General features: G+C 41.9%; 4 protein-coding genes across 10 annotated transcripts in view; 3 read left to right on the top strand and 1 right to left on the bottom strand.

The window, feature by feature from the left end:
• Window positions 1-51,789, top strand: part of LOC132820434 (muscleblind-like protein 3) — a 276,603-nt gene extending 224,814 nt beyond the window's left edge. For 4 of the 7 annotated variants that reach the window (XM_060832565.1, XM_060832563.1, XM_060832566.1 and 1 more), the window contains exons 3-10: window positions 3,689-3,853; window positions 11,583-11,783; window positions 16,548-16,784; window positions 20,248-20,398; window positions 21,308-21,343; window positions 30,197-30,288; window positions 30,626-30,699; window positions 46,952-51,789. In XM_060832565.1, coding sequence (XP_060688548.1) covers window positions 3,689-3,853; window positions 11,583-11,783; window positions 16,548-16,784; window positions 20,248-20,398; window positions 21,308-21,343; window positions 30,197-30,288; window positions 30,626-30,682 — 939 coding nt within the window. In that variant the 3' untranslated portion in view covers window positions 30,683-30,699; window positions 46,952-51,789. Of the gene's footprint in view, window positions 1-3,688; window positions 3,854-11,582; window positions 11,784-16,547; window positions 16,785-18,275; window positions 18,330-20,247; window positions 20,404-21,307; window positions 21,344-30,196; window positions 30,289-30,625; window positions 30,700-46,951 lie in introns of those variants that run through there. The other 3 variants (XM_060832570.1, XM_060832568.1, XM_060832569.1) reach the window with 3 other exon arrangements.
• A 67,408-nt stretch (window positions 51,790-119,197) lies between these two features.
• LOC132820324 (FERM domain-containing protein 7-like) lies at window positions 119,198-179,797 on the top strand. Its single transcript, XM_060832346.1, is given in 13 exon segments — window positions 119,198-119,235; window positions 127,067-127,238; window positions 132,219-132,323; window positions 134,699-134,741; window positions 151,529-151,607; window positions 158,693-158,790; window positions 162,804-162,918; window positions 169,993-170,140; window positions 171,809-171,904; window positions 171,998-172,164; window positions 175,841-175,909; window positions 178,820-178,904; window positions 178,907-179,797. Coding segments are annotated over 13 exon segments (2,106 nt in total).
• Window positions 143,580-144,310, top strand: LOC132820190 (cold-inducible RNA-binding protein B-like). The gene is given in 1 exon segment (XM_060832158.1): window positions 143,580-144,310. A coding segment is annotated over 1 exon segment (420 nt). The 5' UTR covers window positions 143,580-143,594; the 3' UTR covers window positions 144,015-144,310.
• An 8,230-nt stretch (window positions 179,798-188,027) lies between the features above and the next one.
• On the bottom strand, window positions 188,028-241,891 carry stk26 (serine/threonine protein kinase 26). The gene is made up of 11 exons (XM_060832347.1): window positions 241,802-241,891; window positions 234,783-235,013; window positions 211,273-211,329; window positions 202,783-202,891; window positions 202,536-202,693; window positions 199,779-199,964; window positions 198,946-199,094; window positions 196,192-196,291; window positions 194,770-194,832; window positions 194,532-194,668; window positions 188,028-188,522 (listed from the first exon to the last, which is right to left on the bottom strand). Exons 1-11 carry the CDS (start codon window positions 241,889-241,891, stop codon window positions 188,498-188,500), a joined length of 1,305 nt encoding a protein of 434 aa, XP_060688330.1. The 3' UTR covers window positions 188,028-188,497.
• Between the last annotated feature and the right edge of the window lie 46,467 nt (window positions 241,892-288,358).

A 288,358-nucleotide genomic window follows, 5' to 3' on the forward strand; every position in this document is an offset into this window, starting at 1 on the left:
ATATTGGAGTTTGAATTAGCTTGATTTCCAGTTTGTTGACATTACCACTATGTCATTGCCTTCCCAAATACGTGACTGCAGCAGAGATGTATAAAATTATGAGAGCCATGTGCATAGATAGATAGTATGAAACTTTTTCCAGGCTATGACCGGGAGCATAGATTTAAGGGAAGGGACAGAAGGTTTTGAGGAGATGTGAGCAGAAACTTTTTCACGTCGAGGGTGGTGGGAATCTGAAACTCACTGCCTGTAGGGATGGTAGAGTCAGAAACCCTCAACATTTAAGTTGTCTCAGATGTGCATGTTTAATGCCAAGGCATACAGGGCTACAGTCCAAGTGCTGGAAAATGGGATTAGAATAGTTAGGTGGTTGTTATTGACCAGCACAGATGGAATGGTCCAGTGGGTCTTTTTCTGTGCTGTAGATCTCCATGACCATATTAAATTAGAATCTACAATGAAGATAAACTCCTAATATAAACTCTGAAAATAAGTGGAACATTTGATTATTATGGGAAAAGTTTATATTCCACAAATTTTCAGGGCCACCGAACGTGTTTATCAATAATTCCAAAATGAGTATAATGGTAAAAAATAAATTATACTTCGTTCAATAAGGTGTAGCTTTTTCGAGGGTTTTTAAAGTGAGGCTAATAGCATTTCCATACTGTAGGGAACTTACTGTAGAGTTTTAATCAATTCATGATTGCAGTGTTTGGGAACATAGAACATAGAAGGATACAGCGCAGTACAGGCCCTTCGGCCCTCGATGTTGCGCCGACCGAATCCTACCTAACCTATACTAGCCCGAGTATACTATACTAGAACCTCTGTAATATGCCCTGATGGAAAAATATACTGACAGCAGTTTCTGGATTTCTGCATTATTCACCCATACGCAATGGGTGGCCAAAGTTGCTGGCCAGTTCTGTGGAGTAATGACAGGAACATTGGCTGTTTCACTGTCATTGCCACTGCCAAATACAAGCTATTGTGAATGCAGAAGAGGAAACATCAGGATAAAACACCACAGTAATTTGTGCAGTGAGAGATTAAGGATGTTATTCCTTTTGTGCTGAGAGCAGTCAGGTCAATGTTGTTATCTCGTAGAATCCAATGGAGATGACTGAGATGAATTAGAACTATTGTTAGATTTTGTGGATTCGTGACCATTATCATTAAGCATAGGCAGTCGATAATTCATAAGGAATTTGCAGATAGCTTAATAAGTATGCTAGGAAGTAGTAGTTTTAGACTCAATGCATTATTTACTTAGATAAAGAAAGGAAATATATGAACCATGGTATATGAGAAGGCTTTACTGTCCTAAAGCTGTTCTGTATATTTGAGAGGCAGAGGTGGTGGACACCTACAGTTTGGGGTGTTTGTCTTGATAACAGTCTGCTCTGCCCTCAGATCAATTAGGTCTTCTGCCAAGAAGGGGTGATTGTATCCGCGAACCCTCTTGACCTCACCTCCTGCTCGTTCCTGTTAATGTATGTTACTTTTGGGGCTGACAATCTATACTATCACTTGTCTGAATTCTTTTAGCTAGCGACCATTAAAAGCTACACATGACTTCAGGATAACCGTTGTCCCCTTGCCTACATTGATCTGAAAGTTTGCTTTCATTCTTTGCAAACAAAATGCCGTATTTTACCAAATACTGCTTGGCAATAAGGTACGTATGATACCAGATAAATGTTTGACATCAGTTTAATGGAAAATTGTGTCCTAAGCGATCCTGGGGAGTGTTGTGATCTTTTGTGTGCCTTCCTTTTATCTTTATTTACTAGAAATTTGTTTATACTTGAGGAACAGTGGTTATGCAGTAATGAGATCTCACGCTACACTGAAAAAAACTAGCAAAATCCCGTTTCATAGCGGTCCACATTTCCAAAGCTATAGTATAGGTGATGTTAATTGAGGGTAAGTGGGTGAGAACCTGACGGTATATTTCTATGGGTAACAAGTAATCAGTGAGGTTGGAATTGGGTGATGTGAGTTTGATAGCACTTTGATTAGAAAAACACGTGCCTGGACTCTTAATGAACAAACCTTTATGTTTAGCAGAGTTAACAGAGGATATAAGTCAAAGAACTGAAAACTAAGCATTATTTGAAGCAACAAGTGCAGAAAATTTGAGAGGTGGCTGAATCAAAATCTAAAGTATTGGGCTGTGATTATCCACACCTGTTTGCTGAATGTGAATCTTATGGAAGAATCATGGGGACCTGCTTAACCTCTTTACCAAAGAGGAAATGAAATTTAGCTCTGGCATTTTACCTACCATACAAAAACAGATTGAGAAACAAAATTTTTATCAGAAACGGAAATTGATGGTTGAACTCAAATGAAGATTTGAACAAAGTATTAACTTTCATGGATAAAATCATCACAAAAGTGACGTATTAACCGCTTATGAGGTGGATCAGATTTTGACAAATTTAGAAAGAGTGAAGAGTATTTATTAGTAGAGTACATAATGGAATTCACTAAAATTCAACTGGAAATTTCCCAATCTGTGCTGCATTTACATTCTTAGACTGTGCCAAGGTGTTGATTTAGACAGATTTCAAATTTTGACACAAGTTAAATTTGCAGATACGTACGCTGCTAGAATAAATGTCGGAAGTATCCTTGGAAAGCATTTCTCTCCAGCAGCATTTGTGGTGTAAAAGGAGCAATTGGCCGTAAGAAAGTAAATGGAAAATATAATGTTAGCAGGCTAGTGAGGCCATCTAAATTCAGTTTGTAGGCAACAATACAAAATAACTTGTAAAATAACCAGAATAGAACATTTTAATAAATAGATATGCTAGCCAGTGAAATACTGTTGTTATTAAGTACGCCATCAATGAAAAGAACTACAGATGGAACTGGATATGGAAAATGACAAAGCTAATTTATTTAGAATATCTGTGAATTTGTATTTTACAAAGTCATGACACTATTGTACTCCTTTAGAGGATCATCATTTCTCTGCTAAAGAACCTTTATTGACGTCAAGGGGCTTTTAAGTATACTTGATTGGAATTTAGGAAAAATGGTTTGAATATTGTTTGCATCAACAATCTTATTTGGAAAACACTATTCCCATTGAACTTGGTCAAAGTAGGGCATAGCAAAAAGGTGCAGCAGCTTTCAGAAACTGAAATGAAGAAATTGCAAAGTCTAAATGGATAGCTGAGTTGGTTTGGCACCTGAACAAGGCAAAATCTTAGTTTTGATGCCTCTGAGTTGGGTGTGACTATGAAAAATATTGCCCTTTGGCTTGAGAAGCTAAAAAAAATTAAGAAAAGTAATTTAAAAATAACATACTTTTGCAGCAGAATCTGTCATTGAGGCAGTATATACACCATTTTTCTTCGAGAAAATATTGGAAAAAGTTAGAAAAAGGGATTCAGGAACAATTGCCTTTGAGAATGATATTGATAATAAATCATGCTGGCGTAAGTAACGTAACAACGCTATGAATGAAATAAAGATTGAGAATTAATATTGCAGTCTTTGAGACTGTGTTTTATGACAAAAAGACCAACTTCTGAAAAAACTATTAGAAACACTGAAATAAAGGATTTGGAACTTTAATGAGAGAGAAATATGGATCCTTGCAGACTATTCTATATCTCTGTTAACAAGTCAAATTTTCAATGGTGAAATTGTGTTTTTGTTCTTGTTTTTATAGGGGCGTTGCACTCGGGAAAACTGCAAATATCTCCATCCGCCCCCACACTTGAAAACACAGCTGGAAATCAATGGACGGAACAACCTGATCCAGCAGAAGACTGCTGCAGCCATGCTTGCACAACAAATGCAGTTCATGCTGCCAGGCACGCAGCTGCAGCCAATGGTGAGCACTGGCTCATATGACCTCTCCATCTCCAAGACCAGCTAATTTCATGTCTGTAATAATGTCCAAATATACCTCTGTCTCAGCTTTTCCGTTGCTGAAACCCTCATCCATACCTTTACTACCTGTAGGCAAGACTATTTCAGTACTCTGGTCACCTCCCATTCTCCAACATCAATAAACTTGAACTTATCCAAAAATCTGACTGTGTTCTAACTTGCTGTCATGCATCACCTCTTGGCTGATCTGCCTGGCAGAACTTAATAGTGAAATTCTTTTCTTCATTTTCAAATCCCTCCATTATTCCTATATCTGTATCTTTCTAATCCCTTGCCCACTTCCTCTTTCCTTCATTCTATACCTTCATCTCCTTTTGTTCCAAGATCTTCCCAAACCCCTCTGCCTCTGTATTTCCATCTCCTCTTTTCAAGTTCTGTAAAACTTGCATCTGATCCCATATTTGGTCACCTTTCCTATTGTCTTACCTTTCAATGCAAAAATGAATAGTGCCAAACCTGTGGTAGGCAGCTATAATAATGTCCAGCATGATGTGTCCAGGGCATCACAAGCCAGTTAGCTCAATATCAACAATAGGAAAGACAATTAAAACTGAAGGACTGAAAAATTCATATCAGGCTTGAAACATTAACTCTGTTTTTCTCTCCACTGATGCTGCCAAACCTGCTGAGTTTCTCCAGCATTCTCTGTTTCTTATAGGATAAAGGTATCTATTCAGACTAATAAAAGGTGGGAACTGGTCTTTCTACATGGACCACGGAGATTCACAGGTCACATAAATGATTTGACCTTGGAAATAGTTTCAGAATTTGCAATGATACCACATTGAGGGTATATTTAACGTTGAGGAAGAAAAGAACAAAATACAAAGGCGGTCATTAATAAACTAGCAGGTGCTAATTTGCATATTTATTTCAGTATATATAATGTTTTGGTGCTGTATTTTGGCGAGAACAATCAGGAGCTTGGAAAACAATCTAAATAAGCCAAATGAGGAAATGTGTCTGGAAGTGTATATAGACAAATCATTAAAAACAGTGACACAGGTTAATTAGGCCATTTTTTTAAAAAGATGCTAACAAAGTTCTGGTGTTTTTTTAGAGTAGATTTGAAAAGCAGAGAAGTTATGTTCAACATACATTGAATCTTGAATATACTGTTCTGTTCTCATTAAAAATGATGTAGGGTCATTAGAGAAGATGCAAAGAGAAAAGCTCACATGGAGTAGTGCCACTGATTTGCAGTTTAGCAAAATAATACACCATGACTTTGAAGATCGCAAGGTATGCCAGAGATCCTTTGACCAATCATCATTCAGCTTTTTATGTTTCTGTAGTGCTTTATCTCCACTTATTCCGTATTCACAGGATAGCCCACACCTCAAAAGTAGTTTATTCGCTGTAAAGCACTTTGAATGTCCTGAGAAGTTAAAGTTGCTATATGAATGCAATTTTCCTCTACTTCTTTCCTCTGGTTGTTAAGCTGGAGTTTTCCATTAACCCTTATTGGAGAGCATTACCACAATTTTCTACGATGTAGGTTATTTTTTGAGGGGATAGCATATGGAATATCATCTGGTCAGTTGAGATTTCTCATATGATGGGAGTACTTCTATTTGCTTTATTTTATCAGGAGAATTCAGGAAGCCTTCAAGGACTTAAAAATATAGATGGATTAACCATTCCCAGTCTTTAGAGGTTCTCACTGTGGCCCTTTAAATAAGTTCAGCTGATGATCATTTAATCCTCAATTATTTTAGAACACATGTTTTTGCTGCAAATTAATACATTAAGGACAAAAGGGTAACTAGGGAGAGAATAGGGCCCCTCACAGATAAGCAAGGCGGCCTCGGTGTGGAGCAACAGGAGATGGGGGAGATACTAAATGAGTATTTTGCATCATATTTACTTTGGAAAAGGACATGGAAGATATAGAATGTAGGGAAATAGTGGTGACATCTTGGAAAATGTCCATATTACAAAGGAAAAGTGCTGGATGTTTTGAAACGGATAAAAGTGGATAAATCCCCAGGATCTAATCAGGTGTATCTTCAAACTCTTTGAGAAGTTAGGGAAGTGATGCTGGGCCTCTTGCTGAGATATTTGCATCATCGATAGTCACAGATGAGGTGCCGGAAGACTGGAGATTAGCTAACGTAGTGCCACTGTTTAAGAAAGGTGGTAAAGACAAGCCAAGGAACTATAGACCAGTGAGCCTGATGTCGGTGGTGGGCAAGTTGTTGGAGGGAATCCTGAGGGACAGGATGTAAATGTATTTGGAAAGTCAAGGACTGATTATGGATAGCCAACATGGCTTTGTGCGTGGGAAATCAAGTTTCACAATCTTGATTGTGTTTTTGAAGAAATAACAGAGGATTGATGAGGACAGAGTGGTAGACATGATCTATATGGACTTCAGTAAGGCATTCGACAAGGTTCCCCATGAGAGACTGGTTAGCAAGGTTAAATCTCGTGGAATACAGGGAGAACAAGCCATTTGGATTTGGAACTGGTTCAAAGGTAGAAAACAAAGGGTGGTGGCGGGTTGTTTTTCAGACTGGAGGCCTGTGACCAGTGGAGTGCCACAAGGATCGGTGCTGGGTCCACTTCATTTCATCATTTATATAAATGATTTGGATGTGAGCTTAAGAGGTACAGTTAGTAAGATTGGAGGTGTAGTAGAAAGCGAAGAAGGCTACCTCAGATTACAGCGGTATCTTGATCAGATGGGCCAATGGGCTGAGAAGTGGCAGTTGGAATTTAATTCAGATAAATGTGAGGTGCTGCATTTTGGGAAGCAAATCTTACCCAGGACTTATGCACTTAATGGTGAGGTCTTCGGGAGTGTTGCTGAACAAAGAGACCTCAGAGTGCAGGTTCATAGCTCCTTGAAAGTAGAGTCACAGGTAGATAGGATAGTGAAGGTGGCGTTTGGTATGCTTTCCTTTATTGGTCAGAGTATTGAGTACAGGAATTGGGAAGTCATATTGTGGCTGTCCAGGACATTGGTTAGGCCACTGTTGGAATATTACGTGTAATTCTGGTCGTCTTCCTATCTGAAAGATGTTGTGAAACTTGAAAGGGTTCTGAAAAGGATATCGCTAGGGTTGGAGGATCTGAGCTATAGGGAGAGGTTGAATAGGCAGAGTCTGTTTTCCCTCAAGCGTCGGAGGCTGAGGGGTGACCTTATAGAGATTTATAAAATCATGAGGGGCATGGATAGGATTAAATAGATAAAATCTTTTCCCTGGGGTGGGGGAGTCCAGAACTAGAGGGCATAGGTTTAGGGTGAGAGGGGAAGGATATAAAAGGGGCAACTTTTTCATGCAGAGAGTGGTATGCGTATGGACTGAGTCGCCAGAGGAAGTGGTGGAGGCTGGTACAATTGCAACATTTAACAGGCATCTGGATGGGTATGTGAATAGCAAGGCTTTGGAGGGTTATGGGCTGGATGCTGGCAGGTGGGACTAGATTGGGTCGGGATATCTGTTGGGCATGGATGCGTTGGACCGATGGATCTGTTTCCATGGTATGCATCTCTATGACTATACATGTTGGACCTGTTTATGGCAAGGCCAGGGCTTGAGCTACTGTGGGACAGACATCAAGGATGAGTGTGTTTTCTTGAACTAGTTTTGATTACCTAAGGTGTGGATTCGGAGAGGAAATTTCCAGATTTATAACCGTAACTGATCTGGATCATTTGGGGTCATAAAGGGGAAGGTGGAAGTATTCAGGTTCATGGCACTGTGGCTGCCTCTGCTACAAGAAGGGCGGGAAAAGGAGTGGAAGGGCTATCATCATCGGAGATTCAATTGTAAGGGGAGTAGATAGGTGATTATGTGGTCGAAAGCGAGACTCCCAAATGGTATGCTGTTCCCCCCAGGTGCATAGGTCAAGGATGTTTTCAGTTCGGCTGCAGAACATTCTGACGGGGAAGGTGAATAGCCAGCTGTCATGGTACATATAGGCACCTGTGATATAAATAGGTAAAAAATGGGATGAGGTTGTACCAGCAGAATTTACGGTGTTAGGAGCCAAATTAAGTAATACCTCAGAGATAGTAATCTAAGGATTACTACCAGTGCCGATCGCTAGTCAGTAGAAATGAAAGAATGGGTAGGATGAATGTGTGGCTTGAGAGATGGTGCAGGAGGGAGGGGTTCAGAATTTTGGGACATTGCGACTCTTCTAGGGGAGGTGGAACTACTGCAAATTGGACGGTCTACACCTGGGAGTGACTGGATCCAATGTACTAGGGTGTGCTTTTGCTAATGCAGTTCAGGAGGGTTTAAACTAATGTGGCCGGGGTGGGGGGGGGGGGGGGGTGGGTGGGCACAAATGAGGTTAGTGGACAGTAAGGAGGTGGTTCCTAAAGGCTGTAAGGAGCTAGATAATGAAGGGAAGAGTAGGCAGGCAGCGAATGATGAATGCACAGGGACAGGTGATCTGAGGTGCATTTGTTTTAATGCGAGAAGCGTAGTTGGTAAGGCAGATGAACTTAGGGCTTGGATTAGTACCCCAGAGTATGATGTTATTGCTATTACTGAGACTTGCTTGAGGGAAGGGCAGGTTTGGCAACTATGCATCCCAGGTGCTTCAGGTGGGATAGAGGGGGAGGTAAAAGGGGTGGAGGAGTTATATTACTTGTCAGGGAGGATATCACAGCTGTGCTGAAGGAGGGCGGAGGGCACTATGGAGGACTCGAACAGTGAAGCAATATGGGCAGAGCTCAAAAATAGGAAGGGTGCGGTAACAATGTTGGGGCTGTACTGCAGGCCTCCCAACAGTGAGCATGAGGTAGAGGTCCAAATAAATGAGTAGATTATGAAAAGATGTAGGAACAACTGGGTGGGGTTGATAAAGATTTTAATTTTCCCAACATTGACTGCGATTCACTTAGTGTTAGTTGTCTAGATGGGCAAAATTTGTAAGGAGCATCCAGGAGGGTTTTATAGAGCAGTTTGTAAATAGTCCAACTTGGGAAGGGGCAATACTGGTGGGGAATGAGCCCAGCCATATGGTTGAAGTTTCAGAAGGGGGCTACTTTGGGAATACTGATCACAGTTCTGTAAGTTTTAGAATACTCATGGACAAAGATGAGAGTGGTCCTAAAGGAAGAGTGCTAAATCGGGGGAAGGCAAACTAGCAAAATTCAGCAGGACTTGGGGAATGTGGATTGGGAGCAGCTGTTTGAAGGTAAATCCACATTTGATATGTGGGAGGCTTCTAAACAGAGGTTGATTAGAGTGCAGGACAAACATGTCCTGTGAAAGTTAGGGACAGAAGTGGCAAGATTAGAGAACCATGAATGACAGGTGAAATTGTGAGACTAGCTAAGAGGAAAAAAGGAAGCCTACATAAGGTCCAGGCGACTGAAAATAGATGAAGTTTTAGAAGAATATCAGGAAAGTAGGACCAATCTGAAACAAGGAATTAAGAGGGCAAAAAGGGGTCATTAAATATCTTAAGCAGACAGGGTTAAGGCAAATTCCAAAGCCTTTTATCCGTATATAAGGAGCAGGAGGGTAACTAGAGAAAGGGTTGGCCCACTCGAGGACAAAGGAGGAAAGTTATGGGTGGAGTTAAAGAAAATGGTTGAGAATCTTAATGAATACTTTGCATTGATAATTCACCAAGGAGATGGACATGACGGATGTTGAGATTAGGGATTGATGTTTGATTACTCTAGGTCAAATCAGAATAAGGAGGTAGGAAGTGTAGGGTTTCTAAAAGGCATTAAGGTAGACAAGTCTCCAGGTCTGATAGGATCTATCCCAGGTTACTGACAGAACGAGAGAGGAAATAGCTGGGTTCTTTACAGATACCTTTACAGCATCCTTGAACACTGTGAGGTTCTGGGGGAATGTAGAATTGCTAATGTTGTCCCCTTGTTTAAGAAGAGTAGCAGAGATAATCGAGTAATTATACACTAGTGAGCATGACGTCAGTGTTAGGGAAGCTGCTGGAGAAGATACAGAGGGATGGGATCTATTTACATTTGGAAGAAAATGGGCTTATCAGTGAGAGGCAACATGGTTTTGTGCAGGGAAGATCATGTCTTACCAACTTAATAGAATTCTTTGTGGAAGTGACAAAGTTGATTGATGAGGGAAGGGCTGTTGATGTCATATACACAGATTTCATTACGGCATTTGATAAGGTTCCCCATAATAGGCTGATGGAGAAAGTGAAGTCACATGGGGCCCAGGGTGTACTAGCTAGATCGATAGAGAACTAGCTGGGCAGCAGGAGACAGACAGTAGTAGTGGAAGGGAGTTTCTCAAAATGGAGGACTGTAACCAGTGGTGTTCCACAGGGATCAATGTTGGGACCTCTGTTCATGGTGTACATAAATGATTTGGAGGAATGTCTGCTTGATCTGATTAGCAAGTTTACAGATGACGCTAAGATTGGTGGAGTAGCAGATAGTGAAAGGGGCTGTCAGAATGCAGCAGCATATAGATAGATTGGAGAGTTGGACAGAGAAATGGCAGATGGAGTTAAATCCGGGCAAATGCGAGGTAATGCATTTTGGAAGAGCCAATTCTAGAATAAACTATATGGTAAATGGAAAAGCCCTGGAAAAATTGATGTACAGAGAGATCTGGGTGTTCAGGTCCATTCTACCTGAAAGTGGCAATACGGGTGGATATAGTGATTAAGAATGCATATGGCATGCTTTCCTTCATCAGATGGGTGTTAAGTACAAGAGTTGACAGGTCATGTTACAGTTGAATAGGACGTTGGTTCTGCCACATTTGAATTACTGTATACTGATCTAGTCACCACATAACCAAAAGGAATTGGATGCTTTGGAGTCGGTGCAGAGGAAGTTCACCAGGATGTTGTCTGATATGGAGGGCGCTAGCTATGAGGACAGGTTGAATAGATTGGGATTATTTTCATTAGAGGGTGGGGGGGCCTGATTGGGATCTGCAAAATCATGAGATATAGACAGGATGGATAGCAAGGAGCTGTTTTCCCAGAGTGGGGAACTCAAATTACTAGGGTTCATGAGTTCAAGGTGAGATGGGAAAAGTTTATGGGAGATATGCATGGAAAGTACTTTACGCAGAGAATGTGGGTGCCTGGAATGCATTGCCAGCAGAGTTGGTTGGAGGTGGGCATGATGGCATCATTTAAGGTGTATCTAGACAGATACATGAGTGGGCAGGGAGCAGATGGACACAGATCCTTAGAAAATTGGCAACAGGTTTAGATAGAGGATCTGGATTGGCGCAGACTTGGAGGGACGGAGGGCCTGTTCCTGCGCTGTAATTTTCTTTATTCTTTTGGAATTTTACCTATTATTTTCTGCCTTTGCCAAAAGTTACATGTGATGGACGTATCTCTCTTATGATGTATAATACATTGTTGGGGGTTGGTTTAGCTCAGTTGGCTTGAAAAGCAATGTGATGCCAACAGTGTGGATTCAGTTTTCATATCGGCTGAGATCACCACGAAGGACTGTCCTTCTCGATCTCTCCCCTCACGTGATGTATGGTGGGCTTCCAAGTTAAATCACCACCAATCATCTTTCTCTAATGAGAGAGCAGACCTATGGTCTGGTAAGACTATTATGATTTGATAATACACTGTAACTATGTGCTGTAGGCCACTGCGTCCTTTCATTTCTGTTGTTGTAAACCCATATGTAATATAAGTTCTGACATGATGTGAATGCATTTTCTTTTTATCTTTATCCATAGACTACATTTCCTGTAACTCCATCTTTAGCAACAAATCATACAATGGGTCTTAATCCCTATCTGAGTCATATGACCCATGGGATGGGACTGGTTCCGACAGAACTCCTACCAAACACACCAGTCCTGGTGTCAGGGAATCCCACAGTTACAGTCCAAGGAAACACAGCTTCACAGAAACTAATGCGGACAGATAAGTTGGAGGTATCAGTATTTATATACACATGTATCCATTTCCTGTATATATGCAATAAAGTTACTAGTTTCTTTCTATACACTTTTTTTATGGTTGTGTGGACAATTTACTACAATTCTATGTGCAGTTTTTGTTAACATCTTCCATTATATTTCCTGTGTCAAAATTTTTAATTTTTCTGGTATTTTAAGTGATTTTATTAGATTAGCAATATGGAGGCATTCAACAAAATGAGTTAAAATCTCACCATGGCAATTGGGGAAATTTAAATCCAGTTAACTGAATAAGATGGAATAAAAAGCTAATATTAGTAATTGCGGAACTATAGGTTGTTAGTTCACTTATGGCCTTTAGGGGAGCAAGTTTGCCATCCTTAGTGGTTCTGGCCTACTTATGACTGTTGACCCTTAGCAATGTTTTGACTACCCTCTGAAAAGGTGTAGCAAACCACTCAGTTGGCTCAAGGGTAATTAAGGAGGAGCAGTAAATGCTGGTCTTATGACATAGTAAATAGAAGTTGCTGTTGTAAAATTGTCTAGTTATAATTACACCATCCTACCATCAGAGGCCACTATTGACCAAGAATTTGGTCAAAGAAGGCTCCTGTTCAATCACCATATCTTTGCTGGGAACTGTGCACAAAATTCCATTTCTACATGGTATCTCATTTCCAATACAAGAACAGGAGTTACAAGAAAATTGCTGGCAATGGACTGATGTTTTTGCATAGCCAGTTTTCATATAAGCAGGAGTGAAATAATCAGTCACAGAAATGCTTTAATAAAGACAATATCTACAATGTTATTTTGGTCAATGTGAGAAGGCCTACTCCAATTAGAATCACATGAAGCACAGTGGTTAGCAATGCTGCCTCACAACACCTGGAACCTGGGTGCGATTCCAGCCTTGGCAACAGTGTGGAATTTATACATTCTTCCCATGTCTCTGTGGGTTTCTTCCGGGTCCTGCCATTTCCTTCTACAGCCCAAAGATGTGCAAGTTAGGTGGATTGGCCATGCTAAAAATTCACCCATAATGTCAAGGGATGTTTAGGTTGGTTACCCATCGCCAAAAAACCCTTGCGAGGTTTTGGAGGATGGGTCTGGGCGGAATGCTCTTCAGAGATTTAGTGCTGACGTGATGGGCCAAATAGCCTCTTTCTGCACTATAACAATTCTATGATTCTGTACCAGTGAAGGTTAACCTGAGGATTTGGCCAGAACTTCCTAGACTGTGTCGAAGTGACCCATGGGAATGGCGCTGGTTCCACCAGTCCTGATGTCAGGGAAACCCACAGTTACAGTCCAAGGAAACACAGCTTCGCAGAAACTAATGCGGACATATAAATTGGCTGTATCAGGATAGTTTCATATCAAGTGTTTTGATTGCTGAACATTCAACCATTGGAGAAAAGTACCAAATAGAACTGGCCCCTCAATCCCACGTGGCAGGGACCTGTTACTGCAGACTATTGGAACTGCTTGCAGCCTATCCTGATGTTGGACACATTGAGGTCATGATGTTGGACACATTGAAATGCAAAACAAGTTGCTCCAATTCCCTGGAATGTTTGATTCAATAAAGGTTAAATTGTATGTCTGGTGATGTGTCCTGAGCATTAGTGTTAACTGAACCATGGTGATTGAAGAGCTTTAAGGTTCAGCTGATGTAGAAACAGTATCGTGGTTCTTAATCTTTCAGATTTTTTTGTTGAAGCCACAAGATTCTCAAAGATTCAGGCAGCACAACCCTGGAGGTTGAGGGTTTAATTCTTAATTAACATCCAGTTAACTGTTTTTAATGAATCCAGTGACAAAGGGTTACAATATCTACCTTTGTTGCGTGGGTTATGGAAAGGTAATATCAGTTAGGTTTTTCGTGACAAAGGGTTACAATATCTACCTTTGTTGCGTGGGTTATGGAAAGGTAATATCAGTTAGGTTTTTCCCACTCCTGTTAGCCTGTCTTCTCTGTGAGAAGTTGTACCAAGTTTAATGCTGGACGTCAACAGGGTTGGGCTTGACAATTATAACCTGATTGCTTATGATGAAAGAGTAAATTAGATATATACTCTATAGAAGAATTAAAATAAGTATCATTCAACCTTTCCAAACTCCCTTGTGCCTTAAATGGCGTATAATTTCTATGCCTCCTTGACTCACTTGCTGTTTCTTCTCATTTCACATTCTCTTGCTGAATATTCTGTCTGAATGCGCTCCCCCCACCCCCCCCACCAAGTTAGTTTAAACTCTTACCAGCCCTTTCTGCGGCTTTGCTGGTCCCATCCTGATTTAGGTGCAGCCTACCCACCTTGTACAGGTCCCACTTCCTCCAAAATGGTCCCAATCTCCCAGAAATCTAAAGCCTTCCCTCCTTCATCAACTCTCTGGGCACACATTTATCCAGACTAGCTTCTTATTTCTGTACTCATTAGCACATGGTACCAGAGGTAGTCCAGAGATATACTACCTTCTCAGTCGTTTTTTATTCTCCTTCCTAGGTCTTTAAATTCTGCTTGCAGGACCTCATCCCTTGCAGGATCTCATACCTATGGCCTTGGTACCAGTATGTACCAGGATGTCTGTCTGTTTATTCTCCCCCTTCAGAATGGCCTGCAGCTAGAGACACAACCTACCAACCTGCAGTCACATTTGTTAATACAAAAATGCCTGTCTATTCTCCTTACAATTGAATCCCGTACCAATGCTGGTTTTTTTTCTCCGCTCTTGTTCTGCAGACCCACTTGTGGTCCCGCAAAGTTGGCTCCCAATGCTTTCCCTGCACAGTCATTTCCCTCAATAGTATCTAAAACATGTGTACATATGTTAGAAAGTGGTATGGCCACAAGCAACTCCTGTATATCTGCCTTTCTGTACTCTGACTGTTCAATCTTCACCTCTGGTGCGACCACCTCACTTAATGTACCAACCATGACATGCTCAGCAGATACTCCATAGTTAATTCATCTCAGCACCAGCTCCAAAATGCTGTTCGTCTGTAACTGCGACTAGACATTTGCTGTACACATGATCACCGTGACAACTGAAGCTTCCATGATTTCCCACATAACAGTGGAAGAGCATATTGTGGATGCAAGCTGTGTTGCCATGACTTTCCTTTAGCCCCTTTTGTTACTCGTTTTTTTTAAAGAGAAGCTTATGTCAGAATATTATTAATTTATTTGACTTTCCTTAACTTTACAACACCTACCCAAGTTTGCTTGCTTATATTACTTTATAAAATGAGCCCCGACTTTGACTTATTCCTGTTGTTTCTCAACCAAAATCGTTTTTCAAAAAAATACAATTTTAAAAATCCCAAACGAATCGAACCACCACCCTCCTGCTATGTATCTGATTTGTTTTCTTAATGAACAGACCCTTGAAACTGCAGCTATTAAACAAGGACTTCCTCTTGTTGCTTTACTCCCACCAATCCTGGGCCTCAATTTATCCTATTGGTGACTTTTCGCTGTGTGCTTATTTGAAGCTGGAAAATGACTAGGATTTCACTATTAAGTTTCCACTTCCTTGTTTTTTTTTAATCTCTTCTCACCAAAGGAAATACTTTCTTTGGAACAGCCCTATCAAGTCATCTTAACAAATTAGATGGGTAGGCTAGCATTTCAAATGGAAGTGAGTTACCAGTTATTTATTGCTTATGAGGGAAGTTACAAATCAGCCTGCAGTTTAAAATTTTCCACTTTCTCAAATCTGCCAACTACCTTCAGTAATAGTTGACTTCTCTCTTTACTTACCTGTTTACTTACCTGTTTACTTGGATGTGTGTGTCACTGGCCAAGCCAGCATTTGTTGCCATCTGTATCTGCCCTAGAATGGAGTGAGTGCTAGGTAATTTCAGAGGGTAGGTAAGACTCAAGTGGGTTTGGATTTGCATGTAGGCTGATCAAGTAAGGATGACAGATTTCCTTCTCAGTAGGACAGCAATGATCCAGAGCCATTTGTATGACAGTAGTTGTCTTGTTCACCATTACTCATCCATTCCAGATTTCATAATTGAATTTAAATTCAACCAGCGGCTGTGGATTTCCAGAATATTAACTTGAGCCTCGAAATCCATTGACAGTCCCATTTTATCACTATCTTCCATTTACACCATTTATAGCAATTGAGCTGCGTATCCTAAAAGATGTAAGTATTTGCAGGAGAGCAAATGAAGCCACCTAGCAAAGATTGGAGCACAAAATCCAATGTGATGCGCTAGTATTGTGTCAAGAGAAATGTCCTTCCTGTCTTTCAGACAAGATATTAAACCGATTTATTAATCGTGATGACACTTTTCTTTTTGAGGAGCACTGGTGAATATTTGACCCTCACCCACGATCTCTATACTAGAATATCTGGTCTTTATCATATTGTTGTTTGCTAGAGCTTGCAGTGTGCAATTGCCACATACTCAGAAGTAACTGATTGGTTCTAAGGCAGTTTGGGTGTTTAGAGGCCATGAAAGTTGCTATAATAATGTAAGTCATCTTATTTTTTATGTTGCGTTTGTTTTTATTGTAACTATAGAAGAGCTTAACACTTGACTTCTCAGGATATGAATCACGAGATATCCATTAATGTAATAAGACATGATGAGCTGACTTCTTCATCTCTTATATGTACTCTAGAAATGGATTATGTAACAACCATGTGGCAAAGCAGCTTTCATTGTTATGAAGTATTCTCTTTTCATTGCACATTTTATTTTGAAAGTGAAGGAAAGCAGGTAAATCCAAGAAGACAACTGCTAACAATTGCTTCCATTAGGTTTGCAGGGAGTTTCAGCGTGGAAATTGCACTCGGGGTGAAAACGATTGCCGCTATGCACACCCACTTGAAATGGCAATGATTGATTCAAATGAAAACACGGTCACAGTTTGCATGGATTATATCAAGGGCCGCTGCTCACGGGAAAAGTGCAAGTATTTTCACCCACCCGCACATCTGCAAGCCAAAATAAAGGCCGCTCAGCACCAGGTGAATCAGACTGCAGCCGCTGCCATGGTAGGTAAACTAGACAGAGAAGCCAGCATTCCTCTTGTTTAATCTGAGTGATGCCAATGTTTAAAAATTCTGTAAATAATTTGCCAACTACCTGACTAACTAAAATGACTGATCATCTTCACTATCCATGTGCTCAGTGCAGTAATTGTTTTTTAAAATTTGTGCAAAAGGGCAGATATTTTTCAAGTACAGCATTCTGGTTCCATGGTCTATAATTTGCAATTGGCTGTGTTGGTCAGTGAAAGTCGACCAGAAAAGTGAGTCAGTATTGATGACAGCCGTTAAAATGTGAAACAATGCTTTACTCTATACCACTGCCCAATTATAGACAACTTAACCTCAAAATTTCTGTGGATCTGGAAAACAAAGTTGCCTCCTCACATCAGACCCCCAGCTTCAAAAGGACCTGAACCTGTTTTAGCTGGAACTTTTTTTGTTCTATCCAATTCATCAGGGATGGAGAACTGTTGTTACAGCAATTGTCATTGTTAGCCATGGGCAAAGATGTCTTAGACCATTGAGCCTCACATCAGCTGTACTCAAGCTACTTCTACAATAGCATACTCTCTTCGAGTTAGAGGAAGGACAACCAGAGGTTCATGTGTCATTTTGGCTACCTCTTCAATTCCCTGTGAATTTGTGTGGACCTCAGAATATGAGAACTACCTCTGCTTAATTGAAGTATCTGTGAACATGCAAAGTGCCATGCTCCCTTTTGTTGAAAAATGGGCACTGATCCCATGAAAGCCCCAAATTCATCTTGCCCATACCCTCCTGTACCTTTTAGACCGGAAAATTGTGCAGATCATTCTCCTGTGTAATAACGTCAGAGAATTATAGACCAGTTATCCTAACAATTGTTGTTGGTAAATTATTAAGGATAGTGACCAAATACTACGACAGATTTCACTTATTGCTGATGTTCTGTGAGACGAATACAATTTTGGTTTCCGATTAACTGGGTAGAATGTTGTTCCAGTTGCATCATGCGTTTACAGATGTGGATAAATACTTGCTGTGGGATAATGTGAAAGCAGTTGAAATAACAAGGGACACCTGTCCCAGTTGCTAAGATTAGACATTGTTAGGCACTGATTGCTATTCTGCTTTGATGGTGAAGCTTTTCAGTTGTAAATTCCCTTTGCACCCACCGTTTTTAAGTTTTATGTATTGTGTTTTAGCATTTTTCTATCAAAATAATTTGTTTTTCCTTAAGTGATTACAAACATTCATGTGACACTCTAGACAGTAAGGGTGTCTGTTTGTAATTATGTAGCTGAACAATAACAGTAGTGAATGCCTTTTGTTATGCATGCTCGTTCTTTTTTAATATGTTGTATAATGCATTCAGATTTGTTTTTTCTCCCTTCCTCTTCACCTCCCTATATTGCGTTGCTGCCCCTATGATGCACCTCTGCTTGCTGTTTATGTTAATGCGCTTGAACCCCATTGGCCCATTGCCATCCATGTGCTCGCTGCCTGCTAATTAAGACTCAGCCAGCTGTCAGATCAATGAAGCGATCCCTCGAGGCAACCTTTGACCTGGTACTTGCACCTTTCACCTTCTTGCTTTGCATGTAGCTTTCTTTAATTTTGTAAATATAATGTTAGTTAGACTGCATGACTGCCTTTTTATTTAGTTGGTACTATGTTTAACACTTAGGACACTGCCATTGCATTTTGACTTGTTTGGAATGTATTTTGGTAGTGCCATTAGCACTGTGCCACTTCCTAAGAGTTTGGCATGGCAACAAGAGATGCGACCACAGTGAAACCTGTTTCTACAGCCTTATGAACCCAGCAAAACCTATTTGTGAACATTAATGGGGAGCAACTGCACTCCTCAATGCCCAGAGTATACTGTTACATGTATTCCCCTGATTTGTGATGGAAAAGCACAATACAAAAATCTTCTTAAGCAGTCTCAGGTGATGTGAGAGATTAAAAAGAATAAAGACAATTGTGAATCGGGAGAAGGGTTAAAGCTGCATTTAAACAGGTTTGACTGCTTTAAAGTGATTTTGGCATTAAAGGGTGGATTCATGCAATGGACCAGTTAATGTCTTAACAAATAAAATTGACACTATCATCTCAAATCCAAGAATTACAAAGTGTTGTATAAACGCTACTGTACTGCCTGATAGGCTGGTCAAAGCAGATTCAATTGTGACTTCCAAAAAGGAATTGGATAAATATTTGAAAGTGGAAAATTAATTACAGGTTATTCAGAAAGACTGCAAGTGAATGGGACTAATTGAATGGCTTTTCCAAAAGAGCTCGTACAGGTTAGATGGGTTGAATGGTTTCCTCAATCGCTGAGTGAATCTACTGAGCATCTTTTTAATGTGCCAAACAGCCCTAATAGCAATAATGTTCAAACTGTCAGTGATGTGGGAAATGTTCCTTGTAGAATTCCATATGCCACTTTTGTGTCTCTATTGCACAAAATGATGGCTGGCAGGGGAAAGGAGTGACATTACCAATCTGAATTCCAGAGCTCTATCTGCCAGGTATCCATTATGCTACAGTTAACTAGACAAATTAAACGGAGGCATCTTTCTTTATGTATCTCAGCTGCCACTGTGCCATAATCACTTGTGCTATTTGAGCAATCCAGCTGCAGTTTCTCGCTATCTGGGTGCTGCAATTTACAGTAAATATTTCTGTTGTCGCTTAACTTGCTTCCTTCTGCATATGATGGTTTTCAGGGTTCCCGTTAGTGTGAAAACTTCGAATTTGATTTAATTTCATTTGACTTTCTGAAGGTGTTAAGAATTATAGGTATTTACTATAAACTATTCACAAAGTGATGTCTATATGATGTGTGGGATGGGGGATGATATAACAGAAATAAACTTATGATCTACAAACAACATTCTGCATTAAATTGAAACAAACATCTATTTCTTACACATTTAATGCAGGACAGTATAGTATGAAATGAAGAGTTTATTTGAAAAATCTGTTTTGTGAAAGGAGCCTTGAGACTTTTCAAGTCCCAGGACTTTCTAAAACCCTAGCGAGAAACCTGGCTATGTAATCTCTATGTATTATATTGTGTGTGCTATAGATTTTTTGAACATTCAGTCGCTAAGCTGCAAATGCGTTGTTTTATTTCTTTCATTTCATCACTGTCAATGTGCAGCCTGTATGAAGTATCTCACTTTAAGCTTGACAATCGATCTCCTATGTTTAAAGTCAAGCAAAGTGGTGATGCAGTTCCACTTTTGACTCTTCAAAGGCTTTGTACAGCCTCTCACGCTTCTTGCATTTATGTACTGTTCACAACGTCTCGCGGCTTTGTTCTGCTTCAGCTGCAGCCTTGCTTTAGCTGTTAGTAGTTGCAGGAGAATGGCAGGCCAATCTTTGGTGTGTGGGTGTGTGTGTGTGTGTATGCGGTGTATATTGTTTGGTGCATGCGTCATTTATTTTCTACATGTCTTAATCAATCCCTCATCCATAGGCCCTCCAGCCTGGTGCCCTCCAACCTTTACCAAAGAGGCCAGCACTTGAAAAAACCAATGGTGCCACCACAGTGTTTAACCCCAGTGTTTTCCACTACCAACAGGCTCTAGCTAATATGCAGCTGCAACAGCCAACATTCATCCCAACAGGTTAGTCCATTGTCACTTGTGCTCTTCATCCATGCTTTCATTTTGGTATTAGAAGTCACAAGGCTTCACTGCTGAAGTCACTCGAGGAATGGGCAAGCATTCATTTTCTTCATGTCAGAATAGTTTTCACATTTAAAGGAGCTACTCTTGATTCCTATTTTAATACTTTAATATTTTGGAAGTTAACATTTTTGAACTTAGGAGCTTCCTAGGCTGGGGGAGCAGAGAAAGGAAGGGGATATGCTTTTAGAAATGATGAGACAGCTCCTTTAAAATTACATTCCTCAACTTGGATGTTTGAATGTTACTGTGTAACTTCCAGTAATTGTGCAGGATCAGTCAAAGGAAAATTTTGCACATATGCTTTGAACATGTTGTGCAAAGCTTGCCATCTCCAAGTACAATTTGTGCTGATTTTAATGCTCTAGAGTTTAGGGGGTGGGGGGTCTGAGATTAGACTTGGCCTTGGGATGCATATCAGAAGGTATGCCTACCTGATCGTCAATTCCTTCCATTTTGCAGCCCAGCCAATTCTGGTTTCAACCCTAAATGTCCTTAATGAGGCAACATGAATGTTGTATCTGTGAATTAAGGTGCAGTTTGTAAGTACAGAGACATAACCAATTCTTGCATCTTCTGGCTGGGAGGCAATGCATTTTATCTCTGAGGCATTTACTATTGTATCAATTCATGCTTTCCATCATTTCTCAGTGAATTATTATGATTGCCTTGTTTTAGTTCCTCACAAAAAGAAACTAAACTCTTACCTTGCATGTGCTGAGGTAATCAATAAAGGTGTCTCTACTGGCTATAATCTGTTTCATACAGAATGTGTGTGAACACTAACTGTTTCTAACCAATGTTCCTTTTTTTGTTTATCCTTTCAACGCTTCACTGCATGATCTGCAGGCTCAGTGTTGTGCATGACTCCCACTGCAAGTGTTGGTAAGGTTGCAGCTTTATCTCTCTCTTTAACTCCCTCACATTTTCGAAACTTCACTGTGTGTTTGTGTTAGGAAATGTTACTGTCAGTCAATATTTCAGTTCCCATTCACATGGCTCACCAGTTAGTGCAAGCTGTCAATGTGTTAGATAAACTCTGTTTTGGTTATGCCCAGATCCTTGGAATGGAACTTGATGTTCTCCTCTAAGTTAGACTTGGAAAAGAGGTTATTTAATCAAGGGAGTGCTGGGTGGGGTCCCCACTGCCTTCTGGAACTAGAAGGCTCCTGGGCAGCCTTCCTATTACGTTACTAGTTGAAGCCATTAAAAGGACAATTAGTACTTTCATTCAAAGGCACTCAGTGCTTGATGAAGGGACCCAGCATTACGAAAGGATTAATGGAGGTAGTGGTTAGGTTTGTCCCCCCATCTTTGCTGAGACCAAACCTATCTTGTTGCTGTCCCCAGTTCCATGACCCCCATCTCACCTTCACTCACCTGTAGTCTCAGTCCCTTGGTAAACCTAGGCCTGTCCTTAAGTGAACTTCTGGTAGCTGCTACCAATCCTTGTGCTGCCTGTAATGGACAGCTATCACCATTTCCTCGGGTAGCAGCTCTTAGGGATGAGGTTCCTGCCACTGGGATCTCTGCTTTTGAGCCTGATAGGCATTTAGAACAGTGGGCCTTCCCCAAAGTAGACACAACTGGGTTTTTAAACCTGCTTTCCAGCTGGTGGGTGAGAACCTGCCACCTGCATTAAATTCCCTCTTTACAGTTTTGTGATGACAAGTTTCCAGTGTGAAATCTTGTTCACCGCCAGTACTGTTGAGGGAATTGGAGGCATGATCCACCTGCATCCCTCTCTCAAACTTATAAATGTAGCCTGTATAGAATGCATTATCACATGGCAACCTCAGTAAACATACTGAACCAGGAAGAAAGTTGAAGTTTAAATAATGAAGGATGTTTTAGGATTAATCATAAGGCTACAAGGGTTAAACTAGGTGGATCAATTGAAGAGTTAGGGTTTTATTCCATTGAGTATAAAATATCAAAGAGTGATGTAATGAGGTGTTTAGTGTGGCTAGAGGATTTGACAGGTGAAACCTGTTTCCTTTGGAGGAGGAGGATTAAGAGTGGGTGCATAAAATGAAAAAATAACGCTAGACAGTTCAGTTATGATTTCAGGAGGCATGTTCTTGCACGAGATACATATACCTTGTGTGGTTTTTTTTCGTGAATCTGTGCTGTACTCTCCAAGGCCATTATCAACTTATGTGTGGTGTCCAGAGCTCAATGTCACACAGTTCATGAGATATGTCCAGAGCCTCCTATAACAGGAATGAAACTACTAAGTAAATATTTAGCAAGTACTTAATGGGCTCTGTCTGATAACCCTTTCCTAACAACCTGTCACTGGCAGACATGACAAAGGAACACTAAATGAGTTCTGTTTCTATCAAACCTATGTATGAGTTTAAAACGTCAAAACTGTGGGCAAACTAACTAACTATGTGGGCAAGCTCACATCTTGAATATGCAGGTCCTTGCTTCTATCTAATTTTTGCTTGTGGGCATTTGAATACAAAGGGGTTTGTAACTACCTTAAGTGAGCACTCACTGGGAAGAATATCTGTGCAGCATACCTTTGGTCCTGTTCATCCATTGCATTTTGTCCCTTGGGCACATTATAACTTGATTGTCAGGCCTGAGGAACTTGAACCACCTAACTAGGGAAAAGGAGCTGAAGTGACTTACTGTTGCCTTCCACACAGATTGCATCGTCTCTTAGATAGTCTTTAAGGATCCTTCTTTACGGATAAAGAATTACCTTTATCCATTGGGAGCAATTATTTTTCAATGGAGTTATCTGGACTGACTTGAATCTTTAACCTTCTGCCTTGGATATGGGAAGGCTACCACTAAACCAAAGGCTGATACTGTCAGTTCGTTTTATGATGTGCTACTTTGTTATTTCCCATTATCTTTTTTGTGAATATCCTCCTGTAAAGGTGATTTTAGTTCCCAGTTACAGTTTGAGCAGTAATTGTGTTCTGCTATTCTATCATCTTTGCTGGTAAACCATTATCAGTAAATTATGTCCATATGTTTAGTACATGTGAAAGTTTCTGAGATGATACTTCAACCTCAGGTAGTAATACCAGGTTGAACCCTTTCTCCTGCCTTTAAAAAAACAAACATTTATGACCAGTGCAGGGAAAATTCTACACACAAGCTACATTTAACTGGAGCAACTTTTTTGTCTTATGGTAACACTTTGCATCTGGCAGTTCTACAAAATAAAAGCTCAGGGAAGCAACAGCATAAAGAAGTAAAAAGAAGGGTATTTATTCAAAGTATGGTGTTGTGTAGTTCTTTACAGGTGTTCCAACTCGAGTGATTTTTAAGTTTTTCTAGGGATAGAGCCCTTTCCAAGTCTAGATTTCTTTAAGTCAGAGATGTGAACTTTTGTTTTTGACCTATTACAATTCATGCGTGAGGGTTCTCGCACACTGCTGTTAGATAGGGAATCCAGGATTTTGACACAGTGAAGATGAAAGAATGTTGATACATTCCAAGTCAGGATAGTTGTATGATTTTTGGGGGAACTTACAAATGTTGGTGTTCGCTGATGCCTACTGCTCTTACTCTTCTAGCTAACAGAGGTAGTGAATTTTAAAGATGCTGTGCAGAAGGTGCCTGAGTCAACACTGCAAACTGATTCAGTTTTATTCCATGTTGGGAGGGAGAAAGTTGTGTTTGATCGGTTTTGATTGTGGGAGTTATCAATGGAAAAGTAGGTAGCGAACTGTGACCTATAGGAAGAATGAAGAGGTAACATGGAAATTGGAAACAAATGGAGGATGAAAAACAGCAAGAAACAAAAATGTGTCTAGTGTTTGTACTTATTATTTGAATGAGAAATGTTCTTTGATCTGCAATATCAGGAGGATTTTGTTTTTATTTGCGCATGAGGAGTATTTCTTCCTGGAGCCGAAGAAGGGAGAGAAAAGCGTAGGTCAAGTCTGCACAAATAAGTACAAACATTTAGCCAACCAGCATCAGAGCTGTGCAAATGAGTTCCAGACTGTAACTCTTCAACTCTGTTTTAGACTGTATAAAGACTGTACTTATGAGCTCTGTCTTGATGAATAGTTGAAGATGTGTGTCTGCATTGCTGCTACATTTCTATGTCACTGTGTTCCCTTATCTGAGTGATCGAATTGGGCATTAAAAAAATCCACTAACATTAAGAAGTAATATCCAAAGTAGTATTTGAAAAATGTCCATCTGTTCAGCTTTACTAAGGCAATCATTTTAACTTAAGCTGTCTGTTAGCTAAATAACATGACTGGCTGCAATGCTGGTGTTTAATTGCTATGCAATGTTCAATCTGAATCTCTATTCAAGTATTATTGGCAGCTTGTAGGCCAATACCTAACCATCAGTTTCCCACAGTACATTCTGTTCAATTGCTTGTTTGAACATGTAGTTCTTTCTCTTCCTAACTCAAATGTGCCCTCATTCCAACAGTGTGGTGCATACTTACAGAAGGCAAATGTATCATGTGGATAACCAAAATGCCTGATGGGCAGGGAAGGATTTCCCTTGGTGGAGAAGTTCACATCAGACCACTGCAGATATTTAGCATATTGAAGTGGTGATAGAATTTGAGATACATGTTCTTAAACTGTTTTCATCTATATGTTGGTGTCATTTGTAGGTTGGGCTTTAGTGGTAATGCAGGAATGGAATCCTAGAAAGTACAAAATCATTCACATTGTTTTGTTCAGCACCTTGCATCAACATAGTAGAATACCCTAAAATATTTTAGAGGTATATAACCATACAGCAATTGACACTAGGTCTCACCGAGGTATTGTCAGTGTTCACCATCAGTACTCAGTAGAAACTAACAGCAACATTTGGAGTGTATTGTGCAATCAAACACAGTAAAGCAGAATTTACTGTCACTGGTTTAATCTTTCTGCATGGGACAAGCTGTTCGAAATTCTCAGGTCAGCTAGAGTCAACCAGAAATCACTGAACTTGAGAACTTTTCCTTTTTACTCATTAGAATTGCTGTAAAATACTTGAAAAATGTTCATATAGTTAAAATTACAGTTGCACATCATGTAACAATGTCCGAAGTCCATAGTTACTGTACAAGAGCCTCAATGTCCAAAACAATTATGTTTGTTTTTGTGGAATGACAAATTTCTTCATTAGAATGAAACACTTTTTGATATCTCAACTCCTTCCTGAATTCCATGTGTGCATCTCCCAACCCTTTTTTCTGTATCTATAAAATTATATTGAAATTTGTTTCTGACTTGGTGGTTTGATATCCATGAGAATACTTTAAGATGATTGACTTCTTACCACATCTGATGATGTCATTGTTGTACAAGGCCTAGAGATTCCCTTGATTCAGGACCAGGTCAAAATTCCCTTCAGAAAGCGGAAATCCACATCACAAAAGTTGCTGGATCTTTATGGACAGCTTTCTTTGCCATCAGTTTTGAGATCCATTACAATGTATACGATTTTATGGCAGAAGTTTGGGCTTCAATCTGGGGTCCTGATTTCACATTGAATGAGGATTGAGAATTGGCCGGAACATATGATTGTAATCTATTTAAGAGTGGTGAAAGCCTGTCTAAGCTGAAGGACAAAGCTGTTCCAGAACATCTACCTGACAATGTGAAAACTGCCGAGATAAGTCCAGTCCATAAAAAGGAGAAAGTGAGGACTGCAGATGCTGGAGATCAGAGCTGAAAATGTGTTGCTGGAAAAGCGCAGCAGGTCAGGCAGCATCCAAAGAGCAGGAGAATCGACGTTTCGGGCATGAGCGTTCAGTCCATGAAAAGCAAAACAAATCAAACCTATCATTCTATTGGCCTTTTCTCAATCATTAGCAAAATGATGACAGGTGTCCATAGAGAGATTTGAAAAAAAAACTTGGGACTATTGTTTTACACAAGATGGTGATTTGTGTGTGGAATAAACTTCCTGAGGAAGTAGTGGATGTGGGCACAGTTACAACACTTGAAAGATACTTAGATAAGTACATGGATAAGAAAAAGGTTTAGAGGGATATAGGCCAGGAGCAGGCAGGTGGGACTACGTTAGTTCAGGACTATAGTCAGCATAGACTGGTGGACTGAAGTGTCTTTTGCTGTGCTGAATGACTCTCCCTAGCTCTATCAGACAACAAGGATAGGGTTAGTGACAGTGCCATCAAAGGACACTTATTCAACATAATCTGCCCAGTGGTGTATTGTGTTCTCTTAGGGCCAGTTTGCTATTGACCTCATTATGTACTTGGTCTAAATATATGCAAAAGAGCTGAATTCCAGAGGTGAGGCAAGAGTGATTGCCTTTGACATCAAAGCAGTATTTGATCATTATGGCAACAGGGAATCCTGGAACAAAATGAAGTTATGGGAATTGGGGACAACTCTCCTTTTGGTTGGCATCATATCCAGCTTAAAGAAAGGTGCTGTAATTGTTGGACATTAATTGTACTAGGGCATCACTGTAAGGGTTCTTTTAGAGTCGTATCCAAGGCGCAGCCCATCATAAGATCGAGAGTTTGAATGTTTGATGATGATTGCACAATGTTAGCACAATTTTCAGATCCTAAGATACTGAAACAGTCTGTGTTCATATGCATGGGATTTGGACAACACTCAGGTGTAGGCTGATGTGTGGCACAAATGTTATTGACTAGCTATTTGCTAAACAATGACCATCTCCAACAAGAGAGAATCTGTTGATCTCCCTTCTCCATTCAATTGCATTATTATCACTGACTCCCCAATCTCAACACCTGGAAGTGACCATAAACTATAAATTGAACTGAACAGGCCACATAGATACTGCAGCTACAGTTGCAGGTCAAAAGCAGAGAATTCTGAGGGGAGCAGCTCACTTCTTGTTCCCCTCAATGCCTGTCCACCATCTACAACCACAAGTCAGGAGTGTGATGGAATTTCTCCACTTGCTTGGAAGAATGCAGCTCTAAAAACACACACGCTCAATATCATCTAGGAAAAAAGATTTATGAATGCCTCAAACATTGCCTTCAACATTCATTTCCCCCACCACAAGTGGCAGCAGTGAGCATCATCCACAAGATGCAGTGCAACAACATGTCAAGGTTCCTTCATCAGCTCTTTCCAAATCTGTAATCTCTACCACCTAAAAGGGCAAGGGCAGGGGCAGCAGATGCATGGGAGCACTACCACCTGTAAGTTCCTTTTCTGAGCCACATTTTGACTTGCAATTATGTCACCATTCCTTCCATATCTCAGAATCAAATTCCTGGAACACCCTCCTGAACAGTACCGAGGGTGTAACTACACCAAATAGGCTGCTGTGCTTACAGAAGTGGTTCATCAACACTTCCTTGGGGGTAACTGGGAACAGGCACCAAATGCTGGCTCAGCTAGTGATGCCCACATCCCATGAAAGAATTTTAAAGAACTGATAGCAAACTGTTATTCACATAAGGTAGAGACTCAAAGGATTTTTTAAGATTTTTACATCCAAAAATGGAATCGACAGTTGAGCTAACATTGTTGAGGGTAATCCTACTAAAAGTGACCTGCAACAACAGAGAGGGAAAGCATGCCTGTGTCCTGACTACTTGCTCCTTCCAGGCAAACAGTCTGTTGGAGGGGGACTTGTAAGAATCCATTCAGTCTCCAATAATTGAGCTTTATTAATGATGAACTCCTCTTCAACTGATATGTTTAAGGGGAGGAGTAAGCAGTTTAGAGGAGATTCTGAGGAAAAGAAAAATTACATCCAGAGTGTTTTAGCAATATGGAGCATGCTGCCTGAGAGGGTGATGGAGGCAGGTACTCTCACACATTTATTAAACATCTGAATGAACGCTGAAAATGTCAAGGCACAGTATGGACCAAGTAAATGGGATTAGTTTGGTGTTTGTTGGTTAGCATAGATATGGTGGACCGGGGAGCCACTGTATGACTATGATATACCTCTGCCTACAAGTAGGCAGATATTCTTTGGGCAGTAGCAACAGTGAAGGCACACTGATCAGCAGCATGATGTTCCATGCTAGCCTATTTTGCCAGTAATCTGGTAAAATAGTGAGGGTGGGCATGCTGGTCTCCTTCCTGCCACAGGCAGGGAAGGTGTCAGACAGCCTGCCAATCAGATCCCGATGAAGTGGTCAATCACTCTCATTCAGCCAATAGTAGTGGGACCCACTAGCACGTGGTGAGATGCATGGTAAACCTTGACTGGTCCTGGTATGCTGTCTGGGATCGAGGGTTGCTGAAGGAGATTTTTTTTGTGCCAGAGAACTCTCAGAATTCCCCCCAACTTATTCTGAAGGAACATGCCTAATGCTGTATTTTCCTTCTCCTCTTCCTCATGCAGACCCAACAGTGGTCACTACTCTCAGTGAAACTGCTGAGTTGCTAGCAGTTAGCGTGGCTGATGTCTGCTCTATTGACAGTCAAGTAACCTGCCATACTTTTGAGACCATTACAGAGACCGCTACAGCTGTGTGTGCTGTGCATGTATGAATGAGTGACTGTCAACATAATCTTTGGTTTCTGCCAAGGCTAAAAGCAGAGGCATCAGCCTGTCTGAGTATGGGTATGAACATAAGTCACAGCCAGGGGTTCTCCCCTGAAGCTAACTCCACTTCACTACTCATTGTGGATGTCTTTTTCTATTATTTTTTCTATTTTTCATTTAAGAATTCAAGAAGGTTGGGACATCCGTGTCAAAGAGACCTCTAAATGAGTTGACCTTCAGTGTAGCAGGCGGCTCCTGTCGAGCCAGCTTCCTGCTCTTAATTGGCCTGGGAAATCATTTCCTTACCAATTACGGGATGACCTGGTCAAAATCCCAAAGTTTTATTGTCTCTTCCCAGGGCCAGGTTCAGAACCCAGGAAAATCTCCAACCCCTGTCCTTGCCCACTCCAACTGAAATTCCCCAAACAGCCAGGGGGAGAATTCAGTCCTTCATGTAAAATTCTGAGCATAGGATTTACTGTGTCTATGTGTGATTTTGAGTTTATAATATTTTGTGTACATGCATAATTTTGTAAATATGCATGTCTGTCTAAGTGTGCTTTTTTTGAATGTCGGACTTCTAAAATATCTGGGTTTTGAGTATGTAGATATAATTTAGCATGTGCCTTAAGTGTGATATTGAGATTGGGTGTTTTTTTTATATTATATGAACTTGATTGGGTGTGTGAGGGAATGTCATTTTGAGTGTGTGAATGAGTGAACATGTGTAAATAAGTGACAGTATAAAGATTCTGCCATCTTTCATTTCACAAAAATACAGTTAACTCTAGGATATTACTAGCCTTTCTTACCTTGATCAAACCCTGTTTTTATCTATATTTGCCCTTTAGTTAGCCACGGTGTGTTTACAGTGAATAAATTTTAACAGGGAATTTCAAAATTTAATTGTTCATGCTTTTTGAATAATTTCAGACAGAACTTTGCTCAGCGTGTCTGTTAAATACATTGCTTCAAAGTCTGTGTTTTATTTTATATAATTACATAAATGCATCATTATGTGCTCTATAATGTACACAGTCTTTTAGAGTGTTTTAAGTTCTCCTTTATTATGATTGTAATAAGCTTTCTCCTTTTTTCTCTTTTTGTTTTTTTTATTTCTTTCAATGCTGTCTTGCTTATTGCACTATGATTGCATGCTGGTGTCACCCTTCATGATGATGTCACATGGCTTGTTGCTGTGATACCTGCCACGCCCGCAATCCACTCCACACGCTGCCATGGTTACCATAACGCTACACCCTTCCTGTTTGTCACTTCCATGGTGTCCCCTACTGAAAGTACCCATGATGCACGGCGCTACGCCCACCACTGTGTCCGCAACAACACCTGCTACGAACGCTCCCTTCGCAGCAACAGCAACAGCCAATCAGGTTTGGCTCTTTAAATAGCTTTTATTTCTTGTTCCAAGTGAGCTGTTGCTTTAAAATCAGCACAGATTTCAAAGTCTTTCTGCTTGCTAAATTTAAGTCGAGGAAAATTGTTTTAAGACAAATATTCTTCAATCACAACATCGGTGTGTGTTACAATCTGGATGTAGCTATGCATAATGTTAGTTGCATTACCTTTTTTCCTTTGTAAAATTGTCAATTAATTCATTCACTGCAAACACTGTTTTATGTAATGTCAGTGCTAGGATGTGAGTGTTAATATACAGGATAAGTTTTTCTTTATAAGTCACATTTTAATCTGAAATCTTTTCCACTGTAGATGCCCATTTTATCAATAGATGAACTCAGTAGCAGCATGTTTGTTACACAGATGTAGACGTTACGAATAGAACAGTAAGTTTCTTTTAAATACTATACAAACTAATGAGAACTTACCCAAACGACAAAAGATTATTTTCTTCTTATTCTGTCTTTCTGATGGAACCAAGACATTTTATAGAGGTGATGTTGTTGAATGTTTATATTGTAATGCATTCCATAGGTTTCATTATCAGTCTCACTCTCTAATCATTGACACCAACATGATTTTAAACATGGAGTCTAGACTATTAAGCAATCGCATGCACTGTTTGAATTTTTAATTGGTTAGCATTTTGAATATTACTGTATATGGATCATATTGATGTGATCTGGATTGTTTTGAAGTGCTTGTCAGTGTTTATCAAAATTGTGATTTGGGTTTGTACCTGTTGTACCTTTTAGGTGTAGCATTGCTAGAGGAAGAGTTTAGACATCAATGCAGGGGATTCCAGCACAAAGACAGGATAAATGATTTGTTCCAAATAAACACAACTCCAAATTCAGCTCCCTTGTGAATTAACACAGCTATAATCAAATTAAAACAGCATAGAGTAGGTCTTGCTGCAGCACCACTACAAGACCAGCACTGGTCACTGTTTACAATCCTTGATCTGATTCAGAAAACAACTTACGTTTCTTCACATTTAAGGACGGCAGAACAACTGGCATCTTAATGAACTGCAAGAAAATGAGGCTGTCACAATTTATTATAAAACAACCACTAACCAAAAAGAACTTAAAACATTCAATAGAATTGAAATAATGTCCATAAACAGAGGTAAATATTTCAAGAAACAACTCAGTGTTCAATACATGTTCAGCAAATTCCATTTAAAAAAATATTAGCATCCCTGGAAAGCTAGGCAAGTTTAGGATCGCACTGAATTAAAAGAAGAAGCTTAAAATGCTCCAAAGAATAATTCTCAACCGTAGGATGGAAAGTGTTTTAACACTAATAAAGGTGACCAAAAGGTTGACGAAAGGGAAACAGTAGATTATGAGAATAGACCAGCCAGGAATATTTTTTTTTAAAGTTGAAAGAGCTTTTATGATTATTTCAGAAAGGAGAGTAGCTGAAGCAAATGTTAACAGAGGAGATGAAAATGATAACAGGGAATGAGAAAATTCACAGACTTTGAGTGAATATTTTGTCAGTTTCCATAGAAGAAATAAATTACATAGCAGAAACTGAAGAGCTAGTCAGAGTGAAGAAATTAGGCTGCTTAATATCAGAAGAGGAATAAGTTTTGGAAATTCATAAGAGACTAAAATCCAACAGATTTTCAAGACCTGATAGCCTACGTCCCAAAATTATAAATAATAGAAGCCTTGGTTATGAGATCAAAATTCCTGAAATTCTAGAATAGTTCCATCAGAATTGAAGTTAGCAAATTTTAATACCATTACTTAAGAATGGAGGGGAAGATAAAACAAGGAACGACAAGCCTGATATCAGTTGCAAAAAATTGTATGAATTATTTATTGAAGAGAACTTAACAGTATACTTCAAAAGTTGTGGTATGAGCAGACAAAATCATGATTTTACTAAAGGGAAACTATGTTTAAGAACATTACTTATTTTTGAGGATATGCCATAGATGAAGCAGAACCTCTGGATGTTATTTTGTTCACTATACTTGGATTTTCAAAAGATATTTAATAAGTTTATGCACAAAAATATACAAAGTAGGGGTTGGAAGTAATATTTTAAAATGGATGAGAGATTGGTTAGTTGTCAGAAAGCACATTGGAATAAATGGGACATTTTCAAGTTGACAGTGAATTACTGCAATGACCGATGCTGTGACTTTACATATATTTTCAATCTAAGTTAATGCTGTGGATAGAAAGACCAAGAATGAAGTATTTATATTTGCAGATGATGCCAAGCTAGGTTAGAATGTAAGATATGAAGAGGTCACACAGATACAATTTGCATGGATTACAGACTTGTCCGGTGAGTGGGTTACAAAGTGAGAGATGGCACAATCATGTGGGTGTGGGGTTATTTGCTTTGCTGATAAGAATGAAAAAGTATGGAACATGTAAATGGTGATGGTTGGAGGGCCTGGATGTATTGGCGCAAGGTTTGTAAGAAATGAGATAGCTGTACAACAGACAGTTAGAAAGGCAAATGGCATATTGGCCTTGATGTCCAAGGTATAGGAGAATGAGAGTAAGTAAGTTACAATTGTATGAGAATTTTGGAGACAGCTAGAATCCATGTGCAAGTTTGATATCCCATTTTTTTAACTTTATTCATTCAGGGGATATTGACTTTTACTTGCTGGTTCTGGATGTAAGTTTGCTCGCTGCGCTGGAAGGTTCATTTTCAGATGTTTTATCACCATACAAGGTAACATCATCAGTGAGCCTCTGGATGAAGCATTGGTGGTATGGCCCGCTTTCTATTTGTGTGTTTAGGTTTCCTTGTGTTGGTGACATCATTTCCTGTGGTGGTGATACTTCCTGTTCTTTTTCTCAGGGAATGGTAAATGGGATCCAAGTCAGTGTATTTGTTGATAGAGTTCCAGTTGGAATGCCATGATTCTAGGAAGTCTCATGTGTGTCTCTGTATGGAAATGACTGCCAGACTACTCAGACCTCTTGGCTTCGTGGTAGCCCACCAACACACTAAAGCAGCAGCTAATGAACTTGAAAGACCCGATACAGACAACAAACAAAACTAATGTCATTTACAAAATACTGTGCAAGAACTGTAACAAATACTACATTGGACTAACAAGCAGACAACTAGCCACCAGGATACATGAACATTAACTAACCACAAAAAGCCATGACCCACTCTCACCCGTATCCTTGCTACAGATGAGGAAGGACACCACTTCGACTGGGACAAGCCAAACAGAGAGACGCATGAGAATTCCTAGAAGCACATCATTCCAACCAGAACTCTATCAACAAATATGTTGACTTGGATCCCATTTACCACCTCCTGAGAAAAAGAACAGGAAATGGCATCACCAACCCAAGGAAACCTAAACACACAAATAGAAAGCGGGCCATGCCACTAGCGCTTCAGCCAGAGGCTCACTGATGATGTTTTCTCGTATGCTGATGAAATGTCTGAAAACGAACTTTCCAGCTCAGCGAGCAAACCTACATCTAGGACCTCAACCTGAGCTACAAATCTTCTCAAAACTCACTTTGACTTGCTGGGTTAGCATTTATTGCCCATGAGATAGCGGTGGTGAGCTGCCTTCTTGAACCACTTATTTTGACTCAGCAATGAAGGAATAACGATATAATTCCAAGTCAAGATGAGCTTGAAGATGAACTTGCACATGGTGATGTTCCTTTGTATCTGCTGCCCTCGTCCTTCTGGTAAGTGTGTATGTGGGTTTGGAAGCTGGTATCCAAGGAATTTAATGAATTTCCCCATTGCATCTTGCTGCTACTCCATGTTGATGATGCAGGGAATAAATATTTGTCGATACGGTGCCAAACAATGAACTACTTCTACCTGGATGAACAAAAAGATGATGTATTTGCTTTGGAAATTTACCAAGATTGGTTCCTGGATGAAAGTGCTGTTCCATTAATAGAAGTTGAACAAATTGTGCCCTTTGTTCCCCGGTCTTTTAGAAGAATGAGGCATAATCCCATTGAAGAGAAAGTGAGGACTGCAGATGCTGGAGATCAGAGCTTGGCACACCCTGCTCACTCCTGAAGAAGGGCTAATGCCTGAAACGTCGATTCTCCTGCTCCGTGGATGCTGCCTGACCTGCTGCGCTTTTCCAGCAACACATCTTTCAGCTATAATCTTATTGAGACAGACAAGATTAAGAAGAGGCATGACAGAGGCTGATAGATTGCTCAAAGTGCAGGAACAATCTAGAATATGACAATACACTTTACATTTATAGGAACAATAATTTAAACCTGAGGTGAGAAGTTACTTCACTCCAAAAGGTTGTGAATTATTGGAATTGCCTACCCATAAGAGATCATGGATGCTCCATTGATGGATATATTTAAGGATGCGAAAGACAGACAGTCGCTTGGGGAATCCAGGCTTGTGGGGAATGGACATGAAAATGGAATTGAGATGATAGTTTTGAATGGGTGGAGCAGGCTTAACATGATGTAAGGTCTGCATCTTTTCCAATTGTTTAAGTTCTTGGGTTTGATCATCTTAGCATGGATAGTGCAATAGTGTACAATGAGTATGTACTTGTTTCATCCACAAACCAACTGCAAAGTTCATGGCAATACTTGTGAGTGTATTGGGTAACTGTATAACAGACCTTGTTGCAATTATGAGTCTATTTTTGGGTTAGATTTCAGAAGGAATATGAAGTCATTGGAAAGTGTATACAACAGGAGATTTTTAAGAGGAGATTTTAGTATAGATGTTAAAAGTTTTGGAAGGCTTAGGTAGAGAACCACAACGTCAGTGATTTGTACTTATGTAAAGCCTTTAACGCAGGAGATAATAAAACAGAGAGGTAAAACTCTCTGTCAAAAGGATAAGTTTTATTAAGTGTTTTAAAGAAGGAAACAGGGACAGAAATGACAAAATCCTAAGCTCTGAAATCTCCTCCCAAAATCTCTCATCATTTAAAGGTATGACAGGCAGTTATGTGATTAAAATTGGGAATGCTAAGAAGACCAGAATGAAGGAATGTAGATAATTCAAAGTACTGGAGGAATTTAGGGGCTGAAAAGGCCAGAGAGGAATTTGAAACCAAGCGCAATGATTTTAATATTGAGGCATTGCTTAGCCAGGAACTAGTGTAGGTCAGTGAGGGTGGGGCTGCTGAGTGAACAATATTTGGTGCAAATTATGACTTGGAAAGCAGAGTTTTGGGTGCCCTTAAGAATGTGAGCTGGTCAGAAGGCTGTTAGATTAGGTCTCAGTAACATTGTGGTAATATAGGCATTTGGGTTTCAGCACCTGAACAGCAATGGCAAAGCAGAGCGAGGTAGTGCTTTGGAGATGGAAATAGGTAGTGTTATTGATAGTACAATTATGCAGTTAAATAGTTACCTTAGACCCAGAAACATCCAGAAAATTCAAGTCAAATTTGAGAAAGTATCCAGAGTTCATTGACGAGAAAGAGCAGCTTCATAAGGGGAATGGACACTATTTGATCAAATTAATGATTTTTTTGTTCGTTCATGGGAGAGGCAGTGCTGACAGGCCGATGTGTATTGCCCATCCCTAATTTCAAGAAGCTGGTGGTAGCCTGACGACTTGAACTGGTACCTTCCTTGGGGAGTGGGTCACCCCTGTGGGGTGTTCAGACGAGTTCCAGGATTTTGCTCCAGTGACAATGAAGAAATGGAGATGCAGTTCTTAATCTGGATATGACTAACAAAGGAAATTGCAGCTGATGGTGTTCCCATGCATCTGCTATCCTTGCCTTTCTAGGTGGTAGACGTCATAGGTTTGGATGGTGCTATTGGAGGAACCTTGGTGCATTACTACAGTTCATCATCTTGTCATGGTAAGTGCTGCACCTGTGCATTGGAGGCGAAGGAAGTTAATGTTGAAAGTGGTGATTAGAACCCAGTCTGGATTGTTTTGTCCAGAATAGTGCCAAGTTTCTTGATTGCATTTGGAGCCACACCCCTCCAGGCAGCGAAGAGTATTGCATTACATGATAAACTGCAGTAATGCACCAAGTTTCCTTCAACTTGTAGATGGTGGACAGATATTGGAGAGTCAGAATGGGAGTTACTTGCAGCAGAGTTCCTCACCTCTAATCTGCTCTTGTAGCCACAGATTTGGCACATCTAGTTCAGTGCTGAAAAATGTATTGCTGGAAAAGCGCAACAGGTCAGGCAGTATCCAAGGAGCAGGAGAATCGACGTTTCAGGCATAAGCCCTTCTTCATTCCTGAAGAAGGGCTTATGCCCGAAATGTTGATTCTCCTGCTCCTTTGAAGCTGCCTGACCTGCTGCGATTTTTCAGCTCTGATCTCCAGCATCTGCAGTCCTCACTTACATCTAGTTCAGTGTCTGATCAATGATATCCTTCCCCTCCCACCCCCCCCCCCCCCCCCCCCCCCCCCCCCCCCCCAGAATGTTGTTAGTGGTAAATTCAACAATGCTAATGCCATTGAATTTTAAGGGGCAATTGTTAAAATTATTTTTTGTTGGTGGTCAAATTTGGTTACTACCTGGCATTTGTATGGTGTGACTTGTCAGCCCAAGCCTGGGGGTTGATCGGGTTTTTCTGCTTTTGAGCTTGGACTGCTTCAATATCTGATGATTCATAAATGGTGCAAAATTTTGTGCAGTCATCAGCGATTTTTGCACTTCGGATGTTATGATGGAGGGACGATCATTGGTGTAGCAACTGATGATGGTTATGTCTAAGAAACTGTGCTGTAGAACTCATGTAGTGATGTCCTGAGACTAATTGTTCCAAAGCAACCACACCATCTCCCTTTGCTGAGGGGTGATTCCAACTCCTGAAAAGTTTCCTGGATTCCAGATGACTTCAGTTTTTCTAGGGCTCCTTGATGCCGTACTCAAAGGAATGTTGATTTGACAATCTTACCTCACCTCTAGAGTTCAATTCTTTTCTTGACTCCTGGACCAAGATAGCGCTGTGACAACATTCTCTCTAAATATTCTTATATCTGCACAGGCCTGTAAGGCTCTGGCGTGCTGACGCTTGTTGCTGTGTGGATCATTGGAGCAGCTGCATGCATGTGCAGCAGCGCAGCTTGAAGGAAATATTGATTTTGACTACCTGTTCTATGACTTTGATGTCCAAATGTAGGCTGATCAGATAGTAGTTAGCTAGTTTGAATTTGTCTTGCATTTTGTGCACAGGACATGATTGGGCAATTTTCCACATTGCTGGGTAGATGCCAGCATTGTAGCTTTACTGGAACACCCTCACTGGTAACGTGACTAATTCTGAAGCAAAAGTTTTCAATATTATTGCCAGAATGGTGTCTGGAGCGTTTGTTCTTGAAATGTGGGCAAAAATATACCTACTATTACAAGGCAGTGGAACAAGGAAAAGAGAGAAGTGGCCAAGGATGGTGCTGCATAATAAGAAGCTTCCCAGACAACTGCACACCCAGGAGCCATGAGCAGATTTGGAAGAGAAGTGCCTTGGAGGCAGAATAAACAGTTGATGATGAAATATTCCTAATGTCTGATAAGCTGTTTTATAGAACATAGAAAATTAAAGCAGCAGGCAAAAGATTGACAGATGATGTAGGGACAATTTTTTTGTTGATACAACAAATTATCAAGATTTGGAATTTTGGAAATTAAGAACTGCAGAGGCTGGAAGTCAGAGTCGATAAAATGTGGAGATGCAAAGGCACAGCAGGTCAGGCAGCATTGGAGGAGCGGGAAGATCAACGTTTTGGGTCAGGACCCTTCATCAGAACTGGCCTTCATCGGGATTTGGAATACACTGCCTGATAGGGGAACCTCAATTATCCGAATGAGATGAGCAGGCACTATTTTGTTCGGCTAATTGATTATTTGGTTTAATCGATTCAATGCCTTTCCTCTGGGCTTAGAGTTTTCTATTAAATCTATTCTCCGTTCAGGAAACTAGCAGCAACAAGAGCGCTTGAGCCCTCGCCTGCCCCCAACATTGCGCCCCCACTCACCACCCCAACCCTGTCCGACCCTGCCTCCGCCCATGCCCCCACCAGCTGCCAACACCACCCCACGCCCGGTCCCATCACCAAAACCCCTGCCCACGCCCCCACTCCGGGGCAGCCGGACTGAACATCAAATACAGGGCTGCTGCTGCTGCAGCTACCTTGTTGGGAGTGAGTCGCCAAATAGCACACACACACGCGCGTGTGTACACACACACACACACACACACACACACACACACACACACACACACACACACACACACACACACACACACACCCTTCTTAATGCAACATTTTGACAGGTTCCACCTTTGCCCTGTGTGCCAATGTTGGAGAGATTATCTGAGGAAGGGGGGGGGGGGGCGGGTTTAGAGTAAGTATCTGTATAGAACTCCAGGCAAAATATGGGAAGAGAGAGAAGGGAAGAGAGGTCAGTCATTTAGAGACAGTGTCTGCGCTCCTATCAGTCCAGGTCCGTTCTCAGCAGCACTTTTAATCACTGTAAACAAAAGACGCAATCTGTGTTGGACACACGTCTTTCATGTAATGTTTCTGTCAGGGCTTGGAGATCTCCTTCAGATAATCCGATTTTTGGATAATCAAGTTTCCTCTGTCAAATAGGACAAATACTTGCCTTGAGAAATGTTCAGAAATAGAGGAAAGGATAGTTGAGTTAGAATAACTGGATTACTGTTTGAAAGAGATGTGATGGATCTGATGGCCACCTTCTCTGCTGTAAATAGTCTATGAATGTAACTGTGCATGGCACTTCAGTCTCTTTTCATCTGGACCATCTAAGTCTCTTTGGAAACTAAACACTTGAGGGATTGTCATTCATATACAATACCATTAATTGACTAAAATCTAGTGATATGAATTCACTACTGTAATTTTCCCAGTATTATAACAGGTTCTTCACTAGTAATTGATCAATGAGTTAGGGTGCATGTTATATGGGAGATCAACATGAGTTTTTTTTAAGCCAGTGTGTGGGCTCTGTAGAGAATATAATGATCATATTTCGGATCACTTACTTTCCCTTAACCAAAACCTTTTGTGGAATTACTAGTCTCATACTTGTGGCCAAAATATGTTATCCAATATATCCAGGGCAAATATACTAGCCCTCAAAATGTATAGGCTACAAGGCAACACAAGGTGAGGCAATATAAAAGAAAAAGATAGGCTTTAGTGCAAATGATAAAGATCTATAAGACCTTTCAGAATCCATAATATCAGCTGAGGCCCTGTCCTCCAATGCATGCAAAAGGTCCATTCGCATTAATTTGAAAAAAAATGCAGGGTTTGTGCAGGAATTCTCCCTCCCACTTTAATTCCCTCAACCAATATCAACAAAACTGATCCAATAATTTTTCATTTTGCTGTCAGTGGTGCTTTACTGTGTGCGAATAACTGTTAGACCCTTGCGTTAAACTGTGACCAACTTTAAAAGCACTTCATTTGCTGTAAGGTACTTTGGAACTTCTTGTCTAGGTTCTTTTGCATGTGAACATGAACTGGCTCAGTATCTGAAGAGTCGCAAATGGCACTGAACATTGTGCAATCATCCACAAACATCTCCACTTCTGACTTTAGGATGGAGGAACAACTATGTTTGTCACTGGGCATTTGCACTGTTAACTAAAAGCTTAGTCAAAGAAGTAGCTTGTAATGAATAAATGAGGAAGAAGAGGTAGCCCTGGTTGCTGCATCCTTTTTATTCCAAATGTATTTAAATTACTTGATTTCATTTCCTAGCTGCCTTGGTAGCATTTAAATTCAACTTACTGGATCATTAGCCCAGGCTCTTAGATTACTAATCCTTCAATATAACCATCTTAACCCCTACAAATATAAACAGTCCGTACAGAATCTGTCTCATGCCGCTTCTCCACATACATTTTCATGAGACTTATCCTATAAGTAGCCAGAAATCATGTAATTTCCCTCCTAATATTTACTTATTTCAATCGTATCTGGGTGTACCACATAAAGCTGTACCATGTTGTTACCCTATATACTGGCTGTGCAGTTACTCCAAAATGAGGCTAAATCATGTGGCTACTCCAGACACAGACAGTAGCCTCTGTTATTTCATGTAGAGGCCAGCACAATGTAGTCTGTCATTACCAGGCACATACCCCAATTACTGACAGCTTCAAGGATTGAGCTCATTTTGGTATTGTCATGCAATATAAACACAGTGTCAGGTCTAGTAATATGCTGATGACATCTAGCTCTGCCTCGCCGCCACCATTCTTGATCCCACTAAATGGTCAGACTGCTTGTCTAATGCTGGGTGAGAAGAAACTTTCTCCACCTAAATATCAGGAAGAACAAAGTTGTTTTCTTTGATCCTGCCAAATATTCCATTCCTTTAGCTTCTGACTTCATTGCTCACTTAACCACTGGAGGAGGCTGAGACAGCCTAATGTCATATTTGACCCTGAGAAGAGCATCTCACCGCATATGTAGCCTCTCACTAAGATCACTCACTCCTACTTCTTTAACATTGGCCTACGTTGCCCCTAGCTCAGCTTATTCACTGCTAAAATCCTCATGGGTATCATTTTTATTTCTAATCTTATCTAGTCCAGTTTATTGTTATAAGCCTCATATTATCCACCCTGTTTGGGTTTATCCAAAACCCTACTCTCTCTGTTTATTTTCACACTAAGTCCGTATCTGTGTGCACTGACCTGTATTGGCTCCAAGTCAAACAATGCCTTTATTTTCAAACTGTCAAACTTGTTTTCAAATACCTCCATGGCCTTTACCTATTTTTTGTAATTTCCCCAGCCAGTCCAAGGATTTAGAGCTCTTCCAGTTCTGGACTCTTGCGTATCCCTGATTTAGCTTGTTCTCTTGGTGGCTGTTTCTTCAGTTGCTAATGTCCTAGCTCTGGAATTTCCTTCCAAAGTCCCTACACCTGGCTTGAAGGTGCTCTATTCTGATCAAGCCTCATGCCACTGTTCTAATACCTCCTTATGCTGCTCAGTGTCAATTTTTTTTTCTGATAATCATCCCTGTGAAGTGCCTTAGACCCCAAAGAAATCACAATGAATCAAATTGCAGGTAATCCTCCACAAATTTGTGTTAAGCAGAGCTTTGAAGTAGCTGAGGAGGTCCCATGTAACTCTGATTCGTCTACGATTTCACTTTCGTATCAAATAACAACATTCAGGTTGCCTCTGTTCCTCCATTTCTGGCCTCTTGCAGCTCCACAGTTTTTATCATTGCACTGTTGGTGATTCTACCTTCAGTCCTGAACTCCTGACCTATGGAAATCCTAATGTTTCTCTTCTGTTTAACGATCTTTAGCAGTATAAAAATTTTACTTTTGAGCTGTAAACATGTATCGTGAATAACATACCATTCCTACTATAAACCTCTCTGTCTCTCTCTCTACCACTCTGTCCCTCTTTTAAGATAGTCCGTTAAACCAACAACTTCAGCTAAGCTTTTCGTCATCTGTCCTAAGAGTTCCTTATAAAGGTTAGTCAAATATTGTTTGATAATCACTTCAGCGAAACATATTGGAATGGTTTGCTATGTTCAAATTGCTAAATGTAGGCAAATTATTATAAGGGCTGTATCATATCCTTATATACAGGATATATATCTCGATCATATCAAGATAATGACATATAGTAAACTTAAAATGCAGGTTTTTACATGCAGGTTAACCTATTCTTGCTGGATCCTGAAGTTCACCATATGCAAGCAGTCTCATGTAGAACCATAGAATGGTATGCCAGGGGATGAATATTCTGAAGAGTACACATCTGTTAATGATAAGCTCATAATCATGGGAGACTTCAGTGTCCGTGTGAAAAAGTCAGAAATAATTGGATGTTCTGAGTAAACAGACTTAGAAAATTTAACTTCATTTACATTTACTCCTGATCAAATGTACAACTTTTTTTAATCTTACAAAAATGTGCTGAGCACAATCTTTGCATTGCAACACAATGTAGCAGTGAAAGTTATAAGTATAAGTATACTTGGACACATTCATAATCAGAACAGTGGCTCATGATTACCGAGATAATTGTGTGACAGCAGGATCGCCGGGATGGATGAGAAACCAGTGGACAGACTAATCAGAGCAATTCTCAACTTGCCAATTGCTCCAACTCAGCAAAAACAGCCAAAGTTCCTTTCAGCACAGCCTAATTTTGGAACATAGCTTGCTATCATCACTTGATCAAAAACTTAAAGCTAACATACCCTTAGACAGAAACTGTGCCAATAAGTGGAACAAATTTAAAAGCATTGTCACTGAAACAATATACACTGGGCTTGGAGCACAGAAGTTAGTGCATCAAGGCTGATTTGATGAAAATGACAAAAACATTTCCCAAATCCTGCAAGCAAAAATAGAGCATCTGTATAGTGGAAGAAGGATCCATCCTACACTTCCACAAAACACTAGTTCCAGCACCTGAAGAACAATGTTCAGAGAGCATTGCATTTAATGCAAAATCAATGGTGGGAAAAGAAAGCTGAAGACATAATTTAAAACTCTCAAAAGCTCTATGGACCATCTTGGTCAGGCTCCACCATTTGCTGTCAGCCAATGGATCAACCTTGATCAAAAATGAGGTAGAAATTAGAGGTAAATGGTGGGAAAAGTCAGCCTGCGGAACATACCAACTACTGTCAACTCCATCGCCCTCAGTCAGATTTCTCAGTCCTTGTTGAGTTGGATTTGCCTTTTTCTGTGGATGTGGTCATGAAGGAAACGAAAGTGTTCATATTAATTTACGTCTTTTGAGTTTGTCCAGAGGCCACCTTATTGACTATTGTGGAACTGTGCAGTTGCTGAAAAATAACTGTTTGGATGATACAGCTGTTCCATGATGGTCAAGAGTTTTAAATGGAGAAACTTCATTTCCCATTGTAAACTTAAACACATTGAAGCTAAAGAAGACTATAAGCTAGAACCAATCCTGTTAGACCTGTCCTTCACCTGTATCCTTAGACGTACTACCAAGGATGTTGAAAAGGAAGTGATTCTCCAATATCATCTTGTCAGCACATTCTTTGACTTACAAAACAAAAACCTCTTCCAGGAACTCCATTTTGTTGATGATTGTGTCATAACAGCTCTTAAAATGGGCGATTTTTGGTTCATGGTTGACAATTTTCAGAGACTTCAAAGCTGTCTGGCTTGACCTCCCGCATTGAAAAGAATGACATTATTTAAGAATGTTCAGAATCTTAAATACTTTGGAAACATTAACTCCAATGACAGTTATTTTGATAAATAGATGTCAGCTAGGTTTAACAAGGTGAGTAAGGCACTGGAAAAGCTCAACAGCACAGCATTCCTCCTTATACACAAAAATTTCTGGACTGTCGACCATAAACATATAAGGCAGCTACAACAATTTCAAATATATGTTCTTCCATCTGGTCTTGATATGCTCTGGATTCCAAAGCTTCAAATATTGCATCAAGCCCAGTCAGCAAGTATTCAAGAAAAGCCCAACTACACTGGGTAGGGTACATAACCAGAATGGATGTCCATCACATTCCAAGATAGTTACTGAATGGAAAGCCAGAGCTTTTATAAATTTGAAAAGGATCGATGTCAACATCGTCGAACAGTGTGGTACTAGAAAAGGACAGGCAGTCAAGCAGCAGCTGAGATGCTGGAGAGTTGACATTTTGAGCATAAGCTCTTCATCCTTGTACTGCTGCATGTGAACAATATCATACATCTGTCCATGTTGCAAAACATGATTTCCAATGTCCCAACCTTTTCCGTGGCTAAATTGGGGTTCCGCCATCATCTTGATGTTCCTCTTCGATGAGTCTGCATATCCATTGTCTCATTCAAACTCTTAAGAACAATCATCATGGATGTAGGTTTGCACATTGAGCTGGAAGGTTTATTTTCAGAAGTTTCATCACCATAGTAGGTAATATCTTCATTGAGCCCCCAGACGAAGCCAAACCGAGACACAGAAGAGAATTCCTAGAAGCATGACATTCCCACTGGAACTCTTATCAACAAACACATTGACTTGGACCCCATTTACCACCCCCTGAGAAAAAGAACAAGAAATTACATCACCATAGGAAATTACATAACCACAGGAAATGACATCACCAACCCAAGAAACCCAAACGTATAAACAGAAAGCAAGGAACATCAGCAGTGCTTTGTCCGGACGCTCACTGAAGATGTTACCTAGTGTGCTGACAAAACATCTGAAGATGAACCTTCCAGCTCAGTGAGCAAAACTATATCCAGAACCTCAACCTGAGCTACAAATCTTCTCAAAACTTGCTAACAACTATCATTCCTGGATCCAGGCAGTATGGTTGTAGTTGTTCCTGAGAGGACTCTAAGTCATTCACAACATCTAAGATAGAAGTCATATGTAAACACTTCTGTTTGTAATTTATGTAAACAGCTTGAATGAGAATATGGAGCTATAGTCAGTAAGTTTGCAGATGACACGAAAATTGGTGAAATAGTGGACAATGAAGAAGGTTTTTTTTAAGCTTCCAAAGAGATATTGCTCAGTTGATGCAATGGACTGAGGTGAGGCAGATGAAACTTATTTTGGAAAAATACTAGTAGTGTATTGCATTTTGGTAAAACCAAGAAGGGCAGGGTTTATACAACTAATGGTAGGGCCCTAGATAGTGTTGTAGAACAATAAGAGTTCAAATATGATATTTGAAATTTGCATCACAGGTAGAGAAGGTGGGAAGTTTAAAATTAGGGGTATATTTTTAAGGAGAGAGCAGAAAGTTTTAAAAAGGACATGAGGGACAACTTTTTTACATAGCAATTGTGTGTGAAATGAACTGCCACAGGAAGTGTTGGATGCAGGTACAGACAGAATATTTGAAAGACATTTGGATATGTACATGAATAGGAAAGGTTTGGAGGGATATAGGCAAGTGCAGGCAAGTGGGACTAGTTTAGTTTGGAAATGTGGTCGACATGGATGAGTTAGACCAAAGGGTCTGTTTCTGTGCTGAATGACTCTGAATCTAGACTAGTTAGGGATTGCAGACTGCTGTGTCAAAATTCAGCTTCCACTGTCATTTAATTTCCAAGGTCAAATTGCCAGTTATTTAGAGCTCAATATCCAAATGTACCACAGTGACCCCTGCACTTTCTGATTAATCCAACAACATAACCATAATAATACTATATCTCAGGAGAAAGTCACTACCACAGCAGAGATTATTGTAGCTGTAATAGTTATGTTCAGATAATAAACAGAGTGCTATTGTACTGGGTGGTGAATCAGTTATAAGGGAGTGTTGTTCTCTGATTTTCATAAGAGAAATGTAGAGAATTATTTTCATAGAGGGTTCTTACAAGATGGAACACTGCCACTTGGTGTTATCAGGGAAGATATCATTTAACATTATTAGAAAAGAAGCCAGATAAACATCTGAAAAGGCGATAGAGCAGGAAAAAAAGCAGAGCAATGCACTTGATCTAGTTAAAATCTAGCACGAGTTCATGATACAATGGGCTAAATGGCCTCCTTTTCTATTGTAATAATTCTATAAATGGAAAGGTTACAAGTCAGTCCTTTTTATTGCTGAAGTACTTCCTGTTTTCATTGCCTATTATTCAACTGATAGTTAGAAGATTAGGACACAGCAACTGTGTGGTTTGTGATCAGTGGGAGAACATGAGCAACTTCATTCAGTCTATCAGCCTTACGGAGACAGAGCATTTAACCTGCAGTCATCACGTGGGATATCTGGTTCATCAACTCATGAGTAGCTTTTACACACAAATCCAAAAATGTAAATAATTATGTTCTTGTTAATCTCCTGTGGCTTTGCACATGAGTTTCAAAGTAAATGTGAGTCTTTAGTTGAAATAGGATTAGAAAACAGAAGATAAGTTTTTATATTTTCACTAAATGTTTCTGTATATGCATTATTGAAAAATGCCAACCAGTCCACACCAACCCTCCGAAGAGCAACCCACCCAGATCCATTTCCCTCTGACTAATGCAACTAACACTATGGGCAATTTTGCATGGCCAATTCACCTGATCTACACATCTTTGGACTGTGGGAGGAGAAACCAGAGCACCCGGAGGAAACCCACGGAGACACGGCGAGAATGTGCAAACTACACACAGACAGTTATTCAAGGCTGGAATCGAACCTGGGACCCTGGTGCTGTGAGGCAGCAGTGCTAACCATTGAGCCACCGTGCCACCCAATGTAAAGTTATCATGCTATAATTGCTTCCTGAGGTGGCCTCACTCACTTTCATTAGGGGAATTACAGCTTGGCCATTTATGTAGTTGCCATTACAAGTGCAGTGAAGACTGTTGCCCATCAACATAAGATTTTTAATATAGCTTAAAGAAGCTAAAATTCCCTGAGTTGCTAAATGGAGTGATTTTATGCTACCTGTAATGTTTACATTGATAAGACAGTTCAGTTGTCATGTTAGTGTCTGAATTATGAAGATAATTCTTGTTGCAGTATGATAAATGGTAAGTGATTCATTGATAAGATTGTCTCATGAAGCCTAAAGTGTTTAAATTATAGCACAAAGCATTATGTTTGAGATTTAGTGTTTTTCAGAGAATAGAATGAGACTGTGTGACAGAAAAATATGTTAGCAGGGCAATATATGTGCCTCTTCTGTGTTTTCTAACATCTATCTTTTTGTTCTATAGGGCATCATGTTGAAATAATAAACAGCACACTGGTGGAAAACCAGGACATCTCCTTGGGAAGCTGCACATGGCCTTTGTGTACATACTCCCATCATCCCCATGCTACCATCTCCACAGTAAGCCTACCACAGCCTACATGCTAACCAAAACCAAAATGATGGGAATGTCAAGAAGAAAAAGAAAAAGCACTATAAAAACATCAAGTAAATTTACATACTCCTGTTAGACACTACTTGTATGTAGTAATTAAATGAGATATACTACTGCTTATATCTCATTGCTGTAATACATTTATAATCAATTCATGGTAATAGTGTTGAGCATTTTCAATGTAAGACTGTTGGTTTAATGTATATTATCAAATAGAATTGTTTATCTGTCTTGATTTTTATGTAAGAGTGTTATCTTAACTGAATGTTAAGTTTACATCAGAATAAAAAATAGTTTTGATTTTAAGGAAATGTCTTTCGTGGAACAGGTTCCCCAATAGCCTGCTATTTGGTCGCCAGTTCTCCAATTTAGTCCTTATTACATACAAAAAATGAATGTTAATGAGAATCAGGGCAAAAACAATTGAAATAGAGAGTGATGATGAGCTCCAGTCCTTACTGTGTGTCCAGTTTCCAATTATGCCTTGTCTATGTAACATCGAATTTTATAAAACTTAGAGTATATCCAGATTTAACAGACATGTTTTGTATAGCAATATTTTCTGTGTAAATAATGATGCATGCTTTACAACACACACTTACACTTGTGATATTAGCTGGTTATGACCAGGAGCCTCTGGGCATACAGTACTCAACTATATAAACACTTATAGTAGAAAATTCAAGATCTTACAAAAAAGGCTGTAGAAGTATCACTATCTGTGTAGCTATATGAAAATTATATAATTAACAGATATGTGCTGGAGTCAATCTGTCACACTGGCACATTATTGATAATCATCTCTGAGGATCTGGAAACATCTTGAAGAAAAGATTGATCTCTTACTGAGATGCTTTCTATTGCAAAAATTTTCGTCCTGTTTTTTCCCTTCTGAACTGTTCTGATGAAATAGGCCTGGCTATTGGGGAATGGCCTTGCACGTGTTTCTTTGTTCTCCCATTTCTATTGCTGGTCAGAACCTCTTCCTTCACACTGTGTTCCAGTGCCTCGGAGAAAGCCAGGTGAGTGTCACTCAGCTTGAATGAATGTGGTGTATTGAGGGTATTAAAGGGACTCTGATTCATTGAAGCTAAATTAACTGCTTTGTCCTGTTCCCTCTGTGCTTCACAGGCACAGCATGGGATGTGCTTTCTGGCCATGGTAGACACTATCACAGACCCAGGTAACATTGATAGTGGACAACTGAGGTTCCACATTGTGTTTGATGGCATCGGCTGGAAAGAGACAGCTTTTGATTACAGAGCAATTTCTAAGTTTAAAAATAGAAACATTCTTGCTCTGATGCATACTCTATATTCATTTCTTTAAATTAGTTGGGCTAACTGCCAGAGCATTTTGAACTTGACCACAGTGCACTTCAGATCAGTAAGAATGCAACTGATCTCATCCAGTTGAAGAGTTGATGAAAAGTGATATAGTGTGGCAGCTCATGTTCTCTCCATTTGATTCCTTTGCCTGTGATCTGAAGGCCTGGCTTAATTTTCTTTTAGTCAGTTACACAAGGCAATATTCAAGGCGATGCCATTAAATGCAGCGCACGTTCAGAATCATTCCATTACTCTTGTGTCAAGCTGTGCAACATTGTTACAAATGTACACTTGTAGCTTGACTAGCATATGGTGAATACAGAGAGGAGATAGGTGACCTCTCTGAACATGAAGAGATATGCAACTGGGAAAGTCCATTAGCTTCAATGGAACAATCCTTTGGTACTGGCTCAGTACTTCAAACCATCACACTTCTAGTCTCCCAACTCACTTACCCCACAATTCCCCAGCCTACATTGCAGGGTGTCCAGAATGTAAGTCTGGAATTTAAGATAACTTCCCATTTAAAGTAAAGTCAGAGGTTCCTGCTGATGATAAAACAGATAGATATGGAGGTTGTTTAGGGTAGTTCTGTGAGGTGCCTCGGATGCTTCTGCATCACTGGCAAATTAAAAAATTTAAAAGGGTTAAAAGCAACGAAAGCTCAAAGCACTAGTGTCGCCAAATGCAATTATAAACACAGGCAAAAAATGCCATTTCTGAAGCCGCAGTAAAAGAGACAATAATAAATGTGCAATGAATTATTCCAAATGATTTGTTTAATTGAAAAATGGAAGTCGTCAGACTATAAACGTCATTAGCTCGTGTGCATTCTTCATCACAGTCACGTTGACCGAAAGTGACTCTAAATAAGAATCTTCTGCATCATAGACTCATTTCTTTGTATTACAGTGGGGTGGCTGGAGCCTAATGTGCACCCGCAGTAGATTTCACCAGCCAGCACCACCTCATCCAACATCTCTTTTTGTAACATCCACCGTTCTATTTTCTATTTCTTTTGTTTAGTTTTTTTTCAGCCTTATGCAAATGATATGCAAGAAATCCTGAACCTTGGATAAAACGGGTCACACTGAGGAAAAGTGGAATGAAGAGAGTAGAGGACAGAAACAGGGATTTTTTTTCTAGTCGGGCTGGACAAGTTTAAACTTAACCCTCTGCTCCCATCACAGCAAAAAGTGCAACACAAAGCTAGGAAAGGAAGGAATCAAGCACACCAGTGCTGTTTCTGCTATTGAAATGATTAAATGGCAAAGTCATTGTTACAGCCACATGTTCCATTAACTACACAGGAATTTGAGTTAATGTAGGTTGCAGGCTCTGTTAGTGTATCTGACAGGTTTAGATAGTACTACATTTTTTCACCCTTGTGTGTTTCACAGTACTGTATGCAGAAAACAGAAAAATCTTTTGGGAACAAAGTTCCATCCCTCTCAGAAGGGTCAGCAAGATATTCACTTGATTAACTGTGTGCCTGTAAAAGGGCCTTAGATGCTATAATGGTTTAAAACTGTGTAATCTATAGACATTTGAGCTGACAACCTAATCTAAATGTCAGTACATTACAACACACTATGTACTATCAGTGATGAGACTGAAGTCTAAACTTTTCATTTTCTTAACACTGCTGAAGTTTCTCTACGTTGATTGATTAGTTTTAGTTACAGATAATTAGGAATTAACGATTTAAATCTGAGGGAGTGTTAATAAAAGTTTGGTTTTAACATTTGTATTTGAAACCATTTATTAATTCATTAAAAGTCATTTATTTTATGCTAACCTTCACTGGGATATGGTTAAAAAAAGTTTAATACAATACATACCTAGTTTGTGTAGTTTACATTTTAGAACAAAATTAACTTTGTATGTAACTCTTACAATGATAGATTCATTGTTAACTAATTATGATATTGAGTTGTTGCTATGGCAACAAAACTACAACATGGCTACCTTTGTATAAATTATTTGTGAATTTTCACTTGTAATTTTAAAAAAAATGTACATCGTCATGGACTTTAAAAAAAGGTACAGTTAGACACACTCAGGCAAAGAGAAATGATATCCTTTGACTATTTTGAATACCCAAAGTTCCACTCAAAACGTACTTGAGACCTGAATCTGTGTCTGTACGTCCATTTCTCAGTCAAAGAGGTTTACAACACATGGATTTAGAACCGAGTTTTATACTGAGATGAAAGCGTGGTACAGTGTTGTAAAAGAAAACAAAACTCTGAAAAAATCTGAGAATGCTGCAGTTTAACTGATTTGACCTAGTAGTGTACGATTGTGTGTGACACATCTTTTTTTTTGCACTTATGTACATAGTTAAAAGAAATATTCAGATCTTATTTTGAATAAAAAAACAGAACTGTGTTAAATACAGAAAAGTTTGTTAAGGTAAATATGGTCGGCATTGCTAAAGGCTTTGGAAAAAATGAGGAATGGTTTTGCTATAAAACTTATCTGGAAGCATGATGGCGCTTTGCTGTTGAGAAAAGCTTTGTAGTTTGCCATAGCTTTACTGTACAATGATTGAGAACAACACACTCAGTTCTAGAGTTTAGAATCAAGCCTTCAGCAGCCAGATACAATCCCACTGTTGAAATGGTTTAAACAGTAAAATGAAAACTCAAATAAATTAGCCATCAACACACAAGAAAACTGGTGAATTGCAAGATAAAAAAACAATCATGTTACACTGATCTCAAAGGTTCAAGTTCTATAATACTGTACACAGATGCAATCTGATGGTGGAAGCCTACTGATTTTGTTGCCATGGCTGCTGTATCATAGCAACTGAGGGGATGAGTATCCTGGCTCATGGGTTGCTGTGGAAACCTTTAAGCAGGACCCTGTTGCCTTTGTTCACATAATGTGCATCTTGTCGCTTTTAAGGTTTGTCCCATGCACACAGCAGATTTCTGCATCTTGAACTCAAGTGATTTGAAATCTCTGTCTGCAGAGATTGGGGAAGCAGACCTGCTCATGGCTGTTAAGATGGTTAGAAGGTGAATTCAACCTTGCACTTAATCTCCTCCCTTCTACACACCTCATATTGGGCAAAAAAAAACATTAAAATTGAGCAAATGGAGCATTTCTCCTTTAAGTCAAGGTCCCAAAATTGCACAAAAATTAAAGGTGTTCATTCCCTCAGCTGCTACAAGCAAAATAGTAGCTTTAAATTTATTTTCTCTTTAGATTTCTGCCATATTAGCTTGCTGTAGTGCTTGTATGTGCTTTAGATAAGATGTGCTGTATGCTACATATTTCAGTATTTTACTTATATTGCCATTGTTTAATTTCTGACCTTTTAAAAAAAAAATAAAGTGCTTAAAATGGTTAGCTGTCTATGAAATTATTTTGTACCCTTTGATTTCAAAGTGAAACAAATAGCAAGTCTTTATTTTGTCAGAGTACAATTCTGTGAAGAAACCAGCTACAAACTGTAGGTTCAAATCCAGATGTGCTTTCTGAGTTTATATAATGTTGCACCATTTCAGTGTCGAGTAATGGGAGACAGGGCAATGCATCTTGGGTCAAAACAGGTGACTAGAAATAGATTGCTTTCAAAATGATACTATTGCTGTAGCTACTTTGTCAGGCTTACTGGGATGGTAAAACATCTCTTAAACATAATGCCATGAATACACAGGAGAGTCCCAAATTCTCCAATATTTGAAAATTAATTTCATGGACCCTGCCTGGAAAATGTTATTTTCATCTTTAAGCCTGTTGCTTTTATTAATTGATTAATTTAAAAATAGTACATTTCAATAATTCAATCAAGTAATCAAGAGTCTATTAATTTTCCAAAAGGCATAGAAAGCAGGGCATTGAAAAGAAGCAGTCTCTGCAAATACATCAGCAATTGTTAACAATACAGTTAGCACAGGAAGATCTGATCTCTCAATTTATTCTTTTCATTGTCCATGAGATGTAAGCAGCATTGGCTAGGCCAAGTTTGCCATCCAGTGAACAGTTAGACTGCAGTCAAACTTCGTAGGTCAGACTAGATAAGGATGGTAGTTATGAGGGTCACCGGACCCAAAGCATTAACTCTGATTTCTCATCATAGCTGCTACTGAGTTTTACTCGCAACTTCTGTTTTTGTTTCTGATTTACAGCATCCTTGGTGATTCCATCTGTCAAAGGGAATTAGACATGTCTCAGAAGGAACAATATGTAGGGTTACATGGAGACAGCAAGAGAATGAGCATTTCTTAGTGCTGTTTGGAGAACCAATACAGACATGATGGACCAAACAGCCTCCTTCTAGACCGTGATAATTCTGTGATTCTGGACTGAAAAATACCGTGAACCTATCAATCAATAGAATGAATGTAGAGGAGATGCTTTAAAGTGCTCCATAACTCCTCATCCCAATTCTAAAAAGACGGAAGTGCATAACAATGGAACAAATTCATATACCCACTGGAACATTAAGCAAGAATATTTTTGCTCCATTGGTTGGTCTCTCACAAATATTTCAGGACATTATCACATTGCCAAACAAGTTCTCTCTACCGCCTGTTCTCCCTGTGTGGCTCCAACAACCGTTTGGCACCCCATTGAACACTTTGAACATTCAATCCTATAATTAGCAACACAGCAGCTTTGTGTACCATCCACAAAATGTTTACAGCATCTCACCCAGACACCATTATGGTACATACCCACGACCTCAAAGGATTTTAATTGTCCTAACCTAGACCGGGGCTGCCAAAGTATTAAGCGTTTAAATGGGATGGAATTTGTTAAGTGCGTTGAAAGTTTCCTCAAGCAGTGTATAGGGGGTCCTACTCTGGAAGGCACAAACTCAACCTACTCTTGGGGAAAAAGGCAGGACAGGTAACAAATGTGACAGTGGGGGAGCACTTTGGGATCAGGGAGCAAAGATCTATTAATTTTGCAATAGTTATGGAGAGGGACAAAACTAGTCCACAGGTTCAAGTTCTAAATTGGGGCAAGGTGAATTTTGATAGAATTAGACAGGAGTCTGCAGGGGTTGAATGGGGTAGTTTGCAGGCAAAGGGACCTCCAGCAAATGGGAGACCTTTAAAAGTGAGATAGCTAGAGTTCAAGGTCTATATGTTCCTGTGAGAGTGAAAGGCAAGGTTGGCAGGAATAGGGAACCCTGGATGACGTGATATTGACACTTTGACCAGAAAAAAGGAGAAGACAAGGCTCAGGTACAGGCAGCTGGGATCAAGGAAATGCCTGTGTTTGGGGACACAGGAGTTTAGTGAAGAAGGAAATCAGGAAAAAGAATAATTAGAGAATAGGACCCTTCAAGGACCACAGTGGACACGTATGTGTAGAACTGCAAGAGATGGGTGAGTTTCTTAATGAATATTTCTCCTCTGTGTTTACTGTGGAGAAAGACGTGAAGACCTGGGGACTTGGGGAAGTTAGTAGTGATATCTTGGAGACAGTCCATATCATAGTAGAGGAGGTGTTGGACATATTAGAATGTATGAAGGTGGATAAATCTCCTGGTCCTGACCAGATATATCCAAGATCACTGCAAGAGGCTAGAGAAGAAATTACGGAGGACCTGGCTGATATTTTTGCATCACTGTTAGCAATGGGTGTGGTCTTGGAAGACTGAAGGGTAGCAAATGTGCCCTTATTCAAGAAGGGCTGCAAAGGAAAGCCGGGGAACTATAGACCAGTAAGCCTAATATCTGTGGTAGGTAAGTTACTTGAGAAGATTCTGACGGATAAGATATATATGTATTTGGAAAGACAGGCTTTGATTAAGAATAATCACCATGACTTTGTGTGTGGGAGATCATGCCTCACAAATTTGTTTGAGTTCTTTGATGAGGTGACCAGGAAGGTTGAGGAAGGCAGGGCGGTAGACGTAGTCTGTATGGATTTCAGTAAGGTTTTTGATAAGGTTCCACATGGTAGGCTGCTCTGGATTGTTTGATCGCATAGAATCCAAGGGGAGCTGACAAATTGGCTTAATGGTAGGAAGCAGAGGGTATTAGTGGCAGGATGCTTGTCGGACTGGAGGCATGTTGGAGTGCCTTAGCTTGATGCTGGGCCCATTGCTGTTTGTTATCTATGTCAGTGACTTGGATGAGAATGTACGAGGCATGATTAGTAAGTTTACAGATGACACTAAAATAGGCTGTATTGTGGACAGTGAGGAAGGTTGTCAGAAATTGCAGCAGGACCTTGATCAGCTAGGAAGTGGGCCGAGAAATGGCAAATAGAGTTTAACATAGATAAGTGTGAGGTCGTGCATTTTGGAAAGAGTGCAAAAGAAGTTTACAAGGATGTTGCCAGGACTCAATGGTCTGAGTTATAGGGAGAGGTTGGACAAGCTCAGACTTCTTTCTTTAGAGTGTAGGAGACTGAGGGTGGATCTTATAGATGTACATAAGATCGTGAGAGACATGGATAGGGTGAATACATTCAGTCATTTTTCCAGGGTTGGGGAATTGAGGACTGGAGGGCATCAGTTTAAGGTTAGAGGGGAAAGAATAAAAGAGAACTTGAGGGGAAACCTTTTTACACAGAGGGTGGTACGCATGTGGAATAAGTTGCCAGTGGAAGTAGTTAAGGCAGGTACATTAACACCATTTAAAAAACATGTAGACAAATACATGGATAGGAAAGAATTAGAAAGATATAGGCCAACTGTCGGGAAATGGGGTTAGCGTGGATGAACATTTTGATCAGCACAGGCAATTTTGGGCCAAACTGTATGACTGTAAGAATAGAGGCAGCAGATTCACTGGATCTACAGCATCCACAAGTTCCCCTTCAAGCTACCCAGCATTCTGATTTGGAAATACATCACCATTCCTTCAGTGTTGGGTCACTAGACTTGTCTCCATAACATAGTATTGTGGATGTACAGACATTGTATGAAATAGTAGTTCAAGAAGACATCTCACCAACATCTTCTGCAAGACAAAGAGGAATGGGCAATAAACATTGGGACAGCCAGTGAAGAGCACATCCTGTGAACAAATGAAGGAAAAGCCCCATCTATTGAGTATGAGCCTTTCCTCCAGCCCCTCCAAACTAGTGGTCTTTATTAAACAATTTACAGTGTATTGATTTTACTGACAAGACCTTCCCAAATGCTGGTCACGATTTTTTGACATCAGCATTCCTGCCTCCCCATATTCTACCTTCTCTAAATTTGAGGCCATCTTAAACTCTGCTGCTCAACCAAATCCTCTTCACCTGTCACTCCTGTGTTTGTTGACTTCCATTGTCTACAATTAAACTCAATATTATAATTTTCAAACTTGTTTTCAAATGCCTCCATGGTCTTGTCCTCTATAACTCTTCCAGCCCCACAACCTAAAATGTTTATCTAATTCTGGCCTCCCAATTATCCCTGGTTTAATTGCTTCAACTGCAGAGCCCATTCCTTCAGCCAGTACTGAAGTTCTGAAATTCTCAACATCTCTCTGCCTCATCTTTCCCATTTAAATTGCTCCTTAAAACCTACCCCTTTAGGCCACTTGTCCCGACAGCCCTCAATGTGTCATATTTTACTTCATAACACACCTTGATACATTTCAATCATATTAAAGGTGCTATATCAATACTAGTTGGTTTGTTCAAGCCTGCATCCTCCTCCTCCTGTCAGCGTGCAATGTTATGGGTTTACCTTTCCAATCCTAAATGCCATTGTGTTTATTGTCATATGACCTACACCAAGTTATCTGAAAGGTTTAAGTTTCTTCAGCCCTATTCCTCAACCTCAATGAGCTTTATCATTCTTCAGTCTCCTTGTGCTTCAATTACCTCTCAAGCTTTGGTCTGACATGAACATTATACACAACTTCATCCAATCTACATAAAGCAATTCTGGAATTCAGCTCATGTTCATACATTGTACAATAGAACACAGGAGCAGTCCTTTGGTCCACCATGTCTGCAATCATCATGCTGCCATTCTGGGTGCCTTGTTAATTGTTGATGACCAAGATATAGGCCAGAGGCTGGGAATTCCATGTAATAATTCACCTCCTGAATCCCCAAAGCTTGTCTACCTTCTCGAATTCAAAAATGTGATTGAATACTCTCCACTTTCCTGGATGTGTCCAATTATCTGTTTTTGGTGTTAGCAGGCTGAATAAGGCTAAACTCCTGGGATGAGATTTTAGTGCATAACGTTCATGACTTAAGAGATAACAGGGGTGGGGTAGAATCACGGTGAAGGTGGGAGGATTGGATTAGAGAGAGAGAGCAATGCATTCAGCTGAGCTACCTTTGCTTATGTTGATTGAGTGATTATAGTCATTACACAAAAGTGCAGCATGCATTTCAATGGTACAAAGTCAATCTGTAAGGGAGCTCTTCCACTCTGGAGCTAGAAGATCAACTCACTGCCCTCGCAAAATCATTCCACCCTCTGTATTGATCAACGACAGGATTGGGTCAGAATATTCACTCATCAGGTGGATGGGAGTAGCCAAAGCCATACATAGAGCTCAACATTATCCAATATAGAGTAGGTCACTTGCAAGTACTATTTTTCACTAAGTTTAACATTCATGTTGCCTGCACTTTGTACAATCCACAGATGCACTATTGCATTTCATTTCATTTCATCTCCCAGCCTCCCTCCTTTAATACTGAGAACAAAAGCATCAAAGTCATCAATGCAGGTTCCCTTTTATGTCAAGTGCATTCCTGACTTGGACATGAATAACCAATTGTTCGTTGCCACTGAGTCAATATCCTAGAATTCTCACAACAAGAGGACAAATGTCTGTTCATAACCATTGTCACATCTCAGGGCAACTAATAATGTGTTATAATTGCCAGCCTTGCCAGGGTTGCATGAACTCCAAAAACAAGCAGAAGAAAAGCTACAGAATACTCATTGGTAACGGTGCCAATTGTCCCAGTTTCTTGAAGGATAATAAGAGCAGAAGGGTCAGGATGTGGATGCTATGTTTTTTGGTATCTGGCCACCTACTCTGTCCTCCTATTAAGTGAGACTCCAGGCCAAGAGTGCTATGTTACAATTATCTTCAGAATCATAAAATCATTCCCTATTGATAAGAAAAACAAAGATCCAACTCTTACCCTTCTCTCAAGCCAAATGGCAGCATGAAAACATACACTTTGGTCCAACTCATCCATGCCAACCAGATATTACTAAAATAATCAAGCCTCTTTTCAATAATTTGGCCCATATAACTCTAAATCCTCCTACTTGTGTACCCATTCTTTTAAATGTTGTAGTTGTACCACCCTCCATTACCTAACCTGGCAGCTCATTCCATACATGCACTACCCCCTCTTCACGAAAAGGCTTCCCCTTAGGTCCTTTTTAAATCTTTTACTCTCACCCTAAACCTAGGCCTGAGGGAAAGAACTTGTCTAACATTTATTTTTATTCAGTCAATGAATGTTGGACAAGATCAGTAGATCTCTTCTGAGTGGGAAGCTTATGAGCTCAAAATCTATTCCAGGATTTGAGAACACCAATCTAGACTGACACTACTGTGTCGTATTGAGAGAGTGCTGCACTGCAGCTTTCAGAGGAAGCATTAGACTGAGGCTTTATACGCCGTCTTAAGTGGATGTAGAAGCTCCCATGGTGTTATTTTAAAGAGTTGGCATGTGAACCCCTATGTCCTGGTCAATAATTATTATTCAGCCAACATCCCTGAACTAGGTGATCTGGTCATTATTGCATTGCAGTTCATTAGAAGTTGTTGTGTCCAATTTGGCTGCCACATTTCCTACATTATAATAGTGACAACTCTTCAAAAGTACTTAATTGGGATGCCCTGTGGTCATGAAGTCACTTTGGAAAACAAGTTTCTTTTTAAAGGAGAAACCTATCCTGAGCCACTTCAGTAAATTTAGTCAGTTTAGTTTCTTAGTGGACTTTTGATCAAAAGTAGTCTGTTGCTGTTGAAAGTCTAATGGTCCAGTTGGTGGTGTCTCCTGCTTCCGACACTGAATCACCAGCTTCAAGTTCCATACAGGTCTTGATAGCCAAGGAAAATGTATTCATAATGCAGGTTGGCTATAAACCTGCAAATCCTCCCACACACACTGCAATGGGTAGAATTAGCAGAATACGTTTCTGATCTACTATGCGATGGAAAAAAATTGGAGCCTCCTATTCTTACTTATACATACACTCTAGCCCTTCTCACTCATAGGTATACAATGCCTCATTCTCACTTATGTATGCACACTGTTCCCTTCTCACTCAAAAAACCTGCTCCCTTCTCACTCTTCATATACAACCAGTCCCATTCTCTCACACATGTAGTGTCCCATTCTTACTCATTATTACAGTGTCTCACTCTCTTCACAGATACAACATGCCCCATTGTCTCTCTCATACTAACACCCTGCCACATTCACAGTCTCATATACACTCTGTCCCATCTCAACCACATGTATCCCCAGTCCTATTCTTACTCAATATACACACAGTCCTGTTCTCACTTTCGCATATATATTCTCACTCACATATACATCATGTCCCATTCTCACTGAGGTACACTTTGTCCCATTCTCACTCACATATACACCAAGTCCCATTCTTACTTACATTTACACATTTCTGCATGCACATTCTCATTTACACCCTGTCCCAGTTTCACATATACATACTGTTTGATCTTGCTGCTCACATGTACATTCTGTCCTTTTTCTCTCGTATTGATTTGTTTTGATTTATTGTAGTCACATGGATGTAAGTACAATGAAAAGTTTGTTTTGCAAGCAGTACAGGCAGACAAGGACACATAGATCATAGAATGCCTAGAGCCAGACATAGGAGGTGCAGAAAGCAAGATCAACATTATTTGAAGTTAGAGAGGTCCATCAAGCAGTCTAATAGCAGCAGGGAAGAAACTGTTCTTAAACCTATCGGTATATGTGTTCAAGTTTCACACTATATGAATTCTTGATTGCATATATACTCTGCTTCATGGGCTAGATACAAGGGCTACAGTAATAAATGGAGAAAGTCTTTTTTTCTCTTGCTTTCATGGATGTTATCATAAACAAGCTGTTACTGTTAGACAGCACATATCTCAACAGATATAATTCATCAAATTTAGTTTCATAGAATTTAAAGTCTTTGTGAAGAGTGGATTCTGGGTAATCCAAGATGGAGGATGTGAAAAACTTGTGGCTAGAGAGCTGCCACTTTTTTGAGGTATTTTTAGTATTGGAGGTGAATTCCCTTGAATTTCAAGAGCAGTAATTACTGTTTTATAAACTGTCAAATTGCTTTGGAACTTTGGGGAAAAAGAGATCAAAACAATGGCACTTTAAAAAGGATGAAAAGAACAAAAGCAGAGACCACATGGTTAGAGAAAAAAAACTGTCTGGCACAGCAGCAAATCTGCACAGCTACTGCTTTTGCTGTTTGAGATCAAGTATTTTTGGACGTCGGAGTGCATCTAAGAAAAAAATTAATGAACAGCAAAAATTTACAGCTGATCTTGAGAAACCTGTGTGGGGGAGCTTACAGCACAGGAACAGATAAGTGTACAGTTTTTAAGTATAACCTTGCAGTTCTTTTTATCGTGAGTAGAGTGGGTTCTTTTTGGTTATGTCTTTTATTGTGAGCTGTCTCTTGATTAAAATTTAAAAATATAAAACATAGGTACTAAGTTAGCTGAGGGGTTTCCTTTAGCTTTACAAGCTAAGTCCCTATTCCATACAGCTGTCCTAAGCTTGGATATTGCTTCTGCCAGAGAGCTCAGAGACTCTCAGTTCAAATATGAATTCCACAAACTCATGTCCCAAGTTCAGAGAGTTTTAGTCCACAGTATCTGATGGGGATCTTTACCACACCTTTACAATGGATACATATAGAACAGAATCCTTACAGTGCAGAAGGAGGCCATTCAGCCCACTGAGTCTACACTGGTCCTCTGAAGAGCATCTCACCCTATGCTATCCCTGCATTTCCCATAGCTAACCCACCTAGCCTGCATATCCCTGGACACTACAGGCAATTTAACATGGCCAACCCACCTAACCTACATATGTTTGGACTGTGGGAGGAAACCGGAGTACCCGGAGGAAACCCACGCAGACATGGGGAGAATGTGCAAACTCCACACAGACAGTCACCAGAGTCCCTGGTACTGTGAGGCAGCAGTGCTCACCACTGAGCTGCCATGCTACCCATGAAGCATAAGACTCCAACATCAGTTAACAAATAATCTTATTGTGCATTATATCTAATGACAATATCTGGAACAATAGTAAAAGTTTGGGTTGAACCATAAACTGTCTGAAGCTCTATTTTTGTAACATCCGTACCATATTTCACATTAAGATGTGCTTCAAGTCACATTTCTGCCCCACCTATCAGATTGTCCATTTCCATCTCCATACCATCGCCTGATTCCACCCCACTTTAGCTGATTTGTTGCTGAATATGCTTTCCTTTGGCTTGCTGGGTTCTTTCAGCCTCCTGCCTGTCTACCTTGGATTCCAGCATCTTCAGTTTTTTTATTTCTAACCTCATCTATTCTAAAGCATTCCACAGTGGCCGCACACGTTGCCTTCCCGAGACTAGATAGATAGCATCCAAAACTCTGCTGCTCCCACTAGGTCTCGTTCTCCTATCACTCCTGCACTCACTGACTTACACTGGCTCCTTGTCAAGCAACATCTTAATTAAAATTCTCAACCTTAGTTTCAACTCCGACCATGGCCTTTCCCCTCCCCCTCTCTGTCATTTCCTCCAACGTTACCACCTCTGAGAATCTTGCTTATTAGAGATTACTGCTCTAATTTGGCTCCTTCGAATATCCCCAGTCTTTAATTCCTCCAGTTTTGGTGGCTGTGCCAGCAACAGCACAGACACAAGCTCTGGAATTCCAACCCCAAATGTTTCCACTTCACTTGACTGCCTTTATATGCTCCTTGAAACCTTAACTCATTAAAACTTCTGTTGGTTATGTGTCCCGCTATCTCCTTCTGTGGCTCACTGTCAAACTTTGCTTCATCATGCTCCTGTGAAGTGCCTTGTGTCATTTATTGGTTGAAGGTGCAATATAAATGCAAGCGGCTGTTGTTGTCTTTCAAGCAAAGTGGCACACTTTATAGACAACTGTCTTGACAGCCTAATTCCCCATTATGGAACACACCTTGATAATTCCTCAGTCTGATCTCTTTGGGTTTCTCAACAGAGCATCTTCATGTCACTTTGAAGCACTATATTTTCCAATTAAGTATTCTGGGAATAGATCTGAGAAAGATATTCATGGCAGTGATGGGCCTCTTTATAGCAACGATTGCTTTCCTGGTAAGTGTTTACCCTGAGTTCCTATTCACTTCCACAGTCAGTTTTTACTGACTGACAGGCAGTCTCAGAGCAGAATTCATGAATACCTTCTTTTCGATCTATCCCTTTCCATTTCAGTTTGCTGCAAACATGGGCTGACATCTTTGAGAGACTAATGAAGTGACACAATTATATCACAGTGTAGGTAGTTTTTAAAATTGCTACAGGGTACGTTAAACAACTCTGAGATAAAGATATCAAAAATTGGAATATGAGTAGTCCAATTGATCCTTCGAGCTTGTTCCACCATTCAGTATGATCATGGCTGATCATACAACTCAGACCCCTGTTCCTGCTTTTCCCCATACTTTTTGATCTCCTTAGCCTTCAGGACTATATCTAACCACTTTTGCTTACATGACTTTTACCTCCAATGTAAGAGCCTGTGTTTGACTGTGGGAGCTGTAAACACATGCCAATTGGAGCAGATCAAGGTTTTAGCAGCTGAAATTGAATGGATTTTCAGAGAAGTGAGACAGTCGGTTACTGAAGAAAAAGCAACTCAAAGAAAGTTCGAAAATTCATTTAATCTTAAGGGATGTTCTGCCTTTCCCATCAAAGATCAGATAGATTGATTATAACTTGCTGTTTTCAACCAAGGCTTTTTGTCAGATAACACATTGACACTCGTTCCTGTGTGAATCTTGAATTGAGCTCTGATTTGGACATGGCGGTTGGACTGGAGTGTACAAAGTTAAAAATCACACAACACCAGGTTTTAGTCCAACAGGTTTATTTGGAAGCACTAACTTTCAGAGCACTGCTCCTTTACCCACCTGATGAAGAAGCAGTGCTCCAAAAGCTAGTACTTCCAAATGAGTCTGTTGGACTATTACCTGGTGTTGTGTGATGTTTAACTTTTGAATTGAGTTGGATGTGAATTGGCAGAGATGAGCTGTCATGTTTTGTTTAGATGGGTCACTGATTTCCCTTTGGAATCACTGTAGTAAAGAAGAGATGCCACCATCTGAAGATACATATTCTAACAGATACATATTGCCACCCAGGTAAATAGTGCTGTGAGGAAGGCATATGGTGTACTGGGCTTTATTGGTAGAGGAATTGAGTTCCGGAGTCCTGAGGTCATGTTGCAACTGTATAAGACTCTGGTGCGGCCTCATCTGGAGTATTGTGTGCAGTTTTGGTCGCCATACTATAGGAAGGATGTGGAGGCATTGGAACGAGTGCAGAGGAGGTTTACCAGGATGTTGCCTGGAATGGTAGGAAAATCTTATGAGGAAAGGCTGAGGCACTTGGGGCTGTTCTCATTGGAGAAGAGAAGGTTTAGGGGAGATTTGATAGAGGTGTATAAGATGATTAGGGGTTTAGATAGGGTCGACACTGAGAACCTTTTACCGCTAATGGAGTCAGGTGTTACTAGGGGACACAGCTTTAAATTAAGGGGTGGTAGGTATAGGACAGATGTTAGGGGTAGATTCTTTACACAGCGGGTTGTGAGTTCATGGAATGCCCTGCCAGTAGCAGTGGTGAACTCTCCTTCTTTATGGTCATTTAAGCGGGCATTGGATAGGCATTTGGAAGTTATTGGGCTAGTGTAGGTTAGGTAGGATTCGGTCGGCGCAACATCGAGGGCCGAAGGGCCTGTACTGCGCTGTATCTTTCTATGTTCTATGTTCTATGTACCTCAGAAGGTAGAAACCTTATTCTCCTGTTATTTGGTATAAAGTACTGCACACTTGATCAGTATCATTTCTGTGTATAAGGATTTTTACTCATTTTTTTTTAAAATGCCCCACTTTCCTGCTGAAGTGGGGCATCCTTAAAGCAGAGAAGAACACTATTTTTGTTTGTGTGTTTTAATTTTGTTCCCATCTTGGACGTTGACTCCAAGCACTGAATGATTTGAATGTTAATTGTTTGGCATGTTTGTATCTTCTGAAGTTGATAAGGTTTGATCATCTCCAGGGGCAAATTTGTCTGTCCCCAGATATTTCTGTGGGTTTTCTGATCTCAGCTTCTAGCATAATGTCAATGTACCTTTCCAAAGTGCAAAATTCTGATGCCAATCCTGTCTCTGATTTATTATGTTTGTGATTATCCATATTTGCAAGATCCAGACAATATATAGAGATCACTGATGAGCATATCAACAAGTTCTCCCAAAAACTTTTCTTTTAATGAGTCTTACTCTTTCTGTAATGTGAATGTTCCATAAAGTAAAATGATTTTCAAATGCTTTTAATATAATGACCAATAGTTTTGTTATCTTCTTTCAGCTTTTGTCTCTTAATAACATGACCTGCTAATGGTCCCACAGAATAACACAATGTATTAACTTTTTTCAGCTTGTGATTTAATGTGTAATTTAATGAATTGTTTCTTCTATGACCAGTTTAGTTTTCTATCTGGAGTGTCTGTAATCTTGAATTTCCTGCAGAAAGTAATAACTTTTGTCATTGTTTTATTACATTTAAATTGCTTACTTTAATTTCTGAAAGCATTTGAAAATTATTTCAATTCTACCACCTCATCAGGTCTTCTTCTTAAAGTTTGAATAATGACTTCCATTTAATTGCTGGAAAGCCTGTCAGGGAATCTATAGGATAGCTACTGGCAAGTGAAACTAGATGAAAGCAACAGTTTTCTAACTGTATTCTGGATTCCAGCCAGAAGACACAGATGGCTGTGTGTGCAGTTTGCCATTTTAACTGCTCCAGAAGAGTATCAACACAAGCAGCATGAGCTTGTCAGTGATCTTCATAGAATCAAAGCTGTAATGGAAGTAGCCACCACAGCCACGAACAGAATCTAGAGAGAGCTTGTCAGATAAATTTGGAGCTCAACAGGAAAAAGATGAAATGGAAGATACATGAAGTCTTGTAACCAGATTGTGTGCTGACAGCAAAAGGACGTTAATCTTAACAAGGTGCAAGCCAGAGAAAAGATGTAGAGACTGACTGAAATGAAAGCAATGTAATAATTATTGGATCTGTGATATCTACTTAGTAAAGTTCTTGCCTATTTTGCCATCAGATTGTGAATCTCAGTACAAGCTCACTGCTGAGGGAAGTCAATGGCGATAGGACATAGAACAAATTGCAGCTTTCACTGGGACCAGAGTATCAATGGAGACAATGCTAGTGCTCAGAGGCTGCAACATCAATGGTGAGGTCATCTTGAGGATACAGCCAATGACCCTGTCCCCTGTAAAAATGCCATCCCATATTCCCAATTCCTTCATCTCCACCGCATCTGCTCCCAGGAGGACCAGTTCCAATACCGTACAGCCCAGATGGCCTCCTTCTTCAAGGACCGCAGACTCCCCCCAGACGTGATCGACAATGCCCTCCACTGCAGCTCCTCCACTTCCCGCTCCTCCTCCCTTGAGCCCCGCCCCTCCAACCGCCACCAAGACAGAACCCCACTGGTTCTCACCTACCACCCCACCAACCTCCGTATACAGCGTATCATCCGCTGTCATTTCCAACACCTCCAAACGGACCCCACCACCAGGGATATATTTCCCTCCTCTCCCCTATCAGCGTTCCGCAAAGACCACTCCCTTCGCGACTCCCTCGTCAGGTCCACACCTCCCACCAACCCAACCTCCACTCCCGGCACCTTCCCCTGCAACCTCAGGAAATGCAAAACTTACGCCCGCACCTCCTCCCTTACTTCTCTCCAAGGCCCCAAGGGATCCTTCCATATCCGCCACAAATTCACTTGCACCTCCACACACATCATCTGTTGCATCCGCTGCACCCGATGTGGCCTCCTCTATATTGGGGAGACGGGCCGCCTACTTGCGGAACGCTTCAGGGAACACCTCTGGGACGCCCGGACCAACAAACCCAACCATCCAGTGGCTCAACACTTTAACTCTCCCTCCCACTCCACCGAGGACATGCAGGTCCTTGGACTCCTCCATCGCCAGAACATAACAACACGACGGTTGGAGGAAAAGCGCCTCATCTTCCGCCTGGGAACCCTCCAACCACAAGGGATGAACTCAGATTTCTCCAGTTTCCTCATTTCCCCTCCCCCCACCGTGTCTCAGTCGATTCCCTCGAACCTCAGCACCGCCCTCCTAACCTGCAATCTTCTTCCTGACCTCTCCGCCCCCACCCCACTCCGGCCTATCACCCTCACCTTGACCTCCTTCCACCTATCACATCTCCATCGCCCCTCCCCCAAGTCCCTCCTCCCTACCTTTTATCTTAGCCTGCCTGGCACACTCTCCTCATTCCTGATGAAGGGCTCTGGCCCGAAACGTCGAATTTCCTGTTCCTTGGATGCTGCCTGACCTGCTGTGCTCTAACCAGCAACACATTTTCAGCTCTGATCTCCAGCATCTGCAGACCTCACTTTTTACTCGAAGATACAGCCAATGAGACAGAACCTGAAGTAACCCTTAGAAGGACATTCAGGACACTGAAGAAAATTGAAAGATGCCATATTCAGATAGAGAAATAATGCCTGTTATTGATATTGCACATGAGCATTTTAATAATACCTATTTTGGACAGACAAACTTATAGTGAATTCTAAACGCAAGCCACCTAAATGCACCTTCCTCAAATCACTTCCAACTCATCCAATGTGACTACTGTCAGGGATACTGCAAATGCAATGTATTACCTGGAAGTGATACACAAGTAAAGGGAAACAGATGTATGTTTCTATAGTGTCCAGGAATGTGCATGTTAGGTGAATTAGCCATGGGAAATACAGGGTTACAGGGACAGGGTAGGAGGTTGGGTCTGGTTTGAGTGCACTTTGGAGGGTTAGTGTAGATGGGCTGAATGGCTTGCTTCCCCACTGTAGGGATTCTAAGATTCTATGATTGTTCAGAAACCAACTCTTGTCCTGATGTCTGAGGTTTAGACCAGCGGATGTCTATGATTACCAGTAAGACTGAAGGAGGCATGAGGCCACATCTCAGTCAGTATGTTGCGGATTATGACAATGGCTCTCAATTCATGAGAGAAAAATGCAGTCACGTCTCGAATGATTGGGAAATTCTACACGACACATCATCTCCACACTATCCTAAGTCAAATCAAAAGACTGAGATGGCAGTGAAAATGGTCAAAGAGATCCTAAAGATATCAAGCAAACATCATGCATATGTTTAAAAAGCAAATCTTAAATGGAGAAATACACCAACAAAACAACAACAGAAATAAAACAGCAACAACAGTTGGCACTGTAGGAATGATACTCTCCAGCTAAAGACCATCATCTTTGAAGTGAGCAGGTACCAAATGACCTACCAATGATAGGAGACCTGCATGATTCAAAGATTGCATGTGGAGGACTGATGAAAATGGAATTGATGGATAAAGGCAAAAAAAAATCAGCTTTTGGAAGGCCACTTGGACTTATCATTGCAAAGTCATGTTGTTTGGAATGAAATTACATCATTATTGTTCAAATGATTAACCAATAAAGTCTGAGGGACAATATCATTGCATGGTTTACATACACGACTTGCTCAGCCAAGCAAGGAAGAACACTATTTGAATGAACTGGTCAATTGGTTATAACAAGTCAATTTAGTTACAAATCTGGCAAATGCAAATATCGCTTGTTTGGCCACATAGGGCTAAATAGCATATACAGAAAAGACAAAAATTCATTTTCCAGTATGCAGAATTGTGCAATATATTGGCATGAATGGATTTTATTGGAAATCTGTTCTGAACTTCAGCACTGTGGTCACTTCTTTGAAAAAATTGTTATAGAGTCATACAGTATGGAAATAGAACCTTTCGGTCCAAACAATCCTTGCTGACCGTAATCCCAAACTAAACTAGTCCCACCTGCCTGCACTTGGCCCATATCCCTCCAAACATTTCTTATTTATGCACTTAAATAAATGTCTTTTAAACTGTTGTAACTGTACCACCATCCAGCACTTCCTCTAAGTTTAGTCCACACATGAATCACTCTCTATGTAAAAGAATTGCCCCCACGTCTTTTTAAATCTTTCACTTCTCACCTTAAAAAAGATGCCCTCTAGTCTTGAAATCCACCGGTCTTGAGAAAAGATATCTGCAATTCACTTTATCTAATCTCCTCATGATTTTATAAACCTCTATAAAGTCACCCCTCAACCTCTTATGTTCCAGTGAAAAAAGTCTCAGTCTATCCAATTTCACCTTATAACTCAAACCCTCTATATTCGGTAGCATCCTGGTAAATCTCTCCAGCTTAATTATCCTTGATATAACAGGTGACCAGACTGGACTTAATACTCCAGAAGAGGACTCAACAACAGCCTCTTGTGGATGGCACGGTGGCTCAGTGGTTAGCACGGCTGCCTCACAGCGCCAGGGACCCGGTTTGCACATTCTCCCCGAGCCAGTGTCAGTTTCCTCTGGGTGGTCCAGTTTCCTCCCACAATCCAAAGATACGCAGGTGAGGTGAACTGGCTAGGCTAAATTGCCCATAGTTTTAGGTGCATTAGTCAGGGGTAAATATAGGGTAGGGGAAAGGGTCTGGGTGGGTTACTCTTCAGAGGGTCGGTGTGGACTTGTTGGTCTGTTTCCGTCCTGCAGGGAATCTAATCTAATCTCTACAACCTCAACATAATGTCCTAACTCCTATATTTGAAGGTCTGAACAATTAAGGCAAGCATGATAAATGCCTTCTGAACTACCCTATCTATATGAAATTCATGCGAATTTCAAAGAATCATGTGCCTAAACCCCTAGATCTCTCTGTTCTAAGGCACTACCCAAGACCCTACCTTCAATTGTGTAAACCTGTTCTTGTTCATTTGACCAAACTACAATACCTCGCATTTATCCAAATTAAACTCCATGTGCCACTCTTCAGTCCATTGATCAGATTGATCAAGATGTCATTATAATCTTAAATAACCTTCTTCACTTTCCAATCTACTATCAAAAAAAACACAGAGAATTTGAAAGAATACAAAAATATCGAAGTGCCTCTAACAAATTAAAATCTGTGTTGACAACTGCATCAATTTTAATAGCAGTGGATAATGAGAAACCATTCAACCTGTTATTAACACTAGTGGCATTAGGGTGGATACCATCCACACTAGTTAGTACAAGAAGGTAAAATGAGAAATGATTGGCCTGTCAGTAATTTTCAAGGATACAGAGTGCATATCAGTGGAAACAGTGATCAGCAGAGGAAGAGACAGAGTTTTTTATTGATTCCAGCTTGAGATTTGCAACACCAACATTGTTACTTATATGCACCATGATCCTTTAATTATTTTTGGAAAAACTTTGGGACAAGAACTTAAAGTTGTTTCAGTGGAGTTTAATCATCCAGCCATTTAAACTTAAAAATTGTTCAGGCACATCGAAAAATCAATGTTATAGAAGACGTTTTAGCTAGAGCAAATATGAAGAAGACTGAGTGTTGTGATTCAAATGGTGTTATGTAAAATACGATGGCTATGGAACTCATTGTATATTTAAAGTCAATATAGTGCTACTGCAAATGTAATGTAGATTTATTAAAAAAATTTGAGTGGAAACAACTTGCTCACCACCGACATCAAGCTCACTGGTTCCCTGGATGTCCTTACCACCCTTCTTAAACAGTGACAGCTGGGCCAATTGGCTAAGAAGTGGCAGATGGAGATTAATTCAAATAAATGCGAGGTGCTACACTTTGGGCAAGAAAATCTTAGCAGGACTTATACACTTAATGGTAAGGTCCTAGGGAGTGTTGCTGAACAAAGAGACCTTGGAGCGCAGGTTCATAGCTCCTTGAAAGTGGAGTCGCAGGTAGATAGGATAGTGAAGAAAGCGTTTGGTATGCTTTCTTTCATTGGTCAGAGATTTGAGTACAGGAGTTGGGAGGTCATGTTGCAGCTATACAGGACATTAGTTAGGCCACTGTTGGAATATTGCATGCAATTCTAGTCTCCTTTCTATTGGAAAGATGTTGTGAAACTTGAAAGGGTTCAGAAAAGATTTATAAGGATGGTGCCAGGTTTTGAGGATTTGAGCTATAGGGAGAGGCTGAACAGGCTGGGGCTGTTTTTCCCTGGAGCGGCGGAGGCTGAGGAGTGACCTTATAGAGGTTTACAAAATTATGAGGGGCATGGATAGGATAAATAGACAAAGTCTGTGGTGGGGGAGTCCAGAACTAGAGAGCATAGATTTAGGGTGAGAGGGGAAAGATATAAAAGAAATTTACGGGGCAACATTTTCACACAGAGGGTGTACATGTATGGAATGAGCTGCCACAGAAAGTGGTGGAGGCTGATACAATTGTAACATTTAAAAGGCATCTGGATGGGTATATGAATAGGAAGGATTCAGAGGGATATGGGCCGGGTGCTGGCAGGTGGCACTAGATTGGGTTGGGATATCTGGTCGGCATGGACGAGTTGGACCGAAGGGTCTGTTTCCATGCTGTACGTCTCTATGACTATGAAAATGCCTCTTAAGGATACAGTTTCATTTTTCTCTGGGTGAATGTGTGATGAAAGGTGTGTTTTATTTTTATTAGATGTCACATTTTAGATTTTGAATTTCACACGAGTAGCGTATGAGTATTAGTTACTTGTGTGAAGTGGTGAAAAGAAGATAAGGTTAAAAAAATTTCTGGAGCCATTACCTAATCCAGTGTGAATCAATAAGCAGATGACTGCAAGCATCCGGTACGTCACTGGAAAATTGTGTCTTTCTCCAGTGGAGTTTATGACAGGGAGTTAGCATTGAAAGGTATCAGCTTGATTTTGGTTCAGCACAATCAAAGATTGATTTTAACTGAGTAAAACCCACAGATTGAATGTTTTATTGGCAATTTGATGAAGGGCTTTTGCCCGAAATGTCAATTTTCCTGCTCCTTGGATGCTGCCTGACCTGCTGTGTTTTTCCAGCACCACTCTAATCTTGACTCTAATAGAGACATACAAGATAATCAGAGGGTTAGATAGGGTGGACAGGGAGAGCCTTTTCCCAAGTATGAGGATGGCAAACATGAAGGGGCACAACTTTAAAGTGAGGGGAGGTAGGTATAAGACAGATGTCAGAGGTAGTTTCTTTACTCAGAGTAGTAAGGGTATGGAATGTTTTGCCTGCATCGATAGTAGATTCGCCAAATTTAAGTGCATTTAAGTCGTCATTGGACAGGCATATGGACGTACATGGAATAGTGTAGGTGGGATGGGCTTCAGATTAGTATGACAGAGTGGCGCAACATGAGGGCCGAAGGGCCTGTACTGTGCTGTAATGTTCTATGTTCTATGTTCTAATCTCTAGTATCTGCAGTACCCACTTCCGCCTAATTTTGGGAGAAAACCTAACTAGGGTCAGGAGCAAATAAAATTTCACTCTGAGAAAAGAATACAGGACATACCAGAGAAAAATCAGTGACTTTGTTTTTAAAATCCAGATTGTGGAAGTTCCAGTCCAAAAGTGTTTGAATAGAAATTGGCAGAATATTAAAAGAATGGGAAAGTCTAAGCTTTTAGTTTTGTGAGTATTCATATAAGAATATTTTTCAATTCACTGGACAGAAAAGAGGAGATGCTGTTAAATCAAACCTAAAGCTTTGATGTTGGAGAATGGATTTGAATTATTGTAAAATCTTATTGTTAAAGAATAACTAAGATTTTGTTTTGAACAAAAGAACAAAAAAAAAGGACAGCACAGAAACAGACCCTAACTAAGCTAATAAGTAAACCTTCTGCACTTATTTGGTCCATATCCCTCTCTTCCCTTCCTATTCATGTAACCACCCAGATGCCTCTTAGATGTTGACAATGTGCCTGCTTCCACCATCTCTTCCGGCAGTCCGTTCTAGACTCCTACCTCTGCGTGAAAAACTTCCTTCACACATCTACCTCAAACTTTCCCCCTCTCACCTTGAACGTGCGCCCCCTTGCAATTGATAATTCAACCCTGGGAAAAAGTCTCTGACTATCCACCCAGTCTATGTCTCTCATAATGTTGTAGACCTCAAGCAGGCTCTCCTCTCAGCCACAGTCTTTCCAGTGGAAATAATCCTCGCCTTTTTAACCCTTCCTCATAGCCAATGCCTTTGAGACCAGGCATCATCCTAATGAACATTCTCTCTACTCTGTCATGGACCAGGCCAGACCCCCTCAAACAGTTCAAGAAAGTAGCCCAGACTCTAACTTTTCTAGTTGTTTTCAGCAGGTATCAATTGGATATTCAAGGAGTGATGCAGCTAGCCTAACAACTTAGTTTTAAACAAAACAAAATTTATTCGCAAGGTCGGCACAGTGGTTCAGGGGCTCGCACTGGGTTCGATTCCAGCCTCAGGCAACTGTCTTTGTGGAGTTTGTACGCTCTCCCTGTGTTTGCGTGGGTTTCCTCCGGGAGCTCCAGTTTCCTCCCACTGTCCAAAGACGTGCAGGTCAGATGAATTGGCCATGCTAAATTGCCTCTAGTGTTCAGGGATATATTGGTTAGGGTAAATGTAAAGTAATAGGGTATGGGTCTGGGTGGGTTACACTTTGGAGGGTTGGTGTGTACTTGTTGGGCCAAAGGGCCTGTTTCCTCACTGTAGGGATTCTATGATTACTGAATGAAACACAAAAGAGAGCAGAGCATAGATTAACGTAACAATTTTTTTGATTAGATTAGATTTTCTTCCGTGAAGAAACAGGCCCTTCAGCCCAACAAGTCCACACCGACCCTCTGAAGAGTAACCCACCCAGACCCTTTTCCCTCTGTCTAATGCACCTAACACTATGGTGAATTTAGCATGGCCAATTCACCTGACCTGCACATCTTTGGATTGTGGGTGGAAACTGGAGCACCCGAAGGAAACCCACGCAGACATGGGGAGAATGTGCAAACTCCACACAGACTGTCATCCGAGGCTAGAATCGAATCTGGCACCGTGGTGCTGTGAGGCAGCACTGCTAACCACTGAGCCACTGTGCTACCCCACTGAGCCTCTATGCCACCCCATATAAAACCTAACAGACGATCCCAACTTAATGTTGTTCCAAATTCCTGTAACAATCGCCCTAAACACCTCTTGGCAAAAAAGGTAAAATCAAGCACAGGGTCTCACAGGCGAGATAGCAGAGAGATTCAGCATGGAACCTTCTTCCATGGAGCTGTTTCTTTGACCAGCAGGCTCAAAAAAACTGACTGCTTGCTCTGAACAGCCCGACTGCTAAAACCAAAACAAATCAAACCAGAAAAAAGCTGAGCTAGGAAAACTGGCTGCTCCCCTTTCATTGTACAAGTTTTGTTTTAAAACTTAAAAGCTTCTTCAAGTAGATAAACACAGACAAAACACAGCACCTGTCTTTAGGAACTTGAAAAAAAAACAAGAGCAACATAACCTTATTCAAGGAGCAGCATCGTCACAATTCTCTCCAAAGCTTCTACGTCCTTCTGGCTATGTGGCCACCAAACCCGCACACAATACTCCAAATGCAGCCTAACAAGAGTTTTACATAACTGCAGCATGGTTTGTCAACTCTTATACTCCATGCCCGGGCCAATGAACGTCATAGGCCTATTTAATCACCTTGGCCACCTATGTTGCTTTTTTTAGGGAACTGTGGACCTGCACACATAGATGCATCGGTATGTTAAAGTTCCTAAGGGTTCTGCCATTTGCAGTATAATTCACACCTAAATGTGATTCTCCAAAATGTATCACCTCGCATTTGTCTGGATTAAACTCCATCTGCCATTTTAGTGCCCAAGTTGCCAACCTACTATATCCTGTTGTATCCTTTCACAATCATCAGAACGATCAGCAATTCCACCAATCTTTGTGTCATCTGCAAACTTACTAATCAGACCACCCAAATTTCAGTCCAGATAATTTATAAATACTGCAAACAATGGAAGACCTAAGAGTGATCCCTGTGGAACACCATTAGTTACCAGTCTCCATTCTGAAAAACACTCATCTACTGCTGCCCTCTGTCTTCCATGACTAAGCCAGGCTTGTGTCCATCTGGAGTCGAAAAGGGTGGCGCTTGAAAAGCACAGCAGGTCAGGCAGCATCTGAGGAGCAGGAGAATCGACATTTCAGATAAAAGGCTTATGTCTTTATAAAGGGCTTATAAAGGGCAAGAAGCATGCTGCCTGATCTGCTGTACCTTTCCAGTGCTATCCTTTTTGTCTCTGACTCTCCAGCATTTCTAGTCCTCACTTACTCCTTTGTACCCACTTAGCCAGCCCAGATTTTAGTTTTTGCCAAATGCCTTACTAAAATCCATACTAACTACATGCTGTGTGTTAAGAGATTTTAAGGTGCATCCTACATTTACGTACCTCGGTTTATTTTTTTTCCCCTTTTTTTGTAATAATTTTCCCTTTTATTGTAAAAGGAAATCTCCAACCTTGTGTGCCCATCAATGAGTCCCGTAATGAATAAAGAAAAATCTGTGCTTTTCTGGAATCGACTTGATGGTTAGTATCATCAACTAGAATAATTATACTGTGTAAATTGGGTAACTTGCTTAATTCGTACCTGCAAAGGATGGTGCATCCACACTTTGGGGGGATTTTACATAAAAAAAGCAGATGTTTGGAGAAATGTAATTGTACCGTTAATGGATTGACCACTTGCCATAGTCATGCAACCTATGGATGGACTTCTGCTGTAGGCTTCTGTGTATGATCACAGGACACAGAACAGGTCATTCAGTCCACGATATTGTACAGAACATGATGCCAAATTAAACAAATCCTTCTGCCTGCACCTAGTCCATATCCCTCCATTCCTTGCATATTGATATGCTTATCTAAAAGTCCCTTAAATGCCCCTATCTTACCTGCCTCCACCATTACCCCTGGCATTCCAGACTCCTACAACTCTGTGTACAAACCTTGCCCCTCATATCTCCTTTGAACTTTGCCCCCCCCCACACGGTGGCTCAGTGGTTAGTACTGCTGCCTCACAGCACCAGGGAGCCAGGTTCGATTCCAGCCTCGGGCGATTGTTTGTGTGGAGTTTGCACATTCTCCCAATGTCTGTGTGGGTTTCCTCTGGGTGCTCCGGTTTCCTCCACAATCCAAAGATGTGCAGATTAGGTGAATTGGCCATGCTAAATTGCCCCTAGTGTTAGATGCATTAGTCAGGGGGAAATGGGTCTGGGTGGGTTACTCTTCGGAGGGGCGGTATGGACTTATTGGGATGAAGGGCCTGTTTCCACACTATAGGGAATCTAATCACCTTAAATGCTGCCAAGTATGATACATTTCAACTTTGGGAAAAAGATTCTGAGTGTCAACCCTATCAAACATCTTACAATCTTACAGATTTCGATCAAGTCTCCCCTCAGCTTCTGCCGCTCCAGAGAAAACATCCTGAGTTTTCCTAACCTCTCCTAGTACTCATACCCTCTAACCCAGGCAGTGTCCTGGTAAACCTCTTCTGCACCCTCTCCAAAGCCTCCACATCCTTCATGCAATAAATGTGTGTGATTGTGGGAGCCTTTCAACACACCGATTGTAACAGCCATTGTGGAGGGGAAGCCCTGTGTCTCTATAGCTCTGGCCAACTTTCCACACTGGCACTGGTCCAGAACAGGATAATGGGGAGCCTTAAAATTACTAGGAGGACACCTCCTTTCACTGGCTGTGTCTTGGTTCTCCAGGGCACGGACCACTTGCAGATGCAATAATTCATGTCAGCATGACAGGGGAGGTCATTAAACCAGCCCTTTAATTGTTTCAGTTTGACACTTGCCACCTGGGCAAGCCACTTACCATTGCTGCTATGACCTGGCCTCTTCAGCCATGTCTTAAAGGAGTGGAGATGTCACATTTTCTCCCTGGTCAGCCTGAGTGGCCAGTTGAAATCATGGCTGATGTGTTGCTAACCTCCTGGATTATCCAAACATGTCCAGGAATTCCAAATCCATTTCTAGGATACTTTGTGAAGCAATCTAAGTGGAGGAAAAAAATATCATAGGTACAATAATCAATGTGAGTTTAATGAAGATGAGGATGGGCCTATTGATTCACCAATAGAGAGACAAACATTATGGTGGAGACAACAGTGTTGGGCATGCGGCATCTCTTCGGAAGAGATGGAACTTAAAGTGAGGGGCTAAGGAGCCAGAGAGGATGAAATCTCCAAAGAGAGATTAGGACCCTTCTCCCAAGAGAAGGTTCTAGAAACAGGATGACAGCTGTGCAAAGTAATGGCTCTGAAGAGGTTGATGTTTACTGTACATTGGATCCACCTATTCCACCGATGACCACACAGTCTGGGTGGAGAGACACTGCTGTTTCTTGAGAACAGCACATGTATCTACAAAAGCTCCCTGAAGTCCTAGTAATTATATCAGATCAAATACAATTGACTTATTGCTATCATGCAATAAACCTTTGTAACATCTAAGAAAACAGCTCGTTCTGTCGATGCTATACAGTGGTGTATTCCCCCATGACTGATCTACTATGAGATGGGCCCAAGCCAAAGACACAGGAGGATTGGTGATAGCAAACCACCTTGAACAACTGTGATCCACTAGCACTGGGTACCTCTATAGTACCTGGCAGAGGTGGCATATAGCTCAAGGTGCCAGGAGTGGTCACTGGGGAAAATACCACCAATGTTTGAACTACACTGGTTGGCTGCTTCACACTGATCCAGAGACATTGCACTAGCCCTGGAACATTGGGCTCTATAGAGTAGGCCGTACTGCTTATCTCTAGTTTGTCCAGGGGAATGCAGGAGGTTGGTGGCAAGTCCAGCAAGTCCCACCTCACAGTCAGAGGCTGGCATCTTTCCAGTACCTTGAGGCAGAAACCTACAACAGTGTAACCAGGAACTGGGCAAGTGTTTGGAGGTCTTGCGAGGTTCCATGTGGGCAAGGCTTGGCAAAGCAGGACAGGGATCCAGGGTTTAAGAGACCGCTGGTGGGGAGTATGGAGGGATAAAACCTTGGCCTTTTCTCAAGGGCGCAGGAGGAAGAGGATCCATCCCCTTCTCCATCCTGCAGAAGGAAACAAGTGTCTGGCGGCTGATACATAGGAACATATAAATCTGGAGCACCATTAGGCAATTCAGCCCTTCCAGCCTGCTCTGCCATTTAACATGATCGTGGCTGATCTTGTCCTGGTCTTAATTCCACTTTCCTGCTTGATCCCCAGAGCCCTTTACCCCACTTTTCATCAGAAATATATCTGTTTCTTTCTTGAACCTGTTGATTGATTCTGCCTCTGCTGTGCTCTGGGGTAGTGAGTTCCACAGATTCAGAATCCTCTGGGAGAAGTCATTTCTCCTCATCTCAGTTTTGCACCTACCTCCTCTCATTCCATTATCTTCAGGTTATAGTCCAACAGGTATATTTGGAAGTATAAGCTTTTGGAGTGCTGATCCTTTGTAATGTAGCTAGTGGGGCAGGATCGCAGGACACAGAAATTTCAATAAAAGATCAAAGTGTCATATAACTGTTGTGATGTATTGAACAAACCTAGAATACTGTTAAGTCTTTAATCACTTAGAATGGGGATGCGGGTTTCAATTGATTAATATGTAAATCCGAGAACTTTTTTCAAGTCACAGTCCTGAGATAACTTAAGGTTTTATAAAAAAAAGTTGATATCTCAGCTCAGACAATGCATTAAGGATGTGAGGTTAGAGTATGTCTGTATCCTAATCTTGAGTTAGACTAGTTCTATTTCCAAAGTAAGAATTTATAACATGTCACATGGATTAACTGCCTACAGATTGTGTGCTTTTTGAACAAAATGGAATGTATCTATAAATACATATCTGCAAATGCAAATTCACCCTATAGACTTATACGTGTGTGTGCGTGTGTGTATTTGGGGGAGGGACATACATAGAGAGCGAGTGTTGTGTGTGTGTCTGTGTGTGTCTACGCTTTTGGTATCAATGCTTATGTTTTCTGCTAGTTTCCTCTTGTAGTTCTTCTTTGTCCACCCCAGTCCGCCACCTGCCCCTCTATTATGTTCCACTGACTGAGACAAAATACTGATTCAGTTCCTCTGCCATTCCTATGTTTCCCATAATTTTGATTTTGATTTTTTTTTAGTGTCTGTGTTTGCTGATGTTTAAAGTTCTCCCAATTCTCCAGAATGTGTGTATGCTTTGTAAAGCATGTTTGAGTGTGATAGTATTATCTCGGGACTGTGACTTCAAAGATGTTCTGGAATTTACATATTAATCAATCAAAACCTGCATCCCCGCTCTAAGTGATTAAAGACTGAACAGCATCTAGGTTTGTTCAATACACCACATCAGTTGTATGGTACTTTGACCTTTTACTCTAAATTCTATGTGCTATGACCCTGCCCCACTAACTACATTACAAAGGAGCAGTGCTCCAAAATCTAGCACTTCCAAGCAAATGTGTTGAACTATAACCTGGTGTTGTGCGATTTTTAACTTTGTCCACCCCAGTCCACCACCAGTCCCTCTATTATGTTCCACTGACTGAGACAAAATACTGATTCAGTACCTCTGCTATTCCTGTGTTTCCCATAATTTCCTCACCATTTCCATCCTTGAAAGGGCCAACATTTACTTTCATTATTCTTTTTATATACTTATCTACGTTTTGGTATCAATGCTTATGTTTTCTGCTAGTTTCCTCTCGTAGTTCTTCTTAGCTATTTTGATTTTTTTTAGTGACTGGGTTTGCTGATGTTTAAAGTTCTCCCAATCCTCCAGAGTGTCACTATCTAGGGTATGCCCTAGTTTTTGCCTTAATGTTATCCTTGGATGATTATTCACTCTTTTAACAATTCCTGTTCTTCTCAGGAATATACTTTAATTGAGAGGTATTTAGTATCTCCTGAAGCATTTGCAACTGTTCTTCAACTGTCCTACCCTTTAATAGATTTGCCTAGTTCATTCGGGCCAATTCCTTCCTCAGGCCTGTATAATTACCTTTGCTCAAGGCTAAAGCTCTCGTATGCAATTCTGTCTTCACTCTTTCAATCTGAACTTGAAAGTCTAGCACTTTGTGGTGTTTCCAGACCATTTATCATTCCTTCCTTGTTACATGAAACGTCGATTTTCCTGCTCCTCGGATGCTGCCTGAACTGCTGTGCTTTTCCAGCACCACAAATCCAGAATTTGGTTTCCAGCATCTGCAGTCATTGTTTTTTTACCTTGTTACATAATACCAAAACTAAAGTAGCCAGTTCTCCTGTTGACTCCATGACATGTTGCTTTAAGAAACAATCCTTCTTGCACTCTGAGTCTTTCTTCGGACTGCCCTTACAAATTAATTTATCCAATCAATGATAAATCACTCATAATTACCATTGTGGCCTTCTCACAGGTCCTTATTATTTTCTGGTTTGTACGATACCCTATTCGGAAATACTACTCAGAGGCCTGTAAATTACTCCGACAAGGGATTTTCTTTTTCCCTTGCTTTTTATTTCCACCCAAACTGATTCAACGTTTTGGTCCCTAATGCCAACATAACTTTTTTAAAACAACCTTGATATCAACCTTAACCAATAGAACAACTACACCTCTTGGCCCTTCTTATCTATCCCTTCAGAATACTGAGTATCCTTGAATCACTTAACTCTCCAATCCTGATCTTCCTGTAACCTGTTTCAGTCGTCCGCACAAGGCCATACTCGTTTGACTCTATTTCCGCTGTTAGATCATCAACTTTATTCTGAATACTGCACGCATTTAAAGTTCAAGGCTTTTAAATAAGTGCTACTGACTTATCTTTCTCTTTTAATATTCTCTTGTGGATTATGCTTTTGACATTCCATTCCTTTTTTTACTAATCCCTGATAACACTGAGCCCCACCGCTATCATTTACTCCAACTTTCAACTCACATTTTGAACTTTTATGATTCCTTCCCCCACTGTGGTCATTAGACTGGCCCTTCCTGTTTATCCTATTAACTCTACCTTCTGACGTAATGATTTAAGGCCCACCCCCCTGCCTTATTAGTTTAAATCTAGCTGAGTTGCTCTGGCAAACCTTCCCGCCAGGGTATTGGTGGCCTTCCAGTTAACATGTAACTCATCCTTTTTGTGCAGGTCCCACCTGCCTTGGCAGAGTTCCCAATGATCGAAAAGTCTGAAACCCTCTCCCTCCACCAGCTCTTTAGCCACATGTTAAGTGATACTATCTGTCTATTCCTTTCCTCACTATCACATGGCACAGGGACACATCTCGAGCTTACAACCCTAGAGATCCTGTTTTTCAATTTACGGCCTAGATCCCTGAAGTCTGCCTGCAGGACCACATCAGTCTTCCTGCCTTTTTCATTGGTACAAATGTGTACAATGACCTCTGGTTGTTCACTCTCCCCCTTTAACATGACTTGAGCCTGCTCAGAGTTATCCTTGACCCTGGCACCAGGGAGGCGACGCACCATCCTGGAGTCACATTTGCAGCCACAGAAATGCCTGCACGTGCCTCTAGTTATTGAGTCCCAACTAACATTGCTTGTCTGAACTTCAACTGCCCTGCTGCAAAACAGAGCCAGTTGTGATGTCACTGTTCTAGCTGCTGTTGTTCTCACAACTCCATAGCTGCCCCCTGAACAGTACCTAAAATGGTATGCCTGTTCAAAACGGGAGAGCCACAGGGGGCTTCCCCACACTTCCCACCTGCCCCTTATGATCATCACCCATCTCTCTTCATCAAACTTCAGTGTGACCACACCCTGAAACTCCTGTCTGTGGCCTTTTCGGCCTCCTGCATGTTTCAAAGTGCGTCCATCTGCTGCTCCAGTCAAGCTAAGCAACCTGGAAGGAGAAAACAAGGACTGCAGATGCAGGAGATCAGAGTCAAGACTGTGGTATTGGAAAAGCACAGCAGGTCAGGCAGCATCTGAGGAGCAGGAGACTCCAGGTTTCAGGCATAAGCCTGAATGACCCTGATGAAGAGCTTATGGCTGAAGTGTTGATTCTCCTGCTCCTTGGATGCTGCCTGACCTGCTGTGCTTTTCCAACACCACAGTCTTGAATCTAAGCAATCTGTTAAGAATTGCAACTGTGCACACTTCCCGTAAATGAAGCAATCTGAGACAGTTGAATGCTACCAGAGTTGCCATATGTCGCAGGTAGAACACCTGACCACCATTTGCAGATTCTATTTACTGATTAATCAAGAAAAATATATGCAAACCGCTCCCCCCCCCTTATTTTGTTTGGTTTTAGTTAGTTGTGAAAGGGATCTTGGGTGTCTCAACCACTCATTAAATCCCTGGTATGGAAAGGTGAGACCTTTAAATGAGCATTAGTTGCTTAAGGGCCTCAAATCTGCCTCTGGAGAGTGAGTCACCTGACATCAATCTCCTTCCATCCGTGAGTGAAGGGGCAGGAGTGCATGGATAGGCAGTGGGCAGACCATCAGCCAAATTTAATGAACCACTGTATTCAAATCGACCAGTGAAGAAACCTAGCCCCTGGTCTATCCAGATGCAATAGTCCAATGGACTGTTTATCTGGTAAATAATATTGTTCTGCTATCTCTACCAGGGAGTGACGATAGATTCACAGCTATCCCAGTGTCCTTAAGCAGGACAGTCCATCACCTGAACCCCTATCCTGGGACAGCCCTAAATTTATGTTTTGGGTTTCCTCTATCCCGACTGTCACCTATCCTGTCTCAGGACTGTTTCTGGTCTATCGCATATATGACTCTATAAACTTGCTGAAAGTTTCGAACTAGCTGACAGAGGAAGTGCTGGAGGCTGGTACAATTGCAACATTTAAAAGGCATCTGGATGGGTATATGAATAGGAAGGGTTTGGAGGGATATGGGCTGGGTGCTGGCAGGTGGGACTAGATTGGGTTGGGATATCTGGTCGGCATGGACGGGTTGGACCGAAGGGTCTGTTTCCATGCTGTACATCTCTATGACTCTAGTTAAAAACTCCTGTTTGCTCTTTGAAGAGAGAGATGAGGAACCTTTGTTTTCTCTCGGACAATTGTGAGTCTTTGGGATTCATTACGTCAAAAGGCAGCAGATGCAGATTCTTTAAGTCTTTTAAAGGCAGAGATAGTTAGGGAATGTAGAGTTACTGGGGATGTGCTGGAATGTAGAATTGAGGTTAAAATTAGATCAGCCACAATCTTATTGAAAGGCTGAGTGGGCAAATCTAATTCCTTGTTGATATGGAAGGATTTAATTTTATAAATTTTTTGATGGCAGAAGTGAAATGTGCACTATTCCTGCTCTCTCTCTATTCGCCGCACTTCGAAAGGCAGTTTTCACTGCAGCATCTGATGTTTACAACAAGTTCCCACAGGCTTTCCGTGCCTGCAGTCTGTCTCGTGACATTTTGCTGAGAAAGGCTTTTCTGAAAGGGGCCAATTTTGCAGCACACCTGTCAGTCAGTTGGGCTGTTCTTTTAAGAAAACTCCGCTGCTTTAGCAGGGAGTTAGTTTAGTTTCTGACCCTTTCAGATCCTTTTAAAACTGGCCTATCGGTTTTACATCAAAAAGTAGGAAATTCTTCAGACTGAAAATTATAAGACACTGAATGGTCTTGGCAGGGTGGATGTGGAGAAGGAGAACCTCTGCTGGGAGATTCTAGAACTATTTTAGATTATAGAATTTAGACAATGGATATAAAGAGAGTTAAGTTTGATTTTGTCTGCAGAATTGTGAGCCTGATGCTTTATGACTGAGTTGCTTTTGCTGTTGACACGGTCAGAGGTGCTTACAAACATAGAGCTTAACTTTGTGCTCTCAGTGAATCGTTCCTATAACAACCAAAGTAGAACCATAGAAGGTATTACAGATGACATTCAGGATGTCTGATCTTCTAAGTATTCCCATTTGACCTTCATTGCTCAGCAGATGCTGTCTGATCTCATTGTGCCTCTTTGTACCAGCTCTGACCTGATTCCGAGTTAAAGAGCTGATCCACAGCCCAGCCTTCTCCCTGTTATCCTGCATATTCTTCCTTCTCAGATATTAACTCAATTCCCTCTTGAAAACAGATTAAATCTGCCCCCACTGCACTTCAGGACAGTGCACTCCTGATTCTATCCCTCTGTGCTGTCTTATTTTGATTCCTCTACCAATGGGAACAGTTTCTCCCTGTCCACTGTGTTCAAACCCCTCATTGTTTTGAATCTCAATCAAATCTTCCCTTAACCTTCTTTCCTTCTGGAAAACTGCCTCAGCTTCTCCAGGCTGTCCGTCTGACTGACGTTCTATATCCCTGGAGTCTTTGTTAACCCTACTTTCTGTTTCCGGTCACAGAGGCAATTCTATATCCTCTTTATTACTGAGTTATAGCTTTGTTCACAAGTTCATTATATTTTAAGACATCTTCTTTAATCTAACGTAAAACCGATTGATCTAGATTGTGGAGATAGTGGTCATACAGAACCGCTGCCCAGAGATAGACCAATGTGAACTGGTTGTTACTGGCAGAAAACCCACAATCTTTTGAAATTCATATGAGAGTTTTCACATCTTGTTGGAGAAAAGGCACAGCTGCTTTTAGGAGACAAACACTAAAGCAGATAGCTCGCTAAATACAGAGACAGATGGGCAGGCAGACAGACAAACAGATAAGTGGATAGATTAGACAGACAGATAAGTAGATAGGCAGACAGACAGATGGATAAGTAGATAGACAGAAAGATAGATAGACAGACAGATAGAGAGATAGATCAGTACATAGATAGACAGACAGAGAGAAAGACAGAAAAGTAGGTAGACAGAAAGGCAGTTGGATAGACAGACAGACGATAGACAGACAGATGGATAGAGAGAGAGATAGACAAACAAATTAGAGTGGTGCTGGAAAAGCACAGCAGGTCAAGCAGCATCTGAGAAGCAGGAAAATCGATGTTTCAGGTAAAAGCCCTTCATCAGGAAGGGCTTTTGCCTAGATTGACAGGCAGACAGACAGATGGATAGACGGAGAGTAGGATAAGCAGATGGACAGATAGATAGTCAGACAAGTTGATAGATAGAAAGGCAGATAGATCAGTGGATAGACAAATAGTTAGACAGACAGATAAGTAGCTCAATGGATAGATAGAAAGGCACAGACAGATAGATAGATAGATAGAAAGGCAGGCAAACAGACAGATAGACAAATAGATGGATAGACAGATAGAGAGATAGATGGATAGATAGATAGGTGGACAGACAGACAGATGAATAGCTAGACAAACAGATAGACACACAGACAGACAGATAGACAGATAGATGGGCATACAGACAGATAAGCAGTTAGACAGACCGACAGATAGACAGACAAGTAGACAGATGGATAGACAGACAGATGGACAGACAAATGAATAGACAGACAGAGATAGATAGATAGATAGATAGATAGACAGGCAGGTAGACAGATAGACATATAGGTAGATGAATAGACAGACAAGTAGACAGATGGATAAACAAATATATAGATAGATATATAGACAGACAGACAGATAAATAGACAGACAGATGGATGGATGGACAGACAGATGGACAGACAGACAAATAAGCAGATAGGTAGACAGACAGATAGGTAGAAAGGCAGACAGGTGATAGATAAATAGACAGGCAGGCAAATAGATGGATAGACAGGCAGATAGATAGATAGGCAATTGACAGATTGATAGACAGACAGACAGATAGATAGATATATAGATAGAAAGGCAGACAGATGGATAGACCGGGATAGATAGACCGGCAGATGGATAGATAAGTAGGTAGACAGACAGATAGATGGACAGAGACAGATAGATAGACAGATATGTAAGTAGACAGACAGATAGATAGACAGATGGGTAGATAGATATATAGAAAGGCAGATGGATAGAAATACAGACAGATAGAAAGACAGACAGACAGACGGTTAGATGAATGAGTAGATAGATAGATAGACAGACTGTCAGATAGATAAATAGATAGCTAGATGGATAGACAGGCACATAGTAGATAGATAGAAAGGCAGATAGACAGACAGGTAGACAGATTGATAGATAAGTAGATAGACACATCGATGAACAGAAACAGGTAGACAGATGGATAAATAAATAATCAAATAGATAGACAGACAAGTAGATAGATAGAAAGGCAGACAGTTAGATATATATGTAGATAGATAGATAGACAGATAGACAGATAAATAGATAGGTAGACAGATAGATGGATAAACAGACACATAAGTAGATAGACAGATAAGATTACTGTGGTGCTAGAAAAGCACAGCAGGTCAGGCAGCATCCAAAGAGCAGGAAAATTGATGTTCCAGGCAAAAGCCCTTCATCATTTCTGATGAAGAGCTTTTGCCCGAAACATCAATGTTCCTGCTCCTCAGATGCTGCCTGACCTGCTGTGCTTTTCCAGCACCACTGTAATCTTGGCTCTGATCTCCAGCATTGCAGTCCTTACTTTTGCCTAGATGGACAGATAAGATGATATATAGATGGAAAAGCGGACAGACAAATATATAGATATACAGATAGACAAAAAAGTAGATAAGCAGACAGATAGATGGACAGACCGACAAATAGACGGATCGACAGGCAGACTGATAGATAGAAAGTAGATAGATAGGTGGAAAGGCAGCCAGCTAGATTAGATTAGATTAGATTCCCAACAGTGTGGAAACAGGCCCTTTGGCCCAACCAGTCCACACCGACCCTCGGATGGGCAGACAGAAAGATAGATAACATCTAGGATGGATTACTTTGCAAAATTTAAGCTAAGAATAACAATGCCATGCAGCTCCAATAATTCATGCATGTACAGGTATTAGCTCGCTCAGTGGATGGTTCCTTCGCTGCTGATTCAGAAGGTTGTGGGATCAAGTTCCACTCCAGAGCTTTTCATCCAGGCTGACATATCAACAGAGTGCCAATGGTACCAGCTTTTAGATGTGCAATTTAACTGAAGCCCTGTTTGCCCTCTTATGTTTATGATAAATCATCTCATTGCTTTGTTGATAGAAAAAGGAGTTCTCCTTGACAGATGGGGGGCACGGTGGCACAGTGGTTAGCACTGCTGCCTCACAGCGCCAGAGACCCGGGTTCAATTCCCACCTCAGGCGACTCTCTGTGTGGAGTTTGCACATTCTCCCCATGTCTGCGTGGGTTTCCTCCAAGTGCTCCGGTTTCCTCCCACAATCCAAAAATGTGCAGTTTAGGTGAATTGGTCATGATAAATTGCCCATAGCTTTAGGTGAAGGGGTAAATATTGGGGAACGGGTCTGGGTGGGCTGCGCTTCGGCGGGTCGTTGTGGGCTTGTTGGGCCTAGTTCCACACTAAGTAATCTAATCCAATATGGATCCTCCTTCAATACACTGGATTATCTGGCCATTATTGGAATACTATTTGTGGGAGCTTGCTGTGTACTAACTGACTTTGTTTGTCTACTTCACAACAGTGGCTCCGCTTGGAATGAATTTAGAACATAAAACTAGCAAGTGGATGAGGCAACTCAGCCCCTCTAGCCTGTTCCACCATTCAATATGGTCATGGCTGATCCATCTTGGCTTTAACTCCACTTTCCTGGCCATTATCTATAACCCTTCAACCCGTTGCTAATTAAAAATCTGTCTATCTCCCCTTTAAATTTATTCAATGTCCTGCATAACATTTTGTGATATTGAGAGTTTGTGACAGCATTACAGAAATAATTATTCTTTTTTCTACAAGGTTAATTACCTCGCTCAGCCTCACCCTATGAATTATGGCCTAGATTCCATGCAGTTAGTCTTTAAGACAGTCACGTGACATCACAACACATGACACTCAGGTATAAAGGTACCTATTTCACCTTCAATCACTCTGTCTGTGTAACAGAATTAGAATGGTCAGTGTGTATGCAATCTACAGTAACATCAGTCAGCATCCAATCCAGCCACTGTGTACAAATCTGTGATTTTGTTGCCATGTAAATTATTAGTTTTAGAAACAAACTTCAAGACATCTCATTCAGTAACAATCTGGGTCTCTCTGGTAAATAAAAACCTAAAGAACTATAAATTAGAAACAAAAACAGAAGTTGCTGGAAAAAAACTCAGCAGGTCGGGCAGCAACTGTGAAGAGAAATCAGAGTTAATGTTTCAGGTTAGGTGACCCTTCCTTAGAACTGTTCTGAGTTGAACTTTTGCAGCAACTTCTGTTTTTGTCTCTGTGGTATATCTTGTGTACACTAATAGAGAGAAACCCACAAAGCACATCAGTGGGGACCACAATCTCTACAGTGAACCATATACCTTCCCAACTGCCTCCAGCCAGTTGTAAACCTGAGGCAGATTGCCTGGAACCTGAAAGAGTTGGATTATTCAGCACTCATGAATATTGAAAAAAATCCACAAAGGCCAGTATCCCATTAAGTCACCCTTTATTTACACTGACCGAGCTAATTCAGAGCAAGCTCCTAAAGTGAACAGGATCTCTTACAGTCTTATCCAGGAGTGAAAATCAGGTCCTTCACTGGTGCTGTTAATCTGGTCTAATCAGGGACCCCTGGTTGACAGATACAAACAGGAGATTAAACAGGGGATTCAGAATCTCCTCAGTTTAGGGACTGACTCTGAGCTGGCTGGCCATACCCTGTGCACTGTGCATGCTACTGGTGCGCAGTTATGAATCTGAAGGCATGTATTTTTTATTGGTGGAAATTTAATTGGAAAGGTGCACTTAATTCTGTTGAGATTGCATTTGAATGATCATGCACTCTGGCTCAGTGGTCATCACTGATACCTCACAGCATCAGGGAGCCAAGTTTGATTCTAGCCTCGGGTGTCTGCCTGTGTGGACTTTGCACATTCTCCCTGTGTCTGCGAAGGTTTCCTCTGGATGCTCTGGTTTTCTCCTGCAATCCAAAAATGTGCATGTTAAATTTGGCCATGCTGAATTGTCCATCGTGTCCAGGAATGTGTAGGCTAGGTGGATAAACCATGGGAAATGTGGGATTATAGCTATAAGGTGGGGGGCTGGGTCAGGGTGGGATGCTCTTTAGAGGGTTGGTGCAGATTTGATGGGCTGAATAGCCTCTTTCGGCATTGTCGAGATTCTATTCTATGCATAATGTGCAGATACACGCAAAAGTACAATGGGAAACATAACCCACATTCAAACTGCTAAGTCTCAATAAAAAATAAACAGGAGTGTCAGAGGCTCTTTCACTCTGAGAGACAGCTCACAGGACTCTCCACCTGTAAATAAAGAGTGACTTGGTGATGGGGTACCAGTCTCTGTGGAGTTATTTCAGCAGCGACAAGAGAAAAGCCTGCTCCTGAAGAAATTCGCTCTCAAGAGTTGGGATAAACATTTCTGGTATCAAGTATTCTCAGAATTGCTTTTATTTTGCTCAAAAATGCACAAATCCATGTAAGATTCTCTAAATCCCTTTTTTAGAAATAGAATCAGTTTGAACATTGGGGCACAGACAGGCAGACTTTCCCCACACAAACCCAATAACTGTTTAGTTTGTGCAGAGGGTATCAAGCAACCTGTCTACTGTGGGGTCCATGAGGCAGTTAAAATCTCCCCCTATAATGATGTCAGTTTAGAAAAAGTATCTGCCAAGAATTTAAGAGAATGACCTGGGGGACAATAAACATTTAAAATGCCATATTCTTCCCCATTTATCAAGGCTTTAAGAATGACAAACCTCCCATATGTGTCTTTAACACATTCCAACAATTTAAATGAGAAATTTTTCCTAACCAATATACCCACTCCCCTACTTCTGGTATAAAATGATGAAAAATAAACTCAGTCAAAGCCATTCTGCTGTAATTTCAGATGTTTCTTGTCATCCAAATGTGTCTCCTGGAACAAAGCAATATTCATCTTCTCCTTTCTAAGACTCAAGAGTACCTTCTTCCTCTTAATGGGTGAATGACTTCCCTTGATATTCCAGGTACAAATCAAATCGTTAGCCGTAATCTTCTGCAATTACATTTAAATTCCAGAGAGGAGGAACCTGAGCCACAAATTGCTGAGCCTTAGTGTCGCATGGTCCACCAAATATAAAAACTACATAAACTAAAAGCACTACATTTAACAAACATACAAAATTATTAAAAATTAAAAAAAAGCAAAAACCAGAAAACAAACCAACATATAAAGCGCCAATAGCGTAGGGGAACTCACCCCCTGCCCGGAAGGGGCAACTACCCATTCAGAACTGCTCATAAATAGGCATCTAACCATCTCAACCACCTTCATTTCTCCCAGTAGAGCTGCATCGCAAGCACAAGCTAAAAAGAATAAACACCCCATAGAATATCAATATGAATAAAAAAAATATTTTATTTAAAAAGGGGGAATAAATAGCCCACCCATTCTTTGGTATGTCCTAACTTAGAAATTTAAAATGTACATCTTGACCACTGCCAGACATAGTTTGAACCAAATTATTATCAATAGAGGAAAAAGAAAGGGGGAGAAACAAAGCTCCAACCGGATTTCCTCCATTTCTTTTACAGAATGATAAACGCATACCCAAGCAACAATATTTAAACAAGCTACAATTGTTTAAATTAGGTTAATTTGTCCACAAAGTCCCTTGCCTTCTCCGATGTGTCAAAGAGATGCATGGATCCATCTAAGGTGATCCGAAGCACTGCCGGATATCTCAGAGAGTACTGAATCCCAAGCTCCTTCAATCTTCTCTTGACACAATCATATGATTTTTCGTTTCTGGATCACCTCCGCTGAAAAGTCCTGAAAAAACATGATCTTAGACCCTCATAAATTAGGGCCTTTGGATCCTTCCCCTGGAATCTGGAAGCCTCCATGACTCTCTCCTTATCCCGGTAATGATGGAACCGCACCAGGAAAGGACGAGGGCGTTGACCCAGACCCGACCTCCATGCTGTGACCCGGTGAGCCCTCTCTATCTTCAATCCTCTCATGCCAGTCGCCAAGTCAAGGAATTTCAGAAGCCAATCTTCAACAAATTCCGTAGGCTGCTCACCTTCCTTACCCTCAGGCAGACCGATGATCCAAATGTTTTCTCTCCTGCCCCTGATTTCAGGAACATCCACTTGGTCACGCAAACTACGAACCTGCATCTTCAGGGCTTGGATCTCTTCCTTGAATGAACTGGCATCAGCTTCCACCACTGTGGGGGGTGAAAGGACCATCCTGCTCCTGCTGCAATGCAAAGCTCTGCAGTGCTATCTTCTCAGATCGCCACCATCTTAGATCCCCCGACATCTATTGTTAAAGTTCCCTTGAGAATGCAAATGTGAAAGAAATTTACATATGAAAGAACTGAAACCAACATGGTCATTCTAAAAGATGAGAGACTTAACAAACAGTCCAGGGTCTTTTTCAATTGCATCACACTGTAAGCTTTTGCTGTACATTCTATGTCTTACAATCTTATACTGCACAACCTGATGAAGGAGCAGTGCTCCAAAAGCTAGTGCTTCCAAATAAACCATTGGACTATAACCTGGTGTGTGATTTTTAACTTTGTACACCCCAGTCCAACACCAGCACCTCCAAATCATCACTTGGTGATGGGATACCATCCTCTGTGGAATTACTTCAAGAAGGATGCTGCAGGGGAGAGCTGATTAGAAGGTCTGGCATCATTTAAAGGCTTCTTAAATCTCAACCCTCATCTTCCCCTTCCCACATCCTGCTCCTGCTGCCCTTTGCCCCCTCCATGTTTCCTTCAATTCTCCTTATATCCCCCATACCTCCACCATTCTCCCTCAGATTCCCAATCCCACTAAAACCCTGCGAGTTCCTCCTCAGAGCTCTGAAACCTATCCGGATCTCTTCCCCTGTCCCCATGGCCTGTTCCACTAGCTGTTAGCCAGTAACCACTATCTTACAGTCCTCCGGAGGTGTCTAAGAAAGGACTTCGACAATTTAGTAAAACCCTCATTTAAAGGAAAATTGCAACTTGCAAAACCAAATGATGTACTGCAAATTGTGAGCCAATTCAAAATCTCCACAAAGAGACCAAATTATGTACTGCAAATTGTGACCAGAAGCGGGGATCAGTGAGTCTGAGGGGTAACAATGTAAAAGGTGGTGAGTGAGATGAGAATATCTCACAGAGACTAGAACATAATATTGTTATTGTCTGTTGTTATAGACTAATCCAAACCCCCTCAAATTATATTAATAAAATAGTCCAAACCCAAATATATTCTTATTTCAAAGGTAAATGTAAGGTGTTCTGTTCCAGATGCAATTTGATTGGTCAAACTACCAGGCTTGAAACAAAACCCACTTTATTCATATGCCATAATTAAATACAGACAAAATGAAAAGAAAAGAATTGGCTTATATGTAACTATCAAATACTTAACAAAATAATATATATATATTAACTACTACTAATTAACTGTTTCAATATAGTAACATCCCAAAAACACACCCTTTGGCAAAGGAAATTCAGCAAAATAGATTATCTTGCATGTAATTCTAGCAGCAGCTTTTAGTTGTAACAGAGAGAGGAATGAGAGCTTTCACATATAGTTTCAAGACCCCAGTAACTGTTGAAAGATTAAACTAAATACCCTGATTCTGTGGGAGCTTGACCCCACCCATTTGGGCTGCTTCTATTGTTCCAAATTTTAAAAAGAAGCCAAGGCCTCACCAGCTGTTTACTAGATTGGCTTTGAAGCAAATCACTCGGTGCTTCTGCCTCAACCTCTCATCACAAAAATATGAGGTAATCCATGAATACACAAAGTTGTTACTTCATTTCTAGTTCTGCATCTTTCCAGTTTTAAACCTCCGCGTGTGTTGAAAATTACTACCAAAGCCACAGTTAAGTGAGCTTCATTAGAAGAGTCTGTTATTTGGCACCTGTCATCATCCTTTGGCCAAGATAACCACTTCTGAGGACTTTTTAATCTGCTTATTTAAAAGGCCAGGTTGTTACTTCTACGTGTTGCAAACTCCTGTGCCTAAGTCACCAGGGAGCAAAGGATTGCTCAGCGCTAAAGGCTGCCTCTCAGACATCCACTGAAAGTCTATGAGAAACTGCAGATGTAATGAATTGTGAGTGACATTGCTTCGTCACTGACCACAAAATTCATACCAACACCGGCAAACACCTTACATAGAATTACATTGGAAATTTTGTAGAGAAACTGGCCATTCAGCCCAAACAGTCCATTCCACTGCTAATGCTTCAACTGAGATCCCTCTTGGAGACTGCCATATAATGATAGCTTCTGGTTATTCCTTTCCTCAGGGCGAAACATTCTCCCTGTATTCACTCTATTGAGACCTTTCACAATTTTAAGGATTTCTAATACATCACCCCTCAGCATGCTGTTTCCTGAGAAACATGATGCAGTCTGGCAATCCTTCCCAAATATCTACACACTCACATTACTGGTTTTATCCTTGTTAATCTTCTCTACCCCCTCTCAAGTGTCTCTGTGTATTTTTTATAATAGGAAGACCCAACCTGAACAATCTGTACCTTAAATCAATTTACATAGAGTTTGAAATGAGTTTGGCACAAGTTCCCTTTGAAATTCTGTCTTTTAGGAATAAATCATAGCTTTTTCTCTGAAGTTTTAACTGCTTTGCTAACCTTTAGTGACCAGTGTATTTTTACCCCAAAACCCCTATGTTCGATATCTGGACTTACAGCCTTCTAAATAATAAGAGACCGATGTCTCCTAAGAAAAGGTCTCAATAGAGTGAATATAGGGAGAATGTTTCACCCTGAGGAAAGGAATAACCAGAAGCTATCATTATATGGTAGTCTCCAAGAGGGATCTCAGTTGAAGAAAATGGACCTCATATTTGTAAGGACTGAATTTCATGCACCAACTATTTGCTCATTGTGTGAACTTATTAATGACCATTTTTTTTACTTCATTTTTCCTCAGTATCGATTATCTCCCAGAGTTTTGTGTCATCCAGAAATTTAAGAGTTTTTTTTTGTTTCAAGTTTTAAATAGTTAATGTAAATTGTCAACAGCAATGCACTTTGTGAATAACCCCTTCCCACCTTCCGTCATTCAGATTCACTGCTGTTTACTCCCACTCTCTGCCTTGAAGCTTGGGAGCCTTCTGCTAGCCTGACCCCACATGCTTATTCATTGTTCTATTAATAGACACTTTACCAAAGTTCTGTTGAAAATTTCAACACCTACATTAGCATCATGTACTATTTGCTACCTCCTCAAAAAAAAACCATGAGCTTTGTCAAACCAAAGTTTCCCTTTTTAAATCCTTGTTGACAATTTATCTCTATAGTTCTCATTGCCAGATGATCTTCTATTTTCTATTTTAGTACGAATTCACTTATTTGCTTCACCTTCGATGTTAAGCCTAAAAGTGTGTAAATCACTGACCTTTTCTGCTCCCCTTCATAAAAATCGAACAACATCTGCCAGTCCTCTGGCACTACACTCATGTTAAATGAATTATTTAAAATGTTTAGTAATACCTCTGTTTTTGGTTTAAGGTTCTTTTAAAACCTGGAGATGAAATCCATCCAGCCAGGATGTTGCATCGTCTTTAAGCTTGAATGGTTTATTCAGTAGATCTTCCTTTTATTTTAAATACACTGATCTTATTAATCATCTCATCATTCAATGTCATGTCTATCTGTCCTATTTGCGTGTAAGTACTGCAGCGAATTTATTTTTCCTTGTGGCATTATCCTGACTGATCCTTAATGGTCCAATACAATTATAACCTTCCATTCTTAATGATGAATCTGTAAAATAGATTACTAGTTTGTTTTATGTTCCTTAAAAACTGGAATTTCATAGTTCCTCAATCCTCTTCTCTCCTGTTAATGAATTTGATACGTGTTTCTTTACAAACCTTTAACTTTTTACCCATCAACAGACTCTCACTGGTGTTCAGTTTGTTCATTGCTGTTCATAGTAGATATTTTTCCTGATCAATGTTGAATACTATTTAAGATGTTCCCATTGTTGTTCTATATCTTTATTTGGTTGTGTAGTGCCCATTTTCTTCCCTCAAGTTTTTTTCAGCCCCTCAAAGTCAGCTTTTCTCCAATCTGTCAACTTGCTTTTTTTGTCATACTTCGGTCCTTCTTCATCATTATCTGAAAGCAAATTTTAATATGATTATCATTGCCTAAAGATACCCTCCATTTACCTCTTTAGTCTGCTCATATCTGTTCATTCTGCATTACCACATCTAATAGCAAATCTGCTCTTACTGGCTTTTCACATGTTAGGATAGAACAGAGTCATATAGACATTGTGAGACTGCATTGTTTAAGGTATGATTCTGAAAAGGTTAATGTTGGAGACTGAATTAGACTTTACCCAGTCTGATTATATCATGCTGACTTGGATGGAGAATGGGGGCATCCAGCTTATGATCCCAATAGAGTCAAATGTAGCTCTAGTAATTATGTCTAACCAATTTAACTTGTGTCTAGAGGGAGGTGATGGCCTAGTGGTATCGATGTTGGACTGTTAATCCAAAGACCCAGATAATGTCCTTGGGACCTGGGTTTGAATGCTGTCATGGTAGATGGTGGAATTTGAATTCAATAAAAATCTGGATTTGAGACTCCAATGAGGACATGTGGTCACTGCTGCTTGTTGGAGGAAAACTATCTGGTTCACTGTTGTCTTTTAGGGAAGGAAACTGCCATCCTTACCTGGTCTGGCTTACATGTGACCCCACACCTAATCGATGTGTTTGACTTTTAACTGTTCTCTGGGATGGACAATAAATGCTGGTCCAACCAGCTACGCTCTCATTCTTATTAGATTTTTAAAATTAGATTCCCTACAGTGTGGAAACAGGCCTTTCAGCCCAACCAGTCCACACTGACCCTCCGAAAAGTAACCCACCCAGACCCATTTCCCTGTGACTAATGCACCTCATACTCTGGGCAATTTAGCATGGCCAATTCACCTGACCTACACATCTTGGGACTGTTGGAGGAAACCGGAGCACCGGAGGAAACCCACGCAGACAGAATGTACAAACTCCACACAGACAGTCACCCGAGGCTGGAGTCGAACCTGGTACCCTGGTGTTGTGAAGCCCATGAATGAATTTTTAAAGGAACCTGTGTCAATTGCTTTCATATAATAAACAACAGATTATTATTATGATAAATGCTTCTTCCGGTCAAGAAAGACAAATGGTTCATCCTCTCCCAGTGTCAACAAATCAGTCCATTTGACCCATTATAGAAAAGAGACAGTGCTCTACCTCAACCATTTTGTTGGGTTTGGTTGGTCCCACTAACATACAACAAATTCTATGCACTTATCCCCTTTTTCCTACCAGTTCTGTCTAACTAATATTCAAAAGTATTTGAAATTTCCATTGATTATAATTCCATTTTCACTAATTTTCCTTCCAACTGTCTTCTACTATTTGGCAGTCTGTTGAAATCACCTAATGTGATTTTCCTTTAATATGTTTTAACCCTATCACAGTCATCAGAGGGATCAATGCCATTTAAAAGGTGATATAAAATTCCCAATCATAGTTCCTTGAAAGTAGAGTCGCAGGTAGGTAGGATAGTGAAGGTAGTGTTTGGTATGCTTTCCTTTATTGGTTAGAGCATTGAGTACAGGAGTTGGGAGGTCATGTTGCAGTTGTACAGGACATTGGTTAGGTCACTTTTGGAATACTACATGCAATTCTGGTCTCCTTCCTATCAGAAGGATGTTTTGAAACTTGAAAGGGATCAGAAAAGATTTACAAGGATGCTGCCAAGTTTGGAGGGTTTGAGTTATAGGCAGAGGCTGACTAGGCTGAGATTGTTTTCCCTGGAGCGTCGGAGGCTGAGGGGTGACCTTATAGAGGTTTATAAAATCATGAGGGGCATGGATAGGATAAATAGAGAAGATCTTTTCCCTGTGTTGGGGGAGTCCAGAATTAGAGGGCATAGGTTTAAGAGAGATGAGAAAGATTTAAAAGGGACCTTAGGGATAACTTTTTCCACACAGAGGGTAGTGTGTGTATGGAATGAGCTGTTAGTGGAAATGGTGTGGGTTAGTACAATTACAGCATTTAAAAGGCATCTGGATGAGAATATGATTAGAGGGTTTAGAGGAATATGGTAAAAACAATGACTGCAGATGCTGGAAACCAGATTCTGGATTAATGGTGCTGGATGATATTCCTGATGAAAGGCTTTTGCCCGAAACGTCGATTTCGCTGCTCCTTGGACGCTGCCTGAACTGCTGTGCTCTTCCAGCACCACTAATCCAGACTAGAGGAATATGGGCCAAGTGCTGGAAAATGGGACTAGATTAGGTTAGGAAATCTGGTCAGCATGGACTAGTTGGACCAAAGGGACTGTTTCCGTGCTGTACACCTCTATCAAAGGAAAGTACATGACAAAACGTAATGTTGGAAGGACTTATACAAACTAAAATCAACATTGATTAGATATTACTTAATGGGCCCTGAACTACAGGAAAAATACTCCAAAATAACTTATTAATAATGATAAACTCTGCACATGTTTACTCTCAGCACAGTACATTCTCAGAGGTAAAAACGATGTACATTCTCAGTAGATATGTAACCTTGTAACTTCCCCAAATGTCTCCTGTTGATTCAAAGGCTCTCTTCTAATGAATCTGACAGGGTGAATCTTCCAGTGTCCTATTAAATTACGTCCCTAAATTCTCACAACCTTCAGAGAACACTTGAATGAACATCTAGCAGCAAGAGGTCCTCTGCCAAAGCCTCCCTGCTATAACTTTGAACATGGGTTCCACTCTCACTAGTAGTCCACTTGGTGATTCACCTTCTGCTTGGTCTCACCTGCTTTCAGTCTGAGTTATCCTGAGATTCTGTGGATCTGCAAGCAGCAAAAACAACTGCTTGTCCCTTCGCACCCAGGTATTCAATCCCTTTTCTTTTTCTACACTCATGGGATGTGGCCGCTGCTGGCTGGGATAATGCTGCTGGCATTTATTGCCCATCCCTAGCTGCTCTTCAGAAGGTGGTGGAGAGCTGCCTTCATGAACCACTTGAGTCCATGTGCTGTAGGATGATCCACAATGCCATTAGGGAGGGAATTCCAGGATTTTGACCAAGTAACAGTCCAAGTCAGGATGGTGAGCGGTGGGAAACTTGAGGGGGGAGGGCCGTGAGAACTCCGTAAAGCAGGACTCGATTTCTCCTCTAGTGACACGTTCCACCTCTCCTTCTGTCCTCTGCATCTTTTACGATCATGGTATACCCTACAATGTTTAATTTCTAACCCTGATTCTCCTGTAGCCATGTCTCAATAATCCCTGCTATGTCTGATTCCTCCCAAATCATGGTTACCACCAGCCCTCCCATATTATTACAGACACTGTTTATTGACATTTCACTTCAGGATTTCCTTTCTCCTTGCATTTAACCATCTTTTTCAATTCCAATTATACCACTTGATCCATTCCATTGCCATCTCCGTGCTATATGCTTATTCTTTCCTCTGTTTTCTTTCACTGTTTATTTTTTAGCTGCATGTGATTCTTATAGATCCTTTCAACCATCCTGTAATTTAAAGCCTATGCCATCTTCGTGTTTCCCCCTTTCCATCAGGACATGGGTTTCTCTGTTCCTTATTACCAAGTTCAAGCTAACATTCTGACAGTCTCCTATATGTGAGATAAAACTCTCTTTCCCACACTTGACTCCAGTAAGTTATTAGAAATATTAACACTGATTCCTTCTGAACCACACACCTTTTTTTTAGGCACGGAGAGGAAATCGCTTCCATGAGTTTTAATTTTCTTGTAAATGGTGACCCCTCGTATTCTTTTGCAGAGATGCAGCTCTGAATGATTGCAACTTCTGAAATTTGGAATTAATTGCAGATATCCAGTACCCTTGCCTCTCCCAGCTAAATTAAACCAGGTTTATTGTAGTCTCAGTTTCAGAATAAAAGGCTGTCCTATATAGCGGGCAGGGCAGCGGTAGACATCCGATACGTGGCCACCGCCATCCGACGCCTTAAAACAGCGATGTTTGGACCCGATGTAGTGCACCAGTTGGAGGATGCTCGGGTGTGCGGTGGAATCCCGTCTGCGCTCACTCCTGCCCGGATGGAATTTCACATTGGCCCCAAGGTCCCGTACTTCCCGCGGGAGCCTGTGCCCCACAACCTGAGCCACCTCCAGAATTTTAGTTTTGTCCCTTTTAAGAACATAAAACAGCGGGCCCTGTAACGACTGCTGCTGCACACCGTCCACCTCTTTTCCCTCATCCACCGTCCGGAAACACCTTGGCGTGCCCATTTGCCACTGGGCAGTGGGGATCCCTAGTGGAGGGCTCTCTACGCGGGAGTCCTCCCCCTTTCTGTCGGGGATCTGGGATGGAGGGTGCTGCACACAGCAGTCCCCTGCAACTGCAGTGGTTCAGGGACTGCCAGCTCAACTGCTTGTGCTGTGGCGCTGTGGAGTCTGTGGACCATGTATATATTGGGTGTGGGCATTTGAACTCCCTTTTTGATTTTCTTAAAAACCTCCTCCTCTGCTTTTAGTTGCACTTCAGTCTCACGCTCCTGATCTTCGGGCACCTGGGATGAAAGAGGGAGGGCAGGTCTGAAGACCTCCTCGTGGGTCTGCTCCTGGGCTTGGCCAGACTGGCCATAAACAGGTCCAGGCAGCGGGCCGTGGAGGGGGTCGTTAGGGCCGACTGCTTGACCCTCTTCCGCGGTTACATTAGAGCCCGGGTGTTCTTGGAGAAGGAGCACGCGGTGTCCACCAACACCCTGGAGTTGTTCAGGGAGAAGTGGGTGCCGCAGGGAATGGAGTGCATCATTTCCCCCTCCAACTCTATTTTGATTTAATCCCTGCCCTCCCCTTCACTGTTTGATCACACAGCATTGCGCTTTGATGTGAAGGGCACTGCCTGTCACAGGCCACCCGGGTGTTTCCTTTCTTCCTGGTGGCTGAATATAAACAAAGATGTACACACTTGTTCTTCACTGTGTCAGACACCTGCACACACACAACATGGGTCCTGGGGAAAAATAAGCACTACCACAGTTAGGTAGTAGTGTGGGGGTAAACAAGGGGCAAAAAGCCAAAAAGTCCAGGAAAACCCAAGGACAGAAAAGACAAAAAAAAAAACAAGAGTATCAGATGTCCTGTAAAAGAAACACAGAAATGTCAGGGCTGTGTTCACTTTGAGAGCTGGATCAGTGGAGTTACTTCATCTTGGATTTCTGTGGTATTTCTCCAACGAGCGATGAGTAGAAAAAAAAGATAAAAGGCTGAACTACTTAAGATGGAGATGAGGAATTGTTTTCCCCTCAATGGTGTGGAATTCTCTATCCCAGAGAACAGTGGCACTGAGTCATTGAATGTGTTCAAGGCTGAATTAATTATTGACAAGCAAACAGGCAGGAATGAGGAGTTGACTGGATCTTATTGATTGGCACAGCAGGCTTGATGGGCTGAATGGTCTACTCCTGCTCCTCTTTCTTCTGATCAATTGGTGTGCAGGTGTTTTCCACATGCAGTTCTCAGATTGCATTAGGTTCACCTGCATTATGGTTTCCTCTTTAAATGCTGCTTTCAGAAACTATCCAATGTTATTTTCCTCAGGTGCTTCAGTAGCATTTCCCTGTAGGCAGTAAAGCATGTGCCACTGGCATTAAGTTGAATTATACAGCGATCACCTTTCACAATTCCCACCATTGCATTACACTCAGCACAGAACCATCTCTCACTCCTGTGAACTCTCCCAGTTCACCTCCTCCCCCACTGCCTGATAGCTCCCATTTAGACACTCCCTGATGTGCCATCTTACGGTTTGAACATTGCCCTCTCTGACCTTTAGCGTTTGATCTCAGCAGGTGACCATCTCCCACCTCACCTCATGGAGATCTTCTTTTCTGGTTTGTGCTGCCAAGTGCTGTGGTCCTTCCCATCCAATGTCTTATTTTAAAGCCACATGATGACCCCCTCTCCTGCCCCATCCCACTACTGCCAGCAGATTTTGCCACCTGTACGTACCTGAGATTTACATTTGAGTGTTTGAGTGTAGCTCCTGTTAAAGGAGCCCCTACTCAATTTCTGTGTGCACCTCAGTATCACATTCCTGACAGCTGACTGCTTGGTCAAGAAGGGGTGCTGTTAAGTAGACAAACCTGTTTGAGAGTCTTCACTTGGCAGTGCTCATCAAGACATTCAGTTCAAACATGGCATGTTGGCTACCCACCCCTACTGCAGGGTCTTGTTCTCTTAACTCTCCCTGGCAAAGAAACACCATCTGAGGCTGCTCATTAGCAGTAGACACAAGGACCAGAAGGCCCACTCAACAGCATTTATGAGTTCATAGCTTTCATTTGTATTTATTTATAATTCCATGTTTCTCATGTGTGCACCTTTAAAATGGGGCCACTTTCATTAATTAGATTTTAATTAGTGTCACTTGTGTCATCCAAATCAGCCAATCAGTAGAATAGAAATAAGTGTTACCATAGTAACGCACTCTTTGGGAGACTGACTTGAGGGGGTGTGTTCTAGCCAATTACAATTAATTAGTATAGTCCCTGCAGAATAGTCCTAATTAGCACATCACTACACAAGAACACACAGCCGTTCAGAGCTACAGAAACAAAGCTCTGATGTTTAAATAAAAGATTTCTGTGTGTTTAATGTCTCTTGTCTTTGCTTGATCGCACTGAGGCAAGCAATACATGGGCCCTGCACTTCAATTCGTGATCAATGAGCAGAAGCTGTACCTTCTTGTCTTTCCAGACAATGACTCCATGCTGCTTCTATGGGAGAGCACACTGAAGGCTGCTTAACTCATTGTGCGGAAACAGGAGAGATTGAGAGACAACTAAGACTGCTCATCAACCTCTGCATAAAGTCACACTGCAGAGATGTCAGCCTTGGCTTAGTGGGTATCACAGTCATCTGAGACAGTGTGTGGAGAAGGGTCTGGATTAAGGTCCCACTCCAGGGACCTGACCGCTAATGATAGACTCAGAGCAGTACTGAGGTGGGGTGATGTGTCAGGTGCCATCTTTCAAAAGAGGTATTAAACCAAAGCCTAGTCTTCACTCTCGAATGCCCTATAAATTACTTATGACACTATTCAGTGGAAATCTGTCCAGTGTCCTAGAATCATGGAATCCCTACAATGTGGAAGCAGAGCATTCCATACAGTAAGTCCACACTGACACACCTTGTCAATAATCCATGTCAATGATTATCTGTCAACCAACACCATCAAAGTGGATTACCTGGCCGTGATCTTACCCCTGTATGTGGGAGTTTGCTTTGCACAATATTTTCTACATTGCAAAGTACTTAATTGACTGGATACTGCCGTGGGAGGTTGGCATAGGATAAATGGAGTTTTTGTTTTTCTCTCTACCCTACCTCTGACCATATAATCAACATTTTATTTTTAAGGGTAATGAACAGGTTTCCCAGTTGGCGTTGAATCTTTATTTTCTGTTACTTTGTATTTCACTTTCAGCTGAATGAGAGGCAGTGTCCAATTCTGTGGGTTTTCATTAGTCACTCTTGAGAGGGTCAGAAACAATGGCAAACCCACTGATTGATACCTCCATCCAGTGGCCAAACCACAAAATGCAGGTTGGGTTGGACTGCTACTGTTCACAGACTCACAGAATTGTTGTGGTACAAGAAGCCATTTAGCCCATCAGATCAGTACTGGCTCTCTAAATGAGCATCATGGTTAATGCATTTTTACCCATAATCCTGCACATTGTTTCTATTGAAATTTAATACACCGAAGATTGAATCCCAGACTTTCTCAATGGGAGTCTATAATCTACAGCCACTCAGTCACGCGTGAAGCCTGAGTTAATGATAGAGTTGCATACACAAGGTAATCTTGCATATTGCTGCTGAGCATGCATTGCAAATGAACTGATACAGGAACATAGGAACAGGAACATTTAACCTCGCCATTCAGTCACATTATGGTCGTTCTTAACTCCATATAGCCACCTTTGCCCCAATTTCCCTTAATAGTTTTGGGAAACAATAAAAAAAACTGTTAATTGCAAGTTTAAAATTAACAATCAATGGAGAATTAACTGCTGTATAGGCAGTAGAGTACCAAAGTTCTCCTATCCCTTGCATGGAGGAGTGTTTCCCAATTTTACTCCTGGGAAGTCTGACTCTCATTTTGTAATGGTACCTCCAGCAGGAAATGATGACGATGAGGGAGAGTGCTGACCAGGGGAGCTCGAGGAGTCCTCTTAGCACCTCTCCTAACCCCTGGTGATGGTGTGGCAGATTGAACAGATGCCCTTTGGGAAATAAAATGTAGCCTTTGGAGAAAGGGGGGTGTTATGGAAAGAATCCTTTATTCCTCAACTCAATGTAAACCCCAGGCTTCAACCCCTTAAATACGTCCTTGTCTAACATCAACCTTCCTTTGTGTTGTAATGGCTTGATCCCAGTGGAATAAAAAAAATTCCTTATTTCATGATCATGTGTGTTTAAGTTTCATGTTACAATTTTTGCAACATTCCCCTTTGTCCTAGATTCCCTAAATGAAATAGTTTCTCTCCACCTACTGTATCTGTTCCCCTTAAAATCTTGTAAACTTCAATCAAAGTACCCTTTTAACCTTCTAAATTCCAGGACATACCATGCTGGTTTGTGGTAATCCCTGTTTAACCTGTTCTCTGGAATCCAAACTCTGGGGTCACATTATCACTCTGCTTTCTTTGTACGACTAGCAGATTGGTGTTCCGTTTTGAAGCTCATTCTGCACTGTTCAGACCCCCTCTGCTGGACATTCAGGGCACTGACTGCCTCTCAGCCTTACAATTCTCAACTCAGCTTTATTGCAATGCTAAAGTTGCAATGAAAACACAACCTTCGTGCTCTTGGATTTAAAACATGGAAGAGAATGAATTTGTCAACATTTGCTTTTGGAGAAGGGGACCTACAAAATAACTGCTCCAGAGTAATTTTAATCATTTATGTTCCAGGACATTGCTGTCACATTTCTCTGCCTGAAACAGTACCACCCAGCCTGAACCCTGCAAGTTCAGGTAATCAATTGTAGAGAATAAGTCGAAAAGTTTGGTGCTGGAAAAGCACAGCAGGTCAGGCAGCATCCAAAGAGCAGGAGAACTGATGTTTCAAGCATAAGCTCTTCATCAGGAATGTCCAGTCTTAATAACTACTGTTTACCTACCATCTGTTGCATTTTGTTCATCTAACCTTACCTAGATTTGTATCATAAATGGGACAGACAAAGGCTATTCATCTAACTGAGTCTGGCAGCTTTTTTCGACGAGCAATCCAGATAGTCCTACTCCCTTAGTCTTTCTCCATTTCCCACCATTGCATTGTCAATCAAGTATATATACAACTCCTTTTTGAAGGCCACTTTTCTACCATGCTATCACTATGCAAATCCCATCCATGCACCACAGTAAGCAGTTTCATGCTTTCCTCAATCATCTTATATCTGTATCCTCTAGGTATTGACTCTTTAGCCATTACGAATGTTTCTCTTTATATACTCTATCTAACCCGTCATGATTTTGATAGTCAATCAAATCACTCGTTAGTCTTGTCCGCTTTGAGAAGAATGACCCCAGCTTCTTCAGTAGTTCCATGTGCCTGTATTCCATCCTCACTAGAAACAATATCAGAAATCGCTTTTGTACTCTCTCAGAAGCCCTCATGCCCTTGCTAAAAGATGGTGTCCAGACTTGGACACAATACTGTGACTGGAGTCTTCTTTTTCTTTCATGCATAGAAACCAGAAGCAGGAGTAGGCCATTCAAACCCTTGAGTCTGCTTGTCTATTCAATGCTGATCAGATTGTAACCTCAAAACCATGTTCTCGCTTAGCACTTGGCATCACCTTGCTTAATAAGAATCCATCTGCATCTGCCTTAAAACTATTTAAGGACTCTGCTTTTCAGGATTAGGGTTCTATAGACTCTTGGGCTCCTGTATGTGTTCTCACCAACCTCCAGTTTTACCTCCCTACTTTTGTACTTAATTTCCCTTGTGATAGATATGGAATTCTATTAGCTTTCCCGAATACTCGCTGTGCCGGAATACTAACCTTTTGTGATTTATGCACTAGGACATCTCAGAGCTCTGTAATCTCACACCATGTTTCATTTTTGATTTTCCTACCAGATAGAAAATTTCACAATTTCCCACATTATTCTCCATCTATCACATCTTTATCCACTCAATTAACCTATCAATATATATTTTTAAAGCCTCTTTTTGCCCTCTTCATAACTGATTTTCCTGCCTGTCGTTATGTGATCACCAAATGTGACAGCCATACTTTATATCCTTCATCCAAAGACATTTATAATTGTAAACAATGGAAGAATCAATGCCAATTCCAGTAGCACACTTGTTACATTTGACCAACCTCAAAAGACCCATTCATGCCAAGTCTCTGCTTCCTGTTAGTCAGCCAATCTTCTATCAATATGCCATCCTGCCACGCCATGAACTTTTATTTCCCATTTGCCATTCATGTGATACCTCATCAAATGCTTTCTGGAAATCTAAGTGTAATGCATCTACCAGTTCCTCTTAATCCAAAGCATGAGTTACCTTCTCAGTAAACACCAAGTGATGTGTCAAGCATTTTTTTCATGTTTGCAAAGCCATGTTTGAGTCCCCAAAAATATCTTGAAACTATCTTGTACAAACTAACTACAATAATGTCTTTAATAATAGATTCTAACATTTTCCTTAGAAATGTAGTGGCAGATATTTAAGGAGATACTTCAGAATATGCATTCCAAAGAATAAGAAAAATTCCGGGTGTTGAACCCATCATGCATGGTTAACACAAAATGTTTCCTTATATTAAATTGACTAGCCTGTATCTTCATGGTTTCTGTCTTCCCACTTCTTTTTTTAAATAAAGTTTGCTATCATCCTATTTATTGTAATGGACTGTACCTACATCAACCAAGTTTTGGAAAATAAAAAACAATGCATTAACTATTTCACTCACCACTTCTGTTAAAACCTTAAGATAAAGCCCATAACTCCAATAACTTGTTCAGTACCACTTTACTGGTCATTGTAATTTTCCCCGAGTTCCTCCCTCTTTTTCAGTTTCTAATTTGTTGCTGCATTTGGCATATTACCTGCATCCTCAAAAGTGAAAACTGAAACACATCCCCTATTCAGTTGACCTGCTATCTTCTTGTTTTACATTATTAATTCTCCTGTCACACTTTTTTTATATTATCAATGCTCACATTGTTAACTCTTTTCCTTTTGAAATATTTACAGGAACTCTTGCTATCTGTTTTTATATTTCTGACTAGCTTTCTCTTGTACTTCAAACCACACCCCTTCATCCTCATTTACTTTTAGTCTTTTTTTTCCTTTTATTAAATTCTGTCCAACCTTTTGACCTGCCACTTTGCAATTATCTAATTATGTCCTTTATCTTTATGCTTGTTATTTTAACATTTTGTATTAACCATGCATGATGAGTTCAACACCTGGAATTTTTTATTATTCTTTGGAATGTATATTCTGAAGTAGCTCCTTAGGTATCTGCCACTACGTTTCTATTGACTTTTCCTCTAATCTAATTTGCCAAATCACTTTCTGGCTCTCCTGCTTCTTAGTTATCCTTATATTTTTTGAAAAAGTGGTCTCAACATAATTTCTCACTCAAACTGAATGTAAAATTCAATCATATCATGTTGCTACCTAGGAGTGCCTTCACTATGAAGGCATTAAGTAATATTATCTTGTTATACAATACCATAGAATAATAGAATCCCTACAGTGTGGAAGCAGGCCATTTGACCCATTGAGTCCACAATGACCCTCCAAAAAGCATTCTACCCAGACCTACCCTGAACCTTATAACACTGATAATTCACCTAGCCTGCACATCACTGGACACTATGGGACAATTTAGCATGGCCAATCCACTTAACCTGCATATGTTTGGACTGTGGGAGGAAACTAGAGCACTTGGGGGAAACCCACATGGACACGGGGAGGATGTGCAAACTTCACACAGCTAATCACCCGAGGCTGGACCCGATCTTGGTTTCCTGGCGCTATGAGGTAGCAGTGCTAGCAATCAAGCCACTGTGCCACCCTGGTGTAATATAATACTAGTTGACTATTATACCACGTATAATAGAGTTTCCAAATTGGACAATTGTACTTGGTATTGAGTGATTGTCAACAACAACCAGGTATAGTTCAGCCTTCTCACTGTTTCGGTTCAAGAACATATCGTCCTTTTTTTCAGTTTCTCCCATTTTTCTTAGCATCACTACAGTAGCGTTCAATCACAATTCTCCATTTCCTCCTGTCAGTCGTTCATTCTCCTTCAAAACCTATTGCATTCAGCTGTCTCAACTCTGTATTTTTCCACCTGGTCTTCAGCCGTCCCCTCCTTTTTGTCCAATGAGTCCCATCACTCATCCTTCATACTTCCTGTTTCTCTTCAACAGATGACCATACCATAACAATCTCTTCATTCTTCAGTTGTCCCACGATATTCACTGACCTCCCCAGTTCCTAATTTTGTACTTTGCTGTTACTTCACTCATTCTTCTTAACATTTGCATCTCAATTGTATTCAGTTTTCATTTTCTTGGATTGGCATTGTCCATCCTTAATTGTCAGAGCTGAGATCAAAGGCATCGGTTTTATAGTGTTCTATCTCACAGACAGTATATTAGTGAATCTTGAAGATACATGCTCACTACATCATTACTCTGTTATAGCAAGTGATGTAAGGGTATAACAATTTAATATTCCATTTTATCTCAGATTTCTTGAAGCATGATGCTTCATTGTGAGCATTCTAAGCATTTAACGTTGTTTTAGATACTTGCATGCCCGAGGAACATCATGTTTGTGCATAACACAAAGGCTGGTTGTAATGAACATTGGTTGGATCCTTCAGTGTCTAGGAGAAATAACATAAGCCTTGTTACATCAGTAAATCACTGTGTTGGAAGCAAACACATTATTGTAGCAAAGCAGAGAATTTGGATTATGGAAGAATTCCTCACTCTTAAGCGATATTAGTTCCTGTGAGTACACGCATCTATACAGATCTTAAGGTATGAACCAACAGGAAAATGCAGGAACTTTCTTTTATTTAGAATACATGTCCTTTCAAGATGGAATGAATTTCACCTGAGTTTAAAAGATTGAAGTCCACTCTTGAGTTGGGACACAATGTCAATGCAGTGTGAGACAGAAAACACAAGGACATTCTGTTTCGGGCTGTTGATAAGGTAAATAACAGCTGCAATGTCTTTGATATTAAGGAAGGTGAAGTTTTAAGTTTCACTGACACAAAGTCAGGGATGTGTTGCTTAAAGTGGTAGGATACAACATTTTTAAGGCAGAATCAAAGATAGCAGAAACCTCATTATTCTAGTGACACCCTTACTGAATTTCAACTCTTCAAACATAGTCTGCAGTTTTATTTTGTAGATCAAGTGATAGATGATCTCAAGAAAAGTGCTTTAAAAATCTTGTTTGTCATTGACAATTAAAATATCCAGTCTTTATATGGACAATGAAAAACATCCAAAATTGATCTGGAAGATTCTTGAAGACCAGCTCAAGGTAAGAATTAATTTCAGAATTAACAGACTCCAGATCATGGTGTACAGCCCTAATATTATATTAATCAGTTTGTTGGAAGATGTTATTGTGGAGGTTATCATGTGATTGTTCTGAGGAGGAACTGTTAGGGAGGCTCACTGAGCCTACCACTATCTCTACTCGAATTAAATCCTAGAGAGAGATCTTTTGGGCAAGAAAAATGGATATACCATTGACACATTGCTTGATGCAAGACACAAGTATAAGGTAAAACTACCATTGTCCCACATGGCAGAGAGGCACAACTGGTGGTGGGTTTAACCTGGGGGTCACCACGTCCCAGACAACAGGAAATGTTGAGAAGGTAGTAACTGCTGGAATTGAACCCACACTGTTAGTATCACTCTGCATTGCAAAGTAAGAAAGATGGGGACTAGTTCCATTTCGGAAATCTGGTCAGCATGGATGGGTTGGGTTAAAGGGCCTGGTTCTATGCTGTATGACTCTACATAGCCGACAGATCAGAATTGAAGGAGTGCAGCATTTTGAGATATTTGTAGAACTGGTGGAGATTACAGAGACAGGGAGGAACAAAGTCACGGAAATTATTTTGGGGCCCAAACTCTTTTCCTATCATCTAGCAAAGCTGCTGCAAAGCTCAAAGTTAACTGAGTTCTCTTTGCAAACCTTTAGTCCCTTTCTCTGCTGGAAAATCTACTGCTTTTCAGCCCTTACAGGAAGGAGAAAATTGGAATTGGAAACTTGGTTTTAAACAATGCAAATGTGATAACAAGTTAACCTAGAAAAGAATGAATCAAGGTTCAATCACAGATCCAGATAAATAATAATATGCGAGTGGATAATTTATGAACTTAAGCTGTAAACTTTGCTGACGTTCAGAAAGAGAAACAAAAAAATGCAGTCATTACTCTGAATTTATGTGCACTGAGTAGGCAAATTGCTTGGATACTGTAATAGATCAGTGTCTGTTATTGTCTCTTTACTTCAGAAACCTCTATTTATCTTGTAATCTTCCTGCTCTGCACTGTGTGGGCTATTCAGTGTATATTTGTATTCACCTTGCCTGTTAATTAGTCTATACATACAGAGAAAATCTACTAACATTACAATTAAAAACAGGGAATAAGGAAAGGTAAGTCACTCTTTGAAAGACTGTTTAGGACAAGGCCTCTCCTATATTAACATAGGCTCATTACAGGACCCTATAGGGTTTAATCTGGGATGTTGTTATACATCCTTTCCTTAGGGTACAGGGTTGAGCATTAGGAAAGATTGAACCTTTGGTTAACGTTTTCTGTAAAATCAAGTCAATTGTATAGTAACATGAAGATGATATAGGCAGCAATTTCCTTAAAGAGTCTTTAAGGAAGACGTAATGGTGTCGTCTTCACTGCTTATGACAGACTTACCTAGATTAAACAAGAACTCCACATTCTGTACATTTTATGTTATTAGTTACATCCTCCAAATATGATGCCTTTATACAAATACAGTCTAACTATATCTGGCGAGTATCGCTTCAATGGGTCGGTTCAGTAAAATGCAAGCATAGGACATGGAAGCAAAGGTAGGCCAATCGGCCCATCAAACTTGCTCCGCCATTCAACTGATCTCCCCCCTCAGTCACATTTTCCCACACTATCCCCCTATGCCTTGATATCTTCAATATTGATAAACCTTTCAATCTCTGCTTGAGTATACTCAATGAATGAATCTCCATAGCCTGCCAGGGTGCAGCATTCCAGAGAGTCAGCTATGACACTTGTCTCTTACTCATTGCTCCCATGGGGGAGGGGGGCGAAAAGCAGATAAAGTGAGAAAGTGGGAAAGTGAAGGAAAAGATGGTGTCTCAGAACCCTGTGATAGATTGAGTTTTAGCAGGCGAGGGTGCGGAAGATATGCTACACATCAAGTGGGGAGCCCATGGGTAGAGACTCAGAATCATACATGTGTTAAAACACAGAAACAGGCAATTTGGCATCATAGCTGAAAATGTGTTGCTGGAAAAGCGCAGCAGGTCAGGCAGCATCCAAGGAGCAGGAGAGTTGACGTTTCGAGCATGAGCCCTTCTTCAGGAAGGCTCATACCCACACTGCTAAAAGAACATCATTAGCTAGTACCAACCTCCTGTTCTTTCCCCATATCCTCACATATTGCCTTTATCCAAATCCAATACCCTCTCAATTGTCTCAATTGTATCCACCATCACCAGGCTTCCAGTGCCTTCCATGCCTTTATTACTGATTGAATGATAATAAGGTTTTCCCCACTTCATCATTGTTCCTTTTGCAGATCTACTTTAGATCTATGCTCTTTTTGATCTTCCTTTCATGAGCAGAAACAGTTCCTCCTTCCTTTGGGGAAACCAGTAAGTCTTCAGCCAGCCTTAAGGAGAGGGGAGGGCAGGGTGGAACAGCATGGAAGTGCTGGGATAAATGGGGAATCGGCTGTGGACATGAGGTTCAGTCTGAGAATTCAGGCTGCTCAGATCAACCTAATTCTGCTTCCAAAGCAATGATTGACTTCCCTGTTCTCTTGTGAGCATCCAGCAACTGTAAGTGGGTGGTACCAGACTACTTGCCCCAGATTATGAACATTTGTGTACGCATTCAAATATACAAGAGGTAGGCCATTCAAGCCTGCTTTATCATTCGATCAGATCATGGCTGATCTGACTGCGTTTTGAATTCCATGTATGAACTATCTCTGCCAGTCATTGATAGATTGATGATAATGTTCAGGTTTTGTAGTTCTGTTTTTTTATTCTGCAGCCTTCTTAACATTTGACGGAGATGGGCTTAACTATTCTTTCATGAAAGCAAATGGTTGTATTTGAAGAGGGTAATAACTTGGAGCTCTGTGCAATGAACCCAACTTAAAAAATAAAGCCCAGCAGATGCCTTTATTGTTTTCATGCATTCTCAATATAAATGGCAAGCAGGAGACACTATCTAATTAAAAACAAAATCCTGCAGATGCTGGAAATCGGAAACTAACGGTGAATGCTGGATGGACTCAGCGAATCTGGCAGCATCTTTGGTGAGAGTAACAGAGTTAACATTTTGTCTATGGTATGACATTCTGAAGAAGGGTGGTTGGACTCAAAATGTTAACTCAAATGTTTCTTTCTCCTCAGATACTGCCAGACCTGCTGAACTCCTCCAGCAGTCATTGTGTTCCTTTCAGAAGACACTATCTGTTCTTTTCAAAGCAAAGTACTGCAGGTGCTGGACATCTCAAATGAAACCAGAAAATGCTGGAGAAATTTGTTTACTTGATACTTTGGAGAATGGTTCATGGGATGGGGACTTCAATTCTGTTGACAAGTCAGAGAAGCTCATGTTTTTGTATGACAAGACCAGAACCACCACTCCCCCACCTCAAAATATATTGACTAGGTAACCTAGACCCTAACTTTTTCTTACTTGCAAAGTAAATGTGAGGTTCCAGGTGCAATTTGATTGGTCAAATGATGCAAAGTTAAGCAATACACAATTTATTCAAACATTACAGTTAAAATATAACAAAGGAAAGAAGAACTTGGAATATCTTAACTCTATTGGAAAACTTAAGAGAATAATTATTATTTTATTACTAAACTGTAATCATTCCAATATAGTAACAACCAATAAACACACCCTTGACCAAAGGCAAATTTCAAAAACAATTGTATATATGTTGAAGGCACATGCAACAGCAACAGCCCAAGAGGAAAAACATTGAGAGAAAACCCAGAGTAGCAGATGGGAGAGATTCACTGCTTCCAACCTTGCTGAGACCCAGCAACAACTTCTGAAAGCTAACAAAAATCCCTGGTGTTCTTGAGAGCTTTATCACAGCCACTCAGGCTGCTTTTATTGTTCCAACCTTGAACAAAACCCAAGGCTTCACAAGTTGTTTATCTTCGCGTAGACTGCTTGTATCTGAACCCCCCCCCCCACCATTCTCTCTCTAAAAGAAACTAAGACATAACACACCTCTTAAAGCCTTGTCACAGCTTAGTGAATTCTAGTTTGAGAGGCAGTATGATAGAGGCATTCAAGATCAAAATGAGGATTCTGGACAGGGAAACCAATCACATTGCAGGAAGGAGTGAGAACCAAAGCACATTGCTTTAGGGTGATTTAGTAGAAAGCATTGGTGATATGAGGAAAGTCTTTCTTTATGCAGCCAGTGGTTAGGATCTGCCATGCACTGCCCAAGAGTGTGGTGGTGGTTGACTCAATTGTGACTTTCAGAAGAGAGTTGGTTCATAATCTAAAGGGAGAGATGAACCCTGAAAAAATAACCCTCAGGAAAATCTCATACAAGAGCCCTCAGAGAGAAAAAAATCTTTTAGCCCTTGTTCAAGAGCGACAATTTACTGCCTCAGAAGAGAACTCCTTCACCTACTCCCATTCCTGAAGAAGGGTTATACCCGAAATGTTGACTTCTATACTTCTGATGCTTTCCTGGCTTGCTGTGTTCTTCCAGCATCCCGCCTACCTGTTTTGGATTCCAGCATCTGCAGTCAATTTGTCTCTATCAAGAGAGCCCTATGTGGAGTTACAGGTGACTGAGTGATCCATTTGAAACAAAGGTCCAAATCTACAATGACAGAGGGAAGTCCCACCAATTTTAACCCCAGTTAGAGATATTGGCCAACATAACCACAGCTATAGTAAGAGAATAAGGAAGAGGACTGATGTTTAACTAACCTAATAAACAAATACTTGGCAGTCACTTTAAAAAGCAGTCTAAAACAACTCTCAGGTATCATGTAGTTACAAAGGAACAAAAAAAACATAAATGTGATCCTTTCCTCTTCTGTTAATTGTTTCTCCACTGCAGTTCCCAAACAGCAGCAGGTGAAGGTTACATCACCTTTATTAGCTCAGTGACCTTTGTCATGCTGAGGTAATAACTTGATTAATTCAAAGGCATGTTCGACATTTTATTGCATTAAGTAGCAGGGTTATCAGCATAATTAAATATTATGGGTTCCCTAAAGCCTCATGTAAAATTGTCCCTTAACACAAAGGTATGCTTGTGGAACTGATACCACAGTGAACCTGAAACATATTTGCTCCATTTTTGTATAATGTTCACAACAGTCTACTCAGTTTCACTGTTGGTTGTATTTATAGCAACGGCTATGCAGATAGGCACCAATTGTACATATGTTGAAGTTACTTTGTAAAGAGATTTAATTGTCAATGATTTTCAACACAAATGTTCCTACATAGTGAAAATTTGCATCAGTGTTTTCTTACATGAATAATTAAGGTCTTGCCCTTCGCTGTGTTTTTTTTAATCAATCATCTAGTTAACCACGAGAGAATGATCCCAAAGGAAGGCAGTTTTGAAATAATGCTCCAGTGGATTGAACTCATACCATTCCCAGATTGACAGCAATTCACTCACTGACCATGATCAACATTCAGGGAAGCCTTGAATAATGCTAGACTGCAAATAGTTTAGGATGAGGGCTCCTGTGGGTGCATTGGGTAGCATCCCTAAATTGTTCAAGTCCCATCTGCTCCAAATGTATGTCAAATAAACAACCACACACAGGTTAATTAAAAACATTTCAGGGATCTTGTGGTGCAGTAGTTGTATCTCCAACTTTGGGCCATAATGCCTGGGCGTAGGTGGGTTAGCTCAAAAGATTAGAGTGTGGTGCTACTAATACCAAGGTTGTGGATTCAATCCCCACACTGACCAAGTGCAGCATTGAGGTTCGCAAGTTAGCGATACTTGCAGTGTCAAAGTTGGTCACTGTTTGGGTAGTGGCACGGTGGCTCAGTGGTTAGCACTGCTGCTTCACAGCACTAGGGACTCGGGTTTGATTCCAGCCCTGGGTGACTGTCTGTGTTGAGTTTGCATATTCTCCCCCCGTCTGTGTGGGTTTCCTCCCACAATCCAAAAGATGTGCAGGTTAGGTAAATTGACCAGGGATAGTGTTCAGGGATGTATAGGTTAGATGCATGACATGAATCAAGGGTAAATGTTGGGGAATGGGTTTGGGTGGGATACAAGTATGGGCTTGTTGGGCCAAAGGGCCTGTTCCACACAGTCAGGGATTCTAATTCAAGCAGCAGAAATATTGCAAAACAAGTGGAGTGGAAATCTCTACAAATGGCTTGGATGAAAAAGGATCGACTCAGGTCAGCATAAGACACTAAGTGCTACTTGAAATTGTGATTTTCCCTTCAGAAAGATGAACCAGTTATTGATCTGATTTATTGGGTACCAAACACTGCCAATCCAAAGCACCACTGATCCCAAGCTTTGTCAATCCAAAGCACTTTTTTTTCAAACGTTATGATCCCAGCTGATAGTGATAATGTAGATTTTCCTGAACAAAACATACAAATGAAGAAAACAAAGTGAAATTGACTTAAAACACACTATAGATTAACACAACAAACCTTTAAAATGGTTTCCCAACACTATCCATTGCAGAGACTCAAGTGCAGATAATCATATTTTTAAATTTCTACTCAGCTAACTCCTTACAGGTTCTTTTCTGTGAACTGTGGGCACAATTTTGCTATACGTTTCTGAGGCTCTGCAATGCCATTCCAAAGCACGATTGTATTGTTATTGGATTACTTACTGGCTGCTGTAAGCGACTCAGTTGGGGACTTCAATAGGCAGTGAACAGAGAACGAATGATAAGCTTATATAATGAAATACACGATGCATCAAGCAGTCTGCTGGCTAAAGTCATAAAGATCTACTGCACAAAGAGAGGCCCTTCAGCCCATTTGGGGCAGCACAGTGGTTCAATGGTTAGCACTGCTGCCTTACAGAACCAGGGACCTGGATTTGATTCCAACTTTTGGCAATTGGCTGTGTGGGATTTGCACATTCTCCATGTGTCTGTGTGAGTTTCCTCCGGGTGCTCCAGTTTCCTCCCACAATCCAAAATGTGCAGGTTAGGTGGATTAGCCATAGGAAATGCAAGGTTTCAGGGATGGGATGGTCTTCAGAGGGGTGGTGTGGACCTGATGGGCAGCATGTTGGGATTCCGTGATTCTATGACAAATTTGCACCTGTCAAACAAAAACTGTTCTAATCCCATTTCTGAGCCTATTGCCTCATATGCTTAGGCATTGCAAATGTACATCTAAAACTTCTTAAACATTATGAATATTTCTGCCTTTAACAGACTATGAGGCCCAGTTTCCCACATCTCACATCTTCTTGACCCCAGTCAGTCCAATTTCGCTTCGGAACTAAAATTCTCCAGTCCCGGTGACATCCTGCCATCAAGGAGAATGGAGGAAGCTTGCTGCAACTTAGTGTAGGGAATCGAGCTGAGCTTGGAGTCATCCTTTCCTGACCCTTCAGCAGATGGTCATTGGCTCAGCTTCCATGTCAGCAGGAGTTAGTGCCACACTACATCTGAGCACTTGAGGGGAAACTCAGACCAGGGCCATAAGATCCATTCTTAACTCCGAGGGCTTCTGTCGTAGCCTCAGGTACCTACAGGGGACAGACAGGACTGCACAGCAAGCTGTGCTCCAGCAGATTACTATGATTGTTAATTGGGGCAGCAATAGTGGCTCCATGGAACACCAGACTGTTGTCATCACTTTCTCTCTCTCATCTCATCATCACCACCCCATCAGTGCTGTTTTTGTCGGTTAACTGCCCACTGTCTCACCCTGCTGTTACTTCTGCAGCAAAGGTGCCAACTAAAGCCCGAGTAAGAACGTCATCTTGCAAGACCATCTGCTGTCTCCTCCAAAGGAAAATCATCAGCCTTCCACCGGCTGTTGCCAGGATACCAGTTTGCAGATTAGGACAGACCAAGGGCCTCACAAGATCAGCATGGAGGAAGTGTATCAGATGATGACTTTTTTTTTGTGGGGGTCATCAGATAGTTCATTCAATAAAATGAATTTGGAATCATTGTCTTCTGGAGACTTTTATTGTGTCATTCAGTCCAAAAGGACTTTATAATACCCATCGATAGGGAAGGTAAAATGCTGGACAGTTCACGTAATTTGTACAACACACCAAGCAATTTAGCCCTTCACATCTATACTGTCTTTTTGAATGACCATCTCTGAATTGTTGAATGGGAAATTGGAATTGTATTCACTGGTACCACAGTCCAGGAAGTTGATCATGTGCAGACTAATGAGAAAGGAATTCTGTTAGTTCCTTCCTCCCTTCATTGTCCTGCTCTATCCCCTGCCTGCCCTCTGATGATGGCTTCCAATAATGACTAGCCACTTTGTTTTAGCCTTCACTTCCAGTGTCTTCTGATGGCATATGCAATTTTAAAGTCTTGACAATTTTCTGGATGCAAATACAGGTCGTTCTGCTATAACGTGTATTTCATTAACACATTCATTAACAATTTGTGTAATGCAATTGATGAATTGGGAACAGTTTCTAAAGCACGAGCATTTAAAACACGTCTTGGCTGCAATGTGACTACATTGCCATCACTTTAAGCGCTGTTTCTAAAGCACAATTTTTCTATAATGCAGAGCTGCACAAGAATGCATCCATTGCGTTATTGAAGAACTACCTGTAAGAAGCCAGACCTCCCAAATTGCTTACTCAGTTAGCTTGTATTGGTGAGGTGATTGGATGAATTACGTATAGCCTCAGACTTTCATCCACTGTATAATCGTGCTTCAATGTGTCCATCTGAGTAGATGCTATCATGAGCTCGATTATTCTGTCAGCTAGCTCTGCTGTAATAAAGTAACAATAACACCTGCTCTTTTTGTATTTCCTTACAAATTGCTCAATGGTTTCTGTTAGCTTTCATCTGCAAGACATAAATTTCAGATGGTGAATTTGGAAATTGAGCCTTACTCACAAGTTATCTATCAGTGTTGACGATTTTATCTGAAATTTCAAAATTATTATCTGATAGTCTTGAAGTCTTCACTCTGTGGGGACAATTTTAATACTAAAGACTTGTTTAACCAGAAAAAAATGAACTCTGTGCATTGTCAGCAAAAATTAAGCTGAGACAGGATGTCCATTGCCTTTCAATTCACAAATTTTGTGGCTATCTGAACTCAAAAAGCTGTTTGGGCTTTCCAAAGGCTTAGTTTAGCACCTGAGTTGCAAAACCTGAAGTGAACACAGCATTAGTTGAACATTCATTGTTGCTTGACTATAGTGTTTACACTGTTGAGCTGTTTCCTAACTTTACAGGTTTCTTTAAGGTTTCTTCACACTGATTTTGGTGTGAAAATGAACTTCAGTCTTGAAAGTTAAAATAAAGCAGTGAGAAAAAGTTTTTAAAGCTATGAGAAGATGTTGGGAGCTGTTAGTTATGGAGTAATAGAGTTGCACACCACAGAAACAGACCGTTTGCTCCAACTCATCCATGCCAACCAGATATCCTAAATTAATCTAGTCCCATTTGCCATCATTTGGCCCATATCCCTCTAAACCCTTCCTATTCATGTATCCATCCAGATGCCTTTTAAATGTTATAATTGTACCAGCCTCCACCACTTCCTCTAGCAGCTCATTCCATATTCGTAAAACCTTCTGTATGTAATATTTGACCCTTAGGTCCCTTTTAAATCTTTCCCCTCTCATCCTAAACCTATACCCTCTAATTTTGGACTCCCTACCCTGGAGAAAAGACCTTGGCTATTCATCCTGTCCACGCCCCTCATGATTTTACCAGGTCACCCCTCAGCGTCTGATGCTCCAGGGAAAACAGCCCCAGCCTGTTTAGCCTCTCCCAACAGTGCAAACTCGCCAACCCTGGCAACATCCTTGTAAATCTTTTCTGAACCCTTTCAAATTTCACAACATCCTTCCAATAGGCATGAGACCCAGAATTGCACGCAATACTCCAACAGTGGCCTAACCAATGTCCTGTACAGCTGCAACATGACGTTTTATTCTTATAGAGTCATAGAGATGTACAGCATGGAAACAGACCCTTTGGTCCAACTTGTCCCTGCCAACCAGATATCCCAACCCAATCCAGCACCCGACCCATATTCCTCCAAACCCTTCCTATTCATATACCCATCCAAATATCTTTTAGATGTTGCAATTATACCAGCCTCTGCCACTTCCTCTGCAGCTCATTCCAAACACGCACCACCCTCTGCATGAAAATATGCCCCTTAGGTCTCTTTTATATCTTTCCCCTCTCACCCTAAACCTATGTCCTCTAGTTCTGGACTCCCCAACCCCAGGCCTATTTACCCTATCCAGGCCCCTCATAATTTTATAAACCTCTATAAGGTCACCCCTCAGCCTCTGATGCTCCAGGGAAAACAGCCCAGCCTATTCAACCTCTCCCTATAGCTCAAATTCTCCAACCCTGGCAACATCCTTGTAAATCTTTTCTGAACCCTTTCAAATTTCACAACATCCTTCCAATAGGAAGGAGACCAGAATTGCGCACAATGTTCCAATAGTGGCCTAATCAATGTCCTATACAGCTGCAACATGACCTTCCAACTCCTATACTCAATGCTCTGACCAATAAAGGAAACCAACCAAACACCTTCTTCACTATCTTATCTACCTGCGACTCTACTTTCAAGGAGCTATGAACCTGCATTCCAAGATCTCTTTGTTCAGCAACACTCCCGAGGACCTTATCATTAAGTGTATAAGTACTGCAAATCTTTGCTTTCCCAAAATTCAACACTTCACATTTATTTAAATTAAACTCTACCTGCCACTCCTCAGGCCATTGGCCTATCTGATCAAGATCCCGTTGTAACCCTTTTCGCTGTCCACTACACCTCCAATTTTGGTGTCATCTGCAAACTTATTAACTATACCTCCTATGCTCGCATCCAAATCATTTTTATAAATGACAAAAGGTAGTGGACTCAGCACCAATCCTTGTGGCACTCCACTGGTCACAGGCCTCCAGTCTGAAAAACAACCCTCCTCCACCACCTACCTTTGAGCCAGTTTTGTATCTAAATGGCTAGTTCTCCCTGTATTCCATGAGATTTAACCTTGCTAACCAGTCTCCCATGGAGAACCTTTTTGAATGTGTTATTGAGTGAGGTCTGCAGATGCTGGAGACCAGAGGTGATAGTGTGTTGCTGGAAAAGTGCAGCAGGTCAGGGAGCATCTGAGGAGCAGAAAAATCGACGTATCGGGCCAGAGCCCTGCTTCAGGAATGCTTTACTGAAGTCCGTATAAATCATGTCTGATGCTCTGCCTTAATCAATCCTCTTTGTTACTTCTTCAAAAAACTCAATCAAGTTCATGAGACATGATTTCCCTTGCACAGCTTATGCTGAACATGTATTTATTATTCTTCCCATTTTGTACCAAATACTTAAGTATTTATACCTAGGTATTTTGTATCTAAGATGGCATCTAAAGCAGTGACACTCCAAACTTTTCACTGCACTCACTCAAGTGCACATGTCAATAAAGCTAATTCAATTCAGTTCAATTCAGTAGATTTGAAGCATAGGCACTGTTTAATATTGGAAACCTGTCATCAAAATTGCACAGAGTATGTTTTGAGGCACACCAGGGAGAGCAGAGAGGACTGAGATGAAGAGAAATTATGAACCTAATGGGTTATGAATGTTTGGAATTGTCTACCTCAGAGGGATGCTCCAAGGTTGAATATGGATATGCAGATATTGGATCTCTCAGTGAATCTAAGGATCTGGAAAGTAAGGTTGAAACCGTTGATCAAGCACAATCACATTGAAGGGTGGAGCAAGCTTGATGAGCCACATGATTTTTTTTGTGTGTGAAAGGGAGTTGAATCCTTCTTGATGACCTTCTCATTCAGAGGTGAGAGTATTACCAAGCTAGAATACACATCTATTTATAACAGTACCTCACTATGGGTGGAGAGAGTGTGCTCAATTGCACACAGTTCCTTAGCAGCAGAATTCTACATCTCCAATTACAGTCCCTAATGCTGGGCATCCTCTGACCTCTGCCAGGGTCACATAAGATCTGTATACAATTAGGCGCACAATGTAAAATGTTGTAAGAGGGATTGAGAACTGACCATACAAGTTGTACCACAGTACCTAACTTTGACAATCAAGTCATAGCACGTGTCATATCATGTGTCCAAAAATGTCACTGCTATTGAAGCTGATTGCTCAAGGGACAAGGTAAGGAACAGGGAGTCTGCTGCTGATTGCTATGCTGATTGGTAAAGAGCTGTGACATATAACCTGGAGCATGAGCAAACTGCACTGAGAGCACTGTGACTAGCTATTCCACATTACAGCATACACTTCGTGGAGCTCTTGTTAAAGATCATAGACTTGAGTACCAGGCAATATCGGAGGAACATCACCAGCTTCACTGCAAATTCCTCCTTTTGTACTGGCAGAAATCAGGAAGTTTCACAGGAATTATTCCTTGGGTCTGATGCAGGTAGTTCTTTCTTTTTTGTGATGTGATTTCCCGTCTTAACTATATTAAATAATAAACCTGGAAGATATAATTGAATAGGATGTGTTGTGAGACAGTAAAACCAGAAAGAGAAGTAAATGTGTATCAATTTAAGGAACAACATATTCAGAAGCATTATAATTTAAAAGATTGATTTGCTTACTAATGGATTATCAAGAATGCTTGAAAAAATAGGAAAATTATCTGCATTTTTGAGCAGTGCTGAATTATTTTCCATATGAAATATTTATCTCCAGTGCTGCTGTTTGCAATCTTTCGCCATCAATTTATCAGGACATAGTAAATGTTTTAAACTATTTTAAAAATCTGTTGTAACCGTTAAATGTATTGATTTTAACAAGGAAGTTCAAATGCCAATGTTTTGGATTGAATATTTTTTGAACTACATTATAACTTATGAATTGCTAGAGGAAAATATACTGAAAAATACACCTTTTTTTACTATGTCTTTCACAACATCAGGAAACTCCAGAGCAATTTATAAGCAACAAAGTACTTCTGAAGTGTATTCCCTTTTGTAATGGAGGGAAATGTAGCAGTTAATTTATGCAGAGCAAGATTCCACAGACAGCAATGAAGCAAAAAGACGTCCAGATCCAGTCTAATGCACTGGGGATGTTAGTTCAAATTTGAATTAAATAATTTCTGGAATTCAAAGCTAGTCTAAAGGTGATTATATAATGAAAAACACCATCTGGTTCACTAATTCCCTTTACGTATAGAAGCCTGCATTTCTTATCTGCTCTGATTACATAGGGCTCCAAACCCACAACAATGTAGTTGACTCTTAATTGCCTTCTGAAGTGGCCAGGATGGGCAATAAATGCCAGCTTTGTCAGCGATGCCCATATCCTAATCACAGAATCACAAAAGCCTTACCATGCAGAAGTTTCATGTAAGTAATCCATACAAGGGAAAACAAAAGGTCAGCTCACTTTTAAAACTGTGGTTTTACGTGAAGGTTAAATCGAGGGAGAAAGTCTCACTTAAACATTAGCACATCCAACCAAGCAGCACTCCCTCAGTATTACACAGGGAATGTCACCCTGGATTATGTGGTTGAGATGTTAGAAATGCAATTTGAATCTGAAACTATTAGATTCAAATTTAAGAGTGCCATTTAAGAGTGGGTGACACAGAGATCGAACTTCTCCTTGACTAAATTCAGCCTTGAGAGGGTCTTTCATCTTCCTGTGTATGAGAGAGATGATTGCTTCTGGGAACATTGCCTCTGGATAAAACAAATATCCCAAATAGGATGATGCCATGTGGGAACTCTGTGTGTTGACTCCATTGAGAAGAAAAAGCCAGATTTATCAATCCACAGAAACCGTGATCTCTCTACCCTGGTCATTAGACATTGTACTGAGTGCAGCTACTCCATTAACCTATTAACCGTATTGCCATATTTAAAGTAATGATTATTCTTTTATACTCTTGAAAACCCTTATGACATTCTTCATTGAATTCTCTGGTTTATACATTCTGCTCAATCATTGTATGAGCCAGATCTTCCAAGCAGTTTAGGCATGTCTATGGTCTCTGGTATGAGGGATATAAAAGGAGAATCTTAAAGATAGAGCTAAACCAGGCAGGTGTGAAAATAGAAACAACTTTCACATATAAAGGTAATAGGAACCTGAACTCTTTCCTGGTCAAGTGGGTGCCAAGGATCAATTGAAATTTTAAGAAGTAGGCTAAATTTTTGTCTTGAATCTATTTGCTTGTATCCCAGCATTATTGTAATATATTTCTTATCATGGTTCATAATGTTTTTTTGAACAGGCTTTGGTAATTCTACCTGAAGGTGAAAGGAGACGCAGGCACAGACACATTTCTGAGATTATTCAGCCCTGTCCTGGTGGAACCTCAGAATCTCAGTGGGAAAATGCTGCAACTGAGAGTCCAGCTTCTGGATGACACACATGAAATATTTGAGGTGGAAGTAAGGCTAAAGACATTGATGTGATGTTTCATTTGTCTGTGGAAATGAGGGCATATCAGATTTTAATGTAATGGATAAGAACCCCCTATTAGAAGCAGAGTTTAATTAAATTCATACTGCCATGTAAGCACCCTGAATAAGTCACTTTGGATAGAGGCTCAATCTCTTGCCTTTAATCATCTGTATGTTTATAATTATCCATTGTAAATACCATGGGACATTCCCTGCCATCTCCTTACATTCTCATAGGAACTCTTTATAAAGACTGACACCCTCCCGAAATCTGCATTGCTGCCTCACTGTAGGCTTGATGTCATTGGCTGCTGATCAGTCGAGTGGGATGGTCTCTACTTTTTCTTTCAAAGTAGTGTCAGGCCTCCTCCTGCCTCTCTTAAATATAATTGCTGCATTCTTGTGAATATCTGGCAGACATACAAGTAAACTAGACTCAAGTCGATCTCGATGGAAGGTTCAATCAAATGCAATAACAGTGCATTGTACATGGTGATAGGGTGGCCATTGTATTGCTGGACTAAACCTGGATTGATGATCCCAGAAACTGTTAGTTCAAATCTCACCACGACATTTTAAAAATTGTAAAAGTGATCACAAATCTATTGGAACTTCATACCCAATTGATTTTCAAATGATCGACATGGGAAAGGAAGGCTGCTGTCTTTAACCAACCTGGTTTCTAAGTGAGCTCCTGACTCTTAACTCTCCTCTCAGAAGGTCCAGCCAAGTGAACCATCTCAGTTGAAACAAATGGCTAGAAAGAACAACACAGATAGATCACTCAATATGGACAAGATAAGCTCAGACACCTAGCGCAGTCAACATTGCAAAGACTTTCTCTGGGTGGTTTAGCCACAATAGAAGAACTGTCCCTTATCTCACAAAGCAACAACCTGACATAGTAATGCTCACTACATCATACATTATAGACAATGTCCCAGAAATAACTATTACCATCTCTGGGTACACCCAATCCCACCAGTCTTAGTTAGTCAGCAGTGAAACATCTGGACATCCGCAACAGTGACTCAAAACCACATGAAGTCTCATGATGTCATCCAAACTATGGGTATGGAAATGTACATCTTGCTGATTACCACCAACAATCCTCCTTCACTGATGTATTACCACCCTATCATTTTGATCATCACTTGGATAAAGCACTGAGGGTGACAAGACCACTGAATATACTTTGGGTGGGGAGCTTCAAAATCCACCAATAAGAATGGTTTGGTAGCAGCACTGCTAGTCCAGCAAACTGCGCTCTGAATTGTGTTGAATTGAATTGAATTTATTGTCACGTGTACCGAGGCACAGTGAAAAGCTTTCTCATGAGAGCAATGCAGGCAGATCACAGAGTTAAGTCGCATAGATAGTAAATAATAGGTAAACAGCAGCAAAAACAAAAGCACTGATCCAAGTGAATGTTAAGAGTTTGTGGGTCCATTCAGTATCGTAGCAACAATAGGGTAGAAACTGATATAAAACTGGCTGGTGCATGTGTTCAGGCTTCTGTACCTTTCCAGGGTGGGATGGATCTTTGAGAATGCTGGCCGCCTTTCCTTGACAGTGGGCCTGGTAAATGAGATGCTATAGATGGGAGGTTGGCCTTTGTGATTGTCCGGGCCGAGCTCACAACTCTCTGTAACCATCTCCAACCTTGAATGGTACAGTTGCCATACCAGGTAATGGCACATCCAGACAGAATGCTCTCGATAGCGCACCTATAAAAATTGGCAAGGGTATTTGCCATCATGCCAAGTGTCATCAGCTGTCTGAGGAAGAAGAGCCATTGTTGGGCCTTTGTGACCAGTGTGTCCACATGAAGAGTCCAAGAAAGCTTGTTGTGGTTAACCACTCCAAGGATCTTGACACTTTCCACTCGGACATATATGCTAGTCTGGCTCTGCTGTAGGTAGTGAGGTGCAAAAATAGGCCTCTTAACCTTGGCCTCATCAATCTACCCTTTAGAGAAGCAACTCATCCTTTGACAGCACCTTCCATACCTGCAAACTCTATCATCCAGAAGGGCAAGGGCAACAGATATATAAGAATAACACCATATGCACATTTCTCTTCAAGTCATTCACCATCCAGACTTGGAACAATATCACCATTCCTTCAGTGTCACCACGTCAAAATCTTAAGATCTCCCTCCCTAACAGCACTATGGTTGTCCCTGGATCACATGGATTACAGCATTTCAAGAAAGCAACTCATTATCACTTTCTCCAATAAATGTTAATCTTGTGTTCTTTGTGCCTACATCCCAAGGATGAATTGAGAGGTAAAATTTAGGAACGGCATGATTCAGTCAATTAAGTCACTGAGCTTGGTTTAAATTTGATTAGATTTCCTACAGTATGGAGACAGGCCCTTCGGCCCAACAAGTCCACACTGACCCTCTGTAGAGCAACCTACCCAGACCTACTCCCCCTACATTTACCCCTGATTAATGCACCCAACACTGTGAGCAATTTTGCATGGCCAATTCACCCGACCTGCACATCTTTGGACTGTGGGAGGAGACCGGAGCACCCGAAGGAAACCCACGTAGACACGGGGAGAATGTGCATACTCCATACAGACAGTCGCCTGAGGTGGGAATTGAACCCAGGTCCCTGGCGCTGTGAGGTAGCAGTGCTATATACTGAGCCACCATGTTTAATTGGTTAATGAAGAAGGCTGTCCAATTGAGTATCTTCAGCGAGTGTTCTTGCACTGGAATTGTTTGTGTGTACAGGTGTGTGTGTTTGTGTGAGTGAAACAAAGGTGTGTATACACGATCTTGAGCTGATGCATGTGTATGTGTGAAAGAATGTATGTTTGTTTGCAAATATGTGTGCATGTGAGAGTGTGAACACGTCCGTTTATATGTATGTGGATCTATGAATGTAAATGCGTGTATATATATGTGTCTATGAGTCAAGGGTGCATGTGCGAATGCGTGGGCTAGATATTTCTTGCCCCAGGGGCATGCATATTTTCAGCTTGGGGACACATAAAATAGGACAGGTGCCTTACCCTACCACCTTACCACCGATCCCCAAGCTCACCCCACAAGATAAAGGATGAACACATGCCAAAATCATCAGCCTGCCCTGTATGAATAAATACTTAAGTGTCAATTGAGCTTGTTATAAGCTCAGTTGATCCCAATATTACACTGTTGGCATAGGGAGATGGTCATGAGTATGCAACTTGCTTTTTGTTTTAGGGGTGGAAAGCCAAGATATTATCTTAGAATCCCTATAGTTTGGAAATAGGCCATTTGGTCCAACAAGTCCACACCAACCCTCCGAAGAGTAACTCACCCAGACCCATTCCCCTAATATTTTACATTTCCCCTGACTAATGCATCAGGCTGACCCATCCTTGAACACTATGGGCAATTTAGCATGGCCAATTCACCTAACCTGAGCATCTTTGGACTGTGGGAGGAAACTAGACTATCCTGAGGAAACACATGCAGACACGGGGAGAATGTGCAAACTCCACACAGACAGTCTCTCGAGGCTGGGATCGATCCTGGATCCCTGGTGCTGTGAAGCAGCTATGCTAACCACTGAGCCACCATGCCACTCCAGTGAATTCCCCATGAGCAGCATGCTCCCCCATTCCACACTATCCACAATTTTCAGCGAATGCGAGTATTCATGTGTGTTCATGTGTGTGTTCATGTGTGTGTGAGTCTGCACATTCATGTGCATGCATACGTTTTCATATTTGTGTTCATGAGTGTCCTTTTGTATGTGTGTGTGTTTATGTGTGTATGTATGAGTGTGTGTATATGTGTTCATGTGCATGTGTGAGTTTGTATGAATGTGTGTGTGTGTATGTGTGCGTGCATTCACGTGTGTGTGTGTGTGTGTGTGTGTGTGTGTGTGTGTGTGTGAGTGACAGTACGTGATTGAGTCCCTTGCTTGTCTCGTCTCTGTCACCTTTGTCAGTAGCTGCCTTGTCATGGCACCTGGTCCTCACAATTTCCCAGCATTGATTTTGTTGCCATTTGGATGATGCTAGTCACTCCCCTCTCCAAGCAAAGACTACAGCCCCATTGACATAAAAGCTCAACTGCTGGATTAAAATATCAGGAAGAAGATTGTTGGACAAACATTTCCTTTTTGGGCTTTGGTGTTGGTCTTTATCATAAAAAAAGCGATAATTTCACGGAACATTCTTCTCTGGATTCCTGCCTGTAAACTCTTTGATCAAATTCAAAAATGAGAACATCACAAATCCATGAGAATCCACTTTTGTTGTGCATTACACAATAGAGCTTTCAAGATGAAGGCCCTTAGGATACTCCAGCTGGTCCTGCCTTTTGTCAACAGGCTGTCACTGTGAGGTGAGCAGTGGGCACTAGCTGGTGATGTGTGTTTTCTTTTGGTAAGTAGAGTCCAACCAATGATAGCAGCATGGCTCTGTCAATAATGGACCTGACTCTACTTTTGCACATTAACAATAAATGTACTGATGGATTAATTCAATTTATTTAATGGTCCTCTTTGCTCCAAGCACTGTTCTATGTTTTCTGTTAAATTTAGAAAGCATAGAAAAACTTTCATGCAACAGGGAACCATTCAGCCCATCATGCCGTACTGACTGAGAAAGAGCTATACAGTCTAATTGCATTCAACTATAGTGGTTCCTGTTGTAGGTTACTGCATTTCAAGTACATATCCATGTATTTTCTTACAATTCAATAAGGGTTTTTGCCTCTATAACTTTCACACAATTCCAAAACCCCAACATCCTCTGAGTGAAACATTTTATCTCATCTTCCCTCTAAACTATTTAGCAATTTCTTTAAAGTGTGCCATATAATTAATGACCTATTCACTGGGGGGGTGGGGCGGTGGGGGAGGTGGTCTAGGTCCATCCCATTCACTGTATTTAAGCATCACATAACTTTCTACCCCTCTGTTTCTTTCATTCAAGAGACACAGCCCCAGTCTATCCAATCTCTCCTGTTGAAGGTGGTAAATCAGCATGGATGTAGAATTGGTTAACTAATAGAACACAGAATGGCAGAATTTTCAGGATGGCAACCTATAACTAGTGGAGTACTACAGGGGTCAGTGCTGAGCCCACAATTATACATGTTATTGACTTGGATGAGAAAAGTGATTATATGAAAGCCAAGTTTGCAGATTACATGAGATGGAAAAGCAAGTGGTGAAAATGACATGAAGATTCTGCAGAGGGATGTAGACAGAGTAAGTGAGTGGGCAAAAATGTGGCAGATGAAATATAATATTGGAAAATGTGAGGTCATGCACTTAGGCAGGAAGAATATTATTTAAATGGATTAAGACTGCAGTAAGTTGCAGCATTGACAGATTTGGGAATCCTCATGCACACAAGTTCAGTGGGTAATAGGGAGCCCATGGTGGGATCATCATGGGATTCAAGCCCAGATCCCCAGAATATCACCTGCATCTCTGAATTAGCAGTCCAGTGAAACTACTATTGGGCCATCACCTCCATTTTTGAAAAACTCAGTCCCAATTTGGTTTTGTACTTTGATGCTGAAGGTATGACACCAGATGTTTCTCTGACAGGAAGGCTGTTTCCAGTGAGATGCCACATGGTTCAGCACAGGGTCCGTTAGTTTTCCTGCAACACATCAATGATTTAAAACTAAATACAGGGGACAGGATTAAGAAGTTTGCAGTTGATATGAAAATTGCTTATGGATTTATCATGAGGAACAAAGCTGTAGACAGCAAGACGGTACTAATGGAATGGACAAAATGCTGATCATGAAACTGTTGTCCATTGTTGGTTCACTAACGTCCTTTCAGGAAGGAAACTGCCACCCTTACCTGGTCTGACCTACATGTGACTCAAGATCCACTGCAAAGTGGTTGTCTCTTAAGTGTCCTGTAGGCAGTTAGGGATGGATAATAAGTGCTGCCTAGCCTGTAATGCCTTCAGCCCATGATTTTTAAAAAAATCCCTGACTTCATGAGCTTTTCAATCAATCAGCCAAATGTTACTTCATCAAAAATAGTGCCTAAATGCTTGTCGACTACATCTTCAACTTCTCTTACTTGCCTGAAAAAAATGATCAAACATGGCCTCCCTTTAACAAAGCTATGCAGATTATCCTAGGTTAATCTCTGCCTTTCTAAACTCATGTTTTTCTCAGAATGTTTTCTGAGAATTTGTCACCCTTCAAGACTTGACCTGTGTATCATAGAGTCATAGAATCATAGAATTCATACAGTGTCGAAGCAGGCAATTCTGCCCATTGAGTCCATGTGATCCTCCAAAGAGCTCCCAACTCCCTACTCTATCCCTATAACCCTACATTTTTGCACAGCTAATTCATCTAGCCTTTGCATTAGAAATGAGCTATTTTTCTTCTGCCCTGTTTAAACAATGATACAGTATTAGCTGTTCTCCAGCCCCCTGGCAACATGCCTGTAACCAGAGAGAATTGCAAAACGCTGGTCAAAAAATGTAAAAATCCCATTCTCACATGATTAGATTACTTACAGTGTGGAAACAGGCCCTTTGGCCCAACAAGTCCACACCGACCCGCCGAAGCGCAACCCACCCATATCCCTACATTTACCCCTTACCTAACACTATGGGCAATTTAGCATGGCCAATTCACCTGACCCGCACATCTTTGGACTGTGGGAGGAAACCAGAGCACCCGGAGGAAACCCACGCAGACACGGGGAGAACGTGCAAACTCCACGCAGTCAGTCGCCTGAGATGGGAATCGAACCCGGGTCTCAGGCGCTGTGAGGCAGCAGTGCTAACCACTGTGCCACCGTGCCGATTCTGTCTCCTTGTCATGGTTGATCTCTGTAACATTCTCCATCCTGACAACTTTCCAAGAATTCCAGACTGGAACTTCATTCTCAGAGTTGGAAATGCAGTGTGCTGGATTTGAAAAGCTGACCTGGGGAAATTTTCCCCGAATGTTTGATTATTTATTCCATATGTCATCAAGAACTGCATTAAGTGGAAGGCAAGTCTCGCTGCCATAGCATCTTGTCTGAGATTTTCTTAAAAAGCAATAAAACAACAAAAATGCCCTTCAACTCTCACCACCCTCCTCAATTCCTCACTCCTGCACTCATGCATGGCCACTATGTCAATTTAGAACTAACGCATGCCCCCTACACACCATGCTATACCCTTCTTCTTAAAATATTGACTCATCCATTAGCTACCTTGGGTCGCTTTCAAGATGAGAGCAACCCAAGATGAGGTCATTTTTTTTTAAATGTTGAAAAATCCACTGTTCCAAAAAACACAACCTCATTGGTTTTTAAAAAATTTCACTGCATTTAATTTCCTTTAATGCCTAATTAAAACAAGCATTAGAATTAATAGTCTTGTTTTAAAGAGTTTATAATCTGTTGTAACAATCACTCAAACTTGAAATGGCAGACACCCTGCTGTGATTATTGAAGGTTACGGAAATTAGTCTTTTGACACGAATTCAACGATGGTAATCCTTAAATTTATGTTAACAGGAGGCTAATTGAAAGCAATTTTTTTTAAAAACCCTCGACCTTTTTTTCTTCAAGTATTTTAAGGTAGCAATTTTAAAAGCCTTGACATCTTTACAGTTCTTTATGACCGTTAATTTTTAGGGTTCCAATGAAATTATGTATTTTTAACACATATCCATGCCATTTTTAACAATCAAGTGCATCTAGCATCTCTGAAAGGGCACTAGACATATTCAAAGTTGTCCCAGGACTATACCGAAAGCGGTATATTATCTCTCCAAAAGAGTACACTATCTATTCAAAATGTGGAGGTGTCGGTGTAGGACTAGGCTAGTCAAAGTCAAACATCACATGTCACCGGGTTGTGGTCTAACAGGTTTATTTGAAATGACAAGGTTTCGGAGCCCCCGAAGGAGCAGGGAGCTCCAAAAGCTTCTGGTTTCAAATAAACCTGGTGAACTACAACCCATGTGATTTTTGACTTGATCTATCCAAACAATTCTGCAAAGTTTCGACATGCTCACATCAGGTCATATCTCCATTCTTGGTGTTTCCCACTCCACGCCATTGAAGATCACATATGTCTGGAGGCAGTTGCTATTTAATATAGGCAGCTGCTCCCATGAACCACATTTGCACAATTTAGAACCTGCTCCCATTGTCCCCAGTCCCCTGCTGGAATAGCTGGTATAATTACAATATTTAAAAGGCATCTGGATGAGTAAATGATTAGGAAAGATATGGGCCAAATGCTGGCAAATGGGACTACATTAGTTTAGGATATCTATGAAAGAGTTGGACAGAAGGGTTTGCTTTTGTGCTGTGACTCTATGAGGGGTGTGTTCGGATGAGACTCCACTTTCGGACCCCCAGGACCATTTCCAAAAATGGTATGGTGCCTCTTTTGTTTGTGAAAATTCAGCCTCTGCTTTCTTCCAATTCTATCTTCTTCAACACCTCCCAAATTATTCTCCCCACTCCAAAATAAAACCATGATTAATCCACTTGATGATAAATTATATTGAATTAAACTCTGAGCACATTGAGTGGGATTGTTTGACTTATCATTTATTTGGCTGAGGAAGGGTCCCATCCCCATTTGATTAACCTACATGCACCCTTTTGATATCAGTTATAATTTTACTTTTAAGATTTTGTTCCCTCATTCTAGTCTGTCTGCTCCAGAGGAATTAATTTCTTTTACCCAACCTGGTATATTCCATAATCATTTTAACCTCATCAATCTTTCTTGGACCTTTCAAAACAAGGGAATCTGATTCATACGGTATATATCTTGGATTTGCAACCTTTCATTATATTTTAATCAATTAAATCCTCCTATCAGCCTAGTGACTATTTCCTGTCCCCCTCTTAGACCAATAACTGCTTCCTGAGGTGGATGTTCAAAATGCAGTTACTGACTAAAGCTCTGTACAACAGAAGCATCACTTCTGTCCTTCGCACTTTTAAAAACATGAAGGAAAGTAATGTAAATCATACTTGCAAATGAAAAAAACAAATCACGACTAGGTATTCTGGCGTGCTTTTGAATCCACATTCAACTGCTTTCAATGGATTTGCTATCTTCAAAAGCTAAAATACATTAAAATTAAGATGACTTTGTTTATGTAACCACTAACGGATATCTCTCTTAGTAATGGGAGTAGACAGATCAAAGAAATATAGAGAGCCCCTTGAAAATGCTAAGCTAGAACTTCTGCAACTGCTGTGGGCTGATTACTGATAAATAGCTGCTGTTTTGTTTCGCTTGCTAAAGCATCTTGCTTTGTGTGGAATTATAGTTATTATTCATTTAGACACATTAATGACTAGTTTGGTTACCAGCTGACATGGATGGGCTAGCTAAACACAAATACAGTGACTTTAAGAAAAGTCCAGGCTGACATAGATCACAGGCTGAATTAATCACAGTGTTTTAACAAAACAAATAATGAGAGTCTTAATGATATACTCCTGATATACCTCCCACTAGTTCTTTACTTTCATATGACAAGGAAACACCCCTGGGACATCCCTACAAAGATAAAATAAATCAGCCACCATCTTTTATTGCATCTGGCTGGTGCAGAGGCAGACTTCAGTTGAAATGCAGTTATTATGTTGTCTGTCAACAGTCAATGCCTGAGGTTAGAAAGCATTTTCAGGGAGAGAAAGGAAATGGATGTTGTGTAAATGTGTATGGTATTTGGACTGTGGGATGACCCAATCTTCCGAAGTATTTTAGTTGAATAGTTTACAAGATTTTAGGAGTGACTTATTCAAATATAAATATAGTTCCTGGAAATGTCCACAGTTTGAGTGAATGTATTAATGTACTTAAACCATCAGTTAGGCCTACACACTCCACAACTTGGCAAGTGTCTGAAAAGACAGCAGTTAAGCCACACCAGAAATATGCATATGGGAAGAAACAAGAGCATGTGAATGTCGCATACACACACACTCACAAGTGCACACACGCGCACGCGCGCACACACATACACGTGCACACAGACACACCCACGTGCACACACACACACACAACACACATGTGCGCACATACGCACGCACACATGCACATTGGCTCAGGGATTTGGTGAGGCCATTCAGCCTCTTTGGTCCTGTCCCATCAACACTGACAGGAGCCGTAAGCTAATTAAGTGTCTGACTGGCCATGGCATGAGTCCTCTTTCAGGTAGCTGGAACTTTGCTTATATCAGTCCAGAGAGCAGGGGTTGTCCTACACCATGGAGGCACCAGACAGGAATATTCCACTGGATGTCAATCTAGAGCTGACACAGTAGTTTCCACTTGCTGGGACTACCTGGAGCTACAACCAGTTTAAGGCTCATTACATTGATTGATATACCACGTAACCCATATCGGCGGTGCTTTCTGCTCTGGTCTGGTCAGTCTCTGATCAAAACCAATGTGTGATAAAACCTGGTGAACACAGGAATTAAAACCCCCCACCACAAGTTCATTGATTCATCAATTTGCAAATACCTCCGAGTAGAAGTTATGTCTGTGTAACCAATATAAAACAGATCTCTCAAGCAAAGCAAACCAATTTCACACTAGAATGGAGCTTGGTCATTCCTTGGTCACCCCGGTTAATGTCCTTATGGTGTTATGAAGTTTGCCAGCACATCTCTGGTAATGAATGCCCAGAGCTCTTTAGCACTGCTGAACTGATACAGACTCACAGGTAGTATTTCTTTATGTGACTTTTCCCCAGCAAAAAGCCACGGGAAAGACCCTTTTCGATTGTGTCTGCCAACGCCTGAACCTTGTTGAGGAGGATTACTTTGGAATGGAGTTCAACAATCGCTCTGGGAATATGGTGAGCAATGGCCAACTCCGTCTCCACAAACTTTGTTAATTCAGAGGAACTTGTTAGTTCAGAGCATGGGTATGATGGATTGAATGGCTCCTCCTATATTGTGAAATTCTACGATTGGAGAGGTGTGCAATGGAAAATCATAGAATAACAGAATGGTTACAGCACATAAGGAGGCCATTTGGTCCATCATATTCAGAGCTGAAAATGTGTTGCTGGAAAAGCGCAGCAGATCAGGTAGCATTCAAGGAGCAGGAGAATCGATGTTTCGGGCATGAGCCCTTCTTCAGGAATGGATGCTGAACCTATGGCTCCATTCCTGATAAAGGGCTTTTGCCCGAAACAACGATTTTCCTGCTCTTTGGATGCTGCCTGATTGGCTGTATTATTCGAGCACCACTCTAATCTAGACTCTGATTTCCAGCATCTGCAGTCCTCACTTTTGCCTGCTTTATTTTCTGTTGCCCCTCCATGTTCCTCCTACTAAAATAAATCAGTCTGCACTCCTGTGTATTAGATTGTACCTTCCAATTGACCACCAATCAACTATTCCACCAGTCTTAAATGTCCTTTTCAAATATTCTCTGTCCTCTTTAGGCTTATAATGCTTCCAAATTTTGTATCATCTGCAATTTTTGTAATTGTGATCTGTACGCAAAGGCCAACATCAATATATGTCAGGAACAGCAAGGGTCTCAACAACAATTCCTGTGAAACTCCACTATAAAACTTCCCCCAGTTTACAAAACAACTGTTCACCACCACTCTGTTTCCTGTCACTCGCCCTGTTATGTATCCATGTTGTTACTATCCTTTTTATTCCATGAGCTCTAACCTGCCTCGCAAAGCAGTTCACTTATTAAACAGTTTTTTTTTGTTTTGTTTGATGATATGAAAGTGCTAAATAATTAATGATTACTTTGCATAAATATTGCTTTTTAAAGAAATGGACTCGTGAAATATTTATAAGTTGTAAGAAATACTTTGGTGTAGCAGGTTATTGCATCTATCAGGCAAGAGGTAAAACCTTTTAAACATTTTGAACTAGTCCGATGCATATTGTTGTTGTGTATGTGTCAGTCATAGGACCCACAGCATGATCTGACAATGGTTTGAAGTTTAACGGCCAATAAATTTGTTTTTGGTAGTGTTGATAGACAGAGAAATATTGGTGATGGCATCAAAACAGCCTCAAAGCTTTCAAGAATGTTCTTTCCTCCACTCTATGCCCATATTGAATCATGTCTAAATGCATCATTGATTCTAGGTTTAGTCTATGGACCCTGTCCCCCACTCTCAGAGGCTATTTTTTTTGACAATAGAGTGATCCTTTGTGCTGACTTACAGTTGTGTCAGGTCATATCTTAACCCAAACCCAACATTCTCTGTTAATTGCTAGGTTAAGGGAAAATTGCTGGAATAGTATTTGTAAAATAATGATAGGAAATTAGCCCATGTTCAGTGCTACAATCCTTCCTCTTCAAACATAGAATAAACAACACTCCCAAAAATTAACAAAGGATTTATCTTTCATGTTATGGCTGAGTTATTCATCAGTGAAGGATTGGTAGCATTCCACAGTTCAAGATTATCAAGAAGTATATTCTGTACTGGATTGAAGGTTTTCAGATGGAGAAGATTCCAAGATACTGCCACCTCCGGGCCATGCTTCCCTCTATGTTCCAATGGACCAGGCAGAGCAGAAAATAGCCTGAAAGCATAGCACTAACATCACTTCCAAATGTTCTTGTGTTACATTGTAACAAGTCCCCTGCATGAGCTGAAGATTTAATTATGCACCAATTAAGTATCAATTAGCTATGGAAATGGGATCTGAGATGCTATCAGAAGATCAAAAGACTCCATTCCTAAAAAAATACATTTTTTAACCATAAATGATAGATCGATATTCCTGCCCTTGCTATTTTCCAGTGCACAGGTCAATGTCAGAATCCTGTGATCTAAAACTTGTCATCTTCTGCTGAGGATGCCTCTGTCACCACTAAGAAAATTCTCAGACTGTGCACCTGAGGGTCAGCAGTTGCAATCAAAATAGACCATCTATTTCTCAAAATGGATGCTTTATTCACCTTTTCACTGCCCGGAAATTGGTGCTGTGTCTGAGTTCCTGCCCCATTCATTTCGCTGACGTGATGGCTCCCAGAATACTTTATGTCCCCCACCTTTGCCCAGCTAAAATAAAATCAAATGGACCAGGAAACCACTGGAGGGCCTTCATCCTGTAACACACCACACAGGCCTGTTACTCAGTGGGAGCGTTTATTTTGAAGTGAAGTGACCCAGTTATATTGTGTATAAATGTATCCACTCTCTATCCTGCCACACCATTCTGATTTGGATCTCTGTACTAATTGCAGGTTTGGTTGGATCTCTTAAAACCTGTTCTAAAACAAATCAAAGGTGAGTAATGTGCACACTTCTAAAGTACCTCTGACCAAACACGATCTTGCTCTCTATAGGAACTAGTGTGGAACTTATCAGTCATAACACAAATTGTCAATGTAAAGCCCCTGGAGTACCAGAGACATTGTGAAAGTAAGAATCACAGCCAAATACAATGGGAATAAGAAACTGTGCTTCTGGCAACATATTCACATGTTTAATCTATTGTTACAGAAGGACAAGTTTAAGTTTTAGCTTAGGTGGAACAAGGGAGGGTTCTTACAGTCTAGTGAAATTTAAATATAGGGGTGATTCATTCAGTTTACTTTCATCAGAAGCTGTGACTGAAATAAGAATCTACAATCTCCAGGAGGAGCACAATTATGAGAGGATGCTTCTAAAGCTGTTGGAACAGTCATTGTCATGAAATCACTGTGGTCTTTATTCTAATTCTTCTAACTATGTTCCTTCCTCTCTCCCTTTTCCATTGTTCTGTATTTATTAGATTTTGTTCATTTCTAACCTTTTCTGATTCTGATGAAAGGTCATTTGCCTGGAATGTTAACTCTGCTTTTCTCTCCTCAAGTCCTGACCTGACCTGCCAAGCATTTTCATTATTTACTTTGGGGTTTAATGACATCCTAGCTTTCCTGTTTTGCAAAGATCAACTTGATGTCTCAGGGCTGTTTTATTGTGTATCTCTAGCTTTGAATAGGCCACTTCTGAGGCTTGTGTAACTTTTTCCCAGGTGATCATTTGGTAACTTGTGGTATTTGCCTCTTCCAGTATTGGGTAAGGATCATTTGAAATACTTCACGATCACCAATCTTTCTTTTCTTTCTCTTGGGTCTCTCTAGTAATTCACGACAGCGGATACACATTGTAAAGTATCTTCAGGAGAGGCACTGTTCTTAGATAGCAAGAAGGTTTATTATATTATATGTATAACTACATGTGTTCATGTATAGTTAGCAGGACTTTAGGAATCTTGTCCAGATATATCTGCTCCTTTCAAGAGCTAGAGTAGAACGTTTTGTGTCTGTGTGTGTGTCTGTGTGTGTGTCTATGTCTGTCTGTGTGTGTGTGTGTGATCAGCAGAATGGGGCAATGTGAAAATTAATCCTTTCAGAAACATTACCTTCCACACAGCTTGAAAAATCACCCTGCACGATCACACATTGATCTGTACCAAAGATTTGTCACCTCCTGGTCATTGACTGTGCTGCCGATCCCAAATTACCAAATTAAACCAAGGTCACTTTGACAAGTGTACCACGAACTGGTATCACTGCTGTAGTGAACACCCACCAACTTTGATTTTTGAGCAAGTTTGAGGGGAAGATACTTGTTTGCTTTGCTTTTCCAGCATCTGCTGTCTTCTGTTTTAGTTTCATCTTGGTGCTGTGTTGATCATTGCCTATTTATTCTAGCCCTCCTGAAGGTGGGTGCTGTCAATGTCAGGGAGCAGCTTCCTCTGTAGCTCAGTTACCCTGTTTCAGAGCTCAGTTTTGTCATGGCAGAGCCACGTATTGAGAGAACCCCCTCCAGCACTGTTTCTACCTCAACAGTGCACTACCCACTAACTCCCCCACCAATAACATTGCAGGGTTTCAGGGTCAACTCAGTGCTACAGTCTCCATAATTTATTGTGGGCATGTTCCTGTAAATACACCTTGCTATGGCCACTAAAATGCAGTAGCACCATTACAGTATTCTATGTTATTTAACCTATTTTGCTAATCAACCTGTTCATAGACATTAGGACAACCTCTGTAGCATGTGGGATTTGAACCTGGGCCGCACGGTCCAGAGTAGGGACACCAGCACTGTGCCACACGAGGCCTCTATTCGATTTGGTAATGAGCTTGGCAAAGATACATACAAACACATGGACTAAGGGCAAAAATTTGCCACTTGGCCCTTTGAGCCTGTTTCTCGATGAAATAAGGTTATTAGTGATCTAATGACTCAGCATTTCCATCTACCCTGATAACCTCTCCCCTCTTTAGCATATCAACAATCTCTGCATCTTTGCTTGAAAAACATTCAAAGACTGTGATTCCTCTGCCTTTTGAACTCCAAAGACTTCTGACCCACAATGAGAAAAAAGGTTCTCCTCATCTCTGTCTTCAATGGCTGACTGCTTATCTTTTAACCATGAACCCCTGGTTCTTGACTCTCCCACAAGAGGAAACATTCTTTTCAAATCCACCCTGTCCACACCCTTCAGGATATATGCATTTTGAGGAATGATACTGTTTTAACACATTAATGTGCTTTTCAAATTGAGATCAGAGGATGTCAAATGTTTTGCAATATGATGTTATGCAAATCTTTGAAATCAAAGCAGTCAGATCTCATGAAGATAATCTATTTCTAGATTCAGGATCTCATCTTTAATCAAGTCACCTCTTACTCTTCTAAACTCTAGCCGATACAAGCCAATGTGTCCAACCTTTCCTCATAAGATAACCCACCCTTCACTTTACTGCTTTCAAAGCATTTCTACACCTTTCTTTATACACCTTTCTTTAAATAAAGAAGCAAAGACTGTACAGAATCACAAATAACCAGAATAAGGCTGCATTCTGAAAAATGAGTTTCACTTACACAGCACTAAGGACTGGGTGTCTACAATCGCAAAGCAATGCAAGTGGAATAGAAAGTCATTAATACAAAAAGTGTTATTAAAAATTAGCAACATGCATCCTTTTATTATTATACAGAGTTTTTTCTATTTCCTATATTTTATTTTTGTAATCAGTCAATTTAATCAGGTGTGAAATTTAAGGAAAGGTATTCCTTTCTGTGTGAAACACATAGAGCACTTGAATGTTATAACTGTGAAGTTGTTGTGAATGGCAATAGTTATTGGCTTCATTATGGAATCAACCAGTACCAGATAATACCTCCAACATTAACCCTTTCAAAATCATTACCTTATTCATTGTCTCCCTCTTAGCTTCTTCTCCAAAGTTACCATTTATATATTGATGTACATGCCTACTTCTTCATTTACCATGACCCTAACTTGCACCCCTCCCCCACCCTCAAATTTCTGACTTCACAAATTCAGGTGATCAGGAGAATTCAAAGTTCTTCCAGAATGTGTACTCAAATGACTGTGAAGATTGGTACGTCTTTGGTTTGAGGATGGTTGATCTTGATTCAGAACTTCTGTGAAAAATTTCTTTACTGAAAGATTCTTTCATCTTTTGCATATCTTTCGTGGAGGATGCCATTCCTGTAACACTCAACAGTTGGTCCATTATCTTACCTAGAGGACCTGTAATCTCCAGAATTCCCTTCACAGGTGAACTGCCAACTTAGTTGTCTCCTAACATCAATTGGGTGCCCTTCAGTCTCGTGAATGACTATAATGGAAAACAACTATTGAGTTGAAGCAAGTGCTTTCTCCTTTGTAATGTCCTGGATTTTCACATCAGATAATTCCATTTTTTTTTACCATGTCCTGAATCTGTGGACATAGGTTGGCTTCTCTGAAATTGAATGCAGCTCATCTTCATTTTGTTCAACCTGCTGAGACATCCAAGTTGAAGCATGTAAGCTGTTTATTTTGAATTGTTGAGTAGTTTGGCCATCTTGTTCTTTGTGGATTCTGCTGAAGTGGACATCATCACATGTTCAGTTATGTTGCTGGATGATTACTGCTGACTTAACATGTCTCTGTCAGTGAACAGATAATTCTTTGATAAACAAAGGATTGAAATGCTGCTCTTCAGCTTGTGTTGTTTTCGTACCCAGCAACAAAGTCGAATCTACTGTATCAATTTGTTCTTATGACTATTTTGCTGCCTGAATAACTTCAGTTAATGTTGCCTCAATTAGCTTAAGTACTTGTGGGTGGCATGGTGGCACAATGGTTAGCACTTCTGCCTCACAGCGCCTGAGACTTGGATTCAATTCCCACCTCAGGCAACTGACTGTGTGAAGTTTGCACATTCTCCCTGTGTCTGTGTGAGTTTCCTCCCACAGTAGGTTAGGTGAGTTGGCCATGCTAAATTGCCTGTAGTGTTCGGGGCAGGGGGGTGGGTAGGGGGTCGGTGTGGACTTGTTGGGCTGAAGGGTCTGTTTCCACACTGTAAGTAATCTAATCCACTACTAATTCTTGTTCTTAGAATGTGCTTCTTATGGCAAGCTTCATTCATTAGATGGTACTTCTATGATGGCAGGAATTTTCTTACTGTTGATAGTATGAAACAATTATCTTATACAAATGTAGATAATATTACATACTAATGATAATGGTCAAATAATCAATTGCTTATCACGAATTAATTAAATTTGTGGTTTCCTTTATTTGAAATGTAAAATACATTGGAAGTTATGAATCAGACATTATAGTAAACTAACTGTGTGTACAGTTTGCAGACCCACATCAGAAATAATCACCCGGCAGAGTCATAACATTTCATCGAAACTGCTCATGGAATCCTTTAAGTGAACTCTCTTAAAGTGAACTAAAGTTAACTCTCTCTTACACAGACAACAGATTATTGCTGCTTTTTTTGGTTCTACCATGAGTCTAGGAAAATCTATAAAATATTCCATTCAATGCCTTTGATCAGTTATAGAGTCAAATAGACCTATCAGTCCAACCAATTCATGACGACCATATTCCCAAACTAAACTAGTCTTTGCCTGCACTTGGTCCATATGCCTCCAAACATTTCTTATTCATGCACTTATCCAAATATCGTTTAAATGTTGTAACTGTATGTACACCCACCACTTCCTCTGGAAGTTCATTCCACACACAAACCACTCTCTGTGTAAAACAAGTTGGCCCTCATGTCCTTTTTAAATCTTTCTCCTCTCACCTTAAAACTATCTGTCTTAGTCTCGAAATCCCTCACCCGGGGAAAAGACATCTGCCATTCACCTTATCTATACCCTTCATGATTTATAAACTTCTATGAGATCCCCCCTCGTAAGCACCAGTGAGAAAAGCCCCAACCTATCCAGCCTCTCCTTATAACCCAAACTCTTCATTCCCAGTAACAACCTGGTAAATCTTTTCTGAAACCTCTCCAGCATTTTATATCCTTCTTATAACAGGGCAACCAGAACTGGACACAGTACTCCACAAGAGATTTCACCAATGTCCTGAACAAACTCAACATGACATCCCAACTCTGGTATTCAAAGCAATAAGTGATGAAGGCAAGCATGCTAAATGCTTTCTTAACCACCCTGTCTACATTTGATTCAAACTTCAAAGCGTGTACTTGAACCTCTAGGCCTCTCTGTTCTACAACACTACTCAAGGTCCTACTTTTAATGGTATAAGTTCTGCCCTTGTTTGTTTTACCAAAATGCAATACCTCGCATTTTTCTAAATTAAACTCCTGAGCCCATTGACTCAATTACTGAGCTGAAAATGTGTTGCTGGAAAAGCACAGCAGGTCAGGCAGCATCCAAGGAACAGGGAATTCGACGTTTCGGGCAAAAGCCCTTCATCAGGAATGAGGAAAATGTGTTCAGCAGGCTAAGATAAAAGGTAGGGAGGAGGGACTTGGGGGAGGGGCAATGGAGATGTGATAGGTGGAAGGAGGTCAAGGTGAGGGTGATAGGCCGGAGTGGGGTGGGGGCGGAGAGGTCAGGAAGAAGATTGCAGGTTAGGAGGGCGGTGCTGAGTTTGAGGGAATTGACTGAGACAAGGTGGGGGGAGGGGAAATGAGGAAACTGGAGAAATCTGAGTTCATCCCTTGTGGTTGGAGGGTTCCCAGGCGGAAGATGAGGCGCTCTCCCTCCAACCGTCGTGCTGTTATGTTCTGGTGATGGAGGAGTCCAAGGACCTGCATGTCCTTGGTGGAGTGGGAGGGAGAGTTAAAGTGTTGAGCCACGGGGTGGTTGGGTTGGTTGGTCCGGGCGTCCCAGAGGTGTTCCCTGAAGCGTTCCGCAAGTAGGCGGCCCGTCTCCCCAATATAGAGGAGGCCACATCGGGTGCAGCGGATGCAACAGATGATGTGTGTGGAGGTGCAGGTGAATTTGTGGCAGATATGGAAGGATCCCTTGGGGCCTTGGAGAGAGGTAAGGGAGGAGGTGTGGGCGCAAGTTTTGCATTTCCTGCGGTTGCAGGCGAAGGTACCGGGAGCAGAGGTTGGGTTGGTGGGGGGTGTGGACCTGACGAGGGAATCACGAAGGGAGTGGTCTTTGCGGAACGCTGATAGGGGAGGGGAGGGAAATATATCCCTGGTGGTGGGGTCCGTTTGGAGGTGGACTCAATTAATCAAGATCCATTTGTAATCTTAGATAACTTTCTTCACTGTCTACTATATCACCATTTTATGTGTCATCTGCAAACTTACCATATTCTTGCCTTCTTTCTTTGCATCCAAATCGTTTATATTAATGTCAAACAAAAGCAGATCCAACATGATGGCTTGATCCCGATCCAGTTATTCTCTTGGAACTAGTTGAACTACTTCAGCTGCCTCAAGGTTGCTGATGTCAAGACGAGTTCAGGCTAAAAAGAGAGAAGTGTTGATTGTGAATTATGTATATATTTTCAACTCTCTTACATTCCTTGTTTTGCAGAATTGCCTGCAGCATTCCTTCCCTATTAAATGCATTTCTACTTGGACCATGTCTGCAAGTCACAGCTAATCTCTGACAAGACACTGGCATTTGACCATATCAAACTTAAAATTAATAAGATGTCCAATGTCATAAACAAGCTCGTCACATCTGAGGAAGGGTCACTGGATCAGAAATATTAACTGATTTCTCTCCACAGAGGCTGCTAGACCTGTTGAGCTTTTTCAACAACTTCTGTCAAACCCAAACTGTTGAGTCACCAACTTAGGAATGTATTGAATCCCTTTTCTGAAACTCGTGGCTCTATCACATTAACATCTTTGTAGGAGTAGGCATGAAGCATTTTACTGCTCTGAAACTGTGTCATACTTCTGCATATCTACCAAAATTGGCCCCTAGATTTACAGAAGCAGTTTCTTTTTTCATAGCCGAGCAACTTTTTTTTTGTGGTGCTTCTTCACATGGAATCTTAGTATCTACTGCTTGGATAAGACAGTTGATTAGTCACATATGATTTTTGAGTACGTGGACGTTATAAAGTGCTTCTATTACTCTCCTACAACAAAATTCTTCTCTGCTCAGGATTTGACAGTGACTCTTTCCCATTTCATTTTCCAGCACAATATGAAATAATGTTCCAAAGTCTAATCTTCTTTGGAAGATAATAGGTCTGATGTAGTTACATCAAAAATTTCAACATCAATTCTGTCTTTTATGAATTCTGATTTCAAAACTCCTTTATTACAGTTTTCTTCTGATTTGTAGAAATAAAATTATCTTTGGATTTCCCTGGATGATGAACTTTTCTATCTTTTCAAGAATTTTATTTGTTTTCAGATAAAGTAATTATCAGAAGATTGAAGACTTTCTGCAGATGTATCTGTGTCTTCTTTGATATTTTGTCAATTTATATTATCATCAGCTGTAGGTTCTATTGAAGATAATAGTTGTTCAGCTTGAGATTTAGTGTTTCAGTTTGAAATTATTCCACATCCTAAGAGCAATTTTCTCCAAGATTTCTAATCATGTATTCTGTTTGACCCATCTCTTACAATCAATTATTAAGGTAAAGTTATTTCTCCTGTCAATTAATTTTCTCATTTAATGCTGTTTAAAATCCATGGCATTCAATACTTTGTGTAATCTTCTGGTTTTTAAGCACTTGATATTGCACTAAATCAATGCTATTTTCATCTCTCAGCTTTACAGGCTGTTAAACTTTGTAATATAGCAATGCTGTATGATTTTCTTCTAATACAGCTTTAAATCCTGCTAAATAGCAATATCTACTGCTTGCTTGCAATATTCCCACCATTGTATTATGATCAAAGTAATGATTTACTGCCTACTGCAAGTAATTTAAGATACTTCTCTCTTCTGTTTTCAAGATGGCAGTCTCCTGTTTTATTGTAAGAAAAATGAATGCTTTCACGGCTTAATAAATATACCTTGCTGTGTTTCTCTCAATAAATCACAGTGGCTTTTATATATTTTCCTACCAAATCTATGATTTGTGTTAGAATTCTCTTAATGTCTTGTTCTATGAAATTCTGACTTCTAAATCACTCTTTTGGTCACCTGACTTGTGCTCTGCATTATTCCTGGTGCTGTGGCTATACCATCAATTGATTTCACTGCCCTCAACTTTGCTACTGTCACCATGCTTGCCAGTGTTTGTTGTTTGCCAGTGGTGTTCACTGTGAATATTAAGTCCTCCTCTTTTTATTTCTAAACTTTGCAACCTGATCCTTAACACTGTCAATTTTAAGTTCTTGTTCCCCTTCTGGGAGTGTTTTTAACTTTATACTCTGAAATGCTGACTTCCCAACCGAATCTAAAGTCAGGACTGACTGCCAAATTGCCAAGCGTGACTAGTTTTTTCCCCTCTCTTCCAGCCTACACTGCTTTCATTTTGCATCTTTGCAGCTCAGATGTGAAGGTTGTACCCTGGACTGCCTTTATCGTTCTGCCACTCATTCCATCACTTGTACTGACTGCTTGTCAGCTGATGGCTGAATATTCTTAAAGTGGCTATGTCTTTAAAGTGGTAAGCTCACTTCTTTTCCCAAATTATTTTTCTCTTGGGTAGAATGGTATGCCTCCAGAATTTTCTATGTGCTGCAGAATTAACTACTAGTAGCTAATGCTGCAGAGTTCTACTGTAGTGATTGTAACGAGGTCAGCCAGGTGGACCTCATAGAATATGAGTTCCCTGAATGTGGCTGTCAACCTGGTCCAATCAGGGATCCCTGACTGACAGATACAGCTTGAGTGTCAGAGACAGCGTGCGCAGAGACTATTGCAGAAAATATGTCCGACGAAGGAAAGTTGTTCGTCGGCGGCCTGAATTTCGACACAGACGAGCAATCCCTGGAAGAGGTTTTCTCCAAGTACGGCCAGATCGCTGAGGTGAAAGTGATTAAGGACAGAGACACCATGGCTTTCCGCGGCTTCGGCTTCATCACTTTCGAGAACCCGGACGACGCCAGGGATGCGCTGCCGGCCATGAATGGAAAATCCATCGACGGGCGGCAGATCCGAGTGGACCACGCCGAGAAGAAGTCGAGAGGAGGTGGCTATGGCTGAGGCTGAGGCGGTTATGGATGTGGACGAGGAGGCGGTGGCTACGGCTCTCAGCAGTACGATTCGAGGGCGGATGGCTACTACCGGGAAGACAGCTATTCCCGGGGCCGGGAAGGAGGCTACAGAGGGCGCAGCTCCTACCAGTGACACTGGTCATGGTCTAAATCTGAGGTCTGACCTCCTCCCTCTCGGTTTTGCTATTTCTTTTTGTTTAGGGAAGAGATGGCGATCCGTTAATTTCCCAGCCTAGTGTTTTCCCCACTAGAATATAGTTGTTGGCCATTTTTTTGCCCCCGCCATATACCGGTTTGAGAGGCTGGCGGCTGCTGATCGATCTCTGCTTGTCCCTGCTCCCGTTATATCGGGCGGCTGTAGCCCCACCACTATTGTTCGGCCGAGAGTTTTCATCTGTTGTGACTTTTTAAGTAATAAAAACCAAACCACCTAGGTTGTATTCTTTGCATAATCTGAAGGACATTTCTAAGAGGTTAAACTACTAGTGAGTCTTAACAAGAAGAAGGACTTGTCTTAACAAAGTTTATTAAAGAGTAGGTGGAAACTATATTGGCTCAATAGATATAAACATGAAGGGTATCAGGAGCCAGGGAGCCACTTGAACTGAACCCAAAAGTGTATGACATTCAAATTGGGTTTTAAAAAGTTCATTAATTCACTGGATGAGAGCATGGCTGGCTTTGGCAACATTTATTGCTGTCGGCATAAAGTTAAAAACACTCTCAGAAGGAGACCAAGAACTTAAAATTGATAGTAGATTAGATTAATTACAGTGTGGAAACAGGTCCTTCGGCCCAACAAGGCCACAACGACCCGCTGAAGCGCATCCCACCCAGACTCATTCCCCTACATTTACCCCTTCACTTAACACTACAGGCAATTTAACTTGGTCAATTCACCTAACCTGCACATTTTTGGACTGTGGGAGGAAACCAGAGCACCCGGAAGAAACCCTCACAGACACGGGGAGAATGTGCAAATTCCACACAGACAGTCGCCTGAGGCGGGAATTGAACCTAGGTCTCTGGTGCTGTGAGGCAGCAGTGCTAACCACTGTGCCACCGTGCCACCATCCTTAGTATTAAGGATCAGGCAATGATGGATAGAAATGGAGTCATATGTAGGCCAGACCAGGTCAGTCTCAGTCCCTAAAGGACATGAAAAATCAATTCTCCTGCTCCTTGGATGCTGCCTGACCGGCTTTGCTTTCCTAACCCATTAGTGAACCAGATTCATTCCCCAAAGGACATTAAACCTTTGGGTATATGAAAGGAAAAAAAATGGTTAAGACTAAAATTGTGCCCTTGAAGACAGAAAGAGGTGAATATATTACGGGGAACAAAGAAATGGCAGAAGAGTTGAATTGGTACTTCAGCTCTGTGTTCACTGGGGAAAACACAAGCAATCTTCCAGAGGTAAAAGTGGCTGAAGGACCTGAACTGAAGGGAATTTATATTTGCCAGGAAATGGTGTTGGAGAGACTGTTAGGTCTGAAGGTTGATAAGTCCCCGGGACCTGATGGTCTACATCCCAAGGCACTGAAGGAGGTGACTCTAGAAATCGTGGATGCATTGGTGATCATTTTCCAATGTTCTATAGATTCAGGGTCAGTTCCTGCGGATTGGAGGGTGGTTAATGTTGTCCCACTTTTTAAGAAAGAAGGGAGAGAGAAAGCAGGGAGTTATAGACCAGTTAGTCTGACCTCAGTGGTGGGAAAGATGCTGGAGTCAATTATAAAAGATGAAATTACGACACACCTGGATAGCAGTAACAGCATGGATTTATGAAGGGGAAATCATGCTTGACTAATCTTCTGGAATTTTTTGAGGATGTAACTCTGAAGATGGACAAGGGAGAGCAAAATTAGGGCGCATGGTATTGGGGGCAAAGTACTGACTTGGATTGAAAATTGGTTGGCTGACAGGAAACAAAGAGTAGTGATAAACTGCTCCCTTTCGGAATGGCAGGTGGTGATGTGGGGTACCGCAGGGATCAGTGCTTGGATCGCAGCTTTTTACAATATACATTAATGATATATATGATGGTATTAAAAGTAATATTAGCAAATTTTCTGATGGTACAAAGCTGGGTGGCAGGTTGAAATGTGAGGAGGATGTTAGGAGATTACAGGGTGACCTGGACAGGCTAGGTGAGTGGACAGATGCATGGCAGATGCAGTTTAATGTGGATAAATGTGTTGTTATCCACTTTGGTGGCAAGAACAGGAAGGCAGATTACTACCTAAATGGAGTCAAGTTAGGTAAAGGGACAGTATAACGAGATCTGGTGTTCTTGTACATTAGTCAATGAAAGCAAGCATGCAGGTACAGCAGGTAGTGAAGAAAGCTAATAGCATGCTGGCCTTCATAACAAGAGGAATTGAATATAGAAGCAAAGAGGTTCTTCTGCAGCTGTACAGGGCCCTGGTGAGACCACACCTGGAGTATTGTGTGCAGTTTTGGTCTCCAAATTTGAGGAAAGACATTCTGGCTATTGAGGGAGTGCAGCATAAGTTCACGAGGTCAATTCCCGGAATGGCGGGACTACCTTATGCTGAAAGATTGGAGTGACTGGACTTGTATACCTTTGAGTTTAAAAGGCTGAGAGGGGATCTGATTGAGACATATAAGATTATCAAAGGATTGGACACTCTGGAGGCAGGAAACATGTTTCCACTGATGGGTGAGTCCCAAACCAAAGGACACAGTTTAAAAATAAGGAGTAGGCTATTTAGAACAGAGTTGAGGAGAAACTTCTTCACCCAGAGAGTGGTGAGTGTGTGGAATGCTCTGCTCCAGAGGGCAGAGGAGGCCAAGTCTCTGGATATGTTCAAGAAAGAGTTGGATAGAGCTCTTGAGGATAGTGGAATCAAGGGTTTGGGGATAATGCAGGAACAGGGTACTGATTGAGGATGATCAGCCATGATCATAATGAATGGTGGTGCTGGCTCGAAGGGCAGAATGGCCTACTCCTGCACCTATTGTCTATTGTCTATTTACTCATTCATTAACCCATTAAGTGAACCAAATGGATTTTTTCTCAACATTTGACAATGGTTTCATGGTCATCATTCAACTCTTAATTCCATATTTTTATTGAGTTCAAATTCCACCATCTGCCATCAAAAGGGTTATATTTCCATCACGGTCCTCATATTTTTAAATAAAGTGCAAAATATTTCACTAATTTATTTTATGTTTAAAGAGACAGGAGCTTGAGTTTAAATTTAATTTCAAAAAACTTAGAAGTGTCAAGTCTAAATGATAACCATGGAACCATTGTCAATTATTGTAAAAATACATGTGACTCCAGACCTTGAACAATAAGAGTTGACTCTGCGCTATCTCTGAAATAGCCTTGTGGCCATTCAATAAAGGGCAAATTGGGATGGGTAATGAATTCTGGTCTAGCCAATGATGTCGGCATCCAATGAAGAATAAATCACGCAGTCCTGGAAAATCTCCCACATTGCAACCAGCGTAGGCCTTAAGCCACCTAATTTTCTGCTGCAACTTTGTCTTAACATGCACCAGATTTTGTTTCCTCTATTGGCCCTCTAGCCATTAACTCACATTGGGCCCTGGTCAAACAATAACCAGATTTTAAAATTCTAATCCTTGTTTTCAAATCCCTGGCTTGACCGTCCCTCTCTCTATAATCTCCTCCAAGCCCAGAATCCTCTGCTGATCTTCCTCTGGGCTCTTGAGTAACTGGAGAAATGTCTTTGTTCACTTTGTCTCTTGCTGTGGTTTAACAATGTTATGTGACTACTGTGGTTTCATTGTTTTAAACAAAGGCTCTGTGTAAAGTCACTTTGCCTAGTGCATGAAACATTGAGCTTTTCTGACTTTGCTCCATAATGGTAGACATATCTTCAGCTGCCTAAGCTCTAAACTTTAGAAAAGCCTCCCTAAAACTCTCTAAACTGAATCCTAGTGATTGATTTAAACTTTTAAGATTAAAATGATTAGTTTCCACTGTGAGAGCATTTCCAAGGATATGATATAATGGTGGCACATTGGAGTTGATGTCCAGATTAGCAACTCTCTGAAGGGAACCTTGTTTTTATTCATTTTTTTAATTGCCACAGCACTGGAGGACAGACAATATGGTACCATTATTCAAGAAGGCAGTAAGGGATAAACCAGGAAACTATAGGCTGGTCATCCTAACTTTGGTGGTGGGGAAACTATTGGAAGCAATTCTCAGGGGCAGAATTAATCTGTGTTTAGTAAGGTGGGGATTAATCAATAGTCAAGATGGTTTTGTTGAGGGGAGATCATGTCTGACCAACTTGCTTGAATTTTCCGAAGAGTTGATGCGATAAGAGTAGATGAGGTCATTGTTTTCGATGTTGTCCATTTGGATTTCAGCAACACTTTTGATAAGGTCCCACATGGCAGACTGATAGTGATTGTAAGAACCCATAGGATCCAAGGATATTTGGCAAATTGGATTCACTGAGTGATAGGAATCAGAGGGTGATAGTTGGGGACTATTTGTCTGATTAGAAGTCTGTGGCAGTATGGTCCTGCTGAAATTAGTGTTAGGGCCTTTGTTGTTTGTGGTTTATATAAATGATTTAAACTAGAATGTTGATCAATAAGTTTAATAGGTGGTAAATAGTGAGGAGGGTAACCTTAAATTACAGATTGTCTAGTCAAACGGGCTAGGAAGTGGGTGCTGCAGATGCTGGAGATTGGAGTTAAGATTAGAGTGGTGCTGGAAAAACACAGCAGGACAGGACTGCATCTGAGGAGCAGGAAAATCAGCGTTTCGAGCAAAAGCTCTTCATCAGGTCAGACGGGCTGCTCAGTGGCAAATGGAATTCAGTCAAATAAATGTAAAGTTAGGCAGGATAGGCTAGGCAAGGAAATACATGATGAATGGTAGGACTCTGAGAAGCACCGCAGGTCAGAAGGTGTGCATGTACACTGGTCCCTTAAGGTATCAGGATAGGTGGACAAAATGTTGAAGAAGGTATGTGGGATAGTTGCCTTTAATGGTCAAGGCACAGAGCAGGGACATTATGATGGAACTGTATAAAACTTTGAATAGGCCACAGCTAAAGTATTGTGTGCAGTTCTGGAAATCTAATTTACAGGAGGGATATAATAGCACTGGAGAGGGTGCAGAGGAGATTTATCAGGATGGTGTCTAGGCTTGAGAGCTTCAGCTGTGAAGAGATTGGACAGATTGGGATTGTTTTCCTTAGAGTGAAGGAGATTGAAAGGTGGCATTATTAAGATAGATAAAATTGTGAGGGGCATAGATAGGGTAGTCAGGAAGAAACATTTTCCTTCATGGAGAGATCAATGACCAGTGTTATGAAATTGAAGGCATGTATTGTACCTTTAAAAGAGAGTGAATGCTATTCTGAACTGACAGCTTACAAGCACCTGCATCATAGGACAAAATAGCAGTCTAAGAATGGACTGGAAAAATGAAAATATGTAACATTTGGCTGTGAACTTGATACCTGAGTTGATTGCTGTTTTGACAGCAATTTGAATTTAACAAATCAGTTTAAATTATACCCCAGGATACTAAAACCCAATTGAGTTTGAATTTAGTGTTTTGCCAATATCGAACCATAGACACGATCCAATGTTGGGGATATAAAAACACAGGCATTTTGGAAATTGGAGTCAGAACAACTGCCATCAACACAGAATGAGAAATTAGAAAATACTGTCTCTCAATGATACCTTTTCACTTAAAACATATTTGCTGTAAAAAGAACGAGGACGACTCAGGTAGATCTTCAGCTGGAAGAGGAAAGATACCAAAGTTGACAGCAGCTGTGTGATTTTGAAATTAACTTGATGTAATTTTAATAAGTGTCTTTTTGGAACAGCATATTGTTATAGAGTTGGAGGCAGGTAATAATCAGTTAAGAGAAAGGGGGGCTTGGTGTTGTGAATAGTTATTGTTTAATGTTCATTTTAGAGTTAAAGAATAAATTGATGTTATTTTCTTTAAATAGTGGAAGTTGAGAGTTCGTTGTCACTCATATTTTAACAGATTACAGGATGAGGTGAGCTTTTCTGGATGTTTGGTTTAATTAACAATGGGGACATTTAAGAGACTATTGGACATGCATATGGTCACAGAAGTTTGAGGGTGCATACATGAGGATCAGTGGTGGCACAACATCGTGAGCTGATGGGCCTGTTCTGTGCTGTAGTGTTCTATGTTCTATGTGTTCATCTCCGTGTCACAACACCAGGGAGCATAGATTTAAAGTAAGGGAGAGAAGTTTTAGAGGAGATGTGAAGAAATGCATTTTCACCAGAGGATGGTGGGAATCTGGAACTCACTGCCTGTGTGGCTCACAGAATCCATACAGTGTGGAAACAGGCCCTTCGGCCCAACAAGTCCACACAAACCCTCCAAAGAGTATCCCACCCAAATCCATTCCCCTACCCTATTATTCTATATTTACCCCTGACGAACACACCTAACCTACACTATGAGGCAATTTAGCATGGCCAATTCATCTAATCTGCACATCTTTGGATTGTGGAAGTAAATCAGAGCACCCGGAGGAAACCCAAACAGACACGGGGAGAATGTGCAAACTCCACACAGACAGTCGCCAGAGGTTGGAATTGAACTTAGATCCCTGGCACTGTGAGGCAGCCATGCTAACCACTGAGCCACCATGCTGCCCTAAAATGAAGGCACCCAGTATGGGGCAGAAATCGTCATAGGATTTAAGAAGCATTTAGATGTGCTTTTGCGATACCAAAACAAACAAAGCTATAGTCCAATTGGTGGAAAATGGGATTAAAATAGTTATGTGGTTATTTTTGATTGGTGCTGAAAATGTGTTGCTGGTTAAAGCGCAGCAGGTCAGGCAGCATCCAAGGAACAGGAAATTCGACATTTCGGGCAAAAGCCCTTCATCAGGAATCTGTTTTTGATTGGTATAGACTCAGTGGGCCAAAGGATATTTTCCTGTGATGTAGTGAGAGCTCTATAACTTATTCCTGCTTGCCATATGAACCACCATTCTATTGCCTTCCTACTTACTTACTATGCTAATATTTTATGATTCTTACATAGGAGAACACACAAATCCCACCGTGTTGAGGCATTTTGCAATGGCTTTTCATATAAATAATATTCTGCTTTTCTGTTCGTTTAACCAGTGTGAATAATTTCAGATTCCCACAAGATATTATAGTTTGTCTAATTTTAGCTATTTACATCCTTTTGCATATTTTTCACAGTTTCCTCATAATTTATTTTCAACCTGGCTTACATCTTCAGCAAACCTTGCATAAATGAGCAGGTCCATTCATCCAAATCATTGGTGAAAATTGGAAATAATTGAGACCCCAGCATATTCCTCTGGCATCCGTCGATCAGATTCAGGATTACATTGAAGTGACAATTGAACAAAAGGATAGTGATGGACATGGGAACAGGGTTGAGAAGTAGATATAAAACTATTTGCTCGCAAGGAGGGTAAATACCAGCAATGACTAGTTGGGCCTAATGGCCTGTTTGTGCACTTCTGTCTATTCCTCCCTAATGAATGAGAAGTTCCGTTTTTAAATTTCTTTTGCTTCATTTATGCTGTTTTTAATGTCCAACTGATGATGATGATGATGATGATGATGTTCACATTTCTCTGACAGGTGAGAAGAAAGTTCTGTTTCAATTTGTAGTGAAGTTCTTCCCCCCTGATCCAGGGCAGCTCCAAGATGAATTGACAAGGTGGGTGGAAACCACAAGCTAAATTAGCACCTTAGACTGTCCTTTCATAAAGTCTGTTTTGAATTCACTTGTGGCCGACATATCTTGGATGTCCCTGATTCAGATTGTGTGTTTTGAATTGAGATTTGAATCCACAACCATGGAAACCTGTGCAGCTGCTGGCACTTGAACAGATTTTCAGTGTGGGGATAGAGAGAAAAGAGAGAAGCAGCAGTAGGAAAGAGAGATGTCCGAGGTATGGCAGCTGAGGCCTACTCTTTCTGGTGAAGCAGCCCTGTCGCAAACCATGTATTTACACATCAGATACTGTGGCAGGAAGTCACCTTGTTAAGTGACTGCTTTCATAAGATGTTGAAGTAAAAGGTTAGAATATGGGAGAGGTCCTCTATCAGCACTTGATGTTACTTCAGTACTTAGTATCAAATGATAATCCATCTGATTAACTGGATCAAAAAGCAGGCGAACAAGATATGACGTCCACTTCCCATAAATGAAGCCGTTTTCATCATTGGCTCTAGGAGCATCGAGTTTTCTTTATTCCAATTATTTGCAGCAGTTTTCTTTATGACTTTGTTGTCATTCATTTGGAATTCTCAAATTGAAATTCTCTAATTACAGTAAATGATTCCAGAATGACACCATTGCTCATGATAAAAAGGCAATTAACGTAATGCTTAAAAATCAGGTATGTTTCAGAAATTGTCTTTGGAGGTTGAAAGTACATGTGCTGATTGCTATTTATAGAAGTGAACAAGTTAATTGTACTTGTGCTCTATATTACAGTAGACTCTCAATGCCCTCTCATTTTCTTTTTTCATGACGTTCCACCCAAATCTATGACTCCTTCCATCTAGAAGAACAAGTACCCTTCAAGACACCCACCATCCTTACTTGGAAATATATCGCCATTCATTCAATGTGTCTGCATCAAAATCCTGATACTCCCTCCCTAACAGTTATGTGGGTGTACGTACACTCCATGGACTGCAGCCGTTCAAGAAGGCAACTTATCATCAGCTTCTCAAAGGGAATAGGTAATAAATATTGGTCCAGCTGGTGGCATTAATGTCCTCTGAAATAATAAAGGTAACAAATAGAGCTTCACTTATTTGGACTGTTGTCTCCATAGATTCATAGAGATATACAACATAGACACAGATCCTTCTGTTCAACTCATCCATGCTGACCAGATATCCTAAATAAATCTAGCCAGGAATTGGCCTATATCCCTCTAACCCTTCCTATTCATATACCTATCCAATACCTTTTAAATGTTGTAATTGTACCAGATGTCACTACTTCTTCTAGCAGCTCATTCTATACACACACCACCCTCTACATGAAAATGTTGCCCCTTGGTACCTTTTAAATCTTTCTTCTCTCACCTTAAACCTGTGCCCTCCAGTTTTGGACTCCCCAAACCCAGGGAAAAGATCTTGGCTACTTACCATATCCATGCCCCTCATGATTTTATAAATCTCTATAAGGTCACCTCTTAGCCTCTGACACTGCAGGGAAAACAGTCCCAGTCTATTCAGCATCTCCCTATAGCTCAAAACCTCCAACCCTGGCAATAACCTTGTGGATCTTTTTGAATTCTTTCAAGTTTCACAACATCCTTCCTATAGCAAGGAGACCAGAATTGAATGCAGTATTCCAAAAGTGGCCTAACTAATGTACAGCCACAACATGACCTCCCAACCCCTATACTCAGTGCACTGACCAATAAAGGTAATCATACCAAAAGCCTTCTTCACTATCCTATCGACCTGTGTTTCCAATTTCAAAGGACTATGAACTTGCAATCCAAGGTCCCTTTGTTCAGCAACACTCCCCAGGAACTTAGCATTAAGTGTATAAGTCCTGTCCTTATTTGTCTTTCCAAAATGCAGCAACTCACATTTATCCAAATTAACTCCATCTGCAAACATCTAGGCCCATTGGTCCATCTGATCAAGATCCTATTACACTCTAATGTAATCTTCAGGTTACTGTTAATGTGCAGTATTTATGTATTATCCCATTCTCTTTTCACGCGGTCAGAAATATGACTATGTAATCACAGCTGACATTTCCAGTGAAATGTCAGAAGTATCATTTTACCAATGAGTCTTTAAACTGAGACCCCCTCTTATCTCTCAGGTGAATGTCAAAAATCTGTATTCATCTGTCCTCTCCTGATCAGCATTTATCTCCCAAACAGCACTAGTTAGACAGAGTGATATTTCTCAATGCTATTAGTTGGACCTTTGTATACACTAACTGGCTGCTGCACTCTCTACGTTGTAGTAGTGATGACATTCCAAAAGTAGACAATGACTGCTGAGTCATTAAGGGACATGCTGAGTTGTGGAGGACATTACATAAATACAAGATCTTTTTGTTCCTCAATGTAAGTAATTAAAACAGATATGTAGGCAATGTTTTATTGGTGAAACATTGATATTCTATACTATAACTTATTTATAACATTATAACTTACATGCAGCTCCTCAACATCAATAATCTGATACCAGAAGCCAAAGCAATTCAACTTTACTTCTGCTTATAGTTTGTGGCTGTTGATTTTGAAGGGAGCTTTTGTTACAGGGTGTAGGTTTGCTTGCTGAGCTGTAGATTTGATATCCAGACGTTTCATTACCTGGCTGGGTAACATCATCAGTGGCGACCTCCAAGTGAAGCGAAGCTGTTGTCTCCTGCTTTCTATTTATATGTTTCTCCTGGATGGGGTTCCTGGGGTTTGTGGTGATGTCATTTCCTGTTCGTTTTCTGAGGGGTTGATAGATGGTATCTAGATCTATGTGTTTGTTCATGGCATTGTGGTTGGAGTGCCAGCCCTCTAGGAATTCTCTGGCATGTCTTTGCTTATCAAAAACACCAAAATAGAGGAAGACAAAACAATGATCTCATTCAACGTAACAGCACTGTTCACCTCCATCAACATCGACCTGGGAAAGGAAACACTTACCATACTTTTAGAAGAGACCATCACACACACCCCAACCATCAATCACATTACCAACGAAAACATCATGATGCTAGTGGACCTCACTGTACCTCACCACCCACTTCACTTTCAACAACATAATCTACAAACAAACCAACGGCACACCCATGGGATCTCCGCGATCAGGATTCATAGCAGAAGCGGTAATGCAAAGACTAGACAAACAGCCCGACCAACCATCAAGCCAAAAATCTGGGTCTGCTACGTAGATGACATCTTTGTCATCACAAAATGAAACAAGATAGAAGAGATATTTAACATCATCAACAACACCCTCGCAGGCATAAAGTTCAACAAGCAGGAAGAAACCGACAACAAACTCGCATTCCTGGATGTCACAATCGAAAGAAAGGACAATGGAGAACTACAAACCTGCGTATACAGAAAACCGTCAAACACTGATCAAATGCTGAACTACACCAGCAACCATCCCAACACACACAAACGAAGCTGTACCAGGACACTATTCCAATGAACCACCACACACTGCAGCACAGACAAACTTCTGAAAACAGAGGAGAACCACCTATACAATGTATTCAAGAAGAACGGATACTCAAAAAATACATCCGCAGATTCCTCAGGAACAAACCACGACAGGCAGACCAAGCACAGCCAGAAACCCTAACCACCTTACCATATATCAAAGAAGTTTCAGAAATGACAGCCAGACTACTAAGACCCTTCAGAATCCTAGTAGCACACAAACCCACCAACATTCTCAAACAAAAACTAACAAACTTAAAAAACCCAGTAAAACCTATGGACAAAACCAACGTCATCTACAAAATTCCATGCAAGGACTGCCACAAACACTATGCAGGACAAGCAGGAAGAAAGTTAGCCACCAGGACACATGAACACCAGCTAGCCACAAAAGGACATGACCCCCTCTCCCTCATAGCCCTACACATGGATGAAAAAAACCCACCATTTCGAATGGGACAACACATGTATCCTGGGACAGGCTAAGCAAAGACATGCCAGAGCATTCCTAGAGGGCTGGCACTCCAACCACAATGCCACGAACAAACACATAGATCTAGATACCATCTATCAACCCCTGAGAAAACGAACAGGAAATGACATCACCACAAACCCCAGAAACCCCATCCAGGAGAAAGACATAAATAGAAAGCAGGAGACAACAGCTTCACTTCACTTGGAGGTCTCCACTGATGATGTTACCTAGCCAGGTAATGAAACATCTGGATATCAAATCTACAGCTCAGCGAGCAAACCTACACCCTAAACCTCAACCTGAGCTGCAAACCTTCACAAACCTTGCAAAAAGCTTTTGTTATATTGATGGATTCTGGATGGGTGTTCTAAGCAAGAACACTAATATCCATTAGTATCAGAAGTGGAACTATTCACAACTGTCAACTATGATGCAAGTGGCAATGTTGTTTCTTCAGAGTCAAAAGGTTATGGCTTCACCTACATCTGTGTGCTGTCCCTCAGTACCACCACAATGTTACTTGTCTGAAATCCAGTATTGGATGAGAAGAAATTCCCATTAATTGGAGTCATTTCCATCAGTTGCAACTACGAGACCGGAGCTATCACTTCCATCCCTTTCCATGGGTGTTGTATGAGGCTGAGCCAAATTGCTCACGAGAATCTATTCAATATGACTAGAACTAATATCAATGTGTTTCTCCCAAATAAGACTCTTAAAAACAAATATTTATGGAACTGCTGACAGCATGTATATCCTAAAAGGAGTAAAAATGCACCAGTAGACACATTCTAAGTGTATGGCCTTAGTTCAGCGCCTGAGGCAAACTTCTAACTCCTAATCCAGTCAATCATCTGCTTCCATTTCCACACAACCCTGCCCTTATTCTAATACTAACTCTAGCCCTTGCTCTAGAGCAGCGTTTGCCACTAGGCCCAAATATTCCAATGCTTTTCAGTCTGGCTTCCCAACCTTATCTCTTTGTAAACTCAGCTCCTCCAAATCTCTGCTGCCCCTATCTGACACCAAATCCTGGTCACCCTTCACTGCCACATTATGCAGGAGTTGTCCTTTCAATGGAACAGTAAACTGAGACTTCATCAGTCAGCATGAGGCTATTTTAGAGAAGAGCAGGGTGTTTCTGATACTTGGCCATTTACCAACACTTGAACTCATTGCTTTGGTTAGAGATGTAGTATATATGTTTGAGCCAGGCAGAATGTCTCACTGGTCTATTACAACTGCACTATTAAGACTGTAGTCAGTTTTCCTTTGGTAAAACCCAATGGATGTAGGGTGAAAACCTGATAATTAACACTCAGCAAATGGAATATGAGAACTATCAACTCCTTTATTAGAAGGAAAGAGTATTTCGCCTTTATTGTATGGAGCACCACTGTGAATAACATCCTGTCACCTCCACTTAGAATGTGTCTGCTGATGCATTTTTACTCCTTTTAGGATATACATGTTGTGAGCCGTTCCACAAACAATTGTCTTTGTCTTAAATGGGAGAAACACATTGACATTAGTTCTAGTCATATTAGATAGATTCTAGTCATGTTATACAGATGCAGTGCATAGCCAGTGAACATTCAGCAGTGATATCTTTGCAGTGGTTTGTAGTTCAAAGCAGCACTATGTGGATACATTTTTATCCCAAAGTATTTTAGTTTGAAGATAGCTGTAGGTGCTGGGAGCCGATCATTGTACTGCTAAGACTGCAGGAATTCACAGTGAATGAGCTCTCTGCTCTAATATCTTCACTTGCTCAATCACAGCCTACCCTTCATCATAAGGTCTGAAATAGAGATGTTTGCTGATGATTGTACCATGTTCCATTAATTCCTGAAGCAATTTATTTTCATGCGCCCATGCCCTGGGCAATATTCAGGCTTGGTCTGATAAGTGGCAAGCGTCAGGGAGTTAACCATATCCAACAAGAGAGAATCTAACCATCACCCCTTGCCATTCAATGGAGTTACCATCACTGAATCCTCCCCCTCTCAACATCTTTTCAGGTATCATTAACCAGAAACTGATCCAGGCCAATCATATAAATACTTTGGCTACAAGAGCAGGACAGAGGTCAGGAATCCTGCAGCGAGTAACTCACCTCCTGCCTCTCCAAAGCCTGCCCATCATCTGCAAGGCATGAGTCAGGATGGTGATGGAGTACTCCCCACTTGCCTGGATAGATGTAGTTTTAATGATACTCAAGAACAAAGTAGCCCAAGGATTGCAGCAATTCAAGAATGGATCTGACTATCACCTCCTCAAATGCTATTAGGATTGGTCAAATGCCAAATCAAGCACAGTGTGATTCCCTATTGTCATATAGAAGAAAGAGTAGCTAATTTTTACACAGCAAGCTCCCATAGACAGCAATGAGGTAATAATCTGATGCTTTGCTTTAAATCATGTTGGTTAATATTAAAATATTGACCAAGGCAGTTGGTGAACTAATTTGTTTTCTTCTTCAAACTGGGCGACCAGGATTTGTTGAAATCAGTCCAATGGCCAAGTAGGGATTTGGTTTAACATCCAATCTGAGATACAGCACCTCTGAGAATGTAGCACTTCCTCACTGCTACATGAAAGTATCCAGATGGAAACGTATAAGATCTGAAGGAGGCTTGCCAAAGTGGATGCGGAGAGGATGTTTCACCTGGTGGGAGCATCCAGAAAGATCGGTTACTCAGATGTGGCACATTCAAGGCATAAATAGAGGGAATAGGCTTCTCTCAAAATAATGAGTATTTAGAACTCAAAGAAGGGTGGAAACAGTCCTTGAATATTTACACAGCAGAGGTAGATAGAATCTTGGTAAGCAATGAAGTGAAAGTGACCAGGGCTCCAATTAGATAATGGTCTTATTATTTGTTGGGGCTGGATGGCCCATTGTTACTCCATATTCAGAGCCTGAAACTGTGCTCTCTTAATTTAGAGACAAGATCCACAGCTGACCCACATTCAATGGGCTCAATGGCCTCTTTCTGTTTTGCACTTGCTGCGAGATGACCAAGGGGGAGTCATTAATGTCCTTCCTGCCTGTCTGTCTGAGTGCTACAATGTGATTGGCCAGAGCTATTCAAACTGATCTTGTTACTTCTGCAGGTATCTCTTTGCTCAGCAAATCAAACGGGACCTGCTTGCTGGAAGACTTCATTGCAATGAGAACAGTACCGCACTGTTACTGTCTCACATCATCCAGGGTGAGTGTCGGCCAAATTTACCCATTCAATGGAGTTCAAAAGAAGGCTAAATGTTTCACTGAGAAGTGGACCTAACCTGGGATCCCTGCTGAAAACTGCAGTAATATACTTGTTATTGTTAAATGGATAAATGCTTCAGATTGATGGTATTGCCAGATGAATATGTATTTTCACTGACTCACTGAGACTGGTAGCTTGAATTCAGAATTCAGCCTGTGGATCTCTATATGCCATACCTGTGGGAGGCTTCTTATTAATAGAATCATGGAATCTCAACAGCCCAGGAAGAGGCTATTTGGCCCATCGAGTCTGCACCAATCCTCTGAAGAACACCGTCTGCCCACCCTATCCATGTAGCCATGTATTTACCATGGCTAACCGACCTAGCCTGCTCATTCCTGGACACTACAGGGCAATTTAGTTGACCAGTAGGGCATGAGGCTTCCAGAGAACTAGAGCCTGAGGCTGTCATCTACTCCCCACCAAGTTTCACCGAGCAACCACGTCATCGTCAGCCCTCATGTGTTCCTCTTCCAGCCTCAACAGATGTGACATCTGAGCATGGCTGACAGCCTTTCTGCTTGGTGCCTCACTTTGGGTAAATGCTAAGCTTCTAAACATGGCCATGAGAGGAAATTCGTGTGACCAGATTTCATCAATTCACAAGAGCAATATCACAGGTTTTGCAAAGAACAGGAACAGGCCCTTCGGCCTTCCAAGCCTGCGCTGACACATTTTGTTCTTCCATACTGAAACTGTCTTCACTTATTCCTCTATTCCCATCATATTCATGTATTCATCCAGGTGTTTCTTGAATGCTGCTTCTTGTGACTGCTTCCACCACCTCCTCTGGCAGTACGTTCCAGGCACTCACCACCCTTTGTGTGAAAAGCTTGTCTTGCACATCTCTTTTAAACTTCCTCTTCTGAATCTTCAACCTGTGTCCCCTAGTAATTGACCCCTCCACTCTGGGAAAAAGCCTCATACTTTCCACTCTATCCATGGCCATTCATGATCTTATAAACTTCTATTCGCTTGCCTCTCAACTTCCAGCATTCCAGTGAAAACAAACTCAGTCTATTCAATCTTGCTAAAATCTCCCATACCAGACAATATTCTGGCAAACCTTCTCTGTACCCTCTCCAAAGCATCCACATCCTTCTGGTTGTGTGGTGACCAGAACTGTACGCAATATTCCATGTGTGGCCTAAATAAAGCTCTAAAAGCTGCAGCATCATTTGTCCATCCTTATACTCAATGCCCCTACCTAAGGCAAGCATGCCATAGGCCTTTTCTTTCTACATTACCTACCTGCACATCCACCTTCAGTGATCTGTGGACCTGCACACCCAGGTCCCTCTGCATATCAATACTCCTAAGGGTTCTGCCATTCACTGTATAAATTCCACCTGTACTTGACCTTCCAAAATGCATCACCTCACATTTGTCTGGATTAATCACCATCTGCCATTTTACTGCACATGCCTTAAATTGATCTATATCCTACTGTATCCTCTGACAATCCTCCTCACTATCCACAACACCACCAAGTGTTGGTTCTTTCCTTCTTTGATTGCTGCTTGACTCTCTGACTGACCGGGCACGGACTGCTCCGAAATTCATACATCATGAGTACAGGGCGGATGAATGACATCCCAATGAGAAACAAGTAGAATGCAGGCTTAACTGCTGTCGTAACTGGTCTCTGGGTGAGGTCTGCAATTCAACATGATCCTGGGTAAGGAGGGATGGACCAGTTCCCCGTCATTATTCACCAACTCAGCCCCTCGGCTGGTTGCAACAGGTTTCATTTAAAAATATTTCCCTCCCTTGTGGATATCCATCTCCCAGACTGAATGTACTTATGTCTTCAAAGGAGCCAATTTAACTAGGCTTCCTTGAGATTAAAGAAGGAGTGAATTCATTAGCTAGTAAACTGGGAGATAAGGAATGAAAAAGCAAGACCAAACATACACACTTTAGAAATGCGAGGTAAGTCCAAATAGTAAAAGCAAAATAAAAGAATATACAAACGAGTCTTCGGTTTATCCATGATGAATTAAGGTGGATGGTTCCATTAACACTCACTTTGGCAGTTGAATTATTGGTTGGGCAGTGAGCTGAATTGAATCTGTTTAGTTCCCTTTAATAATGAATATTCTGATGACCTGTTTTCAGCCTTCAGACTGAAAAAAAGACTTTGTATCTCTTTACCTGTGCGGACAGGCTCATTTGATGGAAACCCTCAGCTGTATCCCTTTACAGCATTGGTTAGCACAGTGTAACCTAAACCACAAGATAGTACACTAGCACACAGAGACCAAGGATTGCAGGTGGTTTATAGCCTGCTTTCTTGAGTGTTCTCAGAAGGGTAAAACTCAAGCATTTCTTTCATCCAGAACTGCCCTTTTTCCAAAACATATAATGTCTGCAATCTAGAATGCAAACAAGATCACAGTTCAGTTTTTGAATGGAATGTCTGAAGCTGTCTGAAGGTCCGTTGACATTCTTCATGTGTGACATTCCAGGTTTACATAGGGTTTTGGACAGTCACTGCATTCTTAACCATATTGGCATGTATGTCTTTCTTTTAAAAGTAAAATGCATACCATACTTAAACGTTCAGTATTCATAAGCAATTCAGAGCTATGATCCATTTTCATGACACAATGTAAAGAATAACAATATTTCTCAGTCTGAATTAGGCTCTATACATCGACACTGTCAACACCAATATCATCAGGAATGATATCAATATCATCATTCCTGATGAAGGGCTCTGGCCCGAAACGTCGAATTTCCTGTTCCTTGGATGCTGCCTAACCTGCTGTGCTTTAACCAGCAACACATTTTCAGCTCTGATCTCCAGCATCTGCAGACCTCACTTTTTAACACCAATATCATGCAAACTTTCCAAGTTTCTCTTCAATACTGCATGCTGTTGTGGAACTATATTATTCTTCCTGAACTGACACTGGATCAATATCATGGAACTTGCTGTCTAACATCACTGAGTGTAAAAGGACTGCAGCAGTTCAAGAAGACAGCTCACCACTACCTTCACCAGGTCAATTAAGACTGGGGAAAAATGCTTACTCTGCCTGTGAGTGATATAGTGAGAGTGTGAAAGAGAAGAAACATTACCTGCCTAGCTCCTTTTCCACCTATCCACTCCACCCTCTCCTCCCTGACCTATCACCTTCATGCCCTCCCCCACTCACCCATTGTACTCTATGCTACTTTCTCCCCACCCCCACCCTCCTCTAGCTTATCTCTCCACACTTCAGGCTCACTGCCTTTATTCCTGATGAAGAGCTTTTGCCCGAAACATCGATTTCGGTGCACTTTGGATGCTGCCTGAACTGCTGTGCTCTTCCAGCACCACTGATCCAGAATCTGGTTTCCAGCATCTGCAGTCATTGTTTTTATCTTATTGCTCCTGTATGTTTATAGTTCTGATTCGATAAGAATGTTAACTTGGGTAACAATGTCCAGAATGATAGCATCTCCAGAGTGTGGAAGCAGGCTATTCAGCCCTTCAATACCCTGAACAGCAGCCCACCCAGACCCACCTTGTAACGCTGCATTTCCTATGGCTTATCCACTTAGCCTACAGATTCCTGGATACCATAGGCAATTTACCATGGTCAATTGATTGAACCTGCACATATTTGGACTGTGGGAGGAAACCCACACAGACACAATGAGAATGTGCAAGCTCAAAATAGACAGCTCCAAGGCTCGAATCATTCCAAAGTCCCAAGGGCTGTGAGGCAGCAGTGCTAACCACAGAGCCACTGCTACCCCACCATCTAGTGGATGGAGTGAAATTAGCTGTTCAAAGAGTACCTTTCCCAAACAGACCTCACACATATTGAGCATTACATCTACCTACCCTTTCTTAAACTGTCAGCCCAAATTAATACACCCATTCTATAGTGTAATAATTTATCTTTTACTTCTTACTTGCTACATTCATTTTACCTCACCTGTCTTCTTTTTTTATCTTGAAGCTGAAGTTGGTGATTTTGATGAAGAACTGGACCAAACGCATTTACAGTCCAAGATATATGTTGCAAACCAGGAACGGCTAGTACACAAAATAATGAACTTTCACCAGAAGCTCGTGTAAGTACACAATATAATGAACAAAGTATTGTAGAAGTCAACAAAAAGTGATATCTTATTGGTTTTGATTGGTGCTGAAAAAGTCACTTTTCATGTATGAGCTTTTCATCTATGATTCTTGTTGCTAATGTTGGAGGTTTTGAGCTATAGGGTGAGGCTGAATATGCTGTGGCTGTTTTCCCTAGAACGTCGGAGGCTGAAGGGTGACCTTTTCGCAGTTTATAAAATCATCAGGGGCATGGATAGGGTAAAAAGACAAGGTCTTTTTGCTGGGGTGAAGAGTCCAGAACTAGACGGCATAGGCTTAAAGTGAGAGGGGAAAGATATAAAAGGGACCTGAAGGGCAACATTTTCACACAGAGGGTGGTGCGTGTATGGAATGAGCCTCCAGAGGAAATGGTAGAGGCTGGTACAATTACAGCATGTAGAAGGCATCTGCATTGATATAAGAATAGGGGAAAGGTTTAGAGAGGTATGGGCCAAATGCTGGCAAATGGGACTAGATTAGGCTAGGATGCCTGGTTGGCATGGATGAGTTAGACTGAAGGGTCTGTTTCTGTGCTGTACATCTCTATGACTCTGTGACAATTTGGAATTATTACCAAAGCAACTGCAAGGCAACATTTATAGCATGTGAGAGGAGAGTGCTGATTGATTGGAAAGTGAGGTCTGATTGATTGAGGGGTTGCCACAGAAAATAGAGGTGTTAATAATGACAGAAGTTAACTGCCAAGTTTTGTTTAAATTTTCAATCTCACAGGTTGACTCTGGTTAGTCCTGAGAAATGAGCCTGGTTTAAAATTGAATTAAAGTTTGGCAGTTAACTATGGTTATCATAGCATTCTCTATAATAGCACCTCTACCAATCAGAGTCCACTTGCCAACCTTTCATCACTCTCCTCTCCTCATTCAGTTTGAAAGTTGTTTCACCTTTACTTCGGTAATTTTTGAAATTATCCTGATAAATAAAATATTTTGTTTAAATCAGCAATATTTCAATATTTCAATATTTCAACAATATTGAATTTCTGCATTACCAAATGACCATTTACGATTCAGTTGATTGTAAATGAATTTAGCAATACAGTGCAGATATGATAGGCTGCATGTTCTCCTTTGGTGCTGTAACAGTTCTATGATTATATGACTTAGCTTAGAGTTAGAAATTTAAGAACTTCAGACTTGACACAAACATTTGAGCATATAATTGGCACTGACACTCGAGGACATTATTGAGGGTGTGCTAGACTGTCTAAGATGCAATCTGTTGGATGAGATTTTAAATTTGCTCTCTCATGTGGATGTCAAAGAATATTTTGCAAAGTGCAAAATTTCAGGGTTCTAGTCAATGATCACACTTCAATTAACACCATGAGAAAAACAGATTAACACTTCACTTATCAGACTGTTATTCATGGGCTATTGCTGTTTCTAAACTGGATTATTGTGTTTATCTTCATAAATCTTAAAAAATAATTCACTGAGCATTCTGAGACAATTGATGTACTTGATGCTGTGTGAAAGATGCCTGGCAAAGTCAATGAACACATGAAGGTCACTAAACAATTGGAAGCAAATTATTTCATTTATTTACTTATATACATTGAGGACTGACTTGAAGGAAATTTTATTCACTTCATATCTTTTGAAATCTCTGCCCCAGACAGCTGTAAGTGCTCAGATGTTGAGTTGTTCAAACCTGAGATCGATGGACTTTTGGGCATCAAGCAATATATTGGAAAGATACAATTGTTGAAGGATTTGCATGACCTTATTGAATGGCAAAGCGAGTTCAAGTGACTGCAGGGCCAGATATTACTTCTGATTCTGATTTTCCTCTATTATTTTTATTTGGTTGGACAGTATGCAAGGGTCAATTCATGCCACTGTTAGTGGGGAGGATCAGTTTTATATGCTCTTTGACAAGATGTAGCAAGTGGGGCAGAATAAAAAAGAGACAAAAGGCCTGACCAATCCCATCTAATTGCTCAATGCAATCTTGAACAAGTGTGGGTCAGTGGTTAGTATCGCTGCCTCACAGCACAGAGACCTGGATTTGATTCCAGTCTCAGCTGATTGTCTGTCTGGAGTTTGCACGTTCATCCTGGGTCTGTGTGGGTTTCTCTGGTTTCCTCCCATAGTACAAAGATGTGCAGGTTAGGTGGACTGGCCATGCTAAATTGCCGATAGTATGCAGTGATGTGCAGGTTAGGTAGATTAGCCACGAAAAATGCCAGATTACAGGGATTGGACGGGTTGCTCTTCAGAGGGTCAGTATGGACTCAGTGGGCTGAATAGCCTGCTTCCATACTACAGGGATTCTGTGATTTTATGTTCATAGATGACCATTGCTGGAACGTGGTGACATTTTCCACCTTAACCAGAAGGTGGCATCAGATTCAGCTAGTACCTTCACAAGTCCTTCTGTGATTTGCTTTGTTTTCAGTCTATGTAATGGTAAGTGATAGTGGAACAGGTACTGTTGTTAGATAACAAGAAGGTTTTTCTGTATGATGGTAATTGCATTTGATGAGGAATAAATATGAGAACCTTAAGGAATTGATACAGATACATCTGTTCCTTCCAAAAACTGGAGCAGAACTCCTTGCTTTCACCTATATACTGTGCATGTGATATCAGGAAATTGGCTAGAGTGAATGTAACATGAACATTAACCCATTGAGAATCATTAGCTTATTCAATATCATATGCACACTTCTTTGCCGACTCCCCCCACAGGTAACCCATTTTACAATCATGTATATAACCACATTACATTCAGCACAATCCCAACTCCCCCATCACTCCCCCAATGCCAATATTTGTCTTCACAAATTAATGCAGTCTGAACTTTTTACATTTTTCTCAGAATGCACTTTATCCTGACTTGGAAGAATTGTTGGTGTTTTACTGTCATATTTGTGGAGATTGAGTGTAGTTTTGGCAGTGCAGTGTCAAAGGGTCAAAGGTTGTTTCAGCACTGTATGGTTCTATATGGTTGGTCACTTCTCCATCAGAAGATCATTTACCTCTTGGAGATCCTTTGTGCAGGACCTTGTTGTTGGTCCATTACCTTAACTAGAAGGCCATTTATCTCATGAATTTATTTTGCAAAGGAACTCTTCCCTGGTCATTCATGTAGTTGCCTCATAAATTCATCTGTGGGGGACCCTGAATCTTTTGAACATGCATCATCAAAGACAATTGATATGTTTAAACAAATTCTTTCTTGTAATCTCCTAGAATTCTGAAATACTTTTCTAGTTGGAGGAAGTCTTGTTCTTGTAATAACTCAAATGTTTAGACCAGACAATTTGTTCTTTTTGTCTATTTCTTTTTGTGTAGAATAGAATAGAATATCCTTTATTTTCATATGTTCTCAAGTACAGAAGTAAGGAGTGCAGTGAGAAGTTTTACAATGGCGCCTCTCACCTAAGTACATACCTTAGATACAAAAGAGAAATAAAAGGAAAAGTAGTTGCTTACTTTACAGTGTTTAAAGAATAAGTTGAAAATAAGATGTAGTCAAAGGATTGACATTTCAATCAGGTAAAAAAATTTCAAATAAACATTACATTGCAGCAACTCGGCGCAGGGGCTTTCACACATGGTATCATCACCAGCACCATACCCCAGTCCAACAACTGTCCTTGCACAACTGCATGCCTTCAGTTCACTCTGTACCAGCTCTCAACTGCTCCAAGGTGAGGTCTAGGACAGCTTTCCCTACGCCAGCCTCCACCCAGGACTGGCTCCTCGCTCCAGCTGCTGTTGCAGGACTGTTTCCCCATGCCAGGCACTACTCCTGGACAGCTTCCTCACATCGGCCACTGCTCTGAGACTTTTGGCAATAGCTAGCATTAGTCTGGATCCTATGGAGTCAGATACAGCTCATCTCCCTTGAGCTGTTGATGATGCTGGACATCTTCAGTTGTCTTTCATAGTTAGGATGAAATCGATTTTCTCACATTCTCAGTCGTTCACTCAACACCACCTTTGACATCAGAATTGAAGAGTCTTAGTGTATCAAGTTGTCCATCAGAGTGTTCTGCTGCCTAAACAACATATTGTTGAAGATTTCTAAATGAGCTCATTTGGATTGTACTGCTCATTCTTGTTCTCAACGTTGGCTTCTTTTCCAAACCTTGCTGAGTTCTACCTTCTGACTTGTTGCAGATCAGACAAGCTGATCTGACTCCTATGTACAGGAATGTTTTCCAGATTGGCTTTGTACTCATGAATTCCATTATGAGTTTTGAAACATTCAGTCTCTTTTCAGATCTTTGGCCATCTTATCATTGACTGAGCCCTGTTTGCACACCTGGTAATGCCTAAGTATCTCTGGTTTATTATTGACAATAATTTTAATTTGACCTTCCTGAAGGGAAATGAAATGACTAATCTTTTGTCATCCATTAATAAATCATCCATGATTGTGAAATTCTGGCAGTGTTCAAAGCAAGTGTTGTCAACTAACTCATTGGATTTTGGTCTGGATATCCCTAAACAGAGTCATATAGCATGGAAACACACCCTTAATTCCAACCAGTTCATGCTGAGTATGATCCCAAACTAAACATAGAGTCATAGAGTAATTACAGAATGATAGTAAATAGTTCCACAGCTTTGGTCACTCTCGTTCTTGTTGAAGTTGTTTGTTTAGTTGTGTTTTTTAGCATACTGGTCACTTCTTGGATATATGAAGCATTCCTCATGTAGTAAATATCAACAGATTCTTTCCATTTTTGGGTTGTGTCAAGAGTCTAGCAAATCCAATTTTCTTTCCCTTTGATTAGCTGCTTGAAAAAGCATTTATTTCTGGACCAGTTGTTCAGAGGTAGTCAAACTCCTTCAACTATCTTAAGGAATTTGAAATTGTGATACACATACAGGCTCAAAAGTGACGCTGTTTAATGGTGAACAACCTACACACTTTCAACCCTCTTATGTATGTGGTATTGTAGTGTAACTTGTAGCTTTTCCATGCTTCTACTTGTTAATTTCACCTGAAAAGACACGTTTTTGTTTGTATTTGTGCTGTTTTTCACAAATGTATTCCCCTTTCCTATGAGAATCGCTAACTTATTACCTAAAGCACTCACGTACTCCCTAAAGAGCCTCCTTCACTCGAATCTCTGCATTTTCTAAGTGTTGCTGGATTTACTCTCCATTCCTAGCCCACACTATTGTTCGGTGCTTCTTACCAACTTCAAAATGAAGTTTTGCATTTGGAGTGCTAAGCTTGATTTTTTGCTGCTTCGAGAATCAACTGCTCTCTTTCCATTTTTGTAATCATTTTTAACTACTTGCCTGTGTTTTCTTGAAGTGGTAATGCTCTAAAACCGCTAAATAACTTGCCTGGCTTTTTTTCTTCTTTTCTCCTGGCTTTTCTTAATTTCTTTCACATGGTCATGTTCAGTTTTGAACCACTGTGGTGTTTTCTTTGATGAACACTGCTGGAACCTTATGGTATTTGTACATGGGACCAGTATATAGTACCCGGTCAAGGCTGTTTCAGATAGTTCGCTGCCTCCAATTTTCCTTTGTCTTTGGTTATCTTGGCCCTGTCTGGTGGTTATTGATGGAGGTTACACCACTGTAGAATGTGAACAGGTTGGTATTTGGGATCAAAAATGCTTTTGGGATCAAAAATAATTACACTTCAATTTGGTCAAGCATGATTATCAGGAATTCAGGGAGCTGGTACAAATATATCTGCTCCCTCTGAAAGCTGTAAGGGAATACGTTTCTATTCAGGAACCATGCCTTGTACACAATCCCCTCCTCAGTCATGATGATGATGACTTCCAGTGAAGGCAGAATTCAAAGTGCAAAGTGTGTCAACCATTTCGGGCACATACAATGCTTCTGGATGGTGGAGGTTAGTCATCTCAGTCCAGTGCAGGTCTGCAGGACCCCCTCAGGGTAGTGCCTTAGCCTCAGCCATCTTCACCTGTTTCATTAAAGTCCTACATCATTAGATCAGAAGTGGATGTGACTCTTGATGATTGCATAATGTTCAGAAGCATTTGCAGTTCCTCAGCTGCAGAAGCAGTCCAAGTTCATTTGCAGCAAGACCTAGAAAATATTCAAACTTGGGCTGATATGTGGCAAATAACACTCATGCCACACAAGTGACCGGCAATGAATAACTCCAAAGGAGAGAATTTATCTATCTCCCTTGACATTCAATGGCACCTGAATGTCCCCTCCATGTCCCACAGCATCCTGACTGAGAATCATGTCGTCATTCCTTCACTGTCACTGGGTCAAAATTCTGTAACTCTGATCCTAACAGCTCTGGTGTGTACATGCACCAGATGGTTCTAGAAGGTAGTTCATCACCACGTTTTCAAGGGTAATTCAGAATGAGCAAATATTTTGGCCCCGTCAGTGAGGCATCTCATAATGAATTAAAAATTGGAAGCACCTCCATATTTACTTCACAGGAAGTCCTGGCTTCAACTTTCGAAGGTGACTAGGGATGGCCTATAAAGACTGGCCTTATAATTTACAGCCACATCTGAGCATGAACTGACAGAAATCCTCTCTGCCTCACCAAAATTGTATTGTCCTGTTTACTAGATCAATACACACACAAAACATTTTGATCGAGCTTGGATGTGGAATGGTCATAACTTTCAAACCGCTGGGGGAAAGCACGGTGGCACAGTGGTTAGCACTGCTGCCTCGCAGCGTCAGGGACCAGGGTTCAATTGTTTGCACATTCTCCCCGTGTCTGCGTGGGTTTCCTTCGGGTGCTCCGGTTTCCTCCCACAGTCCAAAGATGTGCAGGTCAGGTGAATTGGCCATGCTAAATTGCCATAGTGTTAGGTGCATTAGTCAGGGGTAAATATAGGGTAGGGGAATGGGTCTGGGTGGGTTATTCTTCAGCGGGTCAGTGTGGACTTGTTTGACTGAAGGGCCTGTTTTCATAATGTAGGTAATCTAATCAATCTATTTTGAGTGTAATATTCTATTTGCAACAGGCCATCCCAAAATTTCAGGATTTCTGTAGGTCATAGTGAGGCACTTTGCTCATTGTTGATGAATAAACATTTGATCTTTGCACAGAGGGTTGACCTCAGCGACCTCTGACCTTCGCCTTCTCGACACGGCACGGAAACTGGAGATGTATGGTGTCAGGCTCCATCCAGCCAATGATGGTGAAGGAACACAGATCAATCTGGCTGTTTTACATATGGGCATATTGGTCTTTCAGGTAGGTTAAACCCAGTGAATGGTATAAAATTATTTTGAAGAGAAAGGTACCTCACATGTGACATGAATTGCCTTGAGTCTCTGACCAGAATGTCATTCTTGTTACATTAGATGTTGCTGTGTTTCATTATGTAGAGTAGCTTTCTGTTCAGGCTGTTTGTAGCCAAGGTCGATTTTCATGGAAACCAGATGAATCAGACATGGTTGGATTCTAAAACACTGGCACAGATCCTAGAGTCCTATGGAAAGAAAATGTCATGTTTTCCTGTTATCCAACAAGGGCCAATCATAAATTTTGAGTTGAGATGGCCAAAACACCACTGGAACCCATGTTGATACATTCAGCTGCTGTGAACCTGCAATGCTCAGTGTTAGCTTCTCACATCCCAAGCTTACAACCCATTAAAAACAGCCTTTTAATTCTAGTCTGTTACGCATCCCTTATTTCTTCACATGACAGTGCCTCTGCTTTCATCTGTAAATGCCAAAGTTCCCTCTCTAAATCATTGACAAGCAAAATATGAAAGGTTATGAGGAGCAGAGGAATAATCAAATTGCCATGATGACATTGAGTGGCAGAGCAGTCAAAGGGCTGAGTGGTCTACTTCCCAATTTGTAAGTTCACACAGCTTTTGTCCCACACAACTCTCTCTTCTCAATTTAAGTGCATTGAGTATTGGAGTTGGGATGTCATATGGCAGTTGTACAGGAAATTTGTTCAGCCATTTTTGGAATAATGCGCACAATTCAGGTCTCCGGCTCTAGGAAGGATGTTGTTCAACTTTAAATGTTTCAGAAAATACTTACAAGCTTCTTGCTGGGATTGGAGGGATGGAGCTATGGCGAGAGGCTGAATAGGCTGGGGCTATTTTCCCTGGTGCTGCAGGCGCTGAGGGTTGACCTTCTAGAGGTTTATAAGATTATGAGGGGCATGGATAGGGTGGACAGTCAAGGTGTTTTCCTCAGGGCAGGGGAGTTCAAAACTAGAGGCCATAGGTTTAAAAGGTTTAAAAGGTATCTGAGGGACAACTTTTTCAGGCAGAGGATGGTGCGTGCATGGAATGAGTTGCGAGAGGAGGTGGTGGGGGTGGGTAAAATTACAACATTTAAAAGACATCTGGATGGGTTTATGAATGGAAAGGTTTAGAGGGATATGGGGTCTAGATTAGAGAGGTGCTGGAAAAACACAGCAGTTCAGGCAGCATCCAAGGAGCAGTAAAATCGGTGTTTCGGGCAAAAGTCCTTCATCAGGAAAGGGCTTTTGCCCGAAAAGTCGATTTTCCTGCTCCTCAGATGCTGCCTGAACTGCTGTGTTTTTCCAGCACCACACAAATCTCGACTCTGATTTCCAGCATCTGCAGTCATTGTTTTTACCTTTAGAGGGATATGGGCCAAATGCTGGCAAATGGGACTAGATTAAATTAGGATTTCTGGTTGGCATGGACAAGGTGGACTGAAGGGTTTGTTTCCGGACTGTCCAACTCTGTAAATATTATGACTGTATGACTGCTCAAAATCCACCTCTTTGCCAAAGTGTTCAGTCACCTGTGTCTAATTACCTCGCTAATCTGCACTGAGGTACCTAGGGAGTTTGACTACAACAAAGTCTTTTACAAATACAAGTTGTTGGTGTGATAGGTCCGATTTAAAGTTCCAACTCTCATTCCAGGGCAAGACAAAGATCAATACATTCAACTGGGCCAAAATACGCAAACTGAGTTTTAAGAAGAAACATTTCTTTATCAAGCTCCATTCCAACATTTTTGTAAGGTTTGCTTTTACTTCCATCATCACTTGACATTAGCATGCATCAAGTGACTCTTTGTTTAATAACATTTTCTCTGTCCAACAATGACAGACCGCCTCATGCAAGGACTCCTTGGAATTCCTGATGGCAAGTCGTAATGCGTGCAAGCACTTCTGGAAGACCTGTGTTGAATATCACGCTTTCTTTAGGCTTCCTGAAGAACCCAGATCAAAACCCAAGCCCATTCTTTACAGCAAAGGATCCAACTTTCGCTACAGGTACAGGGGTACTGTGGAGAATTCGATTAGATTACTTACAGTGTGGAAACAGGCCCTTCGGCCCAACAAGTCCACACCGACTCGTCGAAGCGCAACCCACCCATACCCCGACATTTACCCCTTACCTAACACTACGGGCAATTTAGTATGGCCAATTCACCTGACCCGCACATGTTTGGACTGTGGGAGGAAACCGGAGCACTCAGAGAAACCCACACAGACACAGGGAGAACGTGCAAACTCCACACAGTCAGTCGTCTGAGGTGGGAATTGAACCCAGGTCTCTGGCGCTGTGAGGCAGCAGTGCTAACCACTGTGCCACCGTGCCACCCAGGTATAATGTTCCTTGTTGCACTGAAGTCCCTCATTATTTACTGAAGTTAAAATTAATTGTTCAGGAAAAAGTCTCATTTTGTAATATCAGACATATGCTTTTGCCTCAGATTGGATTAGATTAGATTCCCTATGGTGTGGAAACAGGCCCTTCGGCCTAACAAGTCCACACCGACCCTCCGAAGAGTAACCCACCCAGACCCATTTCCCTCTGATTAATGCACGTAACACTATGGGCAATGTAGAATGGCCAATTCACCTGACCCGCACATCTTTGGACTGTGGGAGGAAACCCGAGCACTCGGAGGAAACCCACGCAGACACAAGAGAATGTGCAAACTCCACACAGACAGTCACCTGAGGCTGGAATCAAACCTGGGTCCCTGTGCTGTGAGGCTGCTGTGCTAACCACTGAGCCACCGTGCTGCCCCAGCTACAGTTCAAGTCCCACTCCTGAAAGTCAGGTATATAATAAAGTTTACATTTCAGACCTGTGCAAAGATTATACTGGTTTGATGTATCAGGTTTATTCATAGTCTTTTAACATCTATCACATACTTTGGGTCCAGCTTCCAGCTCTGTCTAGTGCTCAGTAGCAGCGGTGGGTACCATCTACAAGGTGCACTGCAGAAATTCAGGGAGCGTACAGCACCTTCCAAACCCACGACCACTTCCATCTGGAACAAGAAGGGTAGCAGATACATTGAAACAGCACAGGTTCCCCTCCAAGCCACTCCCCATCCTGCAAATAAGTGGCAGATGGAATACAATGAAAGAAAGTGAGGTTACGGTTTGGTAAGAAGAATAGAGTTGTGGACTATTTTTAAACAGGGAAATGAAGCACAGAGGGATTTAGAAGTCCTAGTTCAGGTTTCTCTTAGAGGTTAGCATTCAGATTCGGTCAGCATTTAGGAAATCAAATACAATGTTAGCATACATTTCATGAGGGCTAGAATACTAGAGTAGAGGTGAACTGCTGAAGTTGGCTTTGGTCAGAACACATTTGGAATATTGTGAGCAGTTTTGGGCCCCATAACTAAGGAAGGATGTGCTGGCATTGGAGGGAGGTCCAGAGGAGGTTTACAAGAATGATCCCAGGGATGAAGGATTTGTCACATGAGGAGCAGTTGAGGACTCTGGGTCTGTACTCAGTGGAATTTAGAAGGATGAGGGGAGATCTCATTGAAAAGTGTGCAAGACATGTCTCCAGCTGCAGTCCCTGGGAGCCTGAGTTTCTGGACACTGGGGACACTGTCTGGGGATGCTGTGGAGCATGTGCAAGGTGGAGAGTATCATGGATAGTAGATATAGAGAGGTGGTCACACCACAGACTCAAACCCCACAGGCAGGAAGGGAATGGGTGACAACCACACAGAGCAGGAGGTCAGAGCAGGGAGTGCAGTAATCTCCTGTGGCTATCCCCCTGGAAAACAGATATATTGTTTTGGATACTGTTGAGGAGAATGGCCTCTTAGGGGATAACAACCACAGCCAAATTCATATTTTCTTTGACGAGGTGACACAGGCAGTGCTGAGGGTAGTGCTGTGGATGTTGAATATTTGGACATTCAGAAAGCATTTGAAAGGGTTGGTTAGAAAGTTAGAAATGCTTGGGATTGATAGGTGCTTAGCAGAATGGATTGGAAGTTGGCTAAAAGACAGCAAACAGATGGTAGGTATAAATGGACATTTCTCAGATTGGGTTCGAGTTGAAATTGGTGTTCTCCAAGACTTGGTGTGGTACCTTCGTTCTTTTCTGATTTATATAAATGATTTGAAGATGGGTGTCAAGAGCAAAATCTTGAACTTTGCAGATGATACTAAGTGAGAGAGAATAGTGAATTCTGAGGCTGACGCTGAGTGACTTCAGAGGGACATTGACAAATTGGCGAAATGGGCAAAGATCTAGTAAATGAATTTCAATGCAGAGAAATGTGAGGTAATGCATTTTGGTAGAACAAACACAGAAAAACTATACAGGCTCAATTGTACAACATTCAGGGGAGTACAGGATCAGTGGGGTTCACATGCATGAATCTCTGAAGGTGGCCAGGTATAGTTGTTCAGAAGATTTATAGGATCTTTGGGTTTATAAGTAGAGGCATATAGTTTGAAACATCGACAAATCATTGGTCAGACCATAGTTGGAGTATTGTGTTCAGTTCTGAATGTTAAGGAAAGGATGTTAAAGCTCTGAAGAGAGTACAAAGGTGATTTACTGGAATGATCCCAGGAATTAAGGATTTTAGATGCAAGGGAAGATTAGAGAAATTGGACTATTTCTCCTTGGAGTAGAGAAGATTAAGAGGTGACATTATGAGGCGTTCAAAATTGTGAAGAATTTTGACAGGGTAAAGAAGGATATTCTGTTCCACAAGTTAGTATATTAGTAACCAGGATTCACAGTTTCAAGATTGTCAGCAAGAGAAGTAGGAGTGAGATGAGGAGAAACTTTTTTTGTTAGAGAGTTGTCAGGATTTGGAGTGCGCTGGCTGACAGAATGGTGGAGGCAGATTCCATGGGAGGTTTTAAAAGAGAATTTTTAAATATGTATTTGAAAATGGTGAAGTTAGAGAGTTACAGAGATAGGGCTGGAGAGTGGGACTAGCTGGGTAGCTCTTTCAAGAGCCAGTGCTGACAAGATGGGTCTCTTTCTGTATTGTAAATTTTTATGATTCTATATGATCCTGGTTAACACTCTCTCAGTACATCACTGAAATGTCTTTCAGGAGACTTATTAAACCAAAGTATTGTCTGCCCTTTCAACTGAACTTAAAAGATCTTATGGCACAATTCAGAGGATGAGCTAAGTGGCACAGTGGTGGCACCGGGGACCCAGGTTCGATTCCAGCCTCGGGCGACTGTGTGGATTTTACACATTCTCCATGTGTCTGCATGGGTTTCCTCTGGGTGCTCCGGTTTCCTCCCTCAGTCCAAGGATGTGCAGGTTAGGTGGATTGGCCATGCTAAAATTGCCCATCGTATCCAGGGATGTGCAGGCGAGGTGAGTTAGACATAGTAATTGTAGGGTGATAGTGGGGTGTGGGAGGGAAGCAGGTGAGGAGTACCTGAGTGGGAATGGTCTTCGGACAGTCAGTGTAGGTTCGATGGGCCAAAGGGCCTCTATCTGCCCTGTAGGGATTCTGTGATTCTCTGAGCTCTGCCTGCCATCCTGCCTATTATTTTCCTCTAAGGCAGAATCATGAAAACAGAAGGTCTCTTTATTATTCACATTTCTTTGAGAGTTTGATGTGCACAAAGATGTTCAAACGAAGCATACCTAGGTCATGAAAGGCGATATACAAAGAAAAAGTCTTTCTTTAACTTTTCTCTCTTGTTTCAGTGGAAGAACACAAAAGCAACTGGCTGAGTATCTTAGCAAAGGAGATTTTAAGAAAGTGCCATTTGAAAGGTAATGTTCAAGACACTGTCTGTTTCAAAATTCAGGTTCATCACTTATGTCTTGCATAACATTATGATGTGGAAGTGGAGATGCCAGTGTAAGACTGGGGTGGACAAAGTTAAAAATCACACGACACCAGATTATAGCCAAACAGGTTTATTTGGAAGCACAAGCTTTTGGAGCATTGCTCCTTAGTCAGGTAGCTACCTGATGAATGAGCAGTGCTCCGAAAGCTTGTACTTCCAAATAAACCTGTTGGATTAAAACCTGGTGTTGTGTGATTTTTGATTTTAATATTGTGCTGATCACTGAACCAGGTCAATCCATCCAGCACAGTGAGGCTCCACATGACCCTCCCTGTATCAACTTTATTCAACACCATATCCTGCTCTTTCTTTCTCATTCATCTGCTTACCTGGCTTCTCCTTAAAGCCATTTGTTCTGGTTCAAATACACCAGATGATGGTGAGTTCTACCTTCCTTACTCTCTGGGTGGTGTTTGCTCCTCTATAGATTACAATGGTCCATCAATTAATAGGGTGGCTCAGTGGTGAGCACTTCACCCTCACAGAGCCAGGGATCTGGGTTCAATTCCAACCTTGGGCGACAGTCTGTGTGGAGTTTGAGCATTCTCCTCATGTCTGTGTAGGTTTTGACCGGATGCTCCAGTTTCCTCCCATAGTCCAAAGCTGTGCAGGTAGGTGGATTGACTATAGAAATTGCAAGGTTGCAGATAGGAGATGGATTTGGGCGGGATGCTGTTTGGAGGATGGGAATGGGTTGAATGGCGTGCTTCCACACTTCTATGAACTTCGATGTGTGTCGTGTCAGTTTGTCCTGAGTCAGAACATTGTGGAATTGGGAGATATTTGAACTGGCTGTGTAACATTTGAAGGATTCATACTTACTGAGTCTCAGGTGGAACAAAGACAAACCTTCAAGCTCAGGAATGGATCAGGGATCTTGTTGCAAACACCATTATCCGACGTTCATCCCTCAAGTAAACGTCACCTTAGCCACTCACGTTGACTTCTCACCTCTGAGACATGACTTGGAGGTGCCGGTGATGGACTGGGGTGGCCAAAATTAAAAATCACTCCACACCAGTTTGTAGTCCAACAGGTTTATTTGGAAGCACTAACTTTCAGGCTGCCACTCCTTCATCACACAATCACCTGGTGAAGGAGCAGTGCTCCGAAAGCTAGTGCTTCCAAATAAACCTGTTGGACTATAACCTGGTGTGGTGTGATTTTTAACCTCTGAGACAGATAGCTTTCCATTCAAAACTTCCAAAATGTGAGACAGTATTCCTGTCTGGCCTCCAGTGTAGCATTGAGGGACTGCAGCTCTGTTGATGGTAAGGTATTACCAGATGGGAAGGTAAACAGAGGATCTATCTCCCCTCTCAAATGAACATTAAAGATCCTAGATTTTGAAAGAGGGGAGGGCATGATGTTTATTTGAATGCTGTGCCTTTATGATGCTGTTTGTCTTTTCATCGGTGCTCTTCAGGAGGCCTGGTAATGTACAATCTGAGGAAGATTCATCAGGAACAGGCCTTGAGCTGGGGTTACAGGTCAGTGATGTAATGATTCTAAAATGACTGTGTTCTCAATTCACTCTTACATTAATAAATTGCTTCAAAAATCATGACTAAAAGATCAAACAGGAGAAAGTGAGGACTGCAGATGCTGGAGATCAGAGCTGAAAAATGTGTTGCTGGAAAAGCGCAGCAGGTCAGGCAGCATCCAAGGAGCAGGAGAATCGACGTTTTGGGCATAAGCCCTTCTTCAAAGATCAAAGATCAAACAGCCAGATCAGATTCTGATGCGTTGAGTTTCTGTCATACTGTAACTTCAGTGTAAGAGCCAAATTGGGCCAAAGGTTTTGTCCTTGGGTACAAACTTGAAAGACATGAGGGGCAAATGTTTTACACAGAGGGTGGTTTGTGTGTGGAATAAACTCCCAGAGGAAGTGCTAGATATGTGTCCAGTTACAACATTTAAAGGACACTTAGATAAGTACATGAATTAGAAAGGTTTGGATGGATATGGGCCAGGAGCAGGCAGGTGGAACTAGTTTAGTTTGAGATTACGTTCAGAATGGACTGGTTAGACTGAAGGGTCTGTTTCTGTGCTGTACGACCATGACTATATGTTCAGGAATTCAAGTTTACAAACTGAGCAAAGATCAGTGTAGACAAGATAACAGAACCCAGACACACCTCTTTGAGCCTTTGTCCATCTGGTACAACAGTAACATGCTGCCGTCAGAGAAGCTTTTCCATTTTCATTGTAAACTGCAGTGCCTCCAGATCAGGTCATTGAGGATTTTCTTCTATCCCAAAAGACCAGAAGGATTAGAATTTTTTCAATTCTGCTCTATCTAAAGATCATGAGTATATCACTGAGGAAGTGCAATTGGGAGGATTATTATATTTGAGAATTGGAGACGTGGGCAGCTTGTGAGTAGCAATTTTCTCATCTGCAAGTGTGGATGGATGGGGGTATAACATTGGCCATATCATTGTGTGTGATTCACTCCCGCTTAAAACTGGCTCCTTTTTAGAACATAATTGTTCAGGTTTGGTTGCAGAGTTTCTGAATGCAAATGTGGAAAACTCCGCAAATGGGTACAATCACCACGTCCATCTCTTAATCACAAAATAGTGTTTATTTCATTTAATATTTATTGAGCACAACACTGTATGATTTTGCAAAATGGGTGACAGTGAATCAGCAGCCCACTTTCCATTACTCCCTGTTAGTTCCTATAGAACAGGTTGCCAACTTATGGTTATGGTTACTTATGGTTACCTATTTACACTAACACACAAAATCAAGATCAATCCCTTCATTCCACCTCAAATCACTTTGCTTCATTGATAATCTCTGAGGAATTATATTGTGTCTTATTCAGGTCAAGGGATTGCCACATGACCTTCAGGGCATTGGGCAACCAGGAGACATCCAGGATAAGGTGGGGCCAAAGGCAGCACAGAGATGGAGGAAGGAGTTGGCAGTGGAGATTGTGTTTAGCACTGAACTGGAGAGGTCCAAGCCCGAGGCGGACCCAGCATCAGAACCTCTCTCCAGCCGTAATGTCTCCATTCCCTCCATCAGTGACACTGGGGCCAAGAAGGATCCGGTGCAACTGCAAAAAAGTAGGTTACAGTTTCTGACTAACCGTACCAGGAAGGACACTGATGCAGCAGAGTTAACATGTGGGAACGCACCCAAGTTCACAATAGGGAGCCAATGCATCAGCGATAATTTCCCGAATTCGGACACTTTAATGGATGGATCTCTCCAACCGATGCGGCACACGTCAACGGAGGAAGAAATTGTTAGACTTTCGGGTGTAGCTCGCCCAGTCAGCTTACCCGCTTCTAGCTTTTTAGCCAATTATGGGTTCTACCAGCGGGCTGTGATGAGGGGTAGCTATGGCAACACTCTGAATGCAGTGAAGGAGGAGGACAACCAACAGGATGACAGTTTACTGCCTTCCAAAAGGTCACGCAGCCAATCGGATGTGAAGACCCTCGGCCTAGGACATGTGCCAGAGTTAAGGCCCCTGGCTCACTTGTTGCCCTTAGGTCGGAGACAGGCTCTCAGTAAACTGAGTCCTGTGCATCCAGTGCACAGGATGCTTCAACGCAGAGAGGTCCTGCAGACAACAGAACGATACATCAGCAGTGGCACGGAGTCCAGCGACTCAGACTCGGAAATAATCAGCCCCTACTTCCATCCTCGTCTTTTCGGCAAAGTTCTGCGATCCTCAGCACTGAAAGGAGGTCGGTATTCCTCAGCCTGCCTCCAGTCAGATGAAGCAGCTTCATTTGATCCAAATTGTGCTGACAAGCTCAGACACTTGACGATCTACACTGACTTCATTTAGCCTGGGGTCGACCCAGCTACACAGTTTCTTCGTCCTGTCACCAATCCAACTATTGTCATTGCCATCGCCATGACCACAAGTTGACTTTTGGAGTTCTGTTAGCATCTCCATAAGACAATGATCTGAACTGAGAGATTGTGTGTTGGACTCTCCCTGATCTCTCTTTCATTACTATGTTGTCTACTGTGAAAGGCACACTCCATGTAGTTTATGGACAATATTGGTCATTTAAACAATTCACTCATCTACTATCTCATGGTAACTTGTCCATCAAGAATATTGTTCTCCTCTGTTAAAAATCTAATGTTATTGCTCCTTTTATGAGAAGGCTTAGTTAATTAACTAGCATTACTATTGACTTGAAGGTAGTGGTGTCTGCTGCTAATGTAACAGGTTTAGCATCATTCATGGTAGTTATGCAAGTTATATTCAGTCCCTCTCTAATGCTGCCACAAACATGTTCTAGAGAAATACTAAAGGCTATGGCACAGATAAAAGCTGTGGAAATGTATTGCATGGTAGATGTCAGGTATACCTCCAGGACTACCTCAGTGCAGGCTGTAATGACATTTGTGTAATACAACCTTATTGATAGTGAGTGATAATAGAAATCCGTTTAGCGTGGAAGCAGGCCATTCAACCCATTGAATCCACCCAGACCCAACCCGCCCATCCTAGAAACCCATGCAAACACACAATGTGCAAAACCTTCAGGCCCCTGACACTGTGAGGCAATAGTGCTGACCATTGAGTCACCGCACCACCCTATGGGATCATTCTATTCATTTTCTCACCTTTCTCTGTGCTGAATTAGGACACAGTTTTACAGAAATAATGCTTTAATTACTTGAGTGCTATAATTTTAACTAATAAACACAAAGCAGTCTTTCTGGCAAATTCATATCAAAAGAAAGGATAAATGTTTATTTCAGAAAACACCTGAAATGTAATCATAACAAATCCTCAATGACCATATTTTAGATGTCCTCAGAAATTTATAAGAAAAGATGATTTCAAAAGGTTGCAACTTCCACTTAAATTAGTCAAAGATTTAGAAATAAAAGGTCATTTCCAATTAGTTCTCAAGAAAATAGTTGAAACATTGAAAAATTCTCTCACAGTATCTTGGGAAGAAACAAAGGCCACAGGTTTCTGGTGAAGTAGTCACATGGGTTCACCCCAAACAGCAATAAACTTTTGGCTTTTCAGACAAGGCCAAGGTTCTTGTAATTATAATTATGTTCTGGAAGGTAAAGCAAATAAACCCCAATTCTCTATTTATGTTGACCCTTGAGGCAGTTTCCTCCCTTGTATTGGGCTAGAGATAGCTTTCCTTTGACCTTCACATCCCAGACTAACTCAATGGACTATCCATGGCCATCTCAAATTAATTTCAGTCATGTGACAACAATAATGGGTAATCAAGGTCCACTTAATCAGGTGATGCCAGATATTTGATATACAATGAAGACCATGAATGTTCCTGTCTTGACTTGTCTCCTGAATGTCTTTATTTGAACGCCAATCATCGTGGGCCATTAAATCTAATGAACAATTAAAATGGAAAGGACGGTCACTAACATCCGGGAAAACCACGTCCATTTTATTTTCCAGAATCATGTCAGAATCATAGTATCCCTACAATGTGGAAGCAGACCACTTGGCACATAAAGTCTACAATGCCCCTCTGAAGAGCATCCCACCCAGACCCACCCCGTAATGTCCCTGTGACTGTGTTTCCAATGGCCAATCCACCTACCCTGCTCATCCCTGGACACTATGGGGAGGTTTAGCATGGACAATCCACCCAACCTACACATATTTGGACTGTGGGAAGCAACCCACATAGACACAGTGACAATATCTGTGTGGAAATGGCACAGTCGCCTGGGGGTGGAGTTGAACTCAGGTTTCTAGCACTGAGGCAGCAGTGCTAACCTCTGAGTCACTGTGCCAATCACATTAACATGACGTTAGTCACTGTCTGGAAAAAAAACCTCAAAATGAGTTCACCTCATCTAATGGAATACATTTTGTCACGATGAATATCCAAATTTCAGGTTAGCTTTTACAAGTAAAGGGTCTATTAGTTTAACACATTTCAGATGATGTGGCCATGACAGAGCATATGGGCCTACAAAAATTCCAAAGAAAATGCCTCATCACAAATGTTGTACTCCCCCTGCTGAAAACCCGAAGCTTTGCTGGATAAACTCCGGTGGCAGTGTCACAGTCCTAGTTATAACGTGCAAACAGAGTCCTCAGCTAAACTCGCATTCGCAACCATTGTTAAATGACCGTATCTGTGCGAACATTGTAATATAAAAGCAATTGACCAGCTGAGTTGTACCCCACATACGTAAGTGTATAGAGAGTGCTGTAATGATGGAACCCTGTATTAGGTGTATGCAGTACTGTATTTTGCCAAAACTTGATTAGTTGTTGTGGCAGAGTCGTCATTTGGTCCATTGAGACTATTCCAGTTCTCTGCAGAGCAATCCAGCCAGTCTCAAACAACATCATTGGAAAGGATACAGTCAGATAAAATAGGATAGAAGATTCTGTTTTTCTCCCCCTCTCAGGAAATGTGCTTCATAGAATCCATTAATGTGTTGAAGCAAATATTTAATAAACTTGCTTGCACAAGATGTCATTATAAGATTGGCATATTCATTCTAACATAATGCAGAGTGCTTGACTGATGAGTGTGGGACAGACCATCGGTTTAGCCATCCGCATCCAGCATCTCTTCGGGCTTATTCGAAACTTACTGCTTTTCTTCCTCTGTCTTTGGAAGTTGCGATTTTTACACATGCCTTAATGATATTCCATCAGTATTCCATAGAGTGAAGACTCCAATTGTCCCAAGAATGCAAACTCAATTAAGTTTAATACAAAAAAAAGCTAGATCTGTTCAAGTGATTGTAACATTGTTGGATTGTTTCTCAGTAGATCCTGACTCAGATTCTACTGTTGCCATAGAAATTTTCAGCTCATAAAATTAGTCATTACATTTCAGTTAAGATCACGCACGGTAGCTCAGTGGTTAGCACTGTTGCCTCACAGCACCAGGGATCCAGGTTCGATTCTTGCCTCAGGCGATTGTGTGTGTTTGGTTTGCATGTTCTTCCGGTGTCTGCTTGGGTTTCCTCTGAGTGCTCCGGTTTCCTCCTCAAAGTTAGGTGAATTGGCCATGCTAAATTGCCCATACTGTTAGGTGCATTAGTCAGAGGGAAATGGGTCTGGGTGGGTTACGCTTCGGAGGGTCGGTGTGGAGTTGTTGAGCCGAAGGGCCTATTTCCACACTGTAGAGAATCTAATCATAGATCTCCCAATGTGTTGTCCTGTTGATGGAGAAATCTAGCAACCAATCTGTGCACAGCAAGCTCCCACCAACATGATAAAGACCAAATATCCTTTTTTGCAGTTGTTTCAATGATAATTATTTCTTTGAAATAACACAATGGCGTGTATGACCACCTACCTGAGAGGTTTAATCTTGTATTCAGAGTGACTTCTGACTGCAGCGCTCCCTCAGTATCGAGCAGGAAAGCAATGGAGATGACCTGCTCAGATTTCTGGAATGGGACTTGAACCTTAAACTTCTGACTCAGATAAGTGGTCACTACAATCAAGCTAACAACTTATAATAATGTTTGCAATTAAGTTTTGAACAGATTCTCCATCATAAACAAGTGAATGTATGAAAAGCATAGAAGTCTTACAGCGTGCAAACAAGCCATTGGGCCCATAAAGATCACACCAACATCCTGAAGGGCACTCTGCTAGACTCATCCACTCCCCCCACCCCGCCCCTTAACTCTGCATTCAGATGGCCAATCCACCTAACCTGCACATCTTTGGACTGTGGGAAGAAACCCATGCAAACACGGGAAGAATATGCAAACCCCATACAGTCACCAAAGGGTGTTATTGAATGGGTCCCTAGCTGCCATTTGCCCAATTTTGGAATTTTTCAAACCTACAAATTAGAAATCCTTCTGAAACCTATCAGGCACAATTGGCCTTCTATAATTTAGTTGCTTATAACAGTCAGATTGACAAACGGGTTCTAAGGCAGGAAAAATGAGCAGTGTTTGATTGCGGGGACACTCAAGGTGACGCAAGGAAACCTCTCTCAAAAGGTCAGGGGAGGGGGGCGGAATGGAAATTTGCCAAACTGACTCCCAAAATGTTGTTGAGGCTACAGATCAATTGAAAATTGTAAACTAAGTGTCACTTTTTTTTTGCATGTAAAAGTTGAAGAGATGTTCAGTTTAAGAAAGGGAATTGGAGTCAGCTGAATTAGATTACTTACAGTGTGGAAACAGGCCCTTCGGCCCAACAAGTCCACACCGACCCACCGAAGCGTAACCCACCCATACCCCTACATTTACCCAACACTATGGGCAATTTAGCATGGCCAATTCACCTGACCTGCACATCTTTGGACTGTGGGAGGAAACCGGAGCACCCGGAGGAAACCCACGCAGACACAGTGAGAATGATCACACAGGGTTCAGATCAGCAGAAAAGAAGAGTGAGTTCAAAGAACCGAATGACTACTCTGATATCTTCTGGGTAAAAAAATCACTAAGTATGACATCATTCCAAAACAGAATCCATAATTTCTAACAAATGCTCAAAATACATAATGAAGATGATTTAAATATTTATTCATAAAACCATTCAAAACCCATGACTAAGAATAACAAACGTTATCTACAAAACAAGATTTACAAGACTATTAATGGTCACAGATCTTGCAAACATAGATCACTCACCCCTCCTTACATATTTCTATATTTACACCGCTACCTTTGCTTTATACACACACTTACAAAAATATTGCTTTCAATCAAGACATTAATTGTGGCTTTTACAAAATTACCTCCAAAATGATAATCTCTTTTTTTAACCTAGACAAAAAAAAATTGGCCTGATTTTCAGGATGAACAGTTGCTTGGTTTGACTAGGTAAATATTATTGCAACTGGTACCAGGTACTGTGTAATACTTGGCAATCTGTGATATATACCAGACTCCAACAACAGTGTGAAATGACGTGTGTCAGAACCCTAGTGGCATCTACATTCTATTCTTGCCTAATTACGATGCACAAACCAATCACTTGTTGAAATATTTGGCAAAATACAACTAAGTGATCTATATATATATATATTTGTATACCAAAAAAGAAATTTCGCACAAAGGTAAAATTTACAGAGCAGGTTTTTAAAATAAAATGCAAGATGCAATGGTATATCTTTACATTGTGTCCTGCACACAAAACAGAACCAAAGGGTCAGAAGTGTAAACACCCTGGGATGATTGGCAACAAAATATATACACATGCAGTTCTCTCTCAGACTAGATATGGAGATCTGTCCATTCCTGGGGCTACTGGTTAGATCTGCCACTTTGGGGAGTGCAGGTCCTTCCCAAATTATTTCAGCACATGCTGAGAACTCCGAACTGAACAGAACTCATCATATTTGGCCCAGCTTTACACTTCAATCCTGTCCTTTTGTTCTTTTTGTTTCATTGAATGGGGACATCCATCTTGCCAGTTGATGGGCATTCTGACAATGGAGAGTGGCTCGTGGGAGATAGGGATAAAGATCACCTCTAATTTCCCAATATTTTGGAGGAATCACTGGTACTCCAGCCCTCCTCGAACCATAGTGTATTGGAATATTCCGTCACATTTCTACTAACAAGGGAGATTGGCTGCCTGCCCATTTTAGAGAGATAAGCATTTCTCAAACACTTCTTGAAGCGGAAGTCAAAAGTAATCAGTCAACTGGCATTTGACCTTACATTCTGGTACCTTTCTGAGGAACGATCAGAAGACGCTGCACACAATTGTGGTGTTACAAATTGACATGAGATAGAAATGGGGGCGGTCTACAAATATACCTAGAACAAGTGAACACAGACATTGGAACTGAGGAGAAAAGAGCATCTTCATAATTTATAAAGACTCATTAAAAGGTATTTTTGCAGAACTGACTGCAGTGAAGGAAGACTGCGGCAGCAAGTAGCTCAGCTACTGTACTTGACAAGATCACAGAAGAAAAAGGTAGAATCTCATTCAAACTCATACTCTGGACATAGCTTCCTGACTTGTCATGGATTGCTCAGCAATTGGATCCTATCTCCCCCTCTTCTCCAACAGCCACCTGCTTCCCTGGCTCCTCCTGCACCCCCCCGCCCCAAAACACCCAATTCCCCCACCCCCAAATGAATGATGGGATGAGTTTGTTAATTCTGGTTCTCCACTGGCCTCTCCTGCTTCTCATACGCTGGGGTGTACAGTCTGCGAGTAGCTTTTTATCTGCACTGTGCCTTGTCGTACGACCACTTTCAACAGCTTTCTTGCATCATTAAGGGGACACAGTGCAGGTCACTCCCTTTCAAAGCAGGCATTGCCAAATCGAGTTACAGAATGAGTCAACTGGAGGCTTCATGAAGGTAGTTTTCATTACCTGAGCATCAAATCTGGCTGTTTGGAATGATATAGGGATAGCTGCTGCTGTGGAGCAATGCACACTCCCATTCTTCAAATAGGTGTTTACCTTGTGGTTAATTTTGTAGGAACATGAGGCCTAAAGGTCTGAGGAAATATGGCTGATTGTATGGGAGGAGCGAGTGAAAGGGTGACTTGTTTTCACCTTGTTTCAGTGAGGAGGTGATAACATTCTTGTTTTAAATAGCATCTATTGTTTTTTTTTCCTTAAGACAGAATGTAAGATGGCTCCAAAGAGATTTCAGAATCGTGTAAAACTGGCTTCTCCAAAGCTGTGCAGACACATACAATGTGGGCATCAGAAGCAGCGATGTCAGCTCTGATTGAACAATATCCAAAAATATTCACTAGGGCCACACACAACTCGAGGGCTGCTGAAATGCAAAACACAATGTCAGAGCTTCTGGTCTTGCACTCATCAGAACAAATGCAAGAGTGCCATGTTTCAAAGACAGCAACAATTTTACTGTGTGGAAAAGGTCCTAATTGGTCAGCAAGTTGATTGGTCAAAACACTTCCATGGACAATATGCCAGGGAACTTTCACAGTACCTCCCACAACATTGTTAATTCAATAAAGGGCTAAGAAGTCTAGAATGTTCTGCTTCCAGACAACACAAGAATGTGCGAAAGACATGAACAAGCAACTTAAGATCGTCTGGATTGCAATGTGTGGCAACTATACATAATAGAAGGCAGATATAGTCCTAAGCAGAGACCTGCCTTTTACACGAACTTGTGCATTTTTTAAATTAAAGACATTGTGGGATGAGGAGGGTGGGAGAGGAGTGGGGGTGGGGGCAGAAGTAGAGGCAGTGGGGAAGGAAAGAGGAAGGATGGAGATCAGGGAGAAAGAAGAGCAGGGAGGGTGTGGGATAGGGGGGGAAGCAGGAGGGTGCATGGGAGGAGGGGTGCAATAGGTTCTCCATTAATGCTTCAGCCAATCAGAATCAACTTGGCAACAAATTAGCACCCGTTACTCATACCGTCTAAATTGCTGTTCCCTTTGAATTTTAATATTCTTGTATCTGTCCTGAAAAGGTATTAGACGAGAAACAAAGCTTTGGCAATTACTTTTTTTGTAGCAATGTTTCATTTCTATTAAAAATTTACTTTAGTCTTCAGCAGGATGTCTGAACTGATACCAAGTAATGAACTATAAGGTGTTATGAGGAGCAGCCAACATAATGGGTCAATGTATTGGGAATACATTCCAAAGCTCAAGCAGCCTCAGCTGTTGTCTTTCAGGACCACTTAGACTTGATTCCTTGGGAGCCTTCAGGACAGTTGGGGAACATCACTATGTGAATTCCTATTAATCTACAAATAAAACCAGTGGGGTTTATCTCCAATAAAGAAACAGCAGCAATTGGTGCATCCCAAATCAAATAGGACCAAGCAGATATTCAGAAAATACGGACTTAATAAAGTGAGCTGCTTGACTCCTGCCAGATTTTCAGGATCTGGGGAACAGACGTCCTTGGTTTAAGATAGCCACTGATTTTACTAGTAGTCAAAGTGACAGGAATAGGAGCAGGCACTCAAATTACACAAAGGCTGGTCTTGCCATGAGAGGAGATGATAGAGTGGGTCTTCTTAATCATTAAACCTCTTTTCTATGATTTATACTTTCTACCAGGCCCGGGCGCAGAGAAACAAGACATTTTGTGTGTGTTTTGGGGGGGGGGGGGGGGGGGGGGGGGGGGTGTGTGGAGGATCAAATATCTGTTCCAGCTTTTCAAGGTAAGGGGCACTTTTCTCCAATCTACAATCAAACCCCTCAATTCTGAGAGGCATTATGACTAATCACAGTTGGGCTTCATTGGAATTTCTGTCAAATAAATGCTTTGCATTTTTCTAAGCAGACATCACCATAAAAGATGGCACTTAGATCAGTGCTAGGATTTGACATTTCTATTTCAGTTCCTCTGTTTAAAAACAAAATCAATTATTTCAGGCATTCCTGTAGTCAACTGGGAGTTCTTTTCCTTTTCCTTCAGCAGGTTCTTTTTTGATGCAACCCCTTGTTAAAAATATTGAGGAGTTCAGAGTGTTTTGAGAAAGAACAAAGTTGCAGGGAGGTGAGAAGACACCTCAGTTCTGTTTCTGGAGATGTCGCTCGGTATGGGCAGTTGAGTCTGATTAAAAGGAATCCGAGTCGGTGGTAATGTCTTTAAGATGCATCAGTGGCTGAAAACCTAACACAAACAGAAGACAATGAAATTAGAAAAGAAAGGTGGCAATTCATGCAGAACAACGGTCTCTCTGTAAAACTTGAGTGCCCAACACTTTGCTGTTTCCTGGTTTTCATCAGAACCCATTCCCCTTACCCTCTACCCCAAACTCAATAGCCTCCATCACTTCTCAGTTCAGCAACTGTAACATTTGCAGCTTCATTCCAGAATTCCTCCACAACTCAACCATATTTATGAACTCTGGGAGATCTTGTTACTTCTCCAATTCTGGAGTCTTCCACATCCCTGATTTTAGTTTCTTTGTATTAGTGCCTGTGCCTTCAGATTCCTGAGCTTTACATTTTAGCGTTTCCTTGCTAATTATCCTTGCTTCTTTCCTCCTCTCCTCTCCTTTAACTCATTGCTTACCTTAAACCCACCTCCTCGATGATGCTTGTGCTAAAATCTCCATGAGATTACACCCGGTTAATGTTCCTGCAAAGCTTCTTCAGACTATTTAACTGTTTAAAGCCACACACCACCCTGATATGAATGATATCCCCGTCCCTTCTCTGTTGCTGAGTCAATTTCCCAGAGTTCCCTCTTCAACTGTGTTGCAGATGGCGCTACACCCTGAGGTCTGCGTTAGTTCTATTGTCCTTGACCTTCATCAAGGTTCAATGAGGGATGGACAATAATTGCTGACCCAGCCAGCAATGCCCAAATCCTATGTGCAAATGCCAGTCTTTGGAACTGCTTGCGACTGAGAGCTGTAGGAACAGAGCCCTTGTGTATACTTAAGACTGAGATAGATAGACTTTCAATCAGTAAGTGATCAAAGGTTATAGGGAAGAGGCAAAGAGTGGACATGAGGAGTGTCAGATCAGGCATGATCCTACTGAATAGCAGTGCAGGTTTGCTGAGTCAAATGGCCTACTTCTGTTCCTGCTGCCTACGTTCTTGCTGTTCGTGACTGTTGTTTAATGTTCCATTTTACTCTGGGCACAACGTCAGGGTAATTTCAGTGCACTAGTAAACCGAGGTATGAAGATTCACATCGAGTAAGAGAACTTCTAATTTTTAAAACAATCTTCAAGTGGGCACTGTGGCTCAGTGGTTAACAGTGCTCCCTCACAGTGCCAGGAATCTGGGTTCGATTCCAGCCTCGGGCGGCTGGTTGTGTGGAGTTTGCACATTCGCCCAGTGTCTATGTGGTTTCTTCCAGGTGCTCTGGTTTCCTCCCTCAGTCCAAAGATGTGTAGGTCAGGTGAATTGGCCATGCTAAATTGCCCATAGTGTTAAGTGCATTAGTCAGGGGTAAATACAGGGTAGGGGAATTGGTTTGGATGGGTTATTCTCCGGAAGGTCAGTGTGGACTTGTTGGGCTGAAGGGCCTGTTTCCATACTGTAGGGAATTGAATCTAGTCTAAATCTAGTAGCAGTAAAAGTGACTAGACTATGCTGCTACTGCTGGCCTGTTCTGAATGCTACTTCACTAATATTCTGTACAGGGAAAAAAAAATCTGCTGTCTTCACCAAACTTGTCCAATATTTGTCTCCAGTCTTAAACGCAGTGCCATTTCATCAAACCACCTTGCGCTCATTTCTGTTATAAAAGTCTGCTCCAACATTCCAATTAAGCAGAATGCAATCTTGAGGAACTATACCTCATTTCCCATTCAGACACTTTCTACAGACTCCAGGTATTAATTTCAGAAACTGACCTCAGGATGGCTGCTCTTCATTTTTCTTACATTCTCTCACCTTCACAGTTGAGCCTAATTTGTACCGTGTTTCCTTTGTTTTGAGTAGAGAGGCCAATTCTCTCCCTTTCTCACATTTTTACACACACACACACACACACAGAATGAATTTAAAAGTAAATACTCTTTCAGACACATACTTAAGGTTTCCATTTAATTGCGGTCATGACTTAAGATTAGATTAGATTCTCTACAGTGTGGAAACAGGCCCTTTGGCCCAACCAGTCCACACCAACCCTCTGAAGAGTAACCCACCCAGACCCATTTCCCTTTGACTAATGCACCTAACACTACGGACAATTTAGCATGGCCAGTTCATCTAACCTGTGCATCTTTGGACTGTGGGAGAAAACCAAAGCACCCGGAGGAAACCCACGCAGACACGGGGAGAATGTACAAACTCCACACAGATGGTCGCCTCAGGCTGGAATCGAACCTGGGTCCCTGGCGCTGTGAGGCAGCACTGCTAACCACTGAGCCATCGTGCTGCCCTGAAGTGCACATAGGGCTTAATAATTGGGCAGGTGATGTGGAGCCTGGAGTCCTTGCTCTTGTTGGCACTGCTGGAGCAACACTGTTTCTACCGGACCGCGCACACAGTCTAAAATTTCTAGTAAATAAGATTTAAACGCTACATCACTCTGACATCACTCTCAGGGAGCTGGAGTTGACAGATTGTGGAAATCCCAGTTTGTCACAAAACCCAGTTGATGTGGGTGATTCATTGCTTCAATCAATCCCTTCATTCTGTGGATGCACCTTATTGTTTGGTTACTCTTTTCTAAAGCACTATGAACCATTCAAGAACAGCAGACGTTCTCCTTGAAAGCTAAACAGAAGTGCTGGGAGGGGTTACCAGGCTGACAGATGATGGTTTAGGTGGGGTGAGGATTGAAGGCCCATAAGGTTTTATGAGCTCACCCAAAGCATCCAATAAGGGAATGTTCATGAAATTTATTCTTTCACGGAACGTGGGCCCCGCTGGCTGGCCCAGTATTTATCACCCATCCCTAATTACGCTTTGACCCGAATGGTTTGCTAATGGCATTTCAGAGGGTAGTTAAGAGGGAACCACATTGTTGTGGGTCACATGTAGGCCAGACCAGGCAACAATGACAGATTCCCCCTTCCTAAAGGATATTAGTGAATCAGATGTGCCTTTGCAACAACAGTGGTTACATAGTTACTATTAGGCCAGTTTTAATTCCGGATTTTCATTGATTCAAATTTTGCTGTCTGCCACGGTGGGATTTGAACCCATGTCTCAGATCATTTGTGCCTCTGGATTACTAGTTCCGTGACAATACCACAGCATCACTGCCTCCCCATTAGCTGGGCAGATTGGGCGACGGTCTCAGTTCAGTCCTGCCTCTTGATTTGGTGGGATTGCCATCACTGAGTGCAAAAAGCACACGCCTCTTGCGGAATTACAAATTGCATATTCCACTTGAGGCCGTGCCTCATATGTTTCTGTCATCCTTGTTTTTACCTCATTGTCTGGGAATAAACTGCCCTCATAACATTGTAAATCCTTTGTGAAACAGTACATTCACTACTGCGCCTTAAAAGTGATGATAATATCCTTGTGACACAAGGTTTCCATGGCACCCCCTCCCCTTCTGTTTTTGTGATGTGATCAGGTGTGAGAACAAGAAACAAGTCAGCCAGCCCTCCTGACAGGACTCAACACCACCAGAAGACTAGCCATTCTAACCCAATGGTCTCCTCCAGCATTTGGAATGGCCAAGTGAGAGGTTCTGAGGGACGTCAGAGATCCTGGGGCTTCTGAGATTCAGGAGGAGCACTGTCAATGAAGACTTGCCTTTCAACCATGCAATCATAGTATCATAGAGATATACAGTATAGAAAAAAGACCCTTTCGTCCAAGTTGTCCATGCCGACCAGATATCCTACATTAATCTAGCCTATTTGCCAGTGTTTGGCCCACATCCCTCTAAACCCTTCTTGTTCATGCACCCTTCCAGATGCTGAGCAGCACTATCAATCAACCAGGCACTATAAATAACTGCAACAGCAAAAATAGGAGTTTATCAATATTGCACTTTTCATGACCTCAAGGCAGCTTAAAGCAGATGATAGCCATCACAATATTTTTAAAGTGTAGGTACTGCGGTCAGATAGGAAGTGAGGCAGCTACTTGGCTCACAGCAAGCAGAACTGAGATACTGAACAGACCACAATCTTTTGTGAAGTTAGGTGATTGATAAAGGCACAAGCAGAATGTGAATGGTTTGCTTTAAATAGTGCCATGGGGATCTTTTGCGCTTACCCAAGAGAGCGGGCAAGGCCTCAAATTAACATCTCATCAGGAAGTGAGCACCTCTGACAGTGCAGCACTCCTCTGCACTGCCTTGGAAGTTGCATTCAAATGTCTGGAGTGAGGACTGAGTGTGAAAATGTCAGAACAGGAAGCAGACCACGGGTATTTTAAGTAATTGATGGTGAGTGGCACTAACTGATGAACCAGGCTTCAGTAGTGGTTCAAGTAACAGGAAATATTCAATTTGAATATGAACCCAGCAAACCAATGGGAAACCTTGCTTACTGATGAAACTGATTCTTGTTCATTTCCAGAAGTCAAAAATAACTTTTTGTTTCTGCGAACAGATCCTCTATGGCATTGCTCATATCAGCATGGAAAATCTGATCATTTGTAAGGGCGGAGGTGTTATTTCAACGTGCACAATATACAATGCTGCTATTACACTGGCAACAATGTTTACCACCCTTATCCTTCTGTGTTCAGGCCACAAAACTGAACTACTGTATATGGGAGCATCCAAAAAAACAGAAACCGGAATCTGAATCCTGCTGACAAAAGGTTGCTTATAAATTGGCAGTGACATGAGTATCCCTCGCAGCAGAGCAGAAAACCGAACAGCAGGATGTCACTACTTCTACTTTCTCCCTTTGAAACATTATTTATTCAACAGGGGGATTCCCCAGCTGCACATTGTGGTTTGACTGTTTAAATCCAGTAGATATTTTGCATGTATTGTGTTTACAAGATCTGACTGAGTCAGGCAAAATGAACAAACAGAAGCCTATCAGCGTGAGATACAAGAGACGTTTTCTTGCTGTTTTTACTCTTTGCACAATGACGACAGCATGATTTGCATTGACACGGCATCTTCAGCAAGGTCAAGAGATGTAAAAGTGCTTTAGTACAGTGTCATCAGTCAAAACTAAACACAGAACAAAGGAATGAGACTTAGTCTTGGTGAACCAGTGCTTGACCCAATAGGGTTGAAGAGGGAATTCAGTACAGAGCACCACGGGAAGTAAAAGGTACAACTACCAGTGGAAGTTGTGAACATGTATAAGGAGCTGGGAAAGAAGCAACCCAGTTATGGGATGGGAAGTGCTAACTGAGGTTGAGTCACAGACAATTTCTGAAGATGGGAACTATTCCAAGATATTATTGCCTCACTGAGATAATGACTCACAGATGTACAAGCCCGGGTACAGACTCTTCAGTCCAACTTGTCCTTGCCGACCAGATATCCAAAATTAATCTAGTTTCATATCCCTCTACACCCTTCCTATTCATAAACCCATTCAGATGCCTTTTCGATGTTGTAATTGTACCAGCCTCTGCCACTTCCTTTGGCAGCTCATTCTATACATGCAACACCCTCTGTGGGAAAAAAATTGCTGCGTTAGGTCCCTCTTAAATCTTTTCATCTCTCAGCTTAAACCTATGCCCTCTGGTTTGACTCCCTTACCCTGGAGAAATGACCTTGGCTATTCACTTTATCCATTACCCCTCATGACTTTGTAAAGCTCTATACGGTCACTCCATAGCTTATGACACTCCAGGGGAAAATGCTCCAGTCTATTCAGTTTCTCCTTAAAGCTCAAACCCTCCAACCCTGGCAACATCCTTGTAAATCTTTTCTGAACCCTTGCAAGTTTCACAACATCATTTCTATAGCAGAGAGACCAGATAGCATGCAGTATTCCAAAAATGGCTTAACCAATGCCCTGTACAGCCGCAACATGATCTCCCAACTCCAATACTCAATGCACTGACCAATAAAGGCAAGTGTACCAAATGCTTTCTTCACCACCCTGTCCATCTGCCTACCACATGGTGTTATTCACGTTAATATTATTAGATAGAGCAGACAAATACATGGTACTGCAGCTCACTGAATAACTCAACAAATTATCTATACAATACAATAATAATAACATATCATTAGCCAGTGCAGGGTTAGTATTTTAACCATTTCCTGACAGTACTGACCTTTGAAACCTGTCTATTAGCTTCTTTATCATCTTCTCTGTGATGCCTGGGCAGCTTGCTTCCACCATGTTAATGCTTTTCTCTAGTTCACTTATTGCTCCAGTCTTCTCTGCATTGCCTCTTTCCTGTTCCTTAAGCTGGGTGGAGAAAGATGAGTGGACTTCAGTTCAAACTGGAGTACTTTCTCTCATCATAACAAATCAGATGCCGTTAAAAGGAGCTCCCACATTTGACTCACCTCAGCAAAGAGAGGAGCAATCACAGTCGATAAACATGCTGATAACGTCTTGACATCTTGGTCCTAGAGAATGGATGAACACCAATGTTAATAATTGTTTCAATCTGCAAGAAACATCTGGTACGAGCACATTAGTGCGACCATCATGGAATTTAGAAGAATGAGGGGTAATCTTATAGAAAGATGTGCAATTATGAAGGGAATAGGTAAGTTAGTCTCAGGGAGGTTGTTTCCACTGGCTGGTGAAACTATATCTAGGGGGCACAGCCTCAAAATAAGGACGTGCAGATTTAGGACTGAGGTAAGGAGGAACTTCTTCACTTAAAGGGTTGTGAATCTGTGGAATTCCCTCCACAGTGAAGCAGTTGAGACTTCCTCATTGAATGTTTTTAAGGCAAAGATAGATAGTTTGCTGAACAGCAAAGGTACTTTGGAGAGCGGGTGGGTAGGTGGAATTGAGTTCACGAAAACGTCAGCTATGAACCTATTAAATGGCAGAGCATGCTCGATGGGCCAGATAGTCCACTCTGGCTCCTATTTCTTATGTACTTGCATTGTGTAAGCCTTGAACCTTTTAGCACAACCAGTCACTGTTTCCATAATCCCATTCACACTCCACATACTAACAAGCACAAAATACGGTGTTTATGTTCCACTTCGAAATCCAGAGCACAAAATCCCAGTGACAACGCCATCTTTTAGATGTGATGAGGCTTTTGATAGAGGTCCAACCTACAATCTACAGAGCAGCAGAGGACTTTTTCCAAGTCTTTCAACCAGTATTTATCTCTCAAGCAACATCGCTAACTCAGGCTGGCTGATCATTACTACAGTTAAGTTAGTGGGGGCTTGCTGCACAAACATTGTTTGCTGTCTTCTCTGTATTAAATAGACCACATTCACCAGTTGCTTACCACGAGACGTTGAGAACCTAATGGCATTATTGCCAGACTGTTATTTCAAGAGGGCCAGGTAATTTTCTGGACATCCGGGTTTTAATCCATGGTGGAATAGGAGTTGAAATTTAATTTTTAAAAACTTGGAACTAAGAATTTAATGATAACCATTGTCAATTGTTGATAAACCCATCTGGTTCACTAATGCCTTTTAGGGAAGGAAACTGCCATCCTTACCTGGTCTGGCCGACAAGTGATTCCAGACCCACAACAATATGGTTGACTCTTAACTGCCCTTTGGGCAATAAATGCTGGCCCAGCCAGTGATGCTCTCATCCCATGAACTAATACAAAGAAAAGGAATAAAAAAAACTGATGGCCACATGGCTGAGCACTTGGCAGAATCTTGTTGTTCTTCCAAACCCAGTGAGCCAGCCTATTCTACTTCTGTAAACCGAACCACCCGGTTTTACAGGGAGCACAAGGAGGAAGGAGTGGGCACTGTGAAAAACTTTTGGTTACTTACTGTTCCATTCTGCAGTTTCTTTGGGTCTGGTTTCTTTCGAACTGTGGTGAAGGACCACTCGATAGGTTTGGAGTTTTTGCTGTCCTTGTCATTGCTTCCACTAAAGGAAGAAAGAGGATGTGATTATGGACAGTGTGACAGTTAGACTCCAATCTCCTCAGAAGGGTGAGTGTTAACTTCTCGTTTATAGCAAAACCCCTCAATTACTGGGAGATCTTGGGCATGAATCCTTGTAGGTATTGGTCCTGTTATCTGGCAGTGGGGCTCAAACTGCACTAACATGCCACTGTTGCCATGGAGAATCGCTTACTCCCTCTCCTGTACTTCATGGAGAAGAACATGAAATAATTCAGTCAACCACTAGTCTATCCAGAGACAGGAACATTCCAGTTTGCACTCTGGATAACTGCATGCCTGAGAGGGTACCAACATTTATATCAATATGCACGAGGAGGTGGACAACTTCCTGAAAGAAAAAAGTACTTTCTCATATCACTCCCCAACACATATGTTCAAACATTTCAGAGCTTGGTGTCAGTTGTGCTTCAGTGGTAATGCTGACCTCTGACTCACAAGGTTCACTCCAGTGACTTGAGTGCAAAATCCAGGCCAAGGTACACAGTTTAACAGTGAGGGAGCGCTGCATTGGCAAGGTGCCATCTTAAGATGAGACTTGAAACTCAGGGCATGTCTATCACCTGAATGCACATAAAGCATTCCAAGGTAACATGCCCAGGAGAGCAGGAACCTCTGCCTAGTGACCTGTCCAAATGCTATCTCCAGTGTCGCTAAGACGTAGCTTAGCTCAGAAGGCTGTTCCTTCAACCCACATGGTGTGAAGTGTCTGTAGCACATGCACACTTCAATTGATGCTTCTTTCTGTTGTAGCAACTGTGTATCAGCCTGAGTCTTTTGTGCACGTGTCTGTTCCTGTCTTTGCTTGTCTGTGTGTGCCTGTCCATCTTTGCGTGTGTGTGTGTGTGTGTGTGTGTGTGTATGCCCATGTGTGTGCGCATGCCCGTGTGCGCGCGCGCGCGTATGCCCGTGTGTGTTCGCGCGCGTATGCCCGTGTGTGAGTGTGTATCCTGAATGTGTGTCTGTAGGGACCTGGAGTTCAAAGACAAAAGGTAATATCAGGTTCATTGCTGTGATTGCATCATGAATTTCCTTGTCAAAAGTATCCTGTTCACCAACACCGTACTGTCCTTTTCCAAATCAGCCTACCGTTTCCCAAATCCATACCACCCACCCTTTTCCAAATCTGTGCACCCTTCCTTTCCCAGACCCATCCCTCCGTACCTTCTCCATCACCTCCACACAAAATTAAAGGTCAGTTCTCCCAATAATTCCCTATAGCATCATTGAAATGTGCTGCGGTGGATCTTCTGTACAATATAATCGGGTTTCAGACACACACGACTCCTGATTCCAGAGGACACAGACTCATTGTGTACTCAGTCTCCACTAACCTGACATTTGCTGGCTCCCCTTCTAGTCCCTGGGGAGATGAGTACACCAGAATCAGCAGCTAATTATTCCTGCAGAAGGTCATGGGGAGCCCTATCCTCCACCACCATCAAGACACAGTATATCTCATCAGATAACGATTACAGCGCTGAGGTCTAACTCAGATTAAACCTGAATGGATGCTTGCTCATTCGTTGTCAATTCAGTTAGGTGGTGGTGGGAGATTGGGGAGTGGTGCTAGACTCTACAATGAGGATTCCTACAGATCCGAGGCAACTTAAAGGGAAAGCCTTTTCAGAGAAGGCTTTTCGTGACAAGTCATTCCTAATTGGCCCTGAAGAGGTCATCACGAGGCACTTATTTTGCAGAAGTTTGCGATAACAAGCAGTTCTTTCAGGCAGGTTTGTCACAACATTGAGACACTGGAGTGGCCTACAAGCTGAGACCAGTTGAGGATAGCAGACTTCCTTCCCAAAAAGAAGTTTGCAAAACAGTCACTTTTTACTAGGAGTGACCTACTGCTTCCAGGATAAATTACAAATTCTCTGAATCTACAGGTGGGATTTCGACTCTCGTTCACTGACTGATCAGTCTGGGCTTCTAATTCAGTGACATAACCACCACACCTCCCATGATACTTATATACTTAATGGTGAGGTCCTAGGGAACAAAGAGACCTTGGAGTGCAAAGTCACAGGTAGACAGGATAGTGAAGACGGCATTTAGCATGCTTTTCTTTATTGGTCATTGCATTGAGTATAGGAGTACATGTCATGACTGTACAGGATATTGATTAGGCCACTTTTGAAAATTCTGGTCTCTCTGCTAAAGGAAGGATGTTGTGAAACTTGAAAGTGTTCAGAAAAGATTTACAAGATGTTGCCAGGATTGGAGGATTTGAGGTCTAGGGAGAGGCTGAACAGGCTGGTGCTGCTTTTCCCTGGAGCGTCAGAGACTGAGGGCTGAGCTTACAGAAGTTTATAAAGTAGTGAGGGGCATGGATAGGATGAATAGCTAAGGCTTTTTTCCAAGGGTAAGAGAGTCTAAAACTAGAGGGCATTTAAGGTGAAAGGGGGGGAAATTTGAAAAGCGACCTAAGGGGCAACTTTGTCATGTAAAGTGGTGCATGTATAGACCGAGCTGCCACAGTAGCGGGTGGAGGCTGGTACAACACTCAAAAGGCATCTGGGATGGGTACATGAGTAGGGAGGGTTTTGAGGAATATGACCAAATTCTGGCAAATGGAACTAGATTCATCAGGATATCTGATTGGTACAAAGCACTTACGAATCTGACTCATCCGAACTGGAGTCATCATCACTGTGTCCTTCTGCCTTCCACCTCTTGTACCCGTCAATTAGTTCTGTTAAATAAGAGGTCTTCTTGCAGTTTTTAATGATGAATTTGTGCTTGAGCAGTTCCTTGGCTGTCGGACGCTGAATAAATATGGAAAGAGAGATTGATAGTTAAACATATTCTGCATCCCAGGAACACGTACTGACAGGGCGTAGTACTTTTGCTGATCCATACTAAGGGTCTGATGGCTTTGTGTGAAGCAACTCCTCAGGGGAAAAAAAAATCTGCCTGTGCACCAAAGCTAAATGTAACCACAAGTATTAATTCTGGACACCATTATGCCTGTACTGTTTGCACTGATACAAAAATACAAGATCTGAGCTCTGACTGCACTGAGACAAACAGGTTTTAAATCCCTTGTTTATATAGTTTTAAGCCAGGTACAGCTAAAATCCACAAATAACCGACAGCACAAAGAGTACGGCTCTGTCGGGGAATGGCAGGATTTCTCCTGAGATGTGGCATTCAAGAAATGCAGCACTCAATCCTGAATTCAGGCTCTTAGATCAGTAGTTTCCAATCTTTCTTTGGGTAAGGATCCCTGGAATATATGGTGAAGTACTGTGGAATTCCAACACCCTCTCCCTCCTCTTCTCTCAATGCAAACATCACAGAATTGCTATGGCGCATCCATTGTGCAGAGTACAACGGTAAAGTGACTTTTTTTTCATTCAATGTAAGAAAAATGCACATTGAAAAATCTAGTATGATGTTCACCTTGACCTGAAAATTGCACAGTGAGAAGCACGGCATTAAATACTTACAAAGGAAGGGTCCTTATTCAAACAGGCGTCAACAAACTCCTTAAAGGACTTGCTGAACTCTCCACTGAGAGTTGGTGGGTTGTTTTTCGGTATAAGAAATAACACTCTCATCGGATGCATGTCTGAGTTGGGTGGCTCACCTTTGGCCAGCTCAATGGCTGTAATTCCTAATGACCAAATGTCTGCCTGCAAAAAGCAGAGAGTGATGTTGACATACTATGCAATTACAACATAACACAGGGTCACTACAATACTGTGGTTCAGCTTAATAACAGAGGTATGCAGACATCATAGTCATCTAACACAAACACATAGAACGTTACAGTGCGTTATAGGCCTCCGGCCCTCGATGTTGCGCCAATTTGTGGAACCAATCTGAAGCCTATCTATCCTTCATTATTCCAATTTCATCCATGTGTTTATCCAATGAGCATTTCAATGCCCTTAAAGTTGGCAAGTCTACGACTGTTGCGGGCAGAGCGTTCCCCGCCCAGACTACTCTCTGAGGAAAGAATGAGAAAAGAAAAAAGGGGAAAAGGAGTGAAAGGCAGACTGTGTAATGGAGAGAAATAGTGAGCACAAAAATGAGAGAAAAGGAAAACATGTAAAAGATAGAGACAGAAAAGGGATTGGATGTACCATCCAGAATCCCAAGAACTTGCTACGGCGTTATAACCAAATAAAAACAATTTGAAATCAATGGGGTGCTTTCATAACCCTGCCAAACAGGTTGAGAACCAAATATAAGGCAGAAAGTGCCAGAGAAACCTCCAAAGAAGTCATACTGCACTTGAAACGTTAACTCTGTTTCTTCCTCCACAGATGTTGTCAGACCTGAGTTTCTCCAGCACTTTCTGTTTTTATTTCAGATATCTACAGAACTTTGTTTTTTATACCAGATAGAGTATCAATTTGAACATTTTCTCGACACACACACACAAAAACAATGGCACGGGGGAGAACGGGAGAGATTCGTAGTCAGCTATATGATCGAAAAAATTGAAGCTTCTGCCACCACTACAGCGTGCACGTGGAAGTCTATCTTGCCATGGCAACTTGGACCCCTTCGTGGTCTGATCAGCTCAGTTGGCTGAAAGGCTGTTGTGGATGGGACCAACTCCATGGGATTCAATTCCCATTCTGATTTGATCCCTGCCTTCTTATTCTACCCATGATAAAAGCCGTGGCACTATGAGTCAGGATGTGGAGGTGCCGGTGTTGGACTAGGGTGGGAAAAGCTAAAAACCACACAACACCAGGTTACAGTCTAACAGGTTTATTTGGAAGCACCAGCTTTCAGAGCGCTGCTCCTTCATCAGGTAACTAGTGGGGGTGGATCATAAGGCACGGAATTTATAGCAAAAGATCATAATGTCATGCAACTGTGATATCGAACAAACCTAAATTGCTGTTAAATCTTTCATCTGTATGAAAGAAAAAGGTGATTTTTCAGCTCTGACAATCCATTAAAAGTGTGAGGTTAGAGTCTTCTGCATTCCAATCTAGTCAGACTGGTTCTATTTTCAAAGTAGGAATTTATAAATACATTATATGGATTGACTGCCTGCAAATTGTGCACTTTTTGAACAAAATAGAATGTATCTGCAAATACAATTCTGTAGATGAAGGTGGGGGGTGATGGTGATAGGTAGGAGAGGAGGGTGGAGCAGACAGGTGGGAAGGAAGATGGACAATTCAAGAGGGCGGTGCTGAGTTGGAGGGTTGGATCTGGGGCGAGGGGAGATGAGGAAACTGGTGAAGCAACGTTGATGGCGTGGGGTTGGAGGTTCCCAAGGTGGAAGATGAGGTGTTCTTTCTCGGAGCATTGGGTGGTTAGTATTTAGCAGTGGAGGAAGTGCAGGATTTGCATGACCTTGGCAGAGTGGGAAGGGATGTTGAAGTGATTGGCCATAGGGTGGTGGGGTTATTTAGTGCGAGTATCCCGGAGATGTTCTCTGAAACGTTCCACAAATTGGCGTCCTGTCTCCTCAATGTAGAGGAGACCACATCGAGAGCAATAGATGCAGTAGATGAGGTGTTCGGATGTGCAGGAAAATCTCTGTGGGACGTGGAAGGATCCTTTGGGGCCTTGGATAGAGGTGAGGGGGGAGGTATGGGGCAGGTTTTACACCTCTTGTGGTGGCAAGGGAAGGTGATGAGAGTGGAGGGTGGATTGGTGGGGGGAATGAGGGAGTTGTGGAGGGGTGGGGAGGGAAATACATCTCTGGTGGTGGGGTTTGACTGTAGGTGGCAGAAATGGCAGATGATGTCGTTTTGTATTTGGAAATTAGTGGGGTGGAGGTGAAGACTGGACAGGAGGCAGGAAACAAGGCTTAGAAAGGGCATTCCAAAGCTTGGAACATTTACAGTTCAAGGTAGTGGTGAAGCAGCAATAGTCAGGGATGGTCAAGAGGCCATCACTGGAGGAGTGCAGAGAAGATGGAGGACGGTACAGGGGTTGGAGAGTGTGACAGAGGAAGCGACGAGCCAAGCTATCGAAGAACTTGACAAGGAGGATGAGGATGTTAAAACAAACCAGTTGCTGAATTCAATGAACACAGTTTGGAAGGGGGAATAGAGAATGGGAGAACAGGATTTGGTAATGTGCAGGGGTAAAATGCCTCAATATTTGGAGCGAGGGGCAACTCAAGAAAGCAAAATTCAGCTGTGAAATGCCAGCAAAGAGCCAGAACAGATATGATGGGTCTAACAATGGGCCCATCGATTTTGGGGCCTGAGCTGTTGTCCCATACTTACCTTGGAGTCATAAGCAGATTGCTGAATGACCTCGGGTGCCATCCAGAAAGGAGTACCGACAAAAGTGTCCCGTTTAATTTGCGTATCAGTCAGCTGACCAGCCACACCAAAGTCCGCCAACTTCACATCACCTTGTTCCGATAACAAGACATTGGCAGCTGGATAAACAAGAGAAGACAGACAAAAGGGTGAGAAATCGTTCTCAGCGCACTACACAGGACTGAGAGCTGACCGAGCCCAGCATTACCTTTAATGTCCCTATGAATCTTTTTCTCGGAGTGCAGATAATCCAAGCCTTTGAGGATTTCCTTCAGCATGGTTGCAATTTGGAATTCATCAAAGGGCCCAGCTTGGAGCTGAAAGAGAAAAGCTCATTACAAACCTGTAACTTGGCTTAATAATCCGATCCCACCTTCTAATAGGTTTAAATGCACAGATCTATCTGAATGTCTTGGTGAATTGTTAGTTGAAGCATCAGAAGCCTTTACAACATTCAAAGGCAAATGTGCAAATACTGACTGAAGGAATCCCAGTGGGCCTGATGGCGTGGTCCTCACATAACATTGTTCACAGCTCACAAAAGCGTACGCACAGTGGGAGACGGGAGCCAAGCTTGCAGAAAGCTCAAAAGGACATTGGTTAATTAGATTAACCAGACTGCCCCTCAAAGAACCTCATGACTGATCGAGTTGTTGCTCCAACTCCAGTTCTCTTTCTCTGCCTCTCCTCCTCCACGGCCCACCCCACCCTCCAACACTACTCTCGAGTCTCTTGCCTATCAAAATTTCATTCAGTCTTGAATAAATTCAATGATCCAACCTCCTCGCTTTCTGGGGAAGTGAATTTCAAGTATTTATTGGCTTCAATTTGTTCATACAACAGCATCTCTGGGCAGTCCATATTTACTACACTCGGCATACACAAATTACATTATTGTTCAAATCTGTAGTTATTTTCTCTTGTTGCAGACCTTATGACTACAATTAAAATGTTCATCTTCTCTATAACCATTCATATCTTGAATGCATTCATAAAATCTTCTTGTCACCAAACATTCCTTCTTCTGCAGCCTCTCCTCTGTACCTCGGCTCACTGGCCCCAGCTTTTAAGTTGGTGAGCCTATAATCCCAAAGCAATTACACTCATCGAAGGACATTTCAAAATGAAGTTACTGTTGTCATGTTGGCGTCAGTTGCAAAGACTGTATCTTTTAATTTTTTCTGTAATTTTGATTGTAGTCTGAAATGCACTGTTTAAAAAGTCCATTCCCTGTCACTCATTGTAAGTGCTATTTACACTGCTGCTGCTACAGCCAGTGGGTGTGTATGGAGAGATTCAGCTGGCAACAGAAAGCTGATTGGTTTGTGGAGATGGTGACCAGTTGTTGAGGATAAGGCATTCTGCCTGTCAACAATTATGATTGGCTCCCAGGCAACTGAATAGCTTGTAAGTGTGAATGTTTGGTCACTGGACCTTCAAATAGGAAAGAGCTATCCTTTTCTCTGGAGTAAAAACGCCCCTCAAGCCTGAAGTAAGGCAATTTATTTTCCCTTATCAGTTGCTGCATTAGAATTAGAATTAGCTTTATCACATGTACTCCCATGACTACCGTGAAAAATTTACAAGTCACCACTTACAAAGCTATCTTAGGTACAAAGGTACAGATTCGTAAGTGCAAATCCTTAGGAGTGCATTAGAAAAATAAAGAAATAAAACAGCTGATATTATAGACCTTTATACCATCTTAGGTACAAAAGCACAAAACTGTAGGAATACACTAGAAAGATAAAGAAGTAAAAAGTTAAGAATAATGGTCCTTCCAATCCAGTTCACATCAGCACCTAGCCTCCAGACCAGGCCAGGCTTCACCTCCAGGATCTCAAAGTCATGAGTGCTGGAAATCTGCACTGAGGCTGAGAGTCCTCATTGGCTTCACCTTGAGGCTCTCAAGGCTGGGAGTCTGGATGACTGCAGACCCAACAACATTCAAGCAGCTTGACATCATCCAGGACAAAGCAGCATGCTCGATTGGCACAATATCCACCAACATCCATTACGTCCACCACTGACTCTCAATAGTAGCAGTATGTACTATCTACAAGACGCGCTGCAGAAATTCACCACTGATCCTCAGCCAGCACCTTCCAAACCTATCTAGAAGGGCAACGAGAGAAGATACACTGGAATACCACTACCTTCAAGTTCCCCTCCAAGCACTCATCACCCCGATTTGCAAACATATCTTTCCTTCAGCATTGCTGGGTCAAAATCTTAGAGTCCCCTCCCTAATAAAATTGTGGGTCAAGTCACAGCAGGTTGACTGCAACAGGCCAAGATGACAGCTCACCTCCACTTACTCAAGGGGCAATTCAAGACAGGCAATAAATGCTGGGCCCAGCCAGTGACACCCACATCCCACAAATGAACAAATAAAAAGGTGAATACCCACAGTTTGCAATTGTTTATCTGTAGCTATTATTTGTTTATTTGGAATAAGTAGCAACTTTTATTCAACCTTTAACTTTTGTGAGGCCTCTGGGAATAGCAAGGCTGGATTTCCAGCACACTAACCCAGTGGGGTGTAACACAGCTATGACTCATTTAGGGTGTAGGTTTGCTCGCTGAGCTGTAGGTTTGATATCCAGGCGTTTCATTACCTGGCTAGGTAACATCATCAGTGGCGACCTCCAAGTGAAGCGAACTATTTATATCTTTCGCCTGGATGGGGTTTCTGGGGTTTGTGGTGGTGTCTTTTCCTGTTCGTTTTCTGAGGGGTTGATAGATGGTATCTAGATCTAGGTGTTTGTTTATGGCATTGTGGTTGGAGTGCCAGGCCTCTAGGAATTCTCTGGCATGTCTTTGCTTAGCCTGTCCCAGGATACATGTGTTGTCATTTCCACCACCATTTCGACTGGGACAACACATCTATCCTGGGACAGGCTAAGCAAAGACATACCAGAGAATTCCTAGAGGCCTGGCACTCCAACCACAATGCCATAAACAAACACACAGATCTAGATGCCATCTATCAACCCCTCAGAAAACGAACAGGAAATGACATCACCACAAACCCCATCCAGGAGAAAGATATAAATAGAAAGCAGGAGACAACAGCTTCACTTCACTTGGAGGTCTCCACTGATGATGTTACCTAGCCAGGTAATGAAACATCTGGATATCAAACCTACAGCTCAGCGAGCAAACCTACACCCTAAACCTCAACCTGAGCTACAAACCTTCAGAAACCTTGTATGACTCATTTGTTAAGCAATAATGAGCACTAATTGTGGCTCTTTACGGAGCCTGCTCTCCACATTATTGTCACAAAATCATATTCCCCCCATGACCAGCTTTGGCTACCTATCACCAACAATTCTTACCTTATTCCATGGGTTCTCTCCCATGCATTGGAAAATTATATTCGGCTTTACTGCATTACTTCTCACTCTAACTCCATCTGAGACTTTATCATTCCTTACTCCAATGCCATCTCTCTCTCTTTCAGAATCTTTTGTGCACCTGTTTTTCCTCTTGAATGCTATGTCCTTTTTTCCAAACCCATTCCGGGTTTGTTGAACCTCTGCTCAATGGCACTGGGCTGGGTCCTGTTTACGTAGAACTCGTGTGACCTGGACAAGTGCCGCCTTACCCAGAAGCGGTCCCGAAGTCCCAGAATTCTAACACCGTCCCTCATGTGCCATCTTCCCTGCCCAAAATTCTTATGAACTCTATAATAGAAGAATAGAACTAGAGTCATACAGCATGGAAACAGACATGTCAGGCCAACTTAACAATGTTGAGCAGGTATCCTAAACTGAACTAGTCCCATTTGCATCCATTTGGTCGATATCTCTCTCAACCCTTGCCTTTGTATCCATACACCTGTCCAAATGTCTTTTAAATGTTGTAATTGTACTAGCCTCTACCACCTCCTCTTGCAGTTCCTTCCACACATGTAGTCCCTCTAAATGGAAAAAGTTGCCCTTCAGGTCCCTTCTAAATCTTTTACATTAAATTTATGCACTCTAGTTTTGGAGTCCCCTACCCAGGGAAAAGACCTTTGCTAATCACCTCATCTACACCCCTCACGATTTTATATATCCCTATAAACCCACCCTTCCGACACTCCAGAGAAAAACTACCAGCGTCTCATTATAACTCAGATCCTTCAGCCCCAGCAACATCCTTCTTTACAGACTTACACATGGCAGGGGGAATAGGAGGTCCCTTAAACTTTCCTGCAATATCTCATCCCACTTCCTACCCAGATCATTGGTAGTGATACAGACTGTGATCTCTGGCTCTTCGCACTTCTCCCTTCGAGAGTTCTCCAGCCGCTCAGTGATGTCCTCACGCAAGAACCAGGAGGTAATAGAGTATCCTGGATTCAGGTCTGCATCACAGAAACACCTATCTGCTCCCTTAGCTACTAAATCTCCTGAGACTGTTGCCTTTCCAAACTTGTCCTGTCCAACAGAGTAAACTACGTAGGCATTGTTTCAGAGGAACCATTGCAGTCAGCTCTATTAGGAACTGCATACAGGTTGGAAAGTCAGCTGCACTAACTGCCCGTCCTAGACAGCACCCACTCTCCCCCTCTGCCTACACATCACTAAGCTGCAAAATGACCACATCAAGAAACAAGTTAACCACAAAACTCTCAGTCCCCAGATCCACTTGGAAAGAATGATGAGGAGCACCTTAAATAGCAAGTACTATTAATTCAGTGCACAGTGGTAACAGTTGGTAAAATGTGTTTGCAGATGCAGTCTCATTTAAACCAGTAGCAACTGTTGAAGCATAATTCACCTATATTTTCTACAATGAAATATCAAGTACGTGCAAAATTAAAACATCTAATTTTGAATCTCTTAAGAGAAATTCATTGGACGATTCAGCATCATGTTCCAGTTTATTCCAATATTGGGGTTGATTTGGTCCAATTGCTTCATTATTCTGAGTCACTGCTAGAGGGCGTGCAAAGATTCTAGGTTGGAATTTCACAATCACATTGGCAAATCAGACAAAGAACTGAGTACCATATAGTATGAAAGATTTAACTCAGCAGCTCAAACGGTCACAGATGCTCCCTTTACCATTCAAACCCAGCACTACAAGGTAACAGCAAGACCACAACATACTTGTAATACAACCCAGTGCGGCTGATAGAGGAAGTTACCACCAGTTACCCTCCCTGGGGCAAACCTGCAGTCATCCTCAAACAGGCAGCAAGACACAAAGCAGCATTTAAATAGCAGTAGCACAACCGTTCCATTTATTACTCAACATCTTTCTGCACAATCATTTACACAATGCATTAGAAACAGGTCACACCATTTCCTCACTTCCTCTGTGGCCACAAAACAATCCAGCAACATATACAGCGCCCCAAAGTAAACCAAATGCAGTAGTATTACAGAGCAAGGGAACGCAATGGTGCAGACGTTGGAAGCAGGAGAATGGTCCTCTCCAGCCAGGAAGTGCACATCCATTCTCTGGATGATATCTGAAATCTGGCCTGGCACCTGGCACAGTGTGAGTGGGTAACAAATTGCACAAAACACCAGAATGAATTGAGCTCCTGCCACCATCTTCACCCTCAGGTTGTTTCACGGGGAAGGGGGTCAATAATCAGCATTCCCTCTGTAAATTAAAATACATTGCCATTGCAAGAGGTCTGTGTGTTCCTCATCATGATGGTGCACTGCTGCAAGACTACACCTATACCACTCATGCGGGCTTATTTCTGGCTCAAAAGGTTTCACTCCTAAACCTTGGGCAGGATTACATGTACTGGAGAGGGAAATAAACCAAACCAAGACAGAAATGGCTGGAGAAACTTAGCAGATCTAGCATCAACTGTAGAGAAAAGGCAGAGTCTGACAGATGAAGGCTTACGGGACCCGAATTGTTAACTCTGCTTTCTCTCTCCACAGATCCTCTCAAACTTGCTGAGTTTCTCCAGCCATTTCTGTTTTTGTTTCAGATCTGCAGTTTTTTGTATCATGTCAGGGAATGACCCAAAGTCATCTCTTTCTGGTCAAAGAGGGAGGACCAGCAAAAATCTACACGCTCAGCTCTTTTGATCAGACCTGGAAGTTACAAGGGGAGAAACCTTGGGGTGTTGCACAGTTGACACCAACAAAATAAATGATAACGTGCATGAGTGTACAATCTCCACTTCTGTAGTGCCTTCCACTGCCTTGATCTTCCACTAAATGACAGACAATTTAGTCTTCATGTAACTGTCTGTACTCAGGTCAATTCCAATACACAATGAATAAATGAGCAAAAAGAGAAAGAATGACTAATAGTTTCAGTTTATTGGTGGAAATATGGCCAGGAAGTGTCAGGTAACTTCAGCTTGAGCACTAGCTTATCAATGCTGAATGAGCAGTCAAGAGTGTGACCACAATAGGACCTCGTGGTGAAGCCAGGCTTCAACATGGAGTAGGAAGGTTGTTCATACTGTCAATATGATTCCAGCACAGCCCATTGCCCAACAACTAAAGAAGCCACAAATTAGCACATGACATACAAAGCCTTCTGCATAACAGGAAGCTAGACAGGGTCAAAGGTAAACAAACATTAAGGTAATCAGAGGAAGGGTCACATGACCAGAAACATTAACTCTGATCTCTCTTCACAGATGCTGCCAGACCTGCTGAGCTTTTCCAGCAACTTCTATTTTTGTTTCTGATTTACAGCATCTTCGGTTTTTATTGAGGTAATCATGTTTCGTATCTTGAGGATTTGCAGTTCTCCACCTGAGGTAGAGGACAGCACCATTAATCAAAAGGATATCTCACCCTACTTTGTCGGCATCAACCCACTTTTATTCTCTCTGTTGAACAGCTATGAAGAATGCAAAGGAACTATTAACCCAGGCGGTTTAAAGCTCCATTGTGTTAGATAGGATTCAGTGGGGTCTGGGGAAACTGATGAAACACTGACGGCAGGGTAAGTACAATCACCACCCGCTGTACTTATACAACCCACGCGTTACACTTAATTCAATTCATCTTCCTCACAGGAACAGGCTCTATAACATCACCTAGCCACTCCCAGCTGACAGTTTCACATCCCACTGATTAAATAAAAAGCCAGGAACTGTTGCTGCTCACAGTGAGTTGGAGGTGTCTCCTCAAAGCTGGAGACCATAGCCCAGACTCTTCACATTTGCAATGTAAGACTAGCTCTCAACAGGATGACAACTGGAATGTCACAGAATCCTGCACTCATCCAATAGAAACACAGGCAGAATAACAAGGAAGACAGAAGAGAGATACATGCTTCTAAAATGCAATTATTGACTTCAAGAGGGATATTCATGACAACAACAATTTCTATTCTGTCAGCTGAGCTCCTGCTTGCCTGCCAATGAGTTGGTGATAAGACAGAACGTATGGAGGATAAACAATAAATGGTTTCCTCACTCAGCAACCCACGGCCTCTCTCAACCATGGAAAATCTCAGCGGTATCAAAGACCCTACAGCAACCCAGTGTCCTAGCCAATGTTTGCCCCTCAGCCAATTTCAACAGATTATCAGGTTGTCATCACATTGTGGCAACTTGCCATGTGTGAATCTAACTGCTAGGATTCAAATGCAATAATGACTGTACTTCAGAACCATTTAGTTACATGTTAAGGTTACAGCAAGGCCTGAGATTATGGAACATTCTGTTAAGTTCATATTCCTGCGTAGCAAAATGAAACACAAAACTATCGTGGACTAGAGACAAGAGGTAGTCAGATCATGATCATAAACACAGAACTGTCAACATTAAACCAAGCATAGAATAAAATGGAAGGAGCAGAAATTATTCAGCAGAATTGATACCATTGTGCATGGAGACTGTGTTTCAGTGTCGGTATAGCAATGTGCAATTGATTCAGAGTTTTATGGTGTAACCAAAACCTAAGTTGCCATCTTAAACAAAAGCTGCTTATTTGTCCTGATTTTATGCATTGGCTCCTGGACTGTGCTGGAGTGTGAGCAAATCCACTCAGAGTTTTGCTATTAGACACTGCTGTGAGTAATCCAAAAGGACGATCAATGGAACATTCCCCTCTGTTTCACTCTAATTGGATAATCAGCTCTCAGGGGCTGCTGCAATGCCAGGGCACACAATGGGGTGCTAGCACCCACACCATGTGCTGGATGCTACCTCATGCTGGAATGCAGTGGATCATGGGTAATACAGCCTCCATTATTGGATGATCAATAAATTGGGCAACCAAATTGGCAGCTCAAAGGAGGAGGCAATCACAGGTGGTCAATCTTGCAGGAATATGGTCCAATCAGTGTGGGCAATCCAATGTAGGGCACTTTTACTTGAAGTTTACACAGAAACAGAGAACAAAGCAGGTAGAAAATAAAGTTCTGAATCAAGTCAGACAATGTACACTTGTCAGGATAATCAACATTGTCTAAGCTTCAGAACATTCCAAGATTTTGTATCCCCCAGATTCAATGAGGGTGGGGGTTAGTGGAAAGAAACCATTAGCAAATTAACAGTTGGACAAGTCTCTGCTTTAAAAAGCCATATGTTACTAACATTTAGCACTGTTACAGTACAGGAGGCCATTCAGCCCTTGAGGCCTGAATCAGCTCTCCAAATGAGAGCTTTGTGCCATTCTTCCTTGTCTCCAAACGCAAGGTAGCTCTAATCAGATCCATTGAGAGTTCCAATACAGATCCTCTATGATGATCAATGGATAAATTGAATACTTACCAAATCCAAGGCTGAACCACCTCCCAAATATTCCATGATGATCCATAACTTCGTCCCCTGTGGAGAGAAAGGTACGTAAATAAGATTAGATTCTCTACAGTGTGGAAACAGGCCCTTCGGCCCAACAAGTCCACACCGACCCTCCAAACAGTAACCTACCCAGACCCATTTCCCTCTGACTAATGCACCTAACACTTTGGGCAATTTAGAATGGCCAATTCACCTGACCTGCACATCTTTGGACTGTGGGAGGAAACCAAAGCACCCGGAGGAAATCCACACAGACACTGGGAGATTGTGCAAACTCCACACAGTCAGTCGACCGAGGCTGGAATCAAACCTGGGTCCCTGGTGCTGCAAGGCAGCAGTGCTAACCACTGAGCCACCATGCCGCCCAATAATTAGCTGGAATGATCAGAGGTGGACACATATTAGAATCCAGATCTTCACATTCAGTCCCTTTTTATAAGCTGTGAGTGACAGTGTGAGCTACTTATTTGGTTGACCTGCAATTTCTTGTCCTTTTACTTAAAACTGTAGATCTTGGCATTGAAGATGACTTTGGAACATTCAAAAACATCTTTCCAAAGTATAACCCAAAGATGCTTTGACTGGCTGAATCTGGGGATGGACTTGCACACCATTCATTAGCCTAAGCATGCACAAAAGAGAATAGTTTTATTTTCTATGATCTATTTCTGTTGGCATTTATCCTTATTTGACGTTGGGTTACAGCTCACCTAAAACTGTCCTGAAGGGGCACTGTGGAATTTCCACCTTAACAGGTCAACTCCGGCTGGGTTCATGCCAACAGTTCTGTCCTAGTTCTGCTGTAATGTTCCAAAGAAGCACAACATATGCTTGAGGAACATCATTACATTTTCCACTTTGGCATTTGACACCTTCAAGGCATCAATATCGAACAGCATAACTTCAGAAACTGACTGCGTTGTAGCTTCATTTTGTTCACTCTGCCCTCCGTAAAGAGGACCCACTCTCTCCGTTTCACACATTCATTTACACCCATTTAATACCACATTTTCTCTTTCTTCACCATTAACGACCAGACTTTCACATAAGAGAAAGTGATGGAGACTGGTAAAATTCCAACATTTAAAAGACATCTGAATGGGTACATGAACAGGGAAGGGTTTAGATTGTATGGACCAAGCGCAGGCAAATGGGACTAGATTAATTTAGGATATCTGGTCAGAATGGACGAATTGGACCGAAGAATCTGTTTCCGTGCTGTACAGCACTATGACTCTAATCCCTACAGTGTGGAAGCAGGCCATTTGGCCCATCGAGTCCACACCACCCTTCCAAAGAGCATCCCTCTAAACCCAAACCCCTACCCACTCCTGTAACCCTGCATTTCTAATCGGCCTAACCTGTACATCCCTGGACACTATGGACAATTTAGTACAGCCAATCACCTAACCTGCACATCTTTGGAGTGTGGGAGAAAACTGGAAGACCCAGAGGAATCCCATGGGATGAATGAGCAAACATCACACGGACAGTTGCCCGAGGCTGGGATCAAACTGGTTCCTTGGTGTTGCGAGGGAATAGTGCTAACCACTGAGCTCTAAACAATTGCTCTTTTACTCAGGACCACTATTGCTCTCTTGCTCCTCCTCTGTCTCTGGCAAATGTACATTAAAAAGCAACAGCAATTTTCAACACCTTTCAATTCCGAAGAGGAATCATAACCAGACTGGAAACAGTAACCTGTATCACAGATTCTGCCAGATTAGCTGAATTTCTCCAGCACTCTGTACATTTATTTGAGAAACTAAATTGTAAAGTGGCTGCAAAAATGATCTAGTGAGATTATAAGTATCGGCAGGTAGATTACAATGTAGGGAATTCTGAAGCTTTGCACTTTTGTTGGGAAAAGCAGAGTTTTTTATTTAAATGGTGTGGGACTGGGCAATGTCAGCATTCATGGGGATCTGGATAGTTCTGTTCACAAATCACTAACAGTTAGGAAGCCAAGTGATTTTGTGAAGGTAATTAAATAAGGAAAGCTCACTATATTCTTACCAGACAATAACACTGCTCACTCATTAGAGTACAAATATTTTCCTACTATTGTACAGTGCCTTGGAATGTTACGAGAGATGTTGAGCTCCTAACATCAGGAGATATTTGCCTTAGAAAGATTGCAATGATTCCTGGAATGTAAGGAGATTACATTGGCCAGACCAAAAGTAGCCTGGAGGCAGAGAAATTGAGAAACATTGAACCAAAACGTTAAATTTGATTCTCTCTCCACAGATGCTGTTGAGCACTTCCAGTATTCTTTTAAAGCTTATCTTAGATCGTCAGTACCTGCATTGTTTTGTTTTTCCATTTTCTTCAGAATTCAGAAGAACGTGAGATGGCCCCCATGAAAACATGTGCTACGACTGTGAACATAATAAAGGCAATGTTTTGGGACGCCCTTTAAAATTTCAGTCTGACTGATGGCAAACCTTGGTGGGTTGACTGTTAGAAATCAAAGGAAGGCTTAGGCTGTTTTATCGAGGAGACGGTGCAAGGGATTTATACTTAGAGACACCGACGGAAGCCTGTGTGCTACCAGTGCAGACTTATTCCTCAAAATCCCAGCGTTGTGTCTCAACAATCCATGAATGTGAACATGAAAGCAAGTTAGGGTCAACAATAACACATCAACAGTATAACCTTGAGGCAAGATGAATGTGTTTCATGTTGCTGTGTAGAGGAGGATAGTGAAAGGCAGTTTTGAAATCAGGTTTACAGACTTCCTTTTACATCCGGGCAAGTAACAGGCAGGCAGAAGTTATTGTGTGGAGTGCAGTCAGAAAAAGCTGCGTGGCTTTGTAAACCATCATGACTGAATGTAGAAGGGAAGAAGTGACAAATCTCTCAGCCATCTCAGGATTCTGAGAAATTAGTTCTGATGTTCAACCTTTACAGATACATCACAGAAAGCATTCTATCTCGATGCATCACAGTTGGGTACAGCAACTGCTCTGCCCAAGACTGTAAGAACATACAGAGTGTTGTCAACACAGCCCAGTCCATCACACAAGCCAACCTTCCATCCATTGACTCCATCTATACTTGGAAAAGCAGCCAACATCAATAAAGATCCGTTCCATCCCATTAATGCTCTCATCCAATTTCTTCCATAAGGCAGAAAATACAAAATCTTAAACACATGTACCAACAGGTTGAAGAACAGCTTCTTCCCCATTATTAGATGTCTGAATGGACCTCAAATTTTAAATCGAATGCCAATTTGGACTTTCGTGCACATTCTTTGCAGCCATAGTGTTGTATTCTTTGCTCTGTTCAATTAACCTATGATCTTTGTATGGTATGACCTGCCTGGACTGCACGCAAAACTAAACTTTTCACTGTACTTAAGCATATAGAATCATAGAGATGTACAGCATCAAAACAGACTCTTCGGTCCAACCCATCCATGCCGACCAGATATCCCAATTCAATCTAGTCCCACCTCCCAGCACCCGGCCCATATCCCTCCAAAACCTTCCTATTCATATATCCATCCAAATGTCTCTTAAATGTTGCAATTGTATCAGCCTCCCCCACATCCTCTGGCAGCTCATTCCATACATGTACCACACTCTGCGTGAAAAGGTTGCCCCTTAGGTCTCTTTTATATCTTTCCCCTCTCACCCTAAACCTATGCCCTCTAGTTCTGGACTCCCCGACTCCAGGGAAAAGATTTTGTCTATTTATCATATCCATGCCTCTCATAATTTTGTAAACCTCTATAACGTTACCCCTCAGCCTCCGACGCTCCAGGGAAAACAGCCCCAGCCTGTTCAGCCTCTCCCTGTAGCTCAGCTCCTCCAACCTTGGCAACATCCTTGTAAATCTTTTCTGAACCCTTTCAAGTTTCACAACATCTTTCCGATAGGAAGGAGACCAGAACAATAATAAATCAAAAAGCAGCCTTGTCGAGGAAGTGCTGGGATAGACTTTCAATCTTATTTATCCATGCGTGTGGGTGTTGCTAGCTCAGTTAACATTTATTGCCCATTATTCATTGTCCAGAGAGCAGTTGAGAGTCAACCACATTGCTGTGGGTCTGGAGTCACATGTAGAATCATAGAATCCCTACAGTGTGGAAACAGGCCATTTGGCCCAACAAGTCCAAACTGACCCTCTGAAGAGTAATTCATCGAGACCCTACCCCTGATTAATGCACCTAACCTACAGGTCCTGGAACACTATAGTCAATTTAGTATGATCAATTCACCTAACCTGCACATCATTGGGTTGCGGGAGGAAACCGGAGCATCCGGAAGAAACCCACGCAGACACAAGAGAAGGTGCAAACTCCATACATACAGTCACCGGAGACTGGAATCGAACCTGGGCCCATGGCGTTGTGAGGCAACAATGCTAACTGCTGAGCCACAGAGCTGCCTAAATAAGTAACTATGGATTGTTTGCTGTAAGGAGTGAACCTCCATGGACAGCATGGCCTTGGAGCATAAAAAGAACATTTTCTTCAGTAGCTTAAAGTTTTCTCACATAAAGATGCAAAAATGTTAGTCAATTTCTTTTAGTTACTTTTTTTTTAAATGAAACACTAAACATTTCTAAATGAGAAATCTTGCTGTGCCATTCCTCTCAGCGATGAACTAAAAATGAAAATTTATTTTGAAAAGCTACAGGTCTCTGCAGAGATTGTAACACAAATGCAATGTTTAAGAGGCTTGACAGGGAAGCTTGACAGGGGTTTTCTCAGACAGAATTTCAGACTGAGATTATAGTGTCAGATTAAGTGGTTGACCCTTAAGGACTGAGGTGAAGAAAGCTCTCTTCACTCAAACATTTAAAATGTTTGGAATTCTTGATCTCAGCTGTGGATGCTCAGTCAGAGTTTATTCAAAATGCACAGCAATACATTTTTGTATACTGAAAGAATCAAATAATATAGGATTAGTATGGGTGAGTATAGTTGAAATAAAAGATCATCTATGAGCTTAACTGACAGAGAAGTCTTGATAGGCCAAATGCACCATCTGCTCTTAATTCTTATTGAATTGAATTTATTGTCACATGTACCGAGGCACAATGAAAAGCTTTGTCTTGTGAGCAATGCAGGCAGATCACAGAGTTAAGTCGCACAGGTAGGTAAATAATAGGTAAACAGCAGCAACAACAAAAACACAGGTACAGGCAAATGTGAAGAGTTTGAGAGTCCTGTTCTGAGTTATGTTCTATGGCAAGCAATCTCGCTTCTGACTGAGGAGCCTAAAGAGTTATCCAGGTGGAACTTGACCTTTTGGTCCAACTAGTTCATGCTGACCAAGTTCCCCAAACTAGACTAGTCCCACTTGCCTGTGTTGGACCCATATCCCTCGAAACCTTTCCTACTCAAGTACATGCGCAAATATCTTTTAACTGTTCTAAATGTGCCTACATCTGCCACTTCCTGCTACATCTTCCTGGGTTAACTCCAGGAAGGGTGAGAGAGGTAGGCAGCTAGAGTAGGAGTCTTTTGTGGATATATCCATTTTAAACAGGTATGCTGTTTTGGAAAATGTAGGTGGTGCTGGATTCTCAGGGGAATGTAGTACCACCAGCCAAGTTTCTGGTACTGAGACTGGCTCTAATACAAACGAGGGGTACGTCAGCTTCCAAGAGATCAAGTGTGTTAGGGGATTCTGTAGTCAGAGGTACAGACAGATGTTTCTGTGGCCAGCAGAGAAAAAGCAGAATGGTGTGTTGTTTCCCTGGTGCCAGGATCAGGGATGTCTCAGAGGGGGTGCAGAATGTTCTCACGGAGGAGAGCGGCCAGCAGGAGGTCATTGTCCACATTGGAACCAACGACATTGGAAGGGAAAAGGTTGAGACTCTGAAGGGAGATTACAGAGAGTTAGGTAGAAATTTAAAAAGGGAGGTCCTCAATGGTAGTAATATCTGGATTACTCCCAGTGCTACGAGCTAGTGAGGGCAGGAATAGGAGGATAGAGCAGATGAATGCATAGCTGAGGAGCTGGTGTATGGGAGAAGGATTCACATTTTTGGATCATTGGAATCTCTTTTGTACAGTACCTGTACAAGAAGGACGGATTGCACCTAAATTGGAAGGGGACTAATATACTGGCAGGGAAATTTGCTAGAACTACTTGGGAGGATTTAAACTAGTAAGGTTGGGGGGGGTGGAGGGAAGTGGGACCAGGGAGGTAGTGAGGAAAGAGATCGATCTGAAACAGGTACAGCTGAGAACAGAAGTGAGTCATACAGTCAGGGCAGCCAGGGATAAGGTAGGACTAATAAATTAAACTGTATTTATTTTAATGCAAAGGGGCCTAACAGGGAAGGCAGATGAACTCAGGGCATGGTTAGGAACATGGGACTGGGATATCATGGTAATTATGGAAACATGGTTCAGGGATGGGCAGGACTGGCAGCTTAAATGTTCCAGGATACAAATGCTACAGGAAGGATAGAAAGGGAGGCAAAAGAGGAGGGGGAGTGGCATTTTTGATAAGGGATAGCATTACAGCTGTGCTGAGGGAGGATATTCCTGGAAATACATCAAGGGAAGTTATTTGGGTGGAACTGAGAAATAAGAAAGGGATGATCACCTTATTGGGATTGTATTATAGACCCCCCCCCCCCCCCCCCAGTAATCAGAGGGAAATTGAGAAACAAACTTTTAAGGAGCTCTCAGCTATCTGTAAGAATAATAGGGTAGTTATGGTAGGGGATTTTAACTTTCCAAACATCGACTGAGACTGCCATAGCGTTAAAGCTTTAGATGGAGAGGAATTTCTTAAGTGTGTACAAGACAATTTTCTGATTCAGTATGTGGATATACCTAATAGAGAAGGTACAAAACTTGACCTACTCTTGGGAAATGAGGCAGGACAGGTGACTGAGTTATCAGTGGGGGAGCACTTTGGGGCCAGCGACCATAATTCTATTCGTTTTAAAATAGTGATGGAAAAGGACAGACCAGATCTAAGAGTTGAAGTTCTAAATTGGAGTAAGGCCAATTTTGAAGGTATTAGGCAAGAATTTTCAAAAGCTGATTGGAGGCAGATGTTCGCAGGTAAAGGGACGGCTGGAAAATGGGAAGCCTTCAGAAATGAGAAAACAAGAATCCAGAGAAAGTATATTCCTGTCAGAGTGAAAGGGAAGGCTGGTAGCTATAGGGAATGCTGGATGACTAAAGAAATTGAGGGTTTGGTTAAGAAAAACAAGGAAGCATATGTCAGGTATAGACAGGAGAGATCGAGTGAATCCTTAGAAGAGTATAAAAAGTAGGAGTATACTTAAGAGGGAAATCAGGAGGGCAAAATGGGGACATGAGATAGCTTTGGCAAATAGGATTAAGGAGAATCCATAGGGGTTTTACAAATATATTAAGGACAAAAGGGTAACTAGGGAGAGAATAGGGCCCCTCAAAAATCAGCAGGGCAGCCTTTGTTTGGAGCCACAGAAAATGGGGGAGATACTAAATGAATATTTTGCATCAGTATTTACTGTGGAAAAGGATATGGAAGATATAGACTGTTGGGAAGTAGATGGTGACATCTTGGAAAATGTCCATATTACAGAGGAGGAAGTGCTGGATGTCTTGAAACAGTTAAAGGTGGATAAATCCCCAGAACCTGATCAGGTGTACCCAAGAACTCTGTGGGAAGCTAGAGAAGTGATTGCTGGGCCTCTTGCTGAGATATTTGTATCATTGCTAGTCACAGGGGAGATGCCGGAAGACTGGAGGTTGGCAAACGTGGTGCCACTGTTTAAGAAGGGTGGTAAGGACAAGCCAGGGATCTATAGACCAGTGAGCCTGACCTCGGTGGTGGGCAAGTTGTTGGAGGGAATCCTGAGGGACAGGATGTATATGTATTTGGAAAGGCAAGGACTGATTCGGGATAGTCAACATGGCTTTGTGCATAGAAAATCATGTCTCACAAACTTGATTGGTGTTTTTTGATGAAGTAACAAAGAAGATTGATGAGGGCAGAGCAGTAGATGTGGTCTATATGGACTTCAGTAAGACGTTCGACAAGGTTCCCATGGGAGACTGATTAGCAAGGTTAGATCTCATGCAATACAGGGAGAACTAGCCATTTGGATACAGAACTGGCTCAAAGGTAGAAGACAGAGGGTGGTGGTGGAGGGTTGTTTTCCAGACTGGAGGCCTGTCACCAATGGAGAGCCACAAGGATCAGTGCTGGGCCCTCTACTTTTTGTCATTTACATAAATGATTTGGATGTGAGCATAAGAGGTACAGTTAGTAAGTTTACAGATGACACCAAAATTGGAGGTGTGGTGGACAGCGAAGAGGGTTACCTCAGATTACAACAGGATCTGGACCAGATGGGCCAATGGACTGAGAAGTGGCAGATGGAGTTTAATTCAGATAAATGCGAGGTGCTGCATTTTGGGAAAGCAAATCTTAGCAGAAATTATACATTTAATGGTAAGGTCCTAGGAAGTGTTTCTGAACAAAGAGACCTTGGAGTGCAGGTTCATAGCTCGTTGAAAGTGGAGTCGCAGGTAAATAGGATAGTGAAGGCGGCGTTTGGTATGCTTTCCTTTATTCGTCAGAGTATTGAGTACAGGAGTTGGAGGCCATGTTGCAGCTGTACAGGACATTGGTTAGGCCACTGTTGGAATACTGCATGCAATTCTGGTCTCCTTCTTATTGGAAAGATGTTGTGAAACTTGAAAGGGTTCAGAAAAGATTTACAAGGATGTTGCCAGGGTTGGAGGATCTGAGCTACAGGGAGAGGCTGAACAGGCTGCGGCTGTTTTCCCTGGAGCGTCGGAGGCTGAGGGGTGACCTTATAGAGGTTTACAAAATTATGAGGGGCATGGATACGATAAATAGACAAAGTCTTTTCCATGGGGTCAGGGAGTCCAGAACTAGAGGGCATAGGTTTAGGGTGAGAGGGGAAAGATATAAAAGAGACCTAAGGGGCAATTTTTTTCATGCAGAGGGTGGTATGTGTATGGAATGAACTGCCAGAGGATGTGGTGGAGGCTGGTACAATTGCAACATTTAAGAGGCATTTGGATGGGTATATGAATAGGAAGGGTTTGGAGGGATATGGGCTGGCTGCTGGGAGGTAGGACTAGATTGGATTGGGATATCTGGTCGGCATGGACGGGTTGAACTGAAGGATCTGTTTCCGTGCTGTACATCTCTATGACTTCCTCTATTCAATCGTGGATGCGGGCATCACTGACTGGGCCAGAACTTTATTGTCTGTCCCTAATTGCCCTCAAGGTGATGTGGTGAGTTGCCTTCTTGAACTGCTGCGGTCCTTGTGCTGTCGGTAGATCCACATCATCTATGGTGATATCACTACAGTAGTTAGGACTGGTTTTCTTGTGAGACATTAAACAGAGTCTCTACCTGCACTCTCAGAAAAACTCCCACCAATATGCACCTGCATTATCTGGAAGAACAAAAGGATTCTCCAGCCAGCCTGGCCAATGGGAATGGGTCTGGTTGCCACACCAGAAGGATGAGGATGGTTTGGAGTTGGTGCAGAGGAAGTTTACCAGGTCTGGAGGGTTTTAGTTAAGAGGAGGGGCTGAAGGATCAACTACAAGAGGACATAGCTTCAAGGTGAGAGGGGGAACGTTTAGGGGAGAAGTGCAGGAAAACGTTTCAGACAGAGGATGGTGTGTGCCCAGAATGGACTGCCAGTGGAGATGGTGGAAGGAGGCATGTTAGCAACATTTAAGGCATATCTTGATAGATACTTGAACGAGAGGTGAACAGAGGGATGGAAATCGCATATGGGCAATAAAGTAGCGGGTCTAAATAAGGACTAGGAATCGGCACAGGCTTGGTTGTCCAAAGGGCCTGTTCCTGTGTTGTATTGTTCTTTGCTCCTAACCCATTATGAATGTTGCTTATCTGCTCACTGCAGCAGTAATGCCTGTGGGAGTTTGCTGTGCTTACATAATTCTTCCATTACAAAAATGACTAAACTTGACAAGTACCTCACTGGTTATAGAGCACTTCGAATGACAGTGATAGCTCTCTTTTTTTTTGATATTAATAGATCATAATTATACTGAACTTCTCAGCAGCAAATGGAGGATGAGACAGAGTGTGTCTTTACAGAAGAAGGTCAATAAATTTGCTAGGGATATTCTCCATTCTATTACCTGAGTTGACCTTCCCCCACCCCCCCCCCCCCCCCACCATTGGTGACCACAGTGAGTAAACTTTCCTGTGTGTTTTGGAGATTTTGAGGGTGAATTTGCCTGCCACCCCATTGTATTTGAGAACTGCATCAGGGGACCAATGCAAGATAATCCAAACTTGGTTATTGAAACCTAGCAGCTATCAACCTGGCTTGCTTCTGGAGATACTGAAGGATACATTGCCAGCTGGCTACTTTCATCTGGGCAGGTTGGCGTGTGAGACATTGGGTTAATGACAGGTGTATACATTTTACATTAATACACTTCAGAGAGCACTGGTCCTAATACTAATCCCTGGGGAACATCATTCCATACTTCCCCCAGCTTGATAAACAACTCTTCAACACTACACTATTTGCAAACTTCAGCTCTACACTGTCACAATCTCATGCTGACATGTCTATTACATAATACTCAGAGTCATAGAGTAATACTGCACAGAACAAGACCCTTTGGTCCTACTCATCCATGCTGACTAGATATCCCAAAATAATCTAGTTCCATTGGCCAGCATTTGGCTCATATCCCTCTAAACACTTGGTCATATACCTATCCAGGTGCCTTTTAAATGTTGTAAATGTACTAGCCTCCACCACTGCCTCTGGTAGCTCACTCCATATACACACCACCCTCTGTATGAAAACGTTGCACATTAGGTGCCTTTTAATCTTTCCCCTCTCAAATTAAATCCATGCCCTCTAATTTTGGACTGCCCTACCCTGAGAAAACACCTTAAGTATTCACCCTATCCATGCCCCTCATGATTTTATAAACTTCTATAAGACCATTCCTCAGTCTCCAATGCAAATGGGAAAAACAGTCCAGCCTATTCAGCCTCTCCCTATAACTCAAACCCTCCAACCTCAGGATATTCTTCTAAATCTTTTCTGCACACTTTCAAGTTTTACATCATCTTTCCTATAGCAGGGAGGCCAGAATTGAATGCAATATTCCAAAAGTGGCCTCACCAATGGCCTGTACAGCCACAACATGACCTCCCAATTATTATATTTCATCAAATTTGTTTTGAAAATCTTCAACAGGACTCCCTTCATCCCTCATCTATTACATTGTCTATTTTGAGAGAGGTTCAGTTCTTCTGTTTTATTTTAGACTGCTTCAGTTTATACAAATTTAGAAACAAAACAAAGAACTAATGATGACTGTATTAATTCAGTTTCCTCCACTACACCCACCCTTTTCCAAGCCAAAATCACAGACAAAATCTCTCTCGGTTTCCTTGTAAATTTGCAAGTTTCTCCCTCAACGTCCATCCTGTCTTGAGTTTACCTTGTCCATGAGACCCATTCCCTGCTCTCAGCAAACTGCCAGCCACAAAACTTTCTATCCTGTCTCCAAATGTTAGCTGACATTGTAAAGTGACTCCCTCTCCTCAGGTACTGCTCTATTTACACGCGCCTTCAAGAATCCTACCCTTCACATTGCAAGTAGTTCTTGTTGTTCCTTTTGTTCCCTATCAGCTCTTTCCAAAGTTCTTTTAATACATGGCCACAGCACTGAAAAGTCCTAGTCATGTCAACATAACCTGTCTCCAAACTAAGCTATAGTTGAATAATACGGAGGCAATTAACAGAAAGTAACAGAATAACAATAATAATAATAATAATAATAATACAGCAATTAACTATCTACTGGAGTGCCACTGGGATCAGTGCTGGGGTTAGAATTATTTACAATAGACACTAATGACTGGGATGATGAAAGTGAATTGACTACAACTTAGTTTGCATACAACACAAAAACAGATAGGAAGTTAAATACTGAAAATGACAAAGAATCTGTAGAGGGTTATGAATAAGTTATGTGAGTAGGCAAAAAAGTTGGTTCATGGAATATTATGTAGGAAAATGTGAGGTTGTGAGGTTATGCACTTTAGTAGAGAAAATAAAGGAGCTGAATATTATTTAAATGGAGAAAGACTGCCAAAAATTACATCTCAGCAGGATCTTGTGCATAAATCACAAAATGCGACAAGCACATCAGAAACAGGGAAGGCAAATGGAATTAATGCCTTTATTTCAAAGGGAATTTTTGTTTTACTCACTCATAGGATGCAGGTGTCTCTGGCCAGGCTAGCATTTACTGCCCATCCCTAATTGCCCAGAGGGAAGTTAAGAGTCAACCACATTGCCATCGCTCTGGAGGCTCATGTAGGCCAAATTGGGTAAGGACGACAGATTTTCTTCCCTAAAAGACTTTGGTGAATCAGATGGGTTTGTCTGACAATTGGCAATGGCTTCTTGATCATCATAAGAGCTTCATTCTAGATTCTTTGATGGGAGTATAAAAAAATGAGAATGTCTTGCTAAAACTAAGTTAAAAATCAGACAACACCTGGTTATAGACCAGCAGGTTTATTTGGAAGTACAAGCTTTCAGAGTACTGTTCCTTCATCAGGTAGCTAGTGGGGCACGATCACAGGACAGAATTTATAACAAAAGATCACAGTGTCATACACTGATGCGATATATTGAACAAACCTAGATTGCTGTTAAGTCTTTCACCTTTTAGAGTGGGTTGCAGGTTTTGATTCATTAATATGTAAATCCCAGCGCTTTTCTCAATTCACATTCCTGAAATAACTTAAGGTTTTATATTAAAAAAGTGACATCTCAGCTCAGACAATGTATTAAAGGTATGAGGTTAGAGTCTGTATGTAAATTGAAAGAAGCACTGAGATTTACATATTAATGAATCAAAACCCACAACCCATTCTAAAAGATAAAAGACATAACAGCAATCTAGGTTTAGATTAGAGTGGTGCTGGAAAATGTGATTGCACTGGAGAAGGTGTCGAGGAGATTTACCAGGATGGTGCCTGGGCTGGAGAGTTTCCGTTAAGTTTCCTTTTGTCTAGCAATGTAGGTTCCTTCAATATATTGCATCAGTGTATGACACTGTGATCTTTTTGCTATAAATTCTGTGTCTTATGATCCTGCTCCACTAGCTACCTGATGAAGAAGCAGCGCTCCGAAAGCTCGTTTTTCAAAATAAACCTGTTGGACTACAACTTGGTGTTGTGTGATAATTAACTTTGTCCACCCCAGTACCTTCACATCATTTCTAAAATCATACAAGGCACTCGGGCAACTGTCTGTGTGGAGTTTGCACAATCTCCCTGTGTCTGCGTGGGTTTCCTGTGGGTTCTCCGTTTTCCTCCCACAATCCACAGATGTGTGAGTTAGGTGAATTGGCTAAATTGCCCATAGTGTTCAGGGATGTGTAGGTTAGGTGCATTAGTCAGAGGAAATGTAGAATAATAGGGTAGGGAAATGGTTCTGGGTGGGTTATTCTTCGGAGGGTCGGTGTGGACTGATTGGGCTAAATGGTCTGTTTCCACACTGTTTGATTCTATTCTAATCCCATTTTTCAGCCCTTGGCCCATAGTCTTGTCAGCTTTGACATCGCAAATGCGCATCAAAATGCTCTTAAATGTTATGAGGGTTTCTGCCTTTACTACCCTCACAGGCAATTAGTTCCAGATTTCCAGCACCCTCTGGGTGAAAACGCTTTTCCCTCACATTTCCACTAAACCTCCTACACCTTAAGGTAAATCTGTGCCCTCTGGTCACTGATCCCTTCACCAAAGGGGGAGCATTTCTTCTTGTCTACCCTATCTATGTCCCTTATAGTTTTATACATCTCAATCGTATTCACTCTCAATCTCCTCTGCTTTAAGCAAAACAACCCCAATCTGTCCAATCTAACTTCTTAATGGAAACTCTCCAGCCCAGGCAACATTCTAGTAAATCTCCTCTGCACCCTCTCCAGTGCAATCACATCCCTTCTATAATGTGGATTCCAGAACTGCAAATAATACCCTTGTTATGGCCTAACAAACAGCTTATGCAGATCTAGCATAACCTCCCTGCTCTTAAAATCTATGTTTTCACTAATAAAGATACATATCCCATTCTGAACCACTTTTTCCATCTGTCCTGGTATTTCTAGGAACCAGTGCAACATGTACACCAAGTCCGCTGTTCCTCGGTGCTTTCCAAGGTCCTCTCGTTCATCAAGTATGCTCTTGCTTTGTTTATCCTGGCCAGGTGCATCACCTCGCATTTACCCGGATTGAATTCTAGGTCTAGGACCAGAGGGTCTAATCGGAGGATCAGAAATTAAAGGTCACCAGTTTAGGACAGAAATAAGTAGGAATTTCTTCTCAGAGGACAGTGAAACTGTAGCATGCTCTATCCTTGAGAGCTGTCAAGGCTGGATTGTTCAATATATTCAAGGCTGAGATAGATGTATTTTTAATCAGGAAGGGAATCGGGGTTATGAGGATAAAGCAGGAAAGAGAAGTTGAGGACTTTCACATCAGCCATGATCATAATGAATGGTGGAGCCAAATTGTTGGGCTGAATGGCCTATTTCTCATCCAATGTCACACGGTCTTCAACTCACAGAGCACCTTTTTACCACCTCAGGACATTCACTGGACTGTTTCTGTAGCATGATTATCTTTTTCCCCATGGAATTTATGCCAGTGACCAGTGGTAACACCATCACAACACTGGACGAGGAAGGAATATTCTCAGAATACTCATCAGATCACCTACAAACAGAGAAACTCATGAATTAGGAAGATTAGGCCATTAGGTCCTCCAAGTCTGCTCCACCATTGAAATACAATCACGGTTGATCATCCAATGGTATATGAATATGAATAACCATTTTGGGACATATGAATGTTATAGAAAAGGAGTACATTTATTGACGCCCCTAATATGCCTGAAGAAAGTAGCAGTGAGGCACCTTGGTCAATCATAGATTCTCTACAGTATGGAAGCAAGTCATTCGGCCCATCAAGTCCATGCCAACTCTCCAAAGATCAGCCCACCTGGACCCAGAGCCCTACCCTATCCCGATAACCCTGCATTTCCCATGGCTAATCCACCTAACCTGCACATTGCATGCACTATGGGCAATTTAGCATGGCTAATTCACCTGACCTGCTCATCTTTGGACTGTGGGAGGTAAAGGGTTTGGAGGGATATGGGCCGGGTGCTGGCAGGTGGGACTAGATTGGGTTGGGATATCTGGTCAGCATTGTCGGGTTGGACCGAAGGGTCTGTTTCCATGCTGTACATCTCTATGCTATAACTCAACCTGTTCCCACTTTTCCCTATACCCTTTGATCTTTTTAGCTCTAAGTGCAACATCTAACTCCATCTTGAAACCATACAATGTTTTGACCTCAGCTGTTTTCTGGGTAGTGATTTCCTCTAGCTTACCACTTACTTTGTGAAGAAATTTCTCTTCTTCGCAGTCTTAAATGTGGACTGCGACCCTTGGCTGTGGACCCCTCTGCCATAGGGATCATCCTTTCTGCATCCACCCTGTGTAGTCCTGTTAGAGTTTTATGACATTCCCCATTGCTGTTCTGAACTCTGGCGAATATATCTCTAACTGATTCAATCGTTCCTCATACATCAGCCCTGCTATCCCAAGAATCAGTCTGGTAAACATTTGCTGCTCTCCTTCTATCGCATGAATATCCTTTCTCAAGTAAAGAGACCAAACCTGCACACAACATTCCAGGTATGCCCTCACCAATGCCCTGTTTAATTGCATCAAGACTTTCTTGTTCCTGTACTTGTTGAGCCCTCTCGCTATGAAGGTCAATCTATAATTTGCATTCTTCACCACTTGTTCACCAATCGCTTAAAATAAGCAACAAGGACACCCAGATCTGATTGCAAGTTATCCTCTGTCAATTTGTACTGAAATAGTGCTGTAAGAACTGAAACGTTGACCAGAATATTGATAGCACCCTCAATTCAATGCCTAATCTGAAAGACCATACATCTGTCAGTATTGCACATAAACATAAGCTCAGATATGTACTCGAGGGCTAACAGCAAGCCACATGGAAACACACTTAATCTTAACAATGGCATCACTGTTCAGTCAACAACAACCCCTATCACTGTGAATCATTAGCCTTTTTCAAAAAGACAACCATTTTGGGACATATGAATGTTATAGAAAAGGAGAACATTTATTGACGGCCCTAATATGCCTGAAGAAATAGCGGTGAGGCACCTTGGTCAATCATAGATTCTCTACAGTATGGAAGCAGGTCATTCGGCCCATCAAATCCATGCCAACTCTCCAAAGATCAGCCCACCTGGACCCAGAGCCCTACCCTATCCCGATAACCCTGCATTTCCCATGGCTAATCCACCTAACCTGCACATTGCATGCACTATGGGCAATTTAGCATGGCCAATTCACCTGACCTGCTCATCTTTGGGCTGTGGGAGGAAATTGGTGCACCCTGAGAAAACCTACGCGGACACAGCATGTGCAAAGTTCTCACAGACAGTCAGCCGAAGGCGTAATCGAATGTGCTTCCCTAGCGCTGTGAGGCAGCAGTGCTAACCACCCTTAAAATGGCATTCCTGGGAAATGTAGGCGGGGAATCTTTAAGTGAGATACAGGCACTGTTGGGATTTGAACCCACCATTTCAGTTACTAGGAGGTGCTTTAATAAACTAAGCCACAGCACTGCCGTGAATGCTGGACCAACAGTGTTGTTAGGGAGGGAGTTCTAGTAGCTCTACGATTTCTAGGAAGGAATAACGTTCCAAGTCAGGATGGTGTGCATTCTCATGACCCTGGTGCAGATCAGGATCCTGGAGATTGATGGTAAGAGTCCCTTGGCTTTGCAGCACACTTCTTCAAAGACAGCAGTGATCTCAGTGATGAGTCCACACCCGTGTATATCTCACATTCAGGGCAATCTGATGAAATATCACACACTTCCTTAGCACGGATTCCTCATTTAAATAAAAAGGAAGGGACAAAGTCTGAGTGAAGGAAGGAAGACAGAAGGAGCACAAAAATCAACAAGTTTGATGCTATCAATTACACAATCACAGTAATTTGTGCTGTACTGCAGGCTTTGGCTGTCAGACCACAACATTATACACAGCACAGAAGGGAACTTGCCAATACACTGCATTTACGTCAGCTCTTTTACAGAGCTGGCCAATTCATTGTAAACTTTTGCACTTTCCTCAGGACCCTGAAATCTCGTTCTTTTCAAGAACCTATCCAATTCCCTTTCAAAAGTCAGCGTTGAATCTGCTTCTGCTGCCATTTCGAACAAAGTATTACCGATTACTGTTTTTCCCTCAGCAATTTGCAAGTTCTTGTTGCCCCATTACATTGAATCTGTGTCTATTTACTGGTCCTCCTGCCTGTGGAATACATTTGCTCGATCAAATGCCTTTATACTTTAAGCACCTTTATAACTCTCCCTTCAGTTTCTCTCCTCTGCTCTAATTCTAGTCTTTCCACAGAACTGGAGGCTGGGGTCAGTCGATCAAAAGTAGATCAAAAGTTTCAAACCTTATGCCAGAAACCTCAAAACATCAGAGGCTGACACTTCAGTGCAATATTGAAGAAATGCTACACTGTCAGATTTTCAAATGAGAAGTTAGAACTGTTTACTCTCTTGGCTAGATAGGAAAGATACCATTTCGCATTGTCAAAATTCTTCTGCATCCTGGGGATATTTATTCCTTCACCAACTCTGCTAAAAGAGGCTTTTACAATAGCAACTACACCTCAACATCCTTCATTGGCTTTAAAGGCCTAGGATGCCTTTCCAAATGGTAAAGGAGCTATAAAATCAAAGTTCTTTAAATACGCTTGATGAGAAACAGTAGCTGAAGCATCCAACAGAAGCCCATAGAGGCCCCTGGAGACAGGACAACACAGTCCAATTAGAGATGGCAAAACCCAGTACAAATCCACCATCAACTGGTGACTCTTAAAGGATTCCAAATGTCAAATCCGTTTCTCTCTCCAAATTTGCTGCAAGACCCGAATTGCTACAGTATTTGCTGGTCAATCAGTTCTCTCCTCTCATCCCATTTAAATATTGCTTTTGGTTTTGGTATTTCTTGTGAGTTGTCCTGATGAGTGCAGGATAAAGAGCTTTGTCAAAATTTTTTCAGCTGCACTCCTGTTGAAACAGCACGTCAAGTCTTAATTACTGGCAACGTCCCTTTCTAGCACAGAAAATTAAATTTTACAATAGTTTCATTCTTTCACATTTTAATTATAGTTGGAGATTTAAACATTAAACACATTTTTAAAAATTCCATTTCTTATTTCTCACTCTTAACCCTCTATTTCCTTTCCAGTCTATTTCATTTCTGGACATAATTTTACACTGAACTAACCCTGTATATCCAGGATCTTACATTATTGCTTCACAAAGGTACAAAATGCTGGAGAAGCTCAGCAGGTCTGGAGAGGTAAACAAGTTAATGTTTTGAGTCAGATACAATTCTTCATCACAGCATTCTTCAAAGTTTTGAAGACTGATATTCAACTGAAAACATTAACTCTTTCTCTCACCACAGTTGGCTGTCAGACCAGCTAAGTTTCTATAGCATTCACTATTTTATTCTAGATTTCCACCAACTGAAGTATTTTACTTCTCCTTGCTTCAGAATGGGTTTGCTAATATAATCAATGAAGGAGATTCATAGTTGCTTTCCCTAGTCATACAGGGTCCCAGGTCTCAGTAGAGATGAAATTGCTGTGCTGGTATTAACATCTAATGAGTATCAAAACCTGTGGTCAAGTGTGCGCATAATGAATGATTAGCACTAATCATTTCTGGCAGCACAGTGGCTCACTGATTAGCACTGTTGCCTCATAGCACCGAGCACCCAGGTTCAATTCCAGCCTCAGGCGACTGTCTGTGTGAAGTTTATACATTCTCCCCTGCATAGATTTCCTCTGGGTGCTCCAGTTTCCTCTCACAATCAAAAGATGTACAGGTTAGGTGGATTGGCCATGCTAAATTGTCCATTGTTTCCAGGAATGTGTAGGTTAACTGGAATAACAATAGGAAATGCAGGGTAATAGATTTTCTTTAGATAAGATTCCCTACAGTGTGGAAACAGGCCCTTCGGCCCAACAAGTCCACACCAACCCTCCGAAGAGTAACCCACCCAGAGCCATTTCCCCCTGACTAATGCATGACCAATTCACCTGACCTGCACATCTTTGGACTGTGGGAGGAAACTGGAGCACCGAAGAAAACCCATGCAGACACAGAGAGAATGTGCAAACTCTACACAGCCAGTCACCCGAGGCTGGAATCGAACCTGGGAAGGGATAGGGTTGGGGGTGGGGTGGTCTGGGTTGGGATGCTGTACAGACTCAATGGGTCAATTGGCCTGCATCCACACTGTAGGATTATACGAATATGTGCCCCCTGCTAACACAATTTCCCAACCGTCTACCACTGTAAAATCTTTGACAGCCCTGAAAATATCATTAAGAGTTGCCCTTTGACGTTCTCAGCTCCTTTGAGAAACTGCCAGCCCTTTGAGTCATTATTTATAGTTCGAGTTCCTAGATCCCTGTACTATTCCAGTGAGTTTTGACAGTCTTCTTTCCATGATCGGAACATTCTTCCTTTAATCAGGGTCCCAGATCAGCATGCATGACAGTAATCCCAGAAAGGTCATCAATGTTTGCATCTACTACAGCGGTTCTTCTTCATTTCAGAATGATTTCGACAATAGTACCCAGAGTACAACAGGAATGGACAGAGTGTACAAAGTTAAAAAAAACTGATCCAACTGAGATTATTGGCTCATTATTTGAATGTACATCATATCTAGAATAAAATAAATGAATTAATGGCACAAGTAGAGGTTAACGGACATGATCTTATAATCATGTCTCCATAATGGTTCTAAGTAGATAGAAGTTGGAAGTTAACTATACAGGGATATGAGACTTTTCAAAAGGTCAGACAGGAAGGGAAAGGAAGGGTGGTGAGGCAGCTTTCAGTTGGAAAGTTTGGAAACAGGGCATTTGGCCCACCAAGACCACACCAACTTTAAGAATATCCGACTCCCCTACCCAACTCTGTAAGCCTGCATCTTCCATGGCTATTCCACCTAACCTACATATCCCTGGATGCTACGGGCAATTTAGTATGGCCAATCCAGCTAACTTGCACATCTTTTAACTGTGGGAGGAAACTGGAGCATCCAGGGGAAACCCACGCAAAATGGGCAGAGAATGTGTACACTCCACAGAGACAGTCACCCAAGGGTTGAATTTAACCCAGGTCCCTGACACTGTGAGGCAGCAGTACAAGCCACTGAGCCGCCATGCTTTGTTAGAGTGGGGTAGAATTAGTACATTAGTATGAAATTATCTTGGATTGGAAGGTGTAGAATCCATGTGGATGGAGTCAAGAAATAACAAGGGGAAGAAATCACTGGTGGGAGTAGTCTATTGACCCCTTAACAGTAACTGTTCTGTAGCACAAAAATCAAATCAGGACATAATAGGGGGAATAGGTAACAAAGGAAGTATATTATTTGAGTTACTTTAATTTTCAGGTAGATTTGGAAAAACAAATCAGATGTGGTTAGGAAGAATTCATAGTGTCCCTAGGATAGGGTCCTAGAACACGATGTTGTGAATCCAACCAGGAAACTGGTTGGACTATTTTGGATCTGGTAATGCATAAAGAAGCAGGTTTAATACATAACTTCTGAATAAATGGGAACATTGACCATAACATGATAGAATTTAGAATTCAGTTTGAATTTGAGAAACTAGCTAAACTTAAATATAGGTATTTACAAGGGAATGAGAACCGAGTTTAGGGATTAATCTGGGAAAAGGATGTTTGGCCAAAAAAAGTTGATAAACAATGGCAAATGTTTTAGAACTTAGTCAATGGCTCACTGTAAAGATATATGCCAGTCAGGAAGCAGCATTCTAGGAAAGGGATAACCAACCATGAAATTTCCTAACCAGGGAAATTAAGGACAGTATGAAATTGAAAAAGAACATAAAACATGCGAAAGATGAGTGATAAATCAAATGATTGGGAAAACTTTAAAAGCCAAATAAAAATGACCAAATAATACAAAGGAGGGAGAAAAGAAACTATGAGGACAATCTGGAGGAAACAGTGAATATAGACACCTTAGAAAATGAGGCTGGGATAATAATAATGGAAAAGCAAGAAATGACAGAAAAGTTGAACAAATATAATGAATGTCTTCATCGTAGATGATACTAATAACATGGACAATCTAAGGATTTTAGGATGTAGATACTGGATCAATTGTTAACATTAAACCCAAGATACATAGATTTTTGTTAAGCAAAGGTGTTTAGGATATGGCCCAAAGACTGGGATATGGACTTAAGCCACAGATCAGCCATGATTCCAATGAATGGTGGGCAAGGCTCAAGGGGCTCAATGGCCTATTGTTGTTCCCATGTTCCTAACCACAGAGATATTGGATACATTGGCAGAAATCTTCCAAGAATCCTCAAGATTCTGAGAAGTCCCAGGGGACTGGAAAACTGCCAGTGTGGTATCTTTATTCAAGAGGTACGGAGACATAAACTGGTAACCAAGGCCAGGTAGCTTAACATCTGTCAATGGGAAAATGGTAGAGTTTATCATAAAGGATGTTATAGCAGAGCATTTAGAAACACAATACAATCAAGCAGAATCTGTACGGCTGCATAAAGAGGAAACCATGTTTGGCAAATTAATAAGGAGGATAGACAAAGAGGAACCAATTGATGTAATATATTTTGATTCCCAAAAGGCATTCGATAAGATATGCACACTGGACTATTAAATAAGACAAGGACCCATAGTGTTGGAGACAGTAAATTAGCCTGGATAGAGGATTAATTAATAAGTACGGATAAAGGGTGCATTTTCAGGATTGCAATCGGTAAGTAGTGGAGTATCACAGGGATCAGTGTTGTGGTCATCTTTGATTACAATACATATGAATGACTCGGATGATGGACCTGTGAACCTATTATCATCAAGGTTGCGGATGACATAAAATAGGCAGGATGGCAAGCAGAGAGGATGACATGCAGTATCTGCGGGATACAGACAGGTGGGCAAGTGGGCAAAAACTCGGCAGGTGGAATATAACATGGCAAAATGTGAGGGTAACTTTAGCAGGAAGAGTGGAGAAGCTGAATAATATTTAAAGAAGCAAGACTGCAGAAAGTTACAGTACAGAGGGATTCAGGAGCTCTTGTGCATAAATCACAAAAAGCCAGTATACAAATTCAGTAGGTAATAGGGAAGGCTAAGGCAATGTTGGCCTTTACTTCAAAGAGAATTGAGTATAGAAAAAGAGGGAGGTCTTGCCAAAACTGTACAAAGCACTAGTAAGAACAAAGCTGGAGGACTGCGAACAGGTTTCGTTCCCTTATCTAAGGAAAGATATAGTGATGCGGGTGGCAGTCCACAGAAGGTTCACTAAGACAATCCCAGGTATGGACAGATGTTGTTTTGAGGAGAGGTTAAATAAGTTGGTCTTGTGCTCACTGGAGTTTAGAAGATTGGTAGAAGATTCTTAAGAGACTTGATGGATAGATGTGGAGAGGTTGTCTCAATTTCAAACAGATGAACAGGAATTTGTCAGTCAGAGGGTAGTGAATCTGTCAAATTTATTATTGAAGAGGGTTGCTGAGGCTAGGTTTTTAAGTATATTTAAGGCTGAAAAGACATTTTTAATCAGTAGGGGAATCAAGAGTTAAGGTAGGAAAACAGAGTTGAGTATTATCAGATAACGATAATCCCATTGAATGCACATCTGATGCAACGGGTCAAATGACCTACTTTTTCTCTTATGGTTCAATTTGAGATTGTTATTTTCAGCTTGAACTTTGCTCTTTTAGCCCACACTCTGTGGAGTTCAGAAGAATGAGAGGAAATCTAATTGAGGTATATAACATGTTAAAGGGGACTGATGAAGTAGACGAAGTGAGGGTGATTCCTAATGTGGGGTAATCCAGAATGAGACATCATAGCTTTTTTAGGATAAGGATTGGCAGATTTACAACAGGGGTGAGGAGAAATCACATCTCTCAAAGGATCGTGAATCAACTTATCTCTCCTGTTGAGACCGTGAATTTAACAGCAGAGTGTGGTGGATGCTAGGGTACTGAATAAATGTAAGCAGGAGGACACAGACAGAGTTTTAATTAGTAGTGAGCTGAAGGACTATGGAGAGCAGACAGGTAAGTGAAACTGAGGCCAAGATGAGATCAGCCATAAGGTCATTAGATGGCAAAGCAGGCTTGGGGGACTGGATTGCTTAGTTCTTTTTTATTTAGAAAAGAATAAGAAGAGTTACAGGGAAATGGATCTAAAGTAAATCTGTCCTGTCTGAGAGCATGATGAACTATTTGACCTCCTTCAACACTTTAACATTAACAATCCCATTGTAATCAAACATATCAAATTGTTCATTACCTTTAAATATGATCCAAAATATTTTGTTACATACGGACTATCACATTGGCTTAAGACGGTTATTTCCTGTTGGATATCTTCAATTTCATCTTCGGCTTCTTCAAGGTCGATGATTTTGATAGCAACTACTTGCTGTGTGTGGTTATCAATTCCTTTGAAGACTTCACCAAAAGACCCCTTTCCGATCCGCTCTAGTTTGGTGAACAGTCTCTCAGGATCTGCCCGGTGATTCTGACAAACAGGGGAAAAAAAAACAACATTAGCAATGTAAAGGTTTGCTCCTCTGTAAGATAAACTGACCAGGCACTCATCGGTCATTGCATCTGCTAAAGACCTGGCCTCTACTGGCTAAAAGGCCAAGGTCACATGGGGACACATTGGGAAACATCACATTCCTCTTATGCCCCTCCAAAGTAGATGCAAAATCATGAGCAAAAGGAGATTGTTCAATCCATTCAGCTTTGGAGACCAGATCATTGAATCTTTTTGATAGACAAAAGAGTGCCAATGATTATGGGCAGAGCTGACCAAAGAGGAGTTAAGGCTGCCATCAGATCATCCTATTCAATGGCAAAGAAGACTTCACTGTGACTTGCAAAGATTTTGCCATTCTTTCATTGACACTAGGTCAGTCTGGAACGCCCTCCCTAATAGTGCTGTGGGTGAACCTACACTACTCATACTGCAGCAGTTCGAGATAGCAACTGGTCACCACCATCACAAGGACAATCAATGCTGGCCTTGGCAGTGACACCAAGATATGAATTTTACAAGGTCTGCCAACCTCCCCCTGAATCCCCAGGTCTTCCTTGACTACAGCTCCAAGCACACTGCTCAGTCCTTTGCTAACCAGCCACCATATTTATTTTAACATGACCAAGCTGAAATAACACAGATAAGATCAATACACAGAACTACAGGACCAAGCTCTCCTGATGAAGGGCTTTTATCCGAAACGTTGATTTTCCTGCTCCTTGGATGCTGCCTGACCTGCTGTGCTTTTCCAGCACCACTCTAGTTTTGACTCTGATCTCCAGCATCTGCAGTCCTCATTTTTGCCTACTCAACTATGGACCCCTATCAACTCTGGTTCAAACCACAGGTATCACCTTTGCAGTGCCAGCACTTTCTCATTACAAATGAATGAAGGAAGCCAATAGCCTCTGAAGTAAAAAGCACACTTCAAAGAGCTCAAACTTTTCAATCATTAGCTTTTCCCATACACAGCAATCTGCTTCCTTAACAGAACTGTACAGAGTCCAAGAACTGGAGGAAGCTAATAAAGGGATTCGCTGGTAGGGATTTGCGGAGTATGGTGGAGGAGGAAGCACTGGAGATGAGGGGAAACTGGAGGGTCTTTCTAGGCAAGGGAAACAAGGTGAGCTGTCACTGCTGAGCTTATCCGTCCAGGGGTGACAGTTATTGAGCCTGAGGAGTGACACATTGTCACTGAAATGGAGAAGAAACATTGCTGACTCACACCTCTTCCAGGACTGCAGCTTGTTGAAAGGAAAATATCGGTGTTTCTTTCATTTGGAAAGCAAGATCTTTTAACAGCATTTTGAGAATCACATTCTGCAGATGCATGTACAGATCTCAGGAAACTTTAGGGATTACTTGTGACTGCAAAATCTGTGCTTGAATACAGAAGGATCCTTAATTTTTTTTAAAAATCAATAACTGTGAGGAGATCCTCGCCAATGAGCAGTGTCTTACAATTTATGTAATTTCAGAAGACCTGGAAATTAAATGCCAATCAAGTTTTATTTTAAAAAATACATCAAGCACATAAATGTCTCCACACCATAGGATGGAGAGAGAATCAAGTCATCACACTTTGACAGTCAATGGCATTTCTATCACTGAATCCACCACTGTTTAACATCTTGGGAGTTACCACTGACCAGAAACTGAACTGGACAGCCATATAAATACAGTAGCTGCAAAAGCATGAGAGGGGCTAGGAATACTCATTTCCCATCTCCCAAAGCCTGTCCACCATATACAAGGCACAAGTCTGGAGTGTGGTGGAATGCATCCTACTTGCCTGGATGGTGCAGCTCCAATAACCATCCAGGACACAGCCGCCAGCTTGATTAGCACCTAACATTCCTTTGACATTCACTTCTTTCACCAACAACACACAATAGCAGCAATGTGTACTGTTACAAGATGCAATGCAGCTACTCGCTAAGACGCCTTTCAAACCCGGGACTTTTGTCACCTCAAATGACGAAGGCAATGACAAGATTCATGAAAGCATCACCACCTGAAAGTCCCCCTCCAAGCCACACACTTCCTGACTTGGAAATATTTCACTGCTCTCCCATGCTGCTGGCTTAAAGTCCTGGTAAGCCCCCTCTAACCATGATGGGCGTTTCCCTACACTACATGGACAGCATTGGTTCAAGAAGGCAGCTCATCACCACCCTGAGATGTACAGAATATATGCTGGCCCAGTCAGCATCACCCACATCCTGTTAATGAATGAAAAAAAATGATGTAGTAGTTTCAGACAGGACGCAGAGGGGATGCTGCCAATTAGTAAGAGGAAATGCATAATATGAAGACCTGCTTTCATCAGGGTGACACAGATCACAGAGATGATATAGTAAGAATGAGAAATATTAGGCAGAAGTGAACACTGCCCTGTAGTTAAGTGCAAAATTCTATGGCAAGTGATTTAGAGGGCAGAGCTCCTCCCAGAGAACGCTGAGGCCACAGAAATCAGGGTGAGCAATTGAGGCAAAGATTAGATTAGATTCCCTACTGTGTGGAAACAGGCCCTTCGGCCCAACCAGTCCACACCGATCCTCCGAAGAGTAACCCACCCAGACTCATTTCCCTCTGACTAATGCACCTAACAATCTGGGCAATTTAGAATGGCCAATTCGCCTGACCTGCACATCTTTGGAATGTGGGAGGACACCGGAGCAAACCCATGCTGACACGGGGAGAACGTGCAAACTCCACACAGGCCCGAGGCTGGAATTGAACCTGGGACCCTGGTGCTGTGAGGCAGCAGTGCTAACTGCTGAGCCACCGTGCTGCCCCATTAACCAGTGAAGAGTAAATTGGATATACAAAGAAGGGAAATTGGGTGGAGGGTATGGGAACATGGTGACAAAAGTGAGCAGCACCAGAGATAGCTTGGGTGCTGACTGCATTTCAGGGTTAAGACACGTCAAAAGTTGCACACTGTAGGAATCCCCAACCTCTCCTATCAAAATGGGATGAGTCAGCACTCCCAGCCAGGGTGAGACTACAGTGTGGCACTTAGTGCATACCTGTAACAAGCCTCTACATGATGGCACTGACGGGCGTTTGCCCTTTTCCATTATCCTGAAACTGTCAAGCTACAGAGTTTTGAATCTGCCTCACCCTCTCCTTAAGGCAAAGTGTCAGCATTCGTTTCCATAAGAGGGTAGTGCCTGGGGATAAAGGGAAGACACCGGGAGCTCTTCCCATCTTTCCGATCAGTTGTTTATGATTTCCATAAGTCTCCGTTACTGGTATGGTGCAGAAATTTGTTGTTTGACTTTCAGTTCTAATGACATGTCCACACCTCAGACAACTCTTGCCTTTCCACTTTGCAGTTGTTGATGAGTTTCCCATATATTTCCATCATTTTCAGATTAGTTTTGTTCTTGTCTCATTACTGCACCTCTCCCATGCCATACTGATGCTCTCGATGGGAAAAGATCAACCCAGCCAGGTCACAAACATCTTCAAGGTGCTGTCTGAAATCCAGTTTTGCTATGTGAGACAGGATAAAGTCTGCACACACAGCATTACCAAACACTGTATGATGCATGGTTCGATTCCTGATGAAGGGCTTTTGCCTGAAACGTTGATTTCGCTGCTCCTTGGATGCTGCCTGAACTGCTGTGCACTTCCAGCACCACTAATCCAGAATCAATGTATCACACTCATCAGGACACAATCATGTGTTTAATAATGGTGTGGAATCAGACTCATTCAACTGCCTTTCTCTTGTCATCCCCTCTTCAAAAGTAGCTGCATTTCAGGAACAATGTGTCAGCCCTGTGGTAGGAATTTTCCATCCATTGAAAACTAGCAGGAGATCAGCAATTACTGCTGATCGGGGTCTGCACCCAGACCTAAATAGGGTCAGGTTGTGAATGGGAAAGGAGAGGCATGAGGGAAAAGACAGGCTTTATTTGATGAAGTGGTTTGACAGGGATGGTCAACCTTAGGAATGGAGAGGAAGGAACATGGGAACAACATCAAGCCATTCTGAAGGACATTGCCAGTGGATTGCAGGGTGGTGATGGCCTAGTTGAGTTGCTAACACAGATAAACCCTAATGTTGTTTGTCTTCTTTGAATAAAAAAATTAACTTCCTCAAGAATCCTGGACTAAATTCTGAGGAAACAACATGGGAGTCAGGAAAAATAGCGAGGGGGGTTTGGAAGAACAATTCCAACCTTGTTGGCCGAACACTGCTTGAAGTGATAGTGGAGGATCCCGTACCATCTGAAACCGCGACTATCTCAAATCGAACATTCTTCAGTGGCGGACCCAACAGCATCCAGAATTCCCAAAGCCATGATGCATTAAAGGGTCAAGAAAAAGCAGAGATACAAGGCCATTTTTGAAGCTTGGATTAAAAGCTTGGGAAAACGAGGTGCAATTTATGTGGGACCTTAGAGGATCGGAGGGAAGCGGAGAGCTAAGAGAGGCTTACAGAGAAAGCTCCAAATCGTGGGAAGCACTGATTATACATCCTCTTGGACTAGGACAAAGGCAAGGAGAAATGTATAGATTGATGCCAACAAAGGAACAAGGTGGGAGGACAGATCAGAATGGGCACTGGCTACCTGTTCCCGTTAGGTCGACAAACACAGAGCTATTGGGCAACTGGGTTTTGACATGTTCAAGCATGGGGAGCAGTGTTCCTTATGACAAATATCTCAACCACTGAACACCTAGATCCCTCTGTACCCTGGATTTAGAAAGCCGCTCTCTACTTAAATAATATTCTCTCATTCTTCCTGCCTAAATGAACAGTTTCATATTTTTCAAAACTGTACTCCCCCTGCCAGGTTTTTGACTACTCAACTTATCCATATCTGTCTACAATCTCCTTACACCATCTTCACAACACATTTTCCTACTTTTATGTCATCTGGAAAATTAGTTACCATGCCTTCACTCTTTCTTCAAGTTATTGATATAACTAGTAGAAAACTGAGGTCTCATTGTGGGACTCCACGTGTCAAATCTGCCAATAAGGAAAATACTAATTTATTAGGATTAGGAATTAGATTTTATTGGCATGTGTAGTCAAGAATGGGAATACAGTGAAAAGTGCATGGTGCTGGTACACTACTTTTTGTCATTTATATAAATGATTTGGATGTGAGCATAACATGCATATTTAGTAAGTTTGCAGACGACATCATAATTGGGGGTGCAGTGGACAGCAAAGAAGGTTACAACAGGATCTTGATCAGATGGGCCAGTGGGCTGAATAGTGGCAGATGGAGTTTAATTCAGATAAATGAGAGGTGCTGCATTTTGGGAAAGTTAATCTTAGCAGGACTTATACACTTAATGGTAAGGTCCTAGGGAGTGTTGCTGAATAAAGAGACCTTGGAGTGCAGGTTCATAGCTCCTTGAAAGTAGAGTCGCAGGTAGATAGCATGGTGAAGGCAGCATTTGGTACGCTTTCCTTTATTGGTCAGAGCATTGAATCTTGGAGTTGGGAGGTCATGTTGCAGCTATAGAGGACATCGGTTAGGCCACATTTGGAATATTGCATGCAATTCTGGTCTCCTTCCTGCCGGAAGGATCTTGTGAAACACAGAGAGGTTTAGAAAGATTTACAAGGATGTTGCTAGGGTTGGAGGATTTGAGCTACAGGAAGAGGTTGAATAGGCTAGGGCTGTTTTCCCTGGAGTGTTGGAGGCTGAAGGTGACCTTATGGGGGTTTATAAAATCATGAGGGGCATGGATAGGGTACATAGACAAGGTCTTTTCCCTGGGGTGGGCGAGTCCAGAACTAGAGGAGATAGGTTTAGGGTGAGAGGGGAAGGATATAAAACAGACCTAAGGGGCAACTTTTCCATGCAGAAGGTGGTAGTTATGGAATGAGCTGCCAGAGGAAGTGGTGGAGGCTGGTACAATTATAGCATTTAAAAGGCACTTGGATGGGTGTATGAATAGGAGGGGTTTAGAGGGATATTGGCTGGGTGCTGTCAAGTGGGACTAGATTGGGTTGGGATAGATTATCGGCATTGATGAGCTGGACCGAAGGGCCTGGTTCCATGCTGTACATGTCTATGTATCTATGTACAAAGTTACCATTCTCCAACGCTGTTTAAAATACAAAACCAGAAATATTTTTTAAAAAGGAAATAAAAGAAATAGAGCCAAAAGAAAAAAGGTCCTGATCTTAAAAAGCCTATCCAAAAGGAAAAAAAGTCCAGATTTTAAATTCTTGTCTTCCTGGGCCTAGCCCTGGTCTGGATATTCTGTTTTTTGCCAACCATAAAAAAATCAATCTTCTACCCATACTCATATGCTCTACCCTACACCATGAGGTCTTAGTTTGCACAGTAACCCTTAACATGGCACTGCAAACAGATGCCTTCTGGAAATCTAAATACAGCATGTCACCAGGCTTCCTTTTATCCCCAACACACGTTACTCTTTCAAAGAACTCCAGTAAATAGGTTAAACATGATTTCCCTTCCGCAGTACCATGTGGACTCTTCCTCAGAGAGATTCTCTAAGTGTCCATTCAATGAATGCCCCACAACGAATGTCAAGCTAACTGATCCGCAGATTCCCTTTTTCTGCTGCCCTCCCTTCCCGAATAGAGGAGTTATATTTGCCACTTTCCTGCATGGAACCTACCTTGATGCAATACATTGATGACGTCAATGGGGCAGGGCCAGGGACAGGAATCATAGCTCCCTGTGCTGCTCCTGGCTAAAGATTGCCCAGCCCAAGTGAGTCAGGCTGACTTCAGCACCAAGCCCATGTTATCAGACCCAGCTGTACTTCCGCAACATAACAGGTTCTTGATCTGGGGTCTTGCTAGCCTGCAAGTCCACCAGTTTACTCCGTATCACTTCCCACATAACTGCGATTTCACAAAGTTCCTCCCTCCCTTCCACCTTCTGATTTACAGCTATTATTGGAATGTTTTCTTTTGCGTGTCATTTTACTGGTTAATACTTTCCAGTCCCTCGTTGAAGAATGTCACAAGGAAACCACATTTTAAGGCGGAAATGACAAGCATATTCAGTCTTGAGAAAGGCTCATTTCATTCTTGCTCATTTCTGGGCGAACAGGTGGTTCTCACAGAACAGGGAAAGGTACAGAACAAGACAGCCCAAAGTGTTTTTAAAAAAAAGTGCTCTCTGAACCAGTCCATAAACCTGCTGTGATTACTCAATGGATGTTCTTTAATGAGTGAGTCTACACACTCTGTGCTCGATTCATCAAGCGATATTCTAGCCACTTGGCAGCTGCTGTGATATACTAAATACCAAAAATAAACTTCAAGGTTTGTTTTCTTATTGCAACAATGTCCTCAGTCTTTGGCAGCATGCAATCTGAATTTGCAGTTCAATGGGGAGGATTGTATTCTGCAGCCTTGGCTTCACACAAGTTAGTTTCTGTTGCTTTTTCTGCCTCCTCCATCTCTTAGCTTCTTTATTTCCTTTCTCTCCACAATGCCCAACAGTCCTCTACCAGACAGCAGGCTGCTGACCATCTGCTAGGCCTTTCCTAGATGTCCTAAAGTGACTGAGTGCCAGGGGCATTGGAAAATTGCTACCCTCTCTCTCGCACATGTACACAAGCTAATCCACTTAACATAAACACTCACTCAGGAAAACATGAGGACTGCAGATGCTAGATATCAGAGTCTAGATTAGAGTGGTGCTGGAAAAGCACAGCAGGTCAGGCAGCATCTGAGGAGCAGGAAAACTGACGTTTCGGGCAAACGCCCGTCATCAGGACTGAAGGCAGGGAGGAGAGATAAATGGGAGGGGCGCTAGGGAGAAGGTAGCAAAGAGGTGGATGGGGGTGGGGATGGAGGTGATAGGTCAGAGAGGAGGGTGGAATGGATAAGTGGGAAAGAAGATTGGCAGGTAGGACCGGTCATGGGGATGGTGCTGAGCTGGAAGGTTGGAACAGGGTAAAGTGGGTGGGGAGCGGGGTGGGGGGGGGGGGGGGGAGCTTCTGTACCCTAACCTTTATTCCCCCATTTCCTCCATACAGTAGCCCAGACAAGATATGCGATTTCAATATGTGCCTAGCTTCCCACGCAGAATAGGCTGCTGCCACCAACTTTTCAAGACTATGACGAGGAGGAATTCCTTCAATCAGAGGCTGGTGAATTTTTGGAATTCTCTACTCCACAGAGAACCTTGGGTGTTGAATCATTGAATAAGTTAAGAAGAAATCAATAGATTTCTGGATCTCCTGCATCTGTGTGGGTTTGTATTGGGTGTTCCTGTTTCCTTCCACAGTCCAAAGATGTGCAGGTTAGGTGGACTGGCCATGCTAAATTGCTCATAGTGTTCAGGGATGTGTAGGTTAGGTGCCTTAGCCATGGGAATTGCAGGGTAATAGGGTAGGGGTCTGGGTCTGGGTGGGATGCTCTTCAGAGGATTAGCGTGGACTGTGGAAATTCTACTTCTATTAAGGGATGTGGGGATAGTGGAAAGAAGTGGCAAAAAAGATTATCATCTGTTAGCAGCTACATTTAATAAAGAGTTTTTTTTAATATTTAAAAAGCATCAAAAGGTATGGGCGACACAGCTGGAATATGGCATTGAGAGGTAGGATCAGCCATGATCATACCGAATAATGGAGTAGACTCAAAAAGCTAAATGGCCAACTTTTGCGATGCTCCATTCTCCTATCCCCAAGTTCTGTAATATGTCAACTTGCCTCCATTAACAATTTAATTGTTCGCTCCTCAAACCAAGTGAGTATTGAGCAGCCCCTCATGCACTACCCACAGTAATCAAAGAACTGCACACCATTTTTGCCAGACACAGGGAGGTCATTCTTGTCTGAGGTTAGCCTTCTAACTATAACATATTGCAACCAGAACTTCCCCAAGGCTACCTTGCTTGTAGATTGGGAGTCAAACAAACAAAGTAATAAACAATCTTGGTTCATGATGAGGAAGTGCATCTCTCCTTCAGAGAGTGAGGGTGCAGCACACAGATATTAAAATGGCTTTGCAAGGGCAGATTTAACAATCAATTCTTGGATAATTTGGTGTGATGATACCATGGCTTTAAGAGGTTATTTTGTCCTTTTTTTCCCAAGGAGAGGTTTTAAGACAGAGATGGCAAGTTGTCCATGTGGAAAGTCAATAAAGTAAACAGATTGACCTTGTGTTTTGTTTTAAAGTTGGAACAATAGAAGCAGCCTGAATGGGTGTGGTCAAGCTCTCACAGAACCAGAATTTTTAGTTTCTTAGTTTCTCAGTAGTTGTTGCTGGGCCTGTTGTTATAGTATATCTCTCCCTGCTACACTCTGTCAGAGTTCTTGTGATGTTTTTTTCCTCCTGGGAAACAGACATCAGGACAGACATTCAGAACAGACATAACTGTACCTTTAAGACAATTACATGACATTACAAAATGATGTTCTGACACAAAGATACCCATCTCGCCTTTAGTCACTCCTTACTATGAGTCTTTGTAGTCAGTTATTTTGTTAGCACAGGACAAAGACTGTAATTAAGCCTGTGATATTGAAAGTTATAAATAATTAGTGTTGCAAATAAACGTCATGATATCTGGCTTAACAATTACAACAGGAATTACACTTCAAAAGTACTCCAATTGGCTGTAAAGCACTTTCAGGCATCCTACTGTTATGAAGGGCACTATGCAAATGCAAGTTTGTCTTGAACTGAAATACAAGAGCCAGGACTAGTCAATAATGAGTGAGCAGGCTAAGCTACAGCTCAGGACTCAGGTGCAAGCCACATTCAATAGATTTGGCAGCTCTCATCTTCTGATTAATAACTGCTCAGCCGACAGAGTCTGAGATAATCAGAATGCTATTTGATTTTGCAAAGCCTCAGGCTCTGCCATTGATTCAGGCCCCAGCAGTGGAGATGACATCTTGATTTTAACTGACATACAGCCCTAACCTGCACTGTCTTTCTATTTCACTATCGACATACCCACTGAGCAAACCAACTATAAGACAAACGAGCAAGAGAAGTCCTTTCAACCCATTGAGCCTCCATTGCCAATGAGATCACGACTGATCTGATAATCCATAACTCCACTTTCCTGCCTTTTCCCTCTGATCCTCAATTCCCTTACTAATTAAAAAGTCTGAATCTCGGCTTTCGAATGGCCCACTCTCGATAGCCTTTTGGGGTAAAGATGTTCACAGAATTACTACCCTCAGAGAAGAAATTCCTCCTTATTTTTGTTTCAAATGTGCATTCTGAGGTTGTATCCTCTGGTTCTAGAGTCTCCCATGAAGGAAAACAACATTTCCACATCTACTTTGTCAAGTCCTCTAAGAATCGTATGAGTTTCAATAAAGCTACCCTTCATTCCACTGAGTACAGGCCTAACCAGCTGAACCTTTCCTCATATGCTATTTATTCCCTTCCTTCAGAACTTGGGTTCAAAGATCGCCAGAATGATTCACACAAATGAACAAATCACTGAAGTTAGACATGTGGACAGTGAGTGGACTGAAAGCAAGAGAGGTTGAAAGAGTTAGAGACAGTCATCAACTTGACTCTATTAGCTTTGATTCCATTGAGAGTTTAATAGTTTAACTTGCATCTGCTCTAAACTCCAAATATTTTCCAATGAAGCAGCAACAACTTGAATTTATACATCTTACTCCTTCAATTCTGGACTCTTACACATGCCCAGTTTTCATAACATCTCCATTGGTGGTCACGGTTCCATTGGTCTGGATCCCAAACTCTGGAATTATGAAAGGATTGAAAACCAAGGGGAGCAGATTTCAAGTTAGTAGTAATAGGGGCAGAGGGTTTTATAAGGGGAAATGTTTCAGACAAGGAGTGGTTGGGTCTGAAATAAGATACCTTGGAATATGGTTCAACTGGGACACTCAAAAGGACATATTGGTAATCACTAGCTTAGAAATCCAGAACCAACAGAAGTATTGAGGCAGATGCATTAACAACATTTAAAAGGCATTTAGATAACTACACAGAGAGGAAAGGTTTAGAAGGATATGGGCCAAGTTCAGGGAAATGGAGTTAGCAGGTGGACGGACATTTTGGTTGGCATGGGTCAGTTTGGGCCAAAGGGCCTGTCTTCATGATGTAGGACTCTATGATCTATGAACCCCAGACTAACGCTTTGACAGCTGGCCTAAAGGAGACAGCATAATCACTTCTGGTTGTTGTAAAAAAATCCATGTGGTTCACTAATGGTTTGTACCTAGTCTGGCCTCCATGTGACTCCAGACCCATAACAATGTTGTTGGCTGTTAAGTGCTCTCTTAAATGGCCCTAGCAAGATACTCAAATCAAGGGACAGTTAGAAAGAGCAATACACGCAGTTTAATGCAATTAATGAACTTTTTTTCAAATGAATAGATTATTATTAGACTGCGTCCATTTCACAGCAGGCAGTTACAGGAAACTACCACATTCCAGTCGAGTTGGGGCAGAAACTGCTGCCTAGAGGGTCCCTGATAATTCCCGAGAAGTCCAAACCCCTTAACAAAATTACCATGGTCAAGAACAGGAAACTGCCAACAACCAACAACCAAATTCGCTCCCTACGTCAGGTCAGTAAGCTGCAGTTTCAGTAATAATCTCAGGGCACGCATCTCAACTATTCAGTAGTTTTAAAAACAAATAAAACTGGAGAATGAGACATACTGGGCTGACTCAAACTGGAGGACCAGCACAACCGGTACATTCATTTGCAAGTATCATTGTTTTGTTTAAACTGGAGTTTCTTCTCTGGGATGGTTACGTCCCACATGCCTCAATACATCTTGGAAATCGGATTGCATGCATGTCTGACAATAACTGTCACTGTCCATTAGCAGAGTTCCAACATCTGCCAATCCTTCAGCTCTAACATAGCAGGGAATTACAAATCTTAACAACACACAATGCAATCATTTGGCCCATCAGTGCCATGCCAGTGAATTGGGCGAAAGTGCAAAGTAGATAGAATTGCTAGCCTTGCTATCTCTCACCAGTTATCTGTGTCATTTCTATTTAATATTTTCTCTACCAACCAGTTCAGATGTACACCTCTGAAGCAGGTGGGACTAGAGAACTGAGGTCTTCTGGTCAAGAGGTAGGAACCCTACCACCATGCCAAGAGCCCTACAGTTGTCATTTGTTTCTTTTGACAAGGTAATTGGTACTTTCCAACATCGATGGCAATGGACAGCATTTACATGGTCAAATGAGAAGCTCTTTACCAGTGTATGAGAAAGGCAAGTAAAACTTTTAACAACGGTCCATCAGGTTCTGTAAACCATTCAGTAACCATGTCAGGCTAAGAACAACTGCGGGGCTTCTCTCATCGCCAATGGCATCATCAATCACATTAATGGCAAAGTCATCAAAGTCTCATATTTTTACAGACCCACAGACATCACAACAACGGAGAGCATTTGACAGGGGGAAAACTAGTTGTGAGTAGGTATTTAGGATGACCAGGTATCACTGACCTCAGGTTAGGACAGGGAGAAAGTGAGGTCTGCAGATGCTGGAGATCAGAGCTGAAAATGTGTTGCTGGAAAAGCACAGCAGGTTAGGCAGCATCCAAGGAACAGGAAATTCGATGTTTCGGGCATAAGCCCTTCATTGGACCTTGGATGCTGCCTGACCTGCTGTGCTTTTCCAGCAACACATTTTCCGCTCAGGTTAGGACAGACAGAGGTTGGGAGTCAGAGAAAAGGGAAAAGAAGAGGAAGCAGGAGAGAGAGAGGGGAAGATGTGTGGAGGAGGATGGAGAAAGGAAGGGAGCGAATGAGGTAGAGAGGGAGCGAGCAAACGAGGGAAGGAGAAAGGGAGAGTTAGAAAGGCAGAGGGAGGGAGAGAGGGAGGCGGAAAGGAGAGAGGGAACAGGGGAATGGGAAAAAGACAGAGGGAGAGGGTGGAGGAAGGCAGGCAGGGGGAGACAATTGGAGGCGGAGGCAGAAAGATGGACAGAGAATGAGATAAGATGGAGAGAGAAAAGTGGATTGGAGAGAGAGAAAGAGAAAGTAAGAATGGATGTGAAAGCAGCTTGTTGAAACAGGGAAAAGTGTCTTTGAATGCAAGATAAAGTAGGCAGGGTGATCCCAAACAGGGTTTGGCAGATGCAAAACAAGGCCAAACTTGTTATTGTCAGCAACTTGATCGAGATTTTGAACCCTCAGGAGGTCCCAGTATGTGCTTATCAAAACTAAATACTCAGTTAGATGCCGGTACAGATGATACTGTCACACTGCTAGAAACATACTGAAGGACAGAACATAGAAGCAAGAGCAGGTGGGAAAACTAACAAACAGCGGCGAAAAACAAACCTCCCCCTCACCACCAGGGAAAGTCTCAAACCATTCACAACAGGGTGTACATTCTACACAACTAACCTCGAGCCACAGTCCTCACGATTAGAGGATTTGAGTTACGAGAAACTGGCTTCAACAGCTGGCATGGAACAAGCTGCCTTCAGTAGTCAGAGGGTCCCACCCAGTACAGCACACTGAATAGTGGTACTGTCCATGCCCGCAGCCCAGATATCCAGTAGGAAGCTGCATAGCAGTCATACCAGACCACAGACTCCTCTGTGGGGTATTCAGAAATGCTGGTGGGGGAGTGGTTGGGCTTTTTGTGTAAACATGAAAGCCATAATTCACCAGCCTGGGCAACAAGGCACACACTATGCTTGCTACACCAGCCTCTGGGCTGTAATTCAAAGCAATCCATGGGCAAAGCAGCTTGGATGCTCAGTGAAGCAACAGTGAGCCCTTTGTGAGAGTTTAGATGCACTTCTCATGACCAACTGTCTGACAGAAATACTATTTTTCCAGTATTGGCCCGCAAAATAAATATTGCAGCCACTGAGCCAAACAGACCGTCCTCACAAAGTGACACACTGTCCTCAGAAGATGCGCTGCATGCTGACATTATATGCAGGGCATTTTGTTCCGGAGAGAGACTGAAAGACAATGTTTGGGCAAAACATTCAGAAGATTGATGCAATAGGCAGGAGAGAGGAAGGAGCAAGGTTATTTGTTGTCCATAACAGTGAGATGAAAGAGTGAAAATAAGCAATTTTGCCCACTTAGTTCAATCCATCATTGAATTAGTTTCATAATCCTCAATACAAAAAGGAAGAACTACAGATGCTGGAAATCAGAAATAAAAACAGAAATTGCTGGAAATGCTCAGCAATGGTAGAGAGAAATCAAACCTAACATTTCAGCTTTAGTTACCTTTCCTCAGAAGTGATGGTAGCTAGGAAAAAGGCAGTTTTTATGCAGAAGATTGGGTGGGGAGAGGGCGGAAGGAGTGAACGACAGGTGGAGATAGAACCCAAAGAGAGAGAAGAACAATTGGATAATCAAAGGAGTGGCTAACGATCTGGCTAAGAGAATGAATAGTTGCTAATGGAGATATTACTGGCTAACAATGGGTAGTGTGCAATGGCAGATCATGTATTGGTGTGTAGAGGTACGGGTAAGGATTTGGGACAAGATGCCTCAAGCTCTGAAACTGTTGAACTTGATATTGAGTCCAGGAAGCTGAAGAGTTCCCAAGCAAAAAATGAGGTATTGTTCTTCCAGCTTACACTGAGCCTGACTGGAGCACTGCAGCCAGTCTGAGACAGAGATGTTGGCCAGGAAACAAGGTGGTGTGTTGAAGGGACAATCCTCAACTTGATAATCCTCAAATCCACTTTCCTCCCTTTTCCCAATAACCCTGGATTCTCTTACTGATTAAAAACTTGTCTATCACAGCCTGAACTATTGCGATCAATCTAATGTATCTTCTCTGCACCGACTTCAATGCCAAGATTTAATTCTTTACATAAGGGGACCAAAACTATTCACAGCTGGGGTCAAACCACTGCCTTGTGTTGTTTTAGCAGCACTTGCCTACTTTTATACTCTATTCTCTTAGAAATAAAGGCTAACTATTCCATTTGCCTTCCCTATTACTCTCTGAACCTGGATGGTAGTTTTTTTTTGTAATTCCTGAGCAAGGACCCCCAAATCCCTCTGTTCTATAGCTTTCTGCAGTCTGTCTCCATTCAAATAACCTGCACAGCCTCTATTCTTCCTGTCAAAGCAAGTCTCCTCACATTTCCCACACTATATTCCATCTGTCCAAGAATTGGCCCACTTTCTTAACCTGTCTTCAAGACTGTGAGTCGACCTCATCACCTTCCCGTCTATTTCTGTGCCATCCAAGTCTTTAATATATATCACAAATAATTGCAGCTCCAACATTGATCCCTGTGACACATCACTCGTTAAAGATTGTCATCCTGAAAATGTAACATTTCCCCCAATCTTTATCCTAACTCTGTTTTCTATTAGCTACCTAATCCTTGCTAAAAGACTGTCTCAAACACTTCGTGCTCTGAATGTTGTTCAGTAGTCTTCTAATCAGTATCATGTAGCATGCCTGGATGACGACAGTAAATGTACTATAACCAAGTTTGACCGCAAAAATAGATGTGAAGTTGTAAGGATGACACACAGAGGGATACAGGCAAGTTAAGTGAGCGCGCAGATGGAGTATAGTAACATGGGAAAATATGAGGGTATTCACTTGGGCAGGAAGAGAAGAGGAGAGAACTATTACTTAAATAAAGACAGCAGGAAGCTACAGCACAGAGGGAGTGGGGGACCTTCATCCATGAACCGCAAAAATCTCAATGAATCTAGACCAGATCTAAAATCTCAAATTCCAAATTGCAGGAAGGCCAATTTTGATGGTATTAGGCAAGAACTTTCAAAAGTTGATCGGGGATGGATGTTTGCAAGTAAAGGGATGGCTGGAAAATGGGAAGCCTTCAAAAATGAAATAACGAGTCCAGAAACAGTATGTTCCTGTTCGGGTGAAAGGAAAAATTGGGTAACTAGAAAAATTGAGTTTTTGGTCAATAAAATGAAGGAAGCATATGTTAAGTATAGACAACAGAGCATGAGTGAAGTAGAAGAGTATAAAAGTGGTAGGAGTATGCTTAAAAGGGAAATCAGGAGGGCAAAAAGGGGATATGAGATAGCTTTGGCAAATAGGGTTAAGGAGAATCCAAATGGGTTTTATAAATACATTAAGGACAAAGGGGTAACTAGGGAGAGAATAGGGCCCCTGAAAGATCAGCAAGGCAGCTTATGTGTGCAACCACAGGAGATGGGGGAAATAATAAACGAGTATTTTGCATCAGTGTTTACGGTGGAAAAAGACATGGAAAATATAGAATGTAGGGAAATAAATGGTGATATCTTGAAAAATGTCCATATTAGAGGTGGTGGTGCCGGATGTCTTAAAATGCATGAAGTTGAAAAAATTCACAGGACTTGATCAGGTGTACCCTTGAACTCTGTGGGAAGCTAAAGAAGTGATTGCTGGGCCTCTTGCTGAAATATTTGTACCATCGATAGTCACAGGTAAGGTGCCGGAAGACTGGAGGTTGGCTAACGTGGTGCCACTATTTAAGAAAGGTGGTAAGGAAAAGCCAGGGAACTACAGATCAATGGGGAGGCAAGTTATTGGAGAGAATCCAGAAAGAGAGGATTTACATGTATTTGGAAAAGCAAGGACTGATTTGTCATAGTTAACATGGTTTTGTGTATGGGAAGTCATGTCTTACAAACTTGGTTGAGTTTCTTCAAGTTACAAAGAGGATTGATGAAGGCAGAGCAATGGATGTGATCTATATGGACTCCAATAAGGTTTTTGAAAAGGTTCCTCATGGTAGACTGGTCAGTGAGGTTAGATCATATGGAAGATATCGTGAACTAGCCATTTGGATAAAGAACTGGTTCAAAAGTAGAAAACAGAGGATGGTGGTGGAAGGTTGTTTTTCAGACTGGAGGCTTGTGACCAGTGGTGTGCCGCAAGGATCGATACTGGGTCCACTACTTTTCATCATTTACATAAACGATTTGGATGTAAACATAGAAGGTATAGTTAGTAAGATAGCAGATGACACTAAAGTTGAAGGTGTCGTGGACAGCGAATAAGGTTAACTCAGATTACAATGGGATCTTGATCAGATGGACCAATGGGCTGAGGAGTGGTAAATAGAGTTTAAGTTAGACAAATACTAGGTGCTGTTTTTTGGAAAAGCAAACCAGGGCAGAACTTATGCATTTAATGGTAAGGTCCTGGGGAGAGTTGCTGAAAAAGAAACCTTAGAGTGCAGATTTATTAGTTCCTTGAAAGTGGCACCACAGGTAGATAGGATAGTGAGGAAGGCATTTGGCATGCTTTCCTTTATTGGTCAGAGCATTGAGTATAGAAGTTGGGAGGTCATGTTGCGGCTATATAGGACATTGGTGAGGCCACTTTGAATATTGCGTGCAATTCTGGTCTCCCTACTATAGGAAGGATGTTGTGAAACTTGAAAGGGTTCAGAAAAGATTTACAAGGATGTTGCCAGGGTTGGAGGATTTGAGCTAAAGGGAGAGGCTGAATAGGCTGGGCTGTTTTCCCTGGAGTGTCAGAGGCTTAGGGGTGACATTATAGGGGTTATTAAAATCATGAGGGGCATGGATAGGGTAAACAGACAACATCCTGAACTAGAGGGCATAGGTTTAGGGTGAGAGTGGAAAGATATAAAAGAGACCTAAGGGACAACTTTTTCACGCAGAGGGTGGTACGTGTATGGAATGAGTGCTAGAGGAAGTGGTAGAGGCTGGTACAATTTTAACATCTAAAAGGCATCTGGACGGGTATATGAATAGGAAGGGTTTACAGGGATATGGGTCAAGGGCTGGCAAATGGTTCAGATACCTGGTTGGCATGGACAAGTTGGACGGAAGGGTCTGTTTCCGTGCTGTCCATCTCTATGACTCAATCTCATCCGCGTTCAGCAGGATACATGGAAGGAAAATGGAATGTTTGCCTTTATTTCACATCCAACATTGCTGGATATATTCACTGTGAAAAAAGAATGCTGCAAAAGCTGGGTTGGGCTCAGGAAAGTCCTGGAGCATAATTGCTCGAAGTGTCTGATATTTCATTGGCACCACTGGCTTTCAGCAACTTAATGATCAGTCAGTTTTAATTTCAAATGTTTGGTAAACAGGACAACTGATCAACTTCAAGTCAAAAGGCTGGATTTTAAGGCGTGTCCTGAAATAGGAGGGAGAGGCAGACAGGTTATGACTGGAATCCCAGAGCTCAGAGCCCAGGCAATTAAAAGCACAAGGTAAAAACAAGGGCTGCAGATGCTGGAAACCAGAGTCTAGATTAGAGTGGTGCTGGAAAAGCACAAGCAGGTCAGGCAGCATCCGAGGAGCAGGAAAATCGACGTTTCGGCAAAAGCCCTTCATTCCTGATGAAGAGCTTTTGCCCGAAACATCGAACTTCCTGCTCCTCAGATGCCTGACCTGACCTGCTGTGCTTTTCCAGCACCACTCTAATTAAAAGCACGACCACTACTTGATGGAATTAAGGAAATGGAAGACGTTTAAAAGACCGATTGACACAACTTAAAAGTAAAAACTCATCAACTGTCAAAGATCGCGAAATGCGCTGGAAACACATGAAACCTTGAACAGCTTCAGTAAAACAAAATTAAAATTTCACAGCTCAACCAAGAAGTGGCTGCCTAGGCTGAGAAACAGCATTGAAGCGCCCAGCGGCAGCCAGAGCTGCAATAGTACCAGTTTGTTTCCAACTATCCCACTTCTCAAACAATGCCTTGCAGCAGGAGATCAATATCACGGTCAATCATGGGACTGTGCAGGCAGACCCTGAATGCCAGGCCCCAACCAGCTGAGAACACTAGAGGCCCTGAGATGTGAAAAGACCATTCTGCAGCATGCTGTTAGAATCAGGCCTAGACTGTCTGCGAAGGGGCAGGATTACCCCCATTTCCCATCTGCCCAACCCATTTCCCCCTTACCGCAACTGTATCTGCCTGACCCACTTCCCCCTCTTCTCATGCTACCAGCCCAACTCTCTTCCCCTCCCCCCCCACTCTATCCACCAGATCCTCTTCCCCCTCAACTGTTTCCGCGCAACCATCTTTGCTGTCCCCCTACGCTATCCACCTGACACCCTCCCCCCTTCCCAGTTACCCAACTATTCGCCCGAACTCTCTGCCCCCTCCCTTCTCATGGTACCCTCACCCACTCCTGCACTGTCCAATCTTCCTCAGCTTTCTTTCCACAGAGCCTTGTCCTAACGGCCACATGACTGTATATTCACGTAGTGCACTGCCAGAGTCACAAGTCGACACAGTGGCTCCTGCCCTAATGACAATGTCTGAACCCAGCTGCATGCGACCTTCCTGCCCTGTATGACTCAGTGCCCTTAGCAGTGCTACAGTTAATCTTGGTGAAGCTCAGAGAACAATGGTGCAAACTCTGGCCTCGCTCTCGTACAATTATACACGAACACAAGTAAACTGGGGGTTTTGGGGTTGGTACTTCTATGGATCCAATACTGATAAAACTTAACTACAAGCTTCAGTAATTGCAATAGCCCACTAATTTATCTACTTATGAGCATAAACACATCCATCTTCTTTCTCTTCAACCCACAAACCTCCCCCCTGTCCCCAGCTCCCAACCATCTTCACTTTATCATACATGCTGTATGACAATAAGGAGTAACACACTAAATCAACTTTCTCAGTGACTTTCTAAAGCATAAGGTTATCATTAACCCTTGACACTCAATAATTCCATAATTCAAATGAAACAAAGCAGCTCTCAGTGGCTGTTCTTCATTCTCCTTCAAAGAATGACTGCGACATCTACACTGGAGCTCCATCCAAGCGAGATCAAAGTTCATCTGAAGGAACGAAGAATGATGGGAAACTCAGACACACAACTAACAGTCTCTGAAGGGGAGTTAAGCAGCCCACACATCAGAAGTGATGATGTTCCCTCCAGCCTCCTGACTGGCTTCCCAATTTCTATAAACATTTGAGCTTATCCAACAAAAAAACGCTGCTGATCCTATCCACAATTCATTGCATCATTTCCTTGTGTTCTTGCATTTTAGCCCATCAAAATCCCACTTCAAATTATTTTCAGCATGTTCAAATTCCTCCACTGCCTCAAGTCTTCCTGTAACGTCTACTTCCTCCAGTCCTACTGCCCCTTCTATTTTTGCACCTTCCTCCAGCCCCTTCATCCTCCCCGTCCTAGTAGCCAACCTGTAGCCTCTATAACCTTCTCTGTCCATGAACCTTCTTCCAGTACCTATAGTCTTCCCTACCTCTGTACCCTCATCCAGCCTCTGCAATCTCCCATTATCCTTGATCTGCCTCACCAGCCTCTACAACCTCATTCCAGTACTCCCACATCTCTGTCACCCCCTCCAGCTCTAAAACCCTTTGAGAACTCATCAATATCGCTGATATGCTATGTCTTCTATATATATCACCTATTTCATTTGTGGTCATGACTTCAGACATCTAGGCCCTTAGCTCTGGAATTCCTTCGTTAAACCTTTATGCCTACATCTCTCTCCACATGAAGGATGTTGCTTAAAACCTATCCCTTGGATAAAGATTTCAGTCACTGTCCTAATATTTCCTTGTATGGCACAGTATCAATTTGTGTCTGACAACACTCTTGCAAATGCCAAGATGCATTTTGTGACAACTGCAGGTGTTATCGTGTCAGTACATCAACTGTCTTTTACAATGTATGATCAGAGTTTACACTGCACAATAAAAGCAACATCCAGCCAACATCCCTCTCAAAGATACATGTATGTATTTGATTAATATTACAGGAGTAATTTTCTTCACTCACACTTCCTATAACATATCACAAGTGAACAAAACGTCATCCCTCTTCGTATTGCGTGTTCCGTGTCTTCTTAAAAAGATAATATTTTCTCACCAGCTAAGATAACCAATTACAATGCCTTTGCAGAAATATCATCAGGCTCTGTCCTTGAACATTGGACTTCCTGCTGTGTAATCATAGTGTTACAGTAGCCAATATCAGCAAAGCCAAATGCCATGTCTGGTATCTTAAGCAACAGTGGTCATCAACAGACCCCTGAAATGCAAGCCAATGGACTTACATGGTATACACCAATTGTGATCTACTTACTTTCTTGATCTTTTGATTTGATTTGATTTTTTATTGTCACATGTGCCAGGGTACAGTGAAAGGTCTTGTTTTGTGTGCAGTACAGGGAGATTGCAATATATCAAGTGTATCAAGGTAATAGAACAGAGCGAAGAATACAACGTTACAACAGAGAAGGTCAACAGACAGTGAGATCAACATTAAATTTATAATTTGAGAGGTCCATTCAGTACAGCAATAACAGTGGGGAAGAAGCAGTTCTTGAATCTGTTGGTACGTGTATATAAGTCATTATATCTTCTGTCCGATGAAAGAAGTTGCAAAAGATTATAATCAGGTGGGTGGGTTTGATGATTATGTTGGTTGCCTTCCTGAGCAATGAGAAGTTAGATAGAGCCAGTGGAACGAAGGTTGGCTTGCATGATGGACTGGGCTGTGTTCACAGCTCTCTGTAGTTACTTATGGTCCTGCAAAGCAATTGCCCTACCAAGCCATGCTCCACTGCTTTCCCCAAAAATGTGAAAACAAAATATTCTAGTTAACTCTGTTAACTGACACTTTATAATGGTCAAAAAACAAAGAACTGCAGATGCTAGAAATCAGAACCAAAAACAAAAATAGCTGGAATGACTCAGCAGATTTGGCAGCATCTGTGGAGAGAAAGCAGTTCTGAAGAAGGGTCACTGCATGCTAATTTTAAAGGCGGCATGGTTTCTCAGTGGTGAGCACTGCTGCCTCACAGCACCAGGGACCTGGGTTAGATTCCAACCTTTGGCAACGGTCTGTGTGGAGTTTGCACATTCTCCCCATGTCTGTGTGGGTTTCCTCCAAGTGCTCCGGTTTCCTCCCACAACCCAAAAAGATGTGCATGTCAAGTGTACTGGTCATGCTAAATTACTAATTGTGTTAGGTGCATTAGTCAGGGGTAAATATGGGGAATGGGACTGGGTGGATTACTCTTCAGAGGGTCAGTGTGGACTTGTTGGGCCAAAAGGCCTGTTTCCATACTGTGGGGAATCACTGGAGCCAAAAATGTTGATTCTGCTTTCTATCTACAGATGCTGCCAGACCTGCTGAGTTTTATCAGCAATTTGTTTTCCTTAATAACGGTCATTCTTTCATTACTCATTTAAATATTCATTTTATTGCTTCAAAAGATCTTTTTTCCTGAATTTCACCTCACTGTTGTATCAAACATGACTGTTCACGTTTGCATTTTTTTGCCGAACCTGTGATTCCATTAAAGTGTGATGGGAGGAGCCAGTGTTGGACTGGGGGAGACAAAGTTAAATATCACACAACACCAGGTTATAGTCCAAGTTTATTTGGAAGCACTAGCTTTCGGAGAGCTGCTCCTTCATCAGGTGGTTGAGCCCTGTGGACTATAACCTGGTGTTGTGCGATTTTTAAATTTTCTCCATTGAACTGAGCAAATTGCTCGGCTGGTTCAAATGGCAGTCAATTCCATCACTTTGGATCGAGAGTCACATGCGCCAAACCAGATAAGGAGGGCAGATTTCCTTCCTGAGTGAACCAAGCGCGTTTTGAATAGCAATCCAAGATGGCCACCATGATTGAGATTAGCTTTCAATTCCAAATGTATTAATTGCATTTAAATTCCACCAGGTTCCTTGCTGGGGCTTGAACCCATGACCCCAGTGCATTAGGCCTCTGGATTACCAACACATGGTAATTATGCAAACATCTCTCCCTAATCTGATCACTTTCACGTGATTATTTGGAGGAGCTTCCTGTGCACAAATAAATTGGCATGCTACCTACAAGAGCTATGCCACAGCCCATTAGCTACTTTCTGATCTGGGTGCACTGGGGACATCTCGCTATCGTGAAAAACAGGAGAGGCAGTGTAATTGGAATAGCTCTTTGATAGTACAGATATGGTGAGTCAAATAGCCCCTTCCCAGAAATGGAAGTCAAAGGAAGTGGAGGATCTGTCCCGTTATCTGAACACATTAGCATGGTGTTATGATGGTGCTCAGTTTAAGTCACTGGGATACAAGAGAACAATGGAAAGTGCTACTTCATCACAGTCGCTTCTAGATGGCCCCTGTGTTCGCTTGCTGGCTCATGGTTTTTATTGTGTGTCACAGCTCCGAGCAGCAAGCCTATCTCTCCAAATTTCAGAGCATTAACCGTCAGATTTCTAGCATCTGCGATCGCTTGAGAAAGCGCCCTGGCTTTTGGAAGGCGATACTGCTTGCATTGTTTTACAGAGGCGCTGTCAATCTCAACAAACATTGCTCAACAAGAACACCATGAGACTGCATTCCAGTGTCGCTAAGTAGTACAGAACAGACAATGCGAGGTGAAAACACAAGGCATGCAATCTGCTCATTCAGCTTTGATTCATGTGCAAGGCATTCAGCACTCAATAAGACAACAATAAATCATCAGTGAATAATGCTTTCTTTTAAAAGAAGCAAACAGAAGAGAGAAACAAATGGACAGGCAATTCAGGTTCAGACCAGTTCCGGGTTAACCTCTGGTAAATATTCAGCTCTCAAACCAACACCGGTAAAAGCAGATCATCAGGTTGTGAGAACATTAGTCTATGTGGGAGCAGTCCACAAATGGAATGCTAGCTTTCCCTCCTTATCCCTAGAAATTACACTTTCATAGTACTAGATTGACTGTAAAGCATTCTGGAACATTCTGGGGTTAAGAAAGGAACCAATTAAATGTACAGGAACGCGTCTTTGTGGCAATCAGACAGCATAACATGAACTGGACAGACAATTCCGTGTGGACTAAGGCGGCTGAATGGACTGTTTTATTGTGCCATATCTCCAACGTAATTCTACGTTTAAAATGTACAGCCCAGCACCATCTCAGCCGCACTGTGTGCTGTACACAACGTGCGGCTGATAATCTATCGGTGGTTGCTGAACTATTTGGTAACACCCAGGGAGATATGGTTGTTCAGCAAAGAGGTTACGCAAACAGCTACGTGACTGCCCCATTTCCATAAAAAGCATCGGAAGGAAATCTGATCATTTCCTCTTGGTAGGTTTGACCCCATGGAACTCAAAACAGCTGCCAAAAAAGAAAGACCGACCTAACATTAGCCCCAAGATATGCACATTTGCTGTACATAAGCACCCTGATCTATAAGAGGCAGCATGCCCTACTAGCAGAATAATACGTTAATAAAGGTTTTCCCTTTGACAGCCCGATCTTCCTTATTGTCCAGAAACCCCAATTATCTCTATTTTTCATTGTCCTTGACCACACACACACCACACCCTAACTATCTGCAGCTTTGCCTAGCATCAAGACGGTCCCCTCAAGCACATCCTTTGCCCCTTGCTCTCAATCATCCCATGGTTTCGATGCAAGGGCAGATCTGTTTAATTCGGTCTTGCCTTTCCCTACTTCTGCGTTGCTACCTGACAGATCAGCCAGGATCAGGGGGCGATGAGTCTAGGAAGTCAAAGCTGTGCTCCCCACTCTGTACTCTTAACCGTGGATGAGGCACAGACTGTGATGTCCCCACTATCTTCCCCACTCCTGCTCCTTCTGTCTTCTCTCCAGACGTCCACACTACCCCTGCCCAAAGACCCTTTGGCAACTGCCCCCTCTGCAGGCAGACATGCCGACATAAACACGGGCAGGGATTTGTTTATCCCAATCTCTGGATGAATGTAGCATTGACAAGGCCACCATTAATTGCTCATCGCCCTGAGTATGTGACACCTCAAACCAGGAGCTTGCTCAACCACTTCAGAAGGATGTGATATGAGCTAAATGCTAAACAATGTGCTGTAGGACTGGAGTTACATATGGGTCTTACTGGGAAAGGACAATAGTTTCACTTCCCCAAAAAGCAAAGCGATGGACTATGTAGAGTGCCTTGCAACTACCTGATTGCTTCACAGGAGAAATTTTTAAATGGAGTGCAGCTTTTCAACAAATTAATTCTAGATTTACTGAAACAGAGTTTAATCCTGAGGGCCCCTTGTGGGATCAAACTGATGTTTTCTGGATTCCTGGTCCAGTTTGATGGTCACTAAGTCACTGTACTCAGACAGTGGATATTGAACTATAGTGAGTTGAGGAAGATCGCAGCAAGCGAATCTTGTCCATATACATTCTGAGGGGCAAAAGACAGCACTCAGGAAAGCGAGTTCGATCAGAGGGCATCAGGTTAGAATCTAGCCTTCCTGTTGAGCTCTGTAAGTAACTCTCTTCTTGTAACTGTGTCCCAGGAGGTCTCCACTGCATCTGTACCTGTACCAACCTATGCCAAATTTTGTTGTCTTTGCTTTCAAATGTCCCCTCAGACAAGCATGAACTCATCTCCTTTGCTGCCCACACTGTGAGCTTTTTGCTGCATCTCTGGCCAGCTTCCTACAGTGATTCCATCTCCAAATATTTCTTCATCTTCTCCACCCTCGGAAATCTTCCCAAAGTCTCACACATCCATTTCTTTCATGCCTGTTCCTCGAGTTTGCCATTCAGATTAACTGTTTCGCCCCCTGTTTAGATCTTTCATGAGCGGATCTGTACTCCTCACAAATGTTATTTTAATCATAAACATATCGACATGGATCTTTCTAACTCATCAATGGGATGTGAAAAGGCCAGAAATTGTTACCCATCCCTAACTGCCCTGGAAGAGGCAGTGGTGAGTTGTCTTCTTGAACAGCTGCAGTCCTTGTGGTACAACAACAGCCACAGTATTGTAAGGGAAGACATTTTGAACTAGTAACAGTGCAGGAACGATATGAGATTGGGGCTTGGCTTGCAGGAGAACCTTGTGGAAGTGCATTTCCCATAACTCTGCTGCCCTTTGGAGAATGGCGACAGTGTGGAAGCAGGCCATTCGGCCAATTGAGTCCACACCTACCCTCAAAAAACATCTCACCCAGACCTATTCCCCTACCTTATCGCTGTAACCCTGCATTTTGCAATCCATCCAAGCTGCCCATCCCTGGACACCAAGGACAATTTAGCATGGCCAAGTCACCTAACGTGAATATCTCTGCGCTGTGTGAGGAAACCCATGCAGACACGGGGAGAATGTGCCAACTCCACACAAACAGTCGCCAGAGGTAGAAATCGAACCCAGATCCCTGAGGTTGTGAAGCGACAGCACTAACCAGTGAGCCACTGTGCCGCCCTTTTGCATTTCAATTTCATCATCATTCAAATCTAAAACCTCTAAAACAGACATAGTGAAGTCTGTTCCAAACATGAATAACAGTAAAATATAACCAGTGGGAAAATCCCCTCTCCTGCACAGGGAGATATAGCATGCAGAAAGTCTGTGAGGAAGGGTTGTCTAGTTGATAGGGCAAAATTGAAGTCAGTGTGATGGGTTGAAGTGCGTCTATTTTAACGCAAGAAGCGTCAGGAATAAGGGTGATGAACATAGGGTATCCATCAGTACTTGGAGCTATGATGTTGTGGCCATTACGGAGATTTGGATATCACAAGGGCAGGAATGGTTGTTGGATGTTCTGGGGTTTAGATGTTTCAAAAGGAATAGGGAGGGAGGTAAGGGAGGCATTGCTAATCAGGAATAGTATCACAGCTGCGGAAAGGGTGGTCATCGAGGAGGGGCTTGTCTAAAGAGTCAGTATGGGTGGAAGTCAGAAACAAGGAAGGAGCAGTCACTTTATTGTGAGCTTTCTATAGACTCTCCAACAGCAACAGAGACACGGAGGAGCAGATTGGGAGGCAGAGTTTTGGAAAGGTGCACAAGTAACAGGGTTGTGGTCATGAGTGACTTCAACTTCCCCAATATTGACAGGAACCTCCGGAGTGCAAATAACTTGGATGGAGCAGATTTTGTCAGGTATGTCCAGGAAGGATTCCTTATTCAATATGTAGATAGGGTCAAAAAGTGTGGTGCTGAAAAGGCACAGCTGTTCAGGTAGCATCCGACAAGCAGGAGAGTCGACGTTTTGAGCATAAGCCCTTTATCAGGAATTCCTGGTGAAGGGCTTATGCTCGAAACATCGACTCTCCTGCTCCTCAGATGCTACCTGAACGGCTGTGCCTTTTCAGCGCCACACTTTTTGACTCTGATCTCCAGCATCTGCAATCCTCACTTTCACGGTGGCACAGTGGTTAGCACTGCTGCCTTGCAGCACCAGGGTCCAGATTCAATTCCAGCCTTGGGTGTGGGGTTTGCGCATTCTCCCCATGTCTGCGTGGGTTTCCTCCAGGTGCTCCGGTTTCCTCCCACAGTCCAAAGATGTGCAGGTCAAGTGAATTGGCCATGCTAAATTGTCCATAGTGTTAGGTGCATTAATCAGACGTGTATGGGTCTGGATGGGTTACTCTTTCGAGGATCGGTGTGGCCTGTTTCCACACTGTGGAATATTTAAAATCTAAAATCTAAATATTTAGATAGACCAGCTGGAGGAGAGGCCATTTTGGATTGGGTGCTTGGAAACGAACCAGGTCAGGTGTCAGACCTCTCAGTGGGAGAGCATTTCGGGAATTGTGATAACAACTCCTTGACCTTTACTATAGTCATGGAGAGGGATAGGAGCAGATGGTATGGGAAAGTATTTAATGGGAGAAGGGGAAAATGCGATTAGACAGGAACTGTGGAGCAAATATTCTCAGGGAAATGCACAACAGAAATGTGGAGGTTGTTTAGGGAGCACTTGTTGTAAGTGCTGGATAGGTTTGTCCCACTAAGGTGAGGAAGGGATAGTAGAGTGAAGGAACCTTGAATGAGGTGTGGAGTATCTAGTCAAGAGGAAGAAGCAAGCTTACTTAAGGTTGAGGAGGCAAGGATCAGATAGGGCTCCAGGAGGTTACAAGGTAGAGAATGGACTTAGGAGAGCTAGAAGGAGGCATGAAAAAGCCTTAGCTAGTAGGATTAAGGAAAACCCCAAGGCACTCTATACTTATGTGATGAACAAGAGGATGGCCAGAGTAAGGATAGAGTCAATCAGGGATAGTGGAGGAAATTGGACCTGGAGTCAGAGGAGTTTGGGGAGGTCGTTAATGAGTATTTTGCTTCAGTATTCACTAGTGAGTGAGAGGGTCCTTGTCATTTGTGGAGACAGCACGAAAAAAGACGGATATGCTCAAACAAGTTGATGTTAAGGAGAAGGATATGCTAAAAACTTTCAAAAACACAAGGACAGATAACTCCCAGAAGCCAGATGGGATATATCTAAGGTTACTACAGGAACAATGCTGCCACCCTTGTTCAAGAAGAGAATAGGGATCACACTGGGAATTACAGACCAGTCACAGTCTTATGTCGGTGTTAGGCAAATTATTGGAGAGGATTCGGAGAGACATGATTTGATTATTTGGAAAAGCATAGTTTGATTAGAGATAGTCAACATGGCTTTGTGAGGGGGCAGGTCATGCTTCACAAGCCTTATTGCATCCTTTGAGAATGTGTCAAATTGATGAAGGTCGAGCAGTGGATATGGTGTATATGGATTTTAGCAAAGCGTTTACCCATGGTAGGGTCACTCAAAGTAACGAGACATGGGATACAGGGAAATCTGGCTGTCTGTCTACAAAACAAGGATCAGATAGGGCTCCAGGAGGTTACAAGGTAGAGAATGGACTTAGGAGAGCTAGAAGGAGGCATGAAAAAGCCTTAGCTAGTAGGATTAAGGAAAACCCCAAGGCACTCTATACTTATGTGATGAACAAGAGGATGGCCAGAGTAAGGATAGAGTCAATCAGGGATAGTGGAGGAAATTGGACCTGGAGTCAGAGGAGTTTGGGGAGGTCGTTAATGAATATTTTGCTTCAGTATTCACTAGTGAGTGAGAGGGTCCTTGTCATTTGTGGAGACAGCAGTTTTTTTTTTAAGGAAAGCTTACTTTTAGAGGGATGGCAGTGCAGAGAGGGCAATGTTCCTCTTGCAACATGTATGAGGTGAGGGAAGCCATTAGCGTCCCTGCTGATTACACTTGCAAGAAGTGCACCCATCTCCAGCTCCTCCAAACCCGTGTTAGGGAACTGGAGCTGGAGTTGGATGAACTGCGGATCATTCGGGAGGCAGAGGAGGTCATAGATCGGAGCTATAGGCAAGTAGTTACTCCGAAAGTTCAAGATAGATGGGTGACAGTGAGGGGGAGTGGGAGGAGGAAGACAGTGCAGGGACCCCCTGCGGTCATTCCCCTCAAGAACAAGTATACCGTTTTGGATACTTGTGGGGGGGATGACTTACCAGGGGTAAGCAACGAGGTTCAGGCCTCTGGCACGGAGCCTGGCCCCGTTGCTCAGAAGGGTAGGGTGGAGAAAGGTAGAGCAATTGTTCTTGGGGACTCGATAGTGAGGGGTACAGACAGACGGTTTTGTGGGGGCGACAGGGACTCACGTTTGGTATGTTGCCTCCCAGGTGCAAGGGTACGTGATGTCGCTGATCGTGTTTTCCGGGTCCTTAAGGGGGAGGGGGAGCAGCCCCAGATCGTGGTCCACGTTGGCACCAACGATATAGGTAGGAAGAAGGGTGAGGATGTAAGGCAGGCTTTCAGGGAGCTAGGTTGGAAGCTCAGAGTTAGAACAAACAGAGTTGTAGTCTCTGGTTTGTTACCCGTGCCACGTGATAGAGAGTCGAGGAACAGGGAGAGAGAGCAGTTAAATGCGTGGCTACAGGGATGGTGCAGGAGGGAGGGATTCCGGTTTCTGGATAACTGGGGTCCTTTCTGGGGAAGGTGGGACCTCTATAAAAAGGATGGTCTACACTTGAACCTGAGGGGCACCAGTATCCTTGGGGGGAGGTTTGCTAGTGCTCTTTGGGAGGGTTTAAACTAACTCCGCGGGGGCATGGGAACCAGGACTGTAGCTTTAGGGTACAGGACCTTGAGTGTAGGGAGGTTAGGAATAATGCAGCGATCTCTAAGGAGGGTGCCTGTAACCAGAAAGGTGGATTGAAGTGTGTATACTTCAATGCCAGAAGTATAAGGAATAAGGTAGGTGAACTTGCAGCGTGGGTTGGTACCTGGGACTTCGATGTTGTGGCCATTACAGAGACGTGGGTAGAACAGGGACAAGAATGGCTGTTGCACGTTCCAGGGTTCAAATGTTTTAGTAGGATCAGACATGGGGGTAAAAAAGGGGGAGGCGTGGCATTACTTGTCAAAGACAGTATCACAGCAGTGGAATGGACGATGGAAGAGGACTTGCCATCTGAGGTAGTTTGGGCTGAGGTTAGAAATAGGAAAGGTGAGGTCACCCTGTTAGGTGTTTTCTACAGGCCTCCTAATAGTCCTAGAGAAGTAGAGGATAATATTGCGAGGATGATTCAGGAAAAGAGTGAAGGTAGCAGGGTGGTTGTTATGGGGGACTTTAACTTCCCAGATATTGACTGGGAGAGCTATAGCTCGAGTTCATTAGATGGGTCGGTGTTTGTACAATGTGTGCAGGAGGGTTTCCTGACACAATATGTCGACAGGCCAACAAGAGGGGAGGCTATATTGGATTTGGTTCTAGGTAATGAACCAGGCCAGGTGTTAGACTTGGAGGTAGGTGAGCACTTCGGGGACAGTGACCACAACTCGGTGACTTTTACTTTAGTGATGGAGAGGGATAATCGTGTGCCACAGGGCAAGAGCTATAGCTGGGGGCAAGGAAATTATGATGCAGTGAGGCATGACTTAGGATGTGTGGATTGGAAAAACAGGCTTCAAGGGAAGAACACTAATGAGATGTGGGGAGTGTTCAAGGAGCAGCTACTGCGTGTCCTCGATAGGTATGTACCAGTCAGGCATGGTGTAAAGGGCCTTGTGAGGCAGCCGTGGTTTAGTAAGGAATTGGAGTCCCTTGTGAAAGGGAAGAAGGCGGCATATGTAAAGATGAGGCGTGAAGGTTCAGTAGGGGCGATTGAGTGTTATAAGGTAGCCAGGAAGGAGCTAAAGAGGGAGCTAAGAGAAGCGAGAAGGGGACATGAAAAGTCTTTAGCTGGTAGGATTAGGGAAAACCCAAAGGCTTTCTATAGGTATGTCAAGAATAAAAGGATGACTAGGGTAGGTATCGGTCCAGTCAAGGATAGTAGTGGGAAGTTGTGTGTGGAGGCGGAGGAGATTGGAGAGACATTAAATCAGTACTTTTCATCAGTATTCACTCAGGAACAGGACACTGTTGCTGATGTGAATATGGAATCACAAATAATTAGAATGGATGCCCTGGAAATATGCAGGGAAGAGGTTTTGGGAATATTGGAAAGGATGAATATAGATAAGTCTCCTGGGCCTGATGGCATTTACCCCAGGATCCTATGGGAAGCTAGGGAGGAGATAGCAGAGCCATTGGCCTGGATTTTTATGTCGTCGTTGTCAACAGGAATAGTACCAGAGGACTGGAGGATAGCGAATGTGGTCCCATTGTTCAAGAAAGGGAGTAGGGATAGCCCTAGCAACTATAGGCCAGTGAGTCTGACTTCAGTGGTGGGCAAAGTCTTAGAGAGAATGGTAAGGGATAAGATTTATGAACATCTGGGTAGGAATAACGTGATCAGGGATAGCCAGCATGGTTTTGTGAAGGGCAGGTCGTGCCTCACAAACCTTATTGAGTTCTTTGAGAAGGTGACCAAGGAAGTGGATGAGGGTAAAGCAGTAGATGTTGTGTATATGGATTTTAGTAAGGCGTTCGATAAGGTTCCCCATGGTAGGCTAATGCTAAAACTTCGGAGGTATGGCATTGAGGATACATTAGAGGTTTGGATTAGGAATTGGCTGGCTGGAAGGAGACAGAGGGTAGTAGTTGATGGATTATGTTCATCTTGGAGCGCAGTTACTAGCGGTGTACCACAAGGATCTGTTTTGGGACCATTGCTTTTTGTTATCTTTATAAATGATCTAGAGGAAGGACTTGAAAGCTGGGTAAGCAAGTTTGCGGATGACACAAAAGTCGGTGGAGTTGTGGATAGTGAGGAAGGAAGTGGTAGGTTACAGCGGGATATAGATAAGTTGCAGAGCTGGGCGGAAATGTGGCAAATGGAATTCAATGTAGCTAAGTGCGAAGTCGTTCACTTTGGTAGGAATAACAAGATGATGGATTACTGGGCTAATGGTAGGCTACTTGGTAGTGTGGATGAGCAGAGGGATCTTGGTGTCCATGTACACAGATCTCTGAAAGTTGCCACCCAGGTAAATAGTGCTGTGAGGAAGGCATATGGTGTACTGGGCTTTATTGGCAGAGGAATTGAGTTCCGGAGTCCTGAGGTCATGTTGCAGTTGTATAAGACTCTGGTGCGGCCTCATCTGGAGTATTGTGTGCAGTTTTGGTCGCCATACTATAGGAAGGATGTGGAAGCTTTAGAACGAGTGCAGAGGAGGTTTACCAGGATGTTGCCTGGAATGGTAGGAAAATCTTATGAGGAAAGGCTGAGGCACTTGGGGCTGTTCTCATTGGAGAAGAGAAGGTTTAGGGGAGATCTGATAGAAGTGTATAAGATGATTAGGGGTATAGATAGGGTAGATACTAAGAACCTTTTACCGCTAATGGAGTCAGGTGTTACTAGGGGACATAGCTTTAAATTAAGGGGTGGTAGGTATAGGATAGATGTTAGGGGTAGATTCTTCACACAGCGGGTTGTGAGTTCATGGAATGCCCTGCCCGTATCAGTGGTGAACTCTCCTTCTTTATGGTCATTTAAGCGGGCATTGGATAGGCATTTGGAAGTTATTGGGCTAGTATAGGTTAGGTAGGATTCGGTCGGCGCAACATCGAGGGCCGAAGGGCCTGTACTGTGCTGTATCCTTCTATGTTCTATGTTCTATAAAACTGGCTGGCCCATAGAAGACAGAGTGGTAGTAGATGGAAAGTATTCAGCCTGGAGCTTGGTGACCAGTGGTGTTCCACAGGGACCTCTGCTCTTTGTGATTTTTAAAAATGAATTGGATGAGGAAGTCGAAGGGTGAGTTAGTAAGTTTGCTGATGACGCGAAGGTTGATGGAGTGCTAGATAGTGTGGAGGGCTGTTGTCAGCCATTGACACAGGACATTGACAGGATGCAGAACTGGGCTGAAAAGTGGCAGATGGAATTCGATCAGGAAAAGTATGAAGTGATTCATTTTGGAAGGTTGAATTTGAATGCAGATTGAAGGGTTAAAGGCAGGGGTCTTGGCAGAGTGGAGGAACAGAGGGATCTTGGGGTCCATGTCCATAGATCCCACAGCGTTGCTACCCAAGTTGATAGGGTTGTTAAAAAGGCATATGGTGTGTTGGCTTTCATTAGCAGATGGATTGAGTTTAAGAGCTGAGGGGTTATGCTACAGCTCTACAAAGTCCTGTTTAGACCACACTTGGAATATTGTGTTCAGTTCTGGTCATCTCATTATAGGAAGGATGTGGAAGCTTTGGAGATGGTGCAGAGGAGATCTACCTGCTGCCTGGACTAGAGGGCATGTCTTATGAAGAAAGGCTGAGGGAGCTGAGGCTTTTCTCATTGAAGTGAAGTATAAGAGGTGACTGGATAGAGGTGTACAAGATGATGAGGGGCAGAGATGGAATGGATAGTCAGAGACTTTTTCCCAGGGTGAAAATGGCTATCACAAGGGGACTTAATTTTAACGTGATTGGAGGAAGGTTATGGGGAGATTTCAGAGGTAGGTTCTTTGCAGAGAATGATAGGTGCATGGAATGCACTCCAGCTGTGGTAGTAGAATCAGATACATTAGGGACATTTAAGCAACTCTTGAATAGGCACATGGATGATAGTAAAATGAAGGGTATGGAGGTTAGTTTGATCTTAGAGTAAGATAAAGGGACAGTACAATATCGAGGGCTGGAGGGCCTGTACGGTGCTGTACTATTCTATGTACACTGTAACCCAGGCAGACTGAGAAAACCAATGAACTTACAAAAAACAAAATCCTTCACATAGTGTCAGAATGCCAACCAAAGCCACTGGGTCCTCTCGATAGACAATCGCCAATAAAATGCCAGAAACTACTTGACACATGGCAAGGCCCCACCCACAACTTGGTGACGTTGAGGTAACCTGCCCGTGAGATTAATATTGGACAGGATCCTGGAGAGAACGTTCTCAGTCTTCTTCAAATAGATGGACATTGAGCTGGCCCTCCCCAGCCAGGCCAAGTGTGGCCAAGGCCTCAGAGAGGCCAAAGGCAGCCTGTGCTCAAATGTCAATGGCAGTTGGAACTAGGCCCACCCTGTAACAGCTGAGGATGCAAATTACAAAGCGGTGACACATCTTTTGGAGGTGGAACACAAACTGACTGAGACACAACAAACAACAAATGATGAGTAAAACCTAATGACTTCCAAAGTTATCTGCTCTAACTTGTACAATGTGCATACAATGTAAATAAAAATGCAAAGGAAAACCATGTTATCTTTGCAGCAAAAGCTTTATAAATAGGATGAAAATACAGAAAATACACATAACCAACCCCCCCGCCATCACACACACACACAAACCCCAGTCAATGCAGAAAAATCTCTCAAAGGGAGGTGGTCAGGATGTCATTTTGTAATTAATAAAGACTCATCAATGTTTAATCTTGTTAAGGTTTTGTGGCCTGTCCCTAATCTACTGCCCACAGTTTGTACACTTTAACATCTGTCCGTCTGATTGTCCTGATCTATTTATTTTTAGAAATCATGAGGTGGCCCAGTGCACCACATGGTTGACCTCTTGGTGGCTCCTTGCCTCACAACTGCCTGGCTTTAATCAGCTTTTGAAAGTTCGGACATAGCTGCAGACTGCCTCTGCTTTGGAGTTCAGTGCCTACCCTGCAACTGAACAGATCTACACAGCTAAACTCTGACCAATAGAGGCAGTTTCCAACTGTAAACCCCAAAGTACATGGGGTCATACAGTAATACAGCATGGAAACAAGCCAACTCATCTGTGCCTACCATAATCCCGAACTAAACTAGTCCCATTTCCCTGCACCTGGCCCATATCCCTCCAAACCTTTCCTATTCACCAACTTATTCAAATATCTTTTAAACGTTGTAACTCTACTTGATTCCACCACTTCCTCTGGCAGTTCATTTCACACATGAACCACACAGTGTAAACAAAAGTTGCCCCTCATGTCCTTTTTGAACCTTTCTCCTCTCACCTCAAAGATATGCCCCCAACTTTCGAACTCCCCCGACCTGGGGAAAAGACCTTATCTATATTCCTCATTACTTTATCAACTTCTATAATGTCCGCCCTCAACCTCCAACAATTCAGTGAAAAAGGTCCCAACCTGTCCGGAATCTCCTTATAACTCAAACCGTCCATTCCCAGCAACATCCTAGTAAATCTTTTCTGAACCCTATCCAATTTAATATCATCCTTCTACAGCATGGTGACTAGAACTGTACACAGCACTCCAAAAGTGATCTTCACCAACGCTCTGTACAACCTCAACATGACTTGTTCACATTAGGGGAGGGAATTTGTACATTTCCTTCTCCGTCTCTCTATTTCCTTGCCCCAAATTACTCAATCATTTTGGACCTTAAGGCACTTTCTTTACCCCTCAGATGACTCTACAGCACCCCACAACTCCACAGTAAACAATGCTATTCTCCATCTATGTCTTCTGCCCTCTCTCTCCTTAAGAGTGATTAGGGAAATCCCAAACTTTAATCCTCCCCTCAGGAAATTTTACTTCAATATAAAGGACAATGCCCCAGAAGTGTTTTCCAGCCGGTTGGGTTCGGTTCAGTCCAGTCAAGTTACTGTTGTAATCCAGCGCATTGCTCACAGCACAATACAATAATCAGCTGTTTAATTAGATGGCCAGACACGTATCATGACCATGTTGGCTTTTGTGAATCAGCTGTCCCTCACTGGAGTAAGAGATCAGGCCCTCCGAGAGTTGGGCGCGACCTTTTGACGAGGAGAAACCAACCAAGCCATGTCAATAAAAAAAGACAGTTATTAAACTTCAAAGCATCTGGTCAGTTCTACTCAACTGAACTGAACACAGTTGCATGGCTGCCATTATTCATTGGCTGGCTGTTAAGTAATGCTCACCACATCTAAACAGAAATCCAGATATAGCCACACAGTAATCTTGATCTGTGCCTGAAAGAACTAACGAGTGTTCGTACTTCTCAATTTTGATGGTTTTCCAGATGTTAGCCCACTAAGATTAGGCTCTGATTGAGTCAGATATCTGCAGGTTTGTTAACAACTATGCACACTAATAGGATGTCTCAGATTGAACTCCATAGTTGAGGCGGCAATAATGTCAATCAGGTCAGGCAGCATCCGAGGAGCAGGAGAGTTGACATTTCAGGCAAAAGGCCTTCATCAGGAAAAGCTCCAACATCTGCAGTCCTCACTTTTTCCTAATAATGTCAATCAACCTGTTTGGATATGTTATCATACGTTCTGGTCTTTTATTGGCGGAATGGCAATGCTCTGATGTGTTTTGAAGCCGTGATAGTTGGCTGATTGCTTAACTGCTGACCAAATACACAGGCAGTATTATGCAGAACAAGGTTTGTGCGAAGATTTGTAGCTCGGGTGCTCGTTGTTGTGGTTCTGTTCGCCGAGCTGGAAGTTTTTGTTGCAAACGTTTCGTCCCCTGGCTAGGAGACATCATCAGTGCTCTGGAGCCTCCTGCGAAGCGCTTCTTTGATGTTTCTTCCAGTATTTATAGTGGTCTGTCCTTGCCGCTTCCGGGTGTCAGTTTCAGCTGTCCGCTGTAGTGGTTGGTATATTGGGTCCAGGTCGATGTGTTTGTTGATGGAGTTTGTGGATGAATGCCATGCCTCTAGGAATTCCCTGGCTGTTCTCTATCTGGCTTGCACTATGATAGTAGTGTTTTCCCAGTCGAATTCATGTTGCTTGTTGTCTGAGTGTGTGGCTACTAGGGATAGCTGGTCGTGTCGTTTCGTGGCTAGTTGGTGTTCATGTATGCGGATTGTTAGCTGTCTTCCTGTTTGTCCTATATAGTGTTTTGTGCAGTCCTTGCATGGTATTTTGTAAACTACATTAGTTTTGCTCATGTTGGGTATCGGCTCCTTTGTTCTAGTAAGTTGTTGTCTGAGCGTGGCTGTTGGTTTGTGTGCCGTTATGAGTCCTAAGGGTCGCAGTAGTCTGGCTGTCAGTTCTGAACTGACAGCCAGTCTACTGCGACCCTTCGGACTCATAACGGCACACAAACCAACAGCCACGCTCAGACAACAACTTACTAGAACAAAGGAGCCGATACCCAACATGAGCAAAACTAATGTAGTTTACAAAATACCATGCAAGGACTGCACAAAACACTATATAGGACAAACAGGAAGACAGCTAACAATCCGCATACATGAACATCAACTAGCCACGAAATGACACGACCAGCTATCCCTAGTAGCCACACACTCAGACAACAAGCAACATGAATTCGACTGGGAAAACACTACTATCATAGTGCAAGCCAGATAGAGAACAGCCAGGGAATTCCTAGAGGCATGGCATTCATCCACAAACTCCATCAACAAACACATCGACCTGGACCCAATATACCAACCACTACAGCGGACAGCTGAAACTGACACCCGGAAGCGGCAAGGACAGACCACTATAAATACTGGAAGAAACATCAAAGAAGCGCTTCGCAGGAGGCTCCAGAGCACTGATGATGTCTCCTAGCCAGGGGACGAAACGTTTGCAACAAAAACTTCCAGCTCGGTGAACAGAACCACAACAATTATGCAGAACGTTCATATTAGTGTGTTGCATGTTCTGATGACGTATAGCTGTCTTAAAGGTATAGTCCCTTCCTGAGATTTGTACAATACAACATTCATCTCATACTTAAATAATGCTGCCACCAGTTCCAACTAGAACCATGACTGACCACATTAAACCTATTTTAATCCTCACCCTAAGAAGCAGCTATAATCTGGAATGGCAAAGCAAGGTCAAGGGGTGTCGGTAAAGGCCATTCAGTCCTGCAAGCCTGCTTTGCCATTCCATAGCATGGCTGATCTTCTATCTCAATGCTATTATCCTGTAAAATCACCATATCACTCTAACATTAAGAAACCCATCAATCTCTGTCCTAACAACACTCAGCACTCAATTCAAGGGCAATTACGGCCACAAATGTTTGTCTTGCCATCCCATGAAAGGATATTTATTAAATATTACCTTGATAGCAGGAACATCCTTCCTTGAGTAAGGAATCAAAAACTGTACATAATGTTCCAGGACTAGTTAAATCAAGACTCTAATGGCAGCAATTCATCTTTATGCCTCCACTCAATTGCAATAAAGACCAATGTGCCACGTGCCTTCCTAAATGCTTGCTTCACCTGAATGTTATCTTTTAGCGACATGTGACATTGAGGTAGTGCCCCTCTGAACCAGGATTCAAGTCTCAACTGCTCCAGGGGTATGTCATAATATCTCTAAATAGGCTGATTGGAAAATATCAAAGCAAGGACATCCATGTCATCAACAATTCCCAATCTCTCACCATATCCGGAAGTCTTCCATTACTGTTTTCTCCATCAATGGGCTCTTCGTACTAAAGGCTGAGACTGTCAGTGATGCTCACATTCCTAGGCTGAATATATACATATTGTTCCTCTTGTGAGTCTCAGAAACATCAATTGGGACCAAGGCTGCACTGCACACTTCCACCCTGTCATATTGCTCTCCAAATTGCAACAGATCCTGTGGTCTAACAACCCATCCAACCATCAAAGCCAAACAGCCTTTGCTGAACCACTAGAGGCGTGTGTGTGTGCGCACGCGTGCGCGCACACACACACGACAAAACAAGCAATGCAAGGATGAAACATAAATAGCATTTCCTGGATAGTACTCTGTTGTTGATGACTCAATGATTGACTTCTTCAGATAACAATGAACACAGATATTCAGCACAATGACAAGGCCAGTCCCACCAACAAACAGGAGGTCCAGGTTGTTATGACCTTTTCCACCTTAGTGCCAATGTGCTATGGTATAAAATGACTCGGCCTAAAGGTCAGGCCTATGACTCAACGTTAGACCAGTGGAAATGTCCAAATCACCTTCAACACTGATTCTCTGTCTCTCCACAAGCATATGTTACTCTCAATTTCTCATGAGCTTTCGTTCTCCTGTGGGTGCCATTTTGACACTTGTGCAGTCAATTTGCATTGACACTACAATGAAAATTGTCAATGCTTCCAATTCTTCCCTACCTTCACCCCATAAGACACATGCACTGGTTGTCCTAGCAACAGAATTGCACTTCGTTCAAACTACTTCATTCTCCCACTTCTTTGCTTTCTCTGTTTATGATAATCACACCCTTCCTTCCAGAAATTCACACAAGCATATTTTACGCAAATACATCCTGTTCCACCAGCCCTGCATTGTTTTCAACAAATCCTCTCCCTTGTCAGTTTATGATGACAGATTCCTCTCTCCACCTCCAGTTTATGATAGTACACTCCTTTGCTCCCCATCTCCAATTTACAATGGTGCACTCTCCCCCAGTTTATGGTAGTCCAATTCTTTTGCTGTATATTCTTTCCTAGGTCTATGCTGGCTAGGCCACCCTCTTTTTTTTATTTCGGCCTGCTCAATCCTCCAATCTGCAGTCAACCACTACTTGCTGGGCTCTGAATCGAGTAGAGGCACAGAGAAAATGGTAGAAGAGACTCATAACATTCAATGCCAGAGAGGGGCAGCCCTTTCCTATATGGCTTCATTCACAGTGCCTGCGGCTGATTTCTGAAGCTGGGCCCCGCAGCCTTTTATCAAAGAGAGTAAGATTGCTGATTTCCGGCTACCACACCTACCTGAGGTATGTACTGTATATTGCTAATGGCCCTACCCCCTCGTAACCAGCCAGATTTAATGCACCATTAAACCTCAGTTATGGGCCCATATACTTTACAATAAAGCAATTCTGAATACCTATCTTTTTATCGATACCGCTTAGTTTCACAAGTTCAGATCATCTGGAGGCACTGCGGAATAAGGCTGGTAGCCTATCCTGTGCTGTTAATCAATGTTAAATGTCTACAGGTTAAGGGGGTCAGTCAGTCTACTTGTATCACTATCTATTAACCAGTAACAAAAGCTACCTCATAACCTACTGACAGAGAGACTGACAGGGATGAGGGCTAGTTCCATACAGTTTGGCTGGTGAGATACAAACCTGACTCTTCCATCATTGTAATGAGGTAGTGCAGACATGATGGGCTGAACATCCTCCTTCGGTGTGCTAATAATTCGATGACTTTATTTTGAATGAGTTCAGGGCTGCTAACCTTACAGGACTAATGTTCACACTTGCTTTTGACACTCTGGAACAGGCTCCTTTCTGCATTTTGGAAAGGCTTTAAGACAAATACTTGGTCTACAAATAGAATTGCAGAGGCAAAGCCATGCTCTTGAACCACTTGCTTTAACATAACAGGTGATGGTGAGAATTGAAGTTCAATTTTTAGGCTCCTAGCAGAATAATGAAGACCTTGACAGAACCAAACATTTTTTTAAAAAGTGTTCAACTTATCAGGTCTGCTGTATCAGAAATAAATCATGACTGAACTGCAGTTCAGCAACGTTTCATATCCTTGGATATCCTTCCCTATTTGAAATACTACTTGGAGCCTTGAAAGCTCCACTTGTGGCAGTGCAACCACAATCTTTTGGGAAGAGAATTCCAGATTTCTACTCCCTTCATGTGAAAGAGTGCTTCGTGAATTTCCTTTTCAACAACTGAGCTCTATCTTAAAGATTCTGTCCTCTTTGAAATCATTTCAAAGCATCTAAGTTAGCAATCCTTTCTGCATTCACATCTTGAACACATCACCTTTCAATCTTTTATACTTGAGGGACACAGTGCCCCAGTGGTTAGTACTGCTGCCTCACAGCACCAGGGTCCCAAGTTCGATTCCAGCCTCGAATGACTGTGCAAACTCCACACAGACATTTTCCCAGTGTCTGCGTGAGCTTCCTCTGGGCATTCCGGTTTCCTCCCACAGTCCAAAGATGTGCAGGTCAGGTGAATTGGCCATGCTAAATTGCCCATAGTGTTAGGTGCTTTAGTCAGAGGGGGTGGGTTACTCTTCAGAGGGTCAGTGTGGACTGGTTGGGCCAAATCTAATCTAATCTAGGTCTTACATAAACCGGACCTCCAACTTTCAAAACAATTTGAGTGAACTGTGAACATGGCTATGCACACAGTATAGGGTGTGTTTAGTAATGATTCAAAGTTAATTCTGCAACACTACCCTGCTTTCTTAATCTCTTTCCAGTCTCATTCAAAAGTCTTCATAAACTAAATTTCACACTATATAACTGCCAGGCAATGATTATCAGAGATTTTTAAAAAATTACCCTACTTTCCTAATCAATCTGTTCAGAGTTGTAATTACACACCTCTGGAGCAGATGGAATTTAAATCCAGTTCTCTAAGTCCGTGGATAGGAACACTACCATAGCGCCATAAGAGGGGCCCAAAGAGAGATTCTAACCATCTTTTAATTTGTTCAATAGCATTATTGTCATTGAATCCACCACTATCAAGATCTGGGGGGGGTGAGGGTAACCATTGACTAGAACCTGAACTGGACACACCATATAAGTACTGCATATACAACAGCAGGTCAGAGGCTGGGAATCCTGCAGCAAGTAACTCACCTCCTGACTCCCCAAAGCTGTCCATCTCTAAGGCACAAGGCAGGAGTGTGCTGGAACACTCTCCACTTGTCTGGATGGGTGCAGCTCCAACAACACTCAGCAAGTTTGGCATCATCCTGGACAAAGCAGCCCATTTGATTGGCACAACATCCACAAACCACCGATGATCAATAGCAGCAGTGTGTACTATCCAGCAGTGTAGCAACTCACCAAAACTCTTTTGAAAGCACATTCCAAACTCACGATTCGAAGGAAAAGGGCAGCAAGTACATGTGAATACAACCCCTGCAAGTTACCGTCCAAGCTACTCACTATCCTGCCTTGAAAACAGAACACCATTCCTTCCCTGTCACTGGGCCAAAACCCTCTCTCTCTATTCACCTATCTATATACAATGGACTACAGCAGTTCAAGAAGGCAGCTCACCCACCTTCTCCAGTGCAATTGATACTGGCCTTGGCAGCAACCACCCACAACCAACTTAATGAAAAGGCACTCAACATTCCTCGCTTACACTTCTCCTCTCCACTGATTGGGAAGTTTAACTCCACTTTTATCTAACTCAATACTTTCAGAGTTGAATAGCAATGACACTTTTGAGAAATTAAGGCCTTGGTTGAGGATTAAGCGTGTGATACAACAAAAACACTCAACTGAACAGGAATAAGTAGCAACAGTCCCGGTTGTCAGTGCTGTCTTGTGTAAACAGTAACTTATTAAAAAAAAATAGAAAAGCCAGGGCCACAGAATGTAGGTTTTTGTTGATAAGATGAGTAAAAACAGCAACTTTAATTGCCATTATTGGGATATGATGATGCGATGGCTTTAAGAGGCGTATTTTGTCCTTTTATTTTATAAAGAAAGTTTGAGACAAAAAACTGAACAGTCTGCTCAAAACCAATAAAGTGAACAGCTTGTGAAGCCTTGGAAGTTGGAAAAATAGAAGTGGCCTGAAATGTTTTCTTTTTCTGTTCATTCACGGGATGAGGGTGTCGCTGGCTAGGCAGCATTTATTGCCTAACTGCAGTCTGAGCAATCAGAGTTAAGAGTCAACCACATTGCTGAGAGTCTGGAGTCACATGTAGGCCAGACCTGGTAAGGATGGCAGCTTCCTTCCCTAAAGGACATTAGTGAACCAGACTCGTTTTCCCGATAATCAACAATGGGTTCACAGTCATTATTAGATTCCGGATATTTATTTATTTCAAATTCCACCATCTACCATAATAGGCCCCAGAGCATTATCTTGATTTCTCAATTAACAGTGAAGCAATAATACTACTGGTCCACCGCCTCCCCTTAATGGTGGGGCCACTACCAGGATTTTTAGTTTTAACTTTGAGCAGCTGGATGTGGAAGCTCATATTCCTCTCTCTGTTACAGCTAAAAGCTGGGGTTCTCTTCCTGCTGCTAGAATTGCACGTGAGACAGAATTTACCTTTGCCAAGGATGTGTTTATGGGATGTTACTATAGTGGAACAGTGAATTAGGAGTAGCTAATGTATATATATTATTTTGTTAAGCATTCAATAATTACAGTTAAGTCTATCCTTTTCATTTTGTCTGTGTAACTATAGTATTAAAAAATTGCGTTTTCTTAAAGTCAAGTAGTTTGACCAATTGAGTTGCATATGGAATACAACGCCTTACATTTCCCTTTAAAATAATAAAAATTTGTCTAGACCCTATCTTCTTAATATATTTTGACAAGGTTTGGTCTGGCCCATTACAGAAAACAGCCAATGAAGGCAAGCAAAATGAAATGACCACCAGTAGTACAATTGAATGTAGTCGCTGATTTTGTTTCAAGTATAGAATCCTACAATGTGGGAGCAGGCCATTCAGCCCATCGAGTCCACACTGACCCTCCAAAGATCTACCCACTCAGACCCATTCCCCCTATTCTATTCCAGTAACCCTATATTTCCCATGGCTAACCAACTTACCCTGCATATCCCTGAACACGACGGGCAATTTGACACGGCCAATACACCTGACCTGCACATCTTTGGATTGTGGAAGGAAATCAGTGTACCTGGAGGAAACCCACTCAGACACGTGGAGAATGTGTAAACTCTACACAGGCAGTTGCTCGAGGTTGGAATCAAGCCCAGGTCCCTGGCGCTGTGAGGCAGCAGTGCGACCACTGAGCTATCATGTCACAAACCTATATGAAGTCCTATCCTTTTGGATTTTATATACTATAATCGCTCACCCAAACACCAATCAATTTAAAGCCTGCCACAGGATTCTATGTTCTGGATGTACATAACTTCTCTGAACAGAAGTACTCTCCCCTCAAACTGGACAATATTAACGCTCTCATTTTCACTTTTCAGGTCCAAGTAAACTGGCTGCCATGTTTCCAACACAGTGATGACTTTTCAAAAGTATGCAGTGGGCCCTAAGATGCTCTGGGACATCACACCATCAGTGATGGTCATGACCATTCAAATTCTCACATGAATATCCAGTGGGAATTGAGAAATGCATTGTTGATGCCTTGGTCTAGATTTAGCCCTCAACCACAAGTCATCAAAGCAGATCCCCAGGTCATTCTGTTTGCATTTTCTGTGGGATCTCGCTGAGCATGGACCGGCTGCCAAATAGGCCCAAGGCATTGGCATTCTGAGCTGCGTCTCTGCAGTGATGGAATGCATATCAAGCATGAAGTGCTTCAGTTGCAGAAAAGGCAGGAGACTATGAAAGCAGGCTTGGTGATAGCTTTACATCCTAGCCAGAAACAAACAGCAATATGATGGCTTTTGTACAGTGACATGGGATCCAACAGCAAAAACTCATTGACGTTAGAAATCCCATTTATCTCTCGCATGCACTGGCTGAGCTGGTGACATCAGAACCCCACAAACACCAAAACTATTCCCACATCCTGAGACTCAGTAACACCCGTCACTATCACAGATCCTGCTGCTCCAGAAGATACCCCCTCAAAGGATAACAAATGAACCAAGTTAAAAGTACCTATAATATCAAAATGGAATACGCACTGTTGCACAAGAATAACAAATCAATTCTTGCACTCGTTGATCTAACCTGGCTCCCAGTCCAAGAAGGAGAAAGTGAGGACTGCAGACACTGGAGCTCAGAATCGAGAGTGCGGTGCTGGAAAAGCACAGCAGGTCAGGCCGCATCTGAGGGGCAGGAGAATCGACGTTTCGGGTTTAGATGGGCTTATGCCTGAAATGTCGATTCTCCTGCCCCTCGGATGCTGCCTGACCTCTTGTGCTTTTTCAGCATGACACACTCAACTCCCAGTCCAAGAACGCAAGTTAAAAATTTTCAACCTTCATTTCAAACCTTTCCATGCCTTCACCCCCTCACACTCCCAAGATTGCTGCGTTCTTCCAGTTCTGGTCACCTGTACTTTCATACCTCCTCTGCTCCATCACTGGCAGCTAGTTAACTAGACCTCAAACCTTTTTGCTTCTCTCTTACTCTTCAAGACAAAGCTGAAACCTCCCTCTCCTCACCGAAACTTGGGGTTCATCCACCCCAATCTCTCCTTCTTTGGATCAGTATCAATTCTTACTAGCTGATATTACTATGAAGATTCTTAAAGGATTCTGCATTATCAAAGGTGCTATATAAAATGCAAAATGCCATTTTCCTGTCTCTCCATTTTATCTCTTCTTTAAGCTTTGGGAGATATAGTCACTTGTTTATGAATAATTGACAGTGCTCCTGTGTTAGCGATATGGTAACAGTTGAAAACTATTCAACTTCAGAGGGAAATATACCTGCATTTAATACTCTCCTCATGCAGTTTATACACTTGCCGACTACTGGAAGGATCACTCAAATGTTCACAAACAGGACTACTAACCTTATACTTTTCCTTCTGAGTCTCCCTTAACACTCACACTGTTTCTCCATCTCCAATCAATTTACCCACCGCCACCCTGCAACTCACCCCCCTCAGGAGTCAGAACGTGTGCATTCAGGACTCAGTACAAAGACTATCTAGTCCAACACAATTCTTAGCCCAGTATTGAAAGATTATTTAACCAGGGAACAACTACAGAGGGCTTTTGGGGGACTTCACACATGAAACACAAAAAGATAGCAGCTGAGTTCGGTGGGTAATAGGGAAGGCAAATGGAATACTAATCTTTACTTGAAAGGGAAAGCAGTACTAAAAATAGTGAGTTCTTGCCAGAACTGTGCAGGTCAGATCACAGCTGGAATACTGTGATCAGTTTTGGGCCCCTTATCTAAGGACATATGTACTGGCATTGGAGGCAGCTCAGAGAAGCATCAATTGGCTGAATTCATGTAAGGAGGAGCTGATTTAGGAGGAGGGGCTGAGTAGATTGGGCCTGTACGCATTGGTATACGGAAGAATGAGAGATGACCATATTCAAACATGCAAGATCTTTAGGGGGTTTGACAAGATGGGTGTGGAAAGGTTATTTCCTGTTTTGGGCAGTGTAGAACCAGAAGGCTTCATCTCAAAATAAGGGGAAGCCAAATTAAGACAGAGCTGAGGAGAAATTTCTTCTCTCAGTAGTTAATGAATCTGTGGACTTCTTTACCATAGTGAGTTGTTGAGGCTGCCCCTTTAAAGGTATTGAAGGCTGGGTTAGACAGAATTGTTTTAAGCAGTAAGGGAATCAAGGATAATGGAGAAAAGGAAAGAGAGTGGGGCTTAGGATCATCAAATCAGCTATGATTTCACTGATTGGCAGAGCAGCCTCAATGGGCTGAATGGCCTACCTCTGCTCTCATATCTTACAGAATGCTGCATCGCCAACCTCCTGCCAAACTGGGGCTTTGTCTGTCCTCTCAGGAGGATGTGTATGATTCTAATACACTGTTTCAGAGAGTTCTGCCCTGACCAGTACTTAGTCCGCCATCATCATTATAAAACCAGGTGATCTGACCATTTTCTGATGGGAGCTGACTGTGTGCACGTTGGCTGCCCTGATGCTTACCTCTGAAGGGTGATTGACACTTAAGGGTTTCATTGGAGATTGTAAAACTTGTGATTTAAAATGCAAGTAGTTATTTCTTAGTTAATTATTAAAAGTTTATTTCCTGCAACATGGGAGTCGCTGACACAGCTGATATTTATTGGTGGCCCCAACCTGCCCTTTAACTTAGGGATTTGCTGGTGCCATTTCAGAAGCGATTGAGAATCACTGATAATGGCTTCCAACAGCTGAGAAGGTTTGTGAGGCTACTTCAATGGGCTGTTACAGTCAACCAGGGAGAGACTGGAGACTGGAGACTGGAGACTGGAGTCAGGTGTAATCCCAGACTGGGTAAGAGGGGCAGTTTTCCAGAAAAGGACATTGGTGAACCAAGTGGGTTTTTACAACAATCCTGGTCACTTCTACTAATGCCAGGTCTTGGGTACTGCTGAGAAGAAATACTCACAAAGCTTTTGGTTCAGGCATTCTTCACAAGAGTGCTACATTTCAAACACTTTACCCTGTATGAGAACCAGAATGCTGATTGGTGGAAGGTAGGCCAATTGGTCAAGACACCACCAAGAATGGACCAGGGAATTATTCTACCTGACCACATTTATTAGTTCTAATCATAAAATGCTTACAACAGGCAGAGCACTGACTACACTCAACCAGACTGCTCTTGCAAAACTGAGAATATAATGTCTACCAGAAGATGTGATTTCACAATCGAACAACACTTATTAAACAATCCCAAGTCTGCTCAGAACTGTTCTAAAACCCAGTGTAAGATTGTCAGTTGGGTTCACAAAGTAACTCATTTACAGGTCGTTCTGCTGTATCGTGATAGTTGCGTTGCTCTACAACCTTGCGCGAGACAAAAATCACACTATGGAAAATCACGCTGTGCAAGATTGCTGGTAGAAAACCATTGTACCGGTTCAGTAGAAAGTTTGTGTTAGCCAAACAACATCCACAATTCATCAAATCGCGTAACAGCCAATTTGTGCTAACAAAACGTGCATTATAGCAAAATAAACTATATATGTTACAAACCAGACCATTCGAATATATCAGAGATGACCTAGACCCTGACTATAATCTTATTTAAAGGCAAGTGTAAGGTGCTGTGTTCCAGATGTAATTCGATTGGTCATGCTACACATCATTTAGCAAAACATACTTTATTCTTACACCTGGTTAAAATACAAACAAAAGAAAGGAGGAATGATAAAACTTTAACTCTAACGGAAAAATTAACAGAACAATAGATTATTTAACTACTAAACAGCAACTGTTTCAATCTAACAACATCCCATAAACACAACCTTGGCAAAGGCAAATTCAGTAAAATAGACTGCCTCACACATGATGCTTCTCCAGTTCAGTTGAAAAGATCGCCAGGAGAAAATTCTGGCAGAGTGTGAAAATTCCAGCTTTTTGTTGTGTCTGAGAAATGGATCGCAGCTTCCACAGCAAACTTCAAACCCCTAACAACTGCTGAAAGCTAAATTAAAACCCTTGTTCTGTGGAAGCCTGATTCCATCCATTCATGCTGCTACTATTGTTCTAACTTTTTTAAAAAAGCACAAGATCTCACAAGCTGCCTACTTTATTGGTTTGGAAGAGATGACACCCACTCTAGCTTAAAACCTCTCTTCAAAATACACCTCTCAAAGCCATAGTATCACTCTGGTTAGAAACTATATTTTTTTGTACCTATGGAAGGATCTGTTCTCTGTCATAGAATGAACTTTTGACTGGGTACAAATGAAGACAAAGCGTTGGGATCAGTGAGTCCCTGGTTCATTCCCCAAGGTAATACTTAGACCATTCAGAGCCAACTTGCCAACCAATCAGCACTCCACAGTATAAACCTTTGCTTCCTTTGAATTTGGTACTCTTGCCATTATGTACAACTGCTTTCTTTTTTCAACAAAAGTCACATTCCATGCTGCCAAGTGACTATTCCAAGTACCGGATTTTTCAAACTGAATTCAAATTCCTAAGATGCCGGGATCGGATTTGAAATCACACCCCCCCAAATTATTAACCCAATGATATAACCTTGGCCTTTCTGAGAAGGTTGTTTATATGGAGCTAAGACCATGCAAATCTCAAGGAGCTAAACAGGCCCAGCCTGAAAGACAGACAGAAATAGAGAAATGCTGCTGAGCTCAACACATTCATTGCAACACGTTCAGAATGTTCCCCCAGGTAAAAAAATCACCAGCTAGAACTGGACAAATTACTTACTGGGTTGGGAGGGTCTCATTATTCCACCCATCATTTATGTCTCTGTAAATCATGTTTACTTCATCAACTAAGCTGGGCATGTGTCTGTGTGTAAGCATGAGAGAATGATGTAGGAATGTGTAATATATATTTGTTTGTGTGTGTGTGTGTGTGTGTGTGTGTGTGTGTGTGTGTGTGTGTGTGAGAGAGAGAGTGAGTGTGTGTGAGAGAGTCAGAGAATGTGAATGTGTGAGAGACTGAGAGTTAGCGAGTGTGAACGTGAGAGTGAGAGCATGAGCACATGACTGATAATGCCCACCTGCGAGAGAGAGAGAAAGAGCACAAGAGAGAAAGCGCACAAGAGCCATTGAATCAGAGAATTCACCGGCACAGAAACAGGCCCTTTGGCCCAAAATGTTCCATGCCAACCAAAATGTCCATCCACACTAACCCATTTTCCCTGCACTTGGCACATATCCTTCTAAATCTTTTCTATCCATGTATTCATCCAAATGCCATTTAAATGCTGTTAATGTACTCACCTCAACCACTTCTACAGGCAGCTCATTCCATATGTGTACCACCCTCTGGGTAAAAATGTTTCCTCTCAGGTTCTCTTTTATTCTTTTCCATCTAATCTTAAATTGATGCCCTCTAGTCATTGAAACCCCAACCCTAGGAAAAGGACTGCATTCAGCCTATCCATGCCTCTCATGATCTTATACACCTATATAAGGTTCCCCCTCAGTTTCCTACACTGTGAAGAAAAAAGCCTTAGCTTGTCCAACCTCTCCCTATAACTGAGACATTGAGCTCTGGCAACATCCTTGTAATTATCTTCTGCACTCTTTCCAGTTTAATAACATCCTTCCAATAACAAGGTGACCAAAACTGAACACAGTACTCCAAGTGTAGCATCACTAACATCCTGTACAACTGCAACATAAGTTCACAAACCTTACATAACTCCCCAACGTCTATACTCAATGGCCTGACTGATCGCCCTGGATTCCTTGTGATCTAAACTTCCAGGGCAGCTTGCCATGCGGAACCTTACCAAAGGCCTTAATGAAATCCATAGAGACTGCATATGCCGCCCAGCCTTCGTCAACCTTCCTGGTCACTTTTTCAAAGAACTCTAACAAATTCGTGAGGCATAATCTCTCTCTAACATTGTCGCTCTCTCTCTCTCTCTCACCTTCATGTAAGTGAGAGGCGAGTGTGAGACAGAGAGAAAGCAAGCCTGAGAATGAGCCGAGAATGTGAGAGAGTGCGAGAGAGAGCATGACAGAGAGAGAGAGGGAAGGTGAAAGAGACATGGTGAGAGAGCAAGAGCGCGAGTGTGAGCCTGAGAGAGCGAGAGTGAAAAAGAGAAAATGAGTGAGAAAGCATGAGCATTAGTGTGAGAGAGAGTTAGCATGAGCGTGAGTGTAAATGTGAGAGACAGCATGAGAGATCATGAGACTGCATGAGTGAGAGTGTGTTTGAGAAAGAGAGAGAGAGAAAAAGATTGTGAGTGAGAGGGGGAGTTAGAGAGTGAATGTGTGAGAGAGAGATGGTGTCAGGTATGGGGTGGTGTTAGTGGTGAGTGTGTGACAGACATGGGAGGGAGAGAGGTGTCAGTATGGACAGCCTTGGTTGTTTTCAGTCTCCTTCACCAGGCCTCAGGCCCATCTCCATCTGCCTCATTTTTACCCACTCTCTTAATCTAACAACATTCCTTTATAATTTTATGCTATCTCCACTAATCAGCAAATTTAAATATATGAGTTTCCATGCTATTATCTAAGTCATTATTAAATAATGTGAATAATTGAAGGCCTCACAGAGATCCTTTTGGGACACCTCTGGTCGACAACGTCTACTCATCATCCCACATTTCCGTCACCTGCCACTCAACAAATTTTCCAGCTGTATTGGTAATATGCCCTCAATTCTGTGGGCTTCCACCTGAGCTAACAGTCCTGGATGAAAGATACCTGTGCAAACTGGAGGGGCACAGGACAGGAGAACAATCTTCCTATGTCTTGGACTACCACAAGGAGCTCAGTGTAATACTCGGAGTACCATGAACTGGCAGGTCTCTGAATAGCCACACCCTCTCTTAAACCACAGTCCGTTGCAGTCCTTTTCCCGAAATATTCAAAACGTGGTTTTGTGCCTTTTGCAAATAAATGAGATGGCAGAGTGCTGACACTGGACTCTTTCATTAAGATGAACTGCTAAAACAGTGAAGCCTTTATTGAAGCCTGGTTTCCCCAATGATGCCATCGACTCCCCATCTGGCTATTTCCTTTGAAAGATTCAGACATGGATGTTCCTTAATGAGAGCAGACAAGGTGTTCTGCCAATGCTTTTAACACAGTGGAGGAGGAGCACAGGCATAGATTCTGAATTCCTCAATAAGGCTGGAACGATGCCTATTTATAGAGTCATAGAGATGTACAGTACGGAAACAGACCCTTTGCTCTAACCTGTCCATGTCGACCGGATATCTCAACCCAGCATCCGAGGAGCAGTAAAATCGACAGTTCAGGAAAAAGTTTTACCTGCAAGCCTTCCACATCTATCAAAGTTTTACCTGCACATCCACCAATATCATTTATTGTACCCGTTGCTCCCGATGCGGTCTCCTCTATATAGGGGAGATTGGACGCCTTCCAGGGAACATCTCTGGGACACCCGCACCAATCAACCACACCGCCCTGTGGCCCAACATTTCAACTCCCCCTCCCACTCTGCCGAGGACATGGAGGACCTGAGCCTCCTTCACCGCTGCTCCCTCACCACCAGACCCTTGGAGGAAGAACGCCTCATCTTCCACCTCAGAACACTTCAACCCCAGGGCATCAATGTGGACTTCAACAGCTTCCTCATTTCTTCTTCCCCACCTCACCCTAGTTCCAAATTTCCAGCTCAGCACTGTCCCCATGACTTGTCCTACTTGCCTATCTTCTTTTCCACCTATCCACTCCACCCTTCTCCCTGACCTATCACCTTCATCCCCTCCCCCACTCACCTATTGCACTCTATGCTACTTTCTCCCCACCCCCACCCTCCTCTAGCTCATCTCTCCATGCTTCAGGCTCTCTGCCTTTATTCCTGATGAAGGCCTTTTGCCCGAAACTTCGATTTTACTGCTCCTCAGATGCTGCCTGAACTGCTGTGCTCTTCCAGCACCACTAATCCAGAATCTGGTTTCCAGCATCTGCAGTCATTGTTTTTACCTAGATATCCCAACCCAACCTAGTCCCACCCACCAGCACCTGGCCCATATCCCTCCAAACCCCTTCTATTCATATATCCATATTCAGATTGTAGGAAGTCACATCAATGTGTGTTCTCCCCTACAGAGTGCGGGTTATGAAGGAATCATTCTATGCTACAGCTTCCAAAGTGAAATGCATGGTTACCTGCCCCTGGGGATGTTAGCATAAACTGCTCTGGTCCAGAGGAGTGTTCAGTTATGGCCAGAGAGCTGAAAGTTCCAAAACTGTAATTGACATCTGTGAAACATCAGTGGTCTTCGCAAAACTGGATTCAAACTGACCCAACTCTCTGCAAATCCGCCTTACAATATAAAACTTAAATTGTCCAGCCACCATCAAACAAGCCAAGAGCTTGGAAGGATTTTATTTCACGTTTTGGAACTTTTCAGCTAGCTTTGAGTGTCATGGTCAGGAGCAGAATTCAGACACAGTTACAAGTGGATGAGTTCCCTTGAAGAACAACAGCAGGAGGCCATTCAGGCACCAAGCCTTTGCCAACTCTAGAACAAACCTGCACTACCATTCCATCAGCTGATCTGTGCCTCAACTCCATTTATTCACAGAAGCTCCGCATCTCCTAATAAACTAAAGCCAACTGACAATTTTATATATATATATATATTTATATATATACACACACACACACACACACACACACACACACACACACACACACACACACACACACACACACACACACACACACACACATTACGTCTTTAACCTAATGAAAAGATACTTACAGGACCATTATAAAATAAAGTGCTGGCATGGTGGTTCAGTGGTTAGCACTGTTGCCTCACAGCGCCAGGGACCTGGGTTCCATTCCACCCTCGGGTGACTGTGTGTGTGGAGTTTGCACAGTCGCCCCGTGTCTGGGTGGGTTTCCTCTGGGTGCTCTGGTTTCCTCCCACAGCCCAAAGATGTGCAGGTGAGATGGATTGTCCCTGCTAAAAATTGCCCTGTAATGTCCAGGATTACGGTGATAAGGTAGGGAGCTAGGCTCTTCACAAGATTGGAGATGGGCCAAATGACCTCTTTCCGGACTGTAGGGATTCTGTGGTTCTATTATGTTGAGACACACCTATTAGGTTTGATTTCAAGAAGTATCTTAAAGACAACATGAGATAGAGAGCCTGGGCAGGTGTAGTGAGGAAATCTCAGGGATTGAAGCCTAGGTAGCCAAAGGCACAACCACCAATGACCAAATTTAGATACTTCTGAGGACTGGGAGGATAAAGTCAATTATAGAGTTAGGGTGAAATGAGGTCACAGATGAATTGGAAAATGAGGATAAGAATTTTCAATTCAACATATTGCTCAATGAGGAGCACAAGGGAT

Source organism: Hemiscyllium ocellatum, chromosome 11 (assembly GCF_020745735.1).
Source record: "Hemiscyllium ocellatum isolate sHemOce1 chromosome 11, sHemOce1.pat.X.cur, whole genome shotgun sequence".
Classification (NCBI taxonomy): domain Eukaryota; kingdom Metazoa; phylum Chordata; class Chondrichthyes; order Orectolobiformes; family Hemiscylliidae; genus Hemiscyllium; species Hemiscyllium ocellatum.

What these genes read in the sequence shown, in the direction of transcription:
- stk26 (XM_060832347.1), bottom strand. Translation starts at nt 241,891, where the DNA reads ATGTGGGAAGTGATACGGAGTAAACTGGTGGACTTGCAGGCTAGCAAG. An exon ending in AGTTCGGATGAGTCAGATTC is followed by an intron (nt 196,292 to 198,945) that starts GTAAGTGCTTTG and finishes TTCTTCCTTTAG; the next exon opens with TGGAAGCAATGACAAGGACA. An exon ending in TTGCTCCTCTCTTTGCTGAG is followed by an intron (nt 194,669 to 194,769) that starts GTGAGTCAAATG and finishes TTCTCCACCCAG; the next exon opens with CTTAAGGAACAGGAAAGAGG.